Source organism: Spermophilus citellus, assembly GCF_964194105.1.
Source record: "Spermophilus citellus genome assembly, chromosome: 11".
NCBI lineage: Eukaryota > Metazoa > Chordata > Mammalia > Rodentia > Sciuridae > Spermophilus > Spermophilus citellus.
In genome coordinates this window covers 77,328,357-77,616,714 of record NC_138192.1, presented here as the reverse complement: position 1 = coordinate 77,616,714, position 288,358 = coordinate 77,328,357, and the positions used below count along the sequence as shown (strand labels likewise).

The window sequence follows — 288,358 nt, the reverse complement described above, 5'->3', positions numbered from 1 at the left end:
CAGATCCTCTTAACCAGCCTAGTTTTCTCCCGGGCTCCCGCGCCTAGAGCTTGGGCAGGCGCTGTTTATTTCCCCGCCTTAGTTTGGCGGGAAGGAGCTTCGTCCTGGCTTGTTCATGGGTGTTTGGGACAAATCCTTTTGTTTCCTTCCTATTCTAAATGTGGAATAGGAAGCATTCCGGATTAATTATGGGACGCAGAAGAGAGCAGAGAAACAACATGCATGTGTCTTTTGCAGCCAATATGCGATGGGAGCTCAGGATTAGAAACCTTCCTAGGTGGATTATGATTTCTCTCTCTCTCTCTCTCTCTCTCACACACACACACACACACACACACACACACACACAATTGCTCTCCTCTGTCCTTTATTACCCCGAATTCCACTCTGCTGAGTTCTTCTCTTAGTTCTTTTAAATCCCTTTTCAATCCCCTCCTGCAGTGGGATCTCAGACCTCTACAGCCCAGTGAGAGGCTGAGAAAGCTGGCTTGTTAACATTCCCCTCGAGGACTCATATGACATCTCCCAGGACAGGCTTGTCCTGGGTCGACAAGTCCAAGCTTTCTTGATTTCAGCCACTCTAGAGCCCCGCCTTGGCAGGCTGCCCTCCTCTGTCACACCCACTGATGTCTCGCCCACGCCCTTCCAGAGTCCAAGTGGATACCTTCCACCCTGTCTCTATTCTTGGAGTATTGAATGGAGGGTATAAATAGGGCTAGAGGAAGGTTCCACATGCTTTAGACCCGTGTGCCTCCTCTTCCCTCCGCTCCGGTTGCCACAGCGGAAAGTACACTGATGACACAGACACACTCACCAGGGCACTTGCCAGCGGCGTCCATCCTCCTTCCCAGCCTGGCAGGAGCAAGAGGGGCGGCCTTGAGGCAGGTGACATCGCCGCGGGGAGGCGGGCTTGGAGCTCCAGATACCTCCCTGGAAGCAGGGGTGTTCAGGTCCCTCAAAATCAACTTCGTGCCTCGGGGGTCGGATGGCCTGGAGGCGGTTGGGCCTCCTCCTGGTTCTCTGCAATGCCTCGGTGCAGCTTCCTGCTCTGCACCTCGCTGGCTGTCTTCGAAGCTGCAGCCCCCCATCCCACCCGCCCCCAGCGCCCCTCCGCAAGAAGTCCGCTGCCCGCTTGCACGTCTTTCATAGGCTCGGTTACATCTGGGATACATTGCCCCTTAATTGTCAACCCCATTATTGTGATCAAGTGAACGCTGCTAATCTCTACATTTATTGTTTAGGTAAATGGAGGTTACGTTTAATCAATATGCAGGGCCCCCACCCTCGCAACGCCAAGTAACTTAAGTCAACGGTGAAGATTTCAGTGTGTGCGTAATTATAGAGCACGCGGAATATTCACTCCAACCCAATTCCACATCTTTTCTCCGACCCGAGAAACCAGGAAGGGGGAAAGGAAGGACTCTCCACCCTGCAAGGGGTCGAGGGTCGGCTCCATCAGTTCAAGAAAAGAACTTCAAGACTATGAAACCGCGATCCCTGACCCATGCCCTAGGCGGAGCGCGTGGCGGCCCCGGGGTTTGAGGCCAGCCTGGAGACAGAGCCAGATTTCGGAGCGGTAGAACCCAGAGCTCAGCGCCCCCTTCCTACGGCTTTCCACCCCTCCTCCTAAATCTGCCGCTTTGAGGAGGGGAGTTCTCCACTTAGCAGTTTCCAGCCTGGGGGTAAGACTGGAGGCGGGGCCCAGAGGCGGGTTGCCCCCACGTTCAGGACACCTCGGCCCCCGCACACTAGCTCCCTCTTCTCCACCCCTTCTGCTCCGAGGCTCTGAGTTCATTGCTCTGGGGCGGGGTGCCGGGACTGTGGAGCATGTCACGCTTGGGTGCGCGCAGCGCGAGCTATTTGCGCTTCTTCTTAAATAGCTATAGTTTCCTAATTAAGAAGACCTTAGTTTATCGCTGGGGAAAAGGTAAGGGACTCACAGCAGACGGTGGGTTGTCTGCCTCAACTAGGGGTGATATGGGCTCCTTACTGCAGCTTGGCTCCTTGCTGCAGGATTAGCCTTGGAGTGAGGGCCTCTTGGCCTCGGCAGGGAAAGGGTTAGCTGGGAATCTTCCAAGCGGCTGCGGAAATAATCCAACCTCTCCTGGTGTCGTGGAAAGGGACCCAAGAGGCTGACCTTCAAGTTTGAGGCACTAACACTTCTCCTTAGGCAACTTGGTTGCCGAGAACTTCGGTTTCTCCTGGTTCTTCTCCCTCCCCTCCATTCTTGGGAACGTTGGGTCTAAACAACCAATAACTCCGGTTGTAACCAGACACCCTCCTTACATGGATTGTCCCGCTTTATGTAAGCAGGATTCTAAACTCTCATCATTTGCAAATTTAGGGTGTCGGCACAACTCCTAAACTAAGTTACAGCTGGAGTTTGAATTTAGGGCCAACAATATTGGATGGTAGCTGGCTGTTTTTAATTTTTGAAGTGGAACGGTTCTCGAATAGGGTATATGAGAACTGCTTTCTTCTTCCTGTAAAAGTTGCATAGCATTTGAAAGAAGAGGGAAATTAAACACAAATGTCAGTGTAATCCTCAAAGCTTTTTTCTTTCTATAATCTCATTCTGAGTCTTCCCTCTGCAGGGCCCCAAACTACTCTAAGACTGATCTTCTTATCAGATATGCAGATCTTTCACTACCTTGTCCACACCAGGGCTGCCTCTCAGTCACAGGACCCATGAACAGGGTTTCAGAGTCTTGATTGGGAATGTCAGCCTTTTCTGGGTTGTAGTTATTTTTCAACTAGGACAAGGAAATATGAAGAAAGACAGCTGACAGCCAGGAATCCTAGATGGGCGTTTTGGAGATCTCAGGACCTGGGTTTGAGCTAAGGCCCACCACATAATGCTGTGATCTTGCAGGCCTCAAATCTTGTCAGTTTTCTCCTCTCATTTCAAGAATTCTTAGGAAGGTTAACCATAAAATTTTATAGAGAAATTTTTAGCAATGAGCTCAGTATTAGTAGTTGAGCTAAAAAACATTGTTGGCTTCCACTTTCCATTGAAATAGTATTCCTAATTAAAACCCTGTGAAACTAAAGCAAAATCTATAGCCATTCTAAAACAGAATTATAGTATGTGTGTGTGGGGGGGGGGTGGGGGGAAGCACAGGGCCTAATACAGAATCTGATTAGGTGAAGAAGAATGTAATAACAGCTAGCAGCTGCCTATTTTGAAACAAGTAAGGTTAGCTATGGCTTCCATAGTTCTGTATGTGGGAAAGAAAGGGCCTTGTTTCTAATAGGAGTAACAAACATTTATTGAGCAATTATTATATCCAGGCACTCTGCTAAGTGCATTACATACAGCATTTCATTGAATTCACCAATAATTATCAGATAAATATGAATGATATTTCTTTTTAATTTTTTACATAGCTAGATGCAATGGTGCACACCTGTAATCCCAGTAAGCTCTGGAGGCTGAGGCAGGAGGAATGCAGGTTCAAAGCCAGCCTCAGCAAAATTGAGGTACTAATCAACTCAGTGAGACCCTGTCTCTAAATAAAATACAAAATAGGACTGGGATGTGGCTCAGTGGTTCAGTGTCCCTGAGTTCAATCCCCAGTAGCCCCCCCCCAAAAAAAAAATTTTTACTATAGAAAATGTCAAACATATATATTAAAAGTAGAGAGAATGCTTTCAGAAACTCCTTAATGTCCATCATCTAGCATCAATAATTGTTACTTTCTGGCCAAACTTGTTTCATTTGTATTCCATTGATTTCCTCTTAGTTTTGAAGCAAAGGTCAAACATCATATCATTTTCTTTGTACATATTCCAATATGTATCAAAATATCAAAAGATAATTTAAAACCCCACAATGTCATGTTATAAATTATACCTAAACACATTTTAAATAATTCCTTCACATTATCAAATATCTACTCAATGTTCAACTCTCTCCAGGTGGCTCATAAATTATTTTTTACAATTGTTGGATTGTTTTGTTTGTAATGGGCAATTGAAACTGGGGTGCCTAACTAATGAATCACATCCCCAGCCCTTTTTTATATTTTATTTTGAAACAGGTTTTTTTGTTTGTTTGTTTGTTTGTTTGTTTGTTTTTTTGAGACAGGGTCTTGCTAAGTTGCTTAGGGCCTAAGCTAAGTTGTTGAGGCTGTCTTTGAACTGGTGGCTCTCCTGCCTCAGCCTCCAGAATTGCTGACATTACAGGCATGTCCCACCATGTCCAGCTACAATTTTTTTTTTTTTTTGTAGTTGGATATGGACATCATGCCTTTATTTTGTTAATTTTTTATGCAGTGCTAAGGATCCAACCCAGTGCCTCACATGTGCTAGGCAAGCACTCTGCCACTGAGCTACAACCCCACCCTACAATTATTTTTAATTATATCTAAATAGCCACACATGACATTTAGTTGATTGCCTCTTGTCTCTTTTACTCTGTAGGTCCCTCTCCATTCTTTTTTTCTTTTCTTTTTTACATTGAGACTCTCTCTCTCTCTCTTTTTCTTTCCTTACAATTAATTTGTTGAAGTCAGTCCTTTGTTCTGATAGCCTCATTTACATATTTGCCATACTGGGATGGAACCCAGGGATACTCTACCACTGAGCTACATTCCCAGCCCCCTCTCTCTTTGTTTTGAGACCAGGTCTCACTAAATTGCCCAGGTTGGCCTTGAGCTTGCAGCCTTCCTGCCTAAGCCTACAGAGCAGATAGGATTGCAGCGGTGCCCAACTATTCCCTGGCTCTGATACCTGTTTTAAAATGAAGAAACTGAGGCTCAGAGAGGTTAAAGGAATTTAGTAAAGGACTGAAAAAGAATTCGGACCTAGCTATGTTTGACTCTAGAATCCGAGCACTTAACAGCTTTATTATATTTCCTTTAAATCAAGAAATGAGAAGCAAAACCCAGAAAAACACAATCATCCATAAGAGATTTCAGAACAGCATGTCTCTTCCCAGTTTCTTGACCAAGCACCCACAGAAAATTATTCCGATAAAACCCAGTCAGGGTTTGAAATTTGTGTAGAGAACATCGGAAACAAGATATTCCAGTACCTTCCTCATATTTTGAATTTGACTAAATAATTCCTGCATGCAAATGTATCTAACATAAAGGGATTTTTATTTCCAACAAATGTTTAGAAAGGCAAAAAACACTTCTTAAACAAATTCACCGGTTTCTTTTTTACCTCTTCCTTCATTTTCCTCTTATTCTCTACTTTCTTCTGTTCTCTATAGCTAGATAAGGAGAAAACATCTCTTTCAAGTAGTTATTTTATAATACCAGTCAAATTAACAATTTGGTAGTTTGATATGTGATATCTGGCTTTTGTTACAGTAGTTTTGAAACCACAGTTACCCTAGCAACTGAATACATTTTTTCTGTAAAAAAAAAAATTTTTTAGCTGTCTGGAGGAGAAAAAAAAAAAGAAAGAAAGAAAAAGAAAACTTCTTGCCAGAATTTTCCCATAATAGCTTCCATTAACTGCAGTGACTTCTATTGGAGAGGCCAGCACTGCTGTCTCCTGCTGTCACCAGTCATTCACTGATCTAGCAGATGTTTTGTTTGATAAGGCCAATTTGAGCTTTATAAAACATTTATTTTTTCACCTCCAAGGAGCAAATACCAGTGAGGATGGAATTCAGTGTTGATCACTGGATACCATACAAGGGCCTCCACCTGACAGTGGAGCTTCTAGGTGAGAAGAAAAACTAAAACAATCTAAAGGCTTCATTTATTAAAAGAAAGTGGACAAAAAGAAAAAAAGAGGGGGGATGTTTAAAGGGCATTGGATCAGTCCCTGGGGACTTAGCAAGAGGAAAAAAGGGAGTAGAAGAGCCAATAGTCTACTGTGAAATCTTTCTGGAAATACCTGATAGGTGTGCCATTGCCAAAGAAGGCAATGGTGTTGGTTAGTGAGAGAACAGAATGAGAGAGGGTGTGGTGCATACTGCATTGAGTTTTGTAGATTTCATAAGCTATGTGTTGACATTTCAAGGAGGTAGAGAAGAATAAACAAGGAGAACAAGGTGTGCATTAGGACTTCCTGGAGCAACTGGACTTTGAATGTTGGCAAACAATTGTTGCATTTCAACAAAATCCCCCTTGCCATCATGTTCCCTAACGCAGATAACTCTAGGTCCTTCTCCTTCTTTATTTAATTCATTTAGTACTGGAAATGAATCCAGGAGCACGTCACCATGGAGCTACATCCCTAGCCCTTTTTAAATTGCCCAGGCTGAATCCCCAAAAAGGAAAGGTCGAGGGGAATAATAGAAGTTTACTGGATTAGACAATGGGGGATGAGGGGAAGGGAGGAGGGATGGGAATAAGAAAGACAATAGAATGAATCCGACATAACTTTCCTATGTTCTTATATGGATACACCACCCGTGTAACTTCACATCATGTACAACCACAAAAATGGGAAGATATACTCCATGTATGTATGATATGTCAAAATATATTCTACTGCCTTGTATAACTAAAAAGAACAAATAAAACAATTTTTAAAAATCAGAAAAAAAAATGCCCAGGATGACCTCAAACTTGTGATCCTCCTACCTTAACCTCAAAAGGAAGGTAAGTTTCAAAACCTGAAGCTATGGTGTACATAAATCAAAAGTGGCAAAAGAAGTGCTGGTTCTGCTTCTGTTAGTAAGATGTCTCCTTTTTCGGGGTAGGTGCCTCCTGGGATTTATTTATTTAGTCATTTTGCAGAAGATAAAAAAGAGAAAAGATAAATAAATTTTAAAATTCTGAAAAAGGAAGTCACTGTTTGCAATATAATGGCTCAACCAAGTTTGAAAGAATGAAGAGTCCAGCTTGGGACTATATTTTAGATTGCCCTACTAAAGTATAATATTTCAACTTGAGGAATTATATTTTGAGCCAGGCTGACAACTGAAAAAAAGAGAGAGAAAATCAACTCTATTTGCAAAAAATATTTTTTTCATAGTAAGCTCACCATGAACAATATTTGCTAGCAAATATATGCATATTTCTTCTAAGGCAAGAAAGAAAGAGCAGAACCAGTATAGTATCAGGACTTTTTCTTAACTACTTGACCAATTAAAAGAAAAAAAAAAAACCTGCTTCTTTATTGACCTTCTGGGAGATGCTACACCTGAGTTAAATTTCCATCCTTGGAATCAGAGAAGGGATAGAATCACACCCTTATACAAGATCAAAATTGGAGAAGAATGGTTCTGCAAAGGAAAATCATGGCTCTGGCACTGTTACGCTGTTAAGAAGGGGTACTAGATATTGGGAAGACAAACAAGAAAATAAAATGTCCACAATAACATAAAGACAAAGTAATTAATTAGGTAGAAGAGTGAGGAAATTAGGAATTTCCATAATAGTAATAATTTTTTTAAAAGTCTGTGAATGTACTCAATGGTAGAGTGCCCTGAGTTCAATCCTCACACTGGAAAAAAAAAAATTACACAAAGATACACTTTGTTTATCCTTTATCATATTCACAGTCACCAGATTTTAACATGTTGCATGATTTTCTTTATTATTCTCTTTCAGATTTACAAAGAAGACCTTCGGTTTGGTTTGAGACCAGCTATGTTTGTAATAATGGTAGGATATTCAAGTAGAAAGCTCAGTTGACATTGGGAGTCAAGGGCCTAAAACTCAAGATAGAAATTATTCAAAATGATATAAATTTGAAAAAAAAATGAAATATGACTAATTTGGCTGACAGCATTACTTTGGATAAAAGATTTCTGAAAGACAGAAGGTCTTAGTTCTAGCTAATAATAATGCATGTGGTGGATGAATGGCAACTTTTCCTTGCCTTGGTCTTCTTTAATGGGCAAAATAAGGGTCAAATATTGTTGTAATGCTGGGGATTGAACCCAGGGCCTTGCATATGCTAGGTAAGTGCTCTACCACAGAGCACTACCATACTCCCAGCCTTTTTCTTATTTTACATTTGAAGGCTACTTTGAAAATATATGAAGTTTATTATGATTCTATCCAGGGGAAGTTTATAGAAATTAAAAGTATCATCTTTAATATTGCTTATAAGTAACATATATGTTCCAATTGCTGTTGCTGAATAACAAGCCATCCTAAAATTTATTGGCATAAAGCAACTTTTTTATTATGCTCACAGATTCTGTAGGTCAGGAATTCAGGTAGGGTTCAGTGGAATTACTTATCTTTGCTCTATGACATCTAAAGCTTCAGTGGAGCTGGGCATGATGGCACATGCCTATAATTCCAGTGATTCAGGAGGCTGAGGCAGGAGGATTGCAAGTTTGAGGCCAGTTTGGGCCATTTAGCAAGACCTTGTCTCAAAACAAAAAATAAAAAAGGACTGGTGATATAGCTCAGTGGTAGAACATCACTGTGTTGAAATCCACAGTACCAAAACAAAACTAAATAAGTAAATGCATAGATTGATCGATAGATAAATAAAACACCATCAGGGAAGTCTCAAAGACTTAGAGTGGGGCACAGACTGGAAAAGGACTCAAGGACTGGAAGCTGAAATTACTAAATGCATCTTCACTTCCATATGTGACCAATGATGCTGACCATCAGTTGGGCCACCTTCAAATGGGGTCTTTCTCAATGGGCTGGTTTGGAGTTCCTTATAGTATGCAGATGATTTCCTATAGAGACTGTTCCCAGAGAGCAAGATGAAACAATTGGCATTTCTGTGATCTGACCTCAAAATTTACATAGCATGGTTCTCCAGTACTCTCTTGGTTGAGGCAGTCACAAATCTTTGCCCATGTTTAAGGGAAAAGGACATAAATTCCATCTCTCCTTTGGGAGAAATGTTAAGGTCACATTGTAAAAAGAAACACTTGGGAAATAACCACTTTTAGAAAATACAGTCTGCAATTATGTGTGTGTGTATGTGAGTGTGTGTGTGTGTGTGTGTGTGTGTGTGTGTATATATATATATATATATATATATATATATATATATATATATATGAACTACACAAATACACCTATTGTATGTATGTGTATATATACCCTAAAATTTATTGGCATAAATTTGTGTGTGTGTGTGTGTGTGTGTATATATATATATACACACACACACACAATAGGTATATTTGTGTAGTTTATAAATTAAGAGGGCGGAAATGATTTTAATTGTATAGCAAGGATGGTCCCAAGGGAAAAGAGTTTTGGAAGGTGAACATTTTTCATTTTTATTTATATATATATAAAAAAGGAGTTTCCTGAGTGCAGATGATTGCCATCTGACAGTTGATTTTTTACTGTCTCAGGTATTTAAAAATTAAAAAGTGTAAGATTTGCAATGTTTTAATTAACATTATGTTCTCACATGTATAGTTTAGTAAGTGCATTACAATTCTTTGAATTTCTCATAAGCAGATGAACGGCAGTCAGTCCAGAATTCTACTGGAATTTCTTATTGGCTCAAAGAACCATTGAAGGTGATGATCTAATCACTCAATCACTCATATCTCTTTAAAATAAAATTTGCTATATTGTTCTGGTACAGAATTATTGATTAAAAAATAATATCAATATCTTGGTTGCACATTCTTTTTTATTAGCTTCCATTTGATGACATAATCCAAAGATTTGGAATGTTGGAAATCAGCCTGCATCTTTGAAAGAAAACTTCATACTTTTCTTTGATATTTTGCATTTTTTTTCCTTTTTCTTTTATGACTGAGGAAATGGCCTAATGTTTGGTTAATAAATTAAAAACCCATGTTTAAATGCTTTAATATTCTGGCCCTATTTCACTATGCCATCAGGGGTTGATTTACCAGCTGTAAAATTACATACAAAAATCTTTTAAATGTAGAACTGTTGACAATATTTGAACTTCTGTACATATACTGTGATCTTCTGATAATGACTACATCAATTGTGACAGCTCACTGTAGTTCACCCAGACTAGCTCTGAAATCTGTGATTTGCTTTCAGAGCTCTGAGGCAGGTCATGAGTCTGAGCTTGTTTGAACATCCAATTTTTGTTATTCAGAATTTCAGGCCTCTCCCACCCTCTTCCAAATCTTTTTCTGCAAACTTTAGGAACAGAACACTTTTAAGAAGCAAACAATAGGTATATTTGTGTAGTTTATTAATTAAGAAGGTGGAAATGATGTTCATTATATAGCAAGGCTGGTCCCAAGGGAAAAGAGTTTTGGAAGGTGAACATTTTTCTTTCTTTCCTTTCCTTTCTTTCTCCCTCTCTGCCTCCCTCCCTCCCGGATCCTCCCCCCCACCCCTTTTTGCTTTCCTTCTTTATTTTGGTACTGGGAGCTGAACCCAGGAGCACTTAACCACTGAGCCATATCCCCAGCCCTTTTTATTTTTTATTTTAGACCAGGTCTCACTAGGTTGCTTAGGATCTAGCTAAGTTGCTGAGACTGGCTTTGAACTCTTGATCCTCATGCCTCAGCTTCTGAGTCACTGGAATTATAGATGTGTACCAACACCCCCGGCTAACATTTATCATTTTAGCAAGTGTTTTGCCACTGAGCTACATCCCAGCCCAACATTTATCATTTTAAAACATTAAGTTTTATGGAATACAACTCAGTTAACAGTTAACAGTTACATTAGTTGAAGAGTCATTAGCTCAAGAATTAACCCATTTTTCTGTGTTTAGCTCTACCAAAATTGAGGGATAAGGAGAAAACTATACAGAAATATGTAAAAGCTAGTGTGTGTTTGGCTACCTATGTCAAAACAATTAGATAAAGATAAATAACACTGGCTTGAAATTCAGAGGATAGAAATATCCTTCTAAACTGACATGATAACTTCATGACCTTCAGGGATCTGTTTCTTTCTGGAACGCCTCACCTGTTTTACTTAGGTCATGATGCTTAAATTCCAGCTACTGCTTCTACCTTCTAGTCAGCAAAGAAAATGTGCTCTCTCTCCTTCAGAACATTTCCAGAAGCTCAATTCAACACTTCAGTTAACATTTCATGTACTAAAATTTACTCCTCTAGCTACATCTAGCTGCAGGAAGGCTTTATTCCTTGTGACCAAGTTTCTAGCTAAAAATTCTGTCACTAAGTGCTATGATTTGAGTGTTTTTGTTCCCTCTAAATTTGTGTGTTGGAAGCTTAATCTCCATTGCAACAGTGCTGGAAGATGAGGCCTAATGAAAAGGTTAGGTCATGAAGGTTCGGCCCTCAAGGACGGATTAATGTTGCTATTAAAAGAACTTAATGGTGCTATAAAAAGAGCTTGCAGGAGTGGACATTGAAGGCTTCATCTTTCTTTCTTCTTCTTTCTGTGGTGGAGTCTTGTACATATTAGGCAAGTACCCTACCACAGAGCTTCCTCCTTAGCTCCATTTGTTTTGGAGCAGGGTTTCACTAAGTTCCCCAGACTGGCCTAGAACTTGAGATCCTAATGTCTGAGACTCTCAAGTAGCTGGAATTATAGGTATGTGCCACTGCACCTGCATTCAAGGCTATATATATATTTTTTGGGGGGGTACCAAAGATTGAACTCAGGAGCACTCAACTACTGAGCCACATCCCCAGCCCTATTTTGTAGTTTATTTAGACACATTGTTTCACTGAGTGGCTTAGTTCCTCCATTTTTGCTGAGACTGGCTTTGAAATCCCAATCTTCCTGCCTCAGCCTCTGGAGCCGCTGGTATTACAGCTGTTCACCATCGCATCCAGCGCAAGGCTTCATCTTGAAGCAGAGACTGGGCCCTCAATAGACACCAAACAGGCCAATGCCTTGATCCTTGACTTCTCATCCTCCAGAACTGTGATAAATAAATTCCTTTTCTTTATAATTTACCAGTCTCAGGTATTCTCTTATATTAGAATAATTAGACTGAGACACTAAGGAAAAAAGGGAGGCAGCATTCCCTAACATAAAATAAAGACTTTGGGGAAAGGAGAGATGAAACCAATAAGGTACTGTTTTAAGACAAATTTATATTATGTTTGGCTAGTTAGTCAGTCAGTGTGTGACTGAATAGCAAAATGATTTTTGAGCTTCATTCTACCTAAAGGAGCATCAAGAATCATATCTAGTGCTAGGGTTGTGGCTCAGTGGTAGAGCACCTGTCTAGCACGTTTGAGGCACTGGGTTTGATCCTCAGCACCACTTAAAAATAAATAAATAAAATAAATGTATTGTGTCCATTTAAAACTGGAAAAAAAGAAGTATATTTAGCTGTGTGCAGTGGCGCACAACTGTAATCCCAGCTGCTCGAAAGGCTGAGGCAGAAGGACCACGAGTTCAAAGCCAGCCTTAGCAACATCGAGGCACTAAGCAACTCAGTGAGACCCTGTCTCTAAATAAAATACAAAAAGATCTGGGGATGTAGTTCAGTGGTTGAGTTCCCCTGAGTTCAATACCCGTTGCACATACATACACACCCACAAAGACATATCTAAATGAGACAAAGTAATTATTTTCATTGATATCACTAAGTTTGAAAGTGGAACTATAGTCTCATTAAGATAATACTCTTACTTTTTAAAGATTTATATTTGAGTATAAAGTGTTGAAATGGCAGGATCTTTGGGATTTGCTTATAATACTTCCACAAAGAAAAACAAGTAGAAAATAAGGAAAATATGGCCAAAATCTTGATAGCCTTAAATTTGGGGTTCTAGGTATATGAGATTATTGTATTATTAGTTTTGAACATGCTTGAAATATTTTATAACATTCATTTTAAAAAATAATTGTGATGAGGTGGGCACAGTAGTGCAAGCCTTTAATCCCAGTGGCTTGGGAAGCTGAGACAGGAGGACCACAAATTCAAAACCAGTCTCAGCAACTTAGTGCCCTAAGCAATTTAGTGAAACACTGTCTCAAAATATAAAATAAAAGGGGCTGGGATGTGACTCAGTGGTTAATCTCCTCTGAGTTCTGAGTTCAGTCTCTTGTACCAAAAAAACAAAAACAAAAACAAAAAACCAACCCACCAAATAATAATAATAATAATCAGGACCAAAATTTCTAACTTCTGGGCCTAGAGGTATAGCTCAGTGGTAGAGTGATTGTCCAGCATGCACAAGGTCTTGGGTTCAATCCCAAACACAGCAGGAAAAAAATCTTGCTCCTAAGTGGTTCTAAGGCTACAGTTTCAAATAGCCTTGGCCAATTTACTTAATATTTCTGTTTCTGAATTTTTTCATAGGTTAAATGAAGATTATAATACTTGTCCTAGCCTTTTAACAGCACTGCAGTGAAGGTCAAATATAAACATGCCTGTGAAAGTGCTTTGGAGCCTGGCATAATGGTGCAGCCTGTAATCCCAGCAGCTTGGGGGTTGCTGAGTCAGGAGGATTGAGAGTTCAAAGCCAGCCTCATAAATTTAGTGAGGCCCTAAGCAACTCAACAAAACCCTTCTCTAAATAAAAAATACAAAAAAGATCTGGGTTTGTGACTTAGTGGTTCGGTGCCTGTGGCCAAGTTCAATCCCCAATACCAAAAAAAAAAAAAAAAGTGTTTTGGAACCTATAATGAAACACAACATTAGATATTGTTGTTGATGTGCTTGCTGCCATTTTTGTTGTAATAAGGTGAAGGCAGAGGTCATGTGTCATTATGCACTGCTGTATCTCCAGTGACTAGGAAAATGCCTGGAATATAATAAATATAAAATAAATGTTTGATGAGAGCAAAAATTAAGGGAAAAATTGTTTCTGAAATTGACATGAACTCACAAGGATAGAAGAGACCTGGGAATAACATTATGTTACATATGAGGAAACTGAGTCCCAGAGCAAAAGACCAGTCCTAAAAATACAGGATGGCAGAGTTTCAGTTCAGTGAAAGAGAAAAAGTCATAATCATCCTTAAAATCATAAGGGAAACACCAGCAACCCAGAGAGAATGTTATTCTGTTTTCATCTACCTTGGAGAAAATGTGCCATAATATAATCACATCACTTCTTGTTACAAAATAAAAATAAAGGGACTAGTCCCAAGAAACAGTGCATTCTCCAGCAGTGCTCAGATTTTGTTCTATTAACTACTGTTTCCAAACAGGAGGCTAACCAATTGGGTCTCAAATCCTTTTGTGATGCAAACATTTTGGTTCTAATGGTCCCAATTATAAGAATTTGTCCTGCAGATGGAACAACTACTTACACTCTTTTCTTTAAAATTTCTTATGATACCGTTATATAATCTTAGTGGCTAAGAACTGTGAATTCTGTCTAAACATTATGGAGGAAATCTCCTACTTGAGTATGCATATGAGTTGATCATGTTGGCAATGTCCTGATACAACAAGGGCACGTTTTCAGATGAACAATTTATTTTGATGGGTGGGATATGTATGCTCAGCAATCCTCAAGCAAATGGCCCCAGATAACAATTATTTAGGGATGGGATGTAACTCAGAGGTCGAACATTTGCCTAGCATGTGCGAAGGCCCTGGGTTCAATCCTGTATACAACAAACAAAACAAAAATAATCATTCAATAGCCAAGAATCAATTATGGAAATTATTAGAAGTTTTTTCACTTATATATTTTAGCATATAGAAACATTTTTGCTCATGAGTCTATGAGTTGGTTAGGCAGTTCTGAGGATCTGACTGGGCTTGGCTGATCTCAGCTGAGTTCACTTGTGACTGTGATCAGCTGGTAGTTCAGTTGGGAGATGAGGGCATAGCCAAGGTAATTCATCTTTGCACCCTCATCCTCCAGTGGTTTATCTTCAGGCTTTGCTATTATGGTAAGGTAGAGTTCCAAAAAAGCACAAGAAAGGAATGAAGAATTCAGGTCAGAAATTGCTGTTGCATTCTGTAGAAAGTAGGAAGGCCAATAGAGAGTTAAGGGTAGGAAAAATAGACTCCATCTCTAGATGAGAGAAACTATATAGTCACATCATAAAGATGCTGGGAGGAGATAAATTTGGAGGAATTTTTGTAATCAGTCTAGCACAATAAGGATAAGACTTCGGCTAGGGATGCTTTAGTGAGATATCTTAGAGTGTTGCAACTAACCAAACAGCTTTTATTTCTTGAAATGTAATAAGAGAAATGTACAGGAATAATGGAGACAAGTTTGAAAACAGGCAGGCTGGCAGCAGATATCAGACTTTATTTTGAGGGTTACCAAATTGGTCATAGCTATTATTGTTCTGTTCCTTCCAAAGTTTGTTCATATCCAATAACAACATGAACATTGTTCTGGGTATTAAGCTCTTTACATATAGTGGCTTATTTAATTCTCAGAACAACCATATGAGACATCATTAACCCTTTTTATGAATGAGATAACTGTGTACTGAGGATGGAACCCAGGGCCCCGCATGTGCTAGCCAAACGCTCTGCCGCTGAGCCACAACCCCAGCCCCTGCATGATCAGTTTTTTGTAATTTAATAGTTCTATGTAAAAAATAGAAAAAAAATAAGTCTATGTAACATTGTCCAGTCGAAGATGATGAAAATCACAGACCCAGATCTAGACAGAAAACTCCAAAGTATCAAAACCCATGGAGAATATTTCCAGTAATCTTAACCCATTCAGAAATTTCTCTGATAATCAGTTATAATTTTTCTTAACTCTATAGTTCAACCCAAATTTTCCCAAAAGATGACAGAGGTAACACTGATGACACTGGAGATGGTTTTAGATGGCATCAACAAATTTTCTATCTTAATCATCATATATTTATTTATTTTATAGTAGGTAGGTTGTAATATTAAAATTACTCTATCAAATTCATGACTTTACAGACACTGTTTTTCAAAAATCTGCACCTAGGGGGCTGGGAATGTGGCTCAGGCAGTAGCGCGCTCGTCTGGCAAGCGTGCGGCCCAGGGTTCGATCCTCAGCACCACATACCAACAAAGATGTTGTGTACGCCGAGAACTAAAAAATAAATATTAAAAAAAAAATTCTCTCTCTCTCTCTCTCTCTCTCTCTCTCTCTCTCTCTCTCTCCTCTCACTCTCTCTTTAAAAAAAAAAAAATCTACACCTAAGTAGATCATAAGAGATGATTCTAAAATTCTGTACAAAGAAAAAATAAGTTATTTACAAAGGAATAAGAATCAAACACTAGTCTTCCTATTATTAAAATTGAATGGTTGAAAACAAAGGAAATATGTTTGGAGTAAAAATTATTATTAAGTGTAGAATTTTGTTTCTATTAAAAGTTTTCAATAAACAGTGAGAATGAGAGGCACATTTATTCTCCGAAATTCAATAACTCAGAAAGTTTAGCACCCATATAAATTCCAAATAAATTAAAAACTTTAATGTAGTACATACTTGTTTCTAGCCAAAATGGAGTACAGAGACTAGATTTTCCCTTTTGCCTTAAACAACTAAGAGAAAAATATGTATAATACAAAATATTTAAAAAAAATATTTTCAAGACTTTGGACATAAGGCAATGAAGGACAATGACCCCTGAGAGAGGAGAAGCAAGTCAAATGAACCCAGTGACTGCCCCAGCTTGGTAGGAGGGTGGAGGGTGGAGACCCAAGAAGAGTCTAGGGAGCTGGGAGGAAATAAAGCTGCTGGTTTGCAAAACAAATTACTAGAGAAGAGAAAGCTTCTTAGAGAGGGGTGAGGTGGGGGGGCAGGGGGGTGGCCCAAAACTGTCCAGGGCCTCTTTCAGGTATTCAGCTGTAGTACTTATCAGCACATGCATGTGAAGAAACTACACTAGATCCTAGAGGAAAAAAACACTCATAAGGAGTTCACACAGGCCCAATTCCTACCATGTAGACTGGAAAAATCTCATAATTCAGCAGATTTTGTGCAGAGTACCCAGAAAGTTTTGTTTGAGTAATAAAACAAAATTAACCCTAGATGATGCTGAGAGCCATAGCCAAGTAGGAATGACGCATGGCATTTTTGGTTGAAAGGTGACTCCAGCAAGCCATTGAGATGATAATGATTATGTTAAGATGTGCATTCAATTGGAGATTAGACCCCTGCTGTCTGCCTAGGTCTGCTACTTTGGAGTTCTCATGGGACTCCAGGAGAGTTCCCATTGGCTGGGAAAGTGCGGTAGGAGGGAATTCCAGAGGAGGGATTTCCTGTTGGAGTAGTGTGTCCTGGGAGGAGCTGTGTGGCGTGGTTTGGCATTTTTCCCGGGAGCATGTGTGGAGTGTGCTGGTGGAGTTCAGAAATAAAGTTTGTTCCTGCTTCAGTGGCTCCTGATTTGTGCCCAGCCAGACTGCGGCAAGATGAAATGTTTTTGGTCCCACCTAACAAAGTTTAAAAGCAGGACCTGAAAAAAAAAAAAAAAAACTTCTCCCAGGTGACTTAGCTGAATCTAGGAAGAAAGCTCAAGAATAGTTATAGAAATATAAAACTATCCAGCACCCAAGAAAGTAAAATTCATAGGGTCCGATATCTAATAAAAAAACTATAGAGTATATGAAGAAGTAAAAACTTATAAGAAGAAAAAGCAATTGAAACTCAACAAAGTGGACACAGATGATGGAATTAGTAGACAAGATCATTAAAAGAATTTTTATAATTATGTGTAAGGGTCCGGCGAAGCATCGGAGGAAGAGACCACCAAGAGACTGACTCATGCAATTGCAGAAGGGGATTTATTGGGGATCCTTTCCAGCGCACTGGGGCTCCATGCTCACTCAAGAAGGGAGAGCAGCCCAGAGCCCTGGGGAGGGGTCGAGCAGTGCTTAAGTACACTTTTTGGGGAGGGCGGTGGCTTTGCATACATCAGAACAAATCAGCATGAGGCGCGGGAAAATTGAACAACAACTCTCATACATGATTAGCACATTCATTGGCGGGAACAGGTGGGGGTGGTGGTGGTGGTGGTGGTGTGATTGGTCACTCCTAAGCGGGGGTACACATTCAAACTGATTGGTTCGGGCCCTGTATGCCTACAGGACAAGCTGCACAGGGCCCTACGCTAAATGGCCAGTAGGGCGTTGTCTTAACTGCCTCAGGAATTTCAGGTTCTGGGTGTAGCAGAGGAACTTAACAATACCTGGTCCTTCACTTTTTAACTCAGGCCTTGCAGCTTAGAAACTTTACCTTTTCAATGTTCCTTATGTTCCCAAATCTAAAGTAATTGTAATAGCAGTGATCCTCACCCCCACACTCAGGTGACATCTGGCAATATCTAAATTCAGTATGGATGCTGGGGATGCAGCTCAGTGCTACAGTGCTTGACTAACATGCAAGAGACCCTGGGTTTGATTTTCAGCACTGAAAAGAAAAAGGAAGAAGGAAAGAAATGCTAGGGGCCAAGCTGGGGTGGCAGCTCAGTGGTAGAGCACTCACCTGACACATGTGAGGCCTGGGTTTGATTCTCAGCACCATGTAAAAATAAATAAATAAAATAAAGGTCCATAAACAACTGAAAAAATATTTTTAAAAAAGAAAGAAAGAAATGCTAGGGGTGGTGGCTCACACCTATAATCCTAGCAATTCAGGAGGCTAAGGCAGGAGAATTGCAAGCGCAAAGCCAGCCTCAGCAATTTAGCGAGACCCTGTCTCTAAATAAAATACATAAAAAGGCTTGGGATGTAGCTTCGTGGTTAAGCACCCTGGGTTCAATCCCAAGTCTCCCCCCCCCAAAAAAAAAAAAAGAAGGAAAGAAAGACAGGCAGACAGTTTGGTCACAACTTGGGGGTAGGTGTACTATTAGCACAGGTAGGTAGAATCCAGAGATGTTGCTAAATATTCCACAATGCACAGATACGAGCCACTCAAGCAGGAACAAAACTCCCGGGAATGCAACGCACGTGGCCTTCTCCCGGGACACACTACACCAACAGGAAATCCCTCCTCCGGAATTCCCTCCTACCATACTTTCCCAACCAATGGGAACTCTCCTGGAGTCCCTTGAGAGCTCCAAAGTAGCAGGTGTAGGCAGACAGCAGGGGTATAATCTCCAATTGAATGCACATCTTAACATAATCATTATCATCTCAATGGCTTGCTGGGGTCACCTTTCAACCAAAAATACCATGCGTCATTCCTACTTGGCTATGGCTCTCAGCATTGGGGGTAGGTGTACTATTAGCACAGGTAGGTTGCTAGGAGCCACAAGCAAATAATATGATGCATGGCACCTTCGGTTGTAAGGTGACGCCAGCTAGCCGCTGAGATGATATGATTATGTTAAGATTTACATTCATATGGAAATTGGACTCCTGCTGTTCACCTTGGCTTGCTACGGGACTCATGTTACGGGACTCCTGGAGAGTTCCCATTGGTTGGGGAAGGATAGTAGGAGGGAATTCCGGGGGAGGTGGGGGGGCCCCTTTCCGGTAGACGGACGCGTGGGTGGACCGGTCTTGGCTTGCCGGCGCATTCGGAGGATTGGTGGCTTTTTCAAAAATAAAGTGTTGTTCCTACTTGAGTGGCTCGTGATTCTGTGCCCAGCCAAGACTGCGGCAGTAGGTAGAATCCAGAGATGTTGCTAAATATTCCACAATGTACAGAACAGCCTCCCACAACAAAACTTATCTATCCCAAATTGCCAATAATAATTTTGAGAAATTCTGACCTAGAGGAAGAATTGAACATGTTAAGTTGAATATCTTCCTGGAAGTAAAAATAACTAGCTTTGCAGGTAGGCCTGGTCTATGGTAGACTGAGATTAGGGAATGGGCATTCAGGAAGTTTCCCTTTTAGGGAACATGGCAAAGAACAGAAACTAGCAAACTGACCTTCCTCAAGTCAGGAGGACATGCTATTAGCATACTCAGATGGCAAAGCCAAACCTGGCTTGTTACTAGACCCAAGTCCAGCTGCTCACCACATGATAGGCCAATCAGGTTGAGAGACAAGGTGTTAGGGTTAGGAAGGCAACTTTATTTGAAAAGCTCACTAGACAAGAAGATGGAGAACTCTTGCTCAAAGTCTGTCATGTCAGGAAGTTGATTTAGAAGTGGTTTATAATAGGCAGTTGGTGGGTATTCCCAGACTGGTGGGTGCCTTCTCACAGTGGGTAGGCCAGATGATGTGCATCCGGTCCTAATTGCCTTGTCATGAGATGCTTTTTAGTCCTGCAAATCTCAAGAACAAAGATAATTTTTTCCCCTCAGGCTATTCTTGTCACTGATTATTTTGCCCACATGGAGTTCCTGACATATTACACAATGGACAGGCTAGAGGGAGTAGCTTCCCTGAGGTCCTCTTGTTGATTGCCAAACTCTTAGTAATGAAAAGAAACATCCTTAATGCTGGGCTTCAGGCTTAGTGTGCTGCTGTCCCATGTGAAGCTAATGGGCAGGTAGGCTCTGTCTGTAGCAGGCTCTCCCCAACATTTCCTATCTGTTATTTTAATTTAATTTAATTTTATTTTATTTTATTTTTTAGTACCAGGGATTGAGTCCAGGGGCGCTTAACCACTGAGCCACATTCTCAGCCCTTTTCTTCACTTTTTATTTTGAGACAAGTTCTCACTAAGTTGCTTAGGGCCTTGCTAAATGGCTGAGATTTACTTTGAACTTGAGATTTTCCGGTCTCAGCCTCCAGAGCTGTTGAGATAACAAGTGTGTGCCACTGCGCCCAGCTTCCCAACCTTTAAATTTTTTTTTCCCTGACATGAGAATCCAGAAAAATATGATCAATATTTTTATAACCAGAGGGAAACAAAAATATTTCTAAACCTAAGATCAAATACAGAAAAAAGGAATGTGGCCTTATTTACCACCCTTTGGGACTGACTTTGTATCAAATGACAGAATTGCCAACTATGTTTATTGATTTGACTCTTCATTTTGACATTGTTAAGATAATAGAATTTGAATATTTTTTTTTTTTCAAAAATTGATGCTACACAGGGCTAGTGGTGTTTTTTGGTGGTAGAACACTTATCTAGCATGTGAATTCTGGGTTTGATCCCAACACTGGGAAAAAAAAAACCCAAAAAACAAAACAACCACCAAAAAAAAAAAAAAACTACAATAATTGGCTACAATAATTGGCCTTAAAGACATACCCTAGAAATTATTAAAATATATTGACTTTTAGGACAAAATATAACTGATAGAGGGAATAATTATTGTCTATATCTTCATTAGATATAGAATCCATGGAAAACTGTCTGGCTTCTAGTGCTGTTTTTTGTTTTTGTTTTTTTTCCATAGTACTGGGGATTGAATTCAGGGTCACTTTACCACCAGGCCATATCCCCAGCCCTTTGTTTTTGAGACAGGGGCTCACTAAGTGGACAGGAACAGGCACAAAAGAAGAGGCTATGTTGGCCAAAGCCATTCCAGTGCTGAATGCTAGTGTTTTAGATAAGAAATCAAGCTCTGTAAACTATAGAAAGGAAAAGAGAAATTGGTCCTTCTTCAGAGACGGAGTTGATACTCTAAGTAGACTTTAAGAAACTTAGTGCCCAATTACCTGTGGGCAGTGTAATGTGATTCAAGACATGAATTTAATTCTCCTCCTTGCTTCTTGCATACAGTGAAATTCCCCTTCTGCTCCAAACACCCAGGTATTTTGCATTCTCCTCCTCCTCCTCCTCCTCCTCCTCCTCCTGCTCCTCCTCTTCCTCCTTCGTAATTTCTCCTCATTCATGCAGCAAAGGAATAAAATGAGCCATACCTGTCTCCTCGGGGAAGACTGAATTATCTTTCTCTCTGTCCTTTTCACTATAAGCTTTGGTTTCTAGGTTAAGGGATTAGGAACCAGAAAATAAGTCTTGGAATAGTCTTGCTTAGCCCTAGTAAAATTACCTATCTTCTTAAGCAGTTTAAAAAACTTTCTTGCACTCTGGAAATTTCAAAGAACAGAACACATCAACCTGAACCTGTTTCTAATCTAGCTTCATTCTGTTTGTTGGACAGAATTAATTCATTCTCCCATGGGTAACATCAAAGAAAAATAGCAGGGTTTTCAGGGCTACCAAATAAGTTCAGTGGTGGTCAGATTCCAGGTCTACAAGTGGTAGGTTTCCATTTGTTAAAAATGTTTGCTTGGACTCAGGATAGAATAAGCAATATACCGAGCAGTGGACCTATGGTAAACATATTAGATAATCCTTACTCTACAGGTGTTTTACATATAGCCTTCTTTTATGTGTAAAACTGGGAAGAAAACAGCTGTTCCACAGCCCTTCCTATCCCAGCGGGCCTTTTCTTTGAAAGAATAATGAATATATATTGCTCCCTGCATATTCTCCATTTCTGCTGTCACAAAGATTATATCCAGGAGGCACATGATTCCAGAAGGTGCATTTGATGATGGGTGAATACTACAAATTAATTTGGTCTATAGTTGCAAGTTGCACCCAACTATCCTGTCCTCTTTGATGTGCCACATAAGATGGCAATTTGTCTGCTGCTGGCTTTCTGCAGTCTATTTTGGGGTAGATAAAAGGACTACATCATGTAAATCACTATAGCATTCAGACTTTCCCTGTACATTGTTCCCTCAACAAATCTGTGTTGGGAGGAAGGTGACCCCAAAGTCATAATGGGGACAAATCGGGTGTGAGGTTAACAGTATAATATGGAATCTACTGTCAAGCTTTCTGACCCAGTGAGGGAAGTCTGTTGTGAGAGTGAGGGAGGATATTGTGACGGGGAGCTACCTGCTAAGATCATTGGATATATGTCCATCAGGAAACTATCACCTTTTGCCAAAAGCCCATATGGTAGCCCTAGAATTCAGCTGCTCACCAGAAAATGTTCTGCTAATTCAGTGGTCTTGTATATTGGGAGCAGGAAGAAAGGAACACAATACTGAAAAATTGAGAGCATTGCTAGAGACTTCAAAGAAGGACTGTGAACTGAATTTGCCACTTTCCCATTCCTTATGTCTGATTTATGTCAGAATTTAGATCCAACAATTGTGAATATGATTACTTCAGGTAAAAAAAAAATCTTTGTTCATATCTGAGAAGAATCTACTTAGTATTTCTTTTGTTTGTTTGTTTATTTGTCTAGGATCAACAATGGCAACTTCTTTTCCTAGAATTTCTTGCTTGAGTGATGGTTGGAGCTCACTCTTATTTGGATGGATCAAGACTATTTCTGCATTTGTAACTCTACAAGTATTTATTGAATATATAATACTTGAAAAGTAGGTTGGCATCCTCAAGCCCTAGGTTCAATCCCCAGTCTCCCCCCACCCCCCAAGAAAAGGAAGAAAAAGAAAAAAGATAGGTCCAAAGGTGAATCAAACAATGGATTTTGCTAGGAAAGAGATTAAGGCCTACATATCAAATGGTTCAGATGAAGTGTCAAAAAAGTAAGGATCAACATCTATACGTCTGGAATCTTTTTTCATGGGGACTGTGTTGGTCATTTTTTTATTGCTTTAACCAAAACATCCAACAAGAACAACTTAGAGAAGGAAAAGTTTATTTTGGGCTCAAGATTTCAGAGGTTCAGTCCATGATCAGCTGAGTGCATTGCTCTGGGCCCATGAGCACCATGATGAAGCAGAGCACCATGGGGAAAGGGTGTAGTGGAAGAAAGCAGCTCAGGACAGGGCAGCCAGCAAACAGAGAGCAAGTAAAGGGACCACAGGGAACATGACCCATTCTAGGGCACATTCCCAGTGACCCACCTCCTCCAGCCATGCCCTGCCTGCCTGTGGTTACCTCAGGAGTTAGTCCATTTAAGCTAGGATCTATTCACAATCTATTCATTTTTACCTCTGACTATTCCTGCATTAAGAAAGGAAATTTTGGGGGACACCTAATATCCAAACCATTACAAGGACAAAGTAAAAGTAGCCTAAAAATATTGGTTTATATTCTGTTCCCAATTCTGCCATTTTTGCCAGGTTTAAACATTCAAGCCCTGGCTTGACCTCGGTGCTTCAATTGTCGTTGTTCATGTCGTTGTTAGCTAACACTGAGCCACATCAGCTCTATACTTTACCATTTGGGGGTTGGAGCGGGGTGGGGACAGGGATTGAACCTAGGGCACTTTACCACTGAGTTACATCCCTAACCCTTTTTAGTTTTAATTTTGAGACAGGGTCTTGTTAAGTTGCTTAGGGCCTTTCTAAGTTGTTGAGACTGGCCTCAAATTTGTAATCCTCTTGTCTTTGCCTCCCAAGACATTGGGAATACAGGCATGTGTCACTGTGCCTGGCTATACTATACATAGTTATTTTAGAGTACACGCCTATTTATAAAAAGTTTACTGTATTCCAGGCCCAATGGTGCACACATATAATCCCAGCTACCCAAGAGGCTGAGGAAGGAAGGTTTCAACTTCTAAGACAGCCTGGGCAACTTGTCTCAAAATAAAATTTGGGGATGTAGCTCAGTGGCAGAGTGCTTGCCTAGCATGCCTGAGGTCCTGGGGTCAATTCCCCAATACTGAAAAAAAAGAGACTGTTTTTACTTTAAAACAATATGTCATGTTATATTGGCAGCAGCTGCACACATCTTGTGTTTACCATGTGTTCTGATTGCATCATTTTCTCTGTGCTTGATTTAATCTTATATTGTTTTGTTCATCTTATCCTTATGAGCAATGGGCTATGCCATATATATATAGAGAGATTCATATGTATATATAGTATATATGTGTGTATATGTATGTTTATCATGTAGCACAGTTATGTAATAGACTATCATTTAGGTTTGTGTAAGTATACTCTATCATGTTCACATAATGACAAATTGGTGCATTTCTTTGAGCATATCCTTGTCATTAAGCAATGCATGACTATATTAATTATAAAACAAGGACTCAGAATTTTTTTTTTAATTTTTTTTAATTGTTGGTTGTTCAAAACATTACATAGTTCTTAATATACCATATTTCACAGTTTGATTCAACTGGGTTATGAACTCCCATTTTTACCCCGTATACAGATTGCTGTATCACATCAGTTACATTTCCAATGATTTACATATTGCCTTTCTAGTGACTGATGTATTCTGCTGACTATCCCATTCTCCACTATCCCCCCTCCCCTCCCCTCCCCTCCCCTTCTCTCTCTCCACCCCCTCTACTATAAATCATTTCTTCCACTTGTATAATTTTTCTTCTAGCCCTCCTTTCCTCTTATATGTAATTGTGTATATCCCTGAGGCTCACCTTCCAATTCCATGCAATTTCCCTTCTCTCTCCCTTTCCCTCCCACCTATCATCCCTGTTTAATGTTAATCTTCTTCTCAAGCTCTTCGTCCCTACCCTGTCCTTGGTTACTCCCCTTATATCAAAGAAGACATTGGCATTTGTTTTTTAAGGATTGGCTAGCTTCGCTTAGCATAATCTGCTCTAATGCCATCCATTTCCCTCCAAATTCTATGATTTTGTCATTTCTTAATGCAGAGTAATACTCCATTGTGTATAAATGCCACATTTTTTTAATCCATTCATCTATTGAAGGGCTTCTAGGTTGGTTCCACAATCTTGCTATCGTGAATTGTGCTGCTATGAACATTGATGTAGCAGTGTCCCTGTAGCATGCTCTTGTTAGGTCTTTAGGGAATAGACCGAGAAGGGGAATAGCTGGGTCAAATGGTGGTTCCATTCCCAGCTTTCAAAGAAATCTCCATACTGCTTTCCAAATTGGCTTCACCATTTTGCAGTCCCACCAACAATGAACAAGTGTACCCATTTCCCCGCATCCTCGCCAGCACTTGTTGTTGTTGGACTTCATAATGGCTGCCAATCTTACTGGAGTGAGGTGGTATCTTAGGGTGGTTTTGATTTGCATTTCTTTGACTGCTAGCGATGTTGAGCATTTTTTCATGTACTTGTTAATTGATTGTATGTCCTCCTCTGAGAAGTGTCTGTTCAGGTCCTTGGCCCATTTGTTGATTGGGTTATTTGTTATCTTATTATCTAATTTTTTGAGTTCTTTGTATACTCTGGATATTAGGGCTCTATCTGAAGTGTGTGGAGTAAAGATTTGTTCCCAGGATGTAGGCTCCCTGTTTACCTCTCTTATTGTTTCTCTTGCTGAGAAAAAACTTTTAGTTTGAGTAAGTCCCATTTGTTGATTCTAGTTGTTAACTCTTGCGCTATGGGTGTCCTATTGAGGAATTTGGAGCCCGACCCCACAGTATGTAGATCATAGCCGACTTTTTCTTCTATCAGACGCCGTGTCTCTGGTTTAATATCGAGCTCCTTGATCCATTTTGAGTTAACTTTTGTGCGTGGCGAGAGAAAGGGATTCAGTTTCATTTTGATGCAAATGGATTTCCAGTTTTCCCAGCACCATTTGTTGAAGATGCTATCCTTCCTCCATTGCATCCTTTTAGCCCCTTTATCAAATATAAGATAGTTATAGTTTTGTGGATTGGTTACTGTGTCTTCTATTCTGTACCATTGGTCCACCCGCCTGTTTTGGTACCAGTACCATGCTGTTTTTGTTACTATTGCTCTGTAGTATAGTTTGAAGTCTGGTATCGCTATATCGCCTGATTCACACTTCCCGCTTAGCATTGTTTTTTCTATTCTGGGTCTTTTATTATTCCATATGAATTTCCTGATTGTTTTATCTATTTCTACAAGAAATGCTGTTGGGATTTTGATTGGGATAGCATTGAACTTATAGAGAACTTTTGGTAATATCGCCATTTTGATGATGTTAGTTCTGCCTATCCATGAACAGGGTATATTTTTCCATCTTCTGAGGTCTTCTTCTATATCTCTCTTTAGGGTTCTGTAGTTTTCATTGTATAGGTCTTTCACCTCTTTTGTTAGGTTGATTCCCAAGTATTTTATTTTTTGGGGGGATATTGTGAATGGAGTAGTTGTCCTCATTTCCGTTTCAGAGGATTTGTCGCTGATATACAGGAATGCATTTGATTTATGCTTGTTGATTTTATATCCTGCCACTTTGCTGAATTCACTTATTAGCTCTAATAGTTTCTTTGTAGACCCTTTTGGGTCTGTTAGGTATAGAATCATATCATCTGCAAATAGTGATAATTTAAGTTCTTCTTTTCCTATTTTTATGCCTTTAATTTCTTTCGTCTGTCTAATTGCTCTGGCCAGTGTTTCGAGGACTATGTTGAACAGAAGTGGTGAGAGAGGGCATCCCTGTCTTGTACCAGATCTTAGAGGGAATGCCTTCAATTTTTCTCCATTCAGAATGATGCTGGCCTGTGGCTTATCATAGATTGCTTTTACAATGTTGAGGTATGATCCTGTTATCCCTAATTTTTCTAGAGTTTTGAACATAAAGGGATGCTGTACTTTGTCGAATGCTTTTTCTGCATCTATCGAGATGATCATATGGTTCTTATTTTTAAGTCTATTGATGTAGTGAATAACATTTATTGATTTCCGTATATTGAACCAGCCTTGCATCCCAGGGATGAATCCTACTTGATCATGGTGTATAATTTTTTTGATATGATTTTGAATCCGATTTGCCAGAATTTTATTGAGGATTTTTGCATCTAGGTTCATTAGAGATATTGGTCTGTAGTTTTCTTTCTTTGAGGTGTCCCTGTCTGGTTTAGGCATCAGGGTGATGTTGGCCTCGTAGAATGTATTTGGAAGTTCTCCCTCTTTTTCTATTTCCTGAAATAGCTTGAAAAGTATTGGTGTTAGTTCCTCTTTAAAGGTTTTGTAAAACTCTGCTGTATACCCGTCCGGTCCTGGGCTTTTCTTAGTTGGTAGTCTTTTGATGGTTTCTTCTATTTCCTCTATTGTTATTGGTCTGTTTAGGTTGTCTATATCTTCCTGACTCAATCTGGGCAGATCATATGACTTAAGAAATTTATTGATGCCTTCACTATCTTCTATTTTATTGGAGTATAAGGATTCAAAATAATTTCTGATTATCTTCTGTATTTCTGAAGTGTCTGTTGTGATATTGCCTTTTTCATCCCGTATGCTAGTAATTTGGGTTCTCTCTCTTCTTCTCTTCGTTAGCATGGCTAAGGGTCTGTCAATTTTATTTATTTTTTCAAAGAACCAACTTTTGGTTTTGTCAATTTTTTCAATTGTTTCTTTTGTTTCGATTTCATTAATTTCAGCTCTGATTTTAATTATTTCTTGCCTTCTACTTCTTTTGCTGTTGTTTTGCTCTTCTTTTTCTAGGATTTTGAGATGAAATATGAGATCGTTTATTTGTTGGTTTTTTCTTTTTTTAAGGAATGCGCTCCAAGCAATGAATTTTCCTCTTAAAACTGCTTTCAATGTGTCCCATAGATTCCGATATGTTGTGTCTGTGATTTCATTTAACTCTACGAAGTTTTTAATTTCCTCCTTGATGTCTTCTATAACCCATTGATCATTCAGTAACCTATTGTTCATTCTCCAAGTGATGCATGATTTTTCCTTTCTTCTTTTATCGTTGATTTTCAGTTTCATTCCATTATAATCAGATAAGATGCATGGTATTATTTCTACTCCTTTATATTGTCTAAGAGTTGCCCTGTGACATAATATATGATCTATTTTTGTGAAGGATCCATGTGCTGCTGAGAAAAAAGTGTAACTACTTGATGTTGGGTGGTATATTCTATATATGTCAATTAAGTCTAGGTTGTTAATTGTGTTGTTGAGTTCTATAGTTTCCTTATTTAACTTTTGTTTAGAAGATCTGTCCAGTGGTGAGAGAGGTGTGTTGAAGTCTCCCATGATTATTGTATGGTGGTCTATTAGACTCTTGTACTTGAGAAGAGTTTGCTTGATGAACGTAGCTGCACCATTGTTTGGGGCATATATATTTATGATTGTTATGTCTTGTTGGTGTATGGTTCCCTTGAGCAGTATGCAGTGTCCCTCTTTATCCTTTTTGATTAACTTTGGCTTGAAATCTATTTTGTTTGATATCAGTATGGACACTCCTGCTTGTTTCCGCAGTCCATATGAGTGGAATGATTTTTCCCAGCCTTTCACCTTCAGTCTATGTATATCTTTTCCTATCAAATGCGTCTCCTGTAGGCAACATATTGTTGGATCTTGTTTTGTGATCCATTCAACTAGCCTGTGTCTCTTAATTGGTGAGTTTAAGCCATTAACATTTAGGGTTATTATTGAGATTTGGTTTGTTCCTCCAGTCATATTTGTTTATTTATGTTACTAAACCTGATTAGTTTTCCTCTTTGATTACTTTCCCCCCTTTACTGTCCTACCACCCACTGATGGTTTTCAATGTTATTTTCAGTTTCCTCTTCCTGTAATATTTTGCCAAGGATTTTTTGAAGAGATGGTTTTCTAGCTGCGAATTCTTTTAACTTTTGTTTATCGTGAAAGGTTTTACTTTCATCTTCCATCCTGAAGCTTAATTTCACCGGATACACGATTCTTGGTTGGAACCCATTTTCTTTCAGTGTTTGAAAAATGTTATTCCAGGATCTTCTAGCTTTCAGAGTCTGTGTTGAGAGATCAGCTGTTATCCTGATTGGTTTGCCCCTAAATGTAATCTGCTTTCTTTCTCTTGTAGCTTTTAAAATTCTCTCCTTATTCTGTATGTTGGGCATCTTCATTATAATGTGTCTAGGTGTGGATCTCTTATGATTTTGCACTTTCAGCGTCCTGTAGGCTTCTAGGATATGGGATTCTGTTTCATTCTTCAAGTCTGGGAAGTTTTCTCGTATTATTTCATTGAATAGATTGTTTATTCCTTTGGTTTGGAGCTCTGTGCCTTCCTGTATCCCAATGACTCTTAAATTTGGTCTTTTAATGTTATCCCATAATTCTTGAATGTTCTGTTCATGGTTTCTTAGCAGTCTTGCTGAGCTGTCTATGTTCTTTTCAAGTTGAAATACTTTGTCTTCATTGTCTGATGTTCTATCTTCTAAGTGAACTATTCTGCTGGTAGTATTGTCAGTTGAGGTTTTAAGTTGGTTTATTGCTTCCTGCATTTCTAGGATTTCTATTTGTTTGTTTTTTATTACTTCTAACTCCCTGTGAAATTGATCTTTTACTTCCTGGATTTGTTTCTGTAGTTCCTTGTCAATGTGATATTTCATTGTCTGATTTTGCTGTCTCATGTCTTCTTTGAGACTCCAGATCATCTGAAGCATGTATATCCTGAACTCTTTATCTGACATTCCATCTGTTGCAGCTATTACCTCTTCTAGAGTTGAGTTGACCTGCATTGCTTGTGGTCCTTTCTTTCCTTGTCTTTTCATATTGCTTGCGTTTCTTTCTGCTTGGTGAAACTGTTGTGTTTTTGAAATTTTCCCCCTATTTATTTATATTACTCTTGTATAGTTGGGAGATCTCTCTTGTAGGGTGGGTAGTGGCTGTGCTCCTCCTCTAATTAGGGTGATCTATCTACCAAGCTGGTTGGTCGTAGATCTGCCCACCCTGCGGGCACGGGTGGCTGCTCTACTCTGCCCCCACTCCACTTGTGGTGACGTAATTACCACGTCCTCGAATCGTTGGTCCTGATCCGGATGTGGGCGGCAGCTCTGCTCCACCCCTACTCCAATTGGTGTGACGTGTCTACCATGCTGGTCGGCCTCTAAGCCTGTTCCACCGGTGGGTCTCAGATCTGCCTACCTTGCGGGCTTGGGCGACAGTTCTGCTCAGCCCCCACTCCCAGTGGGGGTACCAAACTGCCTCTCCAACAGGTCGCTGGGCCTTTTCCGGACACTGGCGGCGGCTCTGCTCAACCCCCACTCCAACCAGTGTGACGTGACTGCCTCGATGCTACTTGTCCACCACACTGGCAGGCTGCTGAGCCTGTCCTGCCAGTGGGACGCAGGTCTGCCTACCTTGCAGGATCAGACAGCGGCTCTTCACAGCCTCCACTCCAAATGGGGTGACTTGGCTACCGCGCCGTCGGGTCGCTGGTCCTGTTCCAGGTGTGGGCGGCTACTCTCCTCGGCCCCAGCTGCAGTTGGGGTGTTGTGATACCACACCGGCGGGTCCCTTAGCCTGCTCTGGGCGCAGGTGGTAGCTCCACTCTGCCCCCCAGGCCCCCGCAGCACCCAGCAGGACCCGGACCGAGAAGCAGTCCCTGTAGGATCCCCAACCCTGGGCCAAAGCAGCTTCGGGAGCCAGAAGCCGGCCTCTCCGCTCCCAGCCACGTTCTGCTAGGAGCAGGCTCCACAGAGCAACCGCCGCTGGTTCCCCAACCCCAGGCCAAAGCAGCCCCGGGAGCCCAAGCCTGGCCGCACCAAACTCTCCCTGCTCGGTGCACGCTCCACTATGAGCAGAGTCAAAGACGCAGTCCCCGCGGGCTCCCCAGCCCCGGGCCAAAACTATTCTGGGAGTCAGAGCCCCGCTGCCCCTCGGCGCACGTTTCACTTGTAGCTGGCCTCAGCTCGCAGTCCCCGCAGGATCCCCGGCCCTGGGCTAAAGCAGCTATGGGAGCCAGAACCCAGCCTCTCCGATCCCTGCCACACTCTGCTAGGAGCAGGCTCCACAGAGTGACCCCCGCGGGTACCCCAGCCTCAGGCCCAAGCAGCCCCGGGAGCCCAAGCCTGGCCGCTCCAAACTCTCCCAGCTCGGTGTACGCTCCACCAGGGGCAGGGTCAAAGACGCAGTCCCCGCGGGCTCCCCAGCCCCAGGCCAAAACTGTTCCAAGAGTCAGAGCCATGCCGCCCCTCAGCGCACGATCCACTTGTAACTGGCCTCAGCCCGGAGTCCCCGTAGGATCCCCCGCCCTGGGCCATAGCAACCCGGGGAGCTAGAATCTGGCCGCTCAAAGTCCGGCGCCCGCCTAGCCAGGAGCGAGCCCCGAAGAGTATTCTCCTCAGGTTCTCCAGTCCCGAGCCTGAGCGATCTGTCTGCGAGACGCAGGCAAATACCAGCCTGGAATCACCTGTTCCGTAGTTGAATGAGCTGAGATCAGTAGAAAACAGGGATGATTGCATCAGCTCTCCAAGATGGCGGCTGCTGTCCTCCTCCGTGTTCCGATCGGTGTCGGGAATCGAACTGGACCGGTTCTCTCCTCTGTCTCAAAGCCGGAACTCAGCACTAAGCTCGGCCAGTGCACCGCTGGCGGGAGCCTCCAGAATCCGCTTCGCTGTAATCCTGCTCTGGTACCTCACCGCTAACTAACTAGCGCGCGCCCCAGACTCCATCCGCGGGGCGGTCCGCAGACCAGGTGCTGCTACCCTCCATGCGGAGAAATCGCCTGCGACCGAGCCCCCGCAGCCGAATCCCGCGCGCTGGAAATCTGTCCTCTAGATTCTGGAGCACCTCAATTTCACTGGAAATTCCCAACAAGGTAGCCTTCAGCCGTTTCACCTCGTCTTTCTCCCGCACAGTGACGCGGCGCACTGGGGAGCTGCACTCCCATCGCCGCCATCTTCGGACCCCCGACTCAGAATTTTTTGATTTCCAGGTTTACATCCCAATTACACTGGTTTTCTTCTAAAGGAAACTACTAAGTCTCTTTTGCTTAACTTGGTAATCATTTGAGCACCTCATAGATTTGTACAATATTTTGAAATGCCCAGCTGTCTGCAGATTCTGATAGTTAATATAGGACATTTTCAAAAAGCAAACTGGCCAGGAACCATGGTGCATGCCTGTAATCCCGGAAGCTTGGGAGGCTGAGGCAGGAAGATCCAGAGTTCAAAGCCAGCTTCAGTATCTTAGCGAGGCGCTAAGCAACTCAGTGAGACCCTGTCTCTAAATACAATACAAAAAAAGGGCTTGGGATATGGCTAAGTGGTTAAGTGTCCCTGAATTCAATCCCTAGTACAAAACTAAAATAAGAACGAAAAAAAAAGAAAGCAAACTGCTTGTACTGACTCTGAATTCGTCAGTTGGTAATTGGTATTCTGAATATGAATCAAGTGTGTTTTTCACCAATAGTGAACAGTATATTTTATATGTCTCATTTTTAGCATTACTTTCTCTCATTTTTATAGCAATGATTGGACAGCCAATAATTTCAGCTTTACACTCTTATTTCATGGCATTTATTGACTTAGCTTTAGTCAATTGTAGTTGTTAGGTTTGAATAATATTCTTTTATCACCCATAATGCTTCCTTGTCTATTTGCAACTAGAAGTATGGATTTATTTTATTCAGAAGTGGTCAGTGAAATTACTCATGCCAACAGACAAAATATCTCAAATTGGAAAAGTTTGGCTTAATATACCTTACATTTTAAAATTAGAGTGCAATTTCCAACTTAGCATTTCTGGTCAAGGAAATATTGGCTATCTTTGAAATGTTAAAGAAAAAATAAGCAAATATAGCATTATAGCTGTACTCCTCAGAGCCATCCGTACTCAAGGCTACTCTTGACCTGACTGCCAAGGGACTGACATTCTAACAACCAGCCGCTGTAAGCAAGAATGTGAATTATTAATGCACCATAGTGTTGTCACCAACAGACCACAAAATCTATTTAAAAGATTCTTTTACATACATAGTAGATTCGCTATGGTACTGTGTCCTCTCAAAGCTACAGAGACATTTTAGAAAACACTGATGAAGCCATTACTGTTCTGTCAATTTGTTCATAGTATATATCATTATTCAAGAAATTTAAGAACCATAATGATGGAAAATCACACAGAAAGGAAAGAAAAGGAACATGGACTCTGTCAGAAACAAGGGCTACATTTTTATTCAAGAGGTCCCTAATGATGGAAAATCACAGTGAAAGGCAGAGACGAAACCGGGATTCCATAAAGGACTTGACACACACCAGTAGTACAAGTGGGAGAACAGTCATAGCAGATGCATAAAAATAAAGAAAAACAAAATTAACGAGAGACAAGATGTACTGGGGCTGACGCACAAAACAGCAACAAATCACATCGAATTCTGAAGATTAATTTCAAAGAATCTTCTGAAATAAGCAAGGAGACAGAGAGCATCAATATTAATGAAGCTGAAATGGGACTCCAAAAGAGCCACAGCATAAAATGGCACATGAATGTTTTGTTTTTAAATGGATTGTAGATTGGATCACAGGACCATCAGGAAAATGAAGGGACATTCACAAAAACATCATAACGGGGCCAGCTGTGTGATAAGCAATTACAATATCAGTGCTAAAACCTCCAATGTAAAAGGAAAACATCAGTGTTGAAATAAAAGAAAATGTCAACAGTCTGCAGAGGAGGTAGAAGAAAGTGAAGAATAGATTTTATTGAGATTCAATAGTCTGCGCTGTGTCAATATCAAATGTTTTTGATAAAATAGACAATAGGCATTTGAAGAAAGATCAGAATTTGATTCCTTCTTGTATTCCACTCATTTCCCTTTAGCTTGTCAGCCAAGGCAGCAACCGGAATCAGCCCCATCATTCCACTGTTTAAACTAGTTGCCGGTTGTAGATGCCTTTTGGAAGCTCTATAACTTTGACAGGTTCCTAGAATTCAGCAGATGTCTCTCTCATGCATCCTTATAACTCAAATTTCAAAATAAGTAGTTTAAATGTGTTAATAATGTTAGTTACCTAGAAAAATGATGCAGTCTAAATTTTTATCCCGTGAAGGACTTGTTACTAAAAGGCAAATGATTGTATCCTTGTTGTTTTTATGGAGTGCTGACTTCTAGCTGGACAAGTCCAGGGGCTGTGTAGCAGTGTATTGTGGCAATTCCGTATGACGTTTCCATTGCTATGTGTACCACAGAGGGAGAAAAAACACCCACTTCAAGCTTTCTTCTCTCTTCCTATAACTCTATAACATTTATGATTCCAGGGTACTGAGTTATCTTAACCACTAGCAGAGCCAAAGCCTGATGGGGAAGGAAGGAAGAGCAAGGGTGAGGATCACTTCCAATCCACAATTAGAAAAGCAAGTTGTGTCTGGCACCAAACAGTCCCTGTAAAGGCAGGTTCTTTGCTAGTCCCCCTCAAAAGGGATAGGTGGGAAGGTATGGGAATTACTGGAGAACTTAAACTGAGATCCTCCTGCCTCAGCCTTTCAAATAGCTGGGATTTACAGATGTGTGCCATCAGGCCTAGCTATTCTAGATTTTTGATGCTGTTATAAATGCTTTTTTAAAAAAACAAATCAGATCCTTAAATTGTATTAATTCATTTTTAACTATAGAATATTTTGGTGCATGAGAATGTGGGGCCACCAATTTTGGGTGTAAAATGTTTTAAAGTCAAGAATCTGAAAAGAGAGTCCAACATGGCGGCAGGCGCAGAGAGATCAAGTCTCTGACCTCTTCAGCTGTGCAGGCATAAGGAGTCGTAAACAACCTAAATCTGTTTGCTCAGGATCACTAGGCAATGCTGAGCTGACGTGGATCTGGGGAGAACAGTCTGGGCCTCTCAGAACACACTCTGAGCCCGGATCGGCTGAATTCAAGCTCCCGTTCGCCTGCTTCCCGCAGACAAACAGCTGTGACTCAGCACTAATCCATCCGGCTGAAACAACTGGTCGGCCCTTCTGTTCCTACGGAGGTAAATGCCAACCGAGCCTTCATAGGTAGTGGCCACAGGTTTGAAATGGGGCTTGGGAGAGACAGTAAGGACCCACCCGTTGCATTGGTCGCCCGGCAAAGGGAAACGAACTGTCGCCATTTGCAAGAGATACCACCATGGCAGAGAACTGACGTCATCAGACTGCGGCGGAGGAGATAACTTCGTTGAAACCTGCGGATACAGGTGTGTAATTCCCTAGCCTTCCCTCTCCACACATCGGGGAAACCTTAAGGGCCCCTCCCAGCTCTCCGTTAAGGGCCCCTCCCAGCTCTCCCATGAGCTCGATAGCCAGACCGAGGGAATCAGAGGTGGCGCGGGACCCGCGGAGCGAAACTACCGCTCCCACCAGTGCTGACAGCTGAGGTCTCTTGCACCCGCTACCGGGGGCGTGGCTACCGGAGGGCAAGTAAAATTCGCTGAGGATTCTCAGCCCCAAGCTCTACAAACTTAGGGTCTGAGGGAATGGCAAACTGGGAGAGTGTGCCCAGTCGTCCATGAAAACAGGGCTCCCGGGAGCAGCAGACCTGGTGTGTAGCCAGTATTGTGGTGAGCGGCACCCGTGAGAGGGGCCTGGCTAGAGGAAAAGTGGGGAAGTGACTAGACACAAGAGGAGGCTCTAGGCACCCAGGTTTGGAGACCCACCCAGTCTGGGAGGAGGAGCTGCTGCACAGTGATTGGTTCCCGCGTATTGACAGGAGAAACTTGGCCTGGTGGGCACAGCGCCACCTACTGGAAGAGAAGTTAATCAAACTCTAAGACTGCATTTATTAGTTTTTTTTTCTTTTTTTCTTTTCGCTTTTTTTTGATTTGGGTTTTTCTTTCATTTTCAATTTTCTTTCTTGTTGTTTTTTTAAATTTTTTTTTACAATTTTTTTAAAATTTTTTTCTTCTAATTTTAATTTTAATTTTTTTTATTACTTTTTAAAATTTTTTTTCTTTTTTTATTTCCTATTTTTTTTCTTCTTTTGTCTTTTCATTTCTTTTCAATTATCTTATCCCCCCTTCCTTGAATTCTACCTGCTTACTCTCATTCTCTTTAGTGACTTCTTCCCTTCCCTTCTAATACCTTTCCTCCCAAGCATCTAATAAATTTATAAGAGTAAACAGTAACTCAGCAGTCAAACAGAACAAGAAGTAACATGAGCAGCTTCAAAAAACAAGGAAGAAAAGGAGTACAAACAATGCAGGACAGCCTAAATATTCAGGAGGACCTAGAGTCATCAGAAAAATGGTCATATAAAGAACTCAAGGAACACTTTAGAGAGATGGAATGGAACCTTAAAGAGGATACAAGACAGCAAATTCAAGCAGCGAAAGAACACATTGAGAATGAATTACATAAGCAGATAAAAGAAGAAGTTAAGCATCTTTATCAGGAGATAGAGATTATAAAAATAATCAAACAATAATTCTAGAAATGAAGGAAACGATAAACCAAATTAAAAACTCAATTGAGAGTATCACTAACAGAGTGGAGCAAGTAGAAGCCAGAACGTCAGATAATGAAGACAAAATATATCATCTTGAAAACAGTCTAGCCAACTCAGAAAGGCTGGTAAAAAATCACGAGAAAAACATCCAAGAGTTATGGGATAACATAAAAAAACCAAACTTACGAGTCATCAGGATAGAAGAAGCTACAGAGATCCAAACCAAGGGAATGAGTAACCTGCTGAATGAAATAATTACAGAAAACTTTCCAGAAATAAAAAAGGAAACAGATATACAAATTGAAGATGCATACAGGACACCGAGCACACAAAATCACAGTAGACCAACGCCAAGACACATTGTTATGAAGATATCCAATATACAGAACAAAGAGAAAATATTAAAAGCTATAAGAGAAAGGAGACAGATTACATTCAGGGGTAAACCAATAAGGTTAACAATGGATTTTTCATCACAGACACTGAAAGCAAGAAGGTCATGGAACAATGTATTTCAAACACTGAAAGACAATGGATGCCAACCAAGAATTCTGTATCCAGCAAATTAAGCTTCAGGTATGACAACGAAATAAAAATCTTTCATGATAAACAAAAGTTAAAAGAATTTGCAGCCAGAAAACCAGCATTGCAAAGCATTTTGAGCAAAACACTACACGAGGAAGAAATGAAAAACAATAATCAAAACCATCAGTAGGAAGTGCCACGGTAAAGACAGAGGGCGAGGGGAAAGATAATCATGGAGAAACAAACTAAATTTTTTAAAAAAAGGATAAATAATCAAACATGGATGGAAGTACAAACCATATATCAATAGTAACTCTGAATGTTAATGGCTTAAACTCTCCAATAAAGCGACATAGGCTGGTATCCTGGATTAAAAAAACAAATCCAACAATATGCTGCCTCCAGGAGACACATCTGATTGGAACAGACATACACAGGCTGAAGGTGAAAGGATGGGAAAAAATATACCACGCACACGGTCCTCGTAAGCAAGCAGGGGTGGCCATCCTCATATCGAATAAAATCGACTTCAAGACTAAGTTAATCAAAAGGGATAAAGAAGGACATTATATACTGTTAAAAGGAACCATTCACCAACAAGACATAACAATTATTTATGCACCAAATAATGGTGCTGTGACATTCATAAAACAAATTCTCCTCAAGTTCAAGAATCAAATAGACCACAACACAAAAATTATGGGTGACTTCAACACACCTCTCTCACCATTGGACAGATCCTCCAAACAAAAGTTGAATAAAGAAACTATAGAACTCAATATCACAATCAATAACCTAGACTTAACTGACATATATAGAATATATCAACCATCATCAAATGGATATACTTTTTTCTCAGGAGCACATGGATCCTTCTCAAGAATAGTCCATATATTATGCCATAGGGCAACCCTCAGTAAATATAAAGGGGTGGAGATAATACCTTGCATTTTATCTGATCATAATGGAATGAAACTGGAAATCAATGATAAAAGAAGGAAGGAAAAATCCTACATCACATGGAAAATGAACAATATGTTACTGAATGATCAATGGGTTACAAAAGACATAAAGGAGGAAATCAAAAAATTCTTAGAGATAAATGAAAATACAGACACAACATATCGGAATCTATGGGACACAATGAAAGCAGTTTTAAGAGGAAAATTCATCACCTGGTGGTCATTCCTCAAAAAAAGAAAAAACCAACAAATAAATGAGCTCACACTTCATCTCAAAGCCCTAGAAAAGGAAGAGCAAAACAACAGCAATGTAGCAGAAGGCAAGAAATAATTAAAATCAGAGCGGAAATCAATGAAATTGAAACAAAAGAAACTATTGAAAAAATTAACAAAACTAAAAGTTGGTTCTTCGAAAAAATAAATAAGATCGACAGACCTTTAGCCATGCTAACGAAGAGAAGAAGAGAGAGAACTCAAATTACTAACATGCGGGATGAAAAAGGCAATATCACAACAGATGCTACAGAAATACAGAAGACAATTAGAAATTATTTTGAAAACCTATACTCCAATAAAATAGAAGATAGTGAAGACATTGATAAATGTCTTAAGTCATATGATTTGCCCAGACTGAGTCAGGAGGATAAACACAATTTGAACAGACCAATATCAATGGATGAAATTGAAGAAGCCATCAAAAGACTACCAACCAAGAAAAGCCCAGGACCGGATGGGTATACAGCAGAGTTTTACAAAACCTTTAAAGAAGAATTAATACCAATACTTTTCAAGTTATTTCAGGAAATAGAAAAAGAGGGAGCTCTTCCAAATTCATTCTATGAGGCCAACATCACCCTGATCCCGAAACCAGGCAAAGACACCTCAAAGAAAGAAAATTACAGACCAATATCTCTAATCAACCTAGATGCAAAAATCCTCAATAAAATTCTGGCGAATCGAATACAAAAACACATCAAAAAAATTGTGCACCATGATCAAGTAGGATTCATCCCTGGGATGCAAGGATGGTTCAATATATGGAAATCAATAAATGTTATTCACCACATCAATAGACTTAAAGATAAGAACCATATGATCATCTCGATAGATGCAGAAAAAGCATTCGACAAAGTACAGCATCCCTTTATGTTCAAAACATTAGAAAAACTAGGGATAACAGGAACTTACCTTGACATTGTAAAAGCTATCTATGCTAAGCCTCAGGCTAGCATCATTCTGAATGGACAAAAGTTAAAGGCATTCCCTCTAAAATCTGGAACAAGACAGGGATGCCCTCTATCACCACTTCTATTCAATATAGTTCTCAAAACACTGGCCAGAGCAATTAGACAGACGAAAGAAATTAAAGGCATAAAAATAGGAAAAGAAGAACTTAAATTATCAGTATTTGGAGATGACATGATTCTATACCTAGAAGACCCAAAAGGGTCTGCAAAGAAACTACTAGAACTAATAAATGAATTCAGCAAAGTGGCAGGATATAAAATCAACACACATAAATCAAAGGCATTTCTGTATATCAGCGACAAAACTTCTGAAACGGAAATGAGGAAAAACACTCCATTCACAATATCCTCAAAAAAAATAAAATACTTGGGAATCAACCTAACAAAAGAGGTGAAAGATTTATACAATGAAAACTACAGAACCCTAAAGAGAGAAGTAGAAGAAGATCTTAGAAGATGGAAAAATATACGCTATTCATGGATAGGCAGAACTAACATCATCAAAATGGCGATATTACCAAAAGTTCTCTATAGGTTTAATGCAATGCCAATCAAAATCCCAATGGCATTTCTTGTAGAAATAGATAAAGCAATCATGAAATTCATATGGAAAAATAAAAGATCCAGAATAGCAAAAGCAATTCTAAACAGGAAGTGTGAATCAGGTGGTATAGCGATACCAGATTTCAAACTATATTACTGAGTAATAGTGACAAAAACAGCATGGTACTGGTACCAAAACAGGCGGGTGGACCAATGGTATAGAATAGAGGACACAGAGACTAATCCACAAAGTTACAACTATCTTATATTTGATAAAGGGGCTAAAAGCATGCAATGGAGGAAGGATAGCATCTTCAACAAATGGTGTCGGGAAAACTGGAAATCCGTATGCAACAAAATGAAACTGAATCCCTTTCTCTCGCCATGCACAAAAGTTAACTCAAAATGGATCAAGGAACTTGATATCAAATCAGAGACTCTGTGTCTGATAGAAGAAAAAGTTGGCTCCGATCTACATATTGTGTGGTCGGGCTCCAAATTCCTTAATAGGACACCCATAGCACAAGAGTTAATAACAAGAATCAACAAATGGGACTTACTTAAACTAAAAAGTTTTTTCTCAGCAAGAGAAACAATAAGAGAGGTAAATAGGGAGCCTACATCCTGGGAACAAATTTTTACTCCTCATACTTCAGATAGAGCCCTAATATCCAGAGTATACAAAGAACTCAAAAAATTAGACAATAAGATAACAAATAACCCAATCAACAAATGGGCCAAGGACCTGAACAGACACTTCTCAGAGAAGGATATACAATCAATCCACAAGTACATGAAAAAATGCTAACCATCACTAGCAGTCAGAGAAATGCAAATCAAAACCATCCTAAGATACCATCTCACTCCAGTAAGATTGGCAGCCACTATGAAGTCAAACAACAACAAGTGCTGGCAAGGATGTGGAGAAAAGGGTACACTTGTACATTGCTGGTGGGACTGCAAATTGGTGCGGCCAATTTGGAAAGCAGTTTGGAGATTCCTGGGAAAGCTGGGAATGGAACCACCATTTGACCCTGCTATTGCCCTTCTCGGACTATTCCCTGAAGACCTTAAAAGAGCATGCTACAGGGATACTGCCACATCGATGTTCATAGCGGCACAATTCACAATAGCTAGACTGTGGAACCAACCCAGATGCCGTTCAATAGATGAATGGATAAAAAAAAAGTGGCATCTATACACAATGGAGTACTATGCAGCAATAAAAAATGACAAAATCATAGAATTTGCAGGGAAATGGATGGCACTAGAGCAGATTATGCTTAGTGAAGCTAGCCAATCCCTAAAAAACAAATACCAAATGTCTTCTTTGATATAATGAGAGCAACTATGAACAGAGCAGGGAGGAAGAGCAGGAAGAAAAAAATTAACTTTAAACAGAGACATGAGATGGGAGGGAAAGGGAGAGAAAAGGGAAATTGCATGGAAATGAAGGGAGACCCTCATTGCTATACAAAATTACATATAAGAGGTTGTGAGGGGAATGGGAAAATAAACAAGGAGAGAAATGAATTACAGTAGATGGGGTAGAGGGAGAAGATGGGAGGGGAGGGTAGGAGGGATAGTAGGGGATAGGAAAGGTAGCAGAATACAACAATTACTAATAGGGCATTATGTAAAATTGTGGATGTGTAACCGACGTGATTCTGCAATCTGCATTTGGGGTAAAATTGGGGGTTCATAACCCACTTCAATCTAATGTATGAAATATGATATGTCAAGAGCTTTGTAATGTTGTGAACAACCAATAAAAAAAAAGAAAAAAAAAGAATCTGAAAAAGTTCTGAGTTCCCGTTGTTTTGATATTGACAAGGAGTAGAATAAATGGTGTTGGTAGAAAGTCTTCATCCAAATGACTACACATTTCAATCTTTATCATTATACCTTCCTAACTACCAAGAAAACTTGTTTCTCTCTCTTACTCTGTAGTTAGGAAACGCATGAAAAATATATATATTCCAGTTAGAATTTGAAATAAAAGTTCTATTTTTTTCTGATGAATGAACACATGTCCAGTTTTTTATCACAGTTCTGGAAGATGCTAACAAATACTTGTTTCAAAGTAATAAGTTGTTAGTCTGTTGGGTATAAAAGTTCTCTGGGAAGAGCTTTGAACAATTAGAAGGGTCAAGATCTTTTATCTAAGCCCTGTCTGAACTTTATTGTTTCATTCAATTTTGTTGTACTCACTATTTTGTATTTCAAAAAACCTTTAAATTGAGATGGTTAAGTGTTGTTCAGAAGGAGCCAATAGAAATAGATTGGTTAAAGTCAAAAGTAGGAAAAAGCTGTAATAGTTTAAGTTCTTTGAGGACAGAAGAGTATGGAAATCAGGGTGCAGATGGAGGAGTTGGCCTCATGTAGGAGGAGGGTAAGGTGAACCTTCCACTAAAGTTAGGGGCTTTTAGTATTAAAGGTGCAATGTGGGCTGAATGTATGTTATTACCAAGATGGTGTCTACTTTCTCTGAGAATGAGAGGTGGTATGACAAGCAGGAGAACAGGAAAGTTTAATAGGGGAAGCATGGTAGAGAAAGAGAATCGTTCTGAGCTGTCTCCTATCTGTTTTCTTCTCCCCACCACTACCCCACCCCAAACCTTTGCCAAGATGTTGGCTAGAGCTGTGGTCATCTGAAGATGGGCTAGGACTAGAGCATGGCTCATTTGCTTGATTTTTAAAAAAATATTTATTTTTTAGGTGTAGATGGACACAACACAGTGCCTTTATTTTTAAAAAGTGCTGAGAATTGAACCCAGGTCCCGCTTGTGCTAGGCGAGTGCTCTACCGCTGAGCCACAATCCCAGCCCTTTGCTTGATTCTTGACAGGTCTCCGCTCACAGAAGCCTCAGTTCCTCACCACGTGGCTTCTCCACAGGACTGCTCAGGTGTCCTCATGAAATGCAACCGCCTTGCCCACAGTGAGTGATTCAAGAGAGAACAAGAAAGAAGCCTCAATCTTCAAAGCCACGCCCCATCATTTTCTTCATGTATTTGTCATGAAGTCTAGCCAGCTATCCAGGAGAAGGAAATTAGGTGCCACCTCTTGAAGGGCAGAATCCCAAAGAATCTGTGAACATGTCTTAAAATCACCACAGTACTAATGTTATTTCCTATGGTAATGCAGACAGCAAAATATTTTTCTGACTAAAGATACACAAGAAATACACTAAAGTTCCATAACATTGCTGAGGGATAAAGATATAAATAAAGGGCTGGAGTTGTAGCTCAGTGGTAGAGAGACTTGCCTAGCATGTGTGAGGCACTGGGTTTGATCCTTAGTACCACATAAATATAAATAAATAAAATAAAGATATTATGTCCATCTACAACTAAAATAAATAAATAAATAAAGTCACATAAAAAAGACCTTAGAAGATGGAAAGATCTCCCATGTTTGTGGATGGACAGAATTAATATTGTCAAAATGGCCATACTATCCAAAGTGCTATACAGATTTAATGCAATTCCTATTAAAATCTCAATGATGTTCTTCATAGAAATATAAAAAGCAGAGTATCTTTAAAAAAAGATAAAATAAAAAGAGCTATACTTTATTCATGGAGTTGAAGATGCATTATTGTTAAGATGTCGATTATCTCCATACTGATCTATAGTTTCAATGCATTCCCCATTAAAAACAGCATACTCTTTTGTAGAAATTGACAAACTAATTTTAAAATTTAAAATAAAAATATGCAAAAGATACAGAATAGTCAAAACAACTGAAAAAAAAGATTAGAGTTGAAGGATTTATACTATGTGATTTCAAGACTTATAAAGATTTAGTAATTAAGACAGTGAGATATATTGGCACAAGGATAGAAAAATAGTGCCTCACACGTGCTTGTGCTCTACCACTGAGCTACATCTCAGCCCCTGATAACTGATTTTTTGATAAAGATTTAAAGGCAATTCAAGATAATTTTTCAACAAATGGTAATGATATCCACATGCAAAACAATGAATGGGTATATATGTATGTATTAAAACTTACCAAGTTGTACACTTTTAAATATGTGATGTTCATTGTATGCGATTTATACCTCAATACAATTGTTAACAAAACATAAAGATCTGATTTCTGAAAAGCTGATGTGTAATTATCAGATAACATTGTCAGAATTCTTCCAAATCATAATTAGTTGTCTGAGCTGAGATCTCTTGTGGACGGCTAAACACAAAGAGGTCAGAATCTGACAGAGGTCAGAGTCAAGACCACCCTTCCTCTTGGAAATTACCACCAGATTGGATTCTACCATGAGATTATCTTCCTTTGATTATGAAAAAAATTTCACACTGTATACAATTAGAATGGGTGATTAAAACCAAGTGTCACTTTTGTTAGTGATAGATTTTTTTATTTGCTCTTATTAGTTATACATGACAGTAGAATGTATTTTGACATATTACACATATATGGAATGTAACTTCCCATTCTTCTGGTTGTACAGATGTGGAATTACATTGGTTGTGTATTCATATATGAACATAAGAAAGTAATGTCTGATTCATTCTATTTTTCCTATTCCCATTCCCCCTCCCTTCCCTTCATTTCCTTTTGTCTAATCCAAAGTACATCTATCCTTCCCTACCCCAACTCCATTGTGAGTTGACATCTACATATCAGAGAGAACATGCATCTTTTGGTTTTTTTGGGATTGCTTATTTCACTTAGCATGATAGTCTCTAGTTCTATCCATTTACTGGCAAATGCCATAATTTAATTTCTTTTTATGGCAGAGTAGTATTCCATTGTGTATATGTAAACCACATTTTCTTTATCCATTCATCTATTGAAGGCTGGTTCCATAGTATAGCTATTGTGAATTGAGATGCTATAAACATTGATGCAGCTGCATCACTCTAGTATGCTGATTTTAAGTCCTTTGGATATAAACTGAGGAATGGGATAACTGGGAAAAATTGGATAACTGGGCCAAATGGATTTCTGAGGAATCTCCATACTGCTTTCCAGAGTGAAAGATCTCTACAATGAAAAATACAGAACACTAAAGAAAGAAATTGAGAAAGACCTTAGAAGATGGAAAGATCTCCTATGTTCATGGTCAGGCAGAATTAATATTGTCAAAATGGCCATATTACCCAAAGTGTTATACAGATTTAATGCAATTCCTATTAAAATCTCAATGATGTTCTTCATAGAAATATAAAAAGCAGTCATAAAATTCATTTGGAAAAATAAGAGAACCAGAATAGCCAAAGTAATCCTTAGCAAGAAAAATGAATCAGGAGGCATAACAATACCAGACCTTAAATTATACTACAGAGCTATAGTAACAAAAATGATATTGTATTGGCACCAAAACAGCCAGGTAAACTAATGGAACAGAATAGAAGACACAGAGACAAACCCAAATCAATACAGTTATCTCATAAGAGACAAAGGTGCCAAAAACATACATTGGAGAAAAGAAGCCTCTTTAACAAATGGAGCTGGAAAAACTGGAAATCCATATGTATCAAAATGAAATTAAACCCCTATCTCTCACCCTGCACAAAACTCAACTCAAGGTGATCAAAGACTGAGGCATTAGACCATAGACCTTGTGCCTAAGAGAAGAAAAACTAGGCCCAATTCTCCATCATGCCGGTTTAGGAACTGACTTCTTTAATATCACTCCTAAATCCCAAGAAGTAAACTCAAGAATCAACAAATGGGATAGAATAAAACTAAAACACTTCTTCATAGCAAAGAAAACAATCAAGAACGTGAAGAGAGAGCCTACAGATTGGGACACAATCTTTGCCATCCACACCTCAGATAGAGCATTAATCTCTGGGATATACAAAGAACTCAAAAAATTTAATACCAAAAAACCAAATAACCCAATTAGTAAATGGGCAAAGGAACTGAACAGGCACTTCACAGAAGAAATAAATGAATACATGAAAAAATGTTCAACATTTCTAGAAGTTAGAGAAATGCAATTTAAAACTACACTGAGATTTCATCTCACTCCAGTCAGAATGGCAATTATCAAGAATATAGGCAACAGGGGCTGGAGTTGTGGCTCAGTGGTAGAATGCTCACCTAGCATGCACCAGGCACTGGGTTCGATCCTCAACATGACATAAATGTAAAATAAAGATATTTGTCCACCTAAAACTTAATAGTAAATATTTAAAAAAGAATATAGGCAACAATTAATGTTAGCAAGGATGTGGGGGGAAAAGGTACACTCATACATTACTGGTGAGACTGAAAATTGTGCAAACTGGTGCAACCATTCTGGAAAGCAGTGTGAAGATTCCTTAGAGTGGTAGATTTTAACTCTGAAATGAGAAAAAATTCTACGAAATAAATTTTAATTTTAAAACGATATAATTCGTCTGCATATTTTTTTCTATCATCCTTGATAATCTGAGTTTATACTATTAGAAGATTCTTTTTTTTGCCATGCTGGAGATTATACCAATGTTTCTCATATGCTAAGCAAGTGTTATAATACTGAGCTACATCCCCTGCCCTTGAGTTTGTAGAATTATATTATTCTGGAAAACTTACTCAATTGAATGTCCAATTATGATAAGGAAATTAAATGATTCTTAGAATAACTCAGAGTAAAATTCAAAAGGCATTGTTTTAGCTTTAATCTATTCTGACAGCATAATAGTGATTATAATAAACACTTGGGCTTGGTTTATAGGTTAAGAAGTTTGTCATTCAAAAGACCTGAGCTAAATGTGCATCATACAATCAATGGATAAACAAAATACCACACACTCAATGGCATATTATTCAGTCTTTTAAAAGAATGAGCCAGGTGTGATGGTGCATGCCTGTAGTCCTACCTACTTAGGAGGCTGAGGCAGGAAGATCTAATTTAAGACCAGCCTTGGCAACTTAGTGAGACCCTATCTCAAAATAAAAAGGTAAAAGGGCTAGGGATGTAGCTCCTTGGTAAAGTGCCCCTGGGTTCAATCCCTAATATCCAAAAGAAAAAAAAAGCAGGGTGAATGAAAATTTGATGATATGTGCTTTAGTAAGAATGAACCATAAAAACATGCTGAGTGAAATAAACTAGACACAAAAAGACATGTATTATATGACTCTATTTATTATGAAGTGTCTAGAATAGTCAAATTTTTAGAGAGAAAAATTAGAGTAATGGTTGCCAGTGGGTAAATAGAGAGTTCTTGTTTAATGAGTACAGAGTCCCAATTTGGGATGATGAAAAGTTCTAGAGCTGGATGGTGGTGATGACTGTGCAACAATGTGAATGTACTTAATAGCCCTGAATTTACACTTAGAAATGGTTAAAATGGTATTTTTTGTTATGTATCTGTTTTACCACAGTTTTTCTTTTAAAAAGTTCTGGGACTATTTTTGCCACTTAAAAGTGAAAAGTTTTTTGCCTATATAAGAGCTACATGTTACTCATATGCAAATAAGAATGATAATACCTCACAGGATTTGGTAGGATAAAAGCCAAAAATGAAATTACCATATGATCCAGCAATCTCACTTCTGGATTTTTATCCAGAAAAGAAATTGATATCAGTATGTTGAAAGGACTCTGCATTCTCATGTTCATTGTACTGCTCTTCACAATAGCCAAGGTATGGAAGCAACATAAGTGTCCACTAATGGATGGATAAAGAAATGCCCTATGTATATATACATACAATAGAATACTATACAGCCTTAAAAAAGGAAATTCTGTCATTCATGACCATATGAATGGAACTAGAGAGATGTTGTGCTAAGGGAAATAAAGCAGGCACAAAAAGACAAATACTGTATGATCTCTCTTAGATGTGAAATCTAAAGAAGTTCCTCTCACAGAAATAGTTAAAAGTGGTTACCAGGAGCTGGGGCTATAGCTCAGTTGGTAGAGTGTTTGCCTCCCATGCACAAGGCCTTGGGTTCAATCCCCAGCACCACATACACACAAAAATGTGGTTACAATGGGATGGTGGGGAGGAGAGGGATGGAGAAAGGGAACTATTGACAAAAGAGTACAAAGTTCCAGTTAGACTGGAGGAAAAAGTTTTAGTGATCTATTGTACTACATGATGACCACAGTTAATAATAATGTATTATATATTTCAAAATTGTTAAAAGAATTGATTTTTAATATCCTCAACCACAAAATAATGAGAAGTTGGTATAGTGATGGCTATTTTTAAATAGCTTAATTGACTTTTCCCACAATATACACATAGATCAAAACGTCATATTGTTTTCCATAAATAAACATGGTGGTGCACACCTCTATTCCCAGTGGCTGGGAAGGCTGAGGCAGGAGGATCAAAAGTTCAAAGCCAGCCTCAGCAACTTGGAAAGGCCCTAAGCAACTCAGCGAGATCCTGTCTGTAAATAAAATATAAAAAAGGAGTGAGGATGTAGCTCAATAATAAAGCACCCCTGAATTCAATCCCTGGTACTAAAAAATAAATAAATAATCATTATGTGTTAGTTAAAACTAAATTAATAAAAAATAAAAATTATGAGATCTTGGACTGTAGGGCAGCCTCAAGTTCCTCATTTGCAAATAAGAAAATAATAATAATAATAATAATAATAATAATACCTCACTGAGTTTTGTGAGAAATTATTTAAAGGGTTCATACAGGTTTTTTTGCAGAAGTGATGATACTATCTGACTATAAATATTCATTTATTTACCTCTGTATCTCCAAGGTCAGTAATCTATTTCATGAATAAATGAGTGAAGAAACAAATGAATCACAGGCTATTTTTTCCAGTGTATCAAAAAATGCTGTAACAATAACAATAAAAATAACTACAGATATTTGTATAGCGATTGAGATTTTACAGGAAGCTTTCACATTCATCGCCTCATTTGAATGTCACAGTAACAATATGAGTAGGGCAGGTGTGAAATTGTGTGCTGTTCCTAACCACCAGCAATGCACAACAGGGCAGCAATTAGGGTGGTTATTAGGGCACAAGAGTGGAATAAAGCAAATTTGAACTTTAAATCCAGGTTAGACTCAGGGTCTTTTCCATAGATATGATATAAAATTACCAACAGGATGGGAGGATGTGCAGAATATAATATCACATGAAGGGTTGGTGGATAGTACCACAGTTTGGTTAATTTGCCCCAGATACTTCCCTTCCCTCACATCTAAAGATTAGGAACAAATCCTTTGGCAATTAGAGATTAAAGGGGTAAGACACCGTCCCTGGGATGAGGGATATTTTGAAGGTGAGAACAAATGGGAGAGAAATCTGACATTGATTACTACAAAGGAAGAAGAAATACAGACCTATAATCTCATTTCCATTGCTGTGAAAGAGCCCTGGGGCAATAAAGGGAGGCTGTCCCATATCTTGGACCATGACTTCTCCTATTGCATAAGTCACCATCGTCCCCTACTCTTATACAATGCTACGATTTATATGGGGTGGAAGATGAATGAGGCAAAGTCAGAAACGGTTAAGGAAATAGAGCAAGTGCAAACTGGAACAGTCTGGATATAGATTGTGATTTTTTTATTTAGTTTTTGCTAGCAACTGAAGAGGACGGTAACGTAAGCAATCAATGAGAGAGCCATGGGCCAAGAAATGGGAATCACCTTTCTTTATTGCTGCAGAGAATTTCACAGTCCTGAAGATGAGGCTGCCTAGTCTCCCATGCATTATTATGTGTGGCAGCTCTTCCTCCATGATTTTCTGGGTTGCTCTTTGTTTGTTTTTACAGACTAGATTTTTATAAGGGTTATTGTCCATCTTTAAAAAAAAAAGGATTTTGGCCCTTAAATTCCATATCTGAAGTGTGCACCAAATCTCATTTCCTTTAAAAAGAAGAACTGAGTCACAAGAAAGCTGGATAGCCATACAATCTCCTTGAAAAGCACTTGAAGCAAAGCTTTAGTGAGGTGACTCCAACCTCAAACTGTATGGCAAGAGCCCAGTTCTCCCAATGCCTTCATCATGATAGAGCTGATCTTCCTGTCGTCTCTTTTGTTGTACACCTCCCTAAGATGCTCTCGCCAGCTCTAATGAGTGAGGCTTCAGACACATGTCACTGCTCCTTTCTCTTTACTCCTCTGACCTCAGATAGCATGCAGACAGATTCTATCTCCATCGTTACTAAAGAAAGTGCTATTTTTAAAGGAAGATGCCTTTTGCAATCTTGTAAGAACTCCAGCTAGCCTGGCAAAGATTGTAACTTTATTTTGGGATATCTTTAGTTTTATTTTTCATTTTTTTTTTTTTTTTTTTTGCAGTACCGGTGACTGAACCCTGGGTCTTGGACATACTAGGCTCGCACTCTACCACTGAGCTACACTCCCAGCCCTCAGGGTGTCTTTTAAAAAAACAACACTCTAGAACTGGGAATTTAGCTCAGCAGTGCTTGCCTAGCATGTGCAAGGCCATAGGTTTGATCCTCAGTACAAATAAAAACAACAATAACAACAACAACAAAAATTCTACAACTACCTGTTTCCTTCTATACAATTTTCCTGGGTCCTTAACCACTATGTTCAAAAACATAGGAGGCATAAATACTACAAAATCTGAAAAGCTCATGGTTAATAATAATAAAAAAATATTATTAATTATACATGGTAAGGGTGTTTAAGATTAACAGAAACTTCTTGAAAGAACATTTGTATGACTCAAATATTTTTAGACCACATTAATTTGTTGGTATACTAGAAGATACTGACAAAATTTTATATAGATATAAAATTTTGTTAGTTGCTAAGGCTTCTGGAGTCTATTGATCAGGGGAAAAAATGCTTCTAGATATTTAGTGTCCAGACAAAGAGTCTTAGCATGACAGGAATATTGATGCTACCCTCTCTGCTTCTGGTTAAGGAAACAACAGAGGCATAGAGAACACTGGTGAAGGAGGACAGTGGTAATGTAATGGTGCCCATAGGAAGTCCCCTAGAGGAATGGAGCTCAAGATAAGTGTTAGTAGGAAAAGAGTGTTGGGGAGAAGAGGAGGTTCCATATGTTTGAAGGAAGGAGTCAGTGACCCATATATACCAGTTATTTAAATGAAGATTCTGGAAGAGCACATGGGGAATGAAGTGGTTTGCCAAGGCTATAATAACAGTGTACCACAGACTGGGTGGCTTAAACAACAAGATTTAATCTCCCCACAGTTCTGGAAGCTGGGAGTCTGAGATCAAGGTGTTGTCAGGATCCTTTTCTTTTGAAGCCTCTGTCTTTGGCTTGGAGGTAGTCCTCTTCTCCCTGCATGTTCACATGGTCTTTCCTTCATGTGTGTTGTAATTTCTTCTTCTTATAAGGGTTGGGACCCTGATTCACATTGAATTAGGACCACACTTCTGCTATGGTTTGGATGTTGTTTATCCCCTAAAGGTTTATGTGTTAGAAACTTGATCCCCACTATGTTTTGAGGTGGTGGAACCTTTAATGGGTAGGGCCTAGTAGAAGGTAATTAGGGCACCGGGAGCTCTACCCTCTTGAATAGATTAAAGTTGCATTCTCAGGGTAGATTGGGTTTCTCAGGAGTGATTTCTCACCAGAGCACGTTGTTATAAAGATGATGTCACCCAGGTGTTTGGTAATTTTTTTCACCCAGCCGGTTCCCTTCTGCTTCTCTGCCATACTGTGACACAGACAGAGAGCCCTCCCCAGGATGCTGGGACCATGCTATTTAGATCCTCCAGCCAGCAGAATTTTGAGCTAAATGAGCTTCTTTTACTTTATAAAGTAACTGCATCATATATTCTATTATAGCATCACAAAATGGACTAAGATATCATTTGACCTCATTTTACCTTAATTATCTTTTTAAAGGCCCTGTCTCCAAAAAAAAAAAAAAAAAAAAAAAAGAAAGAAAGAAAGAAAGAAAGAAAAAAAATCGAAATAAAAGGCCCTGTCTCCAAATACAGTCACAGTCTGAGGTAGTGGAGATTCCAACTTCAACATATGAATTTTGGTGGGACAAAATTAAGCCCATCATAAAGAGTATTCTGGGGGCTGGGGCTGTAGCTTAGTAGCAGGGTGCCTGCCTAGCTGGCATGAGGCACTGGGTTCTATCCTCAGCACCAATAAAAATAAACAAAATAAAGGCATTCTGTCCATCTACAACTACAAAAAAGTTTTTAAAAAAGAGTATTCTGGGAGAGGGCATGAGTGCATGAAAGTACATGATGAACCAGGTGTGGTGGCACATGCCTGTAATCCCAGCAATTCAGAAGGCTGAGGTAGAAGGATCTCAAGTTTGAGGCCAGTCTAGGCAACTTAGTGAGACCATGTCTCAAAATAAATAAATAAAGGGTTGGGGATGTAGTTCAGTGGTAGAGAACTCCTGTATTCTGTTGAGAGCCACAGCCAAAGGGGCCCCAGCAAACTTCCAGCTGCCAGCAAACTTCAGACTGCCAGCTGATGATTGGCTCACAGCAGCCCCAGCAACATCTAGCTGATTGGCTCCTCTGCGGTGATGTTCATTGGGCTGTTTCCCTGCCCTTCAGACTGCCAGCTGATGATTGGCTCACAGCGGCCCCAGCAACATCTAGCTGATTGGCTCCTCTGCGGTGATGTTCATTGGGCTGTTTCCCTGCCCTTCAGACTGCCAGTTGATGATTGGCTCACAGCGGCCCCAGCAACATCTAGCTGATTGGCTCCTCTACGGAGCTGCTCATTGGGGGACTTCTTTGGCTCTGCCCACACGACCCAGCCAATCAGCCTCAAGAGCAGGAGGATTGTGGGAGGTGGTGAGGTTTGTGTGGGGGTGAGAGGCTTGTGGGAAGCCGGTGGTGGCAGTTGGGCTCTGAGGGTTTTTTCCTGAGGAGCTGTTTTGTTTGGCATTTGTAGTTCTAAAAATAAAGTTAGTTTCTTTTGACAAGTGGCTCCTGAATTGTGCCCAGCCAGACTGCGGCAGTATTCAATCCAAGAAAGAAAAAAAGGGAGAATTAAAGAAAAAATAAAAGAAAGAAAATGATGGTGACTGAGAGTTTGCTATAGGAAAAATGCAATGCTCCTTGGAGAGCAAGGAGAAATGGGGCTGGAGTTGGGGCTCACAGGATTAAGGGTCTTATCTACCAAGCTAAGGAGTTTGGATTTTATCCTGGACACTATGAGGAGCCATGAGAAAAATTAAATTAGGGGTATGGCACAACCAAATTTGTGCTTTTAAATGTGCTATTTGCATTGAAGGGACTGAACTACAGACAGGGAAGTGTCAGAGGGCAGGGAAATAATTAGGAAGTTAAAGGTGGATCTGGAGACTGGATAGGTTAAAAGGAGAGCATTTTCAGGATGTTGCTGTGGAGACTATATAGGAGGAGAAGCACACAAGAACCTGATGCTGTACCTGAGCAAGTTGACAGAATGAGGTCCTGAAGGAGGCCGAAAGAGAACAAAAAGCACAGAGGAACGATGTAAGGATCAAGAAGATTCAGAGACATTGGTAGGTGGAAAAGATGGAGCTTCAACCTGAGGACATTTATTTATTTATTTATTTTAAAAAATATCTTTTAGTTGTTGCTGAGGGCCATTGTCAAGTAGGAATGACGCATCAAAATTTCCTTGCTAGCGTACCCCATGTTAAATGGATTTCGCTGTTGACATTGCATGTAAGGTGACCTTGCTCAAGGACCAAGGCGGATCCGGGTTTAGAGCTGATCAGGTTTGAGGAAGTATCCCGGTCCTTGGGTTTAGGGCGTTCCCGGTTTAAGACAATAAGGGTTTTAGGAAAGTTGGAGGTTGAAGATTATTGCTGCCGGGATTAGGGTGTTCCTGCTGCTTGTTCCCATTGAGTTCTCGTGAGATTCAGAAAGTATATTGGAAAAAAGCCTCGTGGAGTAGGTGAATTGGGCGGCAGCAGAACTGGGATTGCCCCTGAACGTGTGTAGAGGCCAGTGTAAGTTCGGGAATAAAGAATTGCTGTTTGAATCTACAAAGCTGTGTGGTGGCTCGTGATCTTGTGCCCAGCCAAGACTGCGGCAAGTTGTAGATGGACACATACCTTTATTTTATTTTATGTGGTGCTGAGGATCGAATCCGGTGCCTCATACATGCAAGGCAAGTGCTCTACCACTGAGCCACAACCCCAGCCCAAGACATTTCTTTCTCTTTCTTTCTTTCTTTCTTTCTTTCTTTCTTTCTTTCTTTCTTTCTTTCTTTTTCTCTTTCTTTTTTTTTCTTTTTGTTGAGAGAATCATGGCTGAAGTCTGGGACTTGAGAATAGTAAAAGTTTGGAGTAGCCACTGTGAATAGAAAGAGAATAAAATAATTTCTGGCCACCTTGATGCCCCAGCAGAGGGAAGGCTAAAGAGACCAGAGGAGGGTTTTGTTTGCATGGCTGACAGGATTGGGAGGCCAAAGCCTCCAGGCTCAGGGAATTGAGGGGAAAGAACAAAAGAAGGCTGACTGTTTGAGACAGGACTGGGGTGGGGGGTGAGGGGTGACAGAGTGGAGGGGTTGGGGGGTTGGTATTGGTTGAGAGGAAGGAAACATAAGAGGGCTAGAAGTTTGAAAATCTAAGATGCTAGGGACAGAGTAAAGGCTGAAGAGTAGGTTAACAGCAGGAAGGATATGAGGAATGAAGGAGCATAGGGGGTGGTTTCGAAAAAAATGAGATTTCTAATGGAAGATTTCAGAAGAGTAATTTCAGGTAGTGACAAGATCTTAAAACTCAGCATTAAATGAGAGGACATGTGTGCTGAGATGACACAGTGGAGATTTATTTACATTATGCCTAAAGGAAACATTTCCCAAAAGTTCTGTCAACATGGCTCTATTGTTTGGTCTTTTTTGGGCTTAGGGAAATATTGAAAACCTCTGTTCCCTATGAAAGATGAAAGTGAAAAGATAGGGCTCTGAAAAACAAGTACATCTGGGGACTATTAATTATATGTAAAAACAAAAACACGCTCAGAACAAGAAACAGGACAGGGGAGGTGTGCACTCTGCCTCTTGCTATGGTAAATAACTAGCTAGAAAAGAATTCTTTGCCCAAATCTTCATAATAAGGCAATTTTATTTGGTTTATGCTTCCTATAAATCTTGAAACAAGAGAACTTTTATATAAGTTTTGTTATATAAATTCCCCCTGCCCCTGAAAAACAGCTTGAATTCTCTTTTATGTTCTTGTCATCCTCCTGGGGTTATGAGTTTGATTAGTAAAGTGGACCCGTAATTTCTAACTTCACACTCTACGCTTTATCTAAGTACTCATTATTGCCCTAATTTCCCCCTCCAGAAATCAGTTTTCTTTTAGAGAGCTTTCTTTTCCAGAATATTGTCCACAATCTTAAAGCAAAAACTGAAAAAAAAAAGAAAAAAGAAAAAAACTGAAAACAAAAACATTTATTTAAAATATTCTGTAGGAATTTTTAGTTTAAATTAAATAAAGCTGTAAATAAATGTTGTAGCATTCATAATAGCCCAAAGTGAAAATACTCCCATTACCTATGAATGAATAGATAAAATGTGTAGTCTATCAACTAAAAGTGAATAAATATGTGCTATATCCATATATAGAACAAAAAGTTAGAAGAAGGGAAAATTTCTTCTCTCTGCCTGGGTGTTTGCACTGGGACATCAGACTTCTGCTCTCAACTGGACTTACACCTCAACTATATGATTCTCAGAACTACACCACCAGTTTTTCTGGGTTTCTGAATTGCAGGGGTCATCAGATCATAGTGCTTCTCATCCTCCATTGTTAATGTTGAGCCAATTTCCTATAATAAACATCTCTTATCTATTTACCCATCCATCCTGTTGTTTCTATTTTCTGGAGATCCCTTACTAATACACTGACAAAATTCAGATACAAAAAGCCATATATCACACAGATCCATTCGTATGAAATGTCCAGAATAGGAAATCCATAGGAATAGAAAGCAGATTAGTGGTTTCCAGGAGTTGGGGGTAGAAGACAAGGGAATGGGGATAAATTGCTAGTGGATATCCAGTTTGTTTGTTTGTTTTTCAAGGTGATGAAAATGTTCTGGAATTAACTAATGGTAACAGTTCTACAATATTGTGAATATACTAATATCCTAGACAGACAGAGATAGAGATGGATAGAGGAAGTAAGTCTGATTGACAATTTCTAGTGTCTCTTTTATAAAGGCACTGATCTCATGAAGGGCTCCACCCTTCATGACCTAATTACTTCCCAAAGATTTTACCTCCTAATATCATTATACTGGGGATTAGAATTTCAACATATGAATATGGTGGGGAACACAGACATTCATTTCTAAACAAAATCTCCTCAGTATGACTGCAACCACACACAAGACCCCAACAAGATTGGAAGAAACAGTACCCAGCTCAATGCTTGATACTAAAATTGCTGTTGTTTTAAATCACAAAGTTTTGAGATTTTTGCATAGCAATAGGTAACAAAAACAGAAATTGGAATCATCTGGAGTACCACTGTAACAAAATCGTAAAATATGTGACATTGGCTTTGGGGTCAGCAGCTGGTAGGTAGATGCCAGAAGGCCTTGAGGAGACTATAAATGAGGGCAGGTAAGTAATAAAATTGTTACTGAATGCTGGACAAAGGCAACTTCCATTTATGTCATGATTGAGTTCAGCAATACTGTCAACAATGGAAACATGCAAGATTTAAAAAAAAAACAAAACATACCTAATGAACTTGAGGATGTGGCTAAGGAGACTTCCAGGAAGACTGTTCCAAGTACCAATTGGTTTCTTTTAGCTGCTGAAATACAAATATAGTATCCAACACAGGATTTTGCTGGCAAAGATCAAACCCAAGTTGCTGCCAGCTAAATAGTAGGACTTCTTTCTTTGATTTTCTCTGTTAAGCAAGAGTGTTTCTAAGAATCTTAAGGGAATTGTTTCACAGCACTGGACTCTCAAACCAAGGCAAAGGGGGGTTCTGTCTCAAGGAGATGGGTTTGTGGCTCTTATCCATGGATCAAATGATAATTTGATATGCAGGATGCCCACAAAGTTCTTCTTCCTCTTCTTCTTCCTCCTTCTCCCCCTCTCCCCTCCTACCTCCTCCTTGTCCTCTTCCTAGACAGCATAATTAATAGAAAAACTTTAAGTTTAACATAGAGAAAAATATAACTTGTAACTTCAGAAAGAGCTATTCTGGATACCTTGTGTGTACGTGTGTGTATATATATATGTATGTATGTGTATATATATATATGCACATACATACATATATATACACACACAAAATTATACATATATATATATATATTTTTGTACTGGGGATTGAACTCAGGGGCACTTAACCACTTAGCCAATCCCCAGCCCTTTTTTGTATTTTCTTTAGAGACAGGGTCTCACTGAGTTGCTTAGCACCTTGCTTTTTGCTAAAACTGGTTTTGAACTCTCCAACCTGCTGCCTCAGCCTCCCAAGCCACTGGGATTACAGGTGTTTAATATTATTAAGTACAAACAAGCCCTTATTTTATATAATATCAATACGTTATATACACACACACAATACATACAACCCTTATAAAGACACCTTTATGGAGAACCATATAGAAATTCTATCTTAATTTCTCTTTATTGAGAAATCATTTACATGCAATAAAATTCACTTAGGGTTACTTATGCTGTTATGATGAACCCCTGAAGGAACTAAAAATCCACATTCCTTCAGGCTATCACATATATCACAAGTAGTTGATTTAAATTTTTTTCATTTTTATTTTATTTAGTAATAAATAAAATAATAAATAAATAAAATAAATTTATTTATTTTCATTTTTATTTTATAATTGAATTTAGGACCTTGCTCATGCTAGGCAAGTGCTCTACCACTAGGCTATATCCCCTCAAGGCTTTGTTAACATATAGATAGCTGGGCCTTTCCCTCAGCATATCTGATCTAGCTGTTGATTTAACAAAAACGTAAAACATGTGACAATGGCTTTGGGATCATCAGCTGGTAGGTATATGCTACATATAGCTTCCTTTCCTTCTCTTCTGTAATTTGAAAAGCAGATTTCTGACATTTCTCTTTTCATTTCACCCCTAAATACTTCCATACTTCTATATCTAAAAAATAAGGAGGTTTTTTTTACATATTATCACACCTAGAAGTTAATGAGTTTTCCTTAATGTTATCTAACTGATAATCATCAATTTTTCTGATTATCTCAAAAACATTTCTATGGGGACTGGGGTGAAGTTCAGTGGTAGAGCACTTGCCTAGCATGTGTGAAGCACTGGGTTCGATTTTTAGCAGTACATAAAAATTTATTTTATGATAAAATAAATTAATAAAATAAAGGTCCATCAACAATTTTTTTAAAAAGCATTTCTATGATTGGTTTGTTGAAATGAGATTCAAACAAGGTCAACACATCCATTTTGCTGTTATGACTCTTTCAAATATATTTTAGTCCAGAACAGTTGTCCCATCCTTCTTCTCCTGCCATTGGCCTATTGATGAAATTGGGTCAGTTATCTTATACAGTGCCCTATGCTCTGGTTTGGGATAATTGCTTCCTTATAGTGACATTTAGTTTGTCCTTCTATTCACAGTATTTGTAAACTGGGAGTTGGAACTAACAGTTCAACTGATTCAGCCTTAACTTTAGCAAGCTTTTCTTGTTGGCAAGGCAATGTAATTTTTATTGCATCATATCAGGAGGCATATAATGTCTGTCTGTCTCTCTTTCCTATTTTTTTTTTTTTTTTTTTTTGGTACCAGGGATTGAACTGGCACTTGGCCAGTGAGACACATCCCCAACCCCTCAACCTTTTTTTTTTTTTTTTTTCATTTTATTTAGAGACAGGGTCTCACTGAGTTGCTTAGTGCCTTGTTTTTTGCTGAGGCTGGCTGTGACCTCCTGATCCTCCTGTCTCAGTGTGCTGAACCACTGGGATTACAGGCATGCGCCACCATGCCTGGCCATATCCTCAGCCCTTTTTAATTTTTTTTTTTTTTTTTTAGTTTTGAGACAGGGTCTCAGCCTTGCTAAATTGTTAAGGCTGGCCTTGAACTTGGCAATCCTCCTATCTCTGCCTCCCAAATTGCTGGGATTACAGGTGGGCATGACACTCGTCTCACTTTTAGTGACTCTCTTTTTTTTTTTTTTATAATTTTTATTGGTTGTTCACAACATTACAAAGCTCTTGACATATCATACTTCATACATTAGATTGAAGTGGGTTATGAACCCCCAATTTTACCCCAAATGCAGATTGCAGAATCACGTCAGTTACACATCCACAATTTTACATAATGCCCTATTAGTAATTGTTGTATTCTGCTACCTTACCTATCCCCTACTATCCCCCCTCCCCTCCCCTCCCTTCTTCTCTCTCTACCCCATCTACTGTAATTCATTTCTCTCCTTGTTTATTTTCCCATTCCCCTCACAACCTCTTATATGTAATTTTGTATAGCAATGAGGGTCTCCCTTCATTTCCGTGACTCTCAATTGGTGGTTTCAAGTGGTAATGGATTAATCTTTTTTTTTAATTTAGTTGTAGATGAATGCACAGTATCTTTATTTATTTTTATGTGGTGCTGGGGATTGAACCTCACACATGCGAAGCAAGCATTTTACCACTGAGCTATAGCCTCAGCCCCAGATTAATCTTTTAAAAAAAAATTATTAGTTGTAGGTGGACATAATACCTTTATTTAATTTATTCATTCTTATGTGGTTCTGAGGATCTAGCCAGTACCTCACTCGTGCTAAGCAAGTGCTTTACCACTGAGCTACAATCCCAGCCTGGTTTAATATTTATACTGTATAGTGAACTATCTTTCTTCTAATAGTTTCATCATCCTTTGATGAGCACTGCTCACATAATAGTGGTTTTTAAAATCTATGATTCCTTTACATTTATTAGCTAGATTTCCTTCAATTAGGGTGTTTTAGTCAGGTTTTCCCCTTCTGTGACTAAAAGACTAAAAGAACAATCTTATTTGGGGGCTCATGGTTTCAGAGGTCTCAGTCTATAGACTGCCAGCTCCATGCTTCTGGGCTCAAGGTGAGGCTGAACATTATGGTAGAAGAGTGTGTTGGAGGGAAGCAGCTCACATGATCAGAAAGCAGAGAGATTCCACTCACCAGATACAAAATATATACCCTTTAAGGCACACCCCCAATGCCTACCTCCTCTAGCCACATTCTACCTGCCTTCAGTTACCACTCAATTAATCTTTACTAGAGGATTAATTCACCGATTGGATTAAAGCTTTCATAACCCAATCATTTCACCTCTATTTTTGCATTGTCTCACACATGAGCTTTTGAGGATAATTTTCTTTTTTTTTTTATAAACACAATGCCTTTATTTTATTTACTTATTTTTATGATATTGAGGATAGAACCCAGTGCCTCTCATGTGCAAGGCAAGTGCTCTACCATTGATCCACAACCCCAGCCCCTCCAATTTGTTTTTCTTTTAATTTGTAATTTTCAAAGTAAGCACCTGGTGCCTGTCCATATTGAGTTGTGTTCTCCAAAATGAACATATTGAAGACCTAACCTTCAGTACCTAAATTTAGAGATAGCCTTTAAAGAGGCAATTAAGCCAGGCTGGTGGCACCGCCTCTAATTCCATCGATTAAGAGGCTGCAGCAGGAGGATCGTGGGTTCAAAGTCAGCCTCAGCAACTTAGCAAGCCCCTGATGAACTTGGTGAGACCCTGTCTCAAAATAAAACATAAAAAGGGCTGGGGATGTGGTTCAGTGGTTAAGTGTCCCTGGGTTCAATCCCTGGTATTTAAAAAAAAAAGGCAATTAAGTTAAAACAAAATCATTAGGGAGAGCCCTAACCCAGTATGAGTATTGTCCTTATAAATACAGGAAATTTGGATACAGGTACAGAGGGAAGACTATGTATAGAAGGCCATCTATAAGCCAAGGACTGGTCTCAGAAGAAATCTGTTGTGATAACATTTCGCTTTCAGACTTGTAGCCTCCAGAAGTATTATTATTATTTTTTGGTACTAGGGTTTGAACGCAGGAGCACTTAACACCCTGGCACATCCCCTGCTCTTTGTTTGTTTGTTTGTTTGTTTTTTTTAAAGAGAGAGTGAGAGAGGAGAGAGAGAGAGAGAGAGAGAGAGAGAGAGAGAGAATTTTTAATATTTTATTTTTTAGTTCTCGGCGGACACAACATCTTTGTTGGTATGTGGTGCTGAGGATCGAACCTGGGTCGCATGCATGCCAGGCGAGCGCGCTACCGCTTGAGCCACATCCCCAGCCCTCCCCTGCTCTTTTTTGAGATGGGTTCTGCTAAGTTGCTAAATTATTGAGGCCGGCTTTGAACTTGCGCTCCTCCTGCCTCAGCTTCCCCAGATGCTAGGATTACAAGTGAGTGCCACTGGGCCTGGCAGCTTCCAAAATTATAATATAAATTTCTGTTGTTTAAGCCACTGACTTTATGGCACTTTGTTGTGTGATCCCAAGTCAATAAACACATACCCTATCTACTTCTAATGGTGAATAGTGACTTATTAATTATTTTTTTTGCAATTCTGGGGATTGCACCCAGGGGTGCTCTACATTGAGCTTCATCTCCAGCCCTTTTTATTTTTTTGAGCCTTGCTAAGTTGCTGAGGTTGGCCTTATACTTATGATCTTCATGCCTCAGCCTCCTGAGTCACTGGGAGTACAGGCCAACTAATTAATTATTTTTCACATCACTATGAATACATGGATTTTAGATATTCAATGTATCTCAATCAGTCATTTTTTCTTTTGGATGTTTAAATTTTTCCATACTTGGCCAGAGGAAGGCCTAGATGAAAATGACTTTCGTATATCTTTGACATGACTGTAGCAGTCTTTGGTAACTTCCTCGCTTTCAGGTACAAGATGTTCCAGGCGCAGGTAATATATTTTTTGTCTTAGACATGGAATCAGCTATCGTAATCCATTATGTCCCATCGTCCTATATCCAGGACACCTATAAAAACCTATAAACTTGTTAATTTGTTTTTATAGGTGTCCTATCTATAGGACGATGGAACATGATAGGTTTTAAAAATGGTATAATCTGGGAATATAGCTATTAACTGATACTAGGTTATCACTGTTTACTTCATTTTTATATTTGTAGTTTTCACCTCCTAACACATTAACATATCATTTTGTGTGTGTGTGTGTGTGTGTGTGTGTGTGTGTGTGTGTGTGAGAACTAGGAGTACCCTGGGGTTGCTTTAACACTGAGTTACATCCTTAGACCTTTCTATTTTTAAAATTTTGAGACAGGGTCTTGCTAAATTCCTAATGGTGGACTTAAATTTGTAATCTTCTTGCCTTAGCCTCCTAGCTGGGATTATAGGCCTGCACCACTGCACCTAGCAATACAAAGATTTTTTTTTTCTGTTAAGACTATTAAATAAAGTTTTAAATTAGCCTTTTTGTCCTTAGAACATATATATTTTTGAGACTACAAAATTGAAGTCTTATTTTTTAAATTTGTTTTAGTTGTTGATGGACCTTTATTTCATTTATTTATATGCAGTGCTGAGAATCAAACCCAGTGCCTCATACATGTTAAGCAAGCACTCTACTGCTAAGCCACAATCCTAGTCCAAAGTCTTGTGTTTTAAGAGAACTGAAAATAGTTCTTTTCTTTATAATGTTATATCATCAATTTGATATACAGTTAATTTGTTTTCAAACAGTCTTTTTGGCACTGTCAGACAATGCTCATTTTATTTTATAAATAGCCTTAGAAAATAGTTATCTTCAAGCTTAATGAGAATTGAGGCAAAATGGCAGAAGTGAGAAGAAACTGTTCTAACCTTCCTACTTACATGCATAATTTAATAATTCACCAATGATTTCCCAGCAATTCATCCAAGATTTCCTTAACAGAAGGTTCCCTGACAAAACCTTTTTTTTTCTTGTTGTTGTTGTTGTGCTGAGGATCGAACCCAGGGCCTTGTGCATCTGACATTTTAATCATTGCCTCAATTTAGGTAATCCTGGTCATGTCACAAATACAGAAGCCTTAAAGTTTCCAGGCTCTTGTTTGTCCTTGAACACCAAAGCCTACTAATCTATTTTGAATATGTCTTCCAACACTGCTAATAGTCATATTTACTTAACTGAAATAGTCATGATTAGAAACAGAAATCCTAGACAGAAATTTCCCTTTAGGGGTCAATATTTTTACATAAATTACTTGAATTCATCTTTGCTCCAGTAAAAAGAACACATACTTCTTTTTAAAATATACTTAAAAAAAAAAAAAACCAGTGGTTTCAGATCCACAGCAAAATTGAGAGGAAGATACAGGGATTTTTACACTTAAACTGTTCCCACACATGCATACTATCCCATTATCCGCATCACTTTCCAGAGAGGTATACTTGTTATAAGTGATGAACCTACACTGACATATCATTATCATCCCAAATCCACAGTTTACATTAAGATGGTGTTGTAGTACTTTCTTTTTTTTCTTTTTCTTTTTTTTTTTAGTTCTCGGCGGACACAACATCTTTGTTGGTATGTGGTGCTGAGGATCGAACCCGGGCCGCACGCATGCCAGGCTATCGCGCTACCGCTTGAGCCACATCCCCAGCCCTGTAGTACTTTCTATAGGTTTGAAAGACGTATACTGGTATGTATTTACCATTACAGTATCATACAGAGTAGTATCACTTCCTAAAATATCCTCTGTGCTCTGCTTATTCATCTCTCTCTTCCATCTTGTGTCCTTGGACACCACAGAGCTTTTCATTGTCTCCATAGTTCTGTCTTTTCCAAAGTGTCATGTAGTTGGAGTTATACCATGTAGCCTTTCCAGATGGCTCCTTTCTCTTAAGTTTTCTCTGTGTCTTTTCATTGCTTTAGCTCCTTTAAAAAAAAGCATCAGATAGTATTTCATTGTTCAGATACACCAGTTTATTCAGTCACCCTCTGAAGGACATACTAGTTACTTCCAGGTTTGAATCATAAATAAAGCTCATATGAATAATAATAAATGTTGCATTTATACACAACAGAATATTACTCAGCACTAAAAAATAATAAGATCATGGCATTTGCAGGGAAATGGATGGCATTAGAGCAGATTATGCTAAGTGAAGTTAGCCAATCCCCAAAAAACAAATGCCGAATGTCTTCTCTGATATAAGGGGGGTGACTCAAAATGGGGTAGGGAGGAAGAGCATGGGAAGAAGATTACCTCTAGATAGGGAAAAGGGGTGGGAGGGAAAGGGAGGGAAATGGGGAATTGCATGGATGGTGGAAGGAGACCCTCATCGTTATACAAAATACATGTATGAAGATATGAGAAAAAAAAGAATAACGTTACCTTAGATTAGGTAGAGAGAAGTGATGAGAGGGGAGGGGAGAGGAAGGGCGGATGGGAAAGATAGTAGAATGAAACAGACATTATTACTGTGTGTATATATGTGACTGCATGACCAATATGATTCTGCAACCTGTACACTCAGAAACTTGAGAAATTATATCCCATCTGATTCAAATGTATTATATATCAAGGTCATTGTACTGTCATGTATAACTAATTAAAAAAAACAATAATAGGCAGGTTTTGTGTGGGCAGTTTTTGATTTGTTTGAGCAAATATCAAAAAATGCAGTTGTTGGGCTGGGGATATACATCAGTTGGTAGAGTTCTTGCCTTGCATGCACAAGACCTGGGTTTGATCCCCAGCACCAAAAAAAAAAAAAAAAAAAAAATGCAGTTTTTGGGTCATATGGCAAGAAAATGCTTAATTTTGCAAAAAAGTGCCAAACTATCTTTCAAAGGGGTTGTACCATTTTGCAGTCCCACTAGCAATGAACATAAATTCCTCTTGTTCCACATCCTTACTAGCATTTGATGTTTCCACCGTTCTTGATTTTGGCCATTCTAATAGTAGTCACTTCTTCATCTCTACTGTTAGCTAGACTGCACTATTCACTATGTATAGCACATCATTTGCCCACTGTGGGAAAGGCGTATTTGAATAGACAATAAAATTCTGTAGTCAGATGAAGCTGGTTTTATGCAACTTAACAGTTACCAACAATGGCAGTGCAACAAAATTGCTTAACATTTTACAAACTTGGTGTACTTAGCTGTAAAAAGGCTGTAATAATACACATTTATACTTATCTTGAGCAGTAAATTAGGTCATGCATATGTAAAGTGGCTGGCACACAAATGGGGTTTTATTTATTTATAAATAAATAGTTGTAGATGGACATAATACCTTTTATTTATTTATTTTTATGTAGTGCTGAAGATCAAATCCAGTGCCTCACACTTGCTAGGGAGGTGCTCTACCAATGAGCTACAACCTCACACCACAAATAGGATTTAAAAAAAATTTTTTTATTTGTAGATGGAGAGAATGCCTTTGTTTTATTTATTTTTATGTGGTGCTGAGGATCGAACCCAGTGCCTTGTGCATGCTAGGCAAACAGTCTGCTGCTGAACTACAGCCCCAGCCCCCAAATAGGGTTTTAATAATCATCTTTTAACCTAAGACATTCTTGTAACAGACTGAAAAAATGGTTTAATCTTGAAGATGATTATTAGTATATTCTTACTTCCTTTCTTAATTCTTAAGTTATTTTGGGGAACCTACCTCTAATTTAAAATGAGTACCAAACTATTGCTCTTATTTACTTTTGTTGGCCAGGAAGCCAATGAATTAAACAGTCTTTTTAGTCCTACTAATTTCTATTAAGGTAATATAAAAACACAGCAACTCTATTCAGGTGTTCTGTTGGCTATCAAACAAGGCATCTTAAAGATAATTTATAGAGGGAAATCTCTAAATAATTTACCCAGGTCACTCAAAAAAGCTCCAAGTTTCTTTGGAGATCTTTTACTGCACTTGAAAAGATATTTTCTCTCAAGAAAATGAGGCATACATTTTTAATCTAATTCTAAATTTCATCTTGATGATGAAACATCTGGTAGGAGCAATGCTTTCCTTAGGGTTGATAGTCTTTTTCTTTTTAAGTGATCATTTTGTCTTTTGTTAGTTGTTAAAAAGGCATTCTCCAATAGTTTTCAATTCATTCTAAATCACTATAACAGCAACTTCCACAAAGTTCCTATCCACAGAGTACACGTTCTAAGAATCATCTTAGGAATAAGGGCAGCTTTGACTGGAGTACAATAGTTGTCCCTTATCTGTGGTTTCGATTTGCATGGTTTCAGTTAGCCATGGTCAACTACAGTGTAAGGATTTTAAATGCAAATAAACATTCCATAGTTTTTTTTTCTTTTTTGTACTGAAGATTGAAGTCAGGGCTTCAATCTGAGTGGCTTTACTACTGAGCTCCTTCCCCAGCCCTTCTTATTTTAAGACAGTTCTTGCTAATTTGCTGAGGCTGGCTTTGAACTTGCAATCCTCCTGTCTCAGCCTCCTGAGTTGCTGGGATTACAAATATGTACTACCGTGCTTGGCAATTCACAAGTTTAGCATCTGTTAATGCTAAATTAAGGAGTTAACCAGTCTTTTCATCGCAAAACCTTACATATCTAATATATATTATCAATCTCCCAATGTGGTATGTAGTGCTTTCTAAACTTATCTGATCCTGGATCCCTTGGATTCCTTAGTTCAATGAGCAGTTTGTAGTATTACTGTTCCACAGAATACACTCCAAGAAACACTATAATTTTTTATTATTCTTTTTTTAGTTGTTGATAGACCTTTATTTTTCTTATTTATATGTGGTGCTGAGAATCAAACCCAGTGCCAGGCAACTGCGCTACCCTGAACCACAGCTCCTGCCCCACTGTCTTATAATTTAAAATTAGGAACCTTGGACCATGTGCCTCCAACATACATTAACAGTTTTCAGATAGTCTTAAGTTCTTGTCTGTTTTAATCACTGTAAATATTGTTTGGCTATAAGAAACAGAAAATCACTGTATAATGATTTTACCCAGAAAATGGAAATTCTTGGTAGAACTTAAGATTATTTCAGGGTCCATGGCCAGAAAATATATAGGTTTTTAGAAGGATTAGACTCTGGAATTGGAAATTCTTGGGATTACTCTTTCCTTTCAGTTTTTCCAGGACCATATATATAATTACCTATCCTTCCTTCCTGTTTTTATTTTTCTCTTCCTTTAGAATAGCTTTATGTCAAGAAAGCATATGACATAACACTGATTCTATGTTCCCTTTAAACGTCCAATAGAATTTATTGCTATGTTCTAAGAATGGCTCCTAGGGAGAAAGAGAATCTTGATTTGCCCAGCTTTGGTCAGCCACCCCTAGTCCCATCTGTTGTGGCTGGTATGTCCATGTGCTATAAACAGGAAGTCTTAGGCCTTGAATTTGGGTGAGGGAAATGAACCTCTCTTAGAACAAAGGGGTAATGGAGTAAGTAGGTACCACAATAGTAACATTAATTATGACTTCTAAGAATCATTTTAGAAAGAATAGTACAATAGTTAGTTGTCCCTTATCTGTGGTTTCACTTTCTTTTTAAAAAATTCTTCTTTTTATATGTATATATTTTTTAGTTGTTGATATACCTTTATTTATTTATATGCAGTGCCAAGAAGCTAACCCAGTGCCTCACATGTGCCAGGCAAGTGCGCTACCACTGAGCCACAGCCACAGCTCTCTTTTTGTCAAAATTATTTATTTATTTATTCTAATTTGTTATACATGATGGCAGAATGCAATTCATTTCATATTACACATATAGAGCACAAATTTTCAAGTCACTGATTGTACACAAAGTATTTCCACACCATTCATGTCTTCATACATGTACTTAGAGTAATGATGTCTAACTCATTCCACTATCATTCCTACTCCTTTCCCCCCTCCCTTTCTCTCCCTCCCCTTTTCCCTATCTAAACTTCCTCCATTCCTCCATGTCCTCACACCCATAGCTATTATGAGTCAGCATCCTCCTATCAAAGAAAACATTTGGCTTTTGTTTTTTGGGGATTGGCTTGATTCGCTTAGCATTATATTCTCTAACTTCATCCATTTACCTGCAAATGCCATGATTTTATTCTCTTTTAATGCTGAGTAATGTTCCATCGTGTATATATACCAAATTTTCCCTATCCATTCATCTACTGAAGGGCATCTAGAGGTTGGTTCCATAATTTAGCTATGGTGACTTGTGCTGCTATAAACATCCATATGGCTGTGTCCCTGTAGCATGCTATTTTTAAGTCCTTTAGATATAATCCAAGGAGTGGGATAGCTGCGTCAAATGGTGGTTCCATTCCAAGTTTTCCAAGGAATCTCCATACTGCTTTCCAGATTGGCTGCACCCATTTGCAGTCCCACTAGCAATGTATGAGTGTACCTCTCCCCCCACATCCTCAACAACACTTATTGTTGTTGTTTGTCTTCATAATAGCTGCCATTCTGACTGGAGTGAGATGAAATCTTAGAGTAGTTTTGATTTGCATTTCTCTAACTTCTCTAATTCTCGAACATTTTTTCATAGGTTTGTTGGCTGATTGTATATCCTCTCCTGAGAAGTGTCTGTTCAGTTCCTTGGCCCATTTATTGATTGGGTTATTTGTGTTTTGGTGTTAAGGTTTTTGAGTGCTTTATATATCCTAGAGATTAGTACTCTATCTGATGTGCTTGTGGTAAAGATTTGCTCCTATTCTCTAGGCTCTCTGTTCACCTCACTGTTTTGCTGAGAAGAAGCTTTTTAGTTTGGATCCATCCCATTTATGGATTCTTGGTTTTAATTCTTGCACTACAAGAGTCTTATTAAGGAAGGAAATTGGGGCCAAATGCAACATGATGGAGATTTGGGCCTACTTTTTCTTCCATTAAGTGCAAGGTCTCTGGTTTAATTCCTATGTCCTTGATCCACTTTGAGATTTGTGCAGGGTGAGAATTAGAGGTTTAACTTCATTTTGTTATATGTGGTTTTCCAGTTTTCCCAGCACCATTTGTTGAAGAGGCTATCTTTTCTCCAATGTATGTTTTTGGTGACTTTGTCTATATGATAACTGTAGTTATGTGGGTTAGTCTCTGTGTCCTCTATCCTGTAGCATTGGTCTACAGGTCTATTTTGGTGCCAATACCATGCTGTTTTTGTTACTATTGCTCTGTAGTATAGTTTAAGGTCTGGAATAGTAATGCCACCAGCTTCACTCTTCTTGCTAAGGACTGCTTTGGCTATTCTGGGTCTCTTATTTTTCCAGATGAATTTCATGATTGCTTTTTCTATTTCTATGAGGAATGTCATTGGGACTTTTATTGGGATTGCATTGAATCTGTATAGTAGTGTTTTTGGTAGCATGGTGTGGTTTCACTTTCTATGGTTTCAGTTAGCTAGCCATGGTCAACTACGATGTAAGAATTTTAAAATGCAAACAAACAATTCATAGTTTTTTGTTTTGTTTTTGCTTTTTGTACTGGGGATTGAAGTCAGGGCTTCAATCTGAGCTCCTTCCCCAGCCCTTTTTATTTTAAGACAGATTCTTGCTAAGTTGCTGAGGCTGGTCTTGAACTTGCAATCCTCCTGTCTCAGCCTCCTGAATTCCTGGGATTACAAGTAAGTGCCAACCTGCTTGGCAATTTACAAATTTTAAATTATATGCCATTCTAAGTGGGGAGATGAAATCTTCTGCTGTACCACTCCATCCTGTTAGAGATGTGATTTCAACCCTTGTATCCAGCATAGTAGCCATCTTAGTTATTAAGTTGACCAGTGTATTGGCATTGCAGTGCTTGTGTTAAAGTAATGCTTACGTAGTAGCCTAACACCCTGTCACAATACTTTTGTCATTCATCTCACTTCATCTTATCTCATGGGCATTGTATCATCTTATATTATTACAAGTAGGGCAAGTACAATATTTTGAGATATAGACCATGTTCAGATAACTTTTATTGTGGTATATTACTTGTTCTATTTTATTATTAGTGATTGTTTTTAATCTCTTCCTATGTCTAATTCACAAATTAAACTTTATCATATATGTACAGAAAAAGCCAGCACATATATTTGGTAGTATCAAGAGTTTCAGGCATCCACTTGGGAGTCTTAGAAAACATCTCCTCTGAATAAGGGGGAAGGATTACTGTATTTCATATATTTATTTAGAAAGGATGTCCTCAAAATCTATTTGTGAACAAATACTGTTAGGTATTTTCATTATTTAACAATATCTAATCCTCATCTACTTTTGTGGGCAAGGAGGATTCCCTTGAAATTAAACATGGCTGTGTGACATAATTTAGCCAATTAAATGTCACTTGAGATGAGAGCACTTTGATATGGAAGAGTTTTAAGACTGAAGCAACCTAAAAATGCTGAGTAAACTTGTGCACAGCTGGTAGATCTCCAGTAGACTTTAATGTAAGAGAGGTACTTTTAGTCTACTAAGCCCTCGAATTTTGGAGTTCTCTGTTATTGTATCATAATCTAGCTTATTCTGCTGGGTATGATGGCACTTGCCTGCAATCCCAGTGACTCGGGGGAGACTGAGGCAAGAAGGATCACAAATTCAAGGCCAGCATGGGCCACTTAGTGAGATCCTGTTTCAAAAGAAAAATTAATTTTTCTCCTCTGTAATGCTGCAGGGAATGCAGGTCTGTGTCAAGTTACAGATGCTAGTCTCTGTTCTGCAGGATGAAGTTTGTTAAAGTTGTCAAGAATCACGCCTACTTTACGAAATATTAAGTGAAATCTAGAGGAAGATGAGAGGCTAAACTGATAACTATGGTTTGGAAATGCTTGGTGATAGAGGACAAAAATAAGTACAACACACCCAAATATAGGATGATAGTTCAGGTAACTAACAAGAGATATCACTTATCAGGTTGCATAAGCCTATATAAAAGGAGACATAATAGTTGGGGCAACTTATCTACACGTATTACCAAAATTTGGTGTGAAAGTTGGCCTAACAAATTATGCTGCAGCACATTGTACTGGCCCTCAGCCTTCTCAATAGGTTTGACATGGACAGGATATATAAAGGCCAAGTGAAGGTGCTGGAGATGAATACAATGCGAAAATCATTGATGATCAACTTGGTGCCTTCACCTGCTATTTCGATGCAGGTCTTGCCAGAACTACAACTGAAAATAAAGTTTTGGGGGGCCCTAAAGGGAGTGGGGATGGAGGCTCGTCTATCCTTCATAGTACTAAACAATTCCCTGGTAATGATTCTGAAAGCAAGGAGTTCAACACAGAAATACACTGGGAGAACATCATGGGTTAGATAGAATGTTGCAGATTATATGTGTTATCTAATGGAATCTGAAGATACTTAAGAGAAACAATTATCTCAGTATATAAATAATGTTATCTCAGACATGATGGAGATGTATAGTAAAGATCATTTTGATGACAGAATCGAGTCTATGAGAAGAAGCCCAAGAGAGAAGTTAAAAAGAAGAGGTAGAACAGTCCCAAAATGTCCCTTGCCCAGAACAATCGGGTAGCCCAAAAGAAGGCAAGCTTCCTCAGAGCTCGGTAAGGGGCTGAGATCTAAACCAAATAAAAGTTTTTATATGAAGATTTTTCAGATAAAGACAATAAACAAACTTACTGAGCAAGCAGCTAAAAAGGGCTGGGAACCTGGCTTAGTGGTACAGCACTTAAGTGCACATTTTGGGTTCCAACCTCAGTTCCCTCTTACCCACCCACCCCCAAAAGAGCAAGACTAGGAGCCAGGTGTAGTGGCACATGACTATAGTCCCAGCTACTCAGGAGGCTGCAATAGAAGGAACACTGAACTCATAAGTTCAAGACTGTCTGGACAACATAGTGAGATCCTGTCTCAGGAACAAAACAACAGCAAGACTGGCTTGGTCCCTCCCTGGTCTGTTCTTTTTATGAGATACTATCTACTACCATGAGGTCCTCACCAGAGCTGAGCCAATATCAGTGCCATGTCCTTGAACTTCCTTAAGCTAAATAAACATATTTTCTTTTTGTGGAGTTGAGGATTAACCTGCGCCTTGGCATGCTAAGTGTGCGTGCTACCACTGAGCTATACCCCAGGTTTACCTCTTTTCTTTATAAAGTATCCAACTTCACATTTATTTTGTTATAGTAATGAAAAATGGACTAATACAGATATATTCAAGCCCTAAAGCACATGAACATGTTGCTGCTCCTTTTTTTCTTTCCCTTTTCTATCCTTTCTATATATATAGATATAATTTTTGTTTCCTGTTCCTTACCTTTCTATACAGGCTCAGTAAATCTCTGGGTTTCCAACTATACTACTCTGTATTAGGGGACAAATTATTTACCCAAAGCACTTTCCAGATCCTTTGTGACTTCAGGTCAACTTACCTGATTCCTGGTTGTGGCTAAAAATTGAGATAATCAATTTATAAAGATAAAATGTTTATTTTGGCTGTCTTATTTTTTGGCAGTATGCGGGATTGGAGGCCAGGACCTCATACATGCTAGGTAAGTGCCCTACCACTGAACTACATCTCCAGCTCCCCCCTTTTTTGAGATAGAGTCTCACTAAATTACCCAGACTTGCCTTGAACTTAGGTTTCTCCTGCCTTAGCTTCCCAAGTAGCTGAGATTTTGTGTTTTGGCTCACAGTTTTATAGGTTTCAGTCCATGATCAGTGGGCTTTGCTGCTTTTGGGCCTGTGGTGAGACAGTAATACCATAGTAGCAGAACACAGCAGATCAAAACCTCTCACCTCATGACCAGGAAGCCAAAAAGAGAAAAAGAGGCAGGGGCTGGGATTTTGCTATCCTCTTCTCATATTCAAAGTCACTTCATTAAGCCTGACATTAGTGTTAACTCTTTAATATCTTGTTTGTTTCATTGAATCTTTTCTTATCATGTAGGGTAGTAGATATCCACTAGGGTGAAAACTGCATGCTTCAATTAGTAGGGAGAGGTTTTGATTATATGACCTCTACCTACTTTGCAGTGGACCCTTGGTAGAATTTTATAACTATTAGTAGCAGTAACTGGCCAGTCCTGAAACTCTGCTTAGTTCACAAAGCTCACAAAGATCTGCCAGACCTGCTTTGTCATAGCACTTTAAAGGCTGTCAAAAGTGAAGGTAAGAAGATATAGCTGTAAAAAGAGAAATAGGGAATTGATTCAAGGACTTGACAGTGTGAATTTAAGAGAATGGGTAGATATGAGAGATATTGAGATTGAAGAAATAGCTAGATTTGGCCAAAAGACAGTGATAAGTTGAAGATGATTTCACTACTCCACAACTGGAGAATGATTTCAATTAGTATTGGAGTGGCTGGTTGCTGGGCAGAGAAGACTCTTTAAGGTTTTTGAGTTTTTAAGGTAATGGTTCCTCTCTGTTTCCACAAGTAGCAGTGGGAACCCAACTATAGAACTTCACTACTAAAACAGCAGTAAATGATTCAGGAATTGCTTTGTTAGGACAATTATTGATGGTGGCTATAAAATGTGGGCTAGTTTCCCTCTTTTTCATAGATAAAGTGCACCCAGACATCTATTTCATAAATACATGGTTTTGGTGACAAGGGTACTAGACTGAGAGTATAAACACTGCATATTTATGAATGATACCAAGATAAAGTATAAAATCAAAACTATATCAAGTTGTATGTGTCCTTGAGAATTTCTAAAATTATAGATAAAGCTCTTTAACTTACCTTAGTAGTTCACGTTTATAGGATTAAGAAAAAACCTTAATGCAATTATATTATAAATAGTGGCTCAGTTGCTGCTTATGAGTACTTATTTGAAGAGTTTTGGCTGAAAGAGATTTGCCAATTGGATTGGGGTTTGAAATCTGGCCATGGCATTTACTAGTTGTGGAACTTTCTCCAAATTACTTTACCTTTTTGATATTGTATTCCCTCATCCCTCAATCAACTCACATTCTTTCCATTATTAATAACTAGAATCTTAAGAGAAAAGCTACAATTTTGGGGCAGTTATTACATTACAAAGCTACAAATTTTGGACAATTTTTGGACAGTTATTACATTCATTGCAATAGTTAAACGCCCACTGAAAGAGAGGACAATCCCTTCTCCAGTGGAGCTCATGGAATACAGTCAGCAGATGTGGGTGAAACGGGACAAAACTCTAAAACTAACCAAACCTCCTGTTTATGAGCCTTTCCTATCTGTACTGGGGGCCGTTAGTACCAGCTTCACATACATTGTCTCGTTTTATCTTCACAATAACGTCGTAATATAAACCGAGCCAGAGAAGTTGTCCTGGGTCACAGAGTAATGAATGGCAGAATCCATATTTCAAGCTGTGCTTCCCAATTTAACCGTCCAGAGGAAAAGGGTGTACGTGTTTGGAGGTGGTTTTTTCAACGCGTTCCATGATCCACTGCCTGTGTGAGACGCCAGAACTCTAAGGTGGGGAAGGAATCCTTGGAGCATAAGCTTCCTTTACATCTTTTTCCCTTTAAGAAAGTTTAACGGAGTCTCACCGTCAGGAAACAAATTATAGGAAAGGGAAGGCGCGACAAGGGTTGTGGTTCCCGAGGAGCTAGGCTGGCGGCCAAGCGATGCGAAGCCTGGCGCGGCGGCTCGCTCGACCTCGGGCGACCCTGATCTCGGGGCGTACTGTCAGAGCTGAGGGTGCTCTCAGGCACCAGCGGGCCAAGTGCCGGGCTGCAAGCGGGCGAGCTGGCCCACAGGAGTCGGCCTGTGGGTCCGGAGCCCACGTGCTGAGAGAGCGGAAGACCAGGTCTCCGCGTGCGTCCGGACGCCTCCCACTCTCTCGGCGCCAGACCGCTCCTCCCACCTTGTTCCCGCCTCCCACGGCCCGGCGGGCCAATGGGCGGGGCCCGCGGCGAGCGGGGTTCAGGGCCTGCGCGCAGGTGCCGCCCGGCGCCGGGCCCGCCAGTTCCGCCGCAGCCGCCGCCGTCGTGCGTGCCGCTCGGCGGAGGGGCCGGGCCTGCGCTCTCTCCGCCTTCCTCCCCGCCTCCAGCTGCCGGCAAGACCAGTCTCCCGCTGCCTGGGACCCGGTGTCACCGTCCTCTCCGAGCACGGTGAGGCCCTCAGGGACCCCGCGGCCGTGCTCTCCGCCCGATCTTGGGAGTCCAGGCCCGGTTTCTTGAGGCTGGCGCCAGGCCCCGGCCAGGCGGCTGGGATGGGGCGAGGGCAGCCGGCGGCGTGGGGTGTGTGGATGAATGAGGCACTCTCGGACTAGGCCGCGCTTCGGGAGAATGGCCCACTCCTTATCCCCGCACGCCCTGGCGAAAGCCTTCTTCCAGGACTCGGACGGCCAGTGGCCCAGTCCAGAGAGAAAAGATGTTGTTGGGCGGGGGCCCGCTTTGGGAGGCGGCGGACCACCCATCTGTAGGCCGGAGGACTGGACAGGCTCTTTGCATGCAGCTGTTCTTTGGAGGCCTGAAGGTTGGCCTAGAACAGGTGTCAAGACCCTGAGAAGGGAGATTCTTGGCTCTCAGAGTCTGGGATCAGAGGTTGGAATATCACTTCAGGAGCAGGGTCCCTTCTTCATTCAGAAGATAGGGGCAGATTTATGTTCCAGCCTCTAAGACATTAGCCGTCCTCGTGAGTTCAGTTGGCAGTAGTAAAGTGGAATTAATTCTGCACAGTGGAACTTTGAGCCAGGGATCTCAAGGGACAGCGGAAGTTTTGACTTGTAAATAAAAAGGTTGAGTGAATTCGAGTTAGGGTGGGCGTAGCTCAGTGGTAGAGTGGTTGCCTAGCGTGTGCGAGGCCCTGGGTATATTTCCCAGCACGGGAGATGGTGAATGGGTTTGAGTGGATCAATTTAGGATTAGAAGTAACCAGAGTATAGATTTTGAAGTTTACTTATAGGGGTTGATGTGGTTTACTTACGTACCAAAGGTCGGGGCTTGGTTGGAAGGACCCTAATACAGTATGTGTTCATCTGTGTGAAAATTGGAGTTGTGGGGACGTGGGGAGGAACATATTCCAGATAATAGAAAATGGTTTGGTGAGAGATGACTTGGTTGCTAGTGGTTCTAGAATGGATTTGTTCTTTTTGTGGTACTAGGGATTGAATTCAAGGCCCGTACAAGCTAGACAAGTGCTCTACCTCAGAATTACTTCCTTAGCTCCTTTTTTAAGGTTTTATTTTGAGACTGTGTCTTGCTAAGTTGCTGGCCTGAAACTTGCCATTCCTCTGCTTCAGTCCTCCATATAGGTGGCATTATAGGTGTGTACCATGACTTGTTTCCAAGTATTTTCATTCATATAATCATGTCAGGTTGAGAAAGTGTGAGTAGTCTGGGTGGAAGGTTGGAACTAAATTTTATCTTTGGTTCCTTGTGCCACAAAGTTTTAAGATCAATCTTTCCAGAACTTCTCAAGAGTGACTTCTGTGACAACCATCAGAATCAGATCTATTTAAAGAACTTTTTTTTTTAAGTTAAAATATTAAGCCGATTTAGCTCAGTGTTTAAATGTTTTGCTTTTTTTTATCCAGTAATATAATTTTATATGATGAAAAGTGTTTTTGTCCATAAGGTAGTAAAACGTTTTGTACATATTTGTTTTGATATTTCAGATGCCCCCCAAAAAGGGAGGTGATGGAATTAAACCACCTCCAATCATTGGAAGATTTGGAACCTCACTGAAAATTGGTATTGTTGGATTGCCAAATGTTGGGTAGGTGAATATTGGGGCTTTTCTTATTTCCATTTTGTAAATATTTTGGGTTCTTTTGAGAAATGAAAATTCATGAGGTAATTAAAATTGAATTTGAAGAAAATGGGCAATAATATTAATGTTGCAAAACTAGGCTTTAGTTAGATGTATTTTATTTTTGTTTTCTGCACAGATACTGTATTGAATCTTGAGTTACTTATATTGTTTTGCTAAACTCAGAGGAACAAACAATAATAGCTAAAATATCAGTGAAACAGGCAGCTATATTTGCCTGAAACACTGTTGGGGGAAAGGATATTATATTTAATTGGAATTAGAGTAGTTTAAAATGGATTTCAGTGTTGATTGGCTACATGTGGGTATCTACCAGGCTGGCTACAACAGACCATACAGTAGGATACTTTAGGAAAAAGTTTTATAAGCCCTGTTATAAATTTGATGAGTTTCTTTGGAGATCAGGGGTCAGATGGGTGGATTTTTACTGGAGGAGGTGACAACTTTGTCTAAAATAGTAGCAGTTGCTAGGTAAAAGAGTTCTGTAATAAAGTGCCTAAATCTGAAAGGTGTGAGAGGAAAAGGTTGAGTTTTATAATGTTTTAAAAATTAAAGTGAATAATGTATTTGCAAACAGACAGTGATAGGAAATATGTGGGGTTCTCATACAAATCTGTATACCTGTAACTTAAATGTTCAATTCTGCTTTTTTTTTTCATTTTAATACTTCTGTAATATACCTTTTACTAAATATAAACTAAAAATACAAACGGTCTCCAAAGTGATTAGAATGTACTAATGGATAATAGACTCAGTATGGATTTATGATGGTGACTGAAGGCATTTCAGAATGTGCTTTGAGCCTTGATGGCAAGTGGAACAATTATGTTCTTCATGTGTTCCTTGGAGGCCCTGTCATAGAGATTGCTCATTGAATGAAGCATGGTATTTAAGTTGGGCAGTTCTTAAATTCTTGAAATGTAAAATGCAAACAAGTGTGTCGTTGTCCTAATTTCAGTCTTTCCTAGAGCTGGAGAGGTTTGCATTTTGAAGGGATTTCCTGCTGTGATATAGTCTGCTTGCAAAGTAAGGCTAAATAGAGTGGAAATACAAGCAAAACAAATAATTAAGCAAAGTATGTAGGGTGTTATCAATAAATGTGAAAGCAGGATATGATCATTATGTTTGTTGTGAGCTTTATTGCACTAGTAAGGAAGACATAGTTTTTAGATATTGACATATTTCTCTTATTTTAGAATCACAGTAGTCAATGCAACTTGACTTTAAATGGGACTACTTTATTTACTTATATATTTTTATTTTTGGGAGTGCTGGTGTTTGAACTCAGGGCCTCACACATGTAGGCTAAACTGTGCTACATCCTCAGCCCTTTTAATTTTATTTTAACACAGGGTCTTGCTGAGTATCCAAGGCTGGTCTGAAATTTGTAATTCTCTGGCCTCAGCCTCCCAAATAGGTGGGATTACAGCCATGCCTGGCTTAAGTGGGTCTGCTTTAAAATTGGCCAACTTTAGTGTTTTGTATGTAAACTTTTAAAATGTGGATTATAATAAAATCAATGTTTGTGAAAATACCCTAAAATATTTTATTGTTTAGCATAAATGTGCTGTTTATGCTTTTAAATTAAATATTCCTTCCTCTCTAGTTTTATTGAGGTATATTTTAGAAACAGTAAACTTTACTCTTTTTATTTTGGGGGAAGGTGGGGTGTTGAAGATTGAAACCAGGGCCCATGCATGCAAATTCACTTATTTTAAAGGTACAGTTGAATGAGTTTTTGGCAGTTGTGTTTGGTTGTAAAACTTTTTGTACAACGATTTTTCTTTATACAACTGTATCAGATAGAGTTCTTTGTAATAAACACAAATCCTGGTTATTTTAAGCAAGAAAAAGAGACTTACTGAAGGAATAGACTAGAAGGAGAAGCTGAATAGCCAGGCTTAGGAGGGACAGGAACCATGGTGGTACAGAGATGGGTCCATGTGGACCTCAGCTACTTGGATTCCTGAACTTCTTTGTGCTTCTCATCTCCTGCTACTTCTCCTGTGATTCAAATTCCTGGGCAAGGAAATCTGATTGGACATGTCTATCTCTGGATAGGTTCACAAGAAGTAGGTTATTGGAGAAGGGTAGTTCTCTAAAAGATGATCTGCTTATCAAAAATAAGGACAATTCAATATAGAAAACATCTAAAGAATCTCTTGATATTTAAAGATCTTGGTGGGTAAGAAGGCTTGCTTTTTAATATGTGTAAGACTAATTACATAGAAACTTAAAGGTCATATTAGATATTTAATGAACTCTTAGTATAGGCCAATTTCTGTTCTGAGTGCTTTATATGTACTGTCTAATTTAATAAATGGTTTGACAACCCCCTCCCCATTTGAATTTAAATTCCACTAAGGCAGGGATTGTGTTGTTGCTGTTTATTGGTATATTTCTTGTGCTTAGAAGGGTGTCAGTAGCATAGCAGACTTTTAGTAATTATTTGTGAATGGGGTAGTTTTTCCCCCTTTGATGGCTTACGCTCGTGTGTAAGAGAGAGAGAGAGAGAGATTAATGAATTATTGATAAGGAGACTTTTTTGTTGTTGTTGTTTTGGTAATGGGGATTAAACCCATTGGTGCTTTATACTGAGCTGCATCCCTAGTCCTTTTTTTTTTAATTTTTAAATTTTGAGACAGGGTGTTACTATGTTGCTGAGAGTCTTGATAAGTTGCTGAGGCTGGGGCTGGGGATGTGGCTCAAGCGGTAGCGCGCTCGCCTGGCGTGAGTGCGACCCGGGTTCGATCCTCAGCACCACATACCAACAAAGATGTTGTGTCCGCCGAGAACTAAAAAATAAATATTAAAAATTCTCTCTCTCTCTCCCCTCTCTCCCCTCTCTCCCCTCTCTCACTCTCTCTAAAAAAAAAAAAAAAAAAAAAAAAAAAAGATTAAAAAAAAAAAAAGTTGCTGAGGCTGGCCTCAAACTTGAGAGCCTCCTGCTTAAGCCTCCCAAATTGCTGGGATTACAGGCATGTGTCACCTTGTCCAGCTATGAGACATATTTCTTTCTTTCTTTTTTAAAAATTTTTTTTAGTTGTAGTTGGACACAATTAATTAATTAATTAATTAATTTATATGTGGTGCTGAGGATTAAACCTAGTGCCTCACACATGTGAGGCGGGCGCTCTACTAATGAGCTACAGCCCCGGCCCTAGGAGACATATTTCAATGTTCACTTTTTAATGAATTACAAAAGAATACCAAAGTAGAGCTATGGAGATTTAGTTTCTAGTTCTGCCCTGTTTTTCTTATTGAAGCTATGCTTTGCAGATTAGTTTCTCTTAAACCAATGTATGTTTGTGGGTGTGAGACTTAGAAGCTCTTGGAGGAAACTACTTTTTGACATTTTAGACTTCTGTCAGGGATGGCTCTTTTTGCTACCACTGTATTAGATAATATTACATTCAGTTTAGAGTGTCAGAAAACCCCAGATAACCTTGGCATAGACAGAAGTTTCTGTTTGTGTGTTTTGCTGTCATAGATTGATGTAGTAGATCTGCTTTATGAAGTCTTCAGGAACCCAAGCTTCTTTCAACTCATAGCTCAGCAATCCCTAGGATGTGGCCTTATCCTTATGGCCCCAAGGTTTTGAAATGATTTGGCCAACAGTCTCTTTTTTTCCCCCTGTAAACTGCCACAGCATACTTCTGCTAATATCCTTTTGTCCAGAATTTAGACACAAGAATTTAGTTGTAAGTAAATGTAGTCTTTGACAGGTGTCTGTTCAGTTAAAAATTTTATTGCCTGAAAAAAAGGGAAGAATGGATATTGGGGACAGCTAGGATACTCTATTCAAATAAACACCCAGGAATTGCCCAAAGGGAGTAATGATCTTGTTTAGTTGATGCTTGTGAGAGTGTTACATTAGTATTGTTAAAATGGCTATATTACCAAAAGTGATACATGGATTCAGTGCAGTCTACATCAAAATACCAATGACATTATTCACAGAACTAGAAAAAAACAGCCCTAAAATTCATACAGAAGAATAAAAGACCCAGAATAGCCAAAGCAATTCTAAGCACAAAAAGTAGTGTTGGAGGCATCACAATACCAAATTTTAACTTATTCCAGAGCTGTTGTAATAGAAATGCATGGTGCTGGCATAAAAATACACACACAGACCAATGAAATGGAATAGAAGACACAAAGACAAAATCAGACAGATCCTTGACAAAGGCACCAAAAATGTATGTTGGAGAAATAACCTTTTAACAAATGGTGCAGGGAAAACTGAATGTCCATATGTAGAAGAACAAAACTAGTTCCTGTCTCTCACCTTGCACAAAAAAAAAAAAAAAAAATCAACTCAAAATAAATCAAAGACGTAGGCATTAGACCAGAAGCTTTGCAATTACTAGAAGAAAACAGGATCAACACTCCAACCATAAGTCCAGGCAAAAAATTTCTTAATAGGACTTCTTAAGTTTGGGAAATAATACCAACAATTAAATGGGATGGCATCACATTAAAAAGCTTTTGCATAACAACAAAACATAGAAGAACATGACAAGATAACCTACAGAAGGGGGGAAAATCTACTTTTCTGGTAGAGGATTAATATCCAGAGTATATAAAGAACTCAAAAAACCTCCCACCAAAAAAACCAAATAATTCAATAAATGGACAAATCAGTTAAATAGTCATTTCTCAAAAGAAGAAATATAAATGGCCAATAAATATGTAAAAAAAAATGTTCAGCATCTGTAAAAATCAAAACAACACCAAGATTTCATCTCACACCAGTCAGAATGGCAGTTATTAAAACTACAAATAATAATAAATGCTGGTGAGGATGTGGAGGGAAAGGAACACTTATACACTCTTTGTGGGATTGTAAATTAGTATATCACTATGGAAATTGGTGTGCAAGTTCTTCAAAAGATGAGGAATGGAACATTGTATGACCCCACACACCTTTCTTCTGTATTTATGCAAAAGAATTGAAGTCAGCATACTATAGTGATACATGCATACATACCCATGTTTATAGCAGCACAATTCACATTATATAGTCAAGTTGTGGAACCAGTATAAGTGTCTAATCAGCAGATAAGTAGATAAAGACAGTGTGATAAATATACACCATGGAGTTGTTTTTTTTTTTCAGCCATAAAGAAGAGGAGAATTATGTAATTTTCAGGAAAATGGGTGGAATTTGAGATCATCATATTAAGTGACATAGCGAAGTCAAGGTCTGTATGTTTTCTCACATATAGAAGCTAGACAGAAAAAAGTGGGAGGAAAGTGTATCTGGGGGAATCTTTATGAAAATAGAGGGGAGACCTTTAGAGTTGTGGAAGAAGACTAGGGGATGATGGAGAACAGGAAAAGGGAAGGTTATAGAAAATGAAATTGATCACATTGTTATGTGCATGTACAGATATATCAAAATGAATCCCACTGTTAGGTATGGCTATAATGTACCAGTAAAAATTAACTTAAAAATTGAATCAAGGGCTCGGGTTGTTGCGCAGTGTTAGAGTACTTGCCTAGCATGTGTGAGACACTGGTTTTGAGTCTCAGAACCAACATATAAATAAAATAAAGGTCTACTGACAACTATGTTTAAAAAAGTTGAATCAAAAGCCATTAAATAACTATAGGAATAAAAAATAAATTCATGTTTTAAAAAATTCATACTTAAACATACCTGTAATCCCTGTGGCTGGGGAGGCCTAGTCAGGAGGGTTGAAAGTTCAAAGCTAGCTTCAGCAACTTAGTGAGGCTCTGTTTCTAAATAAAATTTTTTAAAAAGTGGGGATGTAGCTCAGTGGTTAAATACACCTGGGTTCAATTCCTGATAGAAAAAAAGAAAAAATTCACACTTATAAGTCCCTTAATGTTAACTAATATTTTTTATAACTATGATACAGTGGTCAAAATCAGGAAATAAATATTGATTTACTGTTTGTCCTTTTTGGGGGGGGGGTGGTTCAGGAGCCAACTCAGGATTATATGTTGCATTGAATTGTTTTTGCCTTCTTAGTTTCCTTTAATTTAGAACAGTTTCTCAGTCTTTGACTTTCATATTTTTGAGAGTTTTGAAGAATATTGGCCAGTTATTGTGTAGTTATTGGGTTTGTCTGATATTCCCTCATGATTCAGTTTAAGATCTATATTTTTGGGCATAGAAGTGTACCAGGGCCAGGTGTGTTAGCATATGCATGTAATCCCAGGGACTCAGGAGGTAGAGGCAGGAGGATTGCAAGTTTGAGGGTAGCCTCAGCAATTTAGCAAGGCCCTAAACAAGTAGTGGGAACCTGTTTCAAAATAAAAAGGGCTGGGGATATGGCTCAGTGGTTAAGTGCTCCTGGGTTAAAGCCTCAGTACCCTGAGAGAGAGAGAGAGAGAGAGAGAGAGAGAGAGAGAGAAGTGTAATATCAAGCACTGATTTGTCTAGTTACTGTTGATGTTAACTTTGATCACTTGTCTAAGGAGGTGTCTGATGGATTTTTTTTTTTTCACTAAATTAGAGTTCTTATTTTTCCCATTGCAATTAATAAACATCTTGTGGGTAATTCTTTGATATGTGTACATCTTATTTCTCATACTTTTGCCCCCTAATTTTGTTATGTATTAAAACTTTTGCTTGAAACAATTATAATTGTATTGTTTACCATATGGTGATTTTTGTGCTCTATATGTAATAAGAATTGTAATGCATTCCACTGTCATATATAAATAAAAAATAAATAAATAAGTTAAAAAAATGGTGATTTTTACATTTCCATTGTTCTATATTTATAGAAGGAACAATTTTATAGAAGGAGCAATGGAAATTCTATTGTATGGAATTCTATTGTAAAAAAGCCTTCCCTTACTTATTCATGTATTTGATTATAATTTACCAGTATAGATTCTTATTTATTATTATTATGTTGGTAATAACCTATTACTATTTATTTATTTGTTATTTATTTGTGCACATTGCTTAGATTTGACCTTTAGAACCTTTCATGTTCTCTCATATTATTTTTGACATATTCTTTATTTTTTGTGTATTTTCAACTTCCTGGCATCACAGTGTGTTTCAGGCTTGCACTTTGTATTTTCTCTGCTCCTGCCTTAGAAGACACAAATATTTGTGTAGACATATGTTTTTATTTCTTATAGGTATATACTTATAAAAGTGGTATTTCTAGATCATTTTGTGGCTCTATGTTTAACTATTTGAGGAACTACCAAACTGTTTTCCAAAGTAACTATATACCATTTTATATTCCCATTAGAAGTATATTTGGGTTCCAATTTCCTCACATCCTCACCCAAACTTGTTATTGTCTTTTTGATTATAGCCAAGGTGTTAAGTGGTTTCTCATTGCGGTTTCTTTAATGGCTAATTATATTGAGCATCATTTCACGTGTTTATTATGTCTTCATTTTTTGAAAGATATTTTCACTGTAGAATTCTAGGTTAAATTTTTCTTTTAACACTTTGAAGTTATCTTCCATTTTCTTAGTTTTTTAAGGAGAACTCTGTTATAATCTTGGTTCATCTATATGTTTCTTGTTCCCTCAGGTTTTCTTTAAAATTTTCTCTGTAATACTGGTTTTCAACAATTTGATTTCCATGAGCATTGGTGTTTTTTTTCCTTATGCTTGTTTTCCTTGGGGTTTGTTGAGATTTTTTTTTTTTTAAGAGAGAGTGAGAGAGGAGAGAGAGGGAGAGAGAATTTTTTAAAAAAAATTTTTAATATTTATTTTTTAGTTCTCGGCGGACACAACATCTTTGTTGGTATGTGGTGCTGAGGATCGAACCCGGGCCGCACGCATGCCAGGCGAGCGCGCTACCGCTTGAGCCACATCCCCAGCCCAATGTTTATGACCTTTTAAGGGACATAAAATTTTTCATTTACTTTTGAAGAGTACTGGTCAGGTATTTTGTGTGATATCTCTCAGTTTGAGTTTGTTCATGGTTTTTCATGAGACAAACAGGATTTTTTGTGTTAGAAATTATGGTAAGAAATACATAAGATTACCCTGTAACCATTCTTTAAAAACAACAAAAATATTTTTTTGTAGTTTAGATGGACAGAATACCTTTATTTTTTTTATTATTATTTTTTATTTTTATGTGGTGCTGAGAATTGAACTTACCTGGTCTCCATTCTTCTTTGTTGTGTAGATCTCTAGAACTTTTCCATCTTGCATTTTTTTAAAGTTTTTTTTTAATATTTATTTTTTAGATGTAGATGGACATAACACAATGCCTTTATTTTTATGTGGTGCTGAGGATCAAATCTGGGTCCCGTCTGCGCTAGGCGAGCACTCTACCGCTGAGCCACAATCTTAGCCCACATATCCTTTTTTTTAAAAAAATTGATTTATAATAAATGACAGTGGAATGCATTACAATTCTTGTTACACATATACAGTACAATTTTTCATATCTCTGGTTGTATATAAAGTATGTTGACACCAATTTGTGTCTTCATACATGTACTTTGGTTAATGATGGCTATCACTTTCCACCATCCTCGCTAACCCCCTGCCGCTTCCCTTTTCCTCCCACCCCTCTGTCCTCGCTAGAGTTTGTCTGTTCCTCCTATGCTCCCCCTCCCTACCCCACTATGAATCAGAGAAAACATTCGGCATTTGTTTTTCTGGGATTGGCTAACTTCACTTAGCATTATTTTCTCCAATGCCACCCATTTACCTGCAAATGCCATGATTTTATTCTCTTTTATTGCTGAGTAAAATTCCATTGTGTATATATGCTGAGAATCAATAAATGGGATGGATTCAAACTAAAAAGTTTCTTCTCAGAAAAGAAACAATCTGTGAGGTGAACAGAGAGTCTATATCCTGGGAGCAAATTTTTACCCCTCCTATGTTAGATAGAACACTAATCTCTAGGGTATATAAAGAACTCAAAAAGCTAAGCACCAAAAAACAAAACAAAACAAAAAACCCAAAAAAACAAATAACCCAATCAATAAATGGGTCAGGGACCTGAACAGACACTTTTCAGAAGAGGATATACAATCAGTCAACAAATATATGAAAAATGTTCATCATTTCTAGTAATTAGAGAAATGCAAATCAAAACTATTCTAATATATCATCTCACTCCAGTCAGAATGGCAGCTATTATGAAGACAAACAGTAGTAAGTGTTGTCGAGGATGTGGGGAAAAAGGTACACCCATACATTGCTGGTGAGAATGCAAATTGGTGCAGCCAATATGGAAAGCAGTATGGACTTCCTTGGAAATCTTGGAATGGAACCACCATTTTACCCAGCTGTCCCTCTCCTCGGTCTATACCCAAAGGACTTAAAATCAGCATATTACAGGGACAGAGCCACATCAATATTTATAGCAGCACATTCACAATAGCTAAACTGTGGGGCTGGGGATGTGGCTCAAGCTGTAGCGCGCTTGCCTGGCGTGCGTGCAGCCCGGGTTCGATCCTCAGCACCACATACAAACAAAGATGTTATGTCTGCCGAAAACTAAAAAACAAATATTAAAAATTCTCTCTCTCTCTCTCTCTTTAAAAAAAAATAGCTAAACTGTGGAGCCAACTTAGATGCCCTTCAGTAGATGAATGGATAAAAAAAAGTGTAGCATATATACACCATCTTGTATATCTAAAACTCAATACCCATTAGACAACTCTCTGTTCTCTATCCTTCTAACCTCTGGCACCACTATCCTACTTTCTGTTTCGTGATTTTGACTGCTATATATCTCATGTAAGTGATACCATACAATTCTTGTCGTTTTTTGGATAGCTTATTTTACTTAGCAAAATGTCCTCAAAGTTTATCTATGCTGTAGTATGTGACAGGATTTCCTTTGTTTTTGGGGCCCAAATAATGTTCCATTGTATGTATATCAGTTTCTTTTTTTTTAAATTTATTTATTTATTAGTTATTGGCGGATACAACATCTTTGTTTGTATGTGGTGCTGGAGGATCGAACCTGGGCCGCAGGCCTTCCAGGTGGGCGCGCTACCGCTTGAGCCACATCTCCAGCCCCGTATATCAGTTTCTTTATCCATTTTTTTTACTATTAAAAAGTTTATTTAACTTAAAGTTTAATATGAAAATGTGCATGACCCAATTTTTATGCCGTAGAAAAACAGGCCCTTTGAAGAGGGCACATGGATTTCTCTACTGAACAGCCATTTTTTATACTTGTTCCAAAGCTTCTAACATGATACTATTTCCTCATATATTTCCATTCCAATATTCTGTTGCCCCCTAGTTGTCATCTCCATACATTCACTTATCACAAGACTCATAAAGGAGTCAATTGTCTGAAGTATTCCTTGGACATGTCTGCCCATTTAATTTTTATGATAACTTCTTGTCTGTATTTTTTTTTTTTCAGCTCAGGAGGGTGAACTTTACTCATATTGCCTACCTGGCAGGTTCAGAGATGCTTTGAAACAGGGTTGGTGGCATCCTTCCATCCATTCATTTATCTTTTTTTTTTTCTTTTTTTTTTTTTCCTTTCATTCATCTTTTAATGGATATTTGCTTCTACTTTTTGGCTACTGTGAATAAGGCTGCAAGGAACATGTATGCATGGGTGTATAAGTATCTTTTCAAGAGATAAGGTTGCATAAGTCAGATTTATTTAATATACTAAAATATATAATTTCCAAAATAAGAGATTAAATCTTGAATAGGTGAAGCAAAGTACAGCCACTGTTTTTTTTTTTTTTTTTTTTTAAGAGAGAGAGAGAGAGAGTGTTTTTTAATATTTATTTATTTATTTATTTAGTTCTCGGCGGACACAACATCTTTGTTGGTACGTAGTGCTGAGGATCGAACCCGGGCCGCACGCATGCCAGGCGAGCGCGCTACTGCTTGAGCCACATCCCCAGCCCAGCCACTGTTTTTTATCATTACTGAAATAATTTGTATACCTCCATTCTTGCGTGAGAGGATTTCTACAGTTTTATATACCCTTTTTTTCTACTTTTAAACCTTATAATAACTTCAAGAGATCTAAATGTGGTGTGTGTGTGTGTGTGTGTGTGTGTGTGTGTGTGTGTATAAGATTCTCATTTCATAAAGAACCTATGGGCCTTAACACTTTAGGCTTTGGCCCAAACTCAAGTTCTTTGCTTTTACAAGGCTTTTCTTCAGCTAGATGCTGTGGTACATACCTGTAATCTCAGCACTTTGGGAGGTAGAAGGATCATAAATTGGAGGCCAGCCTCAGCAATTTAGTGAGGACCTAAATGATTTTGTGAGAAATCATTTGTTCTTCTGTCTAAAATGGTAGTAACATCTACAGGCTTCATCAGATTAAGGTGAAAGATGACATTAATTTCTGTTAGTATAAAGTATAAAGGACTGGGAATATAACTCAGTAGTAAAGTATCCCCAGTACTCCCCCTGAAAAAAAAAAAAGGTTTTCTTTAATAGATTTGAATAGATCAAAATGTCTGAAGTTGTTACTGAAGTCTATAATAATAATTCTTGCAAGTTTTTCCTTTTTCCTTCTTTCTTCCTTTTTTTTAACTTTTGTATACTTACAAATCTATTGGAAGGTACAGATTACATGGGCATTATGAATTTTAAAACATCTCAAATGAGACAACTTTTGAAAATGGAGATTTGTTTTCCAAGTTTAGTTTAAATGTATGTCAGGATTTTTTCCGCCTAGGAAGTAATGGGACTTGCCAGGCATGGTAGCGCATGCCTGTAATCTCAGCGGTTTAGGAGACTTAGGCAGGAGGATCATGCGTTCACAGCCAGCCTCAGCAAATAATAATATGCTAAGCAACTTAGTGAGAGGCTGTCTCCAAAAAAAAAAAAAAGCCTGGGGAAATGGCGCAGTGTTTGAGTGCTACTGAGTTCTATCCCTGGTGCTCCCCCCCAGAGAAAAGGTAATGGAACTTTATTTTGCTGAATTTTACTGTGTATGTTTTAAAGGATAAACTTTTTTCTTTATTATAAAACATACTTATTTTTATCTAAGTAGATCAAAAATATTATATTTACAAATAGCCATAAATTAAAAAAAATACCTTTAGCATGTTTAGGATTGCATTTGACTATGGTAATAGCAATATACAGTTTTATAACTAGTCTATACGGAAATGCAGCAGCACTTAATTTTAATCCTTACATTTTGCTGGTTTTTCTCCTGCAGCATCAGCTTTCCTTTGGTATAAAGCCTAGATTTTTGTCTCTTGCTTTTGTCCACAGTAGCAAATGTCCTTAGGGTAAAAGTGGCTATAGAGGTCAAATCACTTCAAGTTTTTTTATTATCCCTTCCTCCCATATTCAGAATCTTAGCTTCTTCAAACAGATAATTTCTGAATTCTGCATTTTATGTGACTTTTTTAGTTCTAGGAGGGAATTTCTGGTTAATTGTTAGCTTTTGTATTTCACCTAGAAGCAAAAGCTTTAGCCCCCTTCTCTAATCACAGTTGGTTTGTTGAAGAAATTTGGTTGATCATCTAATAGATTTTTCTATAGTTTAGATTTTGTTGGTTGTATCCTTTAATATGTTCTTTTGTCCTATAAAATGGTAGTAACATCTACAGGCTTCATCAGATTAAGGTGAAAGATGACATTAATTTCTATTAGGAGTTACTACTATTTTTCCTCCTCATTTTGCAATGTTAAATGTTATTAGTGATCATTATCCAGATCTATTCCTTTTTTTAGGGGTTGCAAAATGGTAGAATTCTAATTTTCCCCCCATGATTTATTGGCTGGAATATGCCTGTAAAAAATCTTCATCAATTCTTTGGTTACTTTGAAAGTTCACTTCATATAGAAAAGGCACAATAAATATTTCAACAGGTCTTCAAAAGTGATCATTTAACATCCTTAAAGGGTAGACAGTAATAGTTTTTTATTTTTGGTTTGTTGAAGATTATTGACAACTCATAGATTTAAAATTATTTGATTTGTTACAGTCCATTGTAGTTGTTACTCTTTTTTTTTTTTTTTTTATTGCAGTACTGGGATTGAACCCAGGACCTCACACATGCTAGGCAAGTGTTCTACCACTGAGCTATATCCCTAGTCCCTAGTTACTCTTTTTTTTTTTTTTTTTCCCCCTAGTTACTCTTATTGATGCTGATAATGGTCTGTCTTTGGTTGGTGGGCCTATTCAAATTGGCTCTAGATTTTTTTTTTTTTTTTTTTTTTTTTTGAGCAAGGATTTTTCTGTTATATAAGCTGGTTTTGAACTCCTGGGCTCAAGTGATCCACCTGTCCTAGCTGAGACTATAGATGTAGAATGCTTTTAATAGGACTTTATGTCCTTCAGTAGCTTTCTTATTTCTTCTGGAAAAAGTTGTTTGAGACTTGTCTTGTATATGTATGTTTTTTTGCCATACCTGAAACTATCCTTTTCTCTAAGTCCTGATCATTTTTAATAACCATGATATTTTAAGATGTATGTGTGGTGGCATATGCATGTAATAACAACTACTTTGGAGGCTGAGGCAAGAGAATCTCAAGTTCAAGGCCTGCTTGGACTACTTAGACCTTGTTTCAAAATTTATGAAGATTGGGGATGTAATTCAGTGATAAAGCATTTTCCTAGCACGTGTGAAGTTCTAGATATGATCCCCAGTACTGAAAGAAAAAAAAACCCAAAAAACAAAATAACAAAGATCATAGTCTAAATTTGACTTCTTTTTTTAAAAAAAGTATATCTTCTCTGTGTTAATATTTTAAATTGTATTAAGCTTTACAGTATTTTTGGAAATAGATGGACTAAAACTTTATAAATAGAGTAGATTAAGTTAAGTATTATGACATCTGTCTTATTAGGATTGAAATTCAAAGCCAGTCTTGTAGAAATCAGTGATTTCCTCTTAATCATAATTCCTGGAGTTTGGGTATTGTCACTAGGCTCTTAAGGTTGCTACTATGAATTCTACAGTAGTTGGTGTTATTCTATTGGTTGTTAGCTGAGTCTGAATCTAGCCCAAGGTCTTCAAAATCTGATTTCTTATCTGTATCACTTGAACATATTTAAAATATAGAGTCCTACACCAGTACATCTGCAAAGAAGCCTGATAATGTCTGCATTTATCCTTACTGACAGGCATTTAAAAGGTACTGGTTTGATTGGTGGTATTCTAAATAAACAGCAATGATTTATGTGGCTATTTTATCCACGTAACATTTCTACTTGACTCTGAAAGGTTTAGTCTGAAGGTGATATATGGCAGGTATAGTTAAATATTTTGTAGTTAAAACATACTTCTTGCTATTAGTACTTAGATAATCCTTGATTGTTGCCTTTTGTTCAGAACTCTTTTATAGGGCTCTCAGAATTAAAAAAAGGGCATGGTTTGATTTAAAAGTTCAAATGAGCTAACTGTAGTAAGTATAAATTTCTCCAGATGAATATAGGCTAGTTAGAGCTTATCTGAATATTTTGCCTTAATTTTTTTTTTGGAAAAGAAAGTAATCATCTATAATCCCACCATGCTAACATAACAATTACACTTTTTGAGTATACTTACCAAATTTAGTCCACATGCAAACATTTTTACATAATCACGTCTAACCATAGTTAACAAGTACTGGTCTCACAATTGCCAAGTAATCCTAAATTCCTTCCTCAATTCCTATAGTTTAAACAAAACAAAAAGATTACATAACGGTGATTCTCATTCATAGTGTGACCTATATCTAGAGCAAGGAGAAGTCACTGTATGAATTCTCTACTGTCTCTGTTATTGATGGAATTGAAAAGTTGTATAAAGTAAAGCATCATACCCTTAAAAATCTCATTTTGTTTTGGATTTAACTCTATAATTTTGGCACTGTCATTATTCATATTTTCAAAAATTTGGCTGGTGTTACAAATGGCAAAACAATATGAAAAAATGTTCAACATCTTTAGCAACCAGGGAAATGCAAATGAAAACTATACTAGTATTTTATCTCACTCCAGTCAGCGTTGCGATTGTCAAGAATAAAAAAAAAAAATGCTGGCAAGGATATGGGGAAAAAGGTACACTCATCAATTTTTGGTGAAATTGCATATTAGTATAGCCAGTCTGAAAGGCAGTATTGAGATTTCTCAAAAACAAACAAACAAAAACTAGGAATGGAACCACCATATGACCCAGCTATTCCACTCCTGGTTAGTCATTGAAAAGAATTAAAATCAGCATAGTATAGCGATACAGGCACGTCAGTATGTATAACAGCACAATTCATAATAGCCAAATTATTGAACCAACTCAGATACCTGTCAATAGATAAATGGGTTAAGAAAATGTGGTATGTAGATATCTACAGCAGAGTTTTACTCAGCCATAAGGAAGAGTGAAATTGTAGCATTTGCAGTCAATGGATGGAACTGGAGAACATAATGCTAAGTGAAACAAGCCAAACTCGGAAAATCAAGGGTCATTTTTTTTTTTTTTAATATGTGGAAGCTAGAACAAATTAAGGGAAAGAGGGGGAGGGAGATCAGATATCATAAAGATATAGGGAAGATCAGTGGAGTAAAAGGTGGTGATATAGAAAGGCAGGGAAGAGTGACCAGAAAGGAGAGGGAATGTGGAATGAATTCAACATAATCACAGTGAATTCTACCTTTATGTATATGTATAAAGCACCAATCAAAAATAAATAAAGGAAGGAAGATCAGTAGAGTAGAGGGAGAAGAACAGAGAGGAGAGGAAGGAAAGCGTGTGGGCACTGGGAACTGAAATGGAGCAAATCAAATTCCATGCACGTATGATTTTGTCATAATTAACCCAGTTATTATATATGACTATATACTTTAAAAACTGTGGCTAGTATTAATATGAGTTCTCATCCTCTGAGCACATATATTACTTGATAAGAGTCAGATAATGAGAAAACTAGTGGCCATTTGATTTCATATTTGTGGAATTGTTTTTGATATATTTTATATGTTGATATAAGCCATACCTTGAAAAACATTTACATTTTGACTTTTACAATTCACAGTTCCAGATTTACCAGCAATCCTAATGTCCTAACAATTAGTAGGGAATATGAGCTCAGGCCTTGTAGTTCCTATGAGACGATTAGATTCCCTTTCAATTCAGAAGGCTTGGGAAGTGATGCCCTAACTAAATACATACCTTTCAACATTTCATGCCAGAAAAGGTTATGTTAGATATAGAAGAAATGATGCTGGTATAGTACATTATGAAAAAAAAAAAGATTTTGTGGTATGACATGAGACTCTTATCTTTTATAACAAAGATTCTTTGGGAACATTCTTTCAAGTTTCAGAAAGACTGAGATAGGAATATAATCTAATTATAAATCATGAGCTGCATCATTGTAAATTTCATTCATTTCTTTTAGTAAGATTGTATTTTTTTCCTCCTCCTCCAATCCCTGCCCCATGTTGGTTTTATAGTCCTCATAGATCTTACCTGAGCTCTGAAATTAGCACAAGATAAATTTTTCTTGGTGTTAATCTTTGAAATTGCTTTTTTTTTTTTTTTTTCATTTTAGGAAATCTACCTTCTTTAATGTATTAACTAATAGTCAGGCTTCAGCAGAAAACTTCCCATTCTGCACTATCGATCCTAATGAGAGCAGAGTACCTGTGCCAGACGAAAGGTTTGACTTTCTTTGCCAGTATCACAAACCAGCAAGGTAAGAAATACTTTATGTCATTATTTATTTCATGGCTCTGTACATACTGAATAAATAAATAGATGTAATATATTCAAAGTCAAGTAGAAGGATTTTTCTTTTAAAATTTTTAATGTAGCATTGTTTTGGGTGATTATAAAAGTAATCTAGAGGCTAGAAGGAACACCCAGTTGTTAACATTGCAGTTATTATTTCCTTGGCAGTATGAAGTAGTGGAAGTAATCAGTTTGTGTTATATGATTTCATGTCATTTAAAATTATAGTGTATGTTTATGTGCACAGGAAAACGTATGTAATGAAGATCACAGACTCATTGTTGGATATCTCTGGGTAGTAGAATTTTTAGGTGACTTCTATGTACAGTGGTCTCTCAACATGGGGATGGGATGGGAGGAGGGATTGTTCCAGGACTCCTGCAGATACCAAAATTTCTTACTGAAATGGTGTATTTTTTGTATATAACTTATGCATATTCTCTTATATACTTTTTTTAAAAAATGGATTAAGGTTTCTTTAAATATTTTTTAACTTAAGTCTCAAAATAAAAATTTTAGAAATCCCTTCTGTCCACTACTCTTACACTGTCATGACTTCTTTTTTTTTTTAATTTATTTTTTAGTTTTAGGTGGACACAATATCTTTGTTTTTAAATTTTTTTTATGAGGTACTGAGAATTGAACCCAGTGCCTCATGCATGCTAGGCAAGTGCGATACCACTTGAGCCACATCCCCAGCCCCAGACTTCTTTAAAAAAAAAAAAATTATATATATATATATATATATATATATATATATATATATATATATATAAATAAATTTGTGGTGTTGAGGATATATCTCAACAGTAGAGTAGTTGCCAAGCAGTGTGAGATGAGGTTCTGGGTTTGATTCCCAGCACTGTGTAAAGGGAAAAAAAGTTTTAAAATGTTATTGGTGCACTATAATTATACACAATAGCAGAATTCATTGGCATATATTTGTACATTCACACCCTCCCGAATATTTTAGATACCTCTAGATTACTTACAATGCCTAATATAATGTAAATGCTATGTAAATAATTAATATTATTTAGGCATTAATGACAAGAAATAGAATCTTTACGCATTCAGTACAGGCACATTTCCTGCCATTCCCCAAATACTTTCCATCTTCATTGGTTGAATCTTAATGGTAGAGCACTTACCCATCATACGCAAGGCCTTGGGATCAATTTGCAGTTCTATAAAACTAACAAACTAACAAACAACCACAACAGAAAAGATGTTCCACACTCATATTTTCTCTGCCTTAGTCTTGGAGTTAACCATTTCTGCAAAGAGCCCTGATTCCTTTAGCAGAGAATCTTATTTGGAAACAAAGAGTCTGGATGTAGTTGTGCTTGTTGCCACTACTCTTCCTATTTCTTCTCAGTGGACAGAGCTAGTAAATAAATGTGTATTCACTTACATGTATTTATATATACAGTATACCCATCCCACATATTTCTGTATTTGTATTAAAGACCACAGCTCACCTCTAATCCAGTCCTACACTATAGGGTTCTTTCTAGCTTTCTTCTTATTCATACTTGTCCCTATCATCTCTAACAATGAGAATCCTAGCTCTTGTTTTCCTCAATATATTTATACCTTTGTCTAATCCTTTCACATGTGATCATTCTCTTGATCCTACAAGGCTGCTTTCTGATTGGGCACCCATCTTACCTTGGGTGTTGGCTACTGGCGGGCTGTTCTTGTACCTTCCCTGGACAAGCTTCAGTTGACATCATGCTACCTTCATTTCCCTCTTGACTCCCTCCTTGTGTCCCTAGCCCACTAGACTGGTCATATAACATTGCTAAAAGTTTTCAGTAACTTGAGGAGAATACAACAACAATAAAGCTCTTGAACTTCAAATTTGTTGAAATTTTAGGCAGCAGTGGTATTAATTTCTTAAAATTTTCCTTTACTAAGAAACATTGATTAAATGTCCTCAGGGAAATAGAAAGATAATTTTGGCCTCTTTGTGCTTAGGCAAAAAGAAAAAGAGAACCAATAATTCATAGTATTTCTTCTTCCTACCCCAAACTTCTCTGTTATTAGCAGACCCTCATCTTTTGTGTGTTTGTTTTTTGTTTTAAATAAAAGAAAAATTCTACTTAGAAGTATCATTTAGACTTTTTCTATTGAAGAAAAATTTTTAAATGTTTTAGTATTCTGCTAATTACAGTAAAGTAATTAAAAGATTTTAAATATTATTTTAGTCTTAGAATTTCATAAAATCTAAAATATTATTTTTCTTGGTCATGAGATCATTGGTATAACATATTAGAAATCCTTGAATTTGAGATATTGTGTTAGAAGTTAAACTTTTATCCTGTATCTAAGTCAAGAGTCAGAATAAAGAAACAAACTTTCCTTCCTTCCTTCCCCCCCCCCCCCCCCACTTCCCCCTGACTTCTTTCACTGGGGATTGAACCCAGGGACACTTTAGCACTGAAATATGTCCCTAGCCCATTTTGTTTTTATAAAGGCTCTTGCTCAGTTACAGATGCTGGCCTTGAACTTGCAATCTTCTGTTTCAGATTCTGGAGTGCTGGAATTACAGGCGTGTGCCACTGCATTGTCTTAAGAAACAAATTTTTTATTAGGAAATAGAATCTCAGAGCTAAATATCTTCTTGTCTAGCTTCCTCATAAAAAGAAACTGAAACCCAGAAAGATCAAATAATTTGCCTCAAGGCAAGCTTAATAGTTAATGTCAACTAGGAATAGAATTTAGAACTTTTTACTTAAAATTCAATGCTTTTCCAGCCATATGCATGCTACTGTACTTCATATTTATCCTATTGAATAAATGAATGAATAAACAACCATACTTAGAAATATTGTCATTTAGGATGAGTTTGGTTGCTCTTAACATATTATTTATTGAATTAGTAACAGGTAGTATGACATAAAGCTCAGTGGTATCATCAAGGGCTTCAATTCTTTCCCCTCTCTACTCTCTTCAGCAGCTTGATCATAAGGTGTTCAGAAGATCTCTCTCAACTCTTGGGACTGTATACTCTCTCACTTGTGTTAAGAGTGAAAGAAAGAATTGCTTCTAGAAATTCTCAGGAGACTGATGAACTTCTATTGAAGAACCTCTTTTAGCTCCTCATGACAAACCTCTCCACAAATCTTGTAAGGCAAATAGGGCAAGACAAAGGTCCTAGAATAATTGGTTTTGTCTAGGAATGAGATTAAATGGTTTATAATAGGTCTGCACGTTATGCTTCTAGAATTAGGGATATAGCAAGCTTCTTCAAAGCTCTGGACTACATTGTAGTTACCAAGAGAAGGGGCAGTAGATGTTGGAGAGGGAAACACACTATCCAACTTCAAAAGATAACCACATTTTTATATTTTCAGTGGATTTGCTGGTAACAATTATCAAGTGATTACTATTTGTAATAATTTTTATAGGACAGTTATTTTGAAATTATTTCTTTTTCATGTAGATAATAGTTTTGTCTTTTGTGGAAATTTTATGTTGTAGTTTATCAGGGAATGAAATTGACATTATATCATATATCTTTGTCACAGGACATTGAAGTAACTTTTATTTGCTCATATGCTTGAATCTCCATTTTTAAATGGCAAACTGATTTTTCTAGTTGGTTTCTACCTTGTGTTAACTGTGCCTTTAATTGGCAAAGCAAAAGTTATTTTGTATATACATCTAATTCTCTTGCTGTTATTAACTAGTTCATTACAATTCTGATAACTGGTTCTCATCATTACATTTATTTTTTGACTATATAGCCTATGTGGTGATTAAATTCAAACTCAGCCTGTTTGTCACTACTAGTTGAATGATACAATAAATTTCCTAACTCCCGTTAAGACACAATTTCCTTATCTGCAAAGTGGGTTTAATAGTAGCATAGCACCTACCTTATAGAGTTGTTTTGAACTTCAAAATGGAATTATACATGTAAAGTTTTTAGTTTAGTACCTGACACCAAGTAAGTTGGCTCATTTTTTGATGATTAACTTGCCTTGTTTATGTATACTCTTGAAGCATTCTCCACTGCTTTTGTGTGTGTGTGTGTGTATGTGTGTGTGTTTGTGTGTGTGCATGTGCCAACAGAACTTTCAGTAAAATTACCAATAATTAATCTCAAATGATACAATAAGAAAATCTATTCTGCTTTCATTTTATTCCTCATTTTCCTAGGTAAGAAAGGCTCATGTATTAAAAGGTTATTTCTTATTTTTTTTTTGTGGGAAGGGTGTTCATTTATCATCATTATTGAGTACCTTGTAAACCTTGTTCTATCAAGGAAAGAATTTATGAAATGTATTGGTAATTAATTTGGTTGATAAACAGGCTCTTAGAACTGTTTTATAATGAAACCATCTTTTGTTATTTCAGCAAAATTCCTGCCTTTCTAAATGTAGTAGATATTGCTGGCCTTGTGAAAGGAGCTCACAATGGGCAGGGCCTGGGAAATGCCTTTTTATCTCATATTAGTGCCTGTGATGGGATCTTTCATCTAACACGTAAGTATGGTTGTTTATTCATTCATTGATTTCATTTAAGCTTGGTGTTTTATTTCCATTATTGCTTTAAAAAAATTAGAAATGACTGATTAGTAGAAGATTGCTTTGCTGTGCAAGATGAGTCATGGATTAATATGTAATTTTAATGTCACTTAGTATCATCTGCACTTGTGAAGACTTAATTCCATAGTGAGTATATGCTATTCTGATATTTTAGTTGAATTTTATTCCCTGTTCCTGGATTAAAGTTGTTGAAAAGTGTCTTTGAGGAACTAACTCTGTAGAGTGTAAAGACATTTTGAAATTTTCTTTTTTCTTTGAGTATTGAGTTCAGGATCTTATGCATGCTCAGCAAGTGCTCTATCACTGAGTTACACCTGTAGCCCTGAAATTTTCTTAAACTGTGGAACTTTTCTGCACTTTTAAACTTTTCCATGTGTTGAGAAGGCAGAACTGATAGAGAATGGGATTCTAATTATTTCAGAGGAGAGAAAGGCACCCTTATGAGTAATCAAAAGATTAAGGAGAAACTGTATATCAGCTAGTCATTATGGAGAGTGGGATATAATATAAAAAGAGAAAACACGTAGAACCTTGGGTTGACTTGAGTTCTTTTGACTACAAAATTGAACCAAGGACATAGCAATTCTTGGGCAAAATAGATGGGTTTAGGTTAAGGCTCAGGTCAAGACTGCATTTTATAATAATCTATTATAATTACCAAATTAATGCAAACAAGGAAAGCAAAAGTTAGAGGTAGGTTCCAGCTATGGTCTGGTTCAGTGTTTTTGTTTGTTACTGGTTCATAACTAGGTAATTATAGTAATTGGGAATGAGCATTTAGAAAGATTTGTGGCATTTTGATTAATTTTTTAAAAGTTTGAATCAAATAATTAAAAAGTTGTGCTAATTTTTTTTGTATGTCTTTAAAATTTTCATTTGCCTACAAAAAGTCATTTTATAGTATTTTACAAAAACTCACCACAGATAATTTGAGAAGCACTGTTTCAAATGGCTACCTATTGGTTAAATGTATGGAGAGACCTTCTGGCAAAGAATGAATTTGGTAGAAGGAAGAGAAATTCAGTTATGTTGAGAAGTGAACCTAAAACCTAAACATAGGCCTTTTATGTTTTTCCACTGGTTCTGGTGACTAATGTGAGGATTTAAAGACAAGGTGGAGTTAAACATGACTCCAGGGTTTTTGGACTGTATTACTTGAAAGAATCATGATCCCCTTTTAGAGATGTTAAGTATAGAAGGAGAAGCAAGTATTGAGAAGAGATGGTGGGTTCTATTTGGGACATTATTTAAAATTTTTGTACTTGAGATATATAGAAGTTGGATTGGTGAGGCAATTGTGAGAAAAGATGGCAACAAGAGAACCAACGACTTGAATATAAAAGGAATTGAATTTTTGTATGGAATAGAACTGAAAATAGAGTCAAGTTGGAGAGGTTTAAAAAATGAAACATTCATTGATTTGTAACAAATGTGAACTAATTACGTATAGCATGAAGCTGCAATATTTAATTTTTTCTACACATAGTAATGTGAATTTTAAGGTAATTATGCTGAGTGGAAGAAGGCAGTCTGAAAAAAGAAGGGAGGGGGGCAGTGGGTTGGAAAGACAGTGGAACGAGATGGACATCATTACCCCATTACCCCAAATACATGTATGAGGACAAGAATGGTGTGACTCTACTTTGAGTACAACCAGAGACATGAAAAATTGTGCTCTCTATGTGTACTATGAATTGAAATGCACTCTGCTGTTATATATAACAAATTAGAATAAATAAATAAAAATTTTTAAAAAGTAAACAAAAAAAAGGAGAAAAAAGATTTTGTCCACTGGGTGCAGTGGCACACACCTGTAATCCCAACGCTTTGAGACTAAGACAGGAGGGTGGAGAGTTCAAAGCTAGCCTCAGCAACGATGAGTCGCTAAGCAACTCAGTGAGTCCCTGTCTCTAAATAAAATACAAAATAGGGCTGGGGTTGTGGCTTCAATCTCTGGTAACCCCCCCTAAAACAAACAAACAAATAAATATCGATCATATGATGGATGGCTTGGGGTGTAGTTCAGTAGTAGAGCATGTTGTTTAGCATACATGAGAATGTGAATTTGATCCCCAGCACCACAAACAAACAAATATCATTTTTTAAGTTCAGGAATGTGCACATTATTTTTATAAATTATCCATTAGTTGTACATTTTTGGTGCACAGTTCTATGACTTTTAACATATATACAGATTGGTGAAACTATCATAACAATTACTTTCATCATCCCCCAAAATTCCCTTATGCCATTCCACTCCCATGCTGTACCTACCCTTAAACCTGGTAACTGCTTTTCTCTTCTGTTACTGTATTTTTTTTTTCTTTCTGAGAATGGTACATAGACGAAATAATAAAAGTACATTTTTTGTTTAGTTTTGAAAAAAATATTTACGGGTGAAATCTAATGGTGTTATTAGCATATTAATATCTCTGGGCCCATTCATCAGACATGTTTCTGGATCCTAGGAGGAGGTAACTGTTTTTTTTCCAGTGTGCTGGAGATTGAGCCAAGGGTTTGGTGCATGTAGGCAAATGCTTTCCTACTGAACAAAATTTTGTTAGACCCCCAGCCCTTTGTCTTTAAACATCGAAATTTTTTTTTCACTTTTTTTTTTCTTTAAATACAGGTTGGATATCCCTTATTTGAAATGCTTGAGACAAGAAGTACTTTGGATTTTATATTTTTTCAGATTTTGGAATGTTTACATATACCTAATGAAATATTTGTTGATGGGACCCAAACTTAAGCATAGAATTCATTGATGTGTCATATATACTCTGTATGCATATCCTGATAGTAATTTTTTTAAAAAAATACTTATTATTTAGTTGTAGTTGGACACAATACCTTTATTTTATTTATTTATTTTTATGTGGTGCTGAGTATTGAACCCAGGGCCTCACACGTGCTAGGTGAGTGCTCTACTGCTGAGCCACAACCCCAACCATGATGGTAATTTTATACAGTATTTTTAGTGTGTCTGTGACCTGTCACATGAAGTCAGATGCGAGTTTTTTACTTGTGGTGTTATATCAGTGCTCAAAAATTTAAGATTTTGCAGGATTTTGGATTTTTAAATTTTTTGGGTTAGTTGTGTTCAACCTCTGTTGATTTTTTTTTTTCACCCTCCAAAGTTTACCTTTTTAAAATTCTGTCTTAAATCAGAGTAAGTCTTGAACTAATAGAGTTCCCTATATCTAAAACATGTAAAATGCCTGGAAAATATAAAATGTAATAAAAAGGGTAAGATTTTTGTGCTTGTCAAACTTTCTACCTATGACCTTCACCACAAGGAATGAGGAACATCAGGGCTTTTGGTAAATGGTGTAATTTCCTATACTTAGCTTTAAGCAAAAGTTTTTGGAATTTCATACTTACTTTCTTTTTTTCTTCCAGCAGTATGAAGTCCCCATTGGAGAGGCAGCATCTTATGTTAAGATATAAATACCCTAGACTTACCCAAAAGCCGATTTGACTAAATAACTAGGTGCAACTGATAATAATAATGACTTTATACCATTCTGCTTACTTAATAGTTTTTCAGATTGTTATGTCTTGATGGTAGAAACATAGTGAGGTATATAGGCCTTACTATTATCCTTATTTTTAGGTGACAGAACCAAAGCTTTGAGAGGGAAAATCATTTGTCCAAGTTGCATAGCTAAAAGATGGTAGTTCCTGTGATTAAACCAACTTGATATGACTTCAGTCTTTTCTGCCACATTCTTTCTGTTACAGCATAGCATTAACTGCAACTCTGTTGTCTAGCCTCTGGAAGAAATAATGCTTAAAGTAAAACTAACAATGCAGGAAGAAAAGTAGCTAATTTTTTAAGGGTTAAAGTAGCTTGCTTACATTTATTTATTTCTCTTACTATAACTTGATAGTTTATAACTGTTTAAATTTATATGATACAAAGTGATATGATTGTGAATGTAATGTAGAATAATGAAATCAAACTAAATCACACATTCCATCACCTCAAATACTTAACAATTTTTGTGGGAAGGACATTTGAAACTTACTCTTGTAGCAATTTTGAAACGCTTAATATTATTAACTGTATTTACCATGCTGTGCAATAGAACTAAAACATAACACATACCCCCCCACACACCCATATTTCTTCAATTTCAATGAGATTGACAATCATCTCTCCATTCCTCCAACTCCCAGCATCTGTAATCACCATTCTACTCTCTACTTTGACTCTTGATGCCTATGTCAGAGCTCCATGGAACTAAATTGGGAATATTTGGTTACATTACAATGTTTGCATGATCCTATAAGTACTATCCGGGTAGAATTTTTTTTCAGTTATTTTTATTTCTGAATGAAACACTTGAGATTTGATAATTCTGTCAAGTAGAAAGTCAGTAAAGGTGCTGGGGTCATGGCCCAGAGGTAGAGTGCTCGCCTCCCATGTGTGAAGCCCTAGGTTCGATCCTCAGCACCATATATAAATAAATAAAAATAAAGATATTGAAAATATATTTAAAAAAAAGAAAGTCAGTAAAGGATTTTGGTGGATTTCTTGCATTTAGAATGTATTCTTTTCAATTAGTTTTGTCTCTATTTACCTAAGAAGATACTGGGTCTTTAAGAACTCATATTAGGGATGGGGATGTAGGTTAATGGTAGAGCCTTTGCATAGATGTACAAGGTCCTGGGTTTGATTCCCAGTATTGTAAAGAAATATTTTTCCCGTATTTATAAAAACACTGAAAATTAATATTCCAAAGATTATTTAATGGATTAAATTGCTTTTGAAAACAAAATAAATGCACATTATACTTACGATGCATTATTATTATGGAAGATTTTATTGTCATGAAATTGTTTTAAAAAGCTAAATACCAGGTTCACTTTAAAAATTTTTTGAGGTTAATTATCCACATTTTTCCTTCAGGTTATTTTTTACATAAGCCGAGTAAAATTAAAAAAAAAATTGTCTAAACCTTTATTCACTTTGAAGCAGAAATTCAAGTGTATTGTGACGTTCAGGATATATATATGCGTACATATACATATATACATATATACATACATATATATACACATATACACACACAAACACACACACACACACTTTCTTTTCCTTTCCTTTCCTTTCCCCTCACTCCCTCCTCCCTCCTTCCCTCCTCCTTCCTTCTTTCTTTTTTTTGGTACCAGGGATTGAAACCAGAAGTATTTAACCACTGAGCAACATGCCCAGCCTTTTCTATTTTTTATTTTGAGACAGGGTTTTCTAAGTTGCTTAAGGCCTTACTAAGTTGCTGAGACTGGCTTTGAACTCATAATCCTCCTGCGTCAGCTTCCTGAGCTCCTGGGATTACAGGTGTGTGCCACCATCCCTGGTCAGGATATATTTTTTAAAGTAATCTCTTAAAAGTTAGTAACTGTTCAGGAACTGGGGTATAGCCCAGTGAAGGCTTGGGTTCAATCTCCAGCACCACCCTCGCCAAAAAAAAAAAAAAACTATTTAAATGTTATTAAAAAGAATAATGGGGAAAAAATCTAATCATATTAGTACAATACAATTATTTTTTATATTTTCAACCTGGTCCTTAAAGTGGAATGTGTATGGGTTTATAATCAAACCTGAGAATAAAAAAAATCAGTTCTCAATTGCTAGTTATGTAACTATGAAAAAAGTAATACTGTGTCTCTGAACCTCAATTTTCTCAATTACAGATGATACAGCTAATGAATATTTATATATAGACCTTTCGTGTACTACAAGGTGAAAGGATATAAAATATAAATTTAGAATTCTATCAGATTCATCCCAACCTCACTCTCCATCTGTGTGTGGATATTAATTTTTTATTAATTTTTTATTGTTTTTTGAATAATTTTAGGTACATCACATATTGGAATAGATAAAACTAGGTTCAGAAAAATGTATCTGATGTAGTATTGGGGTACAGATTGAGAAATATTGTTCCTGCTTGGATGCTTACTCCTCTGTTTTACTTTCATAAGTGATGAAACACCATCAGTTTCCTTTGTTTTCTTCTGGAATAGCATTAGGAAACATTTTCTTTAATGGGCCATATAGTAAATATTTTGCTCCATGAAATGTTTTGTGTGTGTGTTTTTGTGTATACATAGGTGTTTACAATGTTTTAAAAATGTAAAAATCCTTCTTTGCTATAGGATCATTCAAAAATAGGCCACAAGTTCTTAGTTTGCTGATCCTTTTTCTAGACTTTCTTTGTGCAATACAGACACATGGGCATATATTGATTCTAAGTCTTATCTTTGTTGAAAATATTGAGCAGTTTTTTCCGTTGATTTCTTCTACTCCTTTTGTACTTGGGAGTTCTTATTCTCCCTAAGGTCAAGGTCAAATAATATTAACTGAATTTCTTTTAAAAAAGTATTACTGGTTTCTTCTAGTGTATTTTCGTATATTTTTATTGAGATATATAATATATTAGAATGGGGAAAAATGCACAGACCTAAAGTATACATCAGGATGCATTTATACACATGTTTGTGCACCAGGTAGATCAAGATACAGAACATTTCTGCCACCCTTTCCAGGGTAATCACTATTCTGACTTCTATCATGTTCAGTTAGTTTTGTTTGTTCTTAAACTTCACATAAATGTAATTGTATGTTCTGTATTCTTTTGTGCTTCCTTCTTAGTTTCAACATAATATCCGAGACTATTTTGTATATTGGTAGTGATAATTTGGAATTTTGTTAAGTCAGAAACTTGGATTTTTATCCTTTTTTGAGGTTGATATTCAGAAAGTTGAAGTTGCTAGAAGCAACTCCATATTGTCATATACAGTAGATTTGAGTGGGAAGAAATTTGGGGGCAGAAAAAAATGGCAGGTTTTTAAAGTATTTCTTGGAGGATATAATAAGAGCTGGATTTCAAAAAACAGTAATACTAGAGGGAAAAAGTAAGTTTGAAAGACTATGAAAAAGGCATATGACTTAATGATTAACTTTTCTTTTATCTTTAACAAATTGAATTCTTCTCAGATAAGTGTTTATCAAAGATTTAATACAAAATAGGCAACAGGGCTGGGGATGTAGCTCAGTTGGTAGAGTGCTTGCCTTGCATTCACAAGGCTCTGCGTTCAATCCCCAGCACCACCAAAAAAAAAAAAAATCAGAAATAAGGAAACAGCTACCATGTTATGGGAAGCAGATTGTTTTTAAATTCATACATACAGTAAGTTTTAAAAAAATAGATGTCTTATTTTAAAAATGATATATTTTTTCCTCTAGGGTTTAGTGAGCCAGTAGGACTTGTTTTCATCAATTTTTTAATTAAATTATTCTAATTTGTTATACATGATGGCAGGATGCAATTCATTTCATATTACACATATAGAGCACAATTTTTCAAGTCACTGATTGCACACAATATTTTCACACTACTTATGTCTTTATACATGTACTTAGGGTAATGATGTCTAACTCATTCCACTATCATTCCTATCCCCTTTCCCCCTCCCTTTCTCTCCCTACCCTTTTCTCCATCCAATGTTCCTCCATTCCTCCCATGCTCCCCACACCCATAGCTATTATGAGTCAGCATCCTCATATCAAAGAAAACATTTGGCCTTTGGTTTTGGGGGATTGGCTTGCTTCGCTTAGCATTATATTCTCCAACTTCATCCATTTACCTGCAAATGCCATGATTTTATTCTCTTTTAATGCTGAGTAATGTTCCATCATGTGTATATATATATATACAAAAGTTTTCCTATCAATTCATCTACTGAAGGGCATCTAGAAGTTGGTTCCATAATTTAGCTATGGTGACTTGTGCTATATGGCTGTGTCCCTGTAGCATGCTGTTTTTAAGTCCTTTGGGTATAGTCCGAGAAGAGGGATAACTGGGTCAAATGGTGGTTCCATTCCAAGTTTTCCAAGGAATCTCCATACTGCTTTCTAGATTGGCTGCACCCATTTGCAGTCCCACCATCAATGTATGATTGTGTCTTTTCCCCCCACATCCTCGTCAACACTTATAGTTGTTTGTATTCTTGATGGCTGCCATCTGACTGGAGTGAGATGAAATCTTAGAGTAGTTTTGATTTGCATTTCTCTAATTCTCGAACATTTTTTCATAGGTTTGTTGGTTGATTGTATGTCCTCTTCTGAGAAGTGTCTGTTCAGTTCCTTGGCCCATTTATTGATTGGGTTATTTGTGTTTTGGTGTTAAGGTTTTTGAGTGCTTTATATATCCTAGAGATTAGTACTCTATCTGATGTGCTTGTGGTAAAGATTTGCTCCCATTCTCTAGGCTCTCTGTTCACCTCACTGATTGTTTTGCTGAGAAGAAGCTTTTTAGTTTGGATCCATCCCATTTATGGTTTCTTGGTTTTAATTCTTGCAGGAGTCTTATTAAGGAAGTTGGGGCCAAATGCGACATGATGGAGATTGGGCCTACTTTTTCTTCCAATAAGTGCAAGATCTCAGGTCTAATTCCTAGGTCTTTGATCCACTTTGAGTTGAGTTTTGTGCAGAGTGAGAAATAGAGGTTTAATTTCATTTTGTTATATGTGGTTTTCCAGTTTTCCCAGCACCATTTGTTGAAGAGGCTATCTTTTCTCCATTGTATGTTTTTGGTGCCTTTGTCTAATATTAAAGATAACTGTAATTATGTGGGTTAGTCTCTGTGTCCTCTATCCTGTAGCATTGGTCTACAGGTCTATTTTGGTGCCAGTACCATGCTGTTTTTGTTACTATTGCTCTGTAGTATAGTTTAAGGTCTGGAATAGTAATGCCACCAGCTTCACTCTTCTTGCTAAGGACTGCTTTGGCTATTCTGGGTCTCTTATTTTTCATGATTGCTTTTTCTGTTTCTATGAGGAATGTCATTGGGATTTTTATTGGGATTGCATTGAATCTGTATAGTGCTTTTGGTGGTATGGTCATTTTGACAATATTAATTCTGCCTCTCCAAGAACAAAGTATATCTTTCCATCTTTTAAGGTCTTCTTTAATTTCTTTCTTTAGCGTGTTGTAGTTTTCATTGTAGAGGTCTTTCACCTCTTTCATTAAGTTTATTCCTAAGTATTTTATTTTATTTTATTTTTTGATGCTATTGTAAATGGAGTGGTTTTTCCTAGTTTCTCTTTCAGAGGATTTGTCACTGATGTATAGGATTTGTCACTGATGTACAGAAATGCCTTTGATTTATGGGTGTTTATTTATTTTTTAAAAATACTTTTAGTTGTAGATGGCACAATATCTTTTTTAAAAAAATTTAAAAATATATATATATATTTTTAGGTGTAGATGGACACAACACAATGCCTTTATTTTTATGTGGTGCTGAGGATCGTACCTGGGTCCTGCCCGTGCTAGGGGAGCGCTCTACTGCTTTATTTTATTTATTTATGTTTATGTGGTGCTGAGGATTGAACCCAGTGCCTCACACATGCTAGGCAAGTGCTCTACCACTGAGCCACAACCCCAGTCCCAAGGGTGTCGATTTTATATCCAGCTACTTTGCTGAATTCATTTATTAGTTCTCGGAGATTTCTGGTGGAATGTTTTGGTTCTTCTAGGTATAGAATCATATCATTTGTAAATAGTTATAATTTGAGTTCTTCTTTTTAAATTATCACTGTTTTTATCAATTTTTAGAAGCAATATAACTTCCTATTGTTAGATTTTTAAAGCTTTGAACATGATGAGCTTATTGAATTCACTGATTTCTTTGCTTTGTAGAGCTTGACCTTAGAAGTTTTAAAATTATATTTCAAGAAGAAGCTAAGACATTTGTGTATTCTCTGAAGGACTGGATCTTTGGCAGGATTACTCTATCTAGTGACAGCTATTTATTGATAATACTTGTTAAAGATTCTCAGTAGTACTTAGAAATATGACTTTATGGGCTAGTAATAAGAGTTCTGCTTTCTGAGGTAGGGGATAGTTTTGTTCCCAATTTAGAGACACATATGGGAGGTTCTGTTATATCGAACTGTTAACTATATATAAATGTATAATTACTTATAATTTTAGAGGACAAAATTTTAAATGCAGCTTGATTTTTTTCAGCTAAGATAGTATGTATGTATGTGTGTATGATGGTGGAGGTGATTTTGGGAAGAGGAGATACTGCCTGTACTTTGTATTCACCAGTTGCTTTTTATAGTTAAAATTTCTGCCTATGGACTTATTTTTGTGTGAAATTTCAACTTCTTGTATTATTTTGCCTTGCTTATTTCTAAAAGGAATTTTAACTCTCTAAAAGACAGACATTAAAACAACCAAGAAAATGATGAGAGCCAAGAAAAAGTAAAAATTAAAGAGGTAGATTAATAGTCAGGAGCCTAAATATTAGACTGTGCCAAATGAAATATTGAAATCAGGAATCAATCTTACTGCTGAGCATCACAGTAGTCAAGACAAGGAGAGAAATTATGGATTGTGTCTTTTCTTTCTTTCTTTCCCTCCCTCCCTCCCTCCCTTCCTTCCTTCCTTCCTTTCTAAACCAATAATCAGTGGGAGGTTTGGAAGTACAAATAAATCTAGGGCTAGTACAGACACTTAAAGAGACCACATTGTGACTTTGCTGCAGTGTCTTCCTTAGACTGGCTTTCATCCTCATCGTCACAATAGATCTTTTAATACTAGGTTTGGATCTCCTTGCAAGGTGACAAGTAGGAAGAAAAGAACCAAATGTGGAATGAAGAATCTACGTAAGATGGACCATTTTTTAAGAAACCCACACAATGGCCTCCACTTATTTTTCAATGGCCAGGAATAAGAATGTGGACAGTACTAACTGGAAGAAAATCTGTAAGAGATTTTTAAAAATATCACGTCTTACTAATCTGAAATTTGGATTCTTTTGCTATAGAAGATAAGAGTGTACTGGGGAAGCCCCTAGAAGTCTGTATCATTCTTGTCTGGAGAGCAGGCCACAAACATACCAACGGATCCATGTGATTGTGTCTTCATGATTTGGTCATATTGCATTTGAAATCAAATACCAGTAATAGGTACTATAAAATACCCATGTTATCCAGTATGTAACACAATTGTAAATTTGCCATTGGTCAAGTAAGTTATCGAAAAGGAAATTAGGCGTATCAAGAATGAATCTGGGATCAAGAAATCCTCTTTTCTTACCCTCTATAGTAAAAATATTATTTTACAAACTTTTTGAGATGAGGCCTAAGGGTTATTTAGAGGAGCATAACCTTAAAAATAAAGACTAGAAATTACTGAGCTTAGGGTCTGTTTTCTTGACAAAGGACTGATAAGTGTGTTTCTACAATCACTGGAAAATAACACTAGGGTTTCTCTCCCAGTGAGAATTCTTATATACGCAAGTGAGAGGACTATGGCTGACATCATTTACACATAGGGATATTTAGTAATATTAAGTTTTCATATATTTCTTCAAATAACTATTTATTTAAAAATATTTTGAAAAGAAATTTCTGCTAGGTTGGGTGCTCACAATAAGTGTGATTATTCTCAATCTCAGCAATATTGGCATTTTAGGGAAGCTCATTCTTTGAAGTGGGAGGGGCTCATGTGTACTGCAGGACATTTGGCACCATCCCTGATGTCTTTCCATTACATGCCAATAGCACCTCCCATCAAAAACCAAAATGTCTCCAGACATTGCCAAATGTTCCCTGGGGAGCAAAACTGTTCACACTTGAGGACCACTGCTGTGGACCTATACTATTAGCTTTTATGTATTTATTTTTAATCAGCACCGACCAATGGAAATATAAGGTATAAATGTGAGCTACATATGTTAAAATTTCTGATAGTTTTATTTAAAAAGTAAGAAGAAACAGTTGAAATCAATCTTAATAATATATTAAATTAACCTAATCACAGTATTTTCAAAGTGTGATCAATATGAAAAATTGAAATAATTTACTTTTTTGGTATTATGTCTTTGACATCTGGTGTGTGTTTTATACTTTGAGCACATCTTGGTTTAGACTGGCTACATTGCAAGTACTTATTAATAACTTAATACTACTTAATAGCATGTGTCTCGTGGTTTCAGTATGGGATAGCCTGGCTATAGAATTGAGTTGCAGAGAGTGATGGGTGACTTGTTTTTCTTTAGACCCTTAGGGTTTTAATAGGTGAATGCGTTGCAGGGTGTGTGGTGGCATTTTCCCCTGTAGTCCCACCTACTCTGGAGGGTAAGACAAGAGGATTGCTTAATCCCAATTTTAGATATACAAAAACGACTTAAAATTATTAAGAATTGTGCATTAAAACAATGAGAGGGGCTAGGGATGTAGCTCAGTGGTAGAGCATTTGCCTGGCATATGTGGGGGTGGGGTGGCAGGGGTGGAAAGCCAGGCACAGTAGTGCAAGCCATAATCCCAGTGACTCTAAAGGCTGAGATAGGAAGGTCACAAGCTTGAGACCATCCTCCACAACTTAGCACGACCCTATCTCAAAATTAAAAATAAAAGGACTGGGGATGTAGCTCAGTGGTAGAGTACCCCTTACTTTGGCTTAGAATGTTGTAATGTCAGAGTTATCAGTAATCTTTTTCTGTTTCTGTAAAATGTTTTTAAGCTGGGCTAATCAAGATGAGTCAAACAGGATGATTTAGTTAAGGTGTTTACTTTCAGATAACTAAATGAGTAAGTTCTGTTGTTAGAGAAGCTACTTTCTTGATTGTTCCCATAGCATTATGTTTGTATACTGTGTTCTACCATAAAGGGATAATTCTAAAAAACTTCAGTGCAGTCAACCTGTGCATGTGTGTGTGTATGCATGTGCATATGTTGGGCTGACAGGAAAGTAGGGCTGCCCTTATACCTGTTTGTCTTAATAATAAACTAATTTCTTTATGTGTAGCTCTTTCCTATTTTGTATATTCTTGGTGAGGGGATATTATCCAGCTTACTCATTTCACTATGGAAGTGTGAAGGGGACCTTGTTTGTTCTTCCAGTAAAGCCTGGAGGTGGCCATCCAACCCAAGGTGGGCTTTGAAAGATGCAAAGACGAAAGAACATCATTGAGAACTCAATACTTTATTTCATGTGGTATTTTGAAAAGTAAGAATGATATTAAGGGAAAGAAACACAGCCTTTTAAATAGATTCTTAGCAATTTAATTAACATTATGCCAATATATTTAATATGCATAGTGCAGAATTATCTAAACAAAATTCCTATTTATGAGAGCAAAGGGAAACTAGACAGGCCAGCTCACTATTGTTTGAAATATGATCAGTAGTCATCTACTTGAAAAGAAAAGTATTCCCTTATATATATATATAATTGATTGGATTATATGCAATTTAGATACAAAGCTTGTGATTTAGAGAAAATAAGGGTCATTCCATAGCACATATAAAATTGTAATTCATTTATGGGTTCATACCTCTTTTCCTTATACTTTATGAATAGACAGTTTTACACTCTCCTTTTTGATTAGATATGACCAAGTAGATGCTATTACTTAAAATACAGTTTTAATTTTATTTCTTCTTTCTTTTTTAAAAAATGTTTTCATTTATAATGATGTGTGTAATATTATGGCTAAGTTTTTATTTCAGCCAATAATTTAGCTTCTTTTTAAGCTTTTCAATGTTTGCTTTTCTTAAAGAGAGAGAGAGACAAAGAGACAGAGAGAGACAGAGACACCACTCTGGGAAGTAGAGCATTTCAGTTTGGGGAATAAATGCTAGTTATATTGTTTGATTTTGATACTATTTCTTTTATTTTGATATGTCTGTGTAGTTATACAATTCTTAGAAAATACTCCTCTTCCTCTCTGTCTCTTCTCCCAAATATGATTTTAAACCCTTGACTGACTACACTTTTCTTTTGACTTTTACCCCTCGTACGCTGGTCAGGCAAATTATTATGCAGGTAGAACTAAGATCAATCCATGTAGATGATTTCTGTGCAGATGGTTAGAATTTGGGGCTGGAAAAAATAAAAGCTCTTATCCTTTCTCCTTTGTTATTAATGACAGATGTGTCTTCATTCTGGTTTATATTACTGTCCCTCTGTATCTGTTTTAATTTCATGTCTAAGTTGTTAAAGCTTTAATTTAACAATAAGATTCCAGAGAGTTTCTTTAGTTTTGTTATGGGTGTTTGGCTAAAAAGAGATGAAGATGGAACTAATGGAAAAAATAGTTTTTTAAGTTACCTTTCTAGTTTATATGGAATTATAGTCCTCAAGGCACTACTGCTTTATTGAACTGCTAAATGAGAAGGTAAAAAGGCCTTCATGTAATTGCCCCACCCCCTTAGGTTAAGTTAGGTGTTTATATGTTTAGTAAATCATCTGTAATTACCGTAAACATAAATTACTATTTTCAAGATTCCCCTCCCCCCTTCTACATAAGACCATCATTTAAAAGTTTTAAATGAGTCACACATTTTTGCCTAGACACAAATTGCCAATATAAGGCTTTCTTTGATTGTATTCTAAAATAATAGTTTTTTCCCTTGAGTCCTGTAATTTTCTTTTTCAGCAGTATTTATTAAATTAATCTAGTATGGATTGCAGTAAACAATTTGACCAAAAACCATATGTTTTCTTTGTTCCTTTAGTACAAATTCAATGGGTTAAGTAATTATACAGTGGTTTTCATCTACATATACAATGCATTCTAATAACCAACTTCTCTTTACTGTGGAAAATATTATAGCAGTAGGAAACAGTTTCTTCTACTTTTCATTGTAATGTTGTATAAAGCTATTTACAGTTTTATTGCTTGAACATATCATGTGTGTCTTGTATCTATTTTAGGTGATTGAGGAGTTCTTTTTCTTGAATATATGTATTTTCTGACATATTTTAGAGGTTCTTTTTCCTGTCTTCTCTGCCCAGAATAGCCAACTGTATGGGTTCTTTTTAACTCTTGTTTCACTAATAAGTTGAGATTACTCAGGAATGTGGAGGCAACTTTTAAGATCCTGGAGAGTCTCTTGATCTTCAGGCATCAAGGTTGAACTGTTTTATTTTAGTTATCAGAACATTGTCAAAGCATTGAGACTGACTTGGTTTGAAAACCAGTTCATTTGTTACACTTAACTTCCATGAATGAAATCAGATGAGCACTTGATTTTATTATATGACTCTTCAATTTCCCTGTAACTTGTCCTTTTGCAAATTTTATACTTGATACCCTTAAACTACCCATTGTATGCCAGGTACAGTTTTCCCACATCGGTGACCAATCTTAGGGCTTTGTAGTGTACTTGCTGGCTCTAGCAGTTGAAGGAAAAGCAGGGGTATAGGGTTCTAAGGGCCATAGGCTATACAGCAGCATTTGTCCTTTAGAATCAGAAATTTTCTTTCTACCTTGGTGACTTTAAGGTGTCATTTTAGAATTCCCCAAATTGGCCATGAGCCTGGAATTTGCTTGCTCAGGGCCATGATGTTGTCTGGTCCATCTTCTCCCGCCCCAACTCTGTCTTTGCTGTCCTTTTACTACCTGGCTGTTACAGTTTGGTTATGAAATGTACCCCAAAGGATCCTCTGTTGATAGAAGAATATTCAGAGAGAGAATTGGATTATGAAAGCTGTAACCTAATCAGTACATCTTAGTTTGAATGGACTGACTATGTGGTATCTGTAGGCAGGTTCATCGTGTTTGGGAGGAGGTGAGTAACTGGGGGGTTGCCCTGGAAGGGTGGATCCTCCCTATGGCCCTCGCCTGCCCAATCCCTGCTTCCAGACTGCCATTAGCTAGTAGTTTTCTTCCACTGGGCTCTTTATCCTTAATGTTCTGCCTCCCCATAGGCCCAGAACAATGAAGTCAGCTGTCCATCGAGAACCTCTGTAACTGAGTTTTAAATGAACTTTCTTCTCCTAAGTTGTTCTTGTTGGGTATTTTGGTCACAGCTGCAAAAAGCTCACTAACCCTGTAATTCCAGTGGCTCTGGAGGCTGAGGTGGTAGGTAGGATCTAGAGTTCAAAGCCAGCCTCAGCAAAAGTGAGGTGCTAAGCAAATCTGCAAGACTCTGTCTCTAAATAAAATACAAAATAGGGTTGGGGCTGTGATTCAGTGGTCAAGTGCCCCTGAGTTCAATCCCCAGTAGCCTCCTGCCACCGCCCCCCCCAAAAAAAGCTAACTAAAATACTGGCTTCCATAGGCTTGACTGACTCAGCTCTTGCCTTAGCACTCGAAGAAGACTTCATTGTTCCACCCGAACTTTAGATATTTTGCACTTCATACAGGTAAGAGGTTGGGCCAGGGGAAGATGGTCTTATTTCTCTTCCTTAGTCCTTTAGATGAAAGGCCACCTTCTGTTTTGCCCAGTTGCAGAGGTCTTACATGCTTTCCAGAGGAATAGAACAAAAAACTACTGATTTCCCATGACTTTTAAACTTTTTGGGAATAGTGTTCTCTCTTTTCTTTGAATGTAGTGTTCAAATATTAATAAAGTATTAGATGTAAAAGTTCAGGGCTGGCATGTATTCCACCTATTTTCCTAACTCAATTTTTTCTATTTTTGTATGTATAGGCTAAATTCTGATTTGTGTATTGTGGACAACAGTTTTGTTTGGGAAAGAGCTCTCAATTAAAATTATTATTTATTTTTAATAATAATTTATTAAATAATAAATTTATCTATCTATTTATTTGTTTATGTGGTGCTGAGGATTGAACCCAGTGCCTCACACATGCTAGGCAAGTGCTCTACCACTGAGCCACAACCCCAGCCCCTCAACTGAAATTATTTTGAATGTGTTTTTTTTGGTTGGGGAGTCAGTAGTCTTAGGGATTGAACCTAGGGCCTTGTGCAAGTTCTCTGCCACTGAGCTATAGCCCCAACTCCCCTATTTGATTCTTATCGGAAAGAATCAAATATTTTCTCCTGTGAATTAAATATTATTACTTCATTTTAGAGATGAGGAAACTGAATATCAAGAAATTTTAAAAATGCATCCAGGGCTGGGCATAGAGCACTGTCTGAAGCCTTGGGTTCAATCCCTAGTATTGGTGGGTAAGGAAGGTGTGTAAGATTACATAGCTACTGAGTGGCAGAATTAACATTTTTTAGCAAAATTTGGATCTTTGCAGCTATCCTTTATTTTGTAGTTATTTTTATTAATATTATATGATAAAACATTTTTCTTATTTTAAAATCTCTTTAATGTTAATGATTTTAAATGATGGAATAATATTTCATTGTGTCCTTGGTCAAGAATTTGTAATTCTCTAAATATTGGATAGCTGATGTTTTCAGCTATTTTGCTGTCAGATAACTCTTCAGTGAGTAATTTTTTAATCTGCATATTGCTTCACCTTTGTTGGATTATTTCCTTATAAAACAGTTATCAAAGAGAAATTAGTGGTGAAATAATATACTTCTTTTACTGGCTTTTGTTGTTGTTCTTTTAAAATATACATGACAGGGCTGGAATTGTGGCTCAGCGGTAGAGCACTTGTCTAGCACGTGCAAGGTCCTGGGTTCGATCCTCAGCACCACATAAAAATAAATAAACAAAATTAAGGTATTGTGTCCAACTACTTCTAATAAATAAATATTAAAAAAGATTAAAAAAATAATAAAATAAATATGACAGTACAGTGTATTTTAACACATCATACATACATGGAATATAACTTCCCATTCTTGTGGGTTGTACATGATGTGGAATTACACTGGTCATGTATTCATATTTGAACAGGAAATTATGTCTGATTCATTCTACTCTTTTTCCTATTCCATCCCCACTCCCTTCCCTTCGTTCTTCTTTGTCTAATCCAATGAAGTTCTATTATCCCCACCCCACTTATTGCCTGTTAGCATGCACATAGAGAGAACATTCAGCTTTTGGTTTTTTGGGATTGGCTTATTTCCCTTAGCATAATAAGGCTCCAGTTCTATCCATTTACCAGCAAATGCCATAATTTCATTTTTCTTTATGGCTGAGTAATATTTCTCTTAATAGCTCTTGCCACAAAATGCCATGTTGATTTCCAAAAGGATTTCTTGAATTTGCTTTTCTTAGAATTACCATATTTAAACAACTGTAAATGTAAAATTATACAATTCAAATTGGGAATAATTTGTGTGTATATCTCAATGAAAATAAATAGCAATTGTCTACCCTATAGGGAATAAAGTGAAAGCTGTTGAAGGGGAAGGGAACCATTATAAGAAGACAAGTAGAGATGATGACTAGACAGTTGTTGGGGGAAAATGCTCTAGAGTTCATTAGGGTGATGGTCTCTCTGGTTTTCTGTAAGTGGTAGGGTGCTGTAAATTAATCTTTGGGTTGAATTTGTAATTTAAGAGCAGGCTAGAATTTGACTCCCTCATTGTTATATTCCCTCTCTTTCTTTGCTAACATTTTAATTCATGGTTGAGAATTGAAAAAGTTTACTTCATTTGATTTGAGAAGGATTAGGAGACTTGCCTATCTTACTTGTAAATAGAAGGTTTATATTGAGTATTTACTCAGAAGTTTTATTTATATTATGAATATCACTATATTATACACACACACACACACACACACTCTAAATGATTTATTGGGTAACACTTTATTAAGAAATCTAGAAGAGAAAGTTGATGTCCCTTTCAGATAGTCCATTTTTATCTGGTTTCTATGAAAATATGGCTACATTTGTATTTATATTTTCATGTCATTTTTGATAACTGCCCCATACTGTCTAACTGAAAAATAGTAGCTAACCTTTACTGAACTGATGATGATATATCCCTTGACAGTTGGTGAAAGGAATTGTTTTAACCAACATTTTCCCATCATCATCTTTCCCGCACATGACATGAATAATAACAATGTTCTATTACTAGAATTATTGAGGATTAATATATTATAGGCTGTTTACTAAAGTTTTATTATTATATTTGTTACATCATTGAATATTTCACAAGATTTACATGAAGTGTTCACTACTATTTCCATTTTACACACTATAGAATCAATTAGACATATTAAGTACCTTGCACAAATTAGTAAAAGAACTTGGAGTTGAATCCTTGCTGTCTTTTTCAACCTTTATCTGTCTATTTATATTGTATGTTTTTAGTTAGTTGACTATAACACTCATGATCAAAAGGGATGCTATGCAGTTTTTTAACTGCTAACGAGTTTCATTGAACAGTCCCTCTTTATAACTTCTAGACAAAATTACTTTTATAAAAAAGGATACAGATTCAACCACTTTACACCCTACAGAAAGATAGAATATATTGGCCAGATACTGCAAATTAAATCACCATAGTTGAATGTCAGATGTTCTTTCAAGAATAAACAGTGTTCTGCAACAAAGTGACTAGTTCAGCCTGAGATGCTTTTGACAACCATTATTTTGTTATGTAGCAAATGTGTTTTATGTGTGCTTCTAATTTTTCACCCAGCATATAAAAATATGTGTTGCTTTAGTAAAATTAATACTGTTCCACCTCGAAATTTCTAAGTGAAAATGGAATTTTTTTAAATTGTGAAGAAAACAATAACTGGAACACTACCTTGTTTCATGCTCAGATAAAGTATTTGAAAAATGTCCAGTGTTTATTAACCTTTACAAATCTTCCTGGTTTTGTTTGTCTGTCTTCAATTTGAACTTCTTCAATTTCCTCTATTTCAGGTAAATGAAATTAATGTATTACTCAGTTTTACCATTTTTGTTTTGCAAACATTGCAAACAGATGTGCAGAGCTTTTAGCCACATACTCATTTGAAAAAGTTTTGGCTCGAAACTATGTTTCAAGTCCCTTGCTTACATATAAATATTTGGCTAGAGTGTTTAAATAAACTGGGTGAGTTTATATGTATATATAACTGCTTAAAAATTCTGGAATATATCCCAAAATTTATGTGTGCTTCTAATTTTTTACCCAACGTATAAGAATATGTATTGCTTCAGTAAAATTAATACTGAAATATCCCAATTAAGCAGTTTTAATGGGGCTGGGGATGTGGCTCAAGCGGTAGCGCGCTCGCCTGGCATGCATGTGGCCCGGGTTCGAGCCTCAGCACCACATACAAACAAAGATGTTGAGTCTGCCGAAAACTAAAAATTAAAAAAATAAATAGTTTTTTAAAAAAAGCAGTTTTAATGGTAATAGCTTGGTTATATTAATGTGACTCTAAAAGAAATTGTTGCTCACACTGGGCTGTTTAATTTTTCCTCATTTTTTAGTGGCTTAATTCCATTGTTCTCTATCCTTAGTTGTTACCCTTTGAACTCGAACTTGAACTCATTTGTGTATAGTAATATATGGGGGTAAGGAAGTGGAAAGAATCACTTATAGTATATACAATTCCTAATCATATTTTTCCCTGAGATTCATTGGAATGGGGAATGGAGAAATGAGTACCTATATCTCAAACTTTTGAAATTTTTATTTCATTCTGACTTTGCATTATCCTTTTTAAAAAGTGACAATATCAAAACAATATAATTTCCAGTGATTTATGAAAAGTAGTATTAGGTGAGGAATGATAGTTATTTTGGACACTTCCATCTATTTGATTATTTCCACCTGTGGAAAAATAACTCCATCACCACTAGCTAATTAGGCCTAAAGAGCTAGGGTATTTGTTTCTTTGTGTTTTACTTTGGCAGGTTTTCTCCATACTGAATAATAGTACCCAAATATCCATTTAAAGAACAGATTGCTTGGGGCTGGGTTTGTAGCTCAGTGGTAAAGCGCTTGCCTAGCATGTTTGAGGCACTGGGTTTGATTCTCAGCACAACATATAAGTAGATAAAAATAAAGTTCTATTAACAACTAAAAAAAAAAAATTAAAGAAACCACATTAAAAAAAAGATTGTTTAAAGCATTTTAAAATATTGTAACAATTATTAAATTCATAGACTACATTGTCAATAATACCAATACAATGTCTCATATAAACATTTTTAGCCCATTATTTTATTTTATTTTTTTTAAAGAGAGAGTGAGAGAGGAGAGAGAGAATTTTTTTTTAATATTTATGTTTTAGTTCTCGGCGGACACAACATCTTTGTTCGTATGTGGTGCTGAGGATTGAACCCGGGCCGCACGCATGCCAGGCGAGCACGATACCGCTTGAGCCACATCCCCAGCCCTTAGCCCATTATTAATCCTACATTATCTGATTCAGCTTCTTTTTTAGGTTGAGAATACTGTACTTCTCTAAGAAATCTTCACTGTGCAAAATTATAGAGTATATTCTGACAAGGCATATTATAAAAGTATTGATTGTAAAAAATATTTTAAAGTTTCTCTTCAGTATTTTCTTTTTATTAACCACCTGTTGTCTTATGTGCATAGTGTATACATTTGAACAAAGTGCTCATCACTTGTCAGCCATCAGTGGCAACATAGAAATTACTTGTGGTACTTGCTTTCCAAGAAGTTCTTTTTTATTTGTGACATCAGCTTTGTTTTATACAATTAAAGTATTACACGCTAGAATAATCTAAATTGCAACCACTAAATGGTGATGCAGTTCTTCTTCCCTTGAACTGAATTTGTTTACTGATTGTATATGGCTGTTGACTACTGTTTAACATGACAGTTTTATAAAATTTTCTTCCTTATTTTGATAGCAAATAAGAAAGTGGTTACATTACTAAAGATTTTCCCTAATTTAAAAATTTGTCTTCAATAAATACTACATTAAGAGATAAAGTGTGGAAAGCCCTGTGTGTGGAGAATCCTTCAATTACATAATTTGATTTTAAAATGAAGTTTAATGGTCCCAATATGCTACATTCTCGATCACTTTAGTAGTATTCTTCTAATTTTTTTAAAATTCCCTATTAAAAGCATTTTGCAGTTATTTTTGTTCATTTGCTTCTGTTAAAAAAGGAACAAAGTATAACTGTTTGATCAGGACTTAAGATTGATATTAGAATAAATATTTAGACTGTTAGATAACTTCTTTTATACTTACATTACCATTACATAGCAATCTAGATACTTAGAGAACTTTACCAATGGATTCTAGTAGTCTGATTTTTTTCCTTTTGCTGCCTTGTTAAATAATTCTGGTTATAATTTATTTAAATAAGTTAACAGCATTAGTATATTGACAGTATTTAAATTTACAAGTATTTTCTTTAGCTAATTATTTCATTGAATAGGTTCCTGAACTTAGGGCATAAAATTGCTTAAAGCAAGTTTTTCAGTTTATATTTTTTAAAAAGCTTTAAGGATGTTACCATTTGGGGCTGGTGCTGTAGCTCTGTGGTAGAGTGCTCTTTTAATATGTGTGAGGTCCTGGGATAGATCCCCAACATTGCCCCCACTCCAAAGTCATTTTTTAGTTTTTATTTTAATAATAGGTAAAAGGTTAAGTATAGTATAAGGACATTTTCTAGTGTCGCTACTGATAAGTCTGCTATATATAATTGGCTTGCCGAACCTCAACACTAGTTTGTATACAGAAACTACATGAATTCAGTTATTAAGAAACAAAAAACCACTTACAAATAAGCCTTTTTTGTTCTTTTTAGGAATTAACTGAATCTAAAGTGGGAGCTTTATATTTATGGGAACAAAATTTGGAGTTTCTTTTCCTCTACTTGGTCACTTTAATGTGAGAGGTATAATATAGTGGACATTAGTACATAAGTAAATGGTTAAATGAGTCATACGATGGAACATCTGCCTTAGAAGGCCTTTCAGACAGCATGAGTTATGTTGTTGAAATCTCTAATCAGTGCATCTGTCCCTGAGACTTCAGTTGGTACAAGGATAGTTTTCTATTTTGGATGAGTTACTATATGAAGACAGCATATTAATTTTTTTTCATGCATGAACTAGAAAATTTGTGCTGGTGATATCTGAATAAAAAATTACAGTAGCAATATTTTTTGATTATAGTAATAGATAATGAATAGCAGGAAGTGTATGAAATTTAACTTACATGCCTTTAAATGGTTATTTATGATAGGATTTTATATTACAGACACATAAGTTTTAGTGTTTTAATCAGAGGAAGTATTCTTACAAATACTGGTATCACAACAGGAGGGAAATCCAGATGGAGGCTAAAGCACAAAAGGATTCAGATAGGATATATAACTAAAACAGAAAATCATATTTAAGTCCCTCCTAAACAGAGAGGGAGGGAAGGGGGAAATTGGGAGAGAGAGAGAGAAAGAGAGAAATGAATGAATATGAATGAGTGTGTGTGTTCACATGTTTTATACAAGGTAAAAATTAACAAAAGCACATTGTGGAACACCGAATTGTGATAATGACATAGAGAAGTTGTGGTACTCATGTATATTTTATTCTTTGTAATCAACAAGCCACAGGAACAAATCTTACAATCATATTTAATTTTCACTAAAGGGTACAATCTTCCTTTCTTCCCTTAGAAAATTTGTACTTAGCTATTTAATTAAACGTTTATACAAATAAATAAGGAGTAAGGGAGGGTATAGGGGTTTGAATAAGAATTGGGTACTTGGTAATTTACACATTGGGATTTAAAAATCTTTGAAATATAGACTAGTCATCCAGAAATATTTTTATTCTAAAAGAGGGTTTAAAAAGTTATGAAGACTTCCAGCTTCTGCCTTGGGATGTAGAGAGCTGGAAGGAGTATCACTCCTTATAATGAAAGAGTCTGACTGACATCAAAATCTAAGGACATAGGTGCCCTCCTGGGGTAGACACAGCTGGACACTAGAAAGAAGACTTCAACTAAAATCATGACAGATTAGTGAAGTTCAAGTACAGGCTGACAGGAATTTGTGAAATATGTGAAAGCTGCAGAAATTGGGAGACCTTGCCTGTGCCCTTTTGTGTCCTCTTTTTCCATGACACAGTGGGTGGGGTAAGAATCCTAGGAGATGACAGATGGGAAGGAGTCCCCAAAAGTATGCCTTGTGGCACATAACCTGGGGAGAACAGTAGTGTCGGTATCCTTCTCCTGTATCTCCATTATAAAACAAAAGCCTTTATCTGTGAACAGTGGATTGAGAGGATGGGGAAGAAAGAGGCAATCAGCACAACAAGGCTTAGGACCTTGATGAAATTCATTTCAGCTGGGGGGAAAAGTTGGTGGGTGGGTGAGGTTAACACACCTATTTTCTCAGAAATATGTTGGACCTACTACTACTATAACTTAAGAGCAAGGAGGGAGAGAACTGAAAAGGCTACAACCTCAAGATCCAGAAACACATGGCCAAGACTGAAGCTTGGTCAGAACAACAGGATGGTTCCTCCTATCACCAACTAACATGTTTCAAATTATAAATAAAAAAAGAGTCCTGCTGGGTTAAGGAGAAGAGAGGAAATAAAGAATAGACAAAGAGGCACAGTGCAAAGGAAAAGACTTAAACTCATAATTGGATAGATTTTATTCTGATAAACCAAGCCCTATCTTTTGTAAAATCTCTCTCCAGGAATTAGCAATGGTGCCAACCTCAAACAGAGCCCAATTATTTTAAAACTTTTTTTTGGTACCAGGAATTGAACCCAGGGGAACTTAGCTACTGAGCCACATTCCCAGCCCTTTTCTGTGTTTTATTTTGTGACAGGATCTCTCTAAGTATTCATAATCCTCCTGCCTCAGCCTCCAGAGCCACTGAAATTATTACAGGCATGCACCACTGTGCCTGGCCCAGAGCCCAAGTTCTGGTAAACTCACTAAAGTCTCAGGAGAAAAAAGACTTTTACCTTTTTAGAAATAAAAACTATTTAATTGAGTCTCTGCTTTTCCACATAAGATGTTCAGCTTCCCACAGAACTTATGAGGCATGAAAGAGGCAAGGAAGAACACACTCAGAGAAAAAGCAATGATTAGAACTTGCCTCAAGCTAAGTGCAGTGCTGATGCATGTAATCCCAGTGACTCAAGGATGAGGCAGGAGGATTGCAAGTTCAATGCCACCCTCAGGCAATATAGCAAGACCCTATCTCAAAATAAAAAGAAAAAAAGGACTAGGGAAGTAGTTCAGTGATAAAGTGCCCCTGGGTTTAATTTTTGGTACAAAAACAAACAAACAACAACAACAACAACAACAAAAAACTAGCCTCAGATATGGCATAGGTGCTGCTGACAATCTCTGACAAGGAATTTTAATAACTATGAATAATTAATACAAAGATCTAATAGAAAAGGTGGGAAACATGTATGGTCAGATGGGGAATTTGTAGCAGAGATGAAAGGAAAAAAACGAATCAAATGGTGGAAAAACTGGAAATTAAAAACACAGGTAAGAAATGCTTTTAGCAGACTCGTTAAAATCTACACAATAAGGGAAGAATCAGTGAATTTTAAGATGGATCACTAGAATGACTGAAAGTAAAACAGAAATACAAGAAAACTTAGGGGAAAAAAACCCTGAAAATATTCAAGAGCAGTTGGAAACATAGTTCTAACATTTACATAATTAACAACTAAAAAGAGAATGGGGTTAAGGAAATATGATCATGCATTGCTTAATGGTAGACATGTGTTCTGAGAAGTACCTCATTAGTGATTTCATAATTGTGTGAAATAAAACATATTTTAAAAAATTTAGATGGTATAACTTACTACTCACCTAGATTATATAGTATAGCTAGTTGTTCTCAGGCTGTAAACCTGTAGGCAGTGGTAACTCACTGGTAATTATTTGTGTATCTAAACATGAAAAGGTTCAGTAAAAATACTGGGTGATAGAAATTTTCTACCTCCGTTACAATCTTAAGAGAACATGGTCATATATGTAGTCTGTTGCTGACCAAAATGTCATTTTGCAGCTCATGACCATATTTTAAGAAACAATGATGAAGAATTTCCCAATATTAGTGAGACATAAAACCATAGGTCCAAGATGCTTAGAGAATTATAAACTGAATAAATAGCACACACATATATTTACACCCAGAGACATAACATACTCAAACTGCTGTAAAGAAAAGTCAAAGGGAAAGTCTTAACACTCAGAGGAAAAAAGGAACATTACATACAGAAAGCAAGGTAAGAATTTAGCCATGTGCAGTGGCATATGTGTGTAGTCCCTGCTGCTCAGGAGATCAGGGCAGGAAGATCACTTAAGCCCAGGAATTTAAGGCCAGCCTGGCCAACATAGCAAGATCCTTTCACAAAAGAGAAAAAATAAAAGAAAGAAATTTGGCTGACTTTTTGTTAGCTACTATGAAAGCTAGGAGACAGTGGAGTGACAAAGAAAAAAATTGTTAGCCCACAAATCTATGCCTAATAAAAAATTTTTTTTTCTTTTTTTTTTTTTGAAAATTTTTTTTTATTGTTGGTCGTTCAAAACATTACATAGTTCTTAATATATCATATTTCACAGTTTGATTCAAGTGAGTTATGAACTCCCATTTTTACCCCGTATACCGATTGCTGTATCACATCAGTTACACTTCCATTGATTTACATATTGCCATTCTAGTGACTGATGTATTCTGCTGTCTATCCTATTCTCTACTATCCCCCTTCCCCTCCCCTCCCCTCTCCTTTTCTCTCTCTACCCCCTCTACTGTAAATCATTTCTCCCACTTGTATTATTTTTCTCTTACCCCTCCTTTCCTCTTATATGTAATTATGTATAACCCTGAGGATCACCTTCCAATTCCATGCAATTTCCCTTTTCTCTCCCTTTCCCTCCCACCTATCATCCCTGTTTAATGTTAATCTTCTTCTCAAGCTCTTCGTCCCTACCCTGTCCTTGGTTACTCCCCTTATATCAAAAAAGTCATTTGGCATTTGTTTTTTAAGGATTGGCTAGCTTCGCTTAGCATAATCTGCTCTAATGCCATCCATTTCCCTCCAAATTCTATGATTTTGTCATTTCTTAATGCAGAGTAATACTCCATTGTGTATAAATGCCACATTTTTTTAATCCATTCATCTATTGAAGGGCATCTAGGTTGGTTCCACAATCTTGCTATCGTGAATTGTGCTGCTATGAACATCGATGTAGCAGTGTCCCTGTAGCATGCTCTTATTAGGTCTTTAGGGAATAGACCGAGAAGGGGAATAGCTGGGTCAAATGGTGGTTCCATTCCCAGCTTTCCAAGAAATCTCCATACTGCTTTCCAAATTGGCTGCACCAATTTGCAGTCCCACCAACAATGAACAAGTGTACCCATTTCCCCGCATCCTCGCCAGCACTTGTTGTTGTTGGACTTCATAATGGCTGCCAGTCTTACTGGAGTGAGATGGTATCTTAGGGTGGTTTTGATTTGCATTTCTCTGACTGCTAGCGATGGTGAGCATTTTTTCATGTACTTGTTGATTGATTGTATGTCCTCCTCTGAGAAAATTTTTTTTTTAAATGAAGGAGAAATAATCTTACTTAGAAAGACAAAAAGTAGGAATTCTTTGCTAGCTGACCTACTTTATAAGAAATGTTAAAGCAAGTTCCTCATTTAGAGAAATTAACCTATACAAATTTCAGTCTACAGAAAGATCTCTAGAAATGAAATAAATGAAGTAAAAATAATATTTTTAATTGCTCTGAAACAGGAGTCAGCAAACTTTGTAGAAAGGAATAGACAATAAACATTTTAGGATTTGAGGGGCACACATTTTGTTGAAATTACTCAGCCCTGCTAATATAATGTGAATATATTATTGTGAATATACATCGAATAGTATGTTCCAATAAAACTTTATTTTCAGAAAACATATGGTTGGTCAGTATATTTAATCTGTTGGCTCTAGTTGTTCCGTTCCTGCTCTATGTAAGATAACTGACTGCTTAAGACAAAAATAGCATGAGTGTATTTTGTGTTTTCCGCATTTACAAGAGTAAAAGGAGCTGGATGCTGTAGCACATGCCTGTAATCCCAGTGGCTCAGGAGGCTGAAATAGGAGGATCAGAATTCAAAGCCAGCCTCAGGAACAACAAGGTGCTAAGCAACTCTGTGAGACCCTGTCTCTAAATAAAATACAAAATACGGCTGGGGATGTGGCTCAGTGATCGAGTGCCCCTGAGTTAAATCCCTAGTACCTAAATAAATTAATTAATTAAATATTAAAAAGGGCTGGGGATGTGACTCAGTGGTTAAGCGCTCCTAGGTTCAATCCCCAGTATCCCCCCCCCCAAAAAAAAAAAAAACAGTTAATTCAGGTTAATTGACAATTTGGGGTATCAAGGATTAAACTCAGGGGCACTCAACCACTGAGCCACTTCACTAGCCCTGTTTTGTGTTTTATTAGAGACAGGGTCTCACTGAGTTGCTTAGTGCCTTGCTAAATTGCTGAGGCTGGCTTTGAACTTGTAATCCACCTGCCTCCACCTCCTGAGCCGCTGGGATTACAGACGTGTGCCATTACAGACTGCACCCAGCCGACAATTTATATTTTAAACCTTTGAACAAATACTAAAATTTTGAAACAGAGGCCTAAATAATACATACGTAGAAGAGAGAAAATTGAATCATAAAAAATTCTTAGCACAAGAGACGTTAGAAGAAGAGGAAGAAAGAATAGAAGGAACAAATAGAGAATAGCTAGCAAGATGATAGGTTTTAGTTCAACATTTCAATAAAGTCAAATGTGAATGATTAAATTAAGAATTGCAAAACTACTCTCAAATTGTGTCATTTGTTTGGACACATGCTGTACTCAAGAGGGTTCCCAAATTTCAAGCATCTGGAATTTAGGTACTCTATCTACATGCATGAGGAAGAATTCACAAAATGAATTTCCCTTGAAGAAATATATCGGGGTGGTCTGGAAATGTAGCTTTGTAGCAGAGAGCTTGCCTAGTATGTGCAAGGCCCTGAGTTCAATCCCCAATATGACAAAAGAAAAGAAGAAATACATTGTAGCTTCTATCCTAAAGATAGTAGTCCCTAAAGGCTCAAGTGTTGAAGTCTTCTTTCCCCCTGCAATTATGTTCAGAGGTGGAGCTTTTGGGAAAGCTTTTGGATTATGAGGGCTCTAACCTTATCAATGTATTAATCCATTATTGAACTTCAAGCTGAATAGACTACTGGAGGGAGATGAAACTGTAGGGGGTGGGACCTAGTTGAAGGTCCTTGGGGTGGTGTCCTGGGAATGAATTTTGTGTCCTACCTTTTTTTTTTTCCTTTTCCCTCTCCCTGGCTGTGATGAGGTGAGCAGCTCTATTCTACCATTTGCTCCCTACCTTGATGATCTGCCTTACTAAAAAAAAAAAAAAAAGAAAGAAAGAAACTGAGCCAAAATAAATCTTTTCTCCTTTAAGTGCTTTTTATCAGGTATTTTGTCACAGCAATGAAAAGCTAACTAAATATATATTTTCATTGTAGGGGGAAAAAACTGACTTTGTTAATGTGGGTAGAGGACACATTATATTTCAGACTTTAGGAATAAAGGAGAAAGCATTACTGTAAACGTACATTGAAGCTGTTTAGTCTTGTCAATTTTCTAAATGACATCTGATTAGGAGTTATTTTCTTATTATATTTTTAAAGTATAAATTGTGTACATGTATGGTGTACAACATGATGGTTGATGTTTGTATAAATGACTAAATCCAGCTATTTAACATATGTATTACCTTACTTATTTTTTTTTTGTGGTGAGAAGACTTTAAAAATCTACTTACTAAGTAATTTTCAAGTACACAAATACATTGTCACCTTTATAGAGCCCTTGAATTTATTCTTCCAGTCGGATATTTTGTATCCTTTGATCAGGAATTATTTTTTAATATTTCCTTTGAACAATAATCATTTTCTAAGGTAGGAAGTTTTCAAAATACGTATGTGAAATAGAACCTATTATATCCGTTTAGAGCTAGGTATACTTTTTCCTTTGGAACACTGCTGAGTATACAACAAAAGGAAAATTTTCACATTACTCTTTGGTAAGTACTACTGGGTATTAGATCAAAACCTTAATATGGTGTCTGTAACTTTAACGTAAGTCTTTTGAAACAGTGCATATTGCCTTGTAGAATTTCACTTTCAATGTAGAAGTTACCCAATATTTGAAAGCCAATCTGTTTTTTAATTTTAGCTTTTTTGTTTATTAGTTGCTCCTTGAGTCTCAGGTTCCTCATATGTGAAATTGAAATAATTGTCATATTTTACTTAATTGTCATGAAAATTAAATAAAATATATGTTAAGCACTAAATACTGATAAATACTATGCAAATTTATATCCAAAGGTAATTGTTTTGAATACTTAATTATATGTTACTCAGAAGTCAAAATTAGCTGGATGTGGTAGTGCACACCTATAATCCAGGAATTTGGGAGGTTTAAGCGGAAGGACTGCAAGTTCAAAGCCAGCCTCAGCAGTTTAGCCAGGCCCTAAGTAGCTTAGCAAAACCCTGTCTTAACATAATAAATTAAAAATGGGCTGGGTTGTGGCTCAGTGTTTAAGCACCTCGGGTTTAATCCCAGGTACCAAAATTTAAAAAGAATTCAAAATTATATATAAAGGTATGTACAAAGAAGCTTTGCACCTTGTTCCTATCTGCCTTATCATCTCATGCCCATGGTATTTATTCTTACCAGTTTCTTGTTTCTTCTTCTATACTTTCTTTATACAAATACAGACAAAAAGAAATACATTCTTCTTCCCTTTTCCTGAATGAAAAATAGCCTACTGTATACAGTGAGGTATCTTACTTTTGGCATTTAAAATCTCCTGGACAAGGGCCGGGGATATGGCTCAGTGGCAGAGTGCTTGCCTTGCATGCATAAGGCTGTGGGTTTGTTCCTCAACAGGAGGTGTTGGGGGGGAGTCCTATGGAGCTCTTCATATCAGTGCACAAACGTTGAATTGAATATTTTATTGGGAAACAGAAGCAGTTCAAAAGGAATTATATCTCCCTTTTCAATAGTTCATTCACTTGGTGTGATATGATAATGAATAAAAGTTACCAGAATCTGTGCCCTCAAAATGCTGATATTCTAAAAGAGGGAGATAGGCAATAAACAAGTTATTTAAAAATCAAAATATTTGGACCAGGCTTGGTGGCGCATGCCTGTAATCCTAGCAACTCTGGAGGCTTGAGGCATGAGGATCACATTCAAAGCCAGCCTCAGCAACGGTGAGGTGCTTAGCAACTCAGTGAGACCCTGTCTCTAAATCAAATACAAAATAGGGCTGGGGATGTGGTTCAGTGGCTGAGTGCCCCTGAGTTCAATCCCTAGTACCCCCCCACACACAAAAAAAATCAAAATATTTGTATATAAGATGGTAATAATCCTAAGGAGAATCATAAGATAGGGAAGGAGAATAGTAATGTAAATGTTTTAGTGGATTTACAGTTTTAAACACTATACTCTTTGAACAAATCATGCATTTGTGAACAGAGACAACAACCAACCAGGGACTTATATCATATGCTCTTTCTTTCCTTTTATGATAACAGGTGAATTATCCCTGCCAAGGCCAACCCCTCCACTGATACCTTACATCTGCTTTCTTCTCTGTCATAGGACTGAGTTCCTGCTATCACATTTCTTCTCTTTCAGTTTGTTTCTCTGAGCACACAAACACACTGTAACATCACCCATCTTTAAAAACAAAACAAAACTCAGACCAGAGAACTTCTTTGACCCCCATGATTCACCTCCAGGTACTACTTTATTTCTCTGTTCCCTTTCACAGCAAAACTGAAAGAAGTCTCAATTTCTTCATGTTTCATCCTTTTTTTGTTTTTAACCGCCTCAGATAAAGCTTTGTCTCCCTAAAAGCATTTTTAAATGCTCTTATCTAGATCACCAGTGACCTCCAGATTGCCAGATACTCATTTTTCATGTTTCTCAGATTAAGTATAAGCAAATCATTGTTTTGTGTATTTTCTGGTTTTCCCTACTGCAATGTAAATTCCTGACCCTGGGCACATGGGTGCTCCCCAATATTTGTTTAATGATGTTACAAACTTATGTGTATATATCTCATTTGTACCATTGTTTATTTACTTTATTTTCCCCTTGGGATATATTCCTAAAAGTAGAAATTCTTGAGTCAAACATGTACATTTTAAGGGCTTTTGTTGTTTGTTAAGAAGCCAGCCCCTTAATGAAAACTTGCTGTTAGTACAGTTGTTCCTTGGAATTCTTGGGGGATTGGTTTCAGGATCCCCTGAAGATATCAAAATCTATAGATGCTGAAGTCCCTTATAAAAAAAATAATATAGCTTTTGCATATAACCCATGCACATCCTCCTATGTATACTTCTGGAATTGAATCCAGAAGTGCTTGACCATGGAGTTATATTCCTAGCCCTTTTTATCTTTTATTTTGAGACAGGGTCTTACCAGTTTGCTTACAGCCTCGATAAATGACTGAGGCTGGCCTCAGTGATCCTTGTGTCTCAAGACTCCCGAGCTGTTCAGATTATAGGCATTTGCCACCATTTTGAGATTTTTAATTTTTAATTTGAGACAGGGTCTTGCTAGGTTGTTAGAGTGTCACTAAATTTCTGAGGCTTGCCTTGAACTTCCCAGCCTCTGGAGTTGCTGAGATTACAGGTATGTGCCACCAGGCCTGCCTACTTATAATATACTATGTAAATAGTTGTCATATTGTATTGTTTAGGGAATAGTGATAAGGAAAAAAGTCTGTATATGTTCAGAACAGTTTTTCCCCCAGAATATTTTGTATCTGAGTTTGGTGGAATCCCATGATGTGGAGTCTGCCTATATGGAGGGCTGGCTATGTTTATTTTTTAAAGCTTTGGCATTTATCATAAAGAACTCCTCTTGAATACTTTATATATGTGTAAAAATAATACAAGTTTTTACTACATTTATATGGTATTTACTATATATATTACTTACTATATATATACATACATATATTTATATCTACAAATTTTTTTTGTGGTGTTGGGGATTAAACTCAGGCTCTTGGGCATGCTTCGTAAGCACTTTTCACTATGCTATATCCCCAACCTACAACTTTTGATTTATATCTTTTCTCAGATTGTCTGGATCAAATAACATATGCCAAAATTCCAATGTAGCGTGCACTTTCAAACTTTAATATTCTGCTAGGGCTAGTCCGTTGGTCTATACAGAAAGGATTCTCAAGTTGTGTGTCTATAAGGCAATGGGGACAGGATATCACTGAAGCAGCATGACTGTCTTTAGGGAAAGGTTTTAGCCCTAGTACTACATCCTGCTGTTTTAGCTGAGGAATAACACATTTTCTAGAGGTACTTTGCTTTAGATTACTGCCCCAGTCAGAGGTCAAATACTATGGTAACTACACTTTGAGTATATTGATTGAAGAAATAGAGCACTAACACATACACACAACAAATTTGTGCTTTGATTATATGACTGGATTCTGATGCTGTACTTAAAGCTGAGTAGTCTGGTGGTATTTATATGTTCTTAGCATTTGGCAGTCAAAATGCAGATGAAGCTATTGATAAGAATAAAAATGGATACATTTGTTTTTAATTGTCTGAATGTAACATCAAGTGTAAAATTGTTTTTTGTGTATCTTAAATACAATGTTTTATAACAAACTATATTTTATTATGGAATCTTTGGGTTTTTTTAACCTTCATTGAGCAAAATGTTTCTGCTAATGTTAATTAGCTAGTAACTGCTGTTTTCAGTGTGCTTAAATTATAGTATGTTGCTTGATTATATGTTATAAAATAAACTTAAGGTTACCCTAGGCTGTTAAACTCAATAGTTGTGTGTTAGCTTATTGCTAGGATTAGGTTTCTTGTAAATATGGGAGAAAAGGGGAAGATAAGAAATTTTTTTTACAAAGATATAAAAATATTTTCCATTTTATTATGTTTTCTCATTAATCTGTTTGTTTCTGATTCTTGTTATGTGACTGAGAAGTGAAAAGTAAGTTTAGTTACTAGTCCAAAATGTTTCAAGAGCATGAAACATTAATCATCACTACTATCTAATAATTGATAGCAAACATTTATTAAGTGACTACAATGTTAGATAGGAAGCCCTAAAGTCTGGGTTAATAAAATTCATAATATATTGGTCCTTAAAAAGTTTACAGCCAAATGGAGAATTAAGACAGATGTTGAAATTCATTATAACTCAGAGTTAGTCAATAAGTGAATCTGTCTTGTATCCTTAGAGCCATGTAATTCTAGGAAGTTTATAATAATATTGTTACCACCAGTAGAAATGTCATAAACCTTTTTGTTTATCTCTCAGAAGCCTCTGTTTTACAGATAAATGAGCAAAAATATTTATAGATTCAATAATTGTTGCTAGTGAAGAGCTTTTGAATATTCTTAGGTTAACATTGAGTTCCCATAAATGAGCCTTTAGGCCAAATAAGATATATATTAAAATATCCAGCATATGGACACGAAGTGTTGAATGGTAACTGAACTGAACTCAGATATTAACAAAGAATGCTCATGCCTAACTAGTTTGAGAAGTTCTATTTATTTAAACTTTGATGCATGGTACTAATAGTAATTTCTCATATTGTTGTCAAACTATAACCATAAAATTGCATTTTGAGAATTTTGGGAATTAGAGAATTTTATTAGTAAGCTTTTTCCCTCATTCCCTTTGTTATATTTTATCAGTGGATATGACTAAAATAAACTACTTATGGTTAAAAATAAAAAAAATATACACACATGTGTATGTAATTTTCTGCTCATTATGCTTTTAAGCATTATTCATGGTTTAAATTTCTACTCACATTTACTTTTCTTTTTATATCTAAGACAGTTTTAATGTAAGGTATATAGTTCAGATCATAAAGCAAACCAGTCTAAAGTAAGGCATAATGTTATGCCATTTTTCTTGCTATGGTTATTTCTTTCTGGTGGAAGTTGAATTTTTAAAACTAAGTAGACTTAGAAGCAAAGTTTAATGTTGTCCTTATTGGAAAGAATTGTTAAATTGCTTATTTTTTCTTTTAAAACTAGTACTTAGTTTTCAGAAGTCAGGATTTTAGAGTGTATAAGATTTTTTTTGTGTTGGGGGGACTAGTTCTAGAACATTAATTTTGATGTCTTCTCATTTTGTGATTGGATATTTAAACCATACATAAAACTTAGATTAAAGATATTGAGCAGAATTTATACATATACTTGATTTGAAATGTACTTAGTCCATAGGCCTGTCCATATACAGACATTTTAAATTGGCACAATTTTTGAAGGAGAGAAAGTCTTTTTTTTTTTTTCTGTTTGCTCATGAAATGGTTAAATTTTTATCTTACTGTTCTAAAGGATTAAGGTTTTGGATTGGTATTTATTTATTTAGTGCATCTATGTGGAAAGAGGTGGATTCAGAAATTAAAACAGTGTTTATTCATTTAGTTCATTCTTAAGAGTTGGTTTAGTTCTTCATAAGGAACTGTGTTTTGACCTTATTAGAAAATAGATTTTAAAAGTTTTGCATAGACTTCCAATATGCCACTAAATCCTATCTCAGTACTGAAATAAATACTTATATTTGGCTAATACTTAGAATAAATACTGAAAATTATTTAATGAAATTATTACATATAGTTGAACTTTCAAGGACTAAAGGGTTTGGATAAATAATAACCTACCTGCAATTTAATAATAATTTGAAGTGTACAGCTTTTTTATGTGATTGAATCTATTATTTTGAAGATTGGAGAGTTAGTATATTTTGAAGTCATTAGAGAATTTGAGGAAAGTCAACAACTTTTTGTAAAATTTTTTTTTAAGTTTATGTCTTTTCCTTTTAATTGCTGTTCATTTCCTGTGGAGTTGATATTAATTTTCTGATAGACTGTGTTAGAGCGTACATGAAAAAAAATTAAGCAATCTGCACTTGATTTAGTTAAACTGACAGACTTTATCAAAAGTCCACTGCCATTTACTTATGGTTTCTGGCTTTTGCAGCAGAGAATAATAGTGGTCTTAAATTGGATTTATGCTAACTTTTAAGAAACATATTTGCTCCAAGCAGTCTAAGAAGTGCAGAGATCCATGTCAATATTCGGAATTCATATTTTCCTTGAACAGAAGGTTGTGATAAAATGGTACATGGTGTGTTTTCATTGCCTGTTGAAAGACTTTCATGCAGTTAAAATAAGCATTTTGATGGTGGTTGAATTAAGAGTTTTTGTCAGTCTCTTCTCATCATGGATGATTAGACTAAAACGTCTGCTTGTCTTGACTTGAGATCACCACAGCTTCAGATAACATGCTTTGTGATTGAAGGTCGAAATATTTTGAATTCTAATAGGCTGCCAGATGAATTGCTTGAAATAGACTGTAAAATTTCAAGGCTTCCTTTTCCATCTGCTGTGAAAAGAACCATTGGGAATGGTTGAGCTTGATGATCATAGAATTACTGGATGGTGATTCTAAAACCCTCAAAGGGAAGTTGCTATGGAGATCTAGTTCCAAACTGTGAAATGATTCACCTTTGAAAGGCTGCAGGGTCTGAGAAGCTGAACACATCATTGTTCAGGTGGTCATTGGTTAGGAAATTGCTGGTGCCTGTGTAATCAGCACTCCTGTGGTAGTTAACGATCTAAAAAGGTTTGTTCTGAATGATGTGGGACAACAGCAATGTGCATAAGATGGCTTCTCTCAATCATGGTTTGCTCAGCCTGGTGCTTGTAAAAAATACAGTGAACTAAATAGCATAGAAATGAACTGCTTTATTGAGGAAATCTTTAGAAAAAAAATTCCATTGATGAGTAAGTGGTTCCTTTTGAAAAAATAAAGGTGTGCAGAAACTATGCTTTATTTTCTTTGTTTTAAATTGTCACCCATACACATTTGTGATACGAAGCTCTTTATCTAAGTCCTAGGCCTTACCACGGTGAAATGTTTAGCTTTTAATAGCCTAAGTACTTTGTCAAGAGCCTTTATACAAAACTATATAGGATCACCTGAGGAGGAGCTTAGAAAAGCCCCAAATCTTTAAGAATGAGTTTAGGAAAGTCTCTAAATCTTTAGGAAAACAATTAATTTTTATAGCTAATTATTTCCCACAATTTATTTTTCATTATGCATATTTGTGACAATAATATTTAAATTGATTTTTGTACTCTTTTTTAACTTAAATTTGAAAAATCAACTCTCATTTTATTTCTAGAAACTTGAAAGGATATCTTGAAATTCAGTTGGTGGTTAGTCATTGTAAACTGCAGTTTTACATGTTAAGATTTCAAATTAGATGAAACTCAATCTTAGTTTATTTCATAAGAGCCTATAATGTTGAGAGATTCAGTAATCAAGTATGAAATTTTATCAAAGATAATTTATATATGAAGTTTCTAATTATTGTGTTTTCTTCAAAAATAATTAAGGCATAATGTACTTATAACAGAAGCACACATTTATTTATTTTATGTGGTGCTGAGGATTGAACCCAGTTCCTCACATGTGCAAGGCAAGCGCTCTACCACTGAGCCACAACTTCAGCCCTCTTAGTGTTCAATATGATGTGTACAGTTAGATATCCATTTTCACAATCAAAATATGCAATTTTTCCATTGTCCTAAAATGCTTTCTCATATCCTTTTGCTGTTGATTCTCCCCCAATTATTATCCTCTAGCAACCACTGATACACTTTCTACCATGATAGTTTTATCATTTTCAGAATTTTGCATAGTATCATATAGCGTATAGTTTTTTGTGTTTGACTTTCCTTACCTGACATAATGTTTTTGAGGTTTGTCCATATTGTATGCATTAATACTTTGTTTCTACTTATGATGTTTTTACTTATGATGTGTAGCCTTTAATGGTATGGATATATCACTATTTGGTCATCTATTCTTGAGTTGATGGATATTTGAATTGTTTCCTGGTAGTGTTGTGAGCATTTGTGTGTGTTTGCATGGACGTATTTCTATTTCATTCTGGTAAAAACCTAGATGTGGAATTGTTGAAGCATAAGTGTGCTTAGCTTCAATTTTATGAGATACTGTTAACACTATTTTCCAAATTAGCTATAACATTTTGATTTCTTGCTAGCAATATTTGAGTTCCAGTTCCTCCACATTCTAACACGTTTTATATTGTCAGTCATGTAAACTTCATTTTCAAGAATATTTCATTGTGTCTTCAATTTCTGTTTACCAAGTAATTAGCAATAAGCATCTTTTCTTGTGCTTGTTTGCCAACTATATATCTTGAGTGAAGTATCTGTTTAAATCTTATACCCATTTTCCCATGGATTGTTTTGTCTTATTTTGATCTGGAACAAGTTGTTTATATGCTCTGGATAAAAGTCCTTTATCAAATGTATGTTTGCAAAATTTTCACCTAGGTTGTGGCTTATCTTGTGTTTTCTTTATTATGGCTTTCAAAAAACGAAAGTTTTTATTAGAATGTTCAGTATAAATAATAAAATTTTTTTTGTCTGATCATTTATCCTTTTTATTATAGTTCAGTGATTTTAGCTATTACATTTAGGTCTATCATTTCTAGTTAATTTTACATATGGCATGAGGTGTGTGTATATCTGGTTATTCCAGAATTATTTGTTGGAAAGAATATCGTTTCTATGATTGAATTATCTTGGCACCTTGTTAAAGATCAGTTGACCATTTTGGGAAGTCAGGTGTTAGGTCCGTTTCTACACTCAGCTCTGTTCCATCGATCTATTTGTTTATTCTTCTGCCTTGTCTATTTTACATTTTCTTGATTATTATAGCTTTAATACTAAGTGTTGAAATCAGTATGCTATAGGTCTTCTGTCTCTGTTCTTGTTTTTTCAAGATTGTTTTAGCTTTTCTAGGATCATGAAGTTTCTGTATAAATTTTAAAATCAGCTTGTCATCTTATTTCTTTCCTCCCTTCTTCCTTTCATCAACCCTGTTTCCCTCCCTATCTGCTAGAATTTCACTGATTTTTGAGTTTGTGTTAAAACTAGTAATGGGGACTGCCAATCAGTAAATATGGTAAATTTTGGATTGGGGATATAGCTCAGCTGGTAGAGTACTTGCCTGGCATGGAAAAGACCCTGGGTTCAATCTCTAGAGTGTGCTCTCGCACACGCATGCATACACACACATATATATACACACACACACATATGCAAATTCCTTAATTTATTTGGGTCTTTTCCTCTGTTACCTGTAGGTAACAGAATACAAGTAATGTACATATTTTTAAAATTTATCTCAAAGTATTTCACATTTTTCTATTATAAATGATATCACATGTTGTTTATAGATTCTCTCCAATCAGATTGAAGTATTTTTTTCCTAGTTTGCTGAGCAGTTTTATCCTGAATGAGAGTAAAATTTTGTCATGCATTTCTTTCATCTATTAAAATAGTCATGGGGGCTGGGGTTGTGGCTCAGTAGTAGAGTGCTTCCCAACACACATGAGGCATTGGGTTCAATCCTCAGCACCACATAAAAATAAAATAAAGGCACTGTGTTCTACAACTAAAAAATATGTATTAAAAAAGTAGTCATGTGGTTTTCCTTTTTTCATTGTATTAGTATGGCGAATTACATAGACTGAATTTGGGGTAATAAATCATATTCTCAAGATGAACTCACTGTCATGGTGAGTGTTATACGTAATTATGCATAATTTGGAATTTGATTTAAAGGATTTTGCATCTATTTTAAGGAGGGATTATCAGTTCTATGATTTTCTTTTCTTGTGATATTTGATTTGACACTAGACCAATATTGGTCTTATAAAATCAATTATAAATACTTATTTCCTCCTCCATTTTTCTGAAAGAGTTTGTGAAATATTGGTACTATTTCCGCCCTAATTGATAGAATTTATCAGTGAAACCATCTGGGCCTGGAGAGAAAGTTTTTGTTTCAAATTCCATTTCTTGAATCGATATAGGACTATTCATATTTTCTATTTCTTCTTGGTTCAGTTTTGTTAATTTGTCTCTAGTATTTTGATTGAGGTTTTCAAATTTATTCGCATAAACATTATTGTGATGTTTTATGACTTAGGATCTATAATCATGCACCCTCTTCCTTTCTTGATATTGGAGTGAAATGTAATTTTTAAAAATCTTGATCTGGATGATTATTAATTTTATTGTTCTTTTCAAAGAAACATTGGTTTAGCTGATTTTTCTTTGTTCATTTTCCATTTCATCATACTCTTCACGTACTTTTATTGTTTTCTACTTTTTTGTCCCCTTACTCCATTCCTCTTTCCCTTTCTCTCTTTCTCTCAGTTTCTCCCCCCCCCCCATACACACGCACACAAACACTTATTTTATTGGTTTTTGGTTCTTTTTGTTTTTGTTTATTTGCTTTTCATTTTTTTCAGACAGGGTCTCCTTCTGTTGTCCAGGCTGGCCTTGAACTGGGTACAAGTAATCCTCCTGCCTTGGCCTTCTGAGTAGTTAGTATTACAGCGTCATGCTACCATACTAGCTGTTGACCTGTATAGTTTCAATTTTCTTCTTCTAATTCCTTACAAAGAACACTCAATTATTGATTTTTTTTAGTTTCTTGCCTGTATAATTAAAGTTGCAAACTTTTCTCTGAGCACTGCTTTAGCTGCGCCTCATATATTTTGATGTTATGTTTCACTATTATTTAATTTAAGATATTTTCCTTGCAACTTATTTGATCTATTGATTCTTTTTTTTCTTTAGTTTTTTTTTTAATTACACGACAGCGGGATGCATTACAATTCTTATTACACATATAGAGCACAGTTTTTCATATCTTTGTATATAAAGTATGTTCACTCCAATTCATGTCTTTATAAATGTACTTTTTTGCATTACAAATCTTATTACACATATATACCACAAGTTTTCATATCTCTGTTTGTATATAAAGTATGTTGACACCCAATTCATATCTTTATACGTGTACTTTGGATAATGATGTCCATCACATTCCACCATCCTTGCTAATCCCCTGCCCCCTCCCTTTACCTTCCACCCCACTTCCCTCTAGAATTCATCTATTCCTCCCATGCTCCCCGTCCTTACCCCACTATGAGTCAGCCTCATATCAGAGAAAACATTTGGCATTTGGTTTTTTTGGGGGGGATTGGCTAACTTCTGATCCATTAATTCTTAAGAAGTATGTGTATTTCCAATTATTTGGTGGTTTCCTAGTATTCTTCCTGATTTCTAATCTAATTCCTTTGTAGTCGGGGACCATCTTCTGTGTGACTTAAGTATTTTAAAACTTATTGAAACTTGGTATTAGGTTCAGTGTGAGACAGACGAACTGTGCTCTTGGAAAGAATGTTTTCTTTTATTGGATGTAATGCTCTTTAAATATTTCAGTCAAGATGATGTCTTTACTTTTTTTTTTGTAAACTGTTTTTATCAGTTTAGTAGAGTAGTGTTAAAAATGTCCAACTCTGTAAAATTGTCCATTTCATCTTTAATTCCTTCAATTTTGGCTTCCTATATTTTGAAACTATTGTTAGGCACATATATATTGTGTGTGTATTTTGCCTTGTGCATCTGTTATGCCTTCCTGATGAATTTACAGTAATCTCTCTTTATCTTTGGAGGATAGTGTTCCTCAAACTGCATGGATGCCTGAAACTGCACATATACCAAACCCTATATCTATGGTTTTTCCTAAGTCAAGAATTTCATCTTTATACTTAAAGGAAACACTTAGGGCTTTTCTTTGGTATATGGGAATTGCCAGCATAACTGTACTTTGCGTTTTAGGGCCATTATTAAGTAAATAAGATTACTTGAATTATAAGCACTGCAATAGTGTGACAATTGAACTGCTAAGTGAGTAATGGGGAGATACCATATCCAGCTTGGATATGCTGGACAGAGATATGATTTATGTCCCATGTGGGCAGCACAAGATTTCTTCACACTGCCCAGAAGGATGCACAATTTATTTTTTATTTTTAATTTTTTTTTGTAGTTGTAGATGGATAGAATGCCTTTATATTTATTTTTATGTGGTGCTGAGGATCAAACCCAGTGCCTCATGCATGCTAGGCAGGCACTCCACCAATGAGCTACAGTCCCAGCCAAAGGATGTACAGTTTAAAACTTACGAATTCCTGGGCCGGGGCTGTAGCTCAGTGGAAAAGTGCTTGCCTCACATGTGTGAGGCACTGGGTTTGATCCTCAGCACCACATAAAAATATTTTTTAGTAATATTAAAAACCAATGAATACATAGATACTGTGTGTTCCATCCTCAACTAAAATATTTTTTTTAAAAAAGAATTGTTGGGGCTGGGGATGTGGCTCAAGCGGTAGCGCGCTCGCCTGGCATGCGTGCGGCCCGGGTTCGATCCTCAGCACCACATACCAACAAAGATGTTGTGTCCGCCGAGAACTAAAAAATAAATATTAAAAATTCTCTTCTCTCTCTCTCTCTCTCCTCTCTCACTCTCTCTTTAAAAAAAAAAAAGAATTGTTTATTTCTGGCATTTTCCATTTAATAATTTCAGACTATGCATGAACTAAAACCATAGAAAGTGAAATTACAGAGGAGGACTGACAACTCTGCTTTTTCTCATAAAATATCTACTTTTGGCATTACTTTTTATTTTGAAAACTTTTTTATCTGATACTAATTTAACTGCCATAGTTATCTTATGTTTATGTTTTCCATTCATTTACTTTTCAGTCTATCCATGTCTGTATTTAAAGTCTGTTTCTATATACAGTTTATGGTTGTGTCCTTTTTTATTATTCATTCTGATAGTACCCTTAAAGTGCTTAAGCCATTGTCTTTTTTTTTTTTTTTTTTTTTTTTTAACAATCCTAGGAATTGAACCCAGGGTTGTCTGCATGCTAGATTAGGGCTGTACACAGAGCTACAACCCCGCCTCCCCAGCCCTAGTCCATTGTCTAATGGTCTTACTCATAGGTTTTCTTTGTGTTCTATTTGTTGGTTCCATGTTTTGTCTCCTTTCTTTCTCTGTAGGTTTTGATTATATGAATATTTCTTAAAATTTTAGTACTGATTTTATTTAACTACTCCACCATTTTTTAGTGGTTGTTCTAGTGATTACAATATACATCCTAAACTTTTCACAGTTTGTATACAGATGTCCTTAACTTTTTAACAGTTTACATACAGTGTTTATTATATCACTTCATGTAAAATACAGAAAACTTGCAAGCCCGTTTTCCCTTTCTGTCCCTTTATGCTGTAGTTGTGGTATGTCATATGTATATTATAAGCCCTACATTATTTCAAAATTGAGATAAAATTCACATTACATAAAATTAACCATTTAAAATGTACATTTTAGTGATATTTGGTACATCCCATAAACAACTTCTGCTTTAAACACATATTTGTATTATTAAGAAGTAAGGAGAAAAATGAAAAACCCACAAGTAGTCATTTTCCTTTACTGAGATAGTTGCCATTTCTTATGCTGTTCATCCTTCCTTTGGATCTGAGTTTCTATTAACACTGTCCTTAAATTTGAAGACCTTTCTTTAAGCATTAATTATAATGCAAGGCTGTTTGTGATGATTTCTCTCACTTTTCTTTCATCTGAAAATGTGTTTATTTTAGATTCATTCTTAACAGTATTTTTGCTGACTATAAAATTCTTCTTGACAGTTTTGTTATCTTTCTTTCTGTACTTAAAAATGTCGTTGCACTCTCTTTTGGTCTTTTTTACTTTCTGATGAGAAATCAACTACTAATTGAGACATTTTTCTCTTGCTGCTTTCAAGATTTTCTCTTTATCTTTGATATTTGTGATGACATGCCATTGCTTTTCTGTGTCAGCCATTAGATGTGTCTTAGCATGGTCTTGAGTTTATTTTCCTTGGTGGTCATCAAACTTCTGTCTTTTAGTAAATTGGGAAATTTTTCTCATTAATTTATCAATTTTTTTCCTGCCCCATCTCTTTCACCTCTTCTTCCAGGACTCCAATTATGTGCATTTTGGATCATTTCATGTAATAGGTCCTTGAGGCTCTATTCATTTTTGTTCAGTCTTATCTCTCTTTGTTTTCAGACTATGTAGTTTCTAATGATTTGTCTTCTAGTTAACATCCTCTCTTGATAGTCATCTCAATTTGGCTGTTATGTCCATTTAGGGATCCCCCCCCCCTTAAAGATCTTTTGTTTATTCCTCCTCCCTTCTCCTTTTCTGTCCTTATTTCTATTTCTCTGCTAGAAATGCCTACATTTTTGTTAATTGTGTGCATAATTTATATATAGGAGATAGTTTTAATTGGCACTTAAATATTTTGTTTTCAACATCTGGGTCCTTTCAAGTTTAGTTTCACATGTTATCTTTTAACAGCGTGCTTGGTCTTCCTCAGGTAAATTTGGATTGCATCTTGAGCATTATTAATGTTAAGTTATGATGATTCTGGATTCCACTGTTTTTCTCTGATATGTGTTGTTTCCTGTTTATTAGTAGGCAATTGGATTTGAAATACTAACTCTATTTCTTTTTTAAAAAATTTATTTCTTACATACATGACAATAGTGGAATGCATTACATTCATAATTATCCATTCACCCTAACTCCATTTCTTTTTTTTTTTTTTTTTTGTGGGAAACCAGCTCACATTTAATTGTTACATTTTAAAATTGTACAAGTATTTTGACCACTACCCTCCCAGCCCATATTTAGTCTCTTAAAATGACAGAAAAAACATCACTGATCACAGGTTTAATGAGTTTAATAAGTTTACCCCTTTAGTTCCTATTTGCAGCACCCAATATTCCTTTGAAATACCAGTAAGACCCGGCAGTGACCAACAGTAAATTTCCACCTTCCAGAGTTGAAAAGTTCAGTTTCTCTGAGCATTTCTGTGTTACAGTGGCACTTGTCCAGAACTGGTACCTCCCCATAGCTGGGGAGCTTTAAATGTACCAGTGAAAAAAGTTTTTTCCCCTTCAAGGGGAAGGAAAAAAAAAAAAGATTACTCCTCAAAACCCAGCCAATCTGGCTGTGAGGTCTTTCATTCTGTCCCATCTCTTCAGGCTCTTTTTTTTTTTTTTTTTTTGCTTTGCTTCTTTTTCTTTTACTTTTTTGCAGTAGAGCAAGAGAGACCAAAACCTAACCTGAGATACAAGAAACAAGACAGTGATGGCTATAAAGGGAGTAAACAAGGAGCAACTGAGATACTCCTTTACCTCCCACATCCAATGTATGTGCTTCACAGAAAATCAACAAAAATAACAAACCCACAAAATACAACAACTAGAATTACAAAACCCATTCATCCAAGGTTGCTAAAAGGCAGGAAGGAGAGGCGGGAGGGTAAATGGCACAGGGAGAAAAACAAAGTATTTAAATCAGTCCAGGCACAGGGGCTGGCAAATGCTAGAAAACAGCTGCAGAAAAACCTGTGGTCCTTTCAGACTCACGGTGGTATTAAAAATCCACATACTGGTGTCAGAAAGATCCTGCCTCCCATGTACCAGAGACAAAAATTCCTCAAAGAGAAGGGAATACACAGAGGGCCCTTGGCAGAGTGGGTCCTACCTTCCCTAGCCAGGAGAGGATAGAGAAAGAGCTGCCACAACTTCTTTCCAATCCACCCATCCCCTTTAGATGACAGGCAACTCAATGGCCCACAGCAGCCTTCAGTTTGGCAGGAGATGGATGCGGTGAAGGGAACTTCTCTGCAGACGTTGAGCTACTCAGGGCAGACTACAGATAGACTGTTTTGTGGAAGAGTCTGTTGCTTAAGAAGACCACTAAGGAGAACAGGCGCAACTGGAAAAGGTATGCTTTTCCAGGGGTCTTTGCTTCATTAGCTCTGATAATGAATAAAGGAAAGAGAATAGAGAAGAGGCAGCCACTGATAATGTATGAGGACTGCATTGCTGTGAGAAAAGCCAAGGGCAAACCAAATCCAAAGTAGTAAGGCCAGTTCCTTTCTATATTTGACAATCGCTGGTGCATTTCAGTTCCTTTATTGAACCAATGATATTCAAAGCAGTACAGTGAGTAGAGAAGGGACATATGCAGCAAACTGACCAGCTGACCAACAAGATGAATGGGAAAGAGACTCACAAACATTCCCTGGATAAGGAAAAGAGCCTGTAGCAAAAGGTTGAAGAGCATGTCAGCAATTATCTTGCTGACACTAGGGAATGGATGAGGCTTCCTCCCTGATACCTCAAATGCTAGGTCAGCAATATCTTGAAACCAAATGGCATTCACAACTTTGCTAAGCACAAACAGGGGTAGCACCCAAAGAGCACTGAAAATTGATGTGAGGAAGAATTCCAGCCACGACCAAACATCTCCATGTAGTGATGGATCACCAATAATTCGGGCGTTACTGACTGAAGCACAGGAATAAACACACGGTAAAACAAGAGGAGACTGAACCAGAATACTCCACCATTCCAAGCACAGCACTGGAAAATTCTACTAACAATACGTGGCTCACTCTCTTGCTTTTGCTCTATACTCTGGGCTCTCCTCTGTGCCAGGACACTACTTGCCCTTCTTCGACGTTGCTCCTCTCTTTTCTGCTGGATTCGAGCGTCTAGCTTTGAGATGGTACAAATACCCCAGATGGAGTCTTTGATTTCCCTGCCAAGGTCCTGGAGAAAGGTTTTGACACTGTCAGCCATCTCCTCACCACCCAGACTGTCAACTACACAGGAGAGAGAGAAGCACCCCAAAATCTCTCATCATGAATGACCAGCAGCTCCCTCGCCCACCGCGGACCATATCGGCCCCTCCGCGCCCGGCCGCCCGCTCCGCCCGGGCGCTCCCAGGGCCCTAACTCCATTTCTTAAGTGGCTGTTTCACTCAGATATTTTTCCTATTGCTGCTCTGCTTTGAGGTCTGCCCTGACTACGTGTGGTTCTGATATCAGTCAGAGAGGTGAGAAAACTGACTTTGGGAATTTCCTCTATGTTTTGTTTTTGTTTTTTCCCTCCCTTTCTCTTCCCTTTGGATAGTTTCATACCATAGTTTCCCTGGCTTTTATTTTCTGGTTCCCCAGGCTAGAAAGACTATAGTTTATCTACTTCTTGAGCTGTTGAGCTGCCAATACTTGGTCCCTGTTTACTTTTGCAGATTTCTTATAACTCTTCCTCTCTGAGCATGTGCTCTTAACTTCCCTGTTTCCTTTGTTCTCCAGGACCTTGGGGGTAACTGCTTTTTATAACCTGTCCGTGTTTTATAATGTTTTTCATACCAGGGTGGGGAGTGGTAGTTTTCTAGTAGAATCTTATTATGTCATTACTTATGTGGAATTTTGGACTTCTTAGTAAGTCAAAACTAGAATATAGTTTATTCTTAACAGATTTATTCTTTGGTTCTAGGCAATGGGTTTTGAATCTTAAGATAAGAAAGGTACTTGACAATGAAATTCTTCACAGAACTGAAAAAAAAAGTCCTAAAATTCATTTTGAAGAATAAAAGACCCAGAATAGCCAAAGCAATTTTAAACCAAAAAAGCAATGCTGATGGCATCATTATACCTAACTTTGAATTATACTACAGAGTTATAGGAACAAAAACTGCATGGTACTAACATAAAAATAGACACATAGACCAATGGTACAGAATAGAAGACATGGAGACAAACCCGTGTGGGATTGACATCTACAGTCATCTATCTGGTCCTTGACTAAGGTGTCAAACACTGGAGAAAAGACACCTTTTGAATAAATGGCACTGGGACAACTGGTTATCCATATGTAGAAGAATGAAACTAGATTCGTTATCTCTCTTTGCGTTAGCCCTACATAAAAGTCAACTCAAAATGAAACAGAGACCTCGGAATTAGGCCAGAAATTATGGAACTCCCAGAGGAAAACATAGGATCAGCACTGCAGCATTTAGGCACAGGCAGCAACTTTCTCAGTAGGAACCCTAAAGCTCAGAAAATAATGCCAAGAGTTAATGCATGGGATAGTATCAAATTAAAAAGCTTCTGCACAGCAAAGGAAATTATTAGGCATGTGAAGAGAGAACCTAGAGAATGGGAAAAAAATCTTACCCAGTTAATAAATGGGCAAATGAATTAAACAGACACTTCTCAAAAGAAGAAATATAAATGGCCAATAAATAGATGAAAAAATGTTCAACATTATTAGCAATTAGAGAAATGCAGATCAAAACTACACTAAGATTTTATTTCACATCAGTCAGAATGGCAGTCATCAATAATACAAATCATAATAAATGCTGAAGAGGCTGTGAAGAAAAAGGAACACTTTTATACTGTTGTTGGGACTATAACTTAGTTATAACCACTATGGAAATAAGTAAGGAGGTTCCCCAAAAAACTAGGCATGGAACCAGATTATGACCCAGCTGTACCACTCCTCAGTATTTATCCTGAAGAATTAAAGTCACCTTTTACAGAGATACGTGCATACCCATGATTATAGCACCACAATTTTCAATAGGCAAACTATGAAACTAGCCTAGGTATTCATCAACAGATGAATAAATGAAGAAAATGTGGTATATATACACAGTGGAGTTTTATTCAGCCATAAAGAAAAATGAAATGTCATTTGCAGGAAATGGATGGTTAAGTGAAATAAGTCAAACTCAGAAAGTTAAGGTTCATGTGTTTTTTTTTTTTTTCATATGCCAAAGCTAGAGAGGAAAAAGAAAAAGAAAGTTTAGGGGTAGAGCTCCTGAAAATCAAAGGAATATGAGTAGAGGAGAAGTAACAAGGGGTAGGAGGTGCAGAGGGAAAGAGAAAGTGCTGGGAAGTGATATTGGCCAAATTATGTTGTTAAATTGTGCACATGTATGAATAATTAATTCCATCAATACGTAAACTATAATGCACCAATAAAAATGTGGAAAAAAAGGGAAGGCATTTGAAATTTAAATTCAACTTATTACCAAAATATAACCATAATCATACAGTATTTTATCTATAGTATTAGTAATAATAGTCATATTTAAATTTTTATATAAGAAATTTTCATTGAATGATGGTTGATAATTATAAAGACTGAATTTCTAAAGATTCTCAATTTACTTGTGCTGGAGTGCTAGCTCTCATATACCCTTCGAGGTTGAATTAAAGAAGATATAGCCAGGCATAGTGGCACATATCTGTAATCCTAGCGACATAGAATGATCAGAAGTTTGAGGCCAGACTCAGAAACTTAGTGAGGTCCTAACCAACTAAGTGAGACCCTGACTCAAAATAAAAAATAAAAAGGGTTTAGGGATATGACTCAGTGGTCAAGTACCCATGAGGTTAAATCCCCAATACTAAAAATAAAATGAAAAGATATAAAAGATTCAATCTAATATGTTAGTGACTAAATTGTAACTAGATTATATTTACTGATCTCTAATGGAGGAAGTTTTTGTTTTGTTTTGTTTACTGGAAACCAACTAAATATTGTATTGTTTTCTAGGGTTTTTTTTTCCTGTTTTCATTTTATTCAAGATTTGTTTAGGGCTGGGGTTATGGCTCAGTGGTAGAGCGCTCTTCTAGCACATGTGGGCCACTGGGTTTGAACTTCAGCACCACATAAATAAAGGTATTATGCCCATCTGTAACTAAAAAATATTTTTAAAAAAAATTTGTTTAGATCATTGATTTTCTTTAACATGCATTAATCTTTATCTTTTATTACAGTTATTATGATACTACAAGTTGACTATCCCTTTTTGGAAATGCCTTGGTACAATAAATGTTTCATATTTTGGATTTTTTTTATATTTGCATGTATTTTATTGGTTAAGAATTATTAATTTCAAAAATCCAAAATCTGAAAGTCACTCAAAAGATTTCACAGTTCAAAATTTCAGATTAGAGATGCTGAACTTGTATTATAAGGAGGTCTTTTTTTCTTTCTGGAATGTTGAATTGTATTTTAAGAGACTCCTTCCTTCCTTCCCTCCCTCCCTCCTTCATTTTTCTTATTCTTCCTTTCCTTTTTTTTTTTTTTTTAACAGTGTTGGGATCAAAACCAGGACCTGATATCTACTAGGCAGCAACTCTGTTGCTAAGCTCTATCCCCAAGCCTTTATAAGATTTTAAGTAAATTCTTAACTAAATAGAGTTATAGGAAAAGGAAGGAGAACTCGTAACATATTTTCCCATTAAAGAAGATTTAAGTTAATAGAATCTTAGCAGTAATTTTGGGCCATAAATTTGTAGTAGTGACTGGATATAGCAATAGTACAAGAAATACATTTTACTGTATGTTACTGTATGTTTGTACCTTATTATTTTATAGATAATACTGGGATTATCACCAACAGAAATTTTGTAGTAGTCTACATTATCATAACAGAATTTTGTGAATATTTAAAATTATATGGATACCAATACTTGGCAAAATGAAAGAAGGTACTTTTGTATTTTGTAGTAGTAGCAATAGAAATGACTTTCTTCTTGGGGATCAGAACCCCATTGAAATAAATGCTAGCTAGATCTGTGGTATTTCCAAGGAATTCACATTGCTGCCAATCTTTAGTCATTGTTGAGTGTTCCTCATTCATGTTCAGATCATGTTTCCCAGGTATGTGAACCAGTGTTACCACTCGCATAGTTGGGTTCCTAGAAGAGCTTCCCAGTTCTCTGCGTCTCATTGCTTGTACTGTTGGATGTTCTCAGTCTGTGTAGGAAACTGTTTCTCAGAGGCTTTGTACAATAAAGGGTTAAAATTATAAACAAATTATTTTATGTTTAAGATGTATAAAATTTGAGATGGAATTTGATCACATGAAAGTAAACAAGAATTTTCTTGGCATGGCTGGGTATGGTGGTGCACGCCTATAATCCCAGTGACTTAGGAGGCTGAGACAGAAGGATTGCAATTTTGAGTCCAGCCTCAGCAATTTATCAAGGCCCGAAGCAACCTAGGCAGACCCTTTCTCAAAATTTAAAATAAATAAATAGATAAAATATTGACATGGACTCTCCAGAAAAGGAGGAAAAAGGACCGACGTTTGTTCTTTCCCTACGTTGCGTCACAGATTTTACTACATTTTATTTTTTCCCCCTAATACATATTATCTGCATTTGGAAGTGCAGAAATTTGAGGTCAGAAACAGTGTTGTGAGCTATGTAACCTTGGGCAAGTTAATGGCAGGCTTATAATTTCTGAAGCAAGGACTGTTGGCTTGAACAAATACTCTTTCCATCACCCTTTCTACCAATTTGATGTATTTTCCTCTAACAGATTTGCTTAATATCCTGAATTTACCTTAATACACTCTACCCTTGTTTTTGCCGTATCCTATTTTTAAATATAGAATAGTGGATACTCATTATTACAATGTTTTACCTGTGGTAGGAAACATAAGGTATGAGTTGTAATACTTCCATTTACCATAGAGCTCTAGTTCAAAATAGCTGAAAAGTAAAGGTCATCTATTGGCTTGCATTCCTAAGACAAGATACGTGATTTTATTTTATTTTATTTTATTTTTTAATATTTATTTATTAGTTATTGGCGGACACAACATCTTTGTTTGTATGTGGTGCTGGAGGATCGAACCCGGGCCGCACGCATTCCAGGCGGGCGCGCTACCGCTTGAGCCACATCCCCAGCCCAAGATACGTGATTTTAGGCAATGGTAATTCCCAGTCTCAAAATTGTCTCTAAGGACTTACTATTTTATTTCTCTAGTTTCTGCCTTGATCAGCTTCATCCTATTGCTGGTTACTTTTATGATTCTAAAATGGCTTTTAGCATCTCACTGTTGACATGGTTTTCAGTTCATATCTGCTAGGATAGAAAGAGTGACTTTGTCTCAGCCTTCCAGTTTTAAAAAATTGGGCCAGTTTAGGTCACATGTCCAATCCTTGGCTTGTCATTGTGGGCAAATAGAATAATCTAACCTGAAACCATTGAAATTTCTGAAAAGAAATTGGGGTACTCGAAGAGGCTGTAATGTTGGGGAGTTAACAACAAATGTGTTACATATGAGTGCCAAACTTGAACATTTTGATTTGTAGGTCTGTTAATTTGGAGAGAGAAAAAGAGCCCACTAAAGTTTAAAAAAAAATTTAGCAACGAATTTACTTTGTTTTTTCAAAATATTTATATATATATATACACATACATACACACATTTATTTATTTATTTATTTATTAGTTTTAGGTGGGCACAGTATCTTTATTTTATTTTTATGTGGTGCTGAGGATCGGAACCCAGTGCCTCATTCATGCCAGGCAAGCACTCCACCACTGAGCCACAACCCCAGCCCTATACTTTGTTTTTTGACTGGAAAATATCTTTGTTGTCATGGTTATACCTCATAATACTAGTTTAAAATATCACATTATTATGAGAATTGAAGCAATATAATTCTGATAAAATTTCATTACTAGAATAAAATATTTCCTCTTCATTAAATATGTGGCAAAGTTTATTGTTCATGAAAACAAACTGATATAAAGCAGAATTGTATTCAAATTCATTTCAGTTGTATCTTAGTTCTTTGATTTGGTTAGTGCCAATTCTATGCTTGTTTTTATGGGAAAAAGATGTCAGAGTATAGATCCAAAATTTTGTTAAATACAGTATTTTTAAAGGTTTTTTTTTTCTGTTTAAGAGTCTTTATTTATTTGGTTAAGTATAATAAGAGGGGAACCACCCTTTTTGTTAGCTTTCTAAACAGTGACTCATACTTTTATTGAAAGATAATACAGATGTTTTTTATATTATTCATGTAATCCATCATCAAGTTCTGTTCCTCTTTTCTGGAAGTGCATCTCTTCTTTTTTTCTTCATTATATTTCCACCATCACTTAAATGACCTTAATAATAAATTATTATTGGAGTTTTGTTTCCGATCAGTGTGAATCACTATTCTCTTCTTCCTCCAGTTTCTTCATTCAAGAGCCACAGTTCTCAATCATTTCTATATCCCATAGTAATTTTGTCCAAGGATTTGGGTTCTATACCACAGGGGGAGGGGAAAGTCTACTTTCTACAAAGTAGGAAATAATTATATGCATTTTGTTAAATTTTAACTTAATATTCTTTATTCTTTATGAGTATATATCATTGCTATGGTTTTAAAATACACACAAATGAAAATCTACCAGTAGCTGAATATTATAGTAAATACTGAGTTTTGTGTTATGCTAACTGTAAAACATAAAGATAATGAACACATAAGCACAAATTTATTAAGTAGGAAGCAGTACCTTCATAGCCTGGTATGAGGCAAAGGGAAAATCCTAGTATCTGGTGATATTGGTAATATTCCAGAGGACCACATTTTTGCCATATCACTCTCAATTTTGATATGGCTGTTGAGAAATTAGACGTATCACTGCTTGAGAGTAATTGCATTTGATTATATTACTGCCTCTTGTAAAATATTCATGCCTTCCTGAGAATTCCACTTTCTACCTGGTTATTCAAGATTTTTCATTTTTGTAAATATTAATATGCTTTCTGGCACACTTTTTTTATTTTCCTAAATTTTCCTCAGACAGGTTTATACTTTGTCTTACATGAACCTTATGATTTCACCCTTGTCTTTGCCTATCTCTGGCAAAGTTTTGTACCTTAAGGGTCATATTTTCTGTGAAACTCCTACCTTCATCCTCCTTTTCCTCTTTCTGTCTTATCTCTGAGATCAGGAGTCCTCTTTATGTGGATACCATTTCATGAGCTGTGGGTTAGTTACTTTAGTCTCCAACTAGACTATAAGCTCTTTGAAGGTATGGGCCATGTCATATAATTTTGTCTCCCTTCAGATACCTAAAATGGACTTTTTATGTAGCTGTCAATAAAAGAAGGCAAGATATTCATTTCATTGATGAAATGTTTTTCTTTCTCCTTTAAAGTAAGCTTGTCTAGATTATGATCTGGTAAAATTTTTATACTATGTTACTTGATTGCCTAAAAGAACGTGTAAGGTGGAAATGGATATGTCTTTTTTGTCTTTATCCAAATCTGTGAGTCAAGCAGTAAGATTTTAGATAAATAAAAATAAAGTTCCTAAATGTTGATGTTCTACATGTATTGCTAGGTATCTGTATATACATGTTTATGCTAATTACTTGTAGATTTATATATAACATGCATAAATAACTGTATAGGTATAATACTTATGTTTACATTGTTAATTTGCTTTTGTTATGATAACTTCAGTATTATGTTCAGTCTTTATTATCCCTAGTGTTAATATTTTTATTCAGAATTAAAAATTACCAAAATAAGACATAATATTGTATTTATTATTTTTAATATAATTGGATGCATTCTTATAAGTAAAAATTTGTATGGAGGAAAGGAAATCTTATTTTTAAAATGAACTACACTATTTAAAATAGAAACCTGAGATCTTTTTAACATTGCAGCTGAGTTAAACAAATAATCTTTCCACCATTTCTAAGCAGTACATGTAGTTAAAAATACATTTATACATATTATTTTTAAAAACCTAGTTAACTTTAAAATATGTAAGTTTTCTTGTCGTTTAGGGTTCTGTGAAGCTGATCATCAAGAGGGTTGCAAATCATTGGTGGTTTCTATTTTCAGATTTCCACATCCCGGAGTAATTTGCTTTAATTTCACCCAATTTAACCTATACTTCACACCATCACCATTCAGCTTTAATAGCTATGTTCTATGCATAAGAAAAGCAGATAAATGTCCACAATTAGGCTGCAAATGATTACAACTAGTTAGGGCTTTATGAAGACAAAACTTAAAGGACTATGGCGCCAAACAAAGCCACAAAAGACGGCTGAAAATGCTGTCTCAAGAAGTCAAGTCTACTATGGCATTTGATTTATCACTTTAGTTGATTTTTACTTATTTTTAATATGTTGGCAGGTGTGCCTACTCTGAGAAATATTCGTTAAAGAATATAAGTGCTAAAAAAGAAAAAGAATATTAGTGCTCTGTAATTTATTTTGGTTCTTAATTTACTTGCTGCTTTGAATTTCAGCATACATACAGATTGAGTCTTTTATAAAAATTTGTTAAAATGTTAGCATTTTTTAAGTTGATGGAAAGATCATTTAAAATGTACTGACATGCCTTATCAATGCATTTGTGAAATTAAGACTTTTCTGAAATGTTTATGTATGTGTTGAATAAGACTATCAGACATATAGTGAAAGTATAGTTTTATAATTCTGTATAGAATTCATTTCTAGATACATCTTAGTATGCAAAATATAAGCCTATGAAGAATTACTTACATGTAATGTTATTTGTTTATATTTATATATAAAAGACTCAGAAATTGTTTTAATTCTATTTGCATCTGTTGTGTATTCCTTCTTTGATATATGTTCTGGTTGATGTTTAGTGCATAGGATTGTTTTACAACATGAAGAATTTGTTCATGATTAAAGTTTTTAAAATGCCATGACATTTTAGTGTTACATTTTATAATTTTATTAAAAATTGATTTACTTCTTTCTACAAAGTCAAATTTGTCATTTTGGTTAAGGTATTTCTGTATTTTTAAAAAATTATTTATTGTTTTTAGCTATATTTGACAGCTGGGTGTATTTTGACACATTATATTTATACAGGGTAGAACTCATTAAAATTCTGATCCCTTTCTTGTGGTTGAACACGTTGTGGAGTTACACTGGTTGTGTATTCATATATGAGCATAGGAAAGTTATATCTACTTCATTCTACTGTCTTTCTTATTCTCATGGTGTCTCTGTTTTTAATGCAGGAAATCTCAGTTAAAAGACTGTATCCCGATTTTTTTTCAAAATTTTCTGATTATTTCAATCATGGTTTGATGAATTTTCTTTAAATAATTTTTTATAATAAATATAAACAACAATCTAAAAAGATTTTCTTTTAGTGTTTCAGTTTTAGTCACTTTGTTATGTATTCTTGCAGTAATTCTGTATAGATACGAGTAGCAATACTAATGGAAAATAATTTAATTTTATAAAAGTTTTTGTATAGATTATTCTTTTTTAATATTTCTTAAAATATTTTTTAGTTGGCAATGGACCTTCATTTTATATATTTATATGCAGCATTGAGGATGGAACTCAGGGCCTCACATGTGCTAGGCAAGTGTTCTACCACTGAGCCACAACCCCAGCCTCAGATTATTCTTATTATTCAAATACTCCCCATTTTAAAAATGTAACGTTCACTATTCTATGACAGGTAACTTACTTAAGATGTGTTTTAGATAAACTTTGTTTTCTTAAATCACAATTAAATAATATCTGCTCTGTTTTTGTTGCTTAGAAGCCAAAAACAGATCTGGATTAAAACAATCTAAGTGATTTTGGTTTTTATATACATGTAACAAACGTGTAGGTATGCACACAGTTGTTAACTTTAAAAATAATGCTCTGAAATTAATAGTTTAGGTAACTTTGTTGATAAAACAGGGGAAAGTAGACTGAAACTTACCTTTAAATATCCTTATTTTAAAGAATAAAGAATATTACAAAGTAGAACAACATAGCCATGCCAAGACAATACAAGCTACACAGCATCACAGTTGTATTAAACTAGTTTCATATGCTATATCATAAAACTTTCAGTCCAATCAGCAACTAAATTTAAATACTGCAAATTGTAGCAGCAAAACAATAATTCTGCTGATTAGCCCCTTTCCATTTCTTGTAAGTGAACTGTTTATGCTGTTGAGTACCTTTTGAAAAAAGAAAAAGGCAAAACAGCCTTGATTAGTCAAGGAGTAATTGGATGACTTGATTTTAGCAAGAGAATGAATTGGTTGATGATAGCCTGTAACTAAGTGTAGTGGTTCTGTTCAGATGAATACATAACATACAGTCATCAGATCTTGACAGGTATAACATATAAGCAGTGCTAAAAATCTTGTGGTGGAGGTGATAGAATGGAAATGCAAGGCAATAAGTTTCCATGAAGTCTTTCACTGGAAAATTTGAGGGGATTCTTAAAGGAGCTTAGAGAAACATCAAAAATTTTGGTTTCACATGTATGAAGACACGAATTGGGTGTCAACATACTTTATATACAAACAGATATGAAAAATTATGGTATATATGTATAATAAGAATTGTAATGCATTCCACTGTTATTTATTTTTTTAAATCAATAAAAATTTTTTTGTTTCAATTTTACATTGGGGGTTAGGAGGTTGTCTTTATTACTGTAATCCATGTTTTATGCTCTAAAGACAAACCATTGTGAAGACAAAAGAGCTAGTAGAATCATATAACTTTTTTCAGGGGGATTAGTGATATTAAATCATTTCACTTTATTTTTTAATATTTATTTTTTAGTTTTAAGTGGACAGGGCATCTTTATTTTACATTTATGTGGTGCTGAGGATTGAACTCAGTGCCTCAAGCATGCTAGGCAAGCACTCTACTACTGAGCCACAACCCCAACCCCATATCATTTCACTTTAATTGAAGATCATGGGAATTAGTAGAGCCATGTGAAAGCCTTAAAACATTAATCATATTCATATTTACTGTTTAAAGTATCAGTTATGCCTTAACTCTTTGTACACTGAATTCTTCTTTATGATTTCCTGATTATTGCTGACTGTATCTGAGTTTATATTAATGAAATGGCATAAAGCAAATTTTTAAAAATTCATTCATTTGTAACTAGTATTCTTACACAAATCCAGTTCTACTGCCCCCCCTCTTCCCAAAAGAATATAACACAGTAACCACTCCTTCTCTGCTACAGTGTTTTGTGGGTCCAGAAGTTTCAGTTACATAAAATGTGAAGTTACTTTTTCACCAGATGACTGAAATGACAGGGGTAAACCTGCACTGATAGCTACAGGGGTGTGATGGATGTCACAAGGTTCAAGCCCATCCAAATCCATTCTGGTTCTGGCTTTGATTTGGCACCACCTGGTGGTGATTGTTTGCTCTGGCTTAACTATCAGTGGTGATGACGATCTTGTGACCTGTCAAGGACTTTAAGATTCCTTTTGTTGGGCCAATTAGAATGGGTTTCTTGGAAAGATTAGCGGGGTGCAGTGACCCACCTTGTACACTCCACAACCAAAGAATGTATTTGCTTGCCTGTCCTTAATCTCTCCAGGCCTTATGCTTCCTTTCATGTTTCTAGTCCCATTTTAGAACAGTAGGTTATTGTGTTTAGGGATGTAATTATTTTGTGAAGGATGTTGTCTGGTTTTAGGATATCTGTTTTTCATAGTACTGTATGTTTGGATCTAAGGATGTGATCCCCATTGTGTAAAGTGGATGTAGTCAAACCCTCTCTGGCACCATATATTCTTGGTGAGTCCTCTCTTTTACATTCCTTCTATTTTGCCTTCTGTATCCTAGAAAACTCAGTAAAAGTCAGAATCCAGTGATATTATGAACAAAGGCTATAAAATGGTTATTTTAAAAATTAATAGCCAGCCATTTACTTGACTGATTAATACCTGTCACTGTTTACATTTTCAAGCATTTAAACACCAGTTTCAAACTCAAGCAGAGCCAATATTTATTTCTTCTCACAGCATCAGTACACGTAAATATGGGATTAAAAAATAATTTGTACTTCCATCAAAACCTGTATGTGAATCTGAATCTAAATTTCAAATGGCTTCTGTATAACACTAGTGTTCCACTTTGAAACCTTGAGGCTTTTTCCCCCCATCAACTTGTACTGAATACTGACTCCCTGTCTCACCTTCTACTTGGGTTTACTTTCTTTTATTTATTATGTACTGATTGTTCAACCTTATTAGATTGTAAACATCTTTGAAAGCAGATCCTATTCAGCTTTTTTTTTTTTTTTTTTTTTTTAAATGTACAGAGGGGAGAGGGGGCTTGGCCCATGTTGGCAACCACTTTCCTCATGGTGGCCAGGACATTTCTTAGCTTTACTTGCCCTCATGAATGTGTGTCCCCACTCTTTTCTTGGGAACTAGAGGGTGTCCTTGGAGATCCAGAGCAGCTACATGAGGTACTGCTCTTATAGGGCAAAGCTGAACACTTTTAGGATCATTCCCACACAAACTTGATATGCTTGATAAGTCCCCCATGGCAACAGCTGTGCCTCTGTTTGCTCATGCTCTCTGCCTCCTTCAGGCCTACAGCCATTGGGTAGCATGGCTGCTGCTCTTCAGTGCTAATTCAGTTTTGTATTTTTAAGATTTGGCTGTTTTCCTGTTTTTGTTTTTTTTTTTTAATTGTTGTTTGGTACTGGGGAATTCAACCCAGGGTGTTTTATCACTGAGCTGTGTCCCCAAACCTTTTTAGTTTTTTTAATTTGAAACAAGTTCTCACTAAGTTGCTGAGGGCCTTGCTAAGTTACTGAGACTGACCTTGAACTTGGGATTCTCTCACCTAGGTCTCCCAAGTTGCTGGGATTACAGGTGTGTGCCACTATGCCCAACTCATGTCATTTTTCAGTACTCAACAATCCACTACTCTGTGATCAGTCCCTCTGCAAGCTTTATGTATCTTATACATAAATAACAATCATTTAAAGGGAGTGTGGGCAAACAAGTGAGCAAAAGCAGGGTCACAAGAACACTTCTCTGGAAATCTTCATAGGCATTTTATAACCTAAAAGAATATCCATCACCAATAGTTGAGTTCAGATGTGAAGAGATAAAGTACAGGAAACTGCTTATGTCTGCAGTCTATAATAAATTTTGTGCCTTCCTTCTTTGTTAATTTATGTGGTTGATATGCTTAGCACTGGTTTCTTTGAAATGCTTGTTGTATATCTTACCATGTGCTGTGAAATTTATCCTTTGTTGTGCTACATGTTTAGCTTCATCTAGACTCTATAGTTCCTCTCTAACAATTTTTTTTTAATTCTGAGTGCTAGTAAATGCTTGAAGTATTTATGCACTTATTGATTCCTTTATTCATTACTTTATTCCCAGTTGTGTATCAACTCTGATCAGAGCATTGATTGATGGGAACCAGACAGACATTTAGGATGGTCTTGGGTTGGGGGGCGGGGGCACAACATAATTCTAGGGTTTAGGTAACTAGGAGTAGAGTCACTTGTTCTAACACTAGATGTACTTGTTACAAATCAAATAAATAGATTATTGTAGCAATTCAAATATAGGGTATGCTCAGAGAATGTATTGTCATGGAGATGTCATTTTGGTGACATTTAATTAAGGCTGTGAACAAGACTCTACATACTGTATATGCAAGTTTTTGAAAGGCAGAAAAGGGGAGGGAGAACATTTCCATTAGAAGGTGAGTAACAGCATGGAAGTTAAAAAACAGAAACTCCAACTCAGATCAACAGTGTGGTATTACGGGTATCAACATTAGAAAAGTTAAAGCTCTGATTTGCTGTTTAGTCTGTTTCTTGAATGATGGCAACTTTATTTGACCCCTTCATTGATTGCTAACAGTACTGGTACTGGGGAATTCAACCCGGGGTGCTTTATCACTGAGCTATGTCCCCAAACTTTTTTTAGTTTGATTAAGAATTTTTCTAGTTTTTGTTAATATCTCTCTTTGCCTTTTTTCTCCCTTACACTACTCCTTGGAAAATTCTCAGAAACCATTTTTTAGGGTAATATGTTTAACCTAGAAGTCATATTTAGGGCAATATATTTAATAAGCATCATTTTTACTGTAATTTATTCCAAAGAAGTTTCTACAGCTCTTCTGCAAGTCAGGGATGGCAGGGATCTGAACTTCTCCAGAATTGCTTTGTAGATGGAATGATGTTAAGCTATGCATTTTAAGGATGGATGTAATTTATAAGAGAAAATGCATATCTTTAAGGCATCAAAATAGGAATAGACAATAAATAATACAATGACAGACGGGAGGAATGTTCAGGGCTTACCGAGAATTTGGCTTGAGGTAAGGATTTGTGGACAGTGGGTGGTAGTGAAAATGGAAGGTGGCACAGGCCAGATTATACAGGGATTTTTTCTACTGGCAGAAAACCAAATAATTGTTAGGAAGTTAGTGAGATAGTTATCGAGAAGGGTAAATATAGCAAAAGCAACTGGGTCAATATTGGAAGTAGAGCAGAATCTCAATTAGTAATAATTCAAAATATCATTGATTAAATTTGCCTTTTACACATTTAAAGTGTCTATCATGTAATATAGAATAAGAAGTGAAAATCTTGTTGAAATGAATGCTAGTTCTCATTAAGGTACTTCTTTTCTGCCTACTTCTTTGGAAAGAGTTGATATGTTACAGCAACTAAAAATGTAAAATCTTTGAGCAATTGAATATAATTAAGTACAGGTGTTGACTCTAGGTTATAATTCATAACTTTTAAGTGACTGTAAGGATTCCTTAATGGTACGGATGTCTAATTATCTACAATATAAGTATAATACCAGTAACTGTTAGGCAGAAGTTTCTGGTGTTCTATACATTTAAAAGAATTATATTGTATAATATTGTAATGTATTGCTTCTTGTTGGTTAAATGATGTCAGTCATAACCAAAAAGCTTTTTTGCTTGATGCTACACTGATGTAAGTTCCAATTTTAACATTTTTTCCATGTCTTTATGCCTGCTTATTTTTTTCACCTACTTTATCTCATCGTTCTTACCCAATTTTTTTTTTATTCACTGCTTTTAAAATATTGTTTTTAGTTTAAACGAACTCTTAAATTTTGGAGAAAATAATTAACAAGATTTTTGGTGTTTTTTTTTTTTTTTTTCAAGATGTCAGGGACTTTATCTTAAGACTAGAGTTTTGAAGTGCATCTGAAAATTGGGGGTTAAACTGCACTTCTAAGTCAGAGCACTTAGAATGCGCAATAAATAACTTACATTCTCCTTTCCTCTCCTGTGTAATAATTTTGTCATTCATTTATGAAAAATAAATAATAACTTGCATATTCCAGTGTTTATGAATGACACTATAGATGTTAAATAAATCGTCAATGCAAGTATGGCTCTCTTAGAGAGCTTGCCTAGTATGCCTGAGGCTTCAGGTGTGATCCTAGCACTACAAAAAACAAATAAAAACTCCCTTCTCTTTAAATATTAATGAACTTCTAAGTGTGGTGGCACACACCTATAGTCCTAGCTATTCGGGAGTCTGAGGTGGGAGGATCATTGAATCCAAGAGTTTGAGACCAGCCTAGGCAACCATAGTGACATCACTTTACACACACATACACACACACAATTATAAAGAAGTTGGGAACCAGAGTTTAGACATAAGATGGGACTTTGCATTGAAGAATGCAAATTTTGTTTTGTTTTGTTTTAGAAGAATATTCGTCTTGATTTTTAACATTGTATTTAATCATTTGTCTTCTGGTTTAGAAATGTAGCCCCAAGCCTTTTACTGATTTTGGTGGAACTCTTGATTACAGCATAGATATTCCCAACATTTACTATTTACAGGACGAACTGGAAAGTAATATGAAATAATGCAGCATACAGGATATCCTGAAATTTTGAATTATTAAGATCTTCACGTTTGTGTAATATTTTCTCTCTCTCTCTCTCTCTCTCTCTCTCTCTCTCTCTCTCTCTCTCTCTCTCTTTTTAAGAGTGTATACTTTGGTTACATAACACCTTTTGTTTTCATTCCTGATTTGGGCTTTTAATTTTACATACATTGACTTTACAATAATGAAAATAAAGACCTTTTACTTGAAATCTTATGGTGATTTTTCTCCCTCATCCCCCTTTCTCTCTCCCCTCACCTCCTACTTATTGATTTTCTCTAGATAACTTTGTTTTCTTTAGTTCTCTCACTTTTTATCCTGTCTTTTTGTCTCCTCTCAATATCCTAGTGCAATTCTTCTCAATATTTGAAATACAGCAATTCCCTTTTACCTGGTTCCCTATTTCTGGTCTTTTAAAAATGTTGCTTTCTGTTTATTACTAATATAAGAACCATTGTTGGCTCCCTAGTGACTAGCAGATGAGATCGACTTAACACTGATATTTGGACTCCCTGTCCTGCACCCATACCTGATGTAATGAATGTTTATCTTTTGCTTCTCTCCAATACAATTTCTCACTATGACCAATGAGTTTTGTTTATTTCATACTTTTATTTCTTATCCAGTGCTTTTCCCTGTTACTTGTCATGTCCTTTAACTTATTTACCTATACTAACATTTTTTCATTTTTAAAGGCTTTGCTGATTACCTATTATTAATTATATTTAAGGTCCTTGCTAGTGAGTGTTGCTCTCCCTTTTTAATAGGTTAGTTTGTTTTCCCAACTAGATTATATGTTATTAAGACCAAAAATCCTATTGTTTTGATCTTTGTTTTTAGTTCTTACAGACTTAGCACACTGTACAAGGGAGCTTTCTTCATTGAGGAAACTTACATTTAGCAAGGCATTGCTTAGTTAATATTAATTAAGTGGTTTGTATATGTGTTGAGAGCCTGGAAGTTAATATACCAAATAATTCTTTATCTCTGCATTTTATAGTGGTATAGAGTATAGAAAAAACACAAGTCATGTAGATCCATCTTGACCCCATATCCTCTTATTCTCCACAAAAACTCTAAACATGCTATTTGGCATATTAAAGTTTCTGTGACAGATGGTTTATAAAATATTGCTGTAAAGCTTATACTTATACAGCAAGAAAAGATACACCAGGTGTTTTACAATGTACTTTAGTTGTCCAGCCAAGGATGTTTTCTTTGAAAACTGACTACAACCTAAATGTATGAACTGATACACAGCAATTCGTTTTCTGAAGACCTGGATTTCAAAATATATTTTTATTTCTGATTATATAAATAAAACTGTGAAGGACTTTATGGAATAAAACAGGCTTTTGTGAATTGAGTAAACCAATCAATTTTCAGTCCATTTGTAATCACTGAAAATAACCAATTCATCATTTAACTCACAACTTTAGTATAAACATTGATACTTTGCATATTTTCACTTTGTGAATAGATCTTATATTAGAAATCATTTATATAACTAAAAAGTCTTTTGGTTTCATTTTATTGTTGCCTCAAAATATACTGGAAACACAGAAGAATTCTATGGAAATTTTCTTAGAATGTAAAAGGGGTAAGAGAAGAGAGTTAAGAGACATCAACATTTTTTTTTTTAAGAGAGAGTGAGAGAGGAGAGAGAGAGAGAGAGAGAGAGAGAGAATTTTTAATATTTATTTTTTTAGTTCTCGGCGGACACAACATCTTTGTTGGTATGTGGTGCTGAGGATCGAACCCGGGCCGCACGCATGCGAGGCGAGCGCGCTACCGCTTGAGCCACATCCCCAGCCCCAGAGACATCAACATTTATGTGGAAGTACAGCAAGAAAAGAAATGACCTAGGGACTAGGATTGTAACTCAGTGGTAGAGTGCTTGCTAAGTATTCCTGAATCCCTGGGCTCAACCCTAGTATCACAAAAATAGAAAAAAGAATGACCCCAAAAGAAATGGCTAGAGAAAATAGCAGAAAATCAGGAGAATATGGTTTAAAAGGAGCAATGAAAGACTTTCAAAGCTCTGAAGTTAGATGCTACCGAACAGTCACTTCCTAAAGAATAGCTGTTTGATTTAGCATTATGAGGCTAAATCAGTGGGGTCCTTTCTGAGATTGATTTCTGGTAGTGATGTAGAGGCGAATGCCAGACTACAGTGGGTTGAGTTATAAATAGAAAATAAAGAAGTGGAGAGAGTATGCATAGACAGCTTTTCAGATAGTATGGCTCTGAACTGGAGGAAAGTAAACAGTTGCTGGAGTGGGACTTAATGTCCACGGCGACTGACATAATCGATTTTATGCAGAATCTTAAGCTACTTGAATGTTCTTGGAAAAGTTTTAATGAAAATGGAGATGATGCAAATAGAGGAGAAAGAAGCGTAATAGATTGAGGTCTCAGGAAATACAAGAAACATTTCATTTACAGAGTAGCTTTTGTGGGAAGGAATAGGATCCAGAACAGAAATGGTAGAGAGATTGACCAGGGATAATAAATAGTGTTTTCCTTTTTACTGCTGGGAATAAGAAAAAGGTTGAGGAAAAACAGAAAGGAGATTTGGTTCTCTACAAATGACATGATTTTTCCTTATGAAGTGAGAAAGACTAGGTCATCTGCCAGGTAGCAGAGGAGAAGGGGAAAGCATAGGAAATGGGAGTGAAATCAAGATAGTCTGAAAAAAAGGACATACTTTGTTGTGAGAGGAAACATGATAGGATTCCTGGATAAGAACTCTTTGTGATAGAATATAATTTAAGCCTAGTTTATGGGTAATTTTCTAACAATCATTTGAAAAATAAAGATTTAAACTTGCTACTTGTGTTTTAAAATGAATGACTTGGGGGCTGGTGTTGTGACTCAGTGGCAGAGCACTTGCCTAGCATGTGTGAGGAACTGGGTTCAATTCTCAGAACCACATATAAATAAATAAAATCAATATTTTTTAAAAGTAAATAGTTTTTAAATAAAAACAAAAGAATGATTTGTTTTTGTAAAAAAAAAGTGTGTTCATTATAAGAAGATAAAAGTGAGACACAACTATGACAAAGAAGTTTGACTAAACATAATATATATACTTCCAGAAGAATCACAGTCACTGACTCCTTCTCTGTTACCTACTTGGTTAAAATTGAGGATTGTAATGAAGAAATTGCCATTTTAAGTCTGCTAATGCACTGTAAAAATATTGTTGAAAACATCACTATAGTCAGTCATTGGGCCCTATTTTTCATTCTGAATGTCATTGACGGCTATTATTTCCAAAACTGACCAGGTTACTAATTTTGCTTAGATTGCCAGGAAGCTAATTTTTATTTGTTTGTTTGGTTGTATCATTTGTGTAAGATGCCTCAAATCATCACAATAAATAAATACATAATATGCTTGGGGGGGTCCATTGTGCTTATTAGTAAAATATAATACACCTCATTATTTCTTACTAATTTTGTTTATATCTATTTGACATTATATAAGGCGATAGTTATATACCACAAGTACTCAAATATTATTTTAAATACTTATATTCTAATTGCAATAATATACTTATTATTACTGAATAATCCACATTAGGATACAAACAACTTCATTATTTTTAATTCTAGGAAGTTATATTCTAAAACCCTCTCTCTCTTCTCATTTTACTAACTGAGCTATATTCCAGCTCTTTATTTTTTATTTTGAGACAGGGTCTTGCTAAGTTGCTTCGGGCCTCACTACGTTGCCATAGGCCTTGCTAAGTTGCTGAGGCTGGTCTTGATCTTGTGATCCTCCTGCCTCAGCCTCCCAAGTTGCTGGGATTACAGGCATGTGCCACCATGCCTGGCTATTTTAAAACTCTTTGTAACCTGTCTTTAGAACATCCAAGTCTTTCGTATCTAAGAATGAACTATATTTACTGTTTGTCTTACCAAACTCAAGGAAACTCTTATAATTTCTATGATACCTCTCTTGAAAGTAAAGATACTTTATGTTAGAAAATATATTGTTTGGGGAGTATAATCAAATTGGTAATTTTAATAAAATTAATTTGTTTATAAATGTGTTTATTGTTTTGTGGATATATCATTGCTTTCTGTTTATAATATTTCTTTGTATTTTTTCATTTTTTTGTGATACTGTTCTTTATCTGGTAATTTGAGTAAATCCCAGTTGAATTATGTTGCCACATTATGTCTTCAAAAGGGCATAAAGTCAGTACACATGCTTCAGTAATATCTGGTTGTTTTACCCTTATGTTTCCAGTTGGCAATTTGAAATTATGGCTTCAACTGCACTTTAAATATGTGATAATAGCATGTGTTTCTAATAAGGGCCAGCACCATTTTGTTCAGATAGTGTGAATGGTTGTCACTCATATATGACAAATGCACCTTCATCTGCTTCTTTGATAGCCCCCTAAAAACCATACCCTCAAATCAGGCCGATGAAATTAGCTGCTGTGTAAATTGTGTGTCTGAGTGGTTCATTATCTAATCACCGTCAGAACCACAGTGATAAAGTAGATTGAAGCAGGGAAGAGGTCTGCCAGATGATTTCAGCCGCCCCCACCCTCCCAAATCTGGTTTCCCTTGGAAACCCTAATAGTGTGGTTTAGAACTTCAGTCTTTCATGCCTGGAATTCAGTACCTTTAATGTACCAAACTTGGAAATGCCAGTAGTTCTGGAACATAATTTTTTTCTGTAAGGACTATACTTTTACTTATTTATTTCAGTCAGTTTTTGAAATGTTGAGGCTCTTGAACTGTTTTGCTGTCAGTGCTATTACTAAATGGGAAAAAAAAATATTTTGTCCTACTTGGATACAATTCAGAATAATTTATTCACTAAACCTATTTGCTAACATCTAAAAATCTTCCACTCTGCTCTCTTTAATCATATGACCTTCTGTATTTGTTTATTAAATCGCTTCCCTTTAATTCATTTTAGGTGCTTTTGAAGATGATGATATCACGCATGTTGAAGGAAGTGTAGATCCCATTCGAGATATAGAAATAATACATGAAGAGCTTCAGCTTAAAGATGAGGAAATGATTGGGCCCATTATAGATAAACTAGAAAAGGTGGCTGTGAGAGGAGGAGATAAAAAACTAAAACCTGAATATGTAAGTAAAAATTTACAGCTTCTTTAGAAACTTAAATTTTTTCTTAATTTAAAAAATAATAAAAATAAAGCACATAAAACATCTAATTGTTACAGGGTTTTAGAATGCAAGAGTTATTACTGATAAAAATTTTTTTGAGAAACTTCATTTTTTTGAGCAACCAAGGGTCATGATAATAGTCTATATAATGTGTTCTTGGCAAACCATAGTTAGTAATATGGAGTGTTTATGTGGTTACAATGCAGACCTTTGAATTTTAGTGTTTGATGAAGTATGATTTTATGATGAAAAACACCAAATTTAAATAAATGACTGAGGATATGAATTTCTTGGATTTTAATTAGTGATTTACAGAAAGAATTGGTCTTCCATAGGGATTGCCTGAATGAGTGCATCCTTTAAGTAGACATGATTTTTATCTTTTATGGAATGAAAACATGCATCATTGTCATTACTTTTCAGATATGTTTTCTAGCATATTATTAGTAACATTGAAATAAATGTTTTAAATCAGTTTTGAGGTTTTTAATTTTAATATGATTGAATTCTTTTACATTTAAAAAGCCATGCTGGGCTGGGGTGTAGCTCAGTGGCAGAGCACTTTCCTAGCATGCATGAGTCACTGGGTTCGATCCTCAGCACCACATAAAAATAAATAAAATAAAGGCATTCTGTCCATCTACAACAACAACAACCAAAAAAAAAAAAAAATTTTTTTTTTTTTAAAAAAGGCCATGCCTTAGGTGTCCATTTTCTTACTTATTAATATCTTCTAAAAATCATTGTTACTTTTAAATGCATCTTTGTCATGGGATGATATTTCTTTCTAATTTTTCTATATTAAGTTTAATATATACATTTGTTTTAATTTTCTTATTTTTAGAAACTGTGATTTTCCTATCTTTCCCCTTCCTCATTTATTTTTAATAAATTTTTAAAACTTCAGTATTAAGGAAGAAATCAATTACAGAATTAATTCTAAATTTGGGCACACTAATGGTCAATAACTAGTGGTTGAAAAAACACTTGGATTTGGGATAAAGAAACCTGTGTTGTGCTATTGTTTTCCTTGGTATTGAGCAAGCCTAAGTTGCTTTACTTCTTTTAACTTTTAAAATCATCTATTTCCTCTTTGTATAGAATGGAAAATGGAGAGATTTGTCTGAAGAAATTGTACAAGGTTTAGAAGGGCGAGGGGTATTACAAGTTTGAGTAAACATTCCTGGGACTGAGATGTAGCTGAATGGTAACATACTTAGCTAATATGCATAAGGCCCTGTATTAGATACCCTGCACCACCAAAACAAAACAAAACAAAATCTTATACACGCACACATCAATATACACACACCTTCCTTTCAAAAAAAGGGAAAATTTATGGGAAAGATGTTGGCATTGAAAGTAATTCATTTGTTCCATCCAGCATGGTTGTAATCAGAGTAAGTCCTTTTTGTGGTCACCCTTTTGTTCCTTGAAACTACCTGATATCCATAGATCTTTCAGAAATGTTAACTAACTTAAAAGTAAGTTTGCCAGTCTTTGTTTTATTTAAATGGGAGAAAAGGGCATCAGACTCTTCTGATATTCTTAGGCTACCATTTCCTGATTTTTCTATTGAAGAAAGCTAGAATGTGTTATTGCTTGTAACAACATTTCCTTCTCATTTTTAACTATTTTCCTCAAATTCACATACAGCATTTGTAAAGCACCTCTTGAACTTATGTTTACAGGAAAGTTGAAACACCTTTTCCTTAATCATTTCCCTTTCAATATCAAGCTCTTTTGGATAGATAGAAAACATAGCCTAATTTTTCCAAGAAGTGTTGTTATTCTACCTTTTGTTTTTCCTTATTTTTAGGTTGAGTTGCTTGAAAACAAATTGTAGTTCAGTGTTTTTCAACCTTTTTGTTATCATTACCACTGTTAGGGAAAAAAATTGAATTTAAATTAATTAGTTTAATTCCTCCCTAGTGAGAAAAGTTAAATACTAATAAGTATTTAATCCTAATAAGTAGGATTTTGTCAAATAGGGTTGAGTTTTTGAGGACCATATATATGTCCCCTGACCCCAAGAACCAATTTTTTCCCTTCCTGGAAAGGTATTAACTCCCATTGAGAATGCATACTATATAGCAAATTCAATATTTATACATACAGTAAAAACAAATGGCTTATAAAATTTTCTTTTAGATTTTTATTAAAAATAGAATTTTATTTATGTATAATTCAATTTGAAGAGAAGATTAACATTTACAAAGATCAGGTTTTCAACCAGATCAGGCTAGCTATAGAGCCAACGTTTTGTTCTGCCTTTTTTATTTAACATTTTCTTTTTAAATTATAAAATATAACATACAAAAACATACACTAATAGCATATTTATCATTTAACGTGCAGTTGTAAACAAATACTAGTTAAAAAAAAAAACTCCATACATATCAGGAAATAAGAGTACCCCCACATTTCCCCATCACTAACCAATGTTCTGATTTTTATAGTAATACTATTTTTACTTTTTAAATATCACCAGATGGTACATATACCATCTAAAATAGTATGAATGAGTTTTGCCTGATGTTGAATTCAATATGAATTGTAATGTATATATTTGTGTATGTATATATTTGTGTGTTTGGTATGTATCTAGAAGTCAGTCAGTAGTATATATATCATCAACTGTTTTGGATAGCACTATTTTCATAGCGTAAGAGAATTTATCCTGTTGTCAACACTTTGTATTGTCAGATTTTTTGTTTTGCAATTTGATAGTTATGGTATTTGTGATTCAGATTTGCAGCTCCCTAACTATTTAAGGTTGAACTCCTGTGAAAATGTTTATTGGACCTTTGAGGACATCTACTTTGTTAAAGTATTTGTTCTAATTCTTTTGCTCATTATTCTATTGAACTAATGTCTTTTTCTCATTAATTTTTTTGAAAATTACTTATATATTCTGGACAGTAGGCCTTTGTTGTAAGCGGATTGCAATTATTTTCTGCTCTTTGGCTTTTCTTTTTTTCTTTTTATGGTATTTTTTTGATGAACAGGTCTTAATTTAAAGGTTAGTGTTTTCTGTCTTAAGAAATCTTTCCTACCTTAAGGTCAACAAGATAATCTCCTATTTTGTCTTCTAAAATCTTCATTGTTTTGCTTCTCACCTGGAATTGATTCTGTTGTTGTTGATGATGCTGAGATAGTCATCCAATTTGATTTTTTTGTTGTTGTTACTGTTGTTCCCATGTGGAGGCCTGTTGTTCCAGGTCTGCTTCTTAAAAAGACAGTCCTTTCTCTATTTCAGAGAAGTCTTTGTCATAAATCAAACAGTTAATAGTGTCTTACCTGTTAACATCTGTAGGTAGGACTTTGACTCTACCTGCTGTACTTCTTTTTTTTTTTTTTTTTTAAAGAGAGAGTGAGAGAGGGGAGAGAGAGAGAGAGAGAGAGAGAGAGAATTTTTTTTAATATTTATTTTTTAGTTCTCGGTGGACACAACATCTTTGTTGGTATGTGGTGCCGAGGATCGAACCCGGGCCGCACGCATGCCAGGCGAGCGCGCTACCGCTTGAGCCACATCCCCAGCCCTACCTGCTGTACTTCTGTTACTTGATTTCTTCCTATAGCAGTGTATTGTTTTTATGTTAATTTATTTAGGGAAATTATTTCCTTCCAGTGGCCTCCAAAGAGAGAGTTAAAATCATATACATTGACTTTTGCTATTTGTGACCTATATTCATCAAACTGTAATTTTGTCTTTGGACTGAATGAAAGTGTTTTGAGGTTTCTGTTTGAACTTGGAAAAGTAATGTAAGAGATGTGAAGCTTATGAAGACATGAGAAGGCATAAGTATAAGGACCATTTCTATCTTCACTAACTTGAAATATGGTAGAGACCATGTAATTTATAAATAAAGATTAAGAAGAAATTCTTGTTAGGCTTGGTGGCATACACCTGTAATCCCAGCAACTCTGGAATCCTAGGCAGGAAGATTGCAACTTGAAGGCCAGCCTGAACAACTTGGCAAGACCCTGTCTCAATAAAAAAAATGGAGCTGACAATGTCACTCAGTGACAGAGCACTCCTGGATTCAGTCCATGGTGTACACACACACACACACACACACACACACACACACACACACACAAAACAAAACAAAAAAACCCAGAAGAAATTTCTGATGAGTGTTCTTAGGAGTGTGCCAGTTTGAGACACAAAGCCAATGAAGACACATAACTCATTTAATCTAGTCTATATATCTTAGGTTGGATTTCCTCAGAAGCAGACCTTGAGGCAAGGATTAGAGTACAAATGGTTTCTTTGGGAGAGGTATATATCAGGTATATTTACTGAGATAGTAAACAAAACAATATAAAGTATGTAAATGAGCAGGTTGCCACAGTGGATAGCTAGGACTCAGTCCTGCTGAAGACCTCTGGAAACAGTGTAGATATCTGTGGGTAAGCATTTTGACTTGTAATTTTCTACTGAAAGGACAAGGAAGCTAACATGATTATCAACCAATTTCCATCAGTTACTGGTTATGGGCTACTTTTAGAAGAGTGCTAATTCCTTGAAGCTTGATATCTATGTTATCAGAGCACAGTGCTTAGGCAAAGTTAAAGATATTTGCCTTATAAAGCCATTAGCATGTACAGGACTTTTGAGGGCATAGAGATGGGGCAGAAGGCATTAATAGTCTGTGTTCCTCATCTCTTTACCCAGTGTACATTTGCATTTTTTGTCATAATCATTCTACTTATTTTTAGTTGTTCATTTGTTTTACAAATTTAATTTGCTGGTGTTATATATTTTTTCTTTCTTTGGATTTATCTTTAGTTTTCTCTGTAGAAAGAAGGTACCTATATGATTATGATATCAACTACTTGTATTAGGGGAGTTTCTTTTTTAAAAAAGTTTCCTATGTTCTTCATAATATGGTCTGAATGTATATGTGATAGATATAAAAGGAAAAGTTATGAGAAAGGTAGGTAGGTCATTTTGTTCACTAGGTATTTACCTGATTATTCTTTAATATTGCTGATCCCCTCTCCCTGTTCATTTAATTGGGTCTCCTTTATTTTCTGAATGATCTTTTAGAAATTAAACATTCAAACCTCTTACTGTGAAATTTCCAATTTCCAGATTTAAATGTCATTTATATTTTTGTTAATAAGCAGGAAAAAACTTCAATTAGATATCCTATAGAAAAAAATAAGCCTACTTTTAAATGTTAAAACAGAATCTTTCCTAAGGGTAAAGTAGATCTAGTCTGACATAGATGACATCTTTAGTAGTGGGTTTGCTGTCTCAAGTAAAACTGAAACACTGTAGGAAAGTAGGACTGGGATAAGCATTTCATTTTGGTATCCACCAAGTAAGTGTATTAGTTTCATAGGACTGCCATAACAACTGCCAACAGTGGATGACTTGCAAAATGAAAGAAATTAATATTTTGCAATTCAGTAGGATTAAAAGTCTGAAATGAAGGTGCTGGCAGGGCCCCTGATACTTACCTGTAGGGTTGAAATCCTTCCTTGCCTTTGGCTTCTACTGGCCCCAAGTGTTCTAAGCCTGTTATGACATAACTCTAGTCTCTACCTTAGTCTTTTTTTTTTTAATTTTTTTTTTAATTTTTTTAAAATTTTTTTTTTAAAGAGAGAGTGAGAGAGGAGAGAGAGAATTTTTAATATTTATTTATTTATTTATTTTTTTAGTTCTCGGCGGACACAACATCTTTGTTGGTATGTGGTGCTGAGGATCGAACCCGGGCCGCACGCATGCCAGGCGAGCGCGCTACCGCTTGAGCCACATCCCCAGCCCCTACCTTAGTCTTTACATGGCCACCTACTCTCTGTGTCTCTATTGAAATTTCCCTCTTCCTGGAAAGACGTTAGTCATACTGGATCAAGAACCCATCCTATGACCTCATCTTACTTGATTCTCAAATAATGTCACATTCTGTGTACTGGGGATTAGGATTTCAACATATCCTTTTGGGGGTCATAATTCACCCCATAAAACCAAAGCATTAAGATAAGGTTTAATCTTAAATCTATTTAAGAAAGACAATGTTGGAAAATGAGGGCTAGGGATATATCTCAGTGGTAGAGCGATTGCTTAACATGCATGAAGCCCTGGGTTTAATCCCCAGCACTGCCACTAAAATTCATCACCTGTGTTATCGTTTTTTCCCTGACTTTTGCTTACTTAGAATTAGTTATTTATAACGTCATGCCTACTCTGCTCTGTATTTTTTCAATGTATCCTTTCACCTTAAGTCTCCAAATTTATTCTCTGGGTATTTCCTAATTCAGATTCCTGAAGTCAAGCATCACCTTGCCTCAGTGAATTCCCATTTTGGCAGAACTTTCGCAGGAGACAACTAAATAGAGTCAAGTGTCTACTAGTTCTGACTAGGAGACTGTCTTTGTTAGAACTGTCCTCTCAGCAGAAGCTGTGAACTGAGTCATGTTCCTTTGGAAAAGGATTGGGAGCCACATGCCATATTGAACAATGTGTTTAGTATTCTTTATAAAAAGGAATGAGACTTGAGCTTTATAGGTCCTCAGTGTTCTCTGTTATTTATTTGAGGATAGTAGTTAGGAAGTACAAAACTGTTCCAGGATAATATAGAAGTACATATTGTGTTGGAGCATTATAACTAATATTATACTCATTTGAGACCAGACTGCTTTAGAATCAACAACTTATATATACCCTGAGAGGAAAGGAACAAACTCATGTAAGAACTGATATTATAGTGCATGGGAACATTTCCCCAGATATTCTTACCTATCCACTTTCTCTTTTTCCACAAGAGAGAGAAAAGGTAAGCCTTACAGAAAAGAGGTATTTGCAGCATTGACAAAGAACTTTTCTTCAGAGTATGCAAGGAATTCCTACCAATAAATAAGAAAAAGACAGCAAAATGAAGCAAATTCCCTGTTAGTCACTACAGAAATTCAGACCATGGTGAGATACCATGTACTTACATAAGTTGAAAGACTGATAATACCAAGTGTTGGAAAGACTGAAACAAATGGAATTTGCATCCAGGGCTGATAGAAGTAAAATCAGTACATCTGCTTTTGAAAACTGACAAGCAACATATACTAAGTTTACATGAATATGTGATCTGTGACTGAGCAATTCCAGTCTTGTGTATATACTCAAGGGAAATGGGTGCAAGGATTTACCAGAATGCATGTGTAAGAATGTTTACAGCAGCTTTATTCTAAATAGTGTAAAAATATAATTTGGCTGCTCATCAGCAATAGAATGGATACATTGGAATCTTCCTATAGTGATACTATACAGCAGAGAAAAACACTAGAGCTACAGGTTAACAACATGGATTAATTTCTCAAGCAATATTGAGCTAAAGAAGCCAGACACAAAATATTACTTATATTGTATGAGTCCAGTTTTAAATATTTCAGTAACAAATTAATTAGTTATGCAAAGAAACCAGGATAGTGATTATCTCTAGAGAAAAGTGAACCATTTGACTACCCTGCTAGTAATGTTCTATTTGTTGGTCAGGGTTGTAATTATAGGGATGTGTTTTTTCCATGATAGTTTGTTGAGCTATATCCTACATTTTACTGATTGTATGTTATACTAAATATTTCCTCCTCTTAAGCCTTATCTATAGACCATTGGTTATCTTCTTCTGTACCAATTGTGTGTCAGTTTGGACTTTTATTTTCCTATTTTGATTTTGTTTAACAGAGTGCTCACATTTTAACATAGTCCAATTTAAAAGTAATCTTCATTATTATTATTGCTTTTGTGTTCCTTTAAAAAACATTTATCAATAAGAAAGACAGTAGAGTGAATCAGGCATAATTTTCCTATGTTTATATATGAACACACCACCAGTGAAACTCCACATCATGTACAACCATAAGAATGGGATCTTATTTAGAATAAGTTATACTCCATGTATACATAATGTGTCAAAATACACTATACTGTCATGTATATATAAAAAGAAAAGAAAAACAAGCATAGTTACACTTCCGAACTGTGTCAGAGAAAACAAATAATAAAATCGTCAAATCCAAGGTCATAAAGACAGTCTATGTTACCTTGCAGATGTTTTATTCTGAAAGAGCTTTACTTTTTATTCTATAAAAACTTTACATTTTGTATATAAGTAGAAGGTGAGTAAGGATTCTTTTTCTTCCCCATAAGGATATTCATTGACCCAATACTTGTTTATTTTGTTTTTTATTTTTTATTGGTGCATTAAAGTTGTATATAATGATGGGATAATACTATTTCTTGAGAATCACAACTCAAATAGTATATGTATGTTTCTGTCGGTTAGAGTATACAATAGAGGTCTGTTTTATGAGAGAAAGATTAATTTGAGTTTTCCTCAATTTGGTAATTAGAGGTAACTGGAGGAGTTGGAAGAAGCTGTATTAGTAGATTTCTGTTGAGACTAGTTTGAGCTGGAAGACTTTCCCCGATTATTTTGGTCTGAGTGCATCATTGCTGTCTGTGTTAAAGCCACGTAACCAGCACAAGTCATCTCATTGGGATATCATCATCAAATGTTAGGGTGGCAGGTTTGGCTAGGCTAGAGAAATGTCAGACTTGGAAGTTATCATTATTATGGAATATGAGTCAACCTCCCTGATCAACTGTGCCATGTCTGTCTATTTAGCCATGGAATCTTAGGATTACAGATGGCAGGCAGAGACTAGCTGAAGTCCCTATTCTCCCACTCTGTGAATGTACCTTTATCCTCGTGATCACCATGTGTTCAAGTTATTGTCCCAGTTTTTTTAAAAAATACTTTTAGTTGTAGGTATAAATAAAATAAAATAAAGGTATTGTTGGCACAATACCTTTATTTTATTTATATTTATGTGGTGCTAAGGATCGAATCCAGTGCCTCACACATGCTAGGCAAGTGCTCTATCACTGAGCTATATAACCCCAGTTTATATAGGGTTTATATAGCTATTGTCCCAGTTTTACAGAAATAAACTTAAGAGAGGTTAGGTCACTTTCTCATAGTTATGTAGCCATGAAAAAAGTAGTAGAGTCAAGATTTAAACTCAAATCTAGTGCTAAAATCATAATCTTATCCATCATTCTGAACCTGTCTTTTTCACGTAGCAATGTATTTTGGACATTTTCCTACGCAAATATACATTTTGTCTTAATAAATACAAAGTGTTCCATTGTATCGGTTTTCTATGATTTATTATCAAATCTCCAATTAATGCCCTTTTAGATTGTGTCTTTTCTTGTGATAATATCACACTAATTCTGGTTACTGTAGTCTTATGGTTTATATTAAATATAATAGGACAATTCATGTATTTTTCTCTCTAAACATTTTTTACCCTTAAACAAAAACAATTAGTTCTTTTAGAATAATAATATATTTAATTCATAATGTTCTTCAATATCCTTTTTTTTTATTTTAACTGGAATTGTATTAAATAAACATTATAATGGGTAGAATTTTCATCAATACAGTATTAATCAGGATAGATCAGTTGTGTGTGCAGGATCTAGCTGAAGCTGGTTTGGGGTCAGTGTCTCAACTTCTGGTTTGGGAATATATGGAATTAAAACATTGGCTCACTTAGCTATTGTAAGTTATATGAATATTGCAACAGAGTCACTAATAATCATGCTTCTTGAATTTGGGGATCATGGATCTCTTTGAAAAGTATTTCCCTGGATATGGTAGTGCAAGCCTATACTCCCAGTATCTCAGGAGGCTGAGGCAGAAGGATCGAAAAAGTTTGAGGCCAGCCTCAGCAACTTAGCAAGCCCCTAAGGAATTTACGGAGACCCTGTCTCAAAAATTAAAAAGGATGGGGGTACCAGGTGTGGTGGCACATGCCTGTAATCCCAGCAGTTTAGGAGGCTAAAGCAGTAGGATCACAAGTTCAAAGCCAGCCTCAACAACTTAGTAAAGTGCTAAGCAACAGAGTGATACCCTGTCTCTAAATAAAATACAAAAAAGGGCTGGGGATGTGGTTAAGTGCCCCTGAGTTCAATCCCTGGTACTAGGAAAAAGAAGGGGTGGGGGATGGGATGTAGCTAGCTCAGCGGGTAAAAGTGCCCATGGGTTAAGTAAAGTATTTTGACAGTATATGCCATCTTTTCACAAGAACACATAAACATACAAATTTCCATATAATTTTGAGGCATTGGGATCCCTTGAAATCTGTTTATGGGTCATAGGTTAATAATTCTTGCTATGAGAAAACTGAAGTATACCCAAAATAAAGAAGTCTAGTAAGTAGTCCAGAAAAGTCTATTAAACAACCGACTAGATTCTTATATTGTTTATGAAAAGAGAAATACTACCGATTTATAATATATGAACTGATAATCAGATATTATGTCCATATAAAAATATTTAAATTTCCTTGATAACCTAAGTGAAAATGAGGACTTTGAATAAAACAATGTGGAATATCTAGGCTAAACAAAAAAGAAAAGCTGTAAGGAAGACAGGCCTAGGCTGTTAGAATATTAACTTTCCAGTCACTTAGATGTTCATTTGAATCTCAGCTTTACCACTTACTAGCTATGGAATTTAGGCAATTTGTACATAGAGTCTAAACACATTGCAGTTACTATTAATAACAATAATAAAATACATCTGTGTAGGATTATGGGTAAGAAGAAGTAGAACAAGGTATTCAAAGTAAGTTTGGATTAAGGGGATTTTTTGCACTTAAAAGATTTTTTGTAAGCAAAAACCAATTCTTGTAGAATTTTTAGAAGCCTGATGTGACATTTACCAAGAATGCCAGTGTTGTTAGTAACTCAGAAATATGAAGAGAAGGGCTAATGTACATATTGGAGAGTTGTGTATGTGCTGTAAAGGAGCATCCAAGAGAATATATTGCCATTTTATAGACCATTGGTATTTAATCTTTCTTTTTTAAAAAAAATATGTATTTTTATTTTTTAGTTGTAGTTGGACACAATACCTTTATTTTATTTATTTTTATGTGGTGCTGAGGATCGAACCCAGGGCCTCGAACTTGCTAGGCAAGCACTCTACCGCTGAACTACAACCCCAGCCCGGTATTTAATCTTTCAACAATAATGTCAACAATGCTAACTACTATATTTATTACCTGTTCTGAGAACTGTGCTAAACACTTTATGCGTATTATCTATTTTGATCTATACAACAAACCCCGAGAAGTAGATATCATCTGCATTTTATCAGTGGAGTAGGTCATGGACCTGGTAAATGGTAAACCTGTTGGATTTATTCTGACACTTAAACATTATGTTGTTACTTCTTGAATTAGTACACTCCTAAAACTTTAGTCTAACCCCAAAATTCAAATGACCAGGAATTTTTTGTTATGTATCTCCATAATATATAGAACTTATTTTCAAAATGAGGAATTTGTTAGTTATCAAAACAGTTCAATTTAATTCTCTTACATCTATATTTCTATGTAAAATAGTAAAGAAATATGAAATCCCAAAGTAACCTTTAAATGGATTAAAGATTAAAGTGTTAGTTATGTTTTTATTATGTTCTAATTTATATTTTATTATATTCTAAAAATGAGTAAAGTATGTATGTTTTCAGTTAATGAAATTCAGTTACCTGGAACCTTTTATTGTTCTAGCCATCATTTATATATTTGCTTTTATATACAAACACAAGGGGTAAAAAAAATTCAGTCAAGTAAGCATTACATCCAAACAAGTGCAAATGCTTTATCTGCTTATGAGTTTTTCAGGTAGGGAATATAATGTCTTTTAACATTTCGCTAACATTAGAATTAATTTTTACTTTATATAAGAAAAGGACAAACTGAAATCATACCACATATGATCATTTATATGCAGTAATCTCGTGTGGTTGCAGTCTACTTCTGTTTTAAGTAAAAACTGACATCATTAGTAAATCTAAGGTGTCTTTTCTTGGTTGTTAAATATTTTAAGGGGATAATTGAGAGTACTTGGTGCCAAATATTTTATTTCCATCTTTTCAAAAACTAGGTTATAATTTGTAAATTTTTCTAAAAATATTTGAATGTGACTTTAAGGAATATACTATTTGAGAACTTTTAAGTATGAGTCAATCAAAATTGGGGCCTTCCTAATTTGTAGTATAATATGTTGGCATAAAAGAGAGGAGAAAAATAAAATAGAAGAAAACCTTGTGCCAAAATGCTATTGTGATAAGATATTTGAAGTAGTGATCTAGTTAATTTAAAGAGGTGTACTCAAATTCCTTCACTAGTGATTCTGTGCTTTTTGAAGCCCGTTAGTTTTGTAAAAATGTTTACAGTTACAATAGTATTTTACACATTTTATATGATTAAAATTTAACTCCCTTATTTTTGGATTGACTTTCTTTTGTCTGTGTTTAAAATTTTCTTTCTTTAATTGAAAAAACTGATGGAACCAAAAAAAAAGATGGTACCACTGTTTTCTCCTTCTTTTGTATAATCTTGTTGCGTGTCTCTACATAAGCTGTTCTGGCCACTCATCATAGTAACCAGCTGGGCCATTTCACCTGCTGGAGCCATTAAAGAGGACTCTCTCCCCCTAGATTAATCCCCTCCGACATTAGTTTTTTGCGCTGACAACTGGAGCAGGCATTCAGAATTTGCAGGTGGCCAGTGTGACGCACATAATTGCCTACAATTTTAGGCAATGAATAAAAATGGTCTACATTACTTGTCAAAGGTTGTATATGCAATGCCAAGTGAGATCTATGGGAAGCCTTTTAGGGTTTAAAGAACAGTTAATAGCAAGGCTGCACAGGGCTTTTTTAATCATAATGCATTTGTAATATAGCACTTTGATCTTCTCCTTGTAGGAAATGGTGTTACATTAGCCACTTTTAAACATTTATGAGTGAAATTCAGTTATAGAAGAGTAAAAGTGATTATTCTTAAGCAGAACATGTTAGATTTCATTAAAAGTTTTCAGCTTGCCCCTTCCTTGTTAAAATCTGTGGGAAGTCCTTTTCCTGGAGGGTTTCAAATCAGGATCTAAGAATATGGGGGTTTTTCCTTATTTTTTCTGTTGGTAACAGCAAGATTTGGGAGAAAAGTATACTAAATATTGAGATAATTTATATAAGTAGACATTTATGGGAGAATAATTGATTATGGTTGAGTAAAACACATTGATGGAAATCTGAGAAATCTATTAATAATAATTGTTACAGTGCATTTTGAGAAATGCATATTTAAAACATATCCATAAATTATCTGTAACAGAAAAACAACAACAATAACAAAAAAGCCCCACATGACTCTCAAATGTGCTTCTTCTGTGAGAGCCAAGTTTGACCTTTCAGACCTGAGAGCCTTTTATTAACACCTGCCTGTAAGGAGAACCTTGCCACACGCAGCTTTTAGATTCAGAACTACAAAACTGATGAGGAAAGGCTTGAAGGGTTCAGTTTGTGTCACTTGCTGTTTGCCGTTTCCATTTCACAGATGATTAATCTTTCTGTGAAGAAAGGCCAGAGAAACAAAGCACATTGGGCTCTTCCTGCAGTTACTCCTTCTGAATGCACACTAGCTTGCTAACTAAAAGGCCTTTAGATTTCCAGCAGAGAGAGATGTTCTGAAAGTGAATGCAGCTGGTTGGAGGTCACCAGTGCAGGGCTCTTGCCATTGTGTAATGGAGGCTTTGGCAGGTTGGGGTGGGGGAGCGGCAAAAGAAGTGGGAAGGAGAAGGTGTGGGCAAAAATTAATTCAGAAGGAAAAAGATTTTGGTCAGTTGATTTAATATTTTGGAAGGGAGATCATCAATAATAGGCTCAATTTCATTTATTTTATTTTTTTAAGGAAAAAATATAATATAGTCTCTTTCCAATATACCCTCTGCCCCCATTCCTAATAGCATGTTTGTCTTGCATGTGGCATCACTAGGTAATGTAGAAATATTTTTAACTCTAATATTATGTCTATGATGTGATTGAGTTGTCTTGAAATTTTTCAGACTGTTACTAATTTTGCTAACATCTTCATTTTGTATATTAAAATTTAATGCCTTAATGTTTCAGTGGTGTTTTTTAATGCAGTGCTGAAAATCATTATGTGGTTTAATTCCCCTTTACTTAAAATTTTTTTATCCTTGAGGATTTGAAAACTTTTAATATTTAATATCTAAATGCTTAGTATTTATTTTATATTTGCTTTTTTCTCAATCATGTATAGGACATAATGTGCAAAGTCAAATCCTGGGTTATGGATCAAAAGAAACCTGTTCGATTCTATCATGATTGGAATGACAAAGAGGTAAGTTATAAATATGCTGTTACTGCCTTTGATTTTTTAGAGAGTAAATTAGAATTGTCATTATTTTATACTTATCATTATATGTAGTAAAACTTCTTATTTCTGTCAGTAATTGTTTATTCCTAGGCTTATTAATTTTTCCTTTTCCTCATCCCTCACCTTCCTCATTTTCTCATTCTTGGTATTTCATAACAACTAATCTTTTGGAAACAAGAATAATAAAAATGAAAATGCCTACTTATTTTAAAGAAGGTGTACTTATAAATTATTCAGTGATTTGCTCATATTTACCCAACTTTTTCAAAGTGTTCTTTCTCTATCCCCAATTTTAGATTGAAGTGTTGAATAAACACTTATTTTTGACTTCAAAACCAATGGTCTACTTGGTTAATCTCTCTGAAAAAGACTACATTAGAAAGAAAAACAAATGGTAAGTTTTTCCTCTCCAGATATACTCAGATACTTATCTATGCACACACAGATACACATACATATAACACTGTGTTTGATTTTAATATTTTTTCCTTATGTAAAAGTTCAAAGTGGACATGAAAGCTTTGACTGGTGTTAAATTTAGAATTGAGTTTCCTAACTTATACTGAGAGAACTTAAAAAAAAAACAAAACTGTTCGGCAATTTTGAATCATACATATTTATTTAGCAAATTTTAGTTCATTGGGCATTATTGTTTTTATCCATTGCAAAATGAAAATCAAAGGTTTTTGGAGCAATAAAACTTGAAGCTAGGAATTCCTACCTGTGTTGAAATTTTAAAGTACAGATTGAATGCTTTAAAATAAACTTGGGGTGGGGTTAGGTACCATTCAAATACTTTAAAAATGTTCCAAGGTGAAAACTATGCATTAATGTATTGTCATTTTTGACATGTAATCAAAACATACAAGATTTGTCTTAGAAACTCCAAAACAATCATATGTCCACATTTGACATAGAATTCATTTTAACTTGCCTCACTGGACCCTCAATATTTTATACTGTTGAGTTATAAAATAGATCAAAACTATCAAGAGCAAAATATCTGAATTCTCCTAAAATATATTGTCAGTTTCTCCCTGTACTTCATTAAGTACTTAGATGCACATGGTTTCAATTTTCCATTAAAAATTCTCATTTCCATATGATATCAAAGAGTGAGAAGGCTTTAAACTGAAAAATAAACATTCATAGACTAGAAGCCAAAACAATAATTAATGTCAGATGGTTAACTCCAATAAATCATTAGAATAAATTCTGTGAAATTACTGCAACTAAAAATGCCCTGTTGATATTACTATAAGACATTTTGTTTTCCTGATAGGGAGCTGAATTTAACCTTTTTATTGGTAATGTTTTAGTAAACACAATTTAACCTAAAAACATTGTTCAGACTGGTCAGTGTACTCCAGCAAGTAGTTAACTTTAAAATAATCGCTTCTGTCTTGTTTCAATTCTTATAAATTTGATGATTAATGTGTTAAAAATTGTTACCTTTAGGAAGGAATTTTAAAATTTATTATTTGACCTCAGTTAATAAATCTTCTCATGGTAGTATGAATGGTAAGCTTTCCTGAGGCTGAGTGAAACAATACAGACATCAAAGTTTACATGAAAAGGGATGAGTCAGTTTCCTTGCCCAAAGGGGCTTCTCACACCTGTATTTGGATGATTACAGGTAGAACTCCATGGCTCTAATTGTATAGTAAATACCATTTCCCAGACCCTAATGGTAGACAGACTGCTTAGGAGACGCCAGTCTGTGATTTAGCTGTCGCCAGACACCCCATGTTTTTTGTGAGACCAGTTGTGATGATGATATGGTTATAGCCAATTGAAAGTAAGCTCTTATCTAAATAACAAATTTTAATTTGTAGCAATGTAGAGGTATGAATGATCACATTTTATAAAACAAAATTTTAGTAGGTTTTATGTGTAACTAATGATCTGGTTTGAGGTTGGGGTATGTGTATGGCGGGGCAGGGGGGTGGATCCAGATCTTGTGGAAGTTAGTGTAATTGTAGCTGAAAGATCAAAGACTGGGTAACTGAGTGATGTTCCAGAAGAGAATTTACCACATAGCCATTTTCTGTACAGTTTCTGCCGCCTGCTGTTCCTATTTTCCCTCAAGCTAGCCATTGACTACCCCCTGTGCATCCCTGCTCGTAAAAAATGATTGAGGAAGTATTTGTCATGTATTTATGAGTGGGAAACATTGTGTGATAGGGAATGGCATCTACTGGAGCCAGAAAGATTGCCATTTTCCTTTCATTCAGCCACTCTGCTACAGCTTTAAATCCTCTGTTTATGCAACATAGCCTTTGTATTAAATTACAGAATAAATTTTTATTATTAAGGATATGAACACTAGGTTTTCATCATTTATAACACTACAAGCAGATGTAAATAGTTAAAATTCATTTTAACTACTAAATCCATTTAATTGTGTTAACATCTTGTTTTTTGGTAATGTTTATATATAAGCTCCATTTGTATTAGTTGCTCCTTTAGCAAAAGAAAAAGTTTCTGTTTTTTTAAGGTTAACTTGTAATGTTACTGTGACAAATTAAGACCCATACAGGAAGCAGAAAACTTTTAAACAGAAAAGAGGAGGAGAGGTTTGTGGCTTTTGCCACAAGAAAAAAAAACTAAAACTATCTTACAGGTCACCATTTAGAAGTAATGAATATTTAAAATATTATTTAAAGTTTGCTTGAAATTTAAATGGAAACATGTTATTTTTCAATTCTAGAAAAAAAGGAAGCATTTTGAAATTGAGTAGATATGCCGACTTTTTGAAAGACAAAAACTGGAATGGGTCCAAGCATTTACTCACTAGTTTTAACAATGTTGAATTCATTATTTTGATGATTTATGATTAAGACCTCGCCCCTGAAGTGATACTAATGTGTTAGCCAGCTTGGTTGCAGTTGTTTTACAATCAAGATGAGAGAATCCATTGAAAGTTTTTTTTTTTTTTTTAATTGTTGTTTCTCAGATGAATTTAATAAAACTATGTAGGAGTTTTTGTTATTCTTGGTGGATGCTAATGATTTTTGAACACTTGAGGTTTTCATTTTCTAAATATTATCAGTTACTTATAACCAAGATTATACTATATGCATGCAGTATTTTCATTTGAGATTGCCTACTGAGTCATGGTGTCAAGCAGGTACAGGACATTTGAACTGTCAAACCATTGCTTTATTAGGGTTTAGATTTCAGTCTTTGCACTTTTGCTGCTATGTTAGTAGTGTATGCTGTCCAATTATGAAATCAGAACAAACTAATTTTAGATATGTTTTAAACCTAATAGCTACTAATTATGTTTCATTTTTTTATTCTCTTGTCCCCATCTGTCTTGAAATTATTGGTAAGGGATTTATGTTATTATTTATTTACACTGCATATTCATGTTCACCTGGAAAATATAAATAAAATTTAAGACATTCAGACTTCCTCATAGTATAGGTGTGTCTGTACACATGCATTCATTATAAACACATTTGTATATACCCTGGTGGATTTGTAGTCACATAATATTTTCTTTTTTGTTAATATTATATGAGTTATTCTAAGTGATGAAATTGATTCAAGATAGGTAGACAGATACTTGGAGTCTTTTAAGCCGTTGTAATCAAGGGCAGTGTCAAGTTCACAAGTAAATTTTAAATACAAGTAAGTTTTATTATTAATTCTTATACAATGATTCAGTTCTCCCCAACACACACACTTGTCTGTCTTGTAGTTTTTCATATAATTTGTACAAAACTAAAAACAGTGTGGAGATACTATAAATTGTATACCTAGTTAGGGGAGAAATCATGGAATAGATCTAATGTTTTCTTATTTTCCTATTCTTTTTTACAGATGTGCTTTTTATGTGTAATAATATTTGTGAATTTATGGGGGTTTTTTTACATGAAATGGTTTTGGTTACTCAGCAATTTCATATTCTTATCAAGAGGTACTAATTACTAGTATACTTTTTACTTCATATTATGAAAAAGATACTTGTAGAAGAAAGTGTATCTCTATATGAGCATTATGCTATTGATACACAATATATGTGTATTAGGAATTTTCTCTGATTTGTTTGAATTTGGCCCATATTTTTTATAGCCATTAATTTCTGTTTGCAAGATGTTTCACTGAAAAGAGAATGTGGTACATTTGGGCGTATCCTTGTAATCTTCATTAGCATCATTTGCTGACTTAATGATTTGTGAGTGATATGATTTATCAAATATGTCGGGACTTTGATTTTTTTTAAACTATGCTCCACATAAACAGGAAAAGTTTTATTTTTTTTTCTAGCTTTAAGAGATTAAAATGTTTAAGCTGTTAAAAAATGTTATATTCTAGCATTTGACACAAAGCTAAAACAAGTGTTCTCCATACATGCACATACACCTATGATCTAGGAAGTGAAAGACAAAATTTGGTTTATAACTACACAATGTTCTTTAAATTACAAATGATTTATGTATACAGAGAACCCTTCTTAATTTGGTGAATAATTGAAGGACATATTTCTTTATGTGCCAGAGATGAAGGACCTCTAGTTCAAATTTCATTTCCAAAATAATGAGTTAGAATGATCTACACTCAAAAATAAGAATTTTGGCTAGCAATAGATAAAAAGTAAGAATTCTAAAGCTCAGAAATTATAGGACTGTTGGATGTAGAGCCTTGTGAGGGGTTTAGAATGGAGCCTCAAGACAGAGTACAGGATCTGAAAAATGGGTTTCCCTGGGAGAAGATTATAGAAGAGGATGATAATTTGAGCCATTTCAGTGTTTTGCTTAAATATCCTGCTTGTGCACATTGTTTTTTCCTACTTTTTTCGCCTGTACTTTATTCATGTTCCCCCATCACAAAACCTAGCTTTGGAGTTAATGTTCACTTACTGGATGATTAAGTAGACTTTTGAAGGCTAGACTGAAATGCTGGGTACCATTAATAACATTGTTTCTATAAGAAAAAAAGAACTTTTGAGAAACTTTGATAATGTGTTCTATTTATAAATTAGGGAATAGATATTTTTAGGAACTTTGGTTTACTTAGAACATTATTTTAAAATTTGAAATACTGGTGCAGTGGTCTTTATTTGCTGCTCACTAGTTCTTTGACTTTGGGCAAATGACATAGCCTTTCATGTAGAAAGTAGTTCATCCGTATTGTTCACATAAAATGTGTTCTAAATAAATAATATTTCCCAAATTTAATTTTCAAAGCTTAAAAAGAACTCAGTAATAGAGAAAGAATGTGTTTGACCTTTGGAATGCATTTTCTGAGTACATTCCCTTGGTTTTTCTTTCTGTTATTTAGAGTGAGGAACAAAATGTATTGTATATACACATAGAGCAATATAATATTGCTGCCATCTCCCATATGATCCTATGGTCCTACCATCTACTTCAATGTAGTTTACTATGTGCATCTTAGATTATTTTACACCCCATGGCTTCCAGTAGTGTAAATTATTTGTTAATTATCACAGTAGCATCATTTTTAAAATTAGGAGTTTGTTCTTTAAAAAGTCTTTTTAAGTAGTTCCATTGTGATCTATATCTTACTTTCTCTGTTGTTTGAATATATGTATGTAAGTGTGTGTTGGTGGTGAGGCAGGGAAAGTAAAGAATTAAAGATCATCCCTAAGGTTCCCTTCAAGTACTAGAAATTTGTGGGCAGAAGGTTGTTTTTTTTTTTTTTTTTTTTTTCCTTATGATGCTGGAAATAAAACCATGCCTTGTGCATGCTAGGCAAATGTGCTACCATTGAGCTACATCCCCAAACTGTAGAATTTTATGATTTTAATGAATTGAACTATACCAAATTCAGAAAGAAAAGATGGCCAGGCAGATGTTTATTGTCTTTTTACCTGTCACATATAGCTTTATGATGGTATGTTTTTTTCCTGACTGTGAAACTGTACAGAACATTCCTGAGGTTGAAAGACCCAGTTTAAGAGCAGCTTTTCTGGACTGTGTTGGAAATAAGACCTGGTCTTTTCCTACTCTCATTCCTTCTCCCAAATTGCAATTGCTTGGAAATAAGTTTTTTGAGTCTTAGTCTTACCATCTTCTTCACAATCTTTCTTCATAGTGGACAGCTGTTGCTATGACTAGAATGACACCAAATTCAAAATAAAACTTATTCATAGAGGCCAGGCTTGGTGGCACATGCCTATAATCCCAGTGGCTCTGGAGGCTGAGGCAGGAGGATCATGAGTTCAAAGCCAATCTCAACAATTTAGCGAGTTGCTAAGCAACTCAGTGAGACCCTGTCTCCAAATAAAATATAAAAAGGGCTGGGGATGTGGCTTAGCAGCTAAGCATCCTGGGTTCAATCCCCTGTAACCCCCCACCTCAAAAAAAAAACTTATTGTACAATTGGCATATCTGTATTTGAAGCTAGTAATGGTACTCAAACTGTTGCATGACCTAGAAAGCATTTTCCTGTCAAAAACATAAGATTGTGAGACTCATCCTCAAAAGCTTATTTAATTCACAATATAGTAGAAATAATACAACTTAGGTATCTGTGACCATTTTTATCACCATTTTTTAAAAATTCTGCTTTAAAACCTGCTCTGAAATTATCAATTTATAAGTATACCCCTGTTTAAAAGGTTGGGACTACCTGTAGGTATTCAGTCTTTTTTAATGCTTTATATCAAGAAAAGGAATCAACTTCATAAAAATATGTTACATATGAAGTCTCTGAGCTCAAAGAGGAGATAGATATTGAGGTTTTTTCCCTCTCTTTTTCAGCAAATAATCATTGAGCTTCTGTGTATCATGTACTTTTCTAGGTAGTGAATAGAAAAAGCCCTTGCTTCCATAGGGCTATAGTTTTATGTGATTATAAGCATCCAATAAGAAATTATTAAGTTTAATGTCCAGAAATTATTAGCACCATGAATAAAAGCAGAGCAGGGAGGCTATTTTAGTTACGGTGGTTAGGGAGGCCTTGAGAAGTAAGTGCATACACCTTGAGAAAATCTGAGGGTGAGGAGATGGCAAGTGCAAAGGCTCTGAGGTAGCCAGATGGAATAAACAAGGAAAATAAGGTAAAAAGAATAGAGGGGTCAATATGTATAAGGATTAATAGGCCATGGTGAGGGCTTGAATTAATTTTTCCCCATTTAATATCATTGATTTAGCTTCTACTAAACCAAACCAAAAGACATACATCAGAGTTCCTGCTATGTGACAGGAACTCTGAGATTAGAAATTGCTGAGATGTTAATAGAAGAATTGATGAAACATATTTACATAAATATTAAAACTTACTAAATAGAAGTTTTATGATGTTATATTTATTAAACATATTATCATGCCCATTTTACAGATAGGATAATTAGAGAAATTACAAAACCTGCCCAAGTTCTTGTAAGTTAAGTAGTAAAAATAGATCCATTTGACTTATATTTTTGCCTGTTCCACACATGATGACTTGTGGCCAAGAGGTAGTACAAGATATATTTGTGAACCTCCAGAAATCTGATAACTGTGTGCTTGTCTTAGGATAGTAAGTTTTTTGCTGCTGCTGTTTTTGCTTTATCTTGTAATTTTGTTAACTATATAATACCTATTTTTTTATATAAGTATTGCATATTTAGTGTATTTATTTATTTTTTTAGAGAGAGAGAGAGAATTTTTAATATTTATTTTTTAGGTTTCGGCAGACACAACATCTTTGTTTGTATGTGGCGCTGAGGATTGAACCCGGGCCGCACGCATGCCAGGCGAGCGCGCAACCGCTTGAGCCACATCCCCAGCCCTATATAATACCTATTTTTAAGAGATAACAGCAGTATATTTTAGCACACACTTTAGCATCCATGTTTAAGTATATACTATGTATAAAATTTTGGTCAAAAGATACAGTGGTCCTTATTGAAACTAAAAATTCTATTAAACTGCCAAGTCTAAAATATAGGAATGCCACAGGTTAGATCCTTAAAAACATAACTGTAACTACAGATTAACTTTTATGTAGTAATACAGTAAAAGATTTGACTTATTTTTTAAATAACAAACTAGAGAGTTTGTTAAAAATATCACTGGTAGGACAAGGGAATTGATGTGTAAATGAACAGAGAAATGAGGGTATACTATGAAAATGGAATAATGGCAGATAATTTGTGTGTGTAATGTTGGGCTAGTAGTCATGTCAGTCAACACTTACTAAACCCTTAACTATGTGTCAATTGTATTTAAGATTCCCAGCAATCTTTTTTTTAATATTTATTTTTTAGTTATAGGAGGACACATATCTTTATTTTATTTTTATGTGGTGCTGAGGATCGAACCCAGTACCTTATACATGCACTCTGCCTCTGATCTACAGCCCCAGTCCCACGACTCCCAATAATCTTATAAGGTAGGTATTATTCCAATAATCTTATAAAGTAGGTATTATTACCCACGTTTTGAGGAGAGGAAAGCAAGTTCAGAGAGATGAAGGTAGTTGGCCAAAATTAATAGCTGGACAGTGGTGCCAGGATTCAAACCTAAGCAATCTATCTGCAGAGCTCATATTCTTCTTTACTACTGTGCCATTATATCTCAGCATTGGGGCACTAGTGGGTGATGCTGGAAAGGTAGACAAGCCCTGAGAAATATATCATATACTAGTCACATTTCTTATCACTCTAAATTTCATTTTGATAAGGCTTTATTGTTGTTAGACAGTTCATGCTCAACAAAATTTGAGATCAAAAATTCATTATAGGGCTGGGGATGTGGCTCAAGCGTTAGCGCGCTCGCCTGGCATGCGTGCGGCCCGGGTTCGATCCTCAGCACCATATACAAACAAAGATATTGTGTCCGCCAAAAACTAAAAAATAAATATTAAAATTCCCCCTCTCTCTCTCTTTCTCTCTCTCTCTCAAAAAAAAATTCATTATAACATAGAGAATGCCAACTAAAAGTAATACAAAAATTTTGGTTTTGTGGTTCTGGACTTATCTCTAAAATCTATTTTCCAATTTACTATCCCTTTGCAGGGACAATAATTTAAATAGTTTTTATATTTAAAATACATATTGATTCTTTTGTCACAATAATTGCTTTCTTTAATCATGTATGTGTGCTTGTTTTCTGGTGCTTAGGGATCAAATTCAGGGTTTTGTATTTGCTAGGCAAGCAACACTTCCAGCCTCATTTGAGTTTGTTTTAACCACATACTAATTTATTCTATTTCCTTACAGTCTCAGTACTTGAGATTTATATTTGATAACTACTTTAGGAGTAGAGATGTGTGTATACGTATCTTTCTTTTATTAGTTAAAGTACAAATGAATTATTTGCACAGTATTCTGGTTAATTACTATATTAGTAACTACCATCTGTTGATGTACTGGACTTTGGGGAATTTAAGTATGTTAAATCATTTGGTTTAATTAATCCTCGTAAAAACCTTGAAAGGCAAATTTCTATTCACTTGGTAAAGAGAAACTAAGGCTTAGAGAAGTGAAGTAAGAAACCCAGTTAAATGTTTTAAAGACTTCTCTTAGCTCAAACTCATAAGAGAAAGTACAAAGATTTTTTTTTTATTTTAGCATCCTTTTCATGCAGCAAAATGGCACACAAAGAATTTTCTATGTTGTTGATATTCTAGCAAAAATTATACAGAAACTCATGCCTGCTAGAGAACATATATAATTGCAGTGTTTCGTATGAACTCAAGATATTTTGGTTAGTTTTTGTTAAAACCCTTGATTTCTTTGCCTACCAGATTGAATAATACTTTTCTTAAAGAAAAGTGAGAATTAAAATATTTATATATTGTGAGAATTTAAATATTTTACATATATTAAGTGAAATAATTCTGTGACCAAAATAGGTCCTTTTGGCTTGAAGTCTAATTTTACTTAATTCTAAGAGCATATGTATATGTATAGATGTAGATTGATGGTCAGTTGGTTAGTGTCTGTCATTGTAATTACATAATAAGTTAACTAACTTGAGTTCTTGCTTATATTAGAATATGGCAGCTATATCTTACTGTTTTGTAGATACTTCAGATTTTTAAATAAGAATACCAATTCTTAGAAAAATCCTACTGTGCTTCTTTTTTCATTAATCAAATTTACCTTTTCAATACTATTCAAATGGATTTTCAACCCCAGTCCTGCATGCTTGCAAGCCAGCAGCTAAGTCATAATACTATATAACCAAGAAAATTGCTTAGTAGATTAAGCAATTAATAATTACAAGTTAAGGGCTGGGGTTGTGGCTCAGCAGTAGAGTGCTCACCTAGCATGTGCAAGGGCCTGGGTTCAATCCTCAATACCATATAAAAATATATAAATAAAATAAAAAATAAAACAACTAAAAAATAAACATTTAAAAAAATTATAAGTTAATATATATATATATCACTTATAAGTTGACTGGTTTATAAGATAGTATTTAGATGTAGGCTTAGAAAAATCTACAATAATACTTTTATTTAAAAGTGTTGTTTTTGGGGGTGGCGCTGGGGATGTGGCTCAAGCCGTATGGCGCTCGCCTGGCATGCGTGCGGCCAGGGTTTGATCCTCAGCACCACATACAAACAAAGATGTTGTATCTGTCGAGAACTGAAAAATAAATATTAAAAAATTTTCTCTCTCTCTCTCTAAAAAAAAAAAAGTGTTGTTTTTTTCCTCTGACATCTTATTTTAAGAAATTTTATAAGATAGTTTGTATGGCAAGCTGTTTCTTGCTGTGTAGAACTTACTCTACTTTAGGCCAAATCTGAAACAGAAGAGACCAAGAGAGGGAATATGGAGAATATCACATATTTGTTTCTTTTCTGTATTCAGAGGTTAGCCATCTTAGTTGTCTGGATCCAGCGCTTTTAAATGTTACTAGAATACAGAATTAAATCCATATATGTTTCTGCAGTTACACAGTACATGATTATGGTATGTGGTGGAATATTATATTATTTAAAATCCATTATTAAGTAAAATATGTATGAGTGGCCAAAGTATATGTTTTAATGTGACTTTCTGTTTTTTGGACATTGGAAGTATATAGTTTCAAGACCACCAGATTAGATTGAGAAATTCTCTTAGATAAATCATGGAAAACTGAAACAAAAGAAAAAGCATGCCTATTAAGCATTCTTATGCAGGAAAAGGTGTGTGAATGTGGCTTAGCTAACAATACCGTCTTTCTTAAATGTATCACTTATGGAATTTTTTTTTGCAGTGAAATGTTTAATAGTTAGGCATTTGTTGTTTTATTGTTTATTTCAGTGCCCTGTTGACATCAAGGGTTACTGATTGTTGTTAGTAGTTCCTGACAAATAGAAATTATTTGATATTCTAAGCCATTTCTGACAGAAGATATAAAGTTTTGACAAACACGTATGGCACAGCAAGTGTCCAATTCTAAAGAGCAAAATAAATGCAAACCACCATTATGGTGAACACAAACAGCCTGAAAGCAAGTTATCAGTAAGCAAATAATTGTTGAACTGTTATGAATGGAATAGGATGTTGAAATAGGGCATGATTGGCTGATGTTACATATGTCCTTGATTACTTTCCTTGTGCTTTTATCCTAATAAGTGACATTCTTTGTATTCCCTTGGATGGCTAGACAGTCTGACACTGAAGAAGAATAAATATTGCATGTGGTACACATTAAGCTGTCATCCAAGACAGCATTTATAAAAAGTAACTGGAGAAATTCATAAGAAATTCTGCAGTGCTACAGTTTCCTGGCTCCAGTCATAATTGTCAAAGTTCTTGACACATTCAGGTCTTCAGAAATGATTTAGGTTTACAGTGGTTTGGTGTATGAATAATTATTATGGATTTCTGTTCTCATATTGCCTTAGGGTGTTAATATTGGTTATGAAAATGTTGTATTTTATGATAATTTTTATTTTAGGAAATGTGTCTACAATGATAATAGTGACATATCTTCCATCCTACAGAGTTTCATAAGAGAATTGTAGATAATTCATGTATTTAAAAGAAAGAGTTTTTAAATGCTTACTTTAATCTGTTGGAAAATAATGCTTGCTTATGTTTAAGGCTAGCAGACAACTTTGAAAATAAGTATTTTTATTTTTTCTTCTCCAGAAACATTGGAAAGCCTTCAGACAGCTCAAATGAATACCAACCATTTAAAAATATATTTCAAAAAAACCAAATCCCTGCTTTATGTTTCATTTTAAGATATTATATGCTTTTATTCACATACTTTTGTTATTTTAATATAGTTATTTGAGGCAAGGCAGTATTTTATTTGTGTCAGTCACTGGTTTCTCTTAAAACTGCCTTTTATGGGAAGATAGGTAGATATTTGAGAGGACATAATAGTGCTAGAATAAGCATACCTAAATAAAGAGGTAAATTCCCAATATAAATTTCGAGAGTGTTTTTAAACCCTTCTTTCACTAACTTCCCCTTTGCATCCTGTTTATATGGTGTATAATATCTGAAGAATGACAAAAAAAAATTGTAAATATATTTCTATGATCTGAAACAATTATTCTAAGCCATTTAAAATTAATTAGCATCCCCATTCTATAATCAAGAATATAACATAATCTATCAGCTCATTGCTAAAGAAATATATCAGAACGATTTAGTAACCAAAACAAATATGAAAATAACATCACAGCGTTGAGTTCTAAATTCTGAGCCTCTGTTTTGGGGTGATGAGAAGTCAGAGGGCTTGCTGTGACAATAGTATTTTGTACGTTACATTTTAAATTTATATTGTTAATTTGGGGAAATGTTTTTAGTATATCATTTCTACTTTGAAATCTAAACCACCCATTTGGATTGAAGAAAGTTTTCTCCAAGTATAACACTACTCGAATGTTACCTACAGCTTTTAACTCTCTAGGCCACTACAGAGCACAAAATATTTGCCCAACTGGTAAATTGAACTGTAAGTCCCACTGTGGGAAATTGCTTTGCTGTGCACCAAACAGCAGTTATCTTAGTAATTGTACCTGAATTCTTTGTGGCTAATAGAGCGTGGACATCTATTTTACAAGCAGAAAATTATTTGTCTTAAGTACTTTTAATTATAAAGCCCCCAAATAAAATGTGAATCAGCAAACCATATTGATACATTTAACTTCATCATTTTTAATTGTTAGTACAAAAAAGTGAATTTCCTTTTTCCTTTTAGTATAAAACTGTACATATCTGACATTTCACATTCTAAACTGGAGTTCCCAACAAGGAGCTTATCAGAGCAAATTGTCTAGTCCATCCCCTTCCTCACTCAAAACCTAATGACCCTTTATCATCATGGTTTAGATTGCTGGACACAGATGTGAGAAAATACAAGTAATCTACAGGTAACTACAGTAGCTGCACTGATGTTCTCAGAGAACTGACTGCTGGGAAGATAAAGAGCTTCCCACAGAGTCTGTGACTTTCCGGCAGCAAAGCACATCATGAGCTCATACATGAAGTTTTATTTGCTGAAGATTCACAATAAGATGCATTAGAACATTCAGCAGGGACTCTTTTTAGATGAGCATAGAAATTCTGGAGGGTTATTAGCTGATGCACCAGTGCATAGCATCACACTAAATAAAAAAAGTTCAATAGTATTAATTTTTTCTATGGACAAGAAGGATTATGGCCACAAAACAGTGTTAATATTGACTTTTTTTCTTTATTTATATAATCTACTACAGACTCTAATCTCTTTCTTTTCACAAAAGGCTGAGCTTCTTGCTGAAAAGTAGTTTGGTTATGCTTTTTAATATGAAAGCAGAACAGCAATTTCTCAAACTTTATAGTACTAAATTGCATTTCAAAGGACTTGTTTATGGCCAGGTGCTCTGCTTTTGTTAGCTGCTTAGATTGTGATCAGCGAGGTAAACTCATTTATCTATTTGCATGCAATTGAGTAATTTACCATGAAAAGGATGATCCGGTTTTGGATAAAGGTACTGCACCTGTAGCTTAAGTTTTATAATTGTTCCGTTTGTCTCTTATTTGCAATGATCATAGTTTCATATTGCCTTAGAAAACTACAATGCAAAATGTATTTATTTAATCTTTTTTATGTATGAGATGTTTTGTTTTTGGTTAATGAATTTGGTTTAAGTTTACTAGATTGGGGTGAATCAATATGAATTAGAGTGCTTGAACTTCAGGTGTGTTTCTTTTTAAAAATCATTTGCTCATCATACTTTTCTAAAAGCTAATTAATTTTGTTTCTGTAAACCTATAACTACTGAATTAGGAATAGTCATATTACCTTCATGTGTCAAAATGAATTACAATCCTCAAGTCATTTTTAGAAATTTCCAGTTTAGTAGCTAAAATATAATAAAGATAATTTTCAAGAACCACTATTGATTAAGCAGTTGACAGCCAACCAAAAGAGATAGGGAGATATTTGATACATTCTTTTACAGTTGGGTATGTTATATATCTAGCTTAATTGCTCTTTATGGAAAATATTGAAATGCTCAGAAAATTAGAAATTTTTTGCTAGTATCCTACTCATTTTTGCACTAAGAATATTATAATGGTGTGCTTTTAAAAATAATGCTTTGCAGATGGAATGCCAAGATTACACTAAATACACTTATGAGCTTAAAAAGTTAATTGAAGGGGCTGGGGTTAGAGCACTTGCCTCCTATGTGCAAGGCCCTGGGTTTGATCCTCAGCACCACATTAAAATAAATAAATAAATAGATAGATAGATAGATAGATAGATAGATAAGTTAATTTAAATTTAAGTTTCTAGTATAGAATAACCATTGAAGAAAGTAAATTTCTTATCAGAAAATAGAAAGGACGAATTATTTGTAAGTACTACTAATGATTAGGATCCCTATTATTCTTCTGATGTCAATATCACTTTTGGGGGAGATTTTTTTTTTAATCAGTGAAGATTTTGTTTATCCTGATATATTTGTAATATTTTAGCATAGATTAATCTAAAAAATAGAAACTGAAGAATTGTTTAAGGCAGTTTTATGCATTAATTCTGTTTTTGGTTTGCTATAAGATCTAAAGAAAAAACTATATTTGTTTCCATTTAGCAGCAAATAGGAAACACAGAACTCAAAATTCTACAAAGTACATTTTCTTACCCTCTTCATGTTTAAAAGGAAAGAAACCAGAGGAGCATGTGCAATGTAAGATTGTTTTGCATTTTTGTTTTTACATCACTAGATTAAGTATAATGAAACCCATCTGCAAATTGTAAGAACTACTCGTTGGTTTTTGTCAAGGACTGTAGTTTTTTTTCTCTTCTTTTTCTTTTACAGTTTTTTTTTTCTTAATTTCAACAAAATATACATAAAATTAAAAACCTTGTCTGTTATAAAGTTTTGTTTGAGCTTTTTAAACTGAGTGATTAGCAGAAATAATGACCCTGTCAGCCTTAATCACATTAAAATGTGGTTAACATCATTTAATTTTTTCCACTTAATATGCAAAAATTTCCAGTAGATTTGCAGTGAAGGCCATTGAAATTCCATTAGAACAAGAATAAAAATTTCAGGCATCATTTATTCAGAGAAAGAATAAAGGTCTCGATTGAGAACTGCTGAATCTTTCTATTAGAGACACCATGAATCATTACATTGAACTGTACCTTACATTTCGATAGACCTGTGCCTGGCTTTTCAAATGGTTGGAAATAATTTTTTTTTCATTTTTTCATAAGGAGAAATAAACTAGAATTGCCTAATTGTAAATATCTAAAAGATTACTGAATGGTTTATTTAGTGATACTTCAATCTGCTTAAATTTTAAGTGGAAAGTTGTTTATATCAAGAAACAAGATAACAAATTATTTTAAGACATAAAACAAACTGCATAGCCATCCCACAGAATGGATAGGTTGTGTTTAACACAGTTATGCCAAGAAAAATATTAAGAGCCACATAACACTAGCTTTTTTCCAAAGTTCATAGCTTACTTATCATTTATCAAACGTCAACTGGTACGTTATGCTGCATTAGCTGTGTATGAATTACAATCAAAGAACATTCTACTCTTTCTAAAATTTTTTACCATTTTATGATCACTTTTTATATTTAATTGTTTTAATGTGAGTACAAAAAGCTTAATTTTATTTTAAGCAGTACCTACTATGTATACTTTCTTTGGCATGTTTACATTTGCCAGTATCCTGTAAGACTTACATTGTGTAGAATATTTTTCCTCCATTAAAAAAAATAATGACAGTTACTGTATATACCTGATAAGTGGAACTGACTTTCTGGAACCATTCCTATTCCTGGGATAATAAAGTAATTATACTATATTGGGTTTTTTTTTTTTTTTTTTTTTTTTTTTTGCATTTTGTTTCTGAACCACTTGGACCCATTATATAATTATACTCTGTATATTTTGTAGCAAACATGCCATTGGAAAATTCATCAGGGAACATAGTCCACATTTATGCAATTCACAATGTATATTTCTCCATCTTCACCTGTTTCTAATGTTGTGGAAATATGAGAATATTTAATTCTTTGCCTTACTCCACACCACTTACCCCTACATAGTTGTCTCCCCTTGCCTCAGAAATATCTTGCCTAGAATAATCCCTCAGACTTCCTTTTTTTTTCTCTATCATAGCATCATGTGTATTTCCTTCCAGTCCTTATCACAAGCTATACCATTTCACTTATTTGTCTCTTGTTTTTCTGTCTTCTAAGAATTTAGTTTCCATAAGAACAAGGACCATTCCTCTCTTGTTTATTTTATACCTCTAGTACTTGACACTGGGGACTCAGTAAATATTGATGCTTGATTGAATGGCTAGGTGGATGAAAGTCATTGAATTTATCCCACTTGTTTAAACACTCACTTTTAGTCTTCATTAATAAAAATATATAGATCACGGGAAGCCAGTCTATTCTGGTTAATACATCTGTTGTTTAGAGTACAGGTAGAAGAATTATCTAAGCCAGGGGTCAGTAAATTTTCTATGAATCATCACATTTTTTGGCTTTGAGGACCACATAGTCTCTATTGTAGCTATTCAGCTTTGCTGTTGTAATGCAAAAGCCCCCATAAACAATACATAAACAAATGGACATGCCGTTGTTCCAATAAAATTTTATTTGTGGACACTGAAATTTGACATTTATATAATTTTACTCTCACAAAATATTTTTAAGAAATCATTTTAAAATGTGAAAAACATTCTGTAAGTTGTACAAAAACATTTGCAGTGACTTGCTGACCCCAGCTATACTTAGCCATAGTACAACATGTCTGTTGTACATGAGATTATATATCCCATTCATCTATTCAAGTAGTTCCTGTCTCCTGCATCATCAGTTTGTCCTTCCTTAGTGGATGTTCCCAGGTAGTATAGCAGTGTGGTATTATCTATCCAATATCTCTCTCTCTCTCTCTCTCTCTCTCTCTCTCTCTCTCTCTCTCTCTCTTTAATATTTTTTAGCTGTAGTTAACACAATACCTTTATTTTATTTATTTATTTATTATGTGGTGCTGAGGATCAAACCCAGGGCCTCACATGTGCTAGATGAGCCATCTACTGCTAAGCCACAACCCCAGCCCCTTGTCCTATCTCTTAAAAGCAACTGTGACCCTACTTGCCTTTCACATTACAGTTCGTTTTTCCCCTTCATTTTTGAAAGTGTTATTATATAGCTGGCTTTCCTTATCAGCAGGTTCTGCATTCATGAATTCAACCAACCACAGATCAAAAGTACTTTTTAAAAATTTTTTTTAGTTGTCAATGGACAAAATACCTTTATTTTATTTATTTGTTTTTATGTGGTGCTTAGGATCAAACCCAATTCCTCTCACATGTTAGGCAAGCGCACTACCACTGAACTATACCCCCAGCCCCAAAAATACTTTTTAAAATTACATCTGTATAATCATGTACAGACCTTTTTTTCCTAACCATTATTCCCTGAACAATATAGTATATAACTATTTATATAGCATTTTCATTATGTCAGATATTATAAATAATTTTGAGCTGATTGAAAGTATAAAGGAGGATGCAAGTAGGTTATATGCAAATACTATACTATTTGTAAGAGACTTTATATCTCAGATATTGGTATCTAAGTGGCATCTGGGAACTAAAGTGCACAAATGAAGAATAAATATCATTAGGAAAATGTAGCTCAATCCACTACTTACATAGTGGAAAGACTAGTAGTCTTTTTTTGTTTGTTTGTTTTTGTTTTAGGGATTGAACCCAGGGGACTTTTATCACTGAGCCACATGCCTAGCCCTTTTTATTTTTATTTTGAAATAGTATTTCGATGAGTTGTTTAGGGCCTCACTAAGTTGCTGAGGCTGGCTTTGAACTTGCTATCCTCTAGCCTTACCTTCCTGAGCTGCTGGGATTGCAAGTATGTGCCACTACACCCAGCTCAAGTAGTCTTAAATCCTAAATCCAGTAAGAATTAAATGAAATTACATAGGCAAAATGCCTGTCAGTTTCTCTTTTTTCCTTCAAAGAAATATCATATAGCAGTATCTTTTTGATTATTATTTTGCAGATTTCCTTTATTTAAAGGAAAGCTAGTGTGGAAAGTAGGTTATGATTAATATTTTTCCTCAAAACAATATAACTCTCATTTTGGGGTTGGGGCTGAGGTGAAGTCTATAATGGGTGAAAAAGCACTTCCATGTTCTTGTCTCTCTATCAGAATAAATTGAACTTAGAAACTTTGTGACATTGTGTTCTGCTTGGCCTTTGGGTGACAAGTCTATTAGCCTTTCACGTCTAATCTTTACTGATTTTTTTTTCTCTGCCTACCATGGCTCTTCCCTAGGGACTTATAATTGAGGGATTCTTACCTTTTTTCACTTGTGCTTCAACTCTAACCCAGTGCTACTGGTTCTCAAACTTAAGTAGGCACCAGGATCGTCCGGAGGGTTTATTAAAAAACAGATTAGAGCTCAGTGGTAGAGCACTTGCATAGCATGCACAAGGTCCTGAGTTTAATATCTGGCACTGCTAAATAAATAAATAAAACATAGGTTGCATGGCCTTACCTCCAGAGTTTCTGAATCAGTGACTCCAGGATAGGACCTGAGAATTGTCTAACAAGTTCCAACTTGACATTGCTATTACATGGATACTATCTTGAAAAGCACTGCTCTATGCTAATGATTAACAAATCTACAGCCTTATTTTCTCCTCTTTTCCCTTTTTAAGTTTTACTGTTCTTGATTGTTAACAAGAAACTTCCATTTGGATATTTCATTATCATACTAAGCATGCTATGTATAAAACTAAACTTTTTTTTTTTTTCATATAATGATATCCACAATGGAATCTACTTTTCAACTTTCCTATCTTTTTTTAGTAAAATCAGCACTCTGAATTATTTATGCTTAAGTTCTTCAAATCATTTTAATATGTCTTCTTTTTTTTCAGTTATAGATTAACACAATGCCTTGATTTTATTTATTTATTTTTAAGTGGTGCTGAAAATCGAACCCAGTGCCTCACACATGCTAGACAAATGCTTTACCACTGAGCCACAACTCCAACCCCTAATATATCTTCTTTTATATGCCATATTTATTTCATCACTAAGTTTCATCTTTTTGTTTTGTTTTGTTTTGTTTCTAAATCTGGATGGTCTTTATTCAGATGGTCTTTCCATCTTCTTCAGTTACACTGCATAACAACCAATACTAAAACCTTTTTTCATTTTTGACTTAGGTAACAGCCTCATAATTTATCATCTGCAGTGCATTCTGATTTAGACTTAAACATTTTCACTTTGCCATTTTATTCCATAGTCCTTCATTGAAACATAGGAGAATATCTGTACAACTTTTGATAGGCAAAGATCCCTTGGATGATTCACAAAAAGCACTAACCATAACAAGAAAAAGAGACCTCATTATAATGGATGTTCATAAAAAATTTTAAGAAAATTAATAGCTACAGACTGGGGAAAATATATTTACTATATGTATGTCCAACAAAGAACTTTTATTCAGAATATATTTTTTAAATTTCTACAAATGAGCCAGGCACAGTGGCACATACCTGTAAATCCTAGCTACCCAGGAGACTGAGGCAAATTTGAGGCCAGCCTGGCAACTCAGTGAGTTCATGTCTCAAAGTAAAATCTAAAAGGTCTAGGGATGTTCCTTACTGGCAAAGTGTGGGCCTAGCATGCACAAGGCCCTGGATTCAATCCCTAGTACAAAAAAAAAAAAAAAAAAAAAATTTCTACAAATGAAAAACCAATGACCCAGTTTTAAAAATCAGCTTAAAGACTTGAACATGAACTTCACAAACAAGATATATAGTTAAACATCAAAAGGTACTCAGCATCATTAATACATCATGGAAAACCAAATTAGAACCACAATTAGATACAATTTCATACTCACTAAAGTGGCTAGAATCAAAATAACATCACCAAATGTGGACAAGGAAGTAAGACAATAAGAACTGTCATGCATTGCTGGTTGGAATAGAAAATGGTAAAACAACTTTCACAAACTGGCAATTTCTTATAAATTAGCATAAATCTACATTGTGATCCAGTAATTCCAACTTTCAGTATTTACTCAAAAGAAATGGAAATAGGGCTGGGGATGTGGCTCAAACGGTAGCGCACTCACCTGGCATGCGTGCGGCCCGGGTTCGATCCTCAGCACCACATACCAACAAAGATGTTGTGTCCGCCAAGAACTAAAAAATAAATATTAAAAATTCTCTCATTCTCTCTCTCTCTCTCTCTCTCTCTCTCTCTCTCTCTCTCTCTCTCTCTCCCCCCCCTCACTCTCTCTTTAAAAAAAAAAAGAAATGGAAATATGTTCATATGTTATAAATGTTTTTATTACACAAAAGTATAAATAGCTGCTTTGAGATAGCCCCAAAGTGTAAATATACACATGTTCATCAATAAGAGTATGAATAAATAAATTGTGATATCTTGGAAATTGTAGATCTGGTGGAAATCATATACCTCCCCAGTAAATACACAGAGCATCAGGCGAAGAGGTGGGATTAACTAGAACGGAGCATGCTTTGTATCTTTTTGTAGGAAGTAATTATATGTATATATGAAATTTTCAAAACTAATCAAACTGAATATCCAAAAACTATCAGTGCCCCCTTGTTTCCTACAGGAGTGTATAAATACACAGTCACACAACACATAACAATGGAGACACATTCTGAGAAATGTGTAATTAGGGGATTTGATCATCATGCAAATATCATGGAGTGAGTTTACACAAACTTAGATGGCTATGATGCCTCTAGGCAATAAAGTCTCATGGGGCCACCATTCTGTATGCAGTCCATTATTGGCTGAAACATTGTGCATTGCATGACTATACAAAAAATCTAGAAAGATCAACAGGCAAACTTGGTAATCTCTGTGACAATGCCTGTCTTATTCACACCAGCCCAGCACCCAGTGAACATAATGTCTGACACATAAACATTTAATAAATAGTTATGTGAGTGAATGGTCTCAATGCATCGTGAGTGCTATTCCACATGTTTTTTAAGACTGTTTCTAATTGTGTGGTATATTATTATAACAGTGTACTATATTTATCCAGGTCCCTCAGTGTATTTTCTTTTCTTTTTTTTTTTTTAAGAGAGAGTGAGAGAGGAGAGAGAGAGAAAGAGAATTTTTAATATTTATTTTTTAGTTCTCGGCGGACACAACATCTTTGTTGGTATGTGGTGCTGAGGATCGAACCCGGGCCGCACGCATGCCAGGCGAGCGCGCTACCGCTTGAGCCACATCCCCAGCCCCTCAGTGTATTTTCTTTTGGCTCTTTTGCTTTTTAAAAAAAAAAAAAAAAAAAAAAAACATACTGCCAGGTGCTGTGTCACACGCCTTTTTATTCCAAGCGGTTCTAGTGGCTGAAGCAGGAGGATTACAAGTTCAAAGCCAGCCTCAGCAACTTAGTGAGGCCCTAACTTAGCAAGACCACATCTCAAAATAAAAAATGGGCTGGGGATATGGCTTGGTTCAATCAATCCCTATTACCAAAAAAAAAAAAAAAAAAGAAGAAGAAGAAGAAAACCATAGTGAACATCATGCAGCCATTCAAGACAGTACATTTACCTTTATCTTAGCCTCAGCCAACACTGTTATTCTTTTTTTTTTAATCTTTACCAATTTGATAGACAAATATATTTTCACTTTTACAAATTCTTTGATTACAATGGAAAGGTAGGGTACATTTAATGACGGTTGGATCAGTTATTAGAAAATGGAAAACCTGTTCTGTATCTGCACTGAGAACAAAAATAAAAATGGGTTTAAGTCAGTTGCATAGCATTTGATTTCTTGTAATTATTATTTTGATATATGCTATAAGCAGAAATCTTAATATAAAGAAAGAAAAACCATTTAAGAATCTTCATTTAATTATAATATGTTCATAATAAAATTATTTTTGGCAATTACTTTTCAAATGAATTAATTTATTGGAAAATAGTAGATAAGTGTAAGAGGCAATTTGCCAGGATGGTGAAGAGAAACCTTTATACTGGGGGAGGAAACAAAGGGATGTTTTATCAGTTATTGTCTCTCCCAAAAGACCAGAGAATAAGATGTGTCAAACCACCCTTCATACACACTGCCAAGTAATAAATTGTTCCTAGTCTGGCTATTTAAAGTGATATAATAGAACATATACCAAAGTTAAATACACTTACTACTGGTTTGCCTCAAATGTATTTCTTTGTATGATATTTGCAACATGAAATTATTTCTGAAAGCAATGATTTTTTAAAATATTTTTTAGTTGTAGTTGGACACAATACCTTTATATTACTTGTTTGTTTGTTTTTACTTTATTTATTTTTATGTAGTGCTTAGGATCAAACCCAGGGCCTTACACATCCTAGGTGAGCACTCTACCGCTGAGCCACAACCCAATCCTGAAAACAATGATTTTTAATAAGTAGCTAAATTTGCCATCTGTCTACATAGCAGACAGAACAATTTAAGGAGGAAGAAAAAAATGGTTAGTGCTTAGACCTGCATTCTCAAATAAATCTGATTAATAGCAGGTTACAGGTAAATGCAATACAATTTTGTAAGAAATTTTCATTGGAATATTGATGTAGTCCAAAAAAGCAAAGCTATTCTTCACTTATAAATAATAATAATAATACCTAATACACATTAAGAAGTTATCTCTTTTCTTTCTTTCTTTTTTAAATACATGACAACAGTGGAATGCATTACAATCCTTATTACACATATAGAACACAATTTTTTGTATCTCTGTATTTAAAGTATGTTCATGCCAATTTATGCCATTATACATGTATTCTTTTTTTTGCATTATGATTCTTTTTTTTTTTTTAAGAGAGAGAGAGAGAATTTTTTTAATATTTATTTTTTTAGTTCTCAGCGGACACAACATCTTTGTTGGTATGTGGTACTGAGGATCGAACCCGGGCCGCACGCATGCCAGGCGAGCGCAATACCGCTTGAGCCACATCCCCAGCCCGTATAATTCTTTTTTTTTTTTTTTAAGAGAGAGTGAGAGAGGAGAGAGAGAGAGAGAGAGAGAGAGAGAGAGAGAGAGAGAGAGAGAGAGAATTTTTTAATATTTATTTTTTTTTTAGTTCTCGGCGGACACAACATCTTTGTTGGTCTTTGTTGGTATGTGGTGCTGAGGATCGAACCCGGGCCGCATGCATGCCAGGCGAGCGCGCTACCACTTGAGCCACATCCCCAGCCCCTGTATAATTCTTAATACACATATATACCACAATTTTTCATATCTGTTTGTATATAAGGTATGTTGACACCAAATTCAAATCTTCATACATGTATTTTGTATAATGATGACCATCACATTCCACCATCCTTGCCAATACCCTTCCCCCTTCCTTTCCCTCCCACCCCAGATACCATGCTAACAATTTTATGTGTACTTTCTCATTTCATCTTCACAACCACCCTGTAAAGTGGGTACTATTATTATCTCCATATACAAATGCAAAAACTGAGACTTTAGAAGATTCCACAATGGCACCAGGATCCTTCTCTGTCTGGCTCCAGTATTCTATAAATATACTGTTTATACTGCCTTCTTTGCAAACAGATTGCCTATGAGAGTTCTTTTTGTTGTTGCTCTTTTTAGATATACATGACAGTAATGACTGCAGAGTATATTTTGACTTATTATACATACATGGAATGTAACTTCCCATTCTTGTGGTTGTACATGATGTGGAGTTACATGGTCGTGTATTCATATATGAACATAGGAAAGTCATGTCCAGTTCATTCTACTGTCTTTCTTATTCCCATCCCCCTTCATTCCCCTTTGTGTAATCCAGTGAACTTCTTTCTATTCTTCCTCCTCCCTTCCTCCATGCTCCCACCTATGGAAGTTCTTTAATTATAGAATTTCGCAATTAAATTAGTTTTTGTATTTTATTTACAAAAGTTCATTTGCATATAGTATCTTTTTAGTAAAATGATGGGCTCTTGCTTATTATTGATAAACTATATCCCATCTTTCAGTTTTGTTAGATATGATTCTAATCCCACACATTTCCCAATTATTTCTTTTTTTTAAAAGAGAGAGTGATAGAGGGGGGGAGAGAGAGAGAGAGAGAATTTTTTAATATTTATTTTTTAGTTATCGGCAGACACAACATCGTTGTTTGTATGTGGTGCTGAGGATCGAACCCGGGCCACACGCATGCCAGACGAGCGCGCTACCGCTTGAGCCACATCCCCAGCCCCCCAATTATTTCTTTTCTTGTGTCAAAATATTCCTTTACGCCAATTGGCATGTTGTACACGACTACACACAAAATTATATTAAGATTATCATTTGGGCTGGGGATGTGGCTCAAGCGGTAGCGCGCTCGCCTGGCATGCGTGCGGCCCGGGTTCGATCCTCAGCACCACATACCAACAAAGATGTTGTGTCCGCCGAGAACTAAAAAATAAATATTAAAAAAAAAAATTCTCTCTCTCTCTCTCCTCTCTCACTCTCTTTAAAAAAAAAAAAAAAAGATTATCATTCATGTAAGAAAGAATAAGGCATCATCTTTCAGAAGCAGTTGAAAATTGCACCACAGGTTGTGCACCATTGATAGAATAGAAAGTTTTTCCAGGACACATCTTTTCTCAACTAATGTGGTTTCATACCTGTTTGTACCTACTGAAGTTTGGATAAGACCTACCATTTATCTTATAGTGATCCTTGTTTTTCCCCTGACCTTAAATCCCTTTTCTCCAAAGTTACAGAAACAATAACTTTCCCCTTTTTACAATGACTGTTGGCCTTGACTTTGGATCCTTCTGTGTCTACTCTTAATGAAACTTGTATATCCACGTGTGGTAAATACTGAATGGAGGTGGATAAACAGGATCATAAATGCACTTTGGTTACAATAAGGAAACATCCCTAGAGACTGATTTAAGAATAACTTCAGGAAGAAAGAGCCACTTGCGAAATGATGTCTGTGTGAATGGATTCTGATGTGCACAGTTACTTATTATTCCCTTGGAAGTATATTACAGTCTTATTTGCCCCACAAAATTCCAAATGTTTTTTTGTTTGTTTTGTTTTGGGGGGTTATTTTGTTTTTGTTTTTGGTACTAGGGATGGAACCCAGAAGCACCTTACCACTGAGCTACATCTCATGCTCCTTTTATTTTTAATTTTGGGACAGGGTCTCACAAAATTCCTAAGGGTCTTACTAAGTTGCTGAAATTGGCCTTGAACTTGTCATGGCTCAGCTTCCAGAATCATGGGACTACAGGTTTACGCCATTGTGCCTGGCAAAAAATTCCAACTGTGGGCTGGTGTTGTGGCTCAGCAGTAGAGCGCTCGCCTAGCACATGTGAGGCCCTGGGTTCTATCCTCAGCACCACATAAAATAAAATAAGGATATTGTGTCTATCTACAACTAAAAAATAAATATTTTTTTAAAATTTCAACTGTTTATGAACAAAACTTTTCCTTTTCTGCTTTTCTTATTCTAGCTAAACTAACTTTTTTTAATGAATTTTTTATGAATTCAAATTTTAACAATTAATGAAGGTTACAAATGCATAAGGTTATGCATCTGTAGACATTTAATTAAAATTTGACTAAATATTTATTAATTTTCACTTTGCAGCTTTCTTTTGTGTGTTTTTTTATATAAACTAACATTTTTTAAATGTCCTTAAAGGTCATTGAATGTCTTGGTTTCTTTTCTTCAAATTCCTGGTTTTGAGGCCAAAATCTTCTAATATTAAGATTGTGTACCCCCTTCTTACTCTTCTCGGAGCACTGCATTTTCCCTATTATAACATGTCCTGCTCTTTTGAAATTGAATGTTTGCCTTTTCTTTCTTTCCCACTCCCTACTCTGCTTTTTCAAAGTTGCATCACCACACATAGTTCTTTTTTTAAATATTTTTGGTTGTAGATGGACATAATACCTTTATTTTGTTTATTTAGTTTTATGTGGTGCTGGGGAATTGAACCCAGGGCCTCACACATGCTAGGCAAGTGATCTAACACTGATCTACAACCCCAGCCCCACACATAATTCTTAATATATATTTTTATAGTCACTGTAATTGAATTCTTTCACTTTCGATTACCTTCCTATCTATAAAGATTCAATTAAGCAAGACTTTTTAGAAATAGACAACTGACTTTTAAAAGGTGTTCTTGTTCTTTACTCATAGGCAATCTAATACTATTTTTTAATTCTACAGTAAATATTGAGAATGGCCCACTCACTGATAGGAGACAGCTAAGATTGGGGACTAACATTTGAAGGCCTCCTATATTCAAAGCACTTTAATCCCAGCATCAACCTGTGAGTGTAGGTAGATTATTTTTGTTATAGGTGATTAAAGAGGCTCAGGAAGCTTAAATAGCTTTCCCAGGATTGTGTAGTTAGAATGCAGTTGAACTGTAATTTGAATTGATATCTGCCTTACTCCAAAATCTCTGCTTTTTATATTGACCCATATATCTCCACAGGAACATGAACATCATAGGATCATAATGTGGATAATATTAATATTCCTGTTTTTTTATCTTTAAATTAGTTCTCAGCTTAGTTTCAGGGTTTTTTATTTTTTAGATATAATTCCCATACACAAAAGTGCACAATTCAGTAGGTTTTAGTATATTCACAATATTGTATCACCATTACCACTAATTCCAGAATATGTTTATCACCTCAAAAAGAAACTCATGCCCATTAACAAACAGTCCCCATTGCCTTCTCCATCTAGCCCCTGGCAACTACTGATCTACTTTCTATTTGAATTTGCCTATAAAGGCTATTTTATATAAATTGAATCATACTCTGAGTGGCATTTGTGTACGACTTTTTTTACTTAATATAATGCTTCAGTGTTCATGTTGTAACATGTTGGTACTTCATTTCTTTTTATATCTAATATTCCATTGTATGGATAAATCACTTATTATTATCCTTTGTTTATAACCTACTGGGTGTGAAGTAACCCAATTAAAAAATGGGAACCAGGTACAGTGGTGCACGCCCATAATCCCAGCAACTTGGAAGGCTAAAGCATGAAGATTGCAAGTTCAAACCCAGCCTCAGCAACTTATCGAGGCCCTGAGCAGCTCAGCAAGACCCTATCTCTAATAAAACATAAAAAAGGTCTAGGAATATAGTTCAGTGGTTAAGCACCCCTGTGTTCCATCCCTAATTTAAAAAAAAAAGCATAGAACTTGAATAGACATATCGCCACAAAAGCTATACAAACGGCTAACAAGCATATGACAAGATACTCAACATCACTAATCACTGGAGAAATGCAAATCAAAACCACAATGAAATATCATCTCACTCTCTTTAAGTTGGCCACTATCAAAAAACTAGCAGATAACAAGTCCTGGTAAAGATTTGAAGAAATTGGAACCCTTGTGCATCACTGGTAAAAACGTAAAATGGGCTGGGCATTGTGGCACACACCTATAATCCCAGCGGAAGATTGTGAGTTTAAAGCCAGACTCAGTAAAAGTGAGGCGCTAAGCAACTCAGTGAGATCTTGTCCCTAAAAAAAATATAAAATAGGGCTGGAGATGTGGCTCAGTGGTTGAGTCTCCCTGAGTTCAATCCCTGGTTACTCCTCCCCCCCCCAAAAAAAAAATGTTCCAGTTTAGTACCTCTTGAAAAGGCTAAACATAGAATTACTTTATGACCCAGCAATCCTACTTTCAAACGAATGGGAAGTAGATTCTCAGAGAGATATTTGCTCACTCGTGTTCACTGCAGTGTTGTTCATAATAGCTGAGAGGGAGAAGCAGTTCAGATGCCCATCCATAGATCAATGGATAAAGAAAATGTAGGACAGACAAACAAGGGAATATATGTAGCCTTCAAGAAGAAGGAAATCGGGGCTGGGGATGTGGCTCAAGTGGTAGCGCGCTCGCCTGGCATGCGGGCGGCCCAGGTTCAATCCTCAGCACCACATACAAACAAAGACGTTGTGTCCGCCGAAAACTAAAAAATAAATATTAAAATTCTTTAAAAAAAAAAAAAAAGGAAGGAAATCCAGGAAAGTGAGTGGGTGTTGGCGTCTGTGGACAGAGGAGGTGTGGGCAGCTGCTTCCAACCCCCAAGACTAAGAGGATGCCAAGCAGAGTGGAGGGGAGCTGGCTGAACCAGGCTTTGAACTCCCACCATAGCCCAGAACACGCTATCCTCGTGATTCCATCCAGTGGACATAAAAGAGTTGATGAGAACCAGTTGAGGAGCAAGAGGAAGCCGTGGCCAGCAGGAAAGCCAGGCCCAGACCCTAGGCCCTAGCGAGGTGGATGGGCTTCTGTGGCAAGGGGGCCTGATTCGAGCCTTCCATGTAGCCTTGTGGAACTCAACAGTCAACACCAAAAATCAAGCTGTGAAGGAACGAGCCCAAGGTGTGGTGCTAAAAGTACTGACAAACTCGTAAGAGCAGTGAAGTTGAGCAGGCTGTATAGTCTCTGTACAGAAATGGCATTGACTTGTTAATGAAGTACACTTATAAAGGGTTTGAGAAGCCCACGGAAGTTAGCAGTGCAGCATTACTCCAATGGCACGGAAAGGTCTTAGCTGTAGCGGGACTAGTCTCCATTATAAAAGTTCTTACATCATGAAAGACTGTTTTAAAAAAAAAAAATTCATTTTGCCCAGGCTGGTAAAGAAGGGACTGACAGTAGATCATCTTCTTAGGGACTCCCAACTAAGTTTTTCAAGACACATATCTACTGAAATTTACTGAAATGTATGATTTTCGAGTTGGAGGGAGAAATCATCTTACTGTTTCCTAAATCCTTTGCAAGATTTGAGAGTCTGCCTTTGTCTACAAAGTGATGCGGAACTGACATTTGACTGTCGACAGAGTGGCTGGCCAGTGTTGGTCAGATGTTCCTATGTGTGCTGCCTATTTAAAATGGGGAGGGGTGTTCTTCTTCTTCCTGGGACGATGTCTAGAGGCACTCCAAATGGTCTTTTTTTCATAACTTGGTAGGCTTTCCAACAATAAAGCCTCTAACAAAACTAGCCTGTCAAGAGCCCCTAGGAATCGAATTTACCTTTTTACAAAGGAGTTGGGAAAGCACCAAAATCTGCATGTGGTGTGTGCCCAGGCAGACTTCCTGGGATTCATGCTGCCAGACCTAAAGTCCTGAAAAGATTGTCTAAAATGAAAGAACATCTTAGCAGGGCCTATGGTGGTTCCATGTGTGCTAAATGTGTTTGTGACAGGAACAGGTAGACTTTCCTTAGAAGCATTCACTTCAGTATTAATTATATTCACATTGCTATGTTACAAATATCCAGAACTTTTTCGTCTTGCAAATCTGAAATTCTATACCCATTGAACAAAATCCCTCTTTAACACTGGTACCTCTATTCTATTTTCTGTGTCCATGAGTTTGACTACTTCAGATACCTCACATAAGTGGAAACCTATATTTCTTGCTATGTTGCCGAGAGGTCTTGATAAGGTTGGTGACACTGGCTTTAAACTCCTGCCTCGGCCTCCCGAGTTGCTGGAATTATAAGCATTGCCACTGAACCCCGCAAAAAATTACTGTCTTAACACTGTACATTTACCAAGCATTTCTTTTTTGAGACCTTTAATATTTTTATTTTGAGACAGGTTCTCGCAAAGTTGCTGAGGCTGGCCTCAAACTTGTAATCCTCCTGCCTCTGCCACTCAAGTAGCTGGAATCACCAGCATGCATCACTTTGCCTGGCCTAGTAATTTCATATTGCATTTAGGATCATTAATATAGTTGGGAAATTTCCTTACAGGTTAACAGTGTTTTATAGTTATAACTTCATAACTCATGATAACTGTAATTGCAGAATATTTCTATGTGTGATATTTAAGACCAGAATATAAAATTGCAAAGGACAGATACAGATTCAAAAATAGTAAGACATCAGAGTGCAAAGTGTTGGAAGGGTTAAGTACAAACTCTCACGTCTAAAGGTCATAAATTTAGGTTTTTAAAATAAATTATTGGATTCACAGGTTATCCACAAACTGTATTTTGAGAAACACTGGACTATAGTTTCAGAAATGTACTCTGTTTAGGGCCACTTAGTATCAGTACAAATCTTAACTTAGTAGCCATTATAAAGGGGTTATGAAGCCAGAGATTCAGGGAGCATCTAAAAGTTTTACTTGCTTCTTTTGGTACATTCACAATGAACCTAGAGATAGTAGTGTGATGGTTCAGACTTGAATTGTAGTAGTTCAAGCTACAGTTATAACTAAGAAATGAAAAACCCCGACATGGATTTTTGTTGATGTAGTCTCACAACAATTAGGTGTGCTCCCCCTGCGCCCCAGTCCCACCCCCCATGACTGCCCCCCATCCCCAGGTTCTGTTGTGATTTTCACTTCACCATTTAGCTATTTAAAAAAAGAATTCCCTCAAGTGGTCAAGGAAACTAGTTTCTAAAGTTCGACTTTGGCAAAAGCTAGCTAGTTAAGGAAAGTAAGAATCATATGTGCTTCTGAATGTTATTTTACTTAATTTTTTTAGACAAAATTTCAGATCAATTCATTGATCACCCAACATTTATCGAGCATCTACCTATGATAGGCACTTTAATAGGAGGTGCTGGAGATTCCATAGTTGACAAGAGATTTTTTAAAATGGGTCTATCAGGGCTGGGGTTAAAAAAAAAAAAAAGGATCTATCAGTGCTGGCTAGAAAGAATAAACATTAAATATATAATGTAGTAAGTCCTGTGAAGAAAAACAAGTTAACATAAGGGAATAGAGAGTGGCAGAAGATGGGAGGGGAAAGTAGCATTTAAATAAATCTAAATGAAGTACCTAAAGATTTTACCACTGTTTGATTTTAGCACTGTTTGATCTTCTTCTGATGGAATAGTGTATACTTCAGAAGAAGATCATTCAATCAGTGAATGAGTGGCTCAAAACAACAGAACTCTTATCTTCAGATGAAATCTTTCCCCCCCCTATTGGGATTTGAACCCAGGGATATTTTACCACTAAGCTACATCCCCAGTCATTTTATTTCAATTTTCCTTCCTTCGTCATTGTTTTCTCCGCCCCTTTTCCTCCTAGCACCTTGGAAAATCCTGTAGAAAACTCAGACTAAGTTGAAGTATACTAATGTAGACCAATTTGCAGATGATTAAAATAACCAACTAGAGTCACTCTGCTAGTTACAGGTTGAGTATTTCTTATCCAAAATGCTTTGATCAGAAGTGTTTCAGGTTTCAGAGTTTTTTTAAATTTTGGAATATTTACATAAACTTTACTAGTTGAGCATCTTTAATCCAAAATCTGAAGTGCTCTGAAATTGAAACTTTTCAAGCATCATGGCACTGAAAAGTTTTGGATTTCAGAGCACTTCAGATTTTCAAATTAAGGGTGCTAAACCTGAATTAGCTAGAGTTCTTTCTATCTTGTTTTCTATTCAGAAAAGTTTGTTCATCCTCTGTGTGGTAGGAGGATTCTGTAGAGATAGCAGGGAACAAAGACATAGTCCTAACCTCAAGAAGTTTTTTCTATGGTGGGAGAAGACTTAAAAAAAAAAAAATAGGCAATTTATAGTGCACAAAATAGGCAATGTGTAGGTTAATAGGCAATTTAAAGTGGTGATAATGCCTATGTGGGAACTCAGAGAAAGCTCTAGAGACACTTGAATCTTAAAGAATAAATTGAAATTAGAACTAAGAGCTGAAATCACATACTTAAATAAAGATAACCCTAAAGATGCATCAGTACCAGGATGCTTTCAGCTATAAATAACAAGGAAAATCCTAATACATACTAAGACCCAGTAGTTGGTCTCCTGGGATGGTTAATTCAAAGTTCCTATGGTATCATCATGAACAAGGATTTTTTCTATATTTCCCCACTTCCATTCTTTTCATTACAAATGAGTTCTAGAGTTTCAGGGGAAAGATCTAAACAGTGTCCAGCAGAGATTCTCTTCTTTTTCTCTTTTTAAGAGCCAAATGAATCTTTTGAAACCTTGTTCCAAAACCCTTTACAGACTTCTCCTCATGCCCCATTGACTCCATTGATCAGAACACACACAAAAAACATGCTGCCTTATAATGACTGCAGAATGAATGAGATTTTTCAGATAGTGTCTTCTGTGAGGTTCTTATAGAGAACAGTTCGTGGCAATATTTCACTTGATATAAATTCACCAAGTCCTCTCTGCTGGAATCATTACTTATATTCTGAATCTGGACTCCAAAGCTAACTTACTACAGATGTTTTTCTAGGTATTAGGACTTATTAGAATAAAAGAAACATAATTTTGTCTTCTAAAGTAAGAAGTAGGGTTGAGGTTGTGGCTCAGTGTTGAAGCACTTGCCTAGCATGTGTGAGGTACTGGGTTCGATCCTCAACACTACATAAAAAAATAAAATAAGTAAAAAAGAAGAAACTATTGATAATCGTAATGTTGTCTAAAGTATTTTTTTTAACTGTGTATTTGAAACTTCCTTAACATTGCAGGAGATTCAAACAAAGTATTTTCCTTCCTCCCTAAAATTCTAGTTACATTTTTCTCTTCTGGTTTTGGACATGGGAGACATAGCAGGAATTATTCTATCATTCTTGTTCTTCTGTATGTCAGTAGAATAGGTAGTCAGCATCTATCCATTTCATTATTAGTTGGTTTGGATAGTCATCTCAGACATTTTCATGCTTTCAGTTGATTTGCTTTTATTTTTAAAAGTGCATAATAGAATAAGTAGGTTTGAAAGAGTTCTAATGTTCAAAAAAGGTACCCTAAATGCTATATAATTTTATACCATATACCTTGGCTTTAGTACTGAATGGGGCCATCTTTCATAGTGCTAGGGATTGTACCAGTGGTATAGGCAGTAACTATACCACTGAACTACACTTCCAACCCTGGACCAATTTTTTATTTAATTTATTTATTTATTGCGGGGGCAGATACCAGGGATTGAACTCAGGAGCACTCAACCACTGAGCATTTTTTATAAAAATGTCTTTGTTGTTGTAGATTGACACAGTAACTTCATTTTATTTATTTATTTTTATGTGATGCTGAGGATCAAATCTAGTGCCTCACACATGAGAGGTGATCGTTCTACCACTAAGCCACAAACCCACCCCCCGACCCATATTTAAAGAATTTTCTAAAAATATAATCAGAATTTTAGTGGCTAGAGGTCATGGAAAGGCTAGAAGGGCATGAGATATAGAAAAGATGATACTAAAGTTCTTACCAAAGTATGCTAGAAAAGCTATTTCAGTCAGGTACATTGGCATATGCCTGTAATGTGCCAATATGTAACTTGGGACGCTGAGGCAAGAAGATCACAGGTTTGGGAGGCCAGCCTGGGCAAGTTAGTGAGACTCTATCTCAAAATAAAACATAAAAAGGACTGGGGATGTATCTCCAGTGGTAGAGCATCACTGGGATTAATCCAGAATACCAAGAAAAGAAGGTGCGGGAGGGTACTATTTCAGGGACATATTTTAAGTTGCAAGGATTTGGTTGTTATGTACAATATCAAATAGCACTGTTAAATGTGTTCTTTTCCCTTTGTTAAGGTAAATATTGTTTTGTGATGCCTTTCTGAGTTTGATTATGTGTATGAATATGATATGTATACTCATGTTTAAATCAGAGTATAAAATTTGTCTCTTACTGTTAGTTGTGGTCAAAATGTTTGAAAGCTGTTGTATTAAAACTCTATAAAATATTGATTTAACTCTTAACATTGAGAGATTTCAGTCAAGATAGTAGACTAAAACAACACAGGAAGCTCCCCAAAACTGGGATGATGTGTAAATTCACCCAAACCCTGGGTCTCTCTATATGCCTTTCTCTAAAAAAAGGCAAAACTATCCCATAGATAGATCTCAACCCAGGGACCACCAGTCTCCTTTGGAACATAACTGCTCCTGCCAGAATGATACCCACTATATGCATGTGCACATGTACAAGCCAGTGTTCCCAGAGGTCATTAGCAGAAGACAAATGAAGGAGTGAGGGAGTTATACCCGTGAAACTAAATTAAAAAGCAACCTGAGAGCTAGGGATAAAGCTCAATTGGTAGAGTGCTTCCCTCACACGTACAAAAGCCCTGTGTTCAATCCCCAGCGTCAAAAAATAAAAAGAACCTGAAAGGAAGTTTTAAATTATGTTGGAAGGACAAAGAATTTATTAAACAAGTAAATATAGACCAAAAAGTGCAAATAGATTTGAAAGGAAAACAAATAAAATTTTCAGTGATAAAATTGGTATCTAGGGCTGGGAATGTAGCTTGTTGGCAGACTGCTTGCCTAGCACATGAGACCCTGAGTTGATCCCCAATGCCATAAAATTTTTTAATTGAAAAAAAAATAGTAGGAAAGGAAATATAAACAATGTACACTAACCCTAGGGAAATCAAATTTTGGGATCCAAAATTTCAAAACTGGCTAAGAAGGTTAGATTGTAAAACTAAAGGTAAATTTTGGACTTTTTTTTTAAATTTAATGCTGAAGATCTTAAGAGTCAACAACCTGCCAAAGTATATCTCATAGTATCATCATCTTTTTTAGTTTTTAAACTGGTTGTCCCTGCTTTGTCCTTTTGCTGCACTGCCAGGGAGAAAAATATAATAATGGCAGTTTTCTCCATTTCTTACTCATAAGACTTTGAGGAAACCAAATGTAGTTTTGACCCTTATTGAGAAGGATGAATTCCCTTACAATATCTGTTCATATAAATTTGCAAAATGAATACTACATAAGTATTTTATAAGTTTAACTCTTTGGGAGTATACTTTCTTTACTATTCCTTCTCTTCCTCTCCCTTCATATAATTTGAAATTTGTGTGAATATCATCATTATTATTTTGCTCACTAGCAATTCAGTGGCTTTCTTTAGACATTTCCTAACATTTGTATGTGGAAATTATTATTCAGTTGCTTTGATGGAATGTGCTTAGAATTGATTTTCCAGTGCTGGTAACTGAGCTCAACTTTAATTTTCTATATCCTTCATGTGCTAGTAGCATACATTTTTGAGATGACTAGCCATAGTTTGGGATTTGGTTTATAGCAAGAGAATAGACATTTTTCTGCAAAAGGTACTGGTTCTCATGGGGTTCAAACTTGTGATCTTGGCCTCATTATCACACTTTTGTAACCATCAGACCCAGTAGACAAAGAAAGCATTTATATTTTCATCTATAATCTTGAAATTGAGTCTCATTTTTCAATTACCCAAGGCTTATTTCAAATATGTAATTAAAAACCATTTTGGGACATTTCTCACTTTTGTTTGATAGTGAAAGTCACAAAAGTAAAGCGTACAGCCAAAGAACCTAACTCACTTTTCATCTTCCCTGTGTTTTCTGTGACAGTGAAAGTCACAGAAGTGAAGCTTGCAGGCAAAGAGCCCAACTCACTCTGCGAAGAGTGCTACGGTACCATTTTCTTTTAGTGAGGCGATAGCAGGTCTGATGTCAGTCACTTTAGAGACCTTTAGACCTCAGTGCTCATTTACTGCTAAAATGTACCCGCTCTGCTTCTGCATTATGAAGATCATCTGTCAACACTTTGAGATATTCTCCTTTGTTATTAAGCTTGTGATGCTCTACACTGTCAGGTTTTTTTGCCAATTATAGTTAAGGTACAATGGTGTATTCACCAGATCAAAGTCTTACATTGGCGGTAGAGGAATGATTTGTAAGTCTTTATTCATCTGAATTGTACAATAGAACACCTGAGGAATGCAAATAATCCCTCTGAGGTCTCTGCAGGAAAGGCTGTTAAAATGACAGGGTAGAACTATTGTTATTCTGAATTGATGTTTTAGCCAAAGTAATTATTTCTTATCTTGTTTCATAACAGTTCTAGTTTTATTAGTTATGTTGACCGTATGTGTGAAACAAAATGTGTGTGACATTTTTATTTTATCTTTATACCTGGGCTTGTTTTATTTCACTTCATTGAATCAGTTTATGATCTGCTTTTCTAAATTAGGTATTTCATTCTAACTTATAATAAAAGTGTGTTACTAAACCATTGATAACATTTTAATATAGAGTTTTGTTTGAAAGTAGTAAGTCTCTAAAGTAACTTAGAATGCGTGATGTCGTTTTAGACAGAAAGTACCAATTTAAATTTTCCCCTTTTTTTCTTTTATTCTTTCCTTCATAATTTTGGGTTAGAAAATATCTGGTTTGACTCTCATTTTTAAGGCTACATACTTTATTCCAAAGTAAGTCTTAGGGATTGATCTATTTTTTTAAGGTATGAACAAAAAGAAACAAGTTATGAAGATATTTTAAAAATCTAATAATATGTTAAATAGTTACTGTTGTATAACAAATATGTAAAAACTTTTATGAATTTTTTCATTTCTTTTACTATTTTAAATCTTGTCCAGTGGGCCATATTCTTAATTTTCTAATAACTATGATCCCCTGCCATTTTCTTTGATAGTTGAGTTTTGATAGATTTGTGCTTTAGATCTTGTTTTTCGTTTCCCCTAAAGTGGCATTTACATTGATCATTTAAAGGATTTATGCATAGTATTTTGCTGAAATAGCTATTAAAAGCTTGGTCTAAATATAGGCTGTGGGTAGAATTATGTAAGGCCATGGCATACATTAAAATTTTTAATATAAATGTCAACTGAATTTAGTCAGATATGTATGAAACACAGTTCCAGAAGCACAAGATTATACACTGTTATTATCTGAGAATGAAAATAATAGTATTTGTTTACTATTCATAGGGCATTTTTCTAACTTCTTTGTAATATATGTAATATTATTATCTCCATTTCTACAAATGAGGAAACTGAGACTTTAAAAAAAGGCTCAGTAAAATCTGCTCAGGAATAAAAAACTAGAAGTGAAACCTTTTGGTTATTATCACATTTATTTCATTTATGTACTAATTACTGCTTTACCAAAATACTCCATACTTTGAAAGGGAAAAAAAACCTACTTAATAATGCCTTTTCAGGTAACAACTAGTATCAATTTCCTACTGATTTGGAAGGAATTTATTGCCTATGCAATTCTGTTATTCATGATTCTACAAAAGTCTGGTTCATAAGAACATTTGTACCTGATTGACTATATTAGTAAATCTGTATTTCTGTGCTTTTTATTTGTTTTGTTTTTGTTTTTTTGTAGTTAAAACAAAACAACAACAACAACAACAAAAAACAGTTCAAAACCAGTGAGTTCTTTTAGTTCAACAATGAACTAAACCAGGGCTAGAGCACTCAGTGGTAGAGCACTTGCCTGGCATGTACAGGGACCTGGGTTCAATCCCCAGTAAGGCAGTTGGGGGATGAACTAAACCAGGCATATAAATATCTCGATGGAACAAATTATTTGTCAAAGATTCTTCAGAATTATCTGGCATTTTTAGGTGTGATCCTTATACAAATCGAACTTTATATTTTCTCTTTTTAAAAATTGACTTTGTAAAGAAAACAAAGTATCAATGTTCAAGGATATGATGTTAAGGCTGAACAAATTTAGTGTAAGTTTAAAAAGTTTAAAAATATTTGTAAAACAGCTCCTACAGATAATGTGCTAAAGTAAAACTATATTACAGTAAAATATCATGGCATACACCTGAAGCAATTGCTGCCTGTTAATGCCTTGACCTTGGAAAGCTATACACAAAAAGATGGCATCATAAAACCGTGCAATTCTTATGAATATGTATGTGCTACTTGATAATAATGAATGTGGTACAGCCATGCATGCACTACAAGATAATGTTGTGCCCTTTTTTGTCTACAGGTTGATAAAAATTAAAGAGTGGGTGGACAAGTATGACCCAGGTGCCTTGGTCATTCCTTTTAGTGGGGCCTTGGAACTCAAGTTGCAAGAATTGAGTGCTGAGGAGAGACAGAAGTATCTGGAAGCGAACATGACACAAAGGTTAATTAGCATTCATTTTCCCTACACTTTATTATCAACTATTTCCTTGCAGTAATTTAATTGCTTGCGCTGATAGAATAATAAATGACAGAGTAATTACCATTATAAAGAGGGAATCTTCTCCTTTCTTTACCATGAGACAGAGTGAAAAGATTTATTTTAAATTAAGTTTTTAACTGTCATCTGTCATCTCCGTACAGTGTTTTAATTATAACATAGGTATTAGTTATGTATATTTTTGAGGAGGGATGATCGCCAAAACTCTTTCGTCATGTTCGGTGGGGGAGGGGAAAGAGTGAATCAGTTGCCATATTTTTTTCTGAGTAACAGTAATATATTGTTAGACTATTGGATTTCAATCAAATAATTTTGCTTTCATGCCAAGCCCTAGAAAAAATTAATATTAGATGAAAATAGTCATAGGTTGGGTTAAACTAATTTTTCTTTTTTTCTAATAGTAAATAATATAAAATGACATCTTGAAGCTAATACAATTAAAACCAATTTTACAAAGAACATTTTTAGAAATAGTCACTGCTTTCTGACCTCTTCAAGTATGTTATGAAAGATGAATGGTCATTTGCTAATATCTTTAACATTATCTGCTTGAAATGAATAATTTTAGTTTCATTCTGATCTGTGGCACAGTCAACTTATGTGTTGAGTGAATTTGTTTCATTTTATTTCAGTGCTTTGCCAAAGATCATTAAGGCTGGGTTTGCAGCACTCCAGTTAGAATACTTTTTCACTGCAGGCCCAGATGAAGTGCGTGCATGGACCATCAGGGTAAGATTCATACTTATTCATCAGCTATATCCAGTTCCACACTATTGAATTCAGATTGATATCACTGACTTTGAAGTTTGTCATGGTGGCGGTTAGCTAGTCATTACAGATGAGGTTTTTGTCCAGGATAACTTTAATTATTTGTGAGCTGCTGAACAGTGAAAGTGGAGCGGCATTGATTGAGGCAGGTAACAATTGATTCTGCCTATTACATAGTCTGAATTTCTTCATCCTGTAGAATCTGTCTACCCTCCTCCTGTGGTCAGAGATAAGACGAACCAGTATTGTGCTTGCTTAATCTGTGTGACTGGGTTTGTCTGCAGTGAAATTGATGTTGCTTTTCATTTTGTATTCGCTAAGTTTGTTTGGGTTGCGGGTGGTTCTTTCCTCCTTTGCTTTGCTCGGATTACATTTTCAGCAATAAAAGCAATATGACATCATTATGCTCTTCATAGATACACAGTTGGGCTCAAAAAAGCTAAATTCGGTGTACAATAATTCGTGCCTTTTTTATTTGAATTCATGAAAGTGATATTTATTTTCAGTGTTATATGTTCAATCTTCTTTAAAAATGTGATATGATTTTAAATATTGATGTCTACGCAATATGAACAGAGAGGATGACTAATTTATTCCCAGAGGACAACAGAAACTGAACTGTAATGGTTTGCTTTTAGATGTAAATATATTATAATATAGTAGTTACTATTGAAAAATATTATGAAATACATAAAGTTCCAAATAATGTGTTACAGAATATAAAAATAATGCGAGAACTTTTAGACATAGTGTCTTTGTTATGCTTTTTAAAATATCTGCTACATAATAAATTTTAGTGCTGATTTCTGTTTTCAGTTGACTACTATAATTTATTGTTACATTTGTTTTGATTTAATATGCATAGAAATATGGAAGCAGTTCAACATAATGTTAAATACCTTGTATGAATATGAGATTCACTTTTCTTTAATCTTCTTTCCCCTTTGGAGGGAAAAAAAATGTTTGACTTCTAACCAACGTCCTTTTATGTAGACTTTAAAAATAGTGTCAAAGCAAATATGAGCTGGTAAACAAATTGCCAGTGTTTATTTTTATTATATATTTTAAAGATATATTTTAAAACTTCAACTTAAGTATGTGAATCAGGAAAAAGAGCATGCTCTGGGCTTAAAAATGTGAAAGCTGGTTTATCTTAAGACTGATTGTAAGTATCCATGATTTAATGTGCTAAGATATTTAGTCAGGTAAGCATCAGTGAGTACCCATATTAACCCAATACATCTTTTATTGTAAAAACTGTGCTTTATAGTGTCAGACTCCTTATCACTTTAACATGCTTTATTAAGCAGACTTTCGGTCACCATTATTTCTCAGATTTCTTTCTATGGTTGTGTGTGTCTGGAATGTATGCCCTTGTAATTTAACATATGGGGGTAATTATAAAACATTTCTCTTCCTATCTTAACTTGAATTTCCTTCATATTGGTTAGAGGCAGGGTGTATTATCCAAAGTGTTCAAAAGTCTTATTAAAATTTCTTGAGAATTTTGAAATTATCTGCTGAATGTAGGTTACTGATTTGTTGGAAATGCCTTAAAAATGTCCCTTTGTATATTGATTTTTATATATGTTCTTTAGATGAGCTGAAATTTTGAGAGTGTTTTATCTTTTTTAATACCTTTGATAATTCAGCTTGAAAGTTACTTAAAAATCTTTATTTTTTTCTACTGTGAAGAATAGAAAATCGAAATGAAACCTACACCAAAACCAGACCACTGCATCTAAATCAATAAAACCATAGACGGCTGTTAGGAAAAACAAAGCTACACTTCTTTAATATCTCCTGATCTATTTGTGCTATATCTGCTGCACAGATAGTGTCCAGTGTTGAAATGTACTAATTGTATACCTGACATCCTAACTGGTATTAAAGTAAGTTTTAGTTGCGCCAATTGAAGATCAGAAGAAAGAAATTCTAACACTCAGTCATCTTTAATGCAATTAGTTTTCTCTGGTCTTTCATTTCAAAGAAAGGGACGAAGGCTCCTCAAGCTGCAGGAAAGATTCACACAGATTTTGAAAAGGGATTCATTATGGCTGAAGTAATGAAATACGAAGATTTTAAAGAGGAAGGGTCTGAAAATGCAGTCAAGGTAAAGAACATTTTTTTTAATTTTCATGTTTCACTATTTTTTCACTAATATGATGCTATCCATGATAAGCCTGATAAGAATGAATGATAGTTATCACTAAACAGTGTAGTCTAAAATAAGTTTATCAGAATTTAGTATTACTTACCAACTGATTCAGGAGTTTCAAATGTTCACATGCTTTTAGATAATTTTTAAAGATTGTGAATTGTTGTCAGTAGTTGTGTAAGGTTTTTTTCCTTAACTAAAAATTAAAATGAACTATTTTAATTCATTGTAAATAATTTTAAAGAATTTTTTCACTAATAACCAGTGGAAATTATAATATGAATATCTGAAATACAAGTCTCATGATTAATTCAAATCAAGAGATAGACACTTAGCTAAATAAAACCTGTTATTGCTAAAACTTTATGGTTTACTTTTTTGTTGTCATTTCAGGATATTTGAGAATTTGAGTTGCTTTCTCAACACTAGAGGGCAGGTCCAAAATTGTGCTTTATTCTAACTAATAAACATGATTTGATTTTCATGCACTAATAATGAAGCAGTGTTATAGATGAATCATAAATGATCTTTTAAATATAAATTCTGTTGCAAAATTTTTATTTTTGCTTTTTGTTTTTCTCTTTTTTCTTATTAGATTTTACTTAGAGAAATCTAGTAATCTCCAGTGAATGGATAGGTCAGCTGATTAAACTTGAAATTCTAGGAAGGCTTCTTTATCTTTAATTTAATTTAATATTTAAAGACGACCATAGAAAATGTTATAGAATTTAAGGAGAACTGTCTTATGTTTACTATTTCATAATTCGAAAGGCATACAAAAAAGTTTATTTCAAATTTGATTTATTCTCACTGGTATCATTGGAGTGATCATATTGGACAGCAGGACTTTAATAGAACTGCTGGAACCCCAGGAGTGGGGGTGGATATCTTGATATAATTGGTTTACTGTTGAATGAGAGCCATTTTGCTTTTTAAAATGAGCAGAAGTAGTTCCAGTTTACAACTAAGCGAAGTCATTAATTTTCCAGTGGTGTCATGTATATTGATAGAGATAGGTATGCAAATATTGAGATTGAACTTTGTCAGGAATACTAATTAGACTTCAGGAGGAAAAATCTCAAATTATTTGTCAACGTGCTACATAATATTGGCATATGTATATTTTCATGGAGTAAAGGTTATTTTCTATTACTAGAATTCAGAGGTAAGATGCTTCTTTTTTAAATTCTTGCATGATAAGTCTATCTTACCAATCTTGGTGAAGTCTGGGTTATAATAAACTTGAAAACAGCATGAATTGTGAATACTTTAACAATTCAGAGAAAAACATTTTCTGCTTATAAGAATATTTAACACCAACTGAGGCTTTATATTATAAATGGAAATGGTTGACCTCTGACTTTTCAACCTAGAATATTTTATGTGGTTTTAATGTCCAAAACTAACACTTAAATTTTTGAACTCTGAGTAAAATGAAGCATTTATAAATTACCTTATGTTCCCTTATTTAACAGCTGTTTACTTGCATATCATAAGTAGGTTTTAGGTTTGAGAGCAGAATTATATATATGCGTGTATATGTATATGTATTTCTAACACCAGTGCAGCATAACTAATTTAATGCCAGTGCTGTGAACTATATACTGAATAGCTCTGTGTGGGCTTTGTAGTCTACAGGGATATCACATTATTAGCAATCATATCTGCTTAGGCAAAGCTGGCTTCTACAGATGGCTGCTTTCAAGTGCAAATGAACTGGTTAGACGTGTCTTGTTTAATACATACTCAAGATTCACAAATGGGTATTGATTTTTTTTTCAACCAGTGTTTCTGATAGCAGTGGAAATGGATTAAATGGTCTCTGGAGAATTTAAAGGAACACTGTCACTATTAATAGTAAACTTGAGTGGTAACAAAGTATATAAACTTACACTAATATGTCATGTCAATATGTATTTGATTTAGATTGTCTATACAATTTTGTAACTACTGCTTTAGAGTCTAGAAATAAGGAGCATATGGTCTTCAGTACATCACATGTCTTTACAAAAATCATGTGAATATTTATTTATTTATGCCTTGTAGAATGGTAGGGTACATTCTCTTTTTTTAAAATAAGCTTTTATTTTAATAGCATATTCTATTAGTAGGTGATTTTCTATATAGTCTAGATAATTGAAAAGATGTTCATGAGGGCTCTTAAGTTTGGTTTGTTGATTTTAACCTTGGAAGTATGATCTTTGTTAGTGTTTTTGCTACTTATTAGTATAATTTCACTTGACTTTTGAACATTCTTATTGATACCTTCAATGATAAGAACATATCTTATTGAACAAAGATTTCATATTCTTAATATAAAAGAAGGAAAACATTTTTGAGATTTTTTTTTTCCAAAAGATCCTTGAGTTCTCATTGTTGAGTAGTCTGTGGCAGGATCACATGAGACCATATCAGTGGTGTGCAGTGTTAAGTGTGGGTACTAGAGAGCCTGTTGTGCTTAGGGTTAAATGTATGTGCTGTGCCACAAGGTGAACTTGGTTTTCTGAAACTGCCACTTGTTTGTATTAGTTATGGCAGATTGTGTGTCTGAGTCTGCATACCAGCAGGTGGAATCAGTTGCTTTGCTGACTAATTTAGAAATGGAAAAAAAGTATCTGTTTTTGCGATTCCAACCTGTTAGAGTCTGCTTGTAAATAGAACCATTATTCAGTAACTTCTTCAATGATGAATTATAGTATACATCACTATGAATAGTCATTATCAAGACTAAAAAAAATTACAAGGAAGTAGTTCAAAATCTATGCAATACAATTAATTATACTTTCTCATATAGCAACTACCTTTTTGGCATCACCATTGTCACCAAAGAATTTCTTTAAGAAAGTAAAATGGCTTTAACTAGTTATATAGTCTTTTTTCTGCCTCGTTTGATCTGTTTTGTTACAGCAACTTGCTGGATGTTTGCAGACACATCAGAAATGTACCATAAACAGCATGTAATGAAACTTAATGATATTGGTATAATTACATTTATGTACCAACAGTTTAGTGGAGAATACATTATGATTATGTATATATGGAAAATCTAGTTCTGCCCAAGTCAGAAATACTTTGCCTCTCTCCAAGTCTAGTCTTCAACTCATATGCCTTCTATATTTATTTTTTTACTTTCCTTTTTCTGTTTTTTAATTATTACACAAGTAGTATATCTTTGCATCTGCTCTTACCATTTGCTGTATGTATTTGGTTGTCAAATAATAATCCATTTCTCCTGTATTTCCTGTTTGCAGGCTGCTGGAAAGTACAGACAACAAGGCAGAAATTATATTGTTGAAGATGGAGATATTATCTTCTTCAAATTTAATACACCACAGCAACCGAAAAAGAAATAAATTTTAGCTATTGCTCAGATAAACACAAATTCCAAAAGACATAGTTTTTTTTTTTTTTTAATTTCTGAAAACTAAAGAGATAAATAAAGTTGGGGGGATGGGGATCTTCTACAAACAAATTATTTTTATTTGTTTTAAAATTATAAAATACTGTGTACCTCCAATGAAATGCAAGTTACTAAATGTGAACAGCTTTCCTTTTCACGTGATTAAGACCCTACTCCAAATTGTAGAAGCTTTTCAGGAACCATATTACTCTCATGATACTTCATTAATCTCCATCATGTATGCCAAGCCTGACACATTTGACAGTGAGGACAATGTGGCTTGCTCCTTTTTGAATCTACAGATAATGCATGTTTTACAGTACTCCAGATGTCTACACTCAATAAAACATTTGACAAAACCAGCCTTGGTGTGTTTGGGGATGTCTGTATTGACTGACTGTGGTGTGCTAAATGCGATACGGCACCTGGTGGCTGCTGATTACAGAAATTTAAGGCGTGTGTATGACACAGTAACTGGCAGTGTGGGGCAGCTGCAATTGTATCTTAAAAGTGAGTCTTTCATGGGAATCAGAAGAATAGTATGCCAGGGATTTGTCTCAAAAAAGTTAATTAATTTGTAGATGGACATTTATTGAAAGATGATAGGAATATTATTACAAAGTCTATAACAGTTGACTCTAACCAGAAGAAAAAAAATCTGTTTCAAAAATTAAGGAATTTTGTTTGTTATTATTGTTCTGACCATATTAAAGGGTGTCTTTGTTTTTAATCTTTTCTATGAAATTATTAAATTGTGAAAACTGGCCCATTCATTTCTGGTGGGTTAGACTTTTGTTTCAATACAGCAATGTATACAAAAGTTTATACACTGGTTGTGAAACTGCTAAAAGATTAGACTTTTATCATTTTAAAATGTCATACTTGCTAATAAATACTATGGGCCAGTTGAAATTTTAGTATGTATAAATTCACCACTTTTTAAATTGTAGCAGAAAGATTCAGAAAGAATAATAACAAATTAGTTATTTGGAGACTATTTGCCTTCTTCTCTGATGACGAAAGTCTTAGAATTCTTTCATCCCTGAGCTCTCCTTTTTTTAACACTCTTGTGAGACCTCCTTGTCCCCATCCACCACCTTTTTGTGCTCCTCTATAATCTTAGGGCCATTTACATGGAATATAGATTCATACCCAGGCCAGCTTTTTTGCTTCACTGTATTACTTTGTCACAGTAAGATACAGAAATCTACATCACACAATGGACAAGAAAATAGGTAATTTCTCAGGAAAAGCTGGATATGCCTAAAAAAGGATATTTTTGAGTATCAAATAGTGATATCCTTTTCCTAACATAAAAATAAATAAATGGCTGGGCACAGTGGCACACACCTCTAATCCCAGTGGCTCGGAAGGCTGAGGCAGGAAGATCATAAATTCAAAACCAGTCTCAGCAACTTCACGAGGCACTTAGCAACTCAGTGAGACTCTATCTCTAAATGAAAAAGGGCTGAGGATGTGGCTCAGTGGTTAAGCTCCCCTGGGGTCAATCCCCAGTACCAAAAACAAAAAAAGAATAAACGGCAACAAATAAGAAGAAAACTAAGCAAGGGATTAAAAAAAAGAACTAAATAAAACGTAAATGAAACCAAGTGTAGTAAGTGAAATCAGATATAGAGTGCTGTGGAAAATTCTTGTTATATTTCTGTATTGGAGAAATGGGTAGATTAGTGGATTATTATTAGGTAATTCAGCAGTATAAGAAGAAATAAAATACTTTTGAGTCTTCTCCAAAGTAAATTGCATACTTTTTAAAAGAAGTTTGAAACCTCACTAAGAAACCTTTAAGTTTGTGTAATTTTATTTATCCAATTTCTGATATGATAATTGCACATTATAGAACAAAACCATTAAAGAGATAAAGGAGTTGGTTCTGAGGCAACCTGCATTCATTAGGGGCTGAAATCAAATATTAAAAATATTTAATTTGGTTGGAAGTTCTGCAACATTCTATATGTGTATGTGCAAAGTTGCATTTTCTACAAATGTTCAGAATTAACCATTCAAGAACTGCTTCCTATATATAAGGTGTCTCCCCTTTTTTAAAATATTTTTTAGTTGTAGATAGACACAATGCTTTATTTTGCTTATTTATTTTATGTGGTTCTGGGGGTCGAACCCAGGGCCTCACACATATTAGGCAAGTGCTATAATCCCAGCCCCATAAGGTGTCTCCTTTAAGATTATTGATATGGGCTGGGGTTGTGGCTCAGTGGTAGAGCACTTACCTGGCACAAGTGAGGCACTGAGTTCAATCCTCAGCACAACATAAAAATAAAGTTATGATGTCCATTTATAACTAAATATTTGAAAAAAGATTAGTGATAGTTCATATTTTTTAGGATTATAAATAAATATTTTTGCACATAAGTAGCTCCATCTTAATCGTTTTTTGTTAAAGGACATTTGATTTGTGCACAAAGCTTGAAAAATGTTTGTGACCTCCATTAAGTTGAGTTTTCTCACACTGCCTTCATAATTTGCATTTTGGGCATGGCTCAGGTCAGAACCAGGTCTCTTGGAGAAGCATAAATACTTTACATCACTTAGTTCGGAGTGAAGCTTCTGTTCCCTATTCACCAGCGCCATGATAGAGTAGGTCTTCTTACTCATGATTAATCAACTTCCTATATTAGAATTCCACACTGATTCTCACCTCTGATTGTCTGATACTTCCAAAGCTGCTTGGTCACAACTCTGCCTTTTCTCATTCAAAGTCAGAGACAGAAAATCTCTTTTCCAGCCTCTCATATGTTTTTCTGACTAATCTACTTAAATTCACTTAATACTCTCTTTGTTTTGCCAGACTTCAGAAAAGTTAGTTATTGCCAGGCACCATGGCACACACATACTTTTAATCTCGGCTATCTGAGAAGCTGAGTCAGGAGAATCTTAAGTTTGAGGATAGCCTCAGCAACTTATTTAAAACTTAATCTGTTTCAAAACAAAAATTAAAAGGGCTAGAGTGAGGGAATAGCTCATTGGAAAGCGCATGTCCTTGGGTTCAATCCCCAGTACTGCAAAAAAAAAAAGCAAAGCCAGGTTTTGGGGTAAACATCTGTAATTCTAGTGACTCTGGAGGCTGAGGCAAGAGGATCATATATTTGAGGCCATCCTGGGCAACTTGGTGAGATGGTCTCCAAAAGGGAGGTGGGGCTAGGAATGGCAAGCACCTCTGTGCTCACAATCCCCAATAAAAAGAAAATAAATGTTGGATTTTTTTCCTTAAATAGGAAAAAAGTTGATCACAATGCATTTAAGTGTGTAGAGATACAGAATAATCGTAGAATAAAAGAGGTTTGACTGTTGAGTGATATTTTTTTCCTCCTAATTGCTTTAGGCCCCCATATAAAAATTGACAGTTCTTGAATAACCTTCATAGTCTTCGAATATACTGAGGCACTTATAAATTAGTACTACAGTGAAAAGTTCCATGTTATAATTAGGAAATATTTTTTTAAAAGGCCGAGGGACCCACTGGACCACCTAGGCAGCACTGCACAGTTCTCAAACACATCTGGGCTGGGTGGGGTGGCACACGCCAATAATCCTAAGTATGCTGGAGGCTGAGGTAGAAAGATGGCAAGTTCAAGGACATCCTGGGCAACTGAGCAAGACCCTGTCTCAAAAACTTGTAAGTAAAAGTTTGGGGATGTAACTCTGGTAGAATATAGAGTGTTTGCCTCATGTGTGTGAAGTCCTGAGTTCAATTCCCAGCACCACAAAACACATATCTGTTACGATTTATTTCTCAAAGTTTAATTTGTAAACTAGAATGCTACGTTATTTATTTAGCAGATGGTAGTGGTGAAGGCCGATCCACACAGGAGTCAGGAAGCCAGGTTTGAAACCTGACCCACCATGTGGTCTTGGTTATGCAAGTGACTTAACCACTCTGAGGCTGTGGACCTTTTTCCTTCATAGGGTTTTTGTGAGGATTAAGTTTACATATTAAAATGCTAAAATTGCTTAGCACTTATTAAGTGCTTAGTAAATATTAGCAATTGTAACTTTCTTCTTGTATCTACCTACTCGAGACAATTACAGAATAGAAAATTGCTTGGAAAGTATACAATTAGAAATGTAAATGGATGGGGCTGGAGATAGAGCTCAGTTGGTAAAGTGCTTGCCTCACATGCACAAGGCCTTAGGTTCAATCCCCAACATCACACACGGGGGAAAAAAAAGGAAGAAAGAAAGAAAAAGAAAAATGTAGTAGGGTATCCCCAACTGAGGATAGTTTTTTCAAGTAGATCAATATCAATTTATTAGTCTTGCTTCTATAAGGTCACAGTGAAAGATGGGCAGAAATAATTTTGAGATTTGTTGTGTTTTTTAGGGGAGGATGTTTGGGGTTTTTTTGTTTTGTTTGTATTGGGGGTTGAACCTTGGGGTGCTTTAGCATGGAGCTACATCCTTTGCTTCTTTATTTTTTAATTTGTTTTTATGTGGTGCTAGGATCAAACCCAGTGTCTCAACAGTTATAAGACAAGTGCTCTACCATTGAGCTACACCTCCAGCCCCTATCTTTTAATTTTGAAACAGAGTTGTGCCAAACTGGTGAGGCTGTTCTTAGAATTATGGATCCTCCCAATTCAGCCTCTTGAATTATTGAGATTACAGGCATGTGCTGCCACACTCAGCTTGGATATTTCTTATAAGAACAGAGATAATTCTTTGCTTTATCAGCATCCCAGACTTCCAGCTCTAGGGTGAGCTACAAATTTTGTTAATAAAACATGAAAAGAACTTGGTTACATAAATCAATATTCTCTGATCCAGCATTTTCTTTCACTGAGTTTATGCTTCCCAAACCAAAGAATAGTTTGATTTTATGCCATTTCTCTGGAGCATGTCTGTATTTATGTTATGGATGACAGAGTGGCTTTCCCACTTTAACAATTAACTAAGGACGGGAATGGTGTATGTGGCCTGTATTTGAAGACCCACCGTTCTACTTAGGAAAGTCAATGCAGTCTGTTGCCATAGAATGTGAGAAAATGGATAAATAGTGACATATCTTATTCTTTAACTCTGTCTCTCCTCTGGTCCTCATGTAAATTATCCTTTTGAGGGGGGACCCCATTTTAGTTGCCTTAAAGTATCAGGAATAGGTTACATCTTCATTTAATTACTTTACATTCATACTTCCCTAGTCCTCTTGATATGGTTTTATAAAAGCACTACTCTCAGGATCATAGCTATAAACTCCTATTTGAAGGAGTTAATTTGCAACTAGATGTGTGCTCCCCTTCTGTGCCGTTCCTTTCAGAGAACTCACCATTAGAACTGGGGGTATAGCTCAGTAGGTAGAGTGCTTCCCTCACATGCATAAGGCCCTGGGTTTAATCCCCAGCACCACAAAAAAAAAAAAAAAAAAAAAAAAAAAAAAAAAAACCCTCACCATTACTAATTCATACCAAGACAATACCCTAGGGGACAATGGGGCAACAAGATGGCAGGAACCTACAGCTTTGAGGAGAATATAGATATTCATTAAGCTAGTACAAGAAGGAAAAAGAAACTAGAGTGTTCTGTTCTGAGCTACTATATTCTGTTTTAACAGCTTAGCTTTTATCCTAACAAATATAGACATTTTCTGTACTTGTTTCCATTATACCTTATTTGGAGTTTATAGCTCCTGTTCTGTGTTGTGAACAGTTATACAGAGTGAAGAGTGGGTTTTTTTTTTTAATATTTATTTATGTTTTAGTTGTAGTTGCACACAATACCTTTATTTATATGTGATGCTGAGGATCGAACCCAGGGCTTTGCACATGCTAGGTGAGTGCTCTACCACTGAGCCACAACCCTAGCCCCATGAAGAATGTTTTGATCAGATCTGGGTTCCACTTAGATTTCACCTGGTACAAGACACTCTTCTGGCCTTAGAGTCTCTGTATGAAGATAATGCTAATGCATCAACATGTAGATTAAATGGCCTTGTAGGAGCCAGGCATAGTGGTACACACCTGTGATCCTAGTTATTTAGGAGACTGAGGCAGGAGGATTGCAAGTTCAAGGCCAACCTCAGCAACTTAGTGAAACTGTCTCAAAATAAGAAAATAAAAAGGTCTTGTTATGTAGCTCAGCGATAAAGCACCCCTGGGGAGTACCAAAAAAAAAAAAAGTCCTACTATGAAAGGACTGAGGAGAGTCTTTCCAGATATATAGCCACTCAACAAATGTCAATTCCTGTATAGTTTATCATCACCTAAAAGTAAACACCATGAACAGGCTCAATCCTTATGTACTATACATAAGAAAATTATGGGGCATATTCTTTGATTATTTAAATACTTGCCCTGCAAAAGCATTGTTAATGTTTTAATGTTGCTGAAGAATATTCTGAAAGATTTTTAGATTGAGTGTTGGCATTTTGCTAATAACATGCCAGGACTTCTTGTAAATAACTGAATTTCTGGACTAAAAATGTCATTTGAGAATATCTTGCTTAACTTACATATTTCTGTGAATCAGAAGTGACTGACTGATGGGGCTGGGGCTATAGCTCATCGGTAGAGTGCTTGCCTAGCACATGTGAGGCCCTGGGTTCAGTCCTCAGCACCACATACAAATGAATAAATAGAATAAAGATATTTTTTAAAAAGAAGAAGAAGAAGTGACTGAGTAACAGGAAGATTAGGTGGTTTACCTGAGATCACACAACTAGAATAAGCAACACTAACCAAAATGACAAGTTTTGACATAATAAACCATTTTAAAATGTTTAAGGTATTTGAAAATTGGTATTTTCTCACAGAAAATTGTGGTTACATTTTCAAAGTATAATTATTTCAATGTAATTAACTGCAGTACTGTAGGTGCTCTTGGACGGCCTAGAAAAGAAACGATAAAGAAAGGCTTGGGCCATGCATATTGACACATGCCTGTAATCCAATGACTCAGGAGGCTGAGGCAGGAGGATCATGAGCTCAAGGCCAGCCTCAGCAATTTAGCAAAACCCAATCTCAAAATAAAAAAAAGAAAAAAATAAGAAAGGGTTGGGGATATAATTCAGAGGTAGAACACTCCTGAGTTTAACCCCTGGTATCTTAAAAAAAAAAAAAAAAAGGCTTGGGAGCCCATACTTCTCAGTTGACAATTGAGACCATCTGAGATCTAGCCAAAGCCTAAAGCCTACTTCTCCAAGTCTCTCTCCCATTATTCCTTGTCTTGTATGGACATAGAAATTACATTCCTTGCTGCTGGGGTTGTGGCTCAGCGGTAGAGCACTTGCCTAGCACTGGTGAGTGCTTGCTTCAGCACCACATAAGAAACAACAACAACAGGGCTGGGGATGTGGCTCAAGCGGTAGCACGCTCGCCTGGCATGCGTGCAGCCCGGGTTCGATCCTCAGCACCACATACCAACAAAGATGTTGTGTCCGCCGAGAACTAAAAAATATATATTAAAAATTCTCTCTCACTCTCTCTTAAAAAAAAAAAAAACACAACTAAAATAAAGGTTAAATTCCAGGGAAAGAAAAAGAAATTAACTTCCTTAACCAAAATTGCACAGCTCATTATTTTGTGTCAAAAAAAAAGTCTATAATTTAAAAACCAGCACAGAATAGCATTTGCATTGAATGACCCATATTAGCCTTAATAAATGTAAACAAACTTAGGAGATTAAAATTTAAAAATCCCATCTTCTTTGATCAAAGAAACTTGAAAGTTTTCAACAATCATTATTTTCCCATTAATTCCAACCTTTACTCATGAGCAATTCTTTAAAAAAAAAAAAAAAAAAAGTAAAAACGAGAAAATACCTAAACAGAGGCTTGTGATTCTGTTTCTTCATGTTACACTTTTTAAAAACTGTTAGTACCATAAGAATCAAAAAGAAGTATTCATCCCAAAGAATTGTGGAAATTTGTAGGGGGGAAAAAAACTTGTAAACCATTCTACTTGAAATGTGCTGTCCCTGGCCAGGAGTCCCAATGACTGGGAGACTAAAGTAGGAGAATCACAGGAGCCCAGGAGTTCTAGGCAACAAAGCAAGACACAGTCCCCAAAAGAAAAAAGAAAGTGCTATCTCTCAGCCTTGCTAAGATATAGGAAATGTTAAATATTTTTATCTGGAGAGCAGTTATTCAGATGTATACATATGTAATCATTTCATCAAACTGTACAATCAAGATTTGTGTATTTTATATAAATGATACCTCAATTTAAAAAAAGAAAGGGAAAAACTGCATCCAGATGTTAAATGGTTGGTCGGTAGAGCCCCTATCTGCACAACATTACTTAAACGTTAAGTCTTCACATAGTGCTTATGTACATTAAAATTTTAAAGATGTTTGTTAAGTTGGAGATAATATCAATATATAAACTCATAAAAATTTGTTAATGCTTAGGATGGCCACATTTCACAACTGAACAGGATATATTACTGCAGAAGCTATGAGAAAAGACTGGTTCCCACAGATGAAAAGGTAATTTTCTATGATCCAAAGAATTGAAATCCGTATCAGCTGTAATAAGATTCAATTGTAACAGCAAAAACAATTGGAAACAATTTAAATATCCATCAATATAGGAAAATGGTGAAATGAATTATAATACATCCATATAAAAGAATACTATCAGCCATTAAAAATAATAAAGCACATCTATATGAGCTGGAATAGGAAAATTTCTTATTCATATTGCTTTGTGAAAAACGAAGTTGCAGAACAATATGTAGAATATGGTCCCAGAGGTGACCTTGGTAACTGTTTGGTATGTATCCTTCTGAATAGTTATGAAAGTGTTTACACACATGTGTACGTCTACGTTCATTTTTTACAAAAATGAGATCATCCTATACATATTGTTTCAAAAATTTTTTCACTTAAAGTACTGAATTGAAGATTTGAAGGCAATGTAAAGCCATCTAGAATTCCATTATGCCGAAGAACTGACCTTTATTTATCTAAGCCAAGACTGGAGGAGTGGGGGTGCGACCATCAGAGCAAATACGGGCAGAGCAGCCCAAGCACAAGGATGGAAAGTGCAGAGGCTGTAAGGCAAGGTTTTGGAGGCCAAGTTGCTGAAGTGGAAGGAGCAAAGGTGGTCGGTTCTGGGTAATACAGGGCTGCAATTTGATTCTACTTCCATTAAAAGGTTTTAAATCAGAGTCATACATTCTAATGTAAATTTTGAAAGGTCACCTGGTCTCCTCATCTTGTCCAGTCATCCTAGTCATGAGACCAACCAGTAAGAGCCAACAGTGAGAAGAAGCAATGTGCTAAATGGAGTACAGAGAAGTGGAGAGGCCCCAGGAGCAGGAAGAGGGTAACAGAAGCACTGTAGCCGACACAGCACCCTGACCAGCACAGAACTGCCGAAGAAATACAATGGGGTCAGGTGTGCAGCTTAGATGTTTCTAAAAGCCACATTTTTAAAAAGAAAGAAAATTCCTCTTAATAATGCATTTTATTTAACCCAACATACCCCAAATATTACCTTTTTTTTTTCATACTGGGGATTGAACCCAGGGACACTTCACCACGAAGCCAAGATCCCAGCCAAATTTTACCCTTTTAATGTGTGATCAACCTGAAAATAATTCATGTTGGATTTCTTTTTTTTTTTTTTCTGTCACACAAATTGAGCATCCCAATCTAAAAGCCAGAAATCTGAAATGCTCTGAAATCCAAAGCTTTTTGAGCACCAAAGTGAAAGTCATTTGGATTTTGAAACGTTACAATTTCAGATTTTTGGATTAGGGATGCTACACCAGTGAAGTCTACACAAATATTCCTAAATCTGAAAAAAAAAAAAAAAACAACTCTAAAATCTGAAACATTTCTGGTTCCAGGCGTTTCAGATAAGGAATACTGAACCTGCACTAAGTTTTTGAAATCTCGGAGTTATTTTATACTCATAGTGATATGGCTCCCCAGCTGCACAGCGAGCCTACTGGTCCCTGCCAACAAGCGACAGTAGAGCAGTGGAGCAGCAGAGTGGTGGCCAAGGTGGATGGGAGCGCAGGTGGTAGGCAGCACCCCCAGTAGCATGGAGCCAACCACACAGGTGTCGTGGCGTGGGGGACCTAAGGTGCAGTGAGTCAGCACAGAGGGGAGCCAAGGCATGCAGACCGGTCATCCTTCCACCACCAGGCCTGGGCATGGTGTGGACCCTTACTGCAAAAGCCATTCTGTGGCAGTACTGCAGCCCAGAACCTGCAAGCATAGACTATCACATTTTGACCTCAAATTTCTGCTTCCTGACCTGCGGTGAGATAATGGAAATGGGGCTGACCTGAATGGCAGTCAGGACTTGAAAGTTGACCAATAACATCAGTACATTTCCAAAACCTAATCAGCATAAATTTGGACCCATAGCTATAGAAGTCCTAATTAGCACATATCTGGACCCAAGCACTATATAAACCCCTACAGTGGCAGGCTCTGGGGGAGAAAACCTGCTGTGGGGTCTACTCTTGTGCTTCTACTCTTGTGCTATGTGTTCTCTTTCTTTTTTTAATTTTTTATATTTATTTTTTAGTTGTAGTTGAACTCAATATCTTTATTTATTTTTATGTGCTGCTGAGGATCAAACCCAGGGCCTCACCGGTGCTAGGTGAGTGCTCTACCGCTGAGCCACAATCTCAGCCCCTATGTGTTCTCGTCTCTTTCTATTCTTTAATAAATCCTACTTTTACTCTCACTCATCCGGGCCTGTGGATTTCATTCTTAAAATTCAGGAAATAAGAACCCAAAAAGTTGATGGTGAGCTGCTGGGGTCTCCTGCAACACTGGGGGGCATGGCCCACCATTAAGAGCTGTGACACTTCTCAGCTGCAGGGGCACACAGTTTGCGCAGACCCCACCTGCCAGCAGAAGCAGACAAACTCCAGTCTCACCCTCCAGCAGAAGCAAAGAGTCAGGTTTCATCTCAAAACTCCGGTTTCAATAGCACATCTCCGTTCAGATCAGCCCTGTTTCCAGGGCTTTACAACCTTATGTGGCTTATGGCTACGAGCCCTGTCAGGGCTCCACCTTTCCTCCCAGGATTTACCTCAATTCTTATCCCCATCTCATTTTAACACCTTATTATAAAACATTTTGCACAGACTGGTTGTGTTTCCATTTAAGATTGAATGTAAGAAGTGTGAACAATCTTCATTTCTGTTTTTGTTTTTTAAGAGGTGAGTTGCTTATCGTGGAGAGGAGGGCAAGTGCGAGACCAGTCACAGTAGCACAAATAGCTCTTTTTTTTAATATTTATTTTTTAGATGTAGATGGACACAACACAATGCCTTTATTTTTATGTGGTGCTGAGGATTGCGTGCTAGGCGAGCGCTCTGCCACTGAGCTACAATCCCAGCCCCACAAATGGCTCTTGACATGGAATATGCAGTCATAGAAAGAAGTAGCCTGATTTGCTCTGCTTGCTGGAGGAAGAATTGACAAGACATACTGATAGATTAGATGCAAGTTGGGAGGGAAAGAATCAAGAATTGACTTCCAGGTTCTTAACCTGAGCAACTGGATGCAAGAGGAAAAAGATTGCGGTGAATTAGGTGTGGAATGTGTGTGGAGGTGGGAATCAAGAATCTCTTCTGAGGCTGGGGATACATCTCAGTTGGAAGAGTGCCTGCCTCACATGCACAAGACCCTGGGTTCAATCCCTGCCCCACCCCCCAAGGCACTACCTGAGTTTGAGACCTACTATAAAGCTATAGTAATCAAGACAAATCTGTTCTCCCACTCTGCAGCTTGTCTTCTTATTCTCCCAATAATGTCTTTCACAAAGAAGTTTTAATTTTAGTGTAGTCCAGCTTACCAATTCTTTCTTTCAAGGATCATGCCTTAATGTTTTATTTAAAAAATTATCACCAAACTCAAGGTCATCTAGGTTTTCTCCTTTATTATCTTCAAGGAGTTTTGAATTTACCTTTAGGTCAATGATCCTCACCCCACTGTCCTGCCCCAGTACTGAGGATTGAACCCAGGAGTTCTCTACCACTGAACTACATTCCTAGCCTGGAGTCTCACTAGGTTGCCCAGGCTGACTTTGAATTTGTGATCCTCTGGCCTCAACTTCCTGAGTATCTGGGATTATAGATGAATGCTACTGAATTTAGCTTCATTGATCTGAACTGTTATGAAAACATACAAAGAACTCTTTTTTTTTTTTTTAAAGAGAGAGGAGAGGGGGAGAGAGAGAGAAAGAGAGAGAGAGAGAGAGAGAGAGAGAGAAAATTTATTTATTTATTTATTTATTTATTTATTTATTTATTTATTTATTTTAGTTCTCGGCGGACACAGCATCTTTGTTGGTATGTGGTGCTGAGGATCGAACCCGGGCCACACGCATGCCAGGCGAGCGCGCTACCGCTTGAGCCACATCCTCTACTATAAGAAAGTCAACAGCCCAACTAAAAAATATTTTGAATGTAGGTTTAAGTTGGGTGATATCAACATTTTTTTTTCTTCCCTGTACTAGGTGGGGACTGAATTCAGGGGCTTTTTACCACTGAGCTACATCCCCAGCCCTCTTTTATGTTTTATTTTGAGACAGGTTCTCACTAGGTTGCTTAGGGCTGGCCTTGAACTTAGGATCTTCCTGCCTCATCTTCCAAAGTCACTGGATTAAAGGCATGCACCACAGTGCCCAGAGGTGAATATCAACTTGACAGATAGATATGTCAGAAGCTCAGAGGGAATTTTATGGCATATTAGGATTGTTATGATATGACTAATATTTAAAACCTGTGAGCTGGGCATGGTAGAACATGCCTGTAATCCTTGCAGCTCGGGAGGCTGAATTAGGAGGAGTTCAAAGCCAGCCTCAACAACTAAGGGAGGACCTAAGCAACACAGTGAGACCCTGCCACTAAATAAAACACACACACACACACACACACACACACACACACACACAAAAAAAAAGGTGGGGGGGGGCTGGGGTTGTGGCTCAGCGGTAGAGCGCTCACCTGGCACGGGCGGGACCTGGGTTGGATCCTCAGCACCACATAAAAATAAAGGCGTTGTGTTGTGTTCATCTACGCCTAATAAATAAATAAATATTTTTTTAATAAATAAATAATGAGTGAATAAAGGTATATTTTAAAAAAAGGACTGGGGATGTAGCTCAGTGATAAATTGCTTGCCCCTGGTTCCAAAATAAAATAATAATAATAATAATAATAATAAATTTTTAAAATAAAACTTGGGGACCAGATTAGGTTGCCTAGACAAGACAAAGGATCTAGAAAGAAAGAGTTTCCCCAGAAGGAGCCAAGTGCAGAAGGGAGTAGGAGTAGGAGCTGGCAGAAGAGACTGAAAGGGGCAGCCAGTGAGCAGGCACGCCATGCAGGAGGGTGGCATTGCAGCAGCCTGGAGGAGACAGTTCCCAGCAAGAGGCAAATGCTAATGAGCAGTTAAAAGAAATGAAGATGAAGATGTGCTGCTTGACAAGTTCTGTTTCATTAGAAAGCAGGTTCGGTTTCTCTTTCGGGAAGTTTTGCCATAAAGTGAGCAAGAGAAATGGGGAAGAGGCTGGAGGGAGAGGTGCAGGAAGAGGGGTTTGGGGTGGACGGTCTGGTTGGTTGGTCAATTTTGATTTTTTAGCAATGGAAAGTGCTGGCCCATGTGTGGAGGTTGGTAGGCATGCTCCTGAGAAGAGTCTGAGGCTGATGAGGCAAGAGGGAAAGGGGGAGGGAAGCAGCAAGGTCCTTGAGATTGGCCTTTGGTCGACTGGGGAGTGCTGCTGCCTCTGCAGTCCGGAAGGCCTGGGAAGAAGTGCAGCTTCTGTTTTCTCAGGGAGGTTGGAGTTAGGCCCTCAGCAAAATGGGCTGTGGGGAGAGAGTTCAAGGGGAAGCAGAGAAGCTCTTCACAGCCCTCTTCAAGTTGCCCTTGTTGGGTTTTTGTTTGTTTTACCTAGGTTCCCAAAATTGGCATAGAGTCCCAGAAGTCACCATTCATTAACCCTTTAGTTATCGGATCCTAAGAGATGTGGGAACACCTGGGGTTTGAGTTGGCCCTGTCAGTTACTTCAGAAGGATGACAACACTGGACAGGGGGCGTGGCCGACCTAGAATGAGGACTCTGCCTCCTGCTTGACCCTGTCCTCCAGGCTAAACTGTTTCTCAGTTTGCCTTTTACCTTTTGATTTTCGTGATAAAATCCCCCAGTTCTTGCCAGGAGCTGTGTCGCATGCCTGTAATCCCAGGTTTAGGAAGCTGAGACGGGAGGATCACGAGTTCAAAGCCAGCCTCAGCAAGGACAAGGTGCTGAGCCACTCAGTGAGACCCTGTATCTAAATAAAATACAAATTAGGGCTGGGGATGTGACTCAGCGGCCAAGTGCCCCTGAGTTCAATCCCCAGTACCCCAAAATTAAAAATAAATAAATAAATAACCCCCCCAGTTCTTGCTCTCCAGAGGCCTGCCAAATCTGAGCAGTTTCTGCTCAGGACCACCACCCTTCTTCAGAAAAGTTCCAGTCTCTTCATAAAGTACAGCAATGCCCGTTGATGAATAATTGAATTGTGTGTGTGTGTGTATGTGTGTATGAGAGAGAGAGAGAGAGGGAGAAAGAGAGAGAGAGAGAGAGAGATATGTACTGTTCATAGCCTTTCATTTCAATCCTTTGAAATCCCATGAACGTGCAGACAAGAGACCACCTCTTGAACTTCCGAGGCACTTGCTTGAGTGGATTAACTAACCCTATTTACTAATATCTCTCTTCCCCCTCTGAGGACCCTCAGCTTTAGAATTCAGTGTTCTCCTGACTTCGAACAAAGCCTCTGGCTTCCTGCTCTTCTGATCACAGCGTGAAAGCAAGCTTATTTGTTTTGGTTAAATGTTGTATGTAAGTGATTTCAGCCTTGTGGCTCATTGTATTTGAGTCATTTGGGGGTGAATTTCAGGGACCTCAGAACATCATTCCTTTTTTATTTGAAAATAAATTTGATGAAGAACTATAATTCTAAGAAATAGACTAGACCAAGTTTTATTTCCAAGGAAAGAGCCTATTCTATGGCTTAACTCCTCCAAAACCACATATGATGTCTGCTTTCATTGAGGTCTTTATCCAGTTTAAAAAACGTAGCAAATGAAAGAGGTATTTCCTTCTTATGTATCCTTTGATAGTAATAAACAACCGAAGCTTTGAGACCAAAGTTCTACCTTTCACCTGTTAATGCCTCCAAGTGTCACAAATACTGATTGTTTACACATAACCACCCCCCCCCACACACACACACACACACTCCTTCTCCTGCTAACAAAAATCTCAAATTTGGGGCTGAGGTTGTGGCTCAGCGATAGAGCGCTTGCCTAGCACATGCAGGGCCCTGGGTTTGATCCTCAGCACCACATAAAAATAAATAAACAAAATAAAGTTATTTTTTTAAAAAAAAAACTCAATTTGTTTGATAAAGAGAGACAGTGTGCCCAGTTCCAGGAAACAAATCATGTTTGGTCTAAATTCATCATGATATCTCACTTCTCCTTGGCCAGGACTAGGAAATATGAGGAAGTCTGGGGAGGAGACTTGGCAGAACTTTGGGAAAAAATTTTTTCTCCCTAATACAAAAATGGAGACAAGAAAAGATACTTTCTTCTACTGTAAGGACTTGGGGTGAGTTCCAGGGCCCTCTGGACATCATTTCTTTTTTTTTTTTTTTCTTTTTTATTTGAAAATAGAGTTAATGAAAAACTGTATTTAGAGTTATAGAAGGGGAAGCCAAGAGATGGGTGGAGAAGCAACCCCTAGAATATCTGGTAGTCAATCAGGAGCTGCCTCACACCAGACTTTTCTCCTCCTCCTCCTCCTCTTCTTCCCCGAGCTCCTCCTTCTCCTCCTCCTCCTTCTCCTCCAACTCCTCCTCCTCCCTCTTTCTTATTTTTTTTCTTTTGCAGTACTGGGGATTGAACTCAGGGCCTCTAACATCCTAGGTGAGCTCTCTACCACTGAGTTACATCACCAGCCCTTTTTAAAAAATAAATTCATTTTGAGACAGGGTCTCACTAAGTTTTCCTTGGTGCTAGAAGCTTCTGGATGCACTTAACTTCATAGAGCTTGCTATGCTCAAGAGCATTTATAGCTAACATGCTCCATTCTGGCCCAGCAAAACCAATTCCCCATTTGTTCCTTGCTGTTAGGCCATGCTCCTTAAGATCTTGTTAAATACACTGAAATATCCAAGAGTGTTATAAAAGCAGAGTGTTTCAATTCCTCTGGTTTTCTTGTGTACTTTGGCTAGTGGAATATTACACATAAAATGATTTTCCAATAACCTCTCTGTAGAAAAGAAAATGTCCATATTCCTAAATAGTCGTTTTAAAGATTTCTTCTTTAAAGTTTTTTTTTTTTTTTTTTTTAACTTTCTGGCTCAGAATTTGAATTCTTAATTGGGTCAGCTTTTAGGGATTATTGGAAACTCACCACTAACAGCCTGTACTATTGCCCGAGGCAATATTTTTTTTTAATTGCTGTAAAAGCTCACCTGCATTATTAAAACCCAAATCATTCCTCATTCTTTATGGCTTGGTATTTGTTAACCTTATTTGCCCAAAACTTCAGCACTTTCCCCACTTTTATCACTAGAGGCTTAAGTTTGTGCTGTATTTAATGTTTTTATCACAGTTTTCTCCTTTCCAACCCTCTCCTGTCTTTTTACCTTGTGTCCCTAGCAATCCAGGAAGACAGCCAAACTTCATTTGGGGAACTGCTGGTGAAACTGTGGACAGATGACCTCTGCCTAAGCTGTGGGCTTCTGCACCTGAGAAAGTGTGGCCACCCTTCATAGTGGGCTGTACTTTCCAGTGTTGCAGCAAAACCCGGAAGCTCACTACCAATTTCTTCTTTCTGGGTTCTTGTGTCCCCAATTCAAAGAATGAAATCCACAGATGAGGATGACTGAGTGGAAGAGTAGAATGTAGTCAACTGTGAATAGAAACAGAACTCTCCCAGGGCGAGGAAAGACTCCAGAGGGGTTGCCAATAGGGTGCTAGTCTAGGGGGTTATAAGTACTTGGGTCAAGCTATTAATCCAACTTTATGCTAATCAGGGCTTGAAAAGGCAGTAATGCTATTGGTCTAAATTTATGCTAATCTGTGTGTGGAAAAGTACTAGTGCTATTGGTTAGCCCTTAGAGTCTGAATTTCCATTCAGGTCTGCTCCACTTCTGCTTTCTTTCTTTTTTAAAAAATATTTTTATTAGTTATTGATGGATCTTTATTATTTATTTAATTGCTTATATGTGGTGCTGAGAATCAAACCCAGTGCCTCACACATACTAGGCAAGCGCTCTACCACTGAGCCACAACCCCAGGCCCCCTACTTCTGCTTTCTTGCCCCTGGTAAGGAAGCAGGAGGTTGAGGTCCTCCAATAGTGCATGCACAGCATTCTGAGCTGCCTCGCTGTGTGGAGCAGACTCTGCAGTGAGCATTGGCACTGTGGAGTAAAAGGTCCACTCGCCCTGGCTCACCTGGGTGCTGCCTGCCAGGCCTCCATGCAGGCCAGCAGTGCTCTGCACAGCTCCACCGCTCCACCACTTCTCTGTGGGGATTAACAGGCTAGCTAATAGGGCTCAGCATCCAAGGAGCCATGTCACTCGGTCAGTTTTACAGAAGACAGCATTGTGAAGATTTATGGAATCAACTACCAAATGTGCATCTTCAATCTACCAGGTTTTCTGGTTTTCAGCTCTTTCCATGAGAGTCCATTTAAGGTGTGCTGGTTAAAATCAGCTCCTGGAAATCCCTGAAATTTTGTCATAAACAATAACAATCACAAACTAGTGCCGGTCAGAAGCTAAAATAAACGATGCCAAAAGGAATACACACGACTTTTCTTTCATTCTGGGTTGTAGTTTGTATGTGGTTGGCAATGGGAACTGAACTCTAGGGCACTTAACTACTAAGGCACATCCCCAGCCCTTTTTATATTTTATTTAGAGACAAGGTCTCGCTAAGTTGCTGAAACTGGCTTTGAACTTGCAGTCCTCCTGCCTCAGCCTCCTGAGCTGCTGGGATTAGAGAGATGTGCCACCGCACCCAGCTGGGTTTTAGTTTTTAAGGTGGCCAAGGTAGATTGATTTAAGTATTGTCAGTAGATATGGCTTATTGGCATCATTAAATGAATAGGTGCAGGGTGTGGTGAGAGAGGAAGAGAGAGGAGGTAGTGACAAAAGAACATTGACCAAGTTAGAACCCTTCCAGTGAATTCAGCCAGTGCAGATTTGTGGGCTGATGAGTACTTTTGTAAATAATTTACTGCACTTATTACCATGTAGAGTTCCAATTGCATCAAGTAAGGTAAATAATTGATCTCCTATACTAAGCAACAACTTGGTAGTGTAAAAGTTGTTCATTAAGTTCAGCAACATGAGGAGGGAACCTGGACCAGGCAATGAGGATTGTTTGCCTCTGGAAGCCCTTAGGCCTGTGGGGAGGGCTTTCAAAGCTGTCTCCACCTTACCCAAGGGGTTCCCACGAGAAAAGGGACATACCACACACACAGGGCCACATAGAGAAGCACCAGGTTTGGTCAGGAGGCAGGAAGGAGTGAGGACAAAGCCTGAGCAGAGATTTTCTTTTGTTTTCCATAGGAACAAGACTGGGGAAACAGGATCTGGAATATAGGGGTAGTCCCTTGTTGTCTGGAACCTACTCCTATATGATTTAAATTTGGAGAAATATTGGCTGATGTGTGAGAGTTAGATAAGGAGATAGTTGGGAGTATGGACCCATAATTGGTCAGAGGATTAATAATATGATTTTTGTGCACCCATGAAAGCTGTATTGCAAGGGAGATAACAATTTTGTCTATTAGTTTGGCCTCGTGAATAACAGATACCAAACAGAGAAATACAGAATCAAAGTCCATATGATCACCAAGTCTCAGTGCAGTCCAATCCTCTCACATAAAAACACATCTTAGAAAGCATATCATGCACCAAGGAACACGTGGGACAGCAATCACATAGCTATTTCAAGTTTTAATTATAAGGTAGGAGAGAATTTGGTCTTGCCCAAAGAGTGTCCTGACCTTTGTTCTCAACCTCTGGAATTAATCCATTTTATACATGATAGGAGCATTTTTGTTTAGGGCAGGAGATAAACACAGTGAGTCTTAGTGTCCAGATTATCTGCCCCTCCACCAAAAATACAGCCATGTGATTTAGAGTGGGGCTAGAATGTTGGATTGTGTCAGTGACTGTCATAAGATCAACCATTTGGGGCTGGGGCTGTAGCTCAGTGGTAGAGCACTTGCCTAGCATATGTGAGGCACTGGGTTCAGTCCTCAGCACCACAGAAAAAGAAAGAAAGAAAGAACATCAGCCATTTGGGTAATCAATGAATCAATCAATCATGCTTATATAATGAAACCTCAGTAAAACTCGGAACACAGAAACACACTACAGTGAACTTCCCAGATTGACAATATATCATGTGAACTGTCATACATAGATGCCTGGAGGGTAACACATCGTAACTCCACATGAAAGGACAACAGAAGCTTCATGTTTGAAACCCTCCCAGACCCTGCCCTATCTCTTTCTTTGGCTGATTTTTAAAAAAATTTTTGTAGTTGTAATTGGACAGCATGTCTTTATTTTATTTGTTTATTTTTATGTGGTGCTGAGGATCGAACCCAGTGCCTCACATGCTAGGCAAGCGCTCTACCACTGAGTTATAACCCCAGCCTTTTTTTTTTTTTTTTTTTTTTTTTTTGAGTATTTGAGATAAGCACCAGGGCCTTATACATGCTGGGCAAGTGCTCTACTATTGAGCCACATCCCCAACCTCTCTTTGCCTGACTTTAATCTGCATTGTTTTCCTGTAATAAACTGGAACCATGAGCAAAATAGCTTGCCATGAGTTCTGTGTGTTCTTCTAATGAATTATCCAACCTGAATATCTTTGAGCTCATGCTTATACATTCACACCTAGAACAAATTCCTAGGAATGGAATTGCTGGGTCAAAGGTATGTGCAATAACATCTTGTTAGGTGTAGTTTATTTGTCTACATGGGTACTAATCCCACCCCTCACCTGGGACATGTCTGATTCTCCTTACTACCAACTATGAAGAATAATTAAAACTTTTTCGTCTATACTAATCTGAAAGATTTTTAAAAATTTGGTCTCCTTATAGTTTTTTTTTTTTTACATTTCTATAATTATTGGTAAGTTAGACTTTTTTAAATAACTTTATTTATTTGTTTATTTTTATGTGGTGCTGAGGATCAAACCCAGGGCCTTGCACGTGCAAGGTGAGCACTCTATTGCTGAGCCATAACCCCAGCCCCAAGTTTGATTCTTTAAATATATTTATACATTTACTTTATACTTATGGTACTTTTTCTTCAAGCTGCTGACTCATGCTCTTTAATGTTCTATTTGATTTAAACAAGCTTCCCTGTGCCATCTGAAACCGCTATCTTGAATGAGAATTGGCAAAATGAAAAGATGCCAGAATGTTTTTCAGCGAGCATTTCCTGACCATCATGACTTCAATAACAGTTTTACTTTCTTTAAAAAAGAAAAAAAAAATCGTGGCACACGCCTGTAATCCCAGAGGCTTGGGAGACTAAGGCAGGAGGATGGCGAGTTCAGAGCCAGCCTCAGCAAAAGTGAGGTGCTAAGCAACTCAGTGAGACCCGGTCTCTAAATAAAGTACAAAGTAGGGCTGGGGATGTGGCTCAGTGGTTGAGTGCCCCTGAGTTTGATCCCAATTTCTCCCTACCCTGCCCGGCCCCCCCCCCCAAAAAAAAGGCAAAATGAAAACAACAAAGCCTGGAAAGAGGTACTAATTTCCTCTGGTTGATGGAGGGGGTTTTTGTTTATTCTTCTCAAAGAAATAGAAATAAGTCCCTTTATTTCAGCTTATATCCATCTCTCCAGCTTGGAAACCAAACGACCAAACTAAATCTTTTCTTCTTTGATTTAAACCCACTTAAACAGGACACGTCCTTTTGCTCCTCAGCCTGGAATCCAGTGATGGGCTGCACACGGGCAAACCACTTTTGGGTGTTAGTAAATTTTTTGTGTTTTTTCTAAGGCTGAATTACTTTACTAAAAACAAGTCGACTGATCTATTGTTCTAAAAATAAATTCTTGATTTCCAAGTGAATTTCACATTTCGCAAAGAACATTTACACAAACTCTTCAAGAATTTGGTTTCTCCAAAAAGGAGAGAACTCAAGATGTGGTCTTGCCTTTTTTCAACCTCCTTTCCTTCCAAAATTGACCTCTGGAAAGCTTCCTAAATGGGGCTCCTTGTTTTTCAACAGTATAACCTTGCTTCCTCCCTCCTGCAAGCCCATTTTTCAGAACTTGTTATAGTCAGTATATAATTCTAGACATACTGTTTTATTTCACATTTTTTTCTAAATCTCCATATCCCTCTTTCCTCCCCTGCTGAATTATAAATACTCCAATAGATAGGTTCTGTATTAGTTATATTCTGTAGCATAACAAATTACCTTCCCATTTTGCATCTTAAAACAATGTCATTTTTTATTCAGCCGTTTCTCTGAGCCAGAAAGTTGAATTCAGTTGTGCTACAGCCATGGAAGGCCTTAGTTGGAGCTGAAGGCTCTGCTTCTGGGAAAGCTCAATCTCTTGGCTGGCGCTGTTTTTTTCACCCCGGACTCCTCCCTAGAGCTACTCAGGAGGCCTCCCAAAATGGCACCTGGCTCTCCCTGTGGTGAGTGGTCCCAGGAAGAACAAGACAAAAACCATCGTGTCTTTTTTTTTTTTTTTTTGGTGGTGCCAGGGATTGGACCCAGGGCCATGTGCATGCAAGGCAAACACTCTACTAACTGAGCGATATCCGTAGCTCCTACCATTAGGTCTTTTATGACATACATAGAGTCCAAAGTTACAAAATACCTTATTGGTTACATAGATCAGTCCTCTACTGAGACATGAATATCAGAAGGCAAGAATTATTTGGGGCCATCTTAGAGACTGGCCAACTCAGGGACCCTGTCTTTTTAAAAATTTAAATTTTTTTTTTTTTGTACCAGGGATTAACACAGGGACACAACCACTAAGCCACATTCTTATTTCTTTTTTATATTTTATTTGAGACAGGGTCTAGCTAAATTGCTGGAGCCTTACCAAGTCACGGAGATTGGCTTTGAACTTGTAATCGTCCTGCCTCAGCCTCCAAAATTGCTGAGATTATAGGCATGAACCACTGTACCCGGCAAAAATTTTAATGTTATGCTTTATAGAACGTAGACTTTCCTCGCATGCACAAGGCCCTGGGTTCCATCCCCAGCAACACACACACACACACACACACACACACACATACACAAAAGTAGACCTTAGCCTAGGTATAATCAGTTAAAGGAACCCAACTGTGTAGAAATATTGTAGTGAGACAGCAAATGTCTTTTTTTTTTAGTATATTTTTAGTTTTTGATGGACCTTTTTGTTTTATTTGCTTATTTATATGTGATACTGGGGAATCAGACACAGTGCCTCACATGTATGAGGCAAGCGCTCTACCGCTGAGCTACAACTCCAGTCCCATGCAAGCATCTTTTAATTGTAACTGATGGCACAGTGTGGAGGAGGACTTAAGCCAGGTTACCTGGGAGACATCTCCAAGGCAGACATTTACATGGGAGTGGAGAGTGCTCTGGGTGTCTCCACTGGCTGGGAGTGAAGGAGCTGGGATGCCGTCAGAGGACCAGGGAAGGGTAGAACAACAAGGGCCTCTGTCAGCCCTAGGCAGCCTCTGTGTTGGGGATGGCCCTTCAGGTTTACATCAAGGAAATTGGCAGTGCTATAAATCCAGGGGTTTATTCCCTGATTTAATGCCCAAATCCTTTACTGATCATTTACCAGCATACAAGTGGTCCATTGAATCCCTTTCTGAGATCTAGAATGTAATACTTTTGTATATTAAAACTTCTGAGAAGTCCTACAATAAGAAATTTTGTCTAACTTTGAGAAAAAAGCAGTTCCTGTGAACATGAGTGCCAGTCTCAGTCCACAGACTCAATTGAACAAAAATTACTTAATTTCTGATTCCAAGTCCCTCTCATCCAGATTGATGAGAAAAACATACCATAACCTCCCTCCTTCCTGGAATTCTCTGGCACCCCAAACCCAGGGTTGTGCCAGAGTTCCAGGACACCCATCTGGTTCTCACCATACCCATCCAGGACAGCTCAGCTGTCCAAAATCCCTGTCCACAAGGCCCAGCTGTGTCTGAGAACCTGACTTGCCTTCTGGGAGAAATGCAAGATACAGGAGCCCTGGTCCTTTAGGAAGGACGTCTTTTCTCTCCAGATCCATGGTCACTACCACTGTTTCAGCCACGGCCTGATTCCTGCAAACATCTGGGTTGCCAGCCCTGATCTGGGTGCCCTTGCTGACCATTTATCTCCGCTGCCCCCCAGGGGCTCTGCGTGGAGGCAGGCCTGGAACTTTGCTGAGCACAGATGCCAATTCCCTCCCTTTCCTCTCTCCCTTCCCTTACCCTCCTCTTCCAGATTCCTCCTCCCCTTCCATCCGGTTTTCCTCCCTGCCTTCCCTTCGCTCCTCAAAATCTGTTTCCAAGCTCTAGTAAATCCCACTCCATTCATGGGGTCTTTGCTTAAGAATCAGCAGAATTCTCCTGAGGACTTTGAATAACAAAAGCCAGAAGCCCTGGTTTTTTGTTTTTGTTTTTGGGTTTTTTGTTTTGTTTTGTTTTGTTTTGGTGGGGTTTTTTTTCCTATCACCCTGAAACTTCCTCTAAGGTAAAGAGCCCTGTACCCCAATCTGCTCAAGGTGTTAGTGGGGGGGGGGAATAAGATGAAAACAAAGATGAAGTGAATATGCTCCTATCTAAAAGAACTTTAGCTCCTTCAGTCCTCAGCACCACAAAAAAATAAAAAAATAAAATAACTTTAGCTCCATCATACTTAGGAGATTTTGGAACAGCTTTGTGGAACAGAGTCCCAGGAAATTCTGCAGATGGTTTTCCCACACCCTCTTGGGAAACCTGCTGCATGCCAAGGAGGTGCCCCAAGATGGCCTTAGGGCTGGTGAGGGCAGGTAGGGCAGTCTGAGGCTCTTTCATCTGCACACTTCTGTTGGCCATTCTTGAAGGTAGATGCAGGAGTTGCAGGTGCAGCCCCCCCATCCTAGTTGATCTGCAGTGACTGAGTCCTAAGGGTTGAGGGGTGGGGGCAGGGTTGCCCTTCTTAGTGGTGATTTGACAACTTTTCACAAGACTGCATCTTTCTCCACCTCGGGCCACTTGCATTCCCACAGTCGCTGCTCTCTGAGGGGCCCTTGAGTCTTTTGAAAAAGATTCTGCTTCCTACTGTGAGAATATAAAGTTCTTCAAGCATCTTAAAAATCTTTCAAAAAATTAATGCATTGACTGAGAAATGTGAAGATTCTACCAAACTAAAATAAATTCAAAACAAGCTTGAAAGGTATGACTTAATGGCCAACCATTTCGAAATTATTTATAGAGTGCAGCATTTACATTGGTGGCAAGTAGGGTAACAGAGCCGAGGGCTCTTACCCTACTTGCCACCAAGGTAAGATCAACACTTTACCAACTGCTAACTGGAGGTAAAGAGGTAAAGAAATGGCTTATAAATGAAATAGCAGTGCCTGAGGATACCATTGCCAGACTGGCCTGGGCTGGTCTGCAGTCTCTGGAAAAAATAATTTCCTCTAATCCCATGCTTAGACGTTTTTACCTCTTGAAACTGCACTCATTAATGAATATGTTATCCTTCCACTATAGAATTTAAAGGAATGGAAAGAGATAAGAAACAGTAATCTAATAAACTGAATGTCAATGACATTTTCATGCTTTTGCAATCAATGAAATACAGTCCCTCTATATCTACAGGGGATTAGTTCCAGGACCCCCGCCGATACCAAAAGCCAAGGCTGCTCAAAATTCTTACATAAAATGACATAGTATCTGCATATAACCTATATATATCCTCCCATGTATTTTAAATCATCTCTAGATTACTTATAATACCTAATACTATGTAAGTGCTAGGCAAATAGTTGTTACACTGTATTGTTTAGCAATTCATGACAAGGGAAAAAAAGTTCATTTCAGTATAGAAGTAATGTTTCCCCTGAATATATTTTTTAATATTTATTCTTAAGTTTTAGGTGGACATAATATCTTTATTTTATATTTATGTGGTGCTGAGGATGGAACCCAGTGCCTCTTGCATGCTCCTAAGGCAAGCACTCTACCACTGAGCCACAACCCCAGTCCCCTCCCCTGAATATTTTAAATGTGCAGTTGGTTGAACCTGTGGATGTGGCACTCAACGTACAGACTTTGTATCTTGGATTATTATTTGCTCAATTATGTAGTTTTCTCCTAAGGAGCTACTTTCCCAGTGGTGACAGCATCGTTCAGAACTGGTGTGGCCTGCACCTTTCAGCACCTGCTCACAGACTGTCTGCTGCAGTAATGCAGTTTAGGAGCCGACCTCAGATTCATTTTGAAATACGATTAGACCATCAAATTCATTCCATGACAGTTAATATGTTTGGACTTTCTCACGAATGTCAATTGTTCCCATCTCAAGTGGAGATCATAAGGGCTGAATATTACTACCACACTATCTTCCTAAAAATGCAGATGTAGAATTCAAGGCAGTGGATAAGGATGTTTTCTTGTTCAGTTCCCTGGAAAATGTTATCTTTCCCTTTCCTGTAGTCAAAGTGTGTCAAATGTGTTAGAAATTCTAAGGACAAAAGTGTGTCCATTCCTTGTTAGTCTGTCCTTCGGTCCATCCATCTATCCATCCACCCATCTATCCATCCATTACTTCATCCCCTCCTGTTTACCAAGTTTTTTCAGTGTGGTCCCTGCGCAGGTGCAGGATGAAAGACAAATGTGAATCAGGCACATTTTTTTCTGCTGAGCTCAAAGGGTGAGGCCCAAACTGTAAATACTGATTAGAGTACAAAACAGGGTGGGCAGCCCCACCCTGCTCAGGCCAGGCAGGAGGCTTCCCAGGAGGGAAAGACAAAGTAGAGAAGCAGCAGAGACCAGCACTTGCAGGCTCCTTGGCTGAGCTAAATCTGGGGTACTGAGTGAGGGCTTGGCTTGGAGCAGCCTGGGAAGATGAGGCTCAGAACTTGGCTTGGTGAGGATGCTTGACCTGGCCATCTTGCTCTATCCTCCTGCTCACGCATGATGTAGGTACTTTCCTAGCTGCTCTGAAACTTGGGGAAAATAAATCTTCTCCTGGGCCTCAGTCTTCTTATATGTTAAGTGGGGGATTTTAGCAGCACTTCCTATCTTAGTCTTTTGGTGAGGATTAAATAAATCTGCATATGTAAAGCAATTAGAATAGGGTACAAATTCAATTACTAGTAGCCACCATTACTAATCCCACTAATAAAGCTGAATGAGCATAATCAAGTGACCCAAACCCCTTTCATACCCATAATGTTATATGTAATATATCACGAGACCCTACCGGATGATCACTTGATCAGGATTGAATTTAAAAAAGGAGAGAGATACCAGATACAACCAGGGAGGGCTTCCTAAAGGAGATGACATCTGGGCTGGGGATGTGGCTCAGCGGTAGCGCACTCGCCTGGCATGCGTGTGGCCCGGGTTCTATCCTCAGCACCACATACAAACAAAGATGTTGTGTCCGCTAAAAAATAAAATATTAAAATTCTCAAAAAAAAAAATCAGTCCTAGAGACTGACTTAAAAAAAAAAAAAAAAAAAAAGGAGGTGGCATCTGAGCTAAGCTTGGAAGAAGAGGCCAGAATTTCACCAGGGAAAGAAGTGGGGAAATGCATTTCAAGGAGATGGAACAGAATATGTAAAGGCCTGGAGAGAGAAGCAAGCCTGTTGTGTTGGGTGAAGTAAGGTCGGTCCGGTCCCGGGGAGCTGGAGCTAGGGAACCAGAGCAAAAGATGAGGACCAGCTGAGGAGTTTGCTGGTTCCTGAAGGCAACTCTGACTCTTTGTTTTGTTTTTGGTGGTAGTTGTTTGTGTGTTTATATGAAGGATGGAAAAAAGTGAAAAGAAATTAAATAATACAGGTCACCTGTAATTAAGATGAGCTATTTCTCTTTAAATGACTTGCTTTTTCTATTTCAAAAATTTTTTTTTCTTTATTTTGGTATTGTGGATTGAATCCTAGGGCACTTTACCACTGAGCCACTCCCCGGCTTTTTATTTTTATTCTGAGAGTCTTGCTAAGTTGCTTAGAGCCTCATTAATTTGCTAAGCTCATCTGGAGCTTGCGATCTTCCTGTCTCAGCCTCTGGAGTTGCTGGGATAAAAGACATGTGCCACCTTGCCTGGCTTCAATTTGTTTTTTAAATAAATTTTATCTCATAACCATAAATAGAAAACTCAGAGTGCCAGAGGTATTATGGAATGCAGGGTGTTTGTTTGTTTGTTTGTTTTTTCTGATTTAGGAAGGTGATCTAGTGTATGTACCCAACATTAGTGAACATCCCAAGAGAGCAAAAGAATCAATGAATACCTTTCAGAGAAATATATGGATACTTACATTAAAAAAGATTAAGACTACATATAGTTTGTCTCAAATGAACTCCAAACCTACAAAACTTCTTTCATTTTTCAGATCTTTTAGATTTTGAAATATTGATGCCTTATGTCACTTGCTGGCTGTTGACACAAAATCACCTTCCCCACCTGTGACTTCTAGATGCTGTCCTTGTGAAGGAGAAAGACTCACCTCAGGGAGGGGTCAAAGCATCCACTAGCAATAATTGGGGGCTGGGGGAGTGTGGGGTATATAGAAATTCTAAGTAATGTTCTTGCAACTTTTCTGTAAGTCTAAAAATATCCTAAATTTAAAAGTTTATTAAAAACAAAACAAAACAAAACCTAGCACTAAACCAGAACTCCATCGCAGAATCACTTTCTCATTCAGCAATTCCATCTTTAATGCCTTTTCAGCCCATCTAAAATCATTCCATGCTCCTAAGGCAGGTTCCTGGGCTTTGGCAAATCTTGACCAAGGGACTGGGCTTCTTCTGTGACAGTGACATTTCATTAAAAGTATTTTTAAGTGGATTATGGTTTTTTCTTTTTTCTTTCTTTCTTTCTTTCTTTCTTTTTTTTTTAATAGAGATTGAACTCAGGGGCACTGGACCACTGAGCCACATCCCCTCCTATTTTGTATTTTATTTAGAGACAGGGGCTCACTGAGTTGCTTAGGGCCTCTCCTTTGCTGAGGCTGTCTTTGAACTCAAGATCCTCCTGTCTCAGCCTCCTGAGCTGCTGGGAATACTTTGGGTGACCATGCCCCAGCTATGGGGCGCTTTTGAGAATGCTGTTTGGGAATGAGGAGTGAGCAGTTCAGCTAGAGAGGGACTAGATTGTGGGAGAGGGTGGAGAAGATCGAGGTCAGGCTTGTCAACTGAGGGGGAGAGGAGGGGACAGTTGGGGATGGGCAGGAGGATCCAGTGCATTGGGAATCTTGGCCCACTGGAGATGCTTGTGTGGGAGACCAGAGAGAACTCTCTTCACTTTTATCCCGGCGTTGGCCTCCCAAGGCAGAGGGCAGTGAGGAGGGAGCAGAGAGTGTGTTGTGTGCTGTGTGAGGATGCAGGGTTGCTACAAATTGGGAAATAGAGGGACTCCCTTCTCCCTCATTCTAGGTGGAAAAGGAAAGGTAGATCCTATTTGTTAAACAAGAGGACAGTGGAATCGGGATCCCATTGGTGGTGAACTGAGCCCTTCCCTGGAGGAGTCTACCCAGCTGCCTAGATAAGGAGTTCTTCTCCCCAAAGCAAGTGAAGCCATCCAGAAAAAGACTGAGTGGTGCACCTGGAGACACCCTGGAGAGAGCCAGGAAATAGCGTTGGCCTCTCTTGGCCTTCAGGTCCAGTTGCCCTAGAACAATGATGGTACAGAGGAGGTACATCCTGCCCTCGTGTCTACTTTTGCCTTCAAATTCTCACCTGCCCAACAACTCCTTGCCCGAGCCACCAGCAACCCGGATCCTGTGCCAAAACAGTGCTAATCTGGGGCTTAACTCAGCTGCTTGGAGCAGGAGAGATATCGGAGCACCTCGGGAGAGCGCACAGCAAAGGCCCTGCAGGCCTGGCCAGGTGCCGGAACGCAGGTCGCTCTGCCGCCCCGCCCCCCCTGCCGAAAAGTGCCGAGTGGCAGCCGGCTGCGGGCCTGCCCCCGAAGTCCATGGGCTTGACATCCCCAGCAGATGTCAGTCTGGGAACAGGAAGCAAGTCTGTTTGGGGTTTCTAAAAATAAATAAATAATAACCACAACCACAAGAACCGTCTTTTATTCCCAAGTTAAAAAAAAAAAAATGCTTTAATGACTAGAGCATTTAGCACATCGGGGGTTTTCATTGTTTTCAATTATGTGCAATTCTAAAAGGAGAGCGCAAATTCTGAGCCTGAATGGGGAATTGTGGGGCTGCGGATTTGTGCTGTTTTAAACATTTGCTTTACTACTTTAAGAAGAGAACTGTAAAATAGAAATAATGATATATTATTACAAGTAAATTACACTGTGGAGTAGCATTAATATTGCAGTTGAAACCTAGAATTTGAAATAAAGATGGAAATATTCATTTGTACATAGTTTTTGTTCTTAGAAAAAAATGATTTGGAAGGAGGCAAGAAGCTTCCCTCTGCGGGTGCGCAGCGGGCGGGGGCGGAGGCTCCCAGACCCGGGCTTGGCGGGGTGGCCTCACCAGGTCCCCACCAGGGACCCGAGCCAGGAGCCCCAGGGCCACAGGCCCAGGGCTGGCTGATGCTGGGGTTCTCCTGGCTACCTCCAGCCAGGGAGTGAGGCCACGCTGCTGTGAAGCCTGCTCCTTCCTGTTCTTGCTTTCTGCAATCTAGAAATAAGGGAGGGACAGAGGAGATGGATATAGAGGACCTCGAAAATTGAAGAGGGACTGCTGGGGGGGGGACCATTTTTTCCCCCTGGGGTACTGGGGATCAATCCAGGGCCTTAGGCAAATTAGGCAACTGCTCTTTCACTGAGACACATACCCCATCCTTCTTTTTTTTTTTTTTTTTTTTTTTTTTTATCACCGCCCCCCAACACCCCAGGCTTGGAAAAGGACCCATCTAGATTGATGTGAAAACTGGGCATGCGCTCCCTCTCCCTCTCCTTCCTCCTCCCCTTCCCCCTCTCTGCACCAAGGATTGAACCTAGCCACTCTGTCACATCCCCAACCCTGTTTTTTTTTTAATTTTAATTTTTTATTTTTTTTAGTTGTAGATGAACACAATACCTTTATTTATTTTTATGTGGTGCTGAGGATACAGCCCAGAGCCTCACAGGTACTAAGCAAGCACTCTACCACTAAGCTACAACTCCAGCCCTCCCCAATCCCTTTTTTTTTATTGGTTGTTCACAACATTACAAAGCTCTTGACATATCATATTTCATACATTAGATTGAAGTGGGTAATGAACCCCCAATTTTACCCCAAATGCAGATTGCAGAATCACGTCGGTTACATATCCACAATTTTACATAATGCCCTATTCGTAATTGTTGTATTCTGCTACCTTTCCTGTCCCCTACTATCCTCCCTCCCCTCCCCTCCCATCTTCTCTCTCTACCCCATCTACTGTAATTCATTCCTCTCCTTGTTTATTTTCCCATTCCCCTCACAACCTCTTATATGTAATTTTGTAAAGCAATGAGGGTCTCCCTTCATTACCATGCAATATTCCTTTTTTCTCCCTTTCCCTCCCATCTCATGTCTCTGTTTAATCTTTTCTTCCTGCTCTTCCTCCCTGCTCTGTTCATAGTTGCTCTCATTATATCAAAGAAGACATTTGGTATTTGTTTTTTAGGGATTGGCTAGCTTCACTAAGCATAATCTGCTCTAGTGCCATCCATTTCCCTGCAAATTCTATGATTTTGCCATTTTTTATTGCTGCATAGTACTCCATTGTGTATAGATGCCACATTTTTTTATCCATTCATCTATTGAAGGGCATCTGGGTTGGTTCCACAGTCTAGCTATTGTGAATTGTGCTGCTATGAACATCGATGTGGTAGGATCCCTGTAGCATGCTCTTTTAAGGTCTTCAGGGAATAGTCCGAGAAGGGCAATAGCTGGGTCAAATGGTGGTTCCATTCCCAGCTTTCCCAGGAATCTCCAAACTGCTTTCCAAATTGGCCGCACCAATTTGCAGTCCCACCAGCAATGTACAAGTGTACCCTTTTCCCCACATCCTCGCCAGCACTTGTTGTTTGACTTCATAGTGGCTGCCAATCTTACTGGAGTGAGATGATATCTTAGGGTGGTTTTGATTTGCATTTCTCTGACTGCTAGAGATGGAGAGCATTTTTTCATGTACTTGTTGATTGATTGTATGTCCTCCTCTGAGAAGTGTCTGTTCAGGTCCTTGGCCCATTTGTTGATTGGGTTATTTGTTATCTTATTGTCTAATTTTTTGAGTTCTTTGTATACTCTGGATATTAGGGCTCTATCTGAAGTGTGAGGAGTAAAAATTTGTTCCCAGGATGTAGGCTCCCTATTTACCTCTCTTATTGTTTCTCTTGCTGAGAAAAAACTTTTTAGTTTAAGTAAGTCCCATTTGTTGATTCTTGTTATTAACTCTTGTGCTATGGGTGTCCTATTAAGGAATTTGGAGCCCGACCCCACAATATGTAGATCAGAGCCAACTTTTTCTTCTATCAGACGCAGAGTCTCTGATTTGATATCAAGCTCCTTGATCCATTTTGAGTTAACTTTTGTGCATGGCGAGAGAAAGGGATTCAGTTTCATTTTGTTGCATATGGATTTCCAGTTTTCCCAACACCATTTGTTGAAGATGCTATCCTTCCTCCATTGCATGCTTTTAGCCCCTTTGTCAAATATAAGATAGTTGTAACTTTGTGGATTAGTCTCTGTGTCCTCTATTCTATACCATTGGTCCACCCGCCTGTTTTGGTACCAGTACCATGCTGTTTTTGTCACTATTGCTCTGTAATATAGTTTGAAATCTGGTATCGCTATACCGCCTGATTCACACTTCCTGCTTAGAATTGCTTTTGCTATTCTGGGTCTTTTATTTTTCCATATGAATTTCATGATTGCTTTATCTATTTCTACAGGAAATGCCGTTGGGATTTTGATTGGCATTGTATTAAACCTATATAGAACTTTTGGTAATATCGCCATTTTGATAATGTTAGTTCTGCCTATCCATGAACAGGGTATATTTTTCCATCTTCTAAGATCTTCTTTTACTTCTCTCTTTAGGGTTCTGTAGTTTTCATTGTATAAATCTTTCACCTCTTTTGTTAGGTTGATTCCCAAGTATTTTATTTTTTTTGAGGATATTGCGAATGGAGTGTTTTTCCTTATTTCCGTTTCAGAAGTTTTGTCGCTGATATACAGAAATGCCTTTGATTTATGTGTGTTGATTTTATATCCTGCCACTTTGCTGAATTCATTTATTAGTTCTAGTAGTTTCTTTGTAGACCTTTTTGGGTCTTCTAGGTATAGAATCATGTCATCTGCAAATAGTGATAATTTAAGTTCTTCTTTTCCTATTGTTATGCCTTTAATTTCTTTTGTCTGTCTAATTGCTCTGGCTAGTATTTCAAGGACTAAATTAAATAGAAGTGGTGAGAGAGGGCATCCCTGTCTTGTTCCAGATTTTAGAGGGAATGCCTTCAACTTTTGTCCATTCAGAATGATGCTGGCCTGAGGCTTAGCATAGATAGCTTTTACAATGTCAAGGTAAGTTCCTGTTATCACTAGTTTTTCTAGTGTTTTGAACATAAAGGGATGCTGTACTTTGTCGAATGCTTTCTCTGCGTCTATCGAGATGATCATATGTTTCTTATCTTTAAGTCTATTGATGTGGTGAATAACATTTATTGATTTCCATATATTGAACCATCCTTGCATCCCAGGGATGAATCCTACTTGATCATGGTGCACAATTTTTTTTATGTGTTTTTGTATTTGATTTGCCAGAATTTTATTGAGGATTTTTGCATCTAGGTTCATTAGAGATATTGGTCTGTAGTTTTCTTTCTTTGAGGTGTCTTTGCCTGGTTTCAGAATCAGGGTGATGTTGGCCTCATAGAATGAATTTGGAAGAGCTCCCTCTTTTTCTATTTCCTGAAATAACTTGAAAAGTATTGGTATTAATTCTTCTTTAAAGGTTTTGTAAAACTCCGCTGTATACCCATCCTGTCCTGGACTTTTCTTGGTTGGTAGTCTTTTGATGGCTTCTTCAATTTCATCCATTGATATTGGTCTGTTCAAATTGTGTGTATCCTCCTGACTCAGTCTGGGCAAATCATATGACTTAAGAAATTTATCGATGTCTTCACTATCTTCTATTTTATTGGAATATAGGTTTTCAAGATAATTTCTAATTGTCTTCTGTATTTCTATAGCATCTGTTGTGATATTGCCTTTTTCATCCTGTATGTTAGTAATTTGAGTTCTCTCTCTTCTTCTCTTCATTAGCATGGCTAAAGGTCTGTTGATCTTATTTATGTTTTCGAAGAACCAACTTTTAGTTTTGTTAATTTTTTCAATAGTTTCTTTTGTTTCAATTTCATTGATTTCCGCTCTGATTTTAATTATTTCTTGCCTTCTGCTACATTTGCTGTTGTTTTGCTCTTCCTTTTCTAGGGCTTTGAGATGAAGTGTGAGCTCATTTATTTGTTGGTTTTTTCTTTTTTTGAGGAATGACCACCAGGCGATGAATTTTCCTCTTAAAACTGCTTTCATTGTGTCCCATAGATTCCAATATGTTGTGTCTGTATTTTCATTTATCTCTAAGAATTTTTTGATTTCCTCCTTTATGTCTTCTGTAACCCATTGATCATTCAGTAACATATTGTTCATTTTCCATGTGATGTAGGATTTTTCCTTCCTTCTTTTATCATTGATTTCCAGTTTCATTCCATTATGATCAGACAAAATGCATGGTATTATCTCCACCCCTTTATATTTACTGAGGGTTGCCCTATCGCATAATATATGGTCTATTTTTGAGAAGGATCCATGTGCTGCTGAGAAAAAAGTATATCCATTTGATGATGGTTGATATATTCTATATATGTCAGTTAAGTCTAGGTTATTGATTGTGATATTGAGTTCTATAGTTTCTTTATTCAACTTTTGTTTGGAGGATCTGTCCAATGGTGAGAGAGGTGTGTTGAAGTCACCCATAATTATTGTGTTGTGGTCTATTTGATTCTTGAACTTGAGGAGAATTTGTTTTATGTCGCAGCACCATTATTTGGTGCATAAATATTGATAATTGTTATGTCTTGTTGGTGAATGGTTCCTTTTAACAGTATATAATATCCTTCTTTATCCCTTTTGATTAACTTAGTCTTGAAGTCGATTTTATTCGATATGAGGATGGCCACCCCTGCTTGCTTACGAGGACCGTGTGCATGGTATATTTTTTCCCATCCTTTCACCTTCAGCCTGTGTATGTCTTTTCCAATCAGATGTGTCTCCTGGAGGCAGCATATTGTTGGATTTGTTTTTTTAATCCATGATACCAGCCTATGTTGCTTTATTGGAGAGTTTAAGCCATTAACATGTAGAGTTACTATTGATATATGGTTTATAATTCCAGCCATGTTTGATTATTTATCCATTTTTTAAAAAATTTAGTTTGTTTCAACATGATTATCTTTCCCCTCACCCTCTGTCTTTACCAAGGCACTTCCCACTGATGGTTTTGGTTGTTGTTTTTCATTTCTTCCTCGTGTAGTGTTTTGCTCAAAATGCTTTGCAATGCTGGTTTTCTGGCTGCAAATTCTTTTAACTTTTGTTTATCATGAAAGATTTTTATTTCGTTGTCATACCTGAAGCTTAATTTTGCTGGATACAGAATTCTTGTTTTCCATCCATTGTCTTTCAGTGTTTGAAATACATTGTTCCATGACCTTCTTGCTTTCAGTGTCTGTGATGAAAAATCCATTGTTAACCTTATTGGTTTACCCCTGAATGTAATCTGTCTCCTTTCTCTTGTAGCTTTTAATATTTTCTCTTTGTTCTGTATATTGGACATCTTCATAACAATGTGTCTTGGCGTTGGTCTACTGTGATTTTGTGTGCTCGGTGTCCCGTATGCATCTTCAATTTGTATATCCGTTTCCTTTTTTATTTCTGGAAAGTTTTCTGTAATTATTTCATTCAGCAGGTTACTCATTCCCTTGGTTTGAAACTCTGTACCTTCTTCTATCCCGATGACTCGTAAGTTTGGTTTTTTTATGTTATCCCATAACTCTTGGATGTTTTTCTTGTGATTTTTTACCAGCCTTTCTGAGTTGGCTAGACTGTTTTCAAGATGATAGATTTTGTCTTCATTATCTGACGTTCTGGCTTCTACTTGCTCCACTCTGTTAGTGATACTCTCAATTGAGTTTTTAATTTGGTTTATCGTTTCCTTCATTTCTAGAATTATTGTTTATTTTTTATAATCTCTATCTCCTGATAAAGATGCTTAACTTCTTCTTTTATCTGTTTATGTAATTCATTCTCAATGTGTTCTTTCGCTGCTTGAATTTGCTGTCTTGTATCCTCTTTAAGGTTCCATTCCATCTGTCTAAGGTGTTCCTTGAGTTCTTTATATGACCATTTTTCTGATGACTCTAGGTCCTCCTGAATATTTCGGCTGTCCTGCATTGTTTGTACTCCTTTTCTTCCTTGCTTTTTGAAGCTGCTCATGTTACTTCTTGTTCTGTTTGACTGCTGAGTTACTGTTTACTCCTATAAATTTATTTGATGCTTGGGAGGAAAGGTATTAGAAGGGAAGGGAAGAAGTCACTAAAGAGAATGAGAGTAAGCAGGTAGAATTCAAGGAAGGGGGGATAAGATAATTGAAAAGAAATGAAAAGACAAAAGAAGAAAAAAAATAGGAAATAAAAAAAGAAAAAAAAATTTAAAAAATAATAAAAAAAATTAAAATTAAAATTAGAAGAAAAAAAAATTAAAAAAAATTTTTGTAAAAAAAAAAATTAAAAAAACAACAAGAAAGAAAAATGAAAGAAAAACCCAAATAAAAAAAAAGAGAAAAGAAAAAAGAAAAACAAACAAACAAACAAACAAAAAAACTAATAAACGCAGTCTTAGAGTTTGATTAACTTCTCTTCCAGTAGGTGGCGCTGTGCCCACCAGGCCAAGTTTCTCCTGTCAATACGCGGGAACCAATCACTGTGCAGCAGCTCCTCCCAGACTGGGCGAGTCTCCAATCCTGAGTGCCTAGGGCCTCCTCTTGTGTCTAGTCACTTCCCACTTTTCCTCTAGCCAGGCCCCTCTCACGGGTGCCGCTCACCACAATACTGGCTACACGCCAGGTCTGCTGCTCCCAGGAGCCCTGTTTTCATGAACGACTGGGCACACTCTTCCAGTTTGCCATTCCCTCAGACCCTAAGTTTGTAGAGCTTGGGGCTGAGAATCCTCAGCGAATTTTACTTGCCCTCCGGTAGCCATGCCCCCGGTAGCTGGTGCAAGAGACCTCAGCTGTCAGCACTGGTGGGAGCGGTAGTTCCGCGCCGTGGGTCCCGCGCCACCTCTGATTCCCTCCATCTGGCTATCTCGCTCACGGGAGAGCTGGGAGGGGCCCTTAAGGTTTCCCCGATGTGTGGAGAGGGAAGGCTAGGGAATTACACACCTGTAGCCGCAGGTTTCAATGAAGTTATCTCCTCCGCCGCAGTCTGATGACGTCAGTTCTCTGCCATGGTGGTATCTCTTGCAAATGGCGACAGTTCGTTTCCCTTTGCCGGGCGACCAATGCAACGGGTGGGTCCTTACTGTCTCTCCCAAGCCCCGTTTCAAACCTGTGGCCACTACCTATGAAGGCTCAGTAGGCATTTACCTCCGTAGGATGAGAAGGGCTGACCAGTTGTTTCAGCCGGATGGATTAGTGCTGAGTCACAGCTGTTTGTCTGCGGGAAGCAGGCGAACGGGAGCTTGAATTCAGCCGATCTGGGCTCAGTGTGTGTTCTGAGAGGCCCAGACTGTTCGCCCCAGATCTACGTCAGCTCAGCATTGCCTAGTGATCCTGAGCAAACAGATTTAGGTTGTTTACGACTCCCTATGCCTGCACAACTGAAGAGGTCAGAGACTTGATCTCTCCGCGCCCGCCGCCATGTTGGAATCTCCCCAATCCTTTTAATGTTTGATTTTGGTACTGGGTTTTGCTGAGTTGCTTGGGGACTTGTTACGTTGCTGAGGGCCTTGCTAAATTGCTGAGACTGGCTTTGAACTTGCAATCCTCCTGCTTCAGTCTCCCAAATAGGTGGGATTACAGGTGTTTACACCCAAGTCTCTGTGCAGGGCTCTCTCTCTCTCTCTCTCATTTTGATTTCTTTCCTTCTTTCTCTTTTTTTTTTTTTTTTTTTTTGTGGTGCTGGAGATTGAACCCAGGGCCTTGTGCATGCAAGGCAAGCACTCTACCAACTGAGATATATCCCAGTCCCTCTCATTTTGATTTTTTGTTTGTTTGTTTGTTACTAAAATAATTTACACTTGTGGCAAACAGAAAGTTAGGGCATTATAAAAATGTGTGATTCAGAAAGTGTAGTCTGGAAAAGAGGGACCCAGGGAGGTTGGATAACCGGTACCCAAAGGCAGAAGTAATAAATTCTCCAGTTCTCCAGTGCAGTGGGGCCATTATAGTTAGTGCGCTACCGCCCAGCTAATTCTCAATTTCTTTTAAAAAATGCTTAAGGAAGCTGGGGCACATGCCTATACTCCCAGGTGCTCTGGAGGCTGAAGCAGAAGAATGGAGAGTTCAAAGTCAGTCTCAGCAGTTTAGCAGGCACTAAGCAACTTACCCTCTCTCTAATAAAATATTTAAAAAGGGCTGAGGATGTGGCTAAGTGGTTAAATGCTCTGGATTCAATCTACAGTACCAAAAAAAAAAAAAGTTTAAGGAAGGAGCTGGGTGGTGGGGGAGCACTCAGTGGTTGAGCACTTATACAAGAAGCCATGGATTTGAATGATACCAAAAAAAAATGTTAACTGTATTGATTTGATTGTATCATACACTGTATACACGTGTCAACTTATCCCACTATAGTCCATAAGTTTTTACAATTAACAATTTTTTAAAATGGATTTTATAATTTATTTTTGGAACCAGAGATTGAACCCATGGGTACTTTAAAACTGAGCCACATCCCCAGCCCTTTTTATTTTTTTAATTTTGAGACAAGGCCTCACTAATTTGTGTAGGCTGGCCTCCAATTTGTGATCCTCCTACCTCAGCCTCTCAAGTCACTGGGATTACAGGCACATGCCACTATGCCTAGCTAACAATAATTAAAAAAAAAAAACAAAACAAAACAGTAGATACTGCAGCCTGGAAGGTGGGTAAGGGCTTTAGATGCTTGGGGACAGAAACTGGATACAATAGGGGCAACAGATGGTAGGAAAGTTTTACTCTGAAATCAATACCTCCCTTTTCAGAAACAACGCCTATAGTCAGGCCTAGTCCCCATCTAGGTTTTCTCCTCCCCTCTGGGTAGAAGGCTGGGAGAAGGTTAGGGTCCACAGTTTCCTTCTATTTATTTAACAAGTGCCTTTTAAATATAGACATATTGGTACTTCATTTGTTAACTTATTTTTTTGCAGTACTGGAGATTGAAACCAGGTTACTACTAAGCTACATCTCACATTTTTAAAAATATGTTTATATTTATATTTTTAGTTTTTTACATATTTTTTTAAGTTATCCGACTGGCCTTAAACTTGAGATTCTTCAGCCTCCCAGGTAGCTGGGGTTACAGGAATACACCACCAGGCTCAGCTGTTTTTCTTTAAATAAACTGAAATAATATAGCTGAGCTGCACTGATAAGGAGGCCTGCATGTCAGTAATAAGTGATCTTTGGAAATGCGTCCTTTGGAGGTGCCCCATCACCTTAGACCAGGCCCCACACAAGTCAATCCATTTCCTGACAAGGTCCTGTCCAATCTGCAGAGCTCTCTTGCCAAGGTCCAGACTGGACCCCTCACTAGTCTTCTCTGAACCACCTGCTCCCTCTGCCCCTAAGGGCCCCCAGCAGGGTACTCTCCTTCACCCCCCCTGCAGGCTCCAAGCTCACCATTGCAGGCTCTGCCTGGCTGCCCCTCCTGTAGGCAACCTCCAAGGCAACTCCTCACCCCCAACACCCAACACTTATCTTTGAGTCTTGACACTCCGGATTTCTCCCATTTGATCGGGAGTGTCCTTGATTTATATTTGTATCCCTTGCCCATTGAAGGGAATAACAAGAAATAATAATGAATGAATGAACTGGCAGTGTGTAAAGCGGGACAGGGGAGGAAGTATTATTCATTTAGCATATTACAACCCTGTAGACTAGACATGATCGCGCACATTTTACAAATGATGAAACTCAGGGTCAGAAAGGTTTAGTAACTTGTCTAAAATCACACAGCCAAGAAAGAACAGAGCAAGAATTAGAATCCGCCTTCATTGGTGGGATCAATGTTGTCATAACCTCCTTTGCCCCGTGCTTTCCTGTGATTCCACAGGAAGAAGGCCCTGGACAGATGCTGTAAATGTGTTCTGGGATTTCCCAGCTTCCAAAACTGTGAACCAATAAATTTCTGTTATTATACATTACCCAGTCTCAGGTTTTCTGTTTTAGCAGCACAAATGGACAATATTCATAGTGATGTAAAAAAGAGAATTGATTGCTGGGCATCTCAGAAGTGACATTTCATAACTTTTGAGTTGTTCTACTCTGTAGAAGCAAGTGACTGAGCCCAGCCCACACTCCAGTAGAGGAGGATGCCCAAAGCTCTCAGTACCAGGAGGTGGGGACCAACCGCTGGGGTCATCTTGGAAGCTTTGGCCACCAGGTTTTCTCATTGTTACTGGGATATCATCGCTTCCAGATCCTTTTATGGACAGAACTAGGAAATGCATATTTTTAAATATTTTTTTTTGTACCAGGGATTAAATTCAGGGGCGCTCAACCACTGAGCCATATCCCTAGCCTATTTTGTATTTGATTTAAGAGACAGGGTCTTATTGAGTTATTAGTGTCTCGCCATTGCTGAGGCTGGCTTTGAACTTGATATCCTCCTGTCTCAGCCTCCCAAGCCTCTGGGATTATAGGCCTGTGCCACTGTGCCTGGCTTGAAATAATTTAAAAAATTTTTTTTTGAGAGAGAATTTTTTAATATTTATTTTTCTAGTTTTTGGCGGACACAACATCTTTGGTGCTGAGGATCGAACCCAGGCTTCACGCATGCCAGGCGAGCGCGCTACCGCTTGAGCCACATCCCCAGCCCTTTTTTTTTTTTAATTTGTAGATGGACAAAATACCTTAACTTACTTATTTATTTATCTTTATGTGGTGCTAAGGATTGAACCCAGTGCCTCACATGTGATAGGCGAGCGCTCTACCACTGAGCTATAACCCCAGCGCCTTAAAATAATTTTTTAATTAAGAAATTTCCTCCAATTCAAATCCAACTCCACAGGATTCTTCTTTGCTTTCCCACTCCATGTTAGAATTTTTTTTCCTTCACAATAACAATCTTAATTCCCCAAAACACCAATATATTTAATCATTGCTCTATACTGTAATGCACCCAAAATACTTTTAGAATTACTACTCAAATACCTTTTCCAACAACAAACCTTCTAAGGAAAGTTTATGGCTTCTTTGTAGTTCTTTGTGTTTGTAGAATATATCTGACAAAGAATATGTAATTGCTGCGCACAGTGGTGCACACTTGTAATCCCAGTGGCTCGGGAGGCTGAGACAGGAGGACCATGAGTTCTGAGCCAGCCTCAGAAATGGTAAGGCACTAAGCAATTCAGTGAAACCCTCCCTGTCTCTAAATAAAATACAAAATGGGGCTGGGGATGTGGCTCAGTGGTAGAGCACTCACCTAGCATGTAAATAAATAACTAAATAAATATAAAAATAAATAAAGTTATTGTGTCCAAATACAACTAAAAAATAAATATTAAAAAAAAAAGCAGGGGCTGGGGATGTGGCTCAAGTGGTAACGTGCTTGCCTGGCATGCGTGAGGCACTGGGTTCGATTCTCCGCACCACATAAAAATAAAATAAAGATATTGTGTCAACCTGAAACTAAAAAATAAATATAAAAGAAAGTATATTCACTCTTCAGTTTTTTTTCACTTAAAGTATTGTAGAAATACCAGGCATGGTGTCACATGCCTGTAATCCCAGTGACTAGGGAGTCTGATGCAGGAGGATTGCAAGTTTGAGGCCAGTCTCAGCAATTTAGTGGACCCTAAGCAATTTAACATGACCCTATCTCAAAATAAAACACAAAAAGGGCTGGGGATGTGGCTCAGTGGTGAAGTATCATGGATATATTCCTCAACCCTTTTCAGCTCATTTACACTCTATTGTATGAATGTGTCATGGTTTATTCAATTAGCATTGAAGTTAATTCTCACCGTTTACTATTATAAATAATGAGTCAGTGAATGATCTTATAAATATGCAGTTTTATATTTGTGGAAGTGTACTTTAGAGTAAATTCATGAAGCTAGGATTGCTGGGTCAAAGGGTAAATGTGTATATAGTTTTGCTGGATATTTCCAAATTCCTTCCATAGAAGCTGTAACACTTGGAAATTCTACTAGTGAATAACAGAATTCCCCTTTCTCCACAGCCTTGCTAACAGAATGTATTGTCAAATGTCTGATGCGTGGATAATTTGATAAAAACTGACATCTCAGTGACAGTCAAAGATGCCTGTCTAACATGGTGGGTAAAACTGATCATGTTTTCAAATTTTTAAGGTCCATCTACCCACATTTTTGCGTATATATGTGTGAATTTTCCATGCCTTTTGCCTAGTTTTCTATCAACTTGTGGCCTGCTCCCTCCATGTTTAAGTGTTCCTAGTGTTCCTAATATTATAGATTGACCTGTATCTGTGATAAATATCGCATTTTCCCACAGCTTTCGGATTTTTTTAACTACGCAGAAGAGTTGTTTTTTTTTAACTGTTGTTGAATTAATTAATATTTTCTTTTATGGCATCTAGATATTATATTTCTCATTAGAAAACATTTATTTGGGATTTGGATTGACTTGTACTTTTTCTTTTTTTTGTGTGTGAGGACTTGGACTGCATTTCTATGCCTTTGATATCTTAACATTTACCTCTGCTTTTTTTTTTTTTAAATCGGGGTCTCTCCATGTTATCTAGGCTGGTCTCAAACTCCTGGGTTGGAGCCATCCTCCTGCCTTAGCCTCCCAAGTAGCTGGGAATACAGGCGTGTACACCTGTACACCGTGCCCAACAGAGTGTTTCCCTTTTATAAGGCACATCCCTAGGACCCTTTTCTTCTGCCACAAAGACAATGGGGCAGTGGGCATAACCAGTTTAATTTTTTTTTATCTGTTTTCCTCTTTGGAGAAAAGAAACCCAGGAGGTTGGGGATACTTAACTTTCACTGGAGAGGGTAGAAGTTGCCCCATCAATTCTCTCAGCTGGAGAGGAGAGACGCAGAGCTGCACACGGTTGCATTCAGACTTTTAATCACAGAAATACTTTCCCTGCACCCAAAGTATCAATCAATCAATCCACCCATCTTTTTTCATGTGTGAGTGTGGGGGGGGGCGGGGGGGGTAATGGGGATTGAACTCGGGGGCACTCGACCACTAAGTCACATCCCCATCTCTATTTTTGTATTTTATTTAGAGACAGGGTCTCATTGAATTGCTTAGTACCTCGCGGTTGCTGAAACTGGTTTTGAACTCGCGTTCCTCCTGCCTCAGCCTCCTGAGCCACAGGGATTGCAGGCGTGCGCCAGAGCGCCCGGATACCCATCTTTCTTCTAACACTTGTGTGATTTCATTTTTCACATCAGGCTTTCTGATCCATTTTCAGTTTATCCTGATGGATGGCAAGAAGCATGGGTCCAGCTTTCTAGGCAAGGTGGCCCGGTGGGGGTTGAGTAGCGTGATGAAAATGAGTGACAGTTCTTATGGTCTGGGCCACTAGGTGGCGTTCCTCCAGGTTCATTCCTAAGGAACTTCAGAAGAAAATGTTGTAAGCCTTCAGAAGAAAAAGGAAATGCCTTAGGTATATGGCCAAGAGGAAGCCCTAGTAGAAAGTTCCCCTCATCTACATGAGTTGGGGTCAGGAGGAGGCTCTGTGCTTCTCTCCCTATGTCAGAAAATATTATTTCCTCTTGTCTGTGTAGTGAGGTCTCCAGGCCCTGGGTTGAGAGTGGGAGGGAAGTCAGACAAGGCACACTGGACAGGTGCTTTTTCGGGAGCAAGTGACAAGAAGTTGGTTCTAATTCTAGTTGCTGACAACTGGCCTGTGATTGTAAGCATTCTGCTTACACGTCTATTCTTCAGTTTCCTCATCTGTAAGACGTAACATCAATGCTTGCCCTATCTTTGTTCTGATGTCTTTGGGATAAAAATGATCTACATGTCCTGCAAAGCAAAGAACACTGTGCAAATATGTTCTAACCATTATTGTGATTACACTTTGTCATATGGATCTGTCTCACTGGAAGATGTAACAGCCTTTTTTGGGGGGGGGATTGTACTGGGGGATTGAACTTAGTGGCACTCAACCACTGAGCCACATCCTCAGCCCTATTTTGTATTTGATTTAGAGACAGGGTCTCACCGAGTTGCTTAGCACCTTGCCATTGCTGAAGCTGGCTTTGAATTCTCGATCCTCCTGTCTCTGCCTCCCAGCGCCCGGCTGGAAGATGTAATAGTCTTAAGAACTTGTATTTATAGGAATTTTGTGTTTATAAATTGATTTTTTCCTGTGTCCTCTATTTTGCAGAAGGGACACAGCCTTAATGAGGAAATGGATGAACCTAAAAAGGACTGCCAAAGCAGAGACCCTAGGAGGTGGTCTACAACAAGTTTTCTGTTTCTTTTTTTTTTTGGGGGGGGGCGGTATCAGGGACTGAATTCAGGGGCACACAACCACTAAGGCACATCCCCAGCCCTATTTTATATTGGTATTTAGAGACATGAGAAATCCTAAGAAGACAGGAGCTTCCACTCTTGAGGTTAATGGGGCTTCTGAAGGTAGCAGGGCAGGGGCAGGGTGTGAGGAAGGGCTGGGGCAACAGCCAGAGGATGCTTTCTGAGGATGGCTCAGGAGCAGGGTGAAAAGAGCCTCAAGCAGAACAAATCTGGAGCCCTAGACCATTCCCTGGGGATTCTTAGGCAACCGGTGTTGTGGCTGGCGTGACCCAGAGCAGTCAATTCTTGGGAGAGGAGGGATGTAGCTGCTCACAGGCAGCATGATGGCCTTATCACAGCTCTACTGCAGCCTGGATAATGGTCCCAGAGTGAGCTGGAGAGGAGAATCAAACCCAGGAGACAGGAGCTCTTGGCTTCGGTGAGGGAGCAAATACTGCAAATACTGCCCACAGCTGGTGATGTGGCCTTTCTTTCTCCATCAAAAACTGTTATCAGGTGTGGCTGGGCAGGGGTTAGCAAGCAATCACTTACACCTCAGAAGAACACACAGTAGAATTCAAGTGGGAAAACTTTTTGTAGGCTCTTCAGTTCACAATGTTTAGGGACCTTTCTTTTTTTTTAGTTGTAGGTGAACCCAATACCTTTATTTTCTTTGTATGGGTCCTGAGGATTGAACCCAGTGCCTCATGCATGAGGGGCAAGTTCTGAGCCACAACCCCAGCCCTAGGGACCTTTCTTTTTTTTTTTTTTTTTTTTTTGGTACTGAGGAGCTTTCTTATGAAAAACTTTGTTTCCTGTCAGTCATTATCATTAAGAATATGTATTTATTTTTAATACCAAATGTCCTCATCTACCTGGTAGAGATCATTATATCTTGTACTGTGTGCTATCTCAGCAGAAAAAAATGCTTTCCCCAAAAGTGTCAGTTCTATTTTTAAAAAGGTTCAGTGACCTATTTCTGAAAATTTCATACACACTGAAAGAACAGCAGAGTCTATTTAGGTTCAGTTCTGTCACTCAAAAATTACCCTGCCAGGTGTTACCCAGAGAGGCGCCATCTTGCTTTGCAGTTGAGAAGCATGGCTGAGGCGAGTCTTGCAGGGGCCCAGCCAGAGGAGCTCGCTTGCTCAGCAAGTCTCTCCACTATGAACAACGTCCTGGTGCCTCTACTCCTCCTTCAGTCACACTCAACGTTAAGAGATTGCTTAAGAGTCACTCATTTCCTGGACTTGAAAAGACAATTGATAAATGAGGAACTGCAACTCGTTGACTAAAATGTGGAAAATGGTTGACTCCTCTAGTAATCCAGGAAATGAAAATTACAACAAAGCCACTCTTCAAAACAAATCTATGGTGTGAGAAGTCAGAATAGTGATTCCCCTTGGGTGGGACTGGAAAGAGAAAAAGGGCCGTGTTGATGGCTTTAAGGTTCTTCTAATGTTTTTCTTGATCTGGCTGCTACTTAATCCCAGGTATTCACTTTATGAAAATTCACTTTGTGATTGGTATATTTTCTGCATGTGTGATAAGCTTGCTATAAAGTTTACATAAAATCAAGCTTACTTTCTGCCTGATAGATGATAGATAGTTAGATACATAGATATAGATGTATAGGTATATTTAGTGATTTAGCCTGTTTGGTTAAAGCCATTGTGAATTTAAAATTTTCAGACACTGCTAGCCTCAGTGTACCTTAATATAGTCCTCTTTAGGGAGCAACTCAGCAACATGAATTTGAAATTCTTAGGAGCATTCATATCTGTTTACTGAATAATTTTACTTCTGAAATTCTATCTTAATTGTCTTAAATGCCAAAAGGTCTGTGCGTATTTCTGCATTGCAAAACATTCAGAAAAAGAAAAAATTTAGAATAGCAAAACATTAAAGCAGTCTAAATACCCAACAGTTAAGTAAACTTTGCTACATGATGACATTTTATGCACTCATTAAAATAAACTAAAGCCAGTAATGACAGAAGGAAACAAACATAATGAGTAGGAGAAGCTGGGTATAAAATTGTGGACATGATTACAGCTGGGTTTAAAAAAAAAAAAAAGAGGGCTGGGGTCGTGGCTCAGTGGTAGAGCTTCCCTAGCACGAGTGAAGTACTGGGTTCGATCCCCAGCACCACATTAAAAAATAATAATAATAAATTAAATAAACAAAGGTATGTGTCCATCTACAACTATATATATATATATATATATATATGAACAACTGTACATAGAGAAAAATCACCATAAGGTAGGCCTGTGTTTGAATAACAGGCCTACCTAGAGATAGCAGAAGCTGCAGGATGAACATTTCCCCAAGTCCAATTCGGTGAGTTGGTAATATATTTTCTCTTCTTTTCTTTCTTTCTTCCTTTTTTCTTTCTCATTTCTTCCCTCTTCCTTCCTTCCCTCCTCCCTCCCTCCCCCCTTTCTTTCCAACACCCAGCCCTGTTAACCTATTTTTCTAATTAGCTTGATTGTTTGGTAAAGGAAGAAAGGTTCATGGGCTGGGGTTGTGGCTCAGTGGTAGTGCGCTCGCCTAGCATGTGTGAGGCACTGGGTTTGATTCTCAGCACCACATAAAAATAAATAAATAAAATAAAGTCATTGTGGTCATATACAAGTAAAGAAAAAAATATATGTATAAAGGGGGGGGAAGGGTACTGGCCTATTGTCTGTGAACCTCAGAGTACTTTACACTTTTTTTTTTTTTTTGGTACTGGGATTGAACCCAGGGACACTTAACTAAGCCACATCCCAAGCCCTTTCTTTGTATTTTATTTAGAGATAGTATTTCACTGATTTGTTGAGCCTGACTTTGAACTAGAGATCCTCCTGCCTCAGCCTCCTGAGCCTCTGGGGTTACAGGTGGGCGTGCATGGCTACCTTGCACTCTTCACAGAAGGCACAGCCCTCTGGACATCCCTGGTCCTCCACACCCTTGGCAGTCTGTGTTTTTGTGCCTCATATCACATTCCAGAGGTCACAAGGAGCCAGTGTTACTTTGGAGCAAACTACTTGCCTAGTTTCTTTCTTTCTGCAGGATTGACTGAAAACTGTTGTCTCTGGGGAAAATCATGAAGCCAAGTATAGGGAATTCAGGGTGGAGTTTCACATTTTGGGGATGGTAAGGAAGGTTCAGTTGGCAAGTCATCTGTTGGGTGACAGGTAGCCTCAGTGTGCAGCTCATTCATTCATCCCCTCCCTGTCGGCCGCTCTTCCTGTCCAATGAGAACCATGCCACCCTATTCCTTCTCTAAAGTCACTTCTTCCTCCTTTCTTTCCAGCCAGGCAACTTGAAAAACCAGTCTTTAATAAACTTCAGTTCCCCTGCTGTCCTGCCCCCATCCTCCCTAGGACGACTGATCCTGAGCTGCTCTGGCTCATATTGGGACTTGGTCGGGGGCCAGCTGGGACAATGGCGCCTGGCCTGGGGAAGGAGGGGCTGGCAAGATTGGAGCTCTCGGCCCCTCCCCAGTCAGTGCCTTTGTACTGCCACAGCTCTTGGTGGAGCCCTGCTAATTCATCTCTGTTTCACCAAGGATCCTCAGGGCTCCCGGTGCAGCCCTCCACCCCAGTGGTCTTCCTGCCTCCTTCCGCCTTCCAAAGGCATCCAGGGCTCAAGCCTCTCCAGGTCTCCCCACCTCTGCTCCTCCTCCATGGATTCTCCTAACTTACTGGACATTCCCTAGGGAATTACCCCCTCTCTCTGCAATCTCTAACCTTTACCTCCATTCCTAAGACTTCAATGACTTCCCATTTCTTCCCACCTCCCAAATTGAGTAGTTCAGGGTACGGGCAGGGTGCCCTCACCTTGAACAAGTCCTTCAGCTCCTTGCAGCTCAATTCCATCTGTAACGTGGAGGTGACAGCGGTGCCTATCCCATAGGGTTGGTGAGAAGACAGCGCTGGCCCGTCCTAAGCCTGCAGTATGTGTTGGTCAGTATTAATGTAATGATTATGGTCAGCCTGGGTCTCTTCTCATTCCAAGACCCACTCATCCAAGGTCCCCTGGACACCTACCTCCATGTGCCAGTCCTTTGGTGCCTCCAGCCATTTCCCAGATCCTCAGTCTCTCTCAGCACTCACTGTTAGGGTCTTGCTCACCTGGAGCCTCTTTCCCTCTCCTGTACTAAGCAGTTAGGATTAGATGATTCTGTCTGTACTAAACATGCACAGACATTTTTCCTAGCCAAGATTCCAATAGTACAGTATGACAGCTATTTATATGACATTTACACTGTATTAGATATTATATGGAATCTAAAGCTCTCTAGATTTTAAATCTGAGATAATGTCAAGCGGTACAGGCCTGTAATCCCAGCAACTCAGAAGGCTGAGGCAGGAGGACTGCAAATTCAAGACCAGCCTCAGCAACTTAGTGAAACCCTGAATCAAAATAAAAGATAAAAAATAAAAAGGGCTGGAGATGTTGCTCAGTGGTTAAGCAAAACTCAGTTCAATCCCCAGTACAAAAACAAAAACAAAAAAAATTAAATAATAAAGTATGCAGGAGAATGGATGTAGTTATATGCAAATACCGCACCATTTTACATAACAGACTTAAGCTTTCCCAGATTTTAGTATCAGAGGGATATTCAGAACCAATCTCCAAGTACACTGAGGGAGGATGGTGTAAGGATGAGAGAAGAGTGGAGAGAGTGGGTGGGAGGTACATTGCATGGAGCTCTGGTTGGTGCTCAGCATACCATAGATATGAAAGTCTAGAGCTCAGACCTGGAGAGAGAAATTGAGGTGTGGTCACCAATATAAATGTGGGGTAATTGAAGTCACCAGCCTGGATGTGAAGAGGCCTTGTAAGAAGTACAAGTGGAGGTAGAAGCCAGAGCTTTTGGAAACCTCACCACTTACAGGGTGGGCAAGAAGTGTAGCAGGGAGCAGGGCCTGTATGAGCATCCCCAGTGGAAAGGAAGAAAGTTGTAGCCAGAGTAGGCAGAGCACACCCACAAGCACTCATCAGGGATTGATACTGTGGAATGAGATGGACTTCACTGCGCCCAGCTATGAATTTTCTTTCTTTCTTTCTTTTTTTTGGCAGGGAGAGGGGAGTACCAGGGATTGAACTTAGGAGCACTTGACCACTGAGCCACGTTCCCAGCCCTATTTTATATTTTATTAGAGACAGGGTCTTACTGAGTTGCTTAGCGCCTCACTAAATTGCTGAGGCTGGCTTTGAACTCGAAATCCTCCTGCCTCTGCCTCCAGAGTCTCTGGGATTACAGGCAGGCACCACCACGCCTGGCTTGGGTTTTGTTATATTTTCTTTATCCACACTCTTTCCTACCACCTTAAAGAGGACCCTGGAAAAGAGGGAGGGGGGCCCATACCTCCCAAGGACTGGGCAGGAATGGGGATGGGGCAGAGATTCCCTCCCCTAGAACTCTTCTTCCCCGGTTTCTGCTTTGCTAGCTTCCTCATCTCCCTGGACCTTTATCCATGTCAGTGAGACCCTCTGACCATCCTTAATAACTTGCAACTGGCTGCAGCGCCCCCAGAACTCCTGGTCTCCGCTTCCCTGCTCCCTTCTGTTTTCCGTAGCAGTCAGGCCACCTCTGCATTGAGTTCACACTTGACTATAAGAATACCCCCAGGACCACGCCAGAAGCTCCTTGGAGGCAGGGATCTTCATTTGTTTTGTCTCTGACTCATCCCAGGTGCCTGGGCAGGTCTCAATTATAGGCTCTCAGCTCATATTTCTGTAATAAATAAAGGAATTGGAGTTACTGCAGTTGTCTGTGGCTCCTTGGTGACACAGGAAGGGATCTGGCAGTTCTTGGAAGATGCATAGCCTCTCCACGGGGCAAGAGAAACAGGGATGGTTTTGCAGGCAGAGAGTAACCTGAGCAATAGCTTGAAGATAAGAACAAGTCATTCAGTTGGGAGACAAAGAACAGGTGGATTTTGTGGTACCCAGGATGTGGGCACTGGATGCCTGGAGGGAGAGTGGATTTTTCTTGGTAGACAAACAAGAAAGGGAAGACCGTTGAAGGATGCTGAACAGGCCAGGAACTCAGTGCAAGTGATGTAACGTGGAAATGGATGGGTGGCCACTGGGTGGGAGGCTGAGACGCTTTCCCCTAATTCCCACTTCCAGGTTCCCTTCCTCCTGAGCACTCCAGACCCATCTGGGGCTTTTCTGCACCCCCATTCTCTCTATTCTCCCCAAGTTAATGGGGATCAGAATCTGAAGGTGTATTGTGCATCTTAGATTTGGCAGGAGGTAGCCTTGGCTCTGCCCATTCCCTTGGAGAAAGGGGAGGCAGGAAGCTCGGCCTCGGGCACTTGGAACATTTTTTTTTTTTTTTAAAGAGAGAGTGAGAGAGGAGAGAGAGAGAGAGAGAATTTTTAATATTTATTTTTTAGTTCTCGGTGGACACAACATCTTTGTTGGTATGTGGTGCTGAGGATCGAACCCGGGCCGCACGCATGCCAGGTGAGCGCGCTACCACTTGAGCCACATCCCCAGCCCCACTTGGAACATTTTTTCCTGCTTTTCCATCTTCAAATCCATGCAGTGGCAACACTGAAACTCCAAAGGAGTAAAAGGCACGGAGACCTTTGCCTCGTACATCAAGAACTTGGACGGATTTAGAACTGGAGCCTCGAGTTACAATTACAAGTCAAACTCCAACAGGGGTAACCAGCCCATTAGCGCAGGCACCTGGAAGCTGACTTTGCTGCCGTCTCTCCAAACACACACACATACATGTGTGCACACTCTCACATACACATTCGTTGGGCCCTTGAAAGATCAAGGCCAACAGCAAAGCACCCATTCCCCAAGACTCCTAATTTATATTGGGAACTAGCTATAAAGCTCCCCCTGGCCCCAATCTTCCCTTGCAATGATAAAGAGCATGTCACATCACACTAAATGTGACACTTAATCAAAACCCATCTTCTTTAACAAACCCTTAACCTCTAGCACATGAGAGTCACCAAGGCCAAGGGACGAGACGGGAAGCCGACTCAGGTGGCACATGCTTTGATTAAGATGATACAGATTTTCTTTTATTTCACTTTCATCAGAGTTGTACAATTCCGAATCTGTCCCCTTTTTGATTTGACAACAGCACATTTCAATAGAACTTGACACCAAAAAAAGACTGGGACTTGTTCTCTCTTCAACCCGGAGTAGGCCATAATTCCTCTGAATCTTCTTCGGTAATGATCGTCAGCGCTTCTGATCTTCTTTCCCATAAGCAAGTTTGCAGGAACACGGTTACACTGAAGCACCAGCCCGGCTGGCATCTGGTCCTTTTCTTAAGTGGTATCTAAATACCCTTAATCTGTGGGCCCTGGAAAGACCTCCCCTTCTCTGCCTCCTTCCTTGGGTCTTTTTTTCTGGGGCTTAAGTCCTCAAATGAATTCTTTTGCCAGATTTCTGGGGCAGAAAATTTACTTCCCTGCCACACAATACTTTGGGCCTTCTGGAGACTCCAGGGATTGTCCATTTCTATCGCATGGGCCATGGTTTTTCTCATGACCTATTTGGGATTTTGTTTTTCTATGGTTTAATCATTGGCTAAATTAGATCATTTACTTTAGGCTTATTGCATTTCAATTAATGTATGAGGTATGTATTCTGGGACAGAAGATTAATTTCTGCTTTCAAAAGCTTCCAGTCTTGAAGAAAAGTGTAACGATGGTCATAGATGGTTGAGTGGGGCAAGTAGGCACAGGAATCCCAGAGCATCCTCAGCACATGCATTGAGTCTATCCGGGCACCTATCCTGTGCCGGCTCCTGGCTCAGGCACTGAGATACAGCAATGTACAGAGTGCACAACACTCCTGCCTGCAGGACACTTATAGTCTAGTTAAGGTTGGGTGAATGTTTTCAGCTTTTGTAAATTTGGTTTTTAAACAACTCATACTTTCAAACTGTATGCATCGACCCTCTTCAAACCCCTGTGGATTGAATTTGGACTTCCACCTACCCTCTGACGGGTCAAACATCTGAGCTACTGTTGACATACCTCAGGTGGGACTCCTGCTTGGCTTGAACCTTGTCAGTTCCTGCATCATTATTCACAAAAAAATGAGCAGAAATTTTTTAAAAATCAAACTGTGGATGTTAGGGCTGGGGTGTAGTTCAATGGTAGAGCACTTACCTAGCATGTTTGAGGCCCTGGGTTCAAATCTTGGTGCTGCCAAAAAAAAAAAAAAAAAAAAAGAAAGAAGAAATAAAAAGAAAGTGTGGGTGCTACTTCAAAACTTGTAGTTCTCATTACTTTCTTATGATTGAGACAAAGATGGAAACCATGAAAAAAGAAAAAAATCAAAATTAGAGAGAATCTATCTAAAATACTGTAGGAGCATCAAATGTTGAGTCTGACAGATAAAGTATAATTGGGATTTTTAAAATTCACTTTTTGTTTCCGTGGAAGCAGTCTTTCCTTATAAGGGAAATTGCTCATTGCTTAGGAAGGATTTCAGCAACCAGTTCCCTGGGCACTAGTTCCACGGGTGAGGCCTGCCTTTCCCTCCTGGAGGGCTGGGTGGTCTGGTTTGTCCTAAGAAAGGACTATAGCATGACCTCTCCATCAGGTGCTTGCCTTTTACTCCTAAAAGAATATAAAATACCCAGCACACCTCATGAAGAGGGCCCGAGAACCTGGGGATGATAGGAGCATATAAAGAAACCACTATCCTTCAAAATCCATGCCGGCCCATGTGAGCTCCTGACTCTTTTGTTGTTGTTGTTGCTATTGTAGATGGACAGAATACTTTTATTTATTTATTTATTTTTTTATGTGATGCTGCTGAGGATAGAACCCAGTACTTTGCATGTGCTAGGCAAGCACTCTGCCACTGAGCTACAGCCCCAGCCCCCCCAGACTGGTTCTTAAACAGACAGGAAGATGGAGATTACACCCCGGTTCTGACCCATGGTCTGGATGACAAGTTCCATGAAGACCTTGAAAAAGTGAAGAAGAGTTGGGCCCACCAAGGACCACGCCACCTCTAGGGCTTTTGTGTCCAAGATCAGCACACCAAGACCCCTGGCCATTGTGGCCACTTTGTGGGTGTGTCCAAGAAGAAATGTCTGTAGACCTTTTCCATTAATATAGTTTTTATACCTGAAGTAAAGTACCCCAATAGAATTCAAGGCAGAAGGGGAAAATGGTTTACTAGAAAAGCCTGTTTGAGGTCAGAACACAGAAACTCATCCTTCTCGAGGATCAGGCAAAGGCTAAAGACCATGCACTAACTTAGAATGGAAGGTGGAAGTTGGTGCCAAGGCCAGGGCTAGGCAAGAAGTCAGCAGGCACCAGGCCCTGCTTTAACTCTCTAATAAGAGACCTTCCCCACAGCCAGGAAGGACAGTCTTTATCCTCCCAGATCTGCACCCAGCTCATGGTTGACTAATGCTTGTTGGATGAGTCAGTGCAGGGTGATGGTGAGCAACTTGGGGCCCAGGGAGCAGGAGCAATCTAAAGCTATAATAACAGGAACTTTACTTAGCTGTCACTCATCAGCATCTGGTCTGTGTCCTACTTTCCCTCACATAGGCCCCCAAGCTGCTCGGGCAGTGGTACGGCCTGCACAGGAGGAAACCACAGCCCGCAGAGATGGTGAAAGCTGCGGGGCAGAAGACAGCGAGCCAGTAGCCCTTCTCCTTCTGGCCAGGCAGAGGGGGGCTGAGGTGACCTAGTAACCTCTGGTCAGAGCTTATGTGAGTCATCTTTGATGGGAGCCTTCTGGTCACTTCCCTACTGTATCCCTGGGAAGACTGAGATCTCAAGAACAGAATTCAGTCCCCACTGAGGCACGGATTCAGGTGTCTATTTTGTTTTCCTCTAGGAGTTTTTGTGAGAAGATTCTCTATATTTAAAGCTCTTTATTACAATTTTTTTTCATCATGCATAAAAATATAGAGAACAGTATAAAGAATCCCACATACTGACAGATATGGTGGAGCACTCCTGTCATCCCAGCTACTCGGAAGGCTGAGGCAGGAGGATTACAAATTCAAGGCCAGCCTCAGCAATTTAGTGAGAGTCTGTCTCAAAATAAAAGGGCTGGGGATGTAGCTCAGTGATGGAGTGCCCCTGGCTTCAAACCCTAGTACCACCACCATCCCAAACGAATCCAAATGCATACCCGTCATTTATATTTAACCATTAATACCTTGACATATATTCTTTTTTCTGAATTATTTAAAACAAATCTCTGACATTGTATTTCCCTCTTTAATATATACCTTCTAAAAGATAAGGACATTTTCTTGTACAATCACACCACCATTATCATACATACCAAAATTAACCATAACTCTTTATAATATTTTCTAATACAAAGTCCCAATTCAAATTTTCCTGATTATTCCAAAATACCTCCTTATGGTTGGTTTGCTTGAGTCAAGATCTAAACAGTCTACACAATGCATTCAGTTGTTCTGCTTCTTCGGTTTCTTTAATCTGGAGGATCATTTTGAAGCATTAATGAATGGGCTGCTCCCCCCACCCATCCCTCTGTCCCAGGCTTCAGTGAATTTTACCATGTGTCCTCCCAACCCCGGCAGTCCACGTGACCAGACCAGAGTGACCAGGATCTGAGGGAATGAGCCTTGGCATGGACTGAAAATTCATGAATTTTCAAAATTCCAGGCAAGAGACTGTGAAATATGGAAAAATGTATGATGTACTTTCTTCCCCCAACCCCAGGTAAGATAAAGCTTCCACCAGGCCAGAGGAAGGAGAGAGAGGGACCATTGGAGAGGTAGGTCAGGGGACCCAGGTTCCTCTAGAGGAAGTACACGTGAAGGGCAGGCACTCTTCCTTAGGGTCTTCTGGCCCCTTGACAATCTTCTTTTGTTTGTCCAGTGGGAAGGAGGCCCATCTTTATCTGGAGAACTTCCTCATCAAACGCCCATGACACTTAGACTCCCACTTAGAGTGGCCACAAGTACCCAGAGTTTTGACTGTGCTTAGAAGGCAGGCTCTCCCACGCGCCCCAGAAGCTGGCCAGCGTTGTGTTGTGATCATCCCTGCAGCTGGGCCTGGTGTTCGCTGGCACACTTCCGAGCTCCCTCTGAGAGTTCAGCCTTGTGCTCAGCGGATTTCCCCATATCAGAAACTTAAATCCAAAGAACAGCAATTCCTCCATGGGAGATGGAGAGCCTCGTGCCTGAGCTTTGTTCCCTATACCATGTCCTTAGACTTCTTGGACCAGATCTAGTCCTGTTGGTGAGCCACCTAGAATGGTGGCCTCTGCAGGCCCCAGAGGCAGAGCAGAGAACATGAGCCAACACACGGGAGACAGCTGTGACCTTGGCTCGGCCCTTCAGAGCCTGGCCAGCGTTGCTGCTTTTATGTGCATGAAAACTTGTTCCTGAGGAGCTGGTTTGGAGGACATTCATCCCGGTGATGATGACCACTTACTGCTCTTTGGACTCTTTTCCTGTCTTTGTGGGCTTTGGTGGCAGTGGCACTGGAAGGCACGTCTCTCCCAGGGAGGCCTCCCTGGGGACCCAGAGGTTCTGACTGTACCATAGTGGTGGTAACTCTGGGAAGAGGCTGCTTTCCTGGCCTCCACATGTGGCATGCAGATCTTGGCAGCTGGCAATCTGGCCTGTATCTCATCAATTTTATCTGCAAAATATTCAGAAAATTTCTCCCCCAAAGAACATGTTGACCCTCTGAAGGAGGGAATGAATGTGGGTCGCCTGTTTGAAGACATTCTCGGTTTTGATGAGGCTTGTGCCGAGACCCAAGATAAGCCTCAGAACGTGAGCCAAGCGGTGGGGGAAAGGCTCCTCTGTGAGTCTCTGCGTCTTCCTCGGCCTTCCATTTTACGTGTTTACCAATTGTGAAAGCAGATCCAGCTGTTGGGAGGAATTGCTTCCAGATGACATTATGGGAAAGGAAAACACGCATTATAAAAAAACTGCAGAATAAAAAACAGAACATGTACGCTCCGTGGGCCAGGATTTCATATGGACTATTTCCTGATATTGTGCAATAAGCCAACTCGAGGGGTGAGTAATAAGAACAGTGCAATGTTCCCCTGCCAGAATCAGGAGACCAGAGATGGGACTGGATTTGGCACAATTGGGTGGAAAAAAAAATCACTTGACCTCGTGGGGCCACCGTATTTTTCTTCTTTTTGAGAACTGCCTCCTACTTTCACTGGGGCCTGTAAAAAGCCCCAGAAAAGTTCTATGTGCTGAATTATGTGGGTAAGAGAAACCATGTAAAAGCAAGGACGTTTTGCTTTTGAAAATGAGATGTATTTCTCAGCCCCCACCCAGCACAGAATTTGCTGTGTTGGCTTTCTCCAAGATTTTAGAAGCTCTCTAACGAGCTGGAATTAAAGTGTCCCTTTACTAATTTGGTTTTACAGGTCACTGGATAAACCTACTTAGAGTGGTTTGGAAGAGGATTAGGACATTTGTGTCTCTTCCAAGTTGACTTTCCAGGCAGGGTCAGTCAGCAGCTGGAGACTCCCTTGGCCAGGGGCCAGAGCTCTTATAAGCTCTAAGTTTTTAAGGGCCTGGTGTGCACCCTGTAACTGTTTTATTGCATTAAAATGCAAATGCTCAAATGCAGGGCATACATTCCCAAGTTTGCCTGCCCAGAGAGAAGGCAGAAAGCCCAGCAGCCCTGTTTCTCCAGGGCAAGGGAAACCACTAGAACCATTGATTTGCTTTAGCTGACTCAGTCTCGAGCAACTCTCTTCATCTGTCTTGGGACAGAGTGGACTTTAGTAGCTAGCAAATTGCCTTAAGCACAGGGGCCTCTCCTTAGATGGATGTGTATTCAAATTTAGAATTCAGTTTTTCAGTCCTACTAGCTATACTTCAAGTGCCACATGCAGCTAGTGACAACCATATAAGCACAATACAAGCAGCATGTGCTCATTTATTTAACAAGTATGTATGGCTTGCCACCACATGCAGCTAGTGACAACCATATAAGCACAATACAAGCAGCATGTGCTCATTTATTTAACAAGTATGTATGGCTTGCCACCACAGTGAACAGAGCATATACAACCTCTGCCCTCATGGAGCTTATATTCTAAAGAGGAAGGAAAACAGTAGACAGTAAACATAATGAGGAAGTTAATTTTTCTATCCTTTGAAGTCCCAGCTGGAAACCAGTGACATACTTGATTCATGACATACTTGAGTCATTGAGAAGAAGTTAGTAAAGGGAAGATTTTCCAAGATTTTCCAGAGTTCAGGGAAGGCAGTAAGAAACAGTGCAGTGCCTAACCCCCTCCCCATCAGGGAGAGCCGTTCCTGTTAGGGGGCCGGAAGTTGGGTGAGCAGGACAGTTCCCAAAAGCCAGTGAGAAGAGCTGTAGGGACTGGGCCACCTGGCAGGAGCTGTGACCTCTAGGCTAGAGACATGGTCACAGGGGGACACTGGTAGACAAAGGGCCAAGGACTCTGAGCCCATTTTCCTCCCTTTTCAGAGTTCCTGCCCCTGCCTCCCATTAGGCCGATCCCAGGAAAGCTAGAGGCAGAGTGGGAAAGAGCAGAGAGTGGAACCAGAGGGACAGAGACTATGCAGACACCAGGTAACATGTGCTGGGAGAAAACAACAGGGTAAGAGGTCAAGAGTCAGGAGAGGGGTTAGGCAGGAGGGTGGCCAAGGGAAAGGATGCACTTGGAGCAGGGGGTCTCATTCCTTGGTCATCTACCCCTTCCTTCTCCTGCTTTCCTGTGACTAACCGTGTCTCCTCCCTCATGTCCTCCCTCATCCCTGTGGCTCTTCTTTCTGCCGCATGTTTCATTCTCTATGGACACACTCACAAGCCCTCTCAGAGCCAGACTGAACCAGGGCAGCTCTGCTCAACCACCAGCAGCCTTTGTGATCTGTCTACCTTACCCAGGAGGGGCAGTTTTTAGGTTTTTTATATATATTTTTAATAGATTATTTTTAGAATAGAAAACAATTTTACAGAAAAACTGAGAAAATAGCATAGAGAGTTCCCATGTAGCTTATATCCAGCTTCCCCATTACTGATTTCTCGTATTAGCATAGGACATTACTGAATGACATATTGCTATCTAAATTTCATGTTTTATTCTGATTCACTTGGACCTGTCCTCCTGCCTCTCTGCCGCTCTCTAGCCATGTTATCTGTTTTCTCTAATCTCCCACCAAGCTTTCAAAAACTAATAGAAAATAATCATGAATTGATGGTGTGTATGTCCAGTCTTGTGAGAGAACGTATGGGATCAGCGGATGGTTATAAAGGAATCTCCATATGCCAGGTGTTTTCAATAGTCTGGCACCCAGCCCTCAACTGCTGGACACTCCCCTCCTCAAAGCTATCACTAAGACCCCTCATGTTTCCATCCAGCTTCCCCTAATATTAATATCTTAAAGAACCAGGGCTGTCTTTTTAGTTATCTACAATCTGTGACAGGTTTTCAGACTCTTCTTGTTGTTTATGACTTGACACTTTTGGAAAGTATTGGTCAGGTATTTTGCAGAATGTCCTTCGATCTGCTGGGTATGGTGGTGCATGCCAGTAATCCCAGACATCAGGAGGCTGAGACAGGAGGATGGCAAGTTCCAGGTTAGTCTCAGCAACTTAGTGAGACTCTGTCTCCAAGTAAAAAATAAAAAGGGCTGGGAATGTGACTCAGTGGTGAGTGGCCATGGGTTTAATCCCCAGTACAAAAAAATAAAAAATAAAAAAAAGGTTTGGAGTTGAGGGGTGTTTCTTTATGACTAGACTAGGGGTATGAATTTGGGGAAAGAATGCGGGAGGGGAAGTGCCTTTCTCATGACATCACATCAGAGGGTACATGATATCAGCATGGCAGAGGTCTCGTGATGTTCATCTTGATCATTTGGTTAAGGTGGTTTGCTACCCTGCAGTTACTAATTTTCTTTTTCCATACTCTGTTAAAAGTAAGTCACCAAGTTCAGCCCACACCTCACGGGAAAGGAATTAGGCTTCTTCTCTGAAGGAAGGACTGTCAAGGAATTTGTAGACATATATTAAAACCACCAGAGTAACTCATGTTATGGGGTAGGTTCTTTGAGGCTACACAAAGGTTCTATTTCTCCCCAAAGTTTTGCCCATTAGGGCTGGGGCTGAGGCTCAGTGGTGGAGCACTTGCCTGGCATGTGTGAGGCACTGGGTTTGATTCCCAGCACCACATATAAGTAAAGAAAATAGCCGGGTGCAGTGGCTCCTGCCTGTAATCCCGGTAGCTTGCGAGGCTGAGGCAGGAGGATCGAGAGTTCAAACCCAGCCTCAGCAACTTTGAGGCGCTAAGCAACTCAGTGAGACCCTGTCTCTAAATAAAATACAAGACAGGGCTGGAGATGTGGCTCAGTGGTTGAGTACCCCTGATTTCAATCCTCAGTACCAAAAAAATAAATTTTAGCATTCACATGACTCTTTCCTGAAACAATTATTACTGTGGATTCAAATGGTGATTTTCTACTTCTCTGAATCCTTTCACATTTATAACCTGGAATCTTCTGTAAGAACAGTCTGTCTCTTCTACTCATTTATTTATTTATTCAATCATTTATTTATATCACTATGCACTGGTGGATATTTTATTCTTTGAGGTATAACTCAATGCTGCTGTTATTTTATTACTCAAATTGTTCTGGTTTTGGACATTGGGAACTTTTTCAGGCTCGCTCCTGTGGCCTTTTGACATGACGTCATCTCTTTCTGTATTTTGATTTGTAGAAGTGTGCAGATTTGTTTTGAGCATGACTTTACTTTCTGTCAGTATAAAATTCTCCAGACCCACCGTGTATTTTCAGGCCCTGGTGCTGCATCGCTGGAATGTACCATTTCTCAGCGGGCCTCCCGGGGCATTTGACGTTTCCCTGCTGTTATGCTAGTGGTTTCAGTTAGGGCCCAGATCAGATCCTCTCCTTACAGTGGTAGTGTCCATTAGGGCTATTGAACCTGCCACAACACCTAAAAGTGATATGGCTACAGGGCATAGAGAGTGGTGCACTCCTGTAATCTCAGTGACTCAGGAGATGAGGCAAGAGGATCATAAGTTCAAGGCCAGCCAGGGCAATTTAGCAAGACCCTGTCTCCAAATAAAAACAACTAAAAGGACTGTGGAGGTAGCTTAGTGGTAGAGGACTCTGGGTTTAATTCCAAAAAAAAAAAGAAAGAAAGAAAGAAAGGGTATGTAACTTTGGGCACATTATTCTAGGTAAATCTAAGTGTCTTCTTCTGTAAAACAGGGAATAGTAGGGGCTGGGGATGTGGCTCAAGCAATAGCGCGCTCGCCTGGCATGCGTGCGGCCTGGGTTCGATCCTCAGCACCACATACCAACAAAGATGTTGTGTCCGCCGATAACTAAAAAATAAATATTAAAAATTCTCTCTCTCTCTCTCTCTCTCAAAAAAAAAAAATAGTAATCACGCTTCCATATGGAATTGCTACAAGAATTAAATGAGGAATGCAGGTGAAGCAGTCCACACACCTGACATGGTGTTTACACATATTTGTTGATGATAATGAAGATACTACTACTTCTGGTAGAGGTGACTGGTTTTCAGAGCATGGGTTCTGGCAGCCAATTGCCTGGCTATGTAACTTATTAAAACTCTCTGTGCCTCAGTTTCTCATCTGAAAAATGGGGAAAATAACAAAGCCTGTCTTATAAGTGTTGGAGGATTGAGTCAATACACACAAAGGGAGTTGGGCACCCTTGTGCACATGTTTAATCCCAGCAGCTCAGGAAGCTGAGGCAGGACGATCGCGAGTTCAAACCCACCTCAGCAAAAGTGAGGTGCTAAGCAACACGGTGAGACCCTGTCTCTAAATAAAATACAAAATAGGGCTGGGGATGTAGCTCAGTGGTTGAGTACCCCTGAGTTCAATCCCCCCCGCACAAAACAACAACAAAAAAAAAAAAACCCTCACAGGTCTAGCATATAGGAAGCACTTAACTGTTAGCCATCATCTTTTGTAACTATCATTATCTCAGACTAACTCTGTCTTTTTTGGTATTATCCTACCCTTGATTGGTAGGTCAAGCATTTATGTAGAAAAAATAAAACTATCTAGTTGTCTTCAATAAAAGAACTAGAAGTTTCAACATAACAGATGGTAGTCGGGTACATGGTGCACACCTAGAATCCCAGCTACTCTCTCAGGTGGCTGAAGCAGGAGGTTCAAAAGTTCAAGGCCACGGGGTTGGAGTTGTGGCTCAGTGGTAGAGCACTTGCCTGGCATGTGCGAGGCCCTGGGTTCAATCCTCAGATCCTCAGCACTGCATATAAATAAATAAAATAAAAGGTCCATTTACAACTAAAACATATCTAACAACAACAACAAAAAGTTCAAAGCCAACCTGGAGACTTAGTGAGATCCTGTCTCAAAATAAAAAGTTTCAAGGGCTGGGGATATAGCTCAGTGGTAGTGTCCCTGGGTTTAATCCCCAGTACTAACAATAAGTAAGTAAATAAATAAATAAATGTAATAGATGGTTAACGTTTTGCAGTTTTAATCCCTAGAAGAAAGTACAGCCAAAGTCAAATATATAACTAGTTTCATCACCATCACATGCTGGTGACATTTTTCCTCTGAGTTGTTGACAATGCCTCAGTAGGAATTACTCAATTCACATCTGTCTCAAGCTCATGTGCAAGGCCCACATGGCCAGTGACTTTAGGGAAACTCTTTGTAAATCCATCAACTTTGGCCATTAAAAAATGGTAACTGTGATCAGCCAATGCTGAGGGATCCATTTTGGGTGGGAAGGAATGGAACTAATTCATGTAGTAATACAATAATCAGGATGCAGGAGAGAGTGCTGACAATTTGGAGATGTTTTCTTTGAGAAAATATCAAATGACTTAGAATTTGCAGGATACTAATAGATAGTTAAATCAGCAATTTGTTACTATAGAGTGACAGTTGTGGTCCTCTCCTCAGTGTACACGAGTCAAGCAGCTAAAGGCAATTCTTTGCTCTGTCTTAATTGTAGGATAGAGTGTCACAAAATTGGAAACTGCAGTGAGTTTTCTCATCAGGAATGTTGGAATTTCCTCAGTGTGAGTGTGGAAACTGCCCTTACGGAATAAAGAGGCATAGGAGGTGAGGGAGGCCCCCCAGCTCAGAGTCTTTTCAGGGGTCCCTTCCCCTTTCCTTCACCCACCTCAGACATCTCCCCCATCCTCATTCCCCAGTACCCTCCCTCCTCAAAGCCAACTGGAGTGACTATTCAACAAACATTTCCCCCAACATAGTCATTTGTGAACAACCTTCAGGACTTGCCTTAATCACAAACCAGATAGGTTCTATTTGTTCAACATTTTTAGTTTAATAAACTTACTCTGAAAAACATGAAAGCCCAATTTAGACCCCTCCTAATCAATAAGAGCCACAGAACTCGGATGACATTGAGAATTAGCACTTGACCTTAGCCAATGGCTGAATGGGGTCTCATCCCTCCAAGAGGACAAACCACTGTCTCTGAGAACAGGAACAGAATGGCAAGGGCCTATAGGCAAAAAAACAGGCTCCCAGTTTTCTCCAGAGTTAAGATGACGATACTGGCAATAAGCCCTTCTAACATTAAGGAACTTTTATTGTCTGTTCACTATTGACAAGCATTGAGGTTCCTACTGTCCCTGAGGATCAAAGGTGAGGTGACTAGGAAGAGGGAGGGAGGAGGGTGATCAGTGAGTGGAGTCTGCAGGGTGGGAACAGGCAAGTGACCTGCAAAGTCATCCTCCCTTTAGTAGGAGGTGCCCCTAGAGTCTGGTCAAGCCACCAAGCCATCAGCACTAAGCCTGGGGGCACCTCAAGTATCCTCTGGTCTGGTTATTGCCCACATAAGGAAGACAGGGGTCTTTCTGAGTAAGGATTTGTTAAAAAAAAATTCATACAAGGCCATTGGTTTGAACTGAACTACGGTACCAGGCCCAACTGACCAAACCAAAATGGAGTCGCTGGTGCTGAAGTTCTTCATTAACCACCCGAAAATAAGTTGTCGTCTGACCTTCCAAGATATCAGAGGAGAAAGAGATATCAAATCCCCAAACAAGCCCGTTTTAGCTGACATGATAAAGGAGTTCTCTCTGCTTTCACCTTTACGAGGAAAGTAACTTGGAATAAACAACCTGCTTCTTGTTGTTTGCCTCTGCTTTCCTCGGCCTTTTCTGTCTTTAAAACCAGCCTCCTCTACTCAGCTCATCTTGTTTTAGGGGATAAAATATGGTCCAATTCTAGATGCCAAAGAAAGATCTTTAAATGTGTGGTAATTTTGTCTTTTGATGGTTTAAAACTGACAAAATGCTGAATCACAAACTTTGGGTCCCAGCAACATCAGTACAACAGTCATGGTTCTTACTGGGCCTCACGTGCAAGGCTGGGGGATGAGGTGAGGGTCAGACCAGAGAGGGCCGGAGGGTGCAGGCCAGATAGTGTTGACTTCATCTAGGCAATAATGGGAAGCCGTGAAGGACTCTCAGGCAGTGGCAGGAACAGGTTTGATCTTAGTCTTTTAGTGGCACTGTTCTAGCTACATGGAGGAGGTCAGGTTGGAAGGATTTGAGATGAAGGCGGCAGCCAGTGATGTTATTACTAATGCAGGATCCAGAGGAGAGAAGATTGAATCAAAGCAGTTAACTGATGTGCTGAGGAGATAACAGACTCCCAAGACCAACCCCCATGGCTGACCCAATGCGGGTGGTGGGGAAGTAGGAAGAAGAAGAACTTAAGATGATTCCTGGTTTTGCACATAGGGAACAATATCATAAACAGTATCTCAGGAATAGGGAAGAAGAACGGGATTGGATTATTGGCACATTAAATTATTCACCTGAAGAGTTAAAGAGACCTGTGGTAAACCCTTGGAGATGCCTGCTCTTTGGACTCATTGACCAAAAAAATCCTCAGGATGAAGAGTTGGGCTTGAGAAGCAGACCCGAGAGTCCTAGTGTCATATGATAAGAGAATCTATAGGCATGGATGACCTTATCCAGGAAGAATAGAAAGAGAGCAAGGGCTATTTTTTTTTTCCCATCAAAACAGATGCACTGTTTTTTGGTGTGTGTGTAGGGGGAAGGTACTGGGGATTGAACCCAGGTTGCTTAACCACTGAGCCACATCCCCAGCCCTTTTTAAATATATATATAGGGGCTGGGGATGTGGCTCAAGCGGTAGCACGCTCGCCTGGCATGCGTGCGGCCCGGGTTCAATCCTCAGCACCACATACAAACAAAGATGTTGTGTCCGCCAAAAACTAAAAAATAAATATTAAATATATATATATATATATATATATATATATATATATATATATATATATATATATATATTAATTTAGAGACAGGGTCTTGCTAAGTTGCTTAGGGTCTTGCTAAGTTGCTGAGTCTGGCTTTGAACTCAGGATCCTCCTGCCTCAGCCTCCCAAGCTGCTGAGATTACAGGTGTGTACCACTGCACCTGGTTAGAGTGCATTTTTTTTAAAAAAAATATTTATTCTTAAGTTTGAGGTGGACACAATATCTTAATTTACATTTATGTGGTGCTGAAATTCAAACCCAGTGCCTCGTGCATGCTAGGTGAGCACTCTACCACTGAGCTACAGCCCCAGCCCCTAGAGTGCATTTTTTATTGTGGTAAAATTCACATAAATACCACCATACTAGCAATTTTAAAGAATAAAATTCAGTGACATGTAGCACATACCCAGAGTTGTACAATCATCATCACTATCTAAT

General features: G+C 37.2%; 2 protein-coding genes and 2 pseudogenes across 10 annotated transcripts in view; 2 read left to right on the top strand and 2 right to left on the bottom strand.

Moving 5' to 3' along the window:
• Positions 1 to 2,424, bottom strand: part of SP9 (Sp9 transcription factor) — an 11,756-nt gene extending 9,332 nt beyond the window's left edge. For 2 of the 6 annotated variants that reach the window (XR_014018090.1, XR_014018091.1), the window contains exon 1: positions 815 to 943. Coding sequence is in view for 2 of the 6 variants with exons in the window: in XM_081261862.1 (XP_081117988.1) it covers positions 815 to 892 (78 nt within the window). In the remaining 4 variants the exon portion in view is untranslated. The other 4 variants (XR_014018089.1, XM_081261862.1, XM_081261863.1 and 1 more) reach the window with 4 other exon arrangements.
• A 67,987-nt stretch (positions 2,425 to 70,411) lies between these two features.
• Positions 70,412 to 71,264, top strand: LOC308630916 (large ribosomal subunit protein uL18-like; annotated as a pseudogene). Its single transcript has one exon. The product of its transcript is annotated as a large ribosomal subunit protein uL18-like (transcript).
• A 3,308-nt stretch (positions 71,265 to 74,572) lies between these two features.
• Positions 74,573 to 224,115, top strand: OLA1 (Obg like ATPase 1). 2 transcript variants are annotated; one of them, XM_081262251.1, is made up of 11 exons: positions 74,573 to 74,765; positions 76,274 to 76,374; positions 92,878 to 93,021; positions 97,422 to 97,549; positions 164,570 to 164,745; positions 178,933 to 179,013; positions 179,346 to 179,443; positions 217,229 to 217,369; positions 218,059 to 218,155; positions 220,185 to 220,307; positions 223,604 to 224,115. In XM_081262251.1, the coding sequence occupies exons 2-11, from the start codon at positions 76,274 to 76,276 to the stop codon at positions 223,703 to 223,705; spliced, it is 1,191 nt and encodes a 396-aa protein (XP_081118377.1). In that variant the 5' UTR covers positions 74,573 to 74,765; the 3' UTR covers positions 223,706 to 224,115. The 2 variants fall into 2 exon arrangements, with proteins under 2 accessions (XP_081118377.1, XP_081118378.1); XM_081262252.1 differs by lacking the exons at positions 74,573 to 74,765; positions 97,422 to 97,549.
• Positions 143,040 to 144,084, bottom strand: LOC308631250 (etoposide-induced protein 2.4 homolog; annotated as a pseudogene). Its single transcript has 2 exons — positions 143,268 to 144,084; positions 143,040 to 143,155 (listed from the first exon to the last, which is right to left on the bottom strand). The product of its transcript is annotated as an etoposide-induced protein 2.4 homolog (transcript).
• Positions 224,116 to 288,358: the final 64,243 nt, after the last annotated feature.

Coding starts and splice junctions, on each gene's coding strand:
- OLA1 (XM_081262251.1), top strand. CDS start 76,274: ATGCCCCCCAAAAAGGGAGGTGATGGAATTAAACCACCTCCAATCATT. Junction 97,550..164,569: donor TGGGATCTTTCATCTAACAC/GTAAGTATGGTT, acceptor AATTCATTTTAG/GTGCTTTTGAAGATGATGAT. Junction 218,156..220,184: donor TGCGTGCATGGACCATCAGG/GTAAGATTCATA, acceptor TTCATTTCAAAG/AAAGGGACGAAGGCTCCTCA.